Source organism: Salvelinus alpinus, chromosome 16 (genome assembly GCF_045679555.1).
Source record: "Salvelinus alpinus chromosome 16, SLU_Salpinus.1, whole genome shotgun sequence".
Classification (NCBI taxonomy): Eukaryota; Metazoa; Chordata; class Actinopteri; order Salmoniformes; family Salmonidae; genus Salvelinus; species Salvelinus alpinus.
In genome coordinates this window covers 14,200,657-14,489,014 of record NC_092101.1, presented here as the reverse complement: position 1 = coordinate 14,489,014, position 288,358 = coordinate 14,200,657, and the positions used below count along the sequence as shown (strand labels likewise).

Sequence of the window (288,358 nt, the reverse complement as noted above, 5' to 3'; positions counted from 1 at the left end):
CCTGAACTTGCTAAATTTCCACATTATTCATTACAAGTTTTAGTTGAGGTTAAGGGTTTAGTGAATGATTTGTCCCAAATACAATGCTTTTAGTTGTTTTAATATTTAGGACTTACTTATTCATTGCCACCCATTCTGAAACTAACTGCAGCTCTTTGTTAAGTGTTGCAGTCATTTCAGTCGCTGTAGTAGCTGACGTGTTGAGTCATCCGCATACATAGACACACTAACATTACTCAAAGCCAGTGGCATGTTGTTAGTAAAGATAAATAAATGTGAAGGGCCTAGACAGCTGCTCTGGGGGATTCCTGATTCTACCTGGATTATGTTGGAGAGGCTTCCATTAAGAACACACTCTGTTTTCTGTTAGACAGGTAATCCTTTATACACAAAATAGCAGGGGGTGTAAAAGCCATAACCCATACATTTTTCCTGCAGCAGACTATGATCAATAATGTCAAAATTCACACTGAAGTCTAACAAAACACCCCCCACAATCTTTTTATTATCAATTTCTCTCAGCTAATCATCTGTCATTTGTGTATGTGCTGTGCTTGTTGAATGTCAGCTCGAGGATTCGATCTTGCAACCTAAACACTAGGCTACCGGCCGCCCCAAATGACCCTATAAGCGTGCTGAAAATCTGTTGTCAATTTGTTTACTGTAAAATAGCATTGTATCTGGTCAAACACAATTTTTTCCAAAAGTTAGCTAAGGGTTGGTAACAGGTTGATTGTTCAGCTATTTGAGCCAGTAAAGGGGATTTTACTATTCTTAGGTAGCGGAAAGACTTTTGCTTCCCTCCAAGCCTGGGAGCACACACTTTCTAGTCAGCTTTAATTGAAAATATGGCAAATATGAGTGGAAATATCGTCCACTATTTTCCTCAGTAATTTTCCATCCAAGTTGTCAGACCCCAGTCGATTGTCATAATTTTTTTCACCTCTTCCACACTCACTTTACGGAATTCTACATTAAAATTGGTCAGATATACTTGGATGTGTAGTGTCAGTGTTTGTTGCTGGCATGTCATGGCTAAGTTTGCTAATCTTGCAAATGAAACAATTATTAAAGTAGTTGGCAATATCAGTGGCTTTTGTGATGAATGAGCCATGTGATTCAATGAATGATGGAGCTGAGTTTGTCTTTTTTCCCAAAATTTCATTTAAGGTGCTCCAAAGCTTTTTACTGTCATTCTTTATATCCTTTATTTTTGTTTCATAGTACAGTTTCTTCTTCTTTTTATTCAGTTAAGTCAAATTATTTCTCAATTTGCAGTATGTGTTCCAATCAGTTGTGCTGCCAAACTTATTTGCCATACCTTTTGCCTCATCCCACACAACCATAAAATGTTTCAATTCCTCAGAAATCCAAGGGGATTTAAGTTTGTACAGTCATTTCCTTAATGGGTTCATGCTTATTAGTAACTGGAATAAGCAATTTCAGAAATGTACAGTAAGCACATTTGTGTCTGTATTGACTGGTTGTAGGCCATACATTGATATTGGGAATCTCAGGAAATTAGTTGAATGTAGGAGATGCGTTTTCCAAATGCCAACGATAGGTGGCGTTAGGAGTCTTTTGGGGCCAGAGCAAGTACCCTTGCCAATTGCCATAGTTCACAAATGTTATCATTCAAGTGGAAAATGCACAGATTTAGGATAAGGTCTTTGGTAATCTAGTTATGTGACGTGAGGACAATGCATGTGGATTATATTTTTGGATTTACTGTAGTGATGGCTTGTCTCGCTCCTACCCCGTGATAGATTATAGTGTAACAAGATTATACAAACACAATGAGCAGACTGATTATACCAGGTGTGTCTCCCCTAACAGCTCCTGCATGGCGGTGTGTGTCTGACATGTCCACGCAAAGTTTTGTTTACGTGTCTGTACGTCATCTACATTATTAACGATCTGGGATTATCGAGGGTGTTGTCCACGCACTATAATAATGGTTTTAAAGTAGCAGAACAGAAGTCACAATAATCTCACACTGAATCACAGGAGGTTGGTGGCACCTTAATTGGGGAGGACAGGCTCATCATAATAATAATTGGGTGGGTGCTTGTATTTGTCCTATTTCACACATGTACAAGTATGTATTATACACATGTGTGAATTGGAAATGTTTTTTTTTGCATATCCCAACTCCCCCTGAGAGACCCTTGGACAGTAGGGTCACAGCCAGGGTCTGCCATTATCAACGGAGCAATTAGGGTTAAGTGCCTTGCTCAAGGGCACATCGACAGATGTTTCACCTTGTCGGCTCGGGATTCGAACGAGCGACTTTTAGACTACCTGCCGCCCTCATAGTAATGGCTGGAATGGAATAAATGGAATGGTATTGAACTCCTCAAACACAGTTTTTATTTTAGGGGGTAGATCAGCTTTAATATTGCAGATAGATTGTGGCTACCGTCAATGTAATTGTCTGCATCATTTCCAATCCCCCATATTTTTTGGGTAAATATATATATATATATATGTATATGTGTGTGTATATATACAGTTGAAGTCGGAGGTTTACATACACTTAGGTTGGAGTCATTAAAACTCATTCTTCAACCACTCCACAAATTTCTTGTTAACAAACTATAGTTTTGGTAAGTCGGTTAGGACATCTACTTTGTGCATGACACAAGTAATTTTTCCAACAACTGTTTACAGACAGATTATTTCACTTATAATTCACTGTATCACAATACATACACTAAGTTGACTGTGCCTTTAAACAGCTTGGAAAATTCCAGAAAGTGATGTCATGGCTTTAAAAGCTTCTGTTAGGCTAATTGAGTCAATTGGAGGTGTACCTGTGGATGTATTTCAAGGCCTACCTTCAAACTCAGTGCCTCTTTGCTTGACATCATGGGAAAATCAAAAGAAATCAGCCAAGACCTCATAAAAAAAATTGTAGATGACCACAAATCAGGTTCATCCTTGGGAGCAATTTCCAAACGCCTGAAGGTACCACGTTCATCTGTACAAACAATAGTACGCAAGTATAAAGACCATGGGACCACACAGCCGTCATACCGCTCAGGAAGGAGACGCGTTCTGTCTCCTAGAAACGAACGTACTTTGGTGCGAAAAGTGCAAATCAATCCCAGAACAACAGCAAAGGACCTTGTGAAGATGCTGGAGGAAACAGGTACAAAGTATCTATATCCACAGTAAAACGAGTCCTATATCGACATAACCTGAAAGGCCGCTCAGCAAGGAAGAAGCCACTGCTCCAAAACCGCCATAAAAAAGCCAGACTACGGTTTGCAACTGCACATGGGGACAAATATCGTACTTTTTGGAGAAATGTCCTCTGGTCTGATGAAACAAAAATAGAATTGTTTGGCCATAATGACCATCATTGTGTTTGGAGGAAAAAGGGAGATGCTTGCAAGCCGAAGAACACCATCCCAACCGTGAAGCACGGGGGTGGCAGCATCATGTTGTGGAGGTGCTTTGCTGCAGGAGGGACTGGTGCACTTCACAAAATAGATGGCACCACGAGGAAGGAAAATTATTTGGATATATTGAAGCAACATCTCAAGACATCAGTCAGGAAGTTAAAGCTTGGTCGCAAATGCGTCTTCCTAATGGACAATGACCCCAAGCATACTTCCAAAGTTGTGGCAAAATGGCTTAAGGACAACAAAGTCAAGGTATTGGAGTGGTCATCACAAAGCCCTGACCTCAATCCCATAGGAAATTTGTGGGCAGAACTGAAAAACCATGTGCGAGCAAGGAGGCCTACACACCTGACTCAGTTACACCAGCTCTGTCAGGAGGAATGGGCCAAAATTCACCCAACTTATTGTGGGAAGCTTGTGGAAGGCTACCTGAAATGTTTTACCCAAGTTAAACAATTTAAAGGCAATGCTACCAAATATGAATTGAGTGTATGTAAACTTCTAACCCCCTGGGAATGTGATGAAAGAAATGAAAGCTGAAATAAATCATTCTCTCTACTATTATTCTGACATTTCACATTCTTAAAATAAAGTGGTGATCCTAACTGACCTAAGACAGGGAATATTTAGTAGGATTAAATGTCAGGAATTGTGAAAAACTGAGTTTAAATGTATTTGGCTAAGGTGTATGTAAACTTCCGACTTCAACTGTGTGTGTATGTATGTATGTATACATTGTTTCCATGTGTTTGATATCCTTCCATTCACTCCGTCCCAGCAATTATTATGAGTCGTCCTCCCCTCAGCAGCCTCCTGTGCACTGAATGCATAGCAGGCCCTCGGACACGCTATCCCAATGTGTTTTTTCTGGCGATTGAGCCTATGGAGGTTTACAACACGAGACACACACCATATTTCTCTACAAGTGTGAGGGGGGAGAACACCAAACACTGGCGCCAGCCTACAAATCTTCCACTCACACCCCCCTTTCTCACTGACCTCCAATTATGTCATGCGAAAAAGCTGTGTCCCATTGAAAGGCTCTCTTAATCAAACCCAATTAATTCCGCTCCTTTCCCTTACTATCCCCACTGAGGAACGCGTCCTTCCAATCAGCCTGTTAACTCCAGCCCGGCCCCTTTAGAGGCACCGGAATAGGGAACAAAATACTAGATTATGCAATTAATTAGTCGTTAGAGACTTTGTTGTTGCTACTTACAAACTTATTGTATTAATTGACAATTGAGTGAGTGATTCATGGAGTAAGCCATTTTTATTTTTTGCGCTCTACTAATCTTGCCGGTCAGCCACCTTCGGGTTTCCCATCTTTATTTCATTGCAGTAGCTCTGACCTTTTAAATAAATGTTTTGTTTTGTGTTTACAGAGCATAAGAGATGGAGAAAACTAGGGAGAGGGGAACCAAAACACACAAAAAATCTTTGTTGTACTGTACCTCTCTGTTAAAGGCCCAGTGCAGTCAAAAATGTGATGTTCCTGTGTTTAATATATATTTCCACACAATGAGGTTGAAATAATACTGTGACATTTTGAAAATTATGAAAATGCCCTTTTAGTGTAAGAGCTGTTTGAAAAGACGACCTGAAATTTCAACCTGTTTTAGTGGAATGGAGTTTTGGCCTTCCATGGTTACATCACCAGGTGTTAAATTAGTTAATAGACCAATAAGAAAGAGCGTTCCAAACCTCTCTGCCAATAGCAGCTAATTTTCAGTTTTCCCCTCCCCACTCGGACCACTCCCTGACAGCCCGAGCAAAATTCTTGCTTGAGAAATTGACATTTGCTAAGAAGCATTTTATGTTGTTGTTGACAATTTAAATAAAATACATTCACAGTAAGGTACTTAATTGTTACCCAAAAATGATTTGATATTGAGATACAAATGGCTGCATTGGACCTTTAACATATGATTGGACCTTTAACATATTTAACAAATAATCTCTAGCCATCCTTTCATTGTCTCTGCTTATTGGACTACGGTTCCATTTCTTTGCTTATTCACTGACAAATGAAACCCCTTCCCTGATAAAGGGAGGTGAAAATTATTACACTGTGTACTCTAGCATGAGAAGACAGTGGGATGCTCAGCTTCAATCTTCTTAGCAGCTGACTGGGACTAGGGTCAAGGATTAATCTCAGGTTAGTGTGTCTTGATAGATGTAGGACTCTAAGCATTCGTGACATCTTTTTTATTCATTGTTCATTGCGAAGCATGTGGACAAGATGTTTGTTTTTTAAGCAATCCAGATGTTTGAGGATTTTTTTATGTACTGATTCAATGTAGAATTCACCATCAATATTGCAGACTGGAGAAAACCGTATCCTGGGAAAAAGACAGAATAATTTTGAGAGACATTTTTGGATTTCCGATGTCAATATATAAGATACTATACATTGATGACTACACTAGACTATTATCAAGAACCCATTAACTCATAAATGTTTTGTCGCCAACAATAAGAATGAAAACAATGTTTTTATGGGTTGCTGTGGGTCAATTAGAGAAGCATTCCCAACACCGTGTGTCGACAACATAGCATGCTGACTATAAATCACAAACACACTGTAAATCCACTGTGTTGGCCCTGATTCAGAATGAGAACGGAATTGGAGGAGATGGTTGGATTTCGCACAGCGAGCCCAACAAAAGCTTCTATGTTGATCTGCTGCTCTTTTCCCATGCTTTTCTTTGTGCCACTCACTCCAGCGCAACGCATGCCTACCCCGGCCCCGGCCAAGATGTCCAGCAGTCAGTGTCTGCTCAGGCCCGGCCTGGCCCAGGCACTAATCCCTGAGCTGTCAGAGGACCTTGCTCTGAACTCATCCTGGCCCGCAGGAAAAGGCTCTAATTGGGGGATTTTCTACATCATTAACCCTGATGAGCAGCCATCCCACCCTCACTACTCCCACCCTGCTCTCGCTCTCTCTCTCTCTCGCTTCCACACTAACATTTTGTGTCTGTGTCTCTCTCTCTCTCTATTGCTAACACTCCCTCTCTCTTGTCCCCCCCCACCCACCCACCTACCCCCTCATGATTAGGATGTCCATGTCCTCCCATGGCAATCCACACAGAGTGCTGTTTGTTTGGCTCTGGGAGAACACTGTTTAGATTGGATCTCCAATAACAATATAGCAGCACGTGTGCAGTGAGCTGTTCTTTATTGGTGAGAGAAACTATATTATGAAGGTCAAAGTGTGATTGCTTAATTGTTTGTCTGCCAAAACATTTTCACCAACACAGTTTAGTTTATAATCTGTCATTAAATGACCTCCACAAAAAAAACACCAGGTAGTTACAAACACACACAAATCCAAAAAGAATATTCAGATTAAAATCATGTTTTTGTTTTTACATTCCCCACACTGTTGTGTTCACTGTTCACGTTTTGGCCCCAGATGGCCCCTGGTGAGAGGTCCTCCCGGGCTCCCATCTGTCCGGGAGTGTGATTCACATGCTGGAGAGGCAAGCGCGGCAGGTACAGCCCACTGTGAACATGTGCTGCAGCGGCAGAGCCCAGGGGCAATTAGCGAGCAGCGGGCCCTGTGGCCGGGGCCCCCCCCCTGGGAGCCTGATTGATTGGAGCCTCATCTTCCTAACGGGCTGGCACCATGCCACCAGCCAGGGACCAGGGGAGAGGAGAGGAGGGGCTGGGACGAAGAGAGGCTACTTCTTCACTGTGTCAGATCCTATCTCTATCCCTCACATACTACAGTAGGCCTAATAATATACTTCAGTAGGCCTAATACTATACTTCAGATACCGTCTTATAGCCATCCATTTATATTCAGAGATTTACAGTAGATAGATATTCACAGTCAGTGGATTTATAGAGTAGATAGGATAAAGGAGACAGAAGACAACAATTCTATCAAACTATATTTGTTTATTTTTTAAGTAGATATTAAAGTTTTCTAGAACATGGACATCAACATTTCAGACAAAATAAAAGTAAACAGTAACAGAACTAGAACTAGAACTTTGGCTTAATCTTGGTCCCAGTATCACATGAGGAACAAACATTTCTAAACATATTGTTTAATGTTCAAACTAACCCTGTTTCTATGTTGGGTGTGAGGTCCTGAAAATACCTGACTAGAGTTAACAGCTAAAGAGTATGCACTGATAACATAAAAACTAGACAACTGCAAGTAAATTAGAAAAAAAGAACAGCCCATTTAATATGGCATAATTAGCAAATCAGCAATGTTGAGCGTGAGAGGTGAGCATAGAATCCCATAACACATCAGTAAAACAACTGAATATTACTTTGTGTATTGACCAATGGGGCGTTTACTGTCTATGACAAATAAACAGATTTATATCTGCAGTAACACAGTACTAATACTTTGTAAACTCCAGTCAAACAGTAAGTTGAATGAACTGACAATTCTGTGGCAACTTTTTTAAACACTTCTACTCTGTTACTCTGAACTAATCATATGTCCAGCAGCAGAGACATTTTGAGTTTCCTTTCAAAACAAATGCTACAACATTTCCACTTTTGTGTAATGGAATTTCTTTCCTCCATATTGGGATAGTCTACACACTATCACTGAAATAATAGTAATTAAATGTTACCCCTCGCACATTGCAATAATATTTACCTGGTAAAAGTATTGTCGAAATCAAAATGCTAAATTATTTTACATCAGAAATGTTTAATCCTATGTAGCCCTTGATATGACACGTTATCATTTAACAACGTGGTTGAAGATTGTCTTTTTTACCATACATAAACCATATGAAATATGCATATAGTCATTATCAAAACATCCATGCCACAATGGACCCGTACACCCCATGTAGTATCTCTTCGACATATGCCAGAATAGACAATTCATGCTCCTTTCTCATTCCCGGGGTCTCGCTACAGAGGCCTATTTAGTGCAGTCTGTGACCGTTTTCCCCCTCGGACTTTAGACAAAGAAGATGGCTTGGATCAATTGTGCCGAACAAAGAGGAAACTATGTAGGGTGACACATCAGACCGTTCTCCTTCTGCTGCTCTGCACGTACACACAGTGACGGAAGGCCAAGCTGCCAACACGTTTTCTTCTCCAACAGCCACTGAGGCAAAAAAAAAGGTTACTTCAGTGGCCTCTTTCGCTCTGTCCCCCTGTCCTATTCCCACCCCTTCCGTGTGAGAGGGAGGTCTCCTGGCTTCCCTTCTCACTGTAGGAGGCTTACGCCATAGATCACTGACCCAAACATGTTGAGCAGCTCTCCAAAAAATTACTAAAACAGATATTGCTTCCTCAGAGAATCAAGATGTCACACACTGAGGGTGCCATCAAATTCAGAGATTGGCTTTTAATATGTAGCACTCCTCAAGAACAATTCTCAAGAAAGAAGAGCCTTACATTGTTTGGCCTACCAGCACTATCGTGAAAGAAGGTGTTGATATCAGTGTGTGTGCAGTCTATAGTGTGTATATTGACATGTGTGTTTGCAGTCTGAAGTTAGCCTCAGGGCAACCATCAATCTTCATCAAGTCAATGAAGACTAGGAGTAAATCACTTTCATAGATGTTAATTGGGTGTTAAAAGGTGTTCATGTCTTCTCAAATGAAATAGCATGACAGATTGTTTTATGCATCCCCAGCTGAACTTTCCCTCTAGCCTGAGCCAGGATATCTCAACCATGACCCCACAACCCACGGTGTGGACAGAGGCTCTCCACTATAACTGCAGTTAAGACAGACAGAAATGTAGTGTTTCCCCTTCATCCGAGGTGGCTCTGGTATCCTTTTTCGCCAGGTGTTGAAATAACCTGACCATCATAACTGGATGAATGATTCTGTGTTTCAGGGTCATAGACATAGTGATTCATACTGCCGCAACCTTCAACTACTATTATGGGAGACATGGCATGGCCATTCACAAATACTGAGAGAATTACTGGTTAATTGACCTGTAAAATTCATGATAAATTAGACAATTGGATTAATTAGGAAAATACACAAACCTTAATTTGCAGAGTTAAATGTGACCGTGTGTGAGCACTCTGCAGAATGTCTTTTATGAAAGGATTTGGAGGGGACATGAGTTGGTGTATACTTATTATTAGATTCATGGTTAACAGCAAATAACAAAAACATTAAAACTACTCTTGCAAAAAATAAAAGACTATTGAGTAACAAAATGAACACATGGACAGGCTGAGTGATCTGCATTACAAACTTAAAATACCCAATACTCTTTGGGATTTTCTGTGTCAAGTGGCTCAGTGGCTGGACAAGTTGTGGTCTGAGCTATAGAGACATTGCATTGTGCTTTGTTACAAGCAAGAATGGTTATAGCTCTTTAGCTAACGCCACAGTTAGGCCTGGCCTAAAACCTGACTGGAGTGTACAGTGTTTGCATTTTTACAGAATTACTGAGAAGGAAGTATTTGTTGCCTTTTTTATGAAATCCAAACTATTAAATAAGGATAAAAATCTAAAAGTTGCCATCAAGGGCAATTAGTGTCCAGTGGAATCCTTGTTCCAGTTGCTTCATAAAAGTTCATAAAAAAAAGTATTCTATCATAACCTTGTTAATTGGAGCAGTCTTTGCAGTCCTTTTGGAAAATTGATGTTTGTGTAGTTACCTTTGCGAGGGCTTTCTTGACATTCTGTGTCATAGGATCCAGATTAAAAAACCTTTCTGAATAGTGGCACACAAAATATGCATCAACTTCCAATCCTTCACATCACTAGTACGGAAATCAAAAAAGAGACCAAGAACCATTCTAGTGCTGACAAAGGGTAGAAATGTCACTGGTGTTGGAAATCTTAGAAATATCATCAGTCGTAACTGAGCATTTGTTGGTGCCATCACTGCAATCCTGTTGTATGAAAAAAGCCATTATCATGGCCCAAAACCCCAATCATCAGTTTCAATAGCCCTCCTCAGACCATCACATGGGCTGCCAGGTTTTGTCCATGGACTGGATGTGTTCCTTGGCTTTCATCCTCAGTGCGGCGATGCTGGAGCTCCTCTGGTCCACATCCTCCATTGGGTATTTGTCGGTGAAGGGACCGGAACACTGGTATGGGGGTGGTGCCATGGACTGCATCCCCTGGCCCATGGGTGGAGGGCTGTTGAGGAAGCTGTGGCTGGGGTAGCCACCCTGCAGGCCCTGTCCTGGGCCCATGAAACCCGGGATGCTGTGGACTGGGGTGGCGTTGGACAGAGGGGAGGTCAGCCAGGGGTCCAGGGGGAGGGCGTTGCTCATGGGCCCCATGTTGCTGTGCATGGGTGGCCGGTTGAAGGAGAGCATGGGCGAGTCATGCAGCTTCATGGTGCTGGCATCCATCTTCTCCTGGCGCCTCCATTTGGCTCTGCGATTCTGGAACCACACCTAGAGGAAGGCAGAGGGTTTGGATTTATAGTCCAGAGTATTTACAGCACAGATCATTCCAATTGGTACCAAATGGGTTTAGAATAGTGCTTTATCAAGCTACCTATTTTGGTTTCTTAGTATCCTCATAAATGAAGAATCATTGAATTGAATTGTTCCGAGACCTTCAGTGTTGTCCGTGTTTTGACCTGCTCTAAGACTTAGCCCCCTTTGCACTGCTGGCTTGCACACTTTTTGGGATGTCCCTAGAGAACCTGGGACCTGAGCCATTGTCAGCAAGGTTTGGACAGTGACACTTGTCTTAATTTAAAGTTTGGTGCCTACTGGAGTCTCAGAGCACCTCTGGGCATAATCTGCTGATGTGGAGCATGTTCAAGCCCTACAGTAAAACGTCATCCCTCAGCAGGTAAAGTACATAATATCAATGTTTTAACTGCCTCCGTCTCTATTCAAGTAAACCATCTAAATAAATAATCATCAACAAATTGAGCGATGGTATTCTTGAATGGTTAGTATTTTGGATTTCTACATTTTGTTGGATTGGAAAAATAAGCAATTTGCCAATTGTAATGCACTCCAATCAATTGCCCTGGGGGCTTCGAGAACAACAGCTATAGTTGTATTTACAGTACAGAGTATTTTAACTGTACTGACCAATCTTAATCATTTCGACCTTCATCCATAGCTACTGTGTCATTTTGCCGTACTTTAAGACTTTGCCCGTAGATTCTGCTATAAGACCTTGCCCTTTTTTCTGCACTATGCCCTGCTAAGATAGCCTTCTTATGTCTGCCCTCAGACAACCAGAGACCTGAGCTCGTGTGGGCAGGACACAGCTTGCTTTGTTACTTGTCTGTATTTATAGTGTAACGCCTGCTGTGAGTGACCTTGAAGCTCCTGAGGATCTAGAAATCTGCCCAACAGTAAAGATGTCCTATCGTCACTCACCATTATCATCTAAAGATTTGGAGAAGGTATTTCTGACCCACTGAGGTTTTTCATTAGAAAACATAAGCCCTTTAACCATTTAATTCACCTGCTGATGTAAAAAGGGCTTTATAAATATATTTGATTGATGATTGATATTCAGCTTCAATCAATTTACCTGGGGGCTGAATTCACATTGGATCAAGGTCGCACCTGATCAGAGATGTTAGAATTTGAGTCCACTCCTAGTCACAATGATTGGCAAGAAAGTCAGAGGAGTTGACCAGAGCACAGCACAGTACCAGTAAAAGTGGTGGTGGACAAACCTACCTGAACTCTGACTTCAGGCAGGTTAACCTTCATAGCCAGCTCCTCACGGCTGTACACGTCGGGGTAGTGAGACTTCTCGAAGGCACGCTCCAGCTCGTGCAGCTGGTACGTGGTGAAGGTGGTGCGGTTGCGTCGGTGCTTCTTCTTGGGCTGCTCTTCCTCGCAGGGCTCCGGACTTTTCCCTCCATTGCTATCCACACTCTTCCTCAGATCACTAATTTCCCCATCACACTTGTCCGAGTACAGTCCTGAATCTGTAGAGCCCATAGCGAGAGAGAGAAGAGATTCACATTAGATTAATCCATCAACAAAGTGACTTTGACTCCTTTTGATTTAACCAAACAAGCTTCTTTGGCTTTCTTTGCAAAGGTAAGTCGTTCTTTCTAAAGCTTTACGTAGTTAAGTATCATTAGCTTGTTAGACAAATGTTGGTTTTAGGCTCTCCTATGTTATGTGCCATATGTTATGTCTAATCAACATGTCTGTCTTAGCTAGACAGGGATTCTTCACAATTAAAAGGCCAATGTGAATGAAAAATCCTTGAAATGGGAAAAGAGGGAAAAGACAGTGAAGAAAGGTCTAGCTGTTGAAGAGTTAGGGGTTGACAAAGCTGAAAACATGGAATATTCAAATGAGCTCCGCAACCCCTTAATAACTTGTTTGTTCTGAAAACGTCCCGGGACGCACACATTTGACACCTGCAACAATAGGCTACTGTAGGCCAAATAAAGCTGAAGTTGTGTCTTACTCTACGCATGCAAACTAAAGACATGTAGCTTGTCCTTCTGCCTTGTAACGAAGCATACATGAGCAGCATACATGAGCAGCATACATGAGCAGCATACATGAACAGCATACATGAGCAGCATACATGAGCAGCATACATGAACAGCATACATGAGCAGCATACATGAGCAGCATACACGGCGCTGATTTGCTAAGGCTTTCACTGCAGGTTTCCACTAATCCTCAGAGGGAAACAGATGCAGCCTGTTAATTCCTCTGATAGCTTCCATGTATTCTTACCTCTAATCTACGTAGGACCTTCATTTGTATCAGTTCCATAATCAGTAAAATACTGTAAACATTACAAGGTAAAGCCATAAAACGCTGTCAACGTGGCTGTTGAATTAGAATTATCCAAAGGGTAATCAAATTATATTGGGCACAAAGATGACCATCAGATCAGTTGTCTACGCATCTGCCATCATAGCAGTGATCTGTGCACTAGTCCTGTACGGTATAATTAATTGTTGGTAAACACATTATCAATTGGGACACTTTATTGGGACAGCCTTTACTGACACATTTTAAATATTACTTCATAATGGTAACATTACTCTCGTGTCAATTCTGTAATTTGTCCCTCACATAAAAGTAATAGATTGTCAGTTTGGGTTGGTATTGTGGGTGATATTCATGACCAGTTCCTATTGACCACATAACTGTATAGCACATGGAGGGATAGGGACTCTTTGGGTGTTTCACTTTACAGCAGTGGTATTCAAACTTTTTCGAATTTCAGAATAAATTTTTTTTCCCAACAATTTCTCGAGACCTCACCCCAACCAAACACAATCTTAAAAATCTGTACATTTCGATTTTTACATCAACAAATAACCTTCAATTCATTACATTTTCATATTTTTTCATGTTTTTTCTTCTAATTATTTTTCTGATAAACGTTTGTATATCGTCCCATACAATAATCTGTACTCTTTGTTAAATTATATATATATTTTTTATTATATATATTTTTTATTATTTAAATTTTGGCGACCAGGTCGCAACCCCAACTATGAATACCATTACTTTACAGTGCTTAGCAAAAACTTGATGAAAGAAACTTTCTTGCACAATCACCAAACTAAATATGGCTAGCCCAACCCAGTTCAAACCCATGACGAGTAGGAACTAACAAACCCAAACCTTGCTAAATGGATCTTCATATCAAACCAGTGCTTGATAGAATCAGGACAGAAAGCCAAGCAAAACCTTCAATTCCCAGACAGGGGCAGCTAGGAGGATTTTGGGGTCCATTGATCTATCTCTCATTAACAGCCTACGACAATGCCCATAGTGGCACAATGGAGGGGTCAGGCTGGGTTCAGTGACCAGCTCCCTGCCTGTCGGCCTGTCGGAACCGCCCGTCTAAAGACTTCGTCATGTTTACAGTCCAGCAGAAAACCTCAATGTGGAGGGGACAAAGTGATGCGATGTAGTACAAAATGCCCATTCAGACAGAACAGGGATGACTAACAAGTCAGTTATGTGTTAAGGACATGTAAATTAGTGCTGAATATTAAGTGGAAACAAACAATAATTTAGCCATTGCTGTTGCACTGGTTGAACAGTGCTTATGATCATATTTTATAATAACCAACATGGTCATAAGACACTTCCAATTACCTGGTAATTTCACGAGTCATCAAATGCTGGTTTGTGCTACGTGTTTCACTAAACCTTTTGTTTTTATGACCCCATAGATAGTACCCAGAATGTAAAAACTACCATAGATTAAAAAACATCACATTTTATGCAGAGATGAAATGTTAATGAAATGAAACTGCACCACTGTAAAATCTCATCTGTGTCCAAGAGAAGATTAGGGGAATTCCACAAGGGGATGGGATTTGGGATGAAACCCCCTCACCGTCTTGTTTTGTGATTTATCTCTCAATCTCAGCATGATTTCACAGTATTTACAAGGTACAGACACATGTCATCTACTGCCCCCCATAGAGATACAATATAATGTTCTATTTCATTCTGTGAGCTGTTGAGAAACGACCCGGACTCTCTGCAAAGCTACAACCAATGCAGCCATTGAGGTCATCGTCGCCTCAACGCATTGATGCAATGGAAATAATCAAGTCTTAATGACTTAAGTAAAGCCGCTAATCATTACATCACTAAAAGACAAAGGGAAGTGTGCAAGTTCAGGCATCATAGACAGGATCCTCAGACACACTTTGTGGTCCACTTAATTAAATGTTGGTATGAAAATGAGAATTTAATGAAAAATACACATTATCATGTATTTGTTTGGTGTCTTCCCCTGCCATCTAGATTGCATGTGATTGTGTGTGTTTTAATGCCGCACTTTAAGTCTGTAATGTGTCTTATTGTATGACTGTGACAATAAAATGTCCCCCTTGGTAATCAATACAATACATTTAATACAGTCAATCGTCTGTCTCCTTGACCTCATCCTGCTCTAGCTGCTTCCTACATGCAGCATGTTCCTATCAAATGCAGCAAAGTTTGAAGTGAGAGGGCTTGATTGATAACTTATGAACACCAGCGAAGTGCTAGTCGATGTGTCTTAATGTGTTTTGGCCTCAAACATATACTGTACATGTAGAGAGTGGGCTGGCCATAAATGCCCCAGAATCAGAACAGTGATTTACAGTATGCCCAGTGGAGTGTTTATCTCACACCTAAGAGACTCACCATGGTAGGACTGCTGCTCTGAGAGGTGCCCGTAGGGGTGTGCTGGGTCCTGCTTCCCAGGGTCCCCCAGGCCATCCACGCCCACTTTGTGGGGCCCTGGGCCCCCAGATGGGCTGAGCAGGGGGTCCTGGTCTTTGCTGAAGCCCAGGATGACATCAATGCTGTGGACGCGGCCCCCCATCGCCGCCCCCCCTCCTTTCACCATCTCATGGAAGTTACTGGGCGAGAGGCAGCTGTCGTCCACCATGCTCATGGTATCCAGTGATAAATGCATTTGAACGTTTGGACGCTCTCTCTATCCTTTAGCAGGGAAAAGTAGACTTGGCTCGGCTTTGTGAAGGAACAGGTCCAAGGATGAGTTTTAAAGAGATGTCCTCCACAAGTTTTGTGCACCTGCAAAACAAAGTCATAGTCATCACATGATCAGAAGCCAGTCTTGAGTCTTTGCCATTTAGTAGTGCCACATCAAAATTCTCAAACACTCTCATATACTACTAGTACTACCTACCACTACCATAACATACAATCAATAATTGTATTAACATAATCTATTCAATATCAGCAAAATATCAGCAAACATTTTGGGGGGTTAAATCAATCAGTCAAATTTATTTCTGAAGCCCTTTTTACGTCAGCCGATGTCACAAAGTGCTATACAGCAGTAGTTAAAGGGTTTTATGGTATATGTGTTGTCTATCAGAACATGGATCTGTCACTGAGGTTTATCTTTTAAATGAGCCATGATATAATTATTTAATTAATCGAAAGCGGATGATAAAAGACAGCCTCTTTATTCTATTGCATGAACTCATTACCAAGCACATTGAGTACAATGAAATTGATAGACGTGATTTATGTGATAGACTTTAGTATATTATACAGCATTAACATAAAATCAATCTGTATTTGTATTTATTATGGATCGCCAAGGCAGCAGCTACTTCCTGGGGCCAGCAAAAATTTATGCATAATACATTATAATAAAAATGTTAAACAATAAAATACATTTTAAAACAGATTTCACAATCCATTAAGTGTGCCCTCAAGCCACTACTCTACTACAATACACAATACAGGTGTGCGTGTGTGTAGAGTGTGTATGGTATGTGAGTTTGTATGTGTGTGTTTGCTGTTCCATAAGGTGTATTTTTATCAGTTTTGTTTTATCTGATTTTACTGCTTGCGTGAGTTACTTGATGTGGAATAGAGTTCCATATAGTTATGGCTCTATGTAGTACTGTGTGCCTCCCAAAGTCTGTTCTGGACTTGGGGACTGTGAAGAGACCTCTGGTGGCATGTCTTTTGGGGTATGCATGGGTGTCCGAGCTGTGTGATAGAAGTTTAAACAGACATCTTGGTGCATTCAACATGTCAATACTTCTTACAAAAACAAGTAGTGATGAGGTCAATCTTTACTCTACTTTGAGCCATGAGAGATTGACATGCATATTATTAATGTTAGCTCTATGTGTACATTTAAGGGCCAGCCGTGCTGCCCTGTTCTGGGCCAGTTGTAATTTCCCCAAGTCCCTCTTTGTGGCACCTGACCACATGACTGGGCAGTAGTCCAGGTGCGACAAAACTAGGGCCTGTAGGACCTGCCTTGTTGATATTGTTGTTAATCAAAGACAAGTTGATAAATTGCTTTCTGAAATAACTTATTTACATAGCTATATTTAACACGTTTATAATGACATAGACAGGCCCACAGCTTGAAGTTTAGGGTAAAAGTTACATTTGACAGAAAAAAAACGTTGCTTTGGAGAAAAATCTTGGTTAACATGAATTTATAAAATATTAACCATGAAATTGTAATACATAGCTTTATACAGTAGAGGTAAGAAACTCTTTACTGAATAAATATGCATAAACCTAAAAGGACCAAATGTGAAATTAACAAATTTTAATTATCCCCTACATATTATACATTTGCATAGTTGTATTGTATTGTACTCTGTTGCATTGTATTCTATTATTTTCAATATAATTTAGTTGAATGATATTCAAGAGCACATGTTTAAGCACTAGGCATATCATTATTGTATTAAAATATACAACGTACCATGCATAGTCCTTAAAATGCAGAGTCTTTGTATTTTATATTTAACTGATACTGTAATTCTATACTTTGTGGAAAACAACAATGGTTTCCAATACTAACAACATTCTCACTTTCAGTGTCCATCTCCTCAGATTTAAATGTCATATAGACACATTATGTTAGACTAATAAAACGTTAACCTTTGTTTTATAGTTGCCTAAATGTCACAAAAAATAGTAATAGCGGTTTGAACCTACCTTTGAAGAAATGACGTGCTGAGCGCATGAAGTTGAACTGTCAATATTCCACCTGTTTCCTCCAACACTTCACTTCAACTACTGAGGTAGTTCACGCCCCTTGTCCGGCTGCTGCACACCAAAGCCGCGCAAATCTCAATCCCCGTCTATTTTACCTTGCATCCTCTCTAGCCTTTCTTCAAAAACAATAATACGCTGAAAAACACAACAAAACGTGTGTGCACAAAACAAGCTTGACAACTAATGTGGTTTTGTTTATCTTTTCAAAGTGCAGAGAGAGAGAGAGTAGCCTAGTGCTGGTGCTGGTGAATGGAAATAAAATGAGCGGATTAAAGAGGTTATTAATTGGAATCCTTCCCCTTTAAGAATGATTGACAGTTGTTTTCTAGTCAAGTAATTGCACTAAATGTAGCTTACATTCACCCCACAGGAGGAGGCTGGGGCTAATGAAGCCATGACAAGACTTTCTTTCAGAAATCTATTGTTTTAAAGACAAAGGTCTGACTGAAAGTTTTCACTAATCCCCTCATTATTCCAGAGAAAGACTACATAAAAACTCTGGTAGGGAAAAGTTCTACATGGTGCATGAGAATGGAGAACAGCGTGAAGACCTGAACTTATGTTGACACATTTTTTTAAACATTTTGAAAAGCTTATAATTTAAATAATATTAAGTAAATATTAATTTAACGTATTATAGATTAAAAAAATATATATATATTAAACTTAAATCAGAAGTCAAAGTAAATATCCAGCTACAACTTATTTCAAATGTATTTATGCAACATGAAAAGTGGCAGGTAATGTAATTAGCAATATGTATTTCAAATCAGTTTGTTTGTTTGCAATAGAAATTCAGAAAAGCAAATGACAGTCATCAGCATGGAACAACAACAGCAACAGCTTTTACTTCTTGAGGCAATTAGTATTGCAAGTAGAAAATCAAGCAATGACCCATCACTAATGAGGGGAGTTAAACATGGGGGAAAACTAATGCAATTAAATGCAATTAACACTTAGAATCAAAATTCACAGCCAGGGGACACAGTGCTAATAAATATGCCTAACTTGGAGAGAGGTTAAAAACAATGAAATGAAAATGTACCTCAATTAACAAATAGTCATGTAACAAATAATGTTTTCAAATAATACACTGGATGTATTACATAAATACACTGGATGTATTACATTAATACACTGGATGTATTACATTAATACACTGAATGTGGTCATACTGAACTTGTAAAACGTCCAATTATACACATCTATAACACACCTATGTAATGAGGCATAATTAACATAAAGTAACATGTTTACAACCTGTAGCTACAAAATGTATGATGGCTAGCGGACATAATATGTCCAATAAAGAAAATAAACAATTAGTGACCAGATCAATTCAAGAGGAGTGATCTCAGACCTGTTTAACAGCTCATTAAGGATTTAACCCGAATTGTGTCAATTGGCTTGGACTAATTGTTGCAAGTGTTCATTACATGATCATACCATGGTCAATCCACATATACTAAATCACTATGACACATAGAAACAATGAATGGAATTTTGTCACATAACGCTATTTGAATCAATTTTCTGTGGTTTATTTTTAATAAACCACGGTGATAATGCATAAGGAATCAAAATTAAGATTAGCATATGACTAAAAAGGTTACAAAATACATGAAACAAAAACAATTACATTATTTAGTAAGATAATTAATATTGGCCCATCTATAACTTTTTGTCACATAAACATGTTCCTGTGTCTATGGAGGTATTTGGGAGGATGCTGTTGTTTTAAGAGAGTATTTGCACCAGTTGGCCACTCTGAAACCTTGCCTGGGCTTGGAGAGGTGAGTGGCACAGAGATCAACCCTGCCTTTAATGAGATTAAGGACTTTTCCAGAGATTTCCGCTGACCTGTACGGAAGACCAGAGAGGACATGTGAATTTAAAAAAATAATTATATTGTTTTATCGATATCACAAAATATATTTTTTGTGGTCACAACTTAACAAAAGTTGTTTTGTCGAGATCACAATATAATTTTCTCATGATCACAACATAACAAAGGTTTTTTTGTAGAGAGCACAAGATAAACTCTATAAATAGGAGTGGATGTATTGATGATACATTGACAGTATGGCTGAGGCGGCAGAGCCCATGGTGGATCAGCACATCCGTTTTTATTCTGATTGTGGATTAACCCAGGCAGAAATTGTTTTATGTACAGTGGGGAGAACAAGTATTTGATACACTGCCGATTTTGCAGGTTTTCCTACTTACAAAGCATGTAGAGGTCTGTAATTTTTAATCATAGGTACACTTCAGCTGTGAGATACGGAATCTAAAACAAAAATCCAGAAAATCACATTGTATGATTTTTAAGTAATTCATTTGCATTTTATTGAGGTTTCTGGTTGTAGACTACCAATGAAAGTTTACCAGACTACCAATAATAGTTTAATTTAATCTTTTTAATAGTTTTAACAGGAAGGTTGGCCTGTCAAGAGCAGCAAAAACACAGTCACAAACAACAATTAAAAAGTAGAAAAATAAAATAAAACTAGTAAAACAGGTGAAGTGAATCACATTTTGAGATTTCTAAATACTCCAGCATTTCATGTAGGCTACAGTATATATTTCATTTCAGCCACAAATGGTGGGCAAAATGTCGTGGGGCAGAAGGACAGCTCCGTCATTCATCCATTCCTCAGTTTGCCATTGTTTGCCTTTAATTGCTGGAGCTTTGATACGAAGGCCCCGGCCTGTACACTAGCACATGGCTACTTACAACATATGTGCTCTAATCAAAGGTCTTAGATCTTTGTAGAGTCTTACTGCCTCTGGTGCACTATGGCACTGCTGTCAATCTATCATCAATATGTCCACTCCCACTCCTATTTATAAAGTTTATCTAGTGATCTCGACAAAATAACTTTTATCGTAATCTCGACATAATGAGGGAATCATTTTTGTATTTATATGTCCTCTCTAGACTTCTGTAAAGCTCAATGAAGTCTAAAGATATGTTTAAGATGCTATGTTGATTTGTTTTAGGTTGCCTGACTTAAAGGAACAAAAAGCTGTTCAGGAACAATGCTCCTGGCCAAATCAGTTGTTCTCTGTCTGCCATAATGTGACTAAATCAAATGTTATTCGTCACATCTGCCGAATACAACAGGTGTAGACCTTACTGTGAAATGCTTACTTACAAGCCCTTAAACAACAACGCAGTTCAAGAAATAGAGTTAAGAAAATATTTACTAATAAACTAAAGTAAAAAAAAATGTAATTAATCGCAAGGTAACACAAAACATTTACATAACAATAACGAGGCTATATACAGGGGGTACCGGTACCGAGTCATTGTGCGGGGGTACAGGTTAATCGAGGTAATTTGTAAAGTGACTATGCGTAGATAATAAACAGCGAGTAGCAGCAGTTTAAAAACAAAAGGGAGGGGGGTTCAATGCTAATAGTCCAGGTGGCCATTTGATTAGTTCAGCAGTCTTATGGCTTGGGGGTAGAAGCTGTTAAGGAGCCTTTTGGCGCTCTGGTACCACTTGCCGTGCGATAGGAGAGAGAACAGTCCATGACTTGGGTGACTGGAGAGTCTTTGACAATTCTTTGGGCCTTCCTCTGACACCGCCTAGTATATAGGTCCTGGTTGTCAGGAAGCTTGGCTCCAGTGATGTACTGGGCCATACGCACTACCCTTAGATGCTGAGCAGTTGACATACCAGGCGGTAATGCAACCGGTCAGGATGCCCTCGATGTTGCAGCTGTAGAACTTTTTGAGGATCTGGGGACCCATGCCAAATCTTTTCATTCTCCTGAGGGGGAAAAGGTGTTGTCGTGCCCTCTTCACAACTGTCTTCATGTGTTTGGACCATGATAGTTTGCTGGTGATGTGGACACCAAGGAACTTGAAACTCTCGACCCGCTCCACTTCAGTCCCGTCGATGTTAATGTGGGCCTGTTTGGCCCTCCTTTTCTCATAGTCCACAAACAGCTCCTTTGTCTTGTTCACATTGAGAGAGAGTTTGTGGTCCTGGCACCACACTGCCAGGTCTCTGACCTCCTCCATATAGGCTGTCTCATTGTTGTCGGTGATCAAGCCTACCACTGTTGTGTCATCAGCAAACTTAATGATGGTGTTGGAGTTGTGCTTGGCCACGCAGTCGTGGGTGAACAGGAAGTACAGGAGGGGACTGAGGACGCATCCCTGAGGGGCCCCAGTGTTGAGGATCAGCGTGGCAGATGTGTTGTTGCCTACCCTTACCACCTGGGGGTGGCCTGTCAGGAAGTCCAGGATCCAGTTACAGAGGGAGGTGTTTAGTCCCAGGGTCCTTAGCTTAGTGATGAGCTTTGTGGGCACTATGGTGTTGAACGCTGAGCTGTAGTCAATGAACAGCATTCTCACATAGGTGTTCCTTTTGTCCAGTGTGGAGTGCGATGGAGATTGAGTCATTGTGGATCTGTTGGGGCGGTATGCGTATTGGAGTAGGTCTAGGGTTTCTGGCATGATGGTGTTACTGTGAGCCATGACCAGCCTTTCAAGCACTTCATGGCTACCGACGTGAATGCTACGGGGAGGTAATCATTTAGGCAGGTTACCTTCGCTATCTTGGGCACAGGGACTATGGTGGTCTGTTTGAAACATGTAGGTATTAGAGACTCGGCCAGGGAAAGGTTGAAAATGTCATTGAAGACACTTGCCAGGTGGTCCGCGCATGCTTTGAGTACACGTCCTGGTAATCCGTCTGGCCCCGGGGCTTTGTGAATGTTGACCTGTTTAAAGGTCTTGCTCACATCGGCTATGGAGAGCGTGATCACACAGTCGTACGGAACAGCTGGTGCTCTCATGCGTGCCTCAGTGTTTCTTGCCTCAAAGCGAGCATAAAAGGCATTTAGGTCGTCTGGTAGGCTCGCATCACTGGGCAGCTCGTGGCTGGGTTTCCCTTTGTAGTCCGTAATAGTTTTCAAGCCATGCCATATCCGACGAGCATCAGAGCCGGTGTAGTAGGATTCTATCTTTGCCTTTGCCTGGTTGATTGTTCGTCTGAGGGCATAGCGGGATTTCTTATAAGCTTCCAGATTAGTGTCCCGCTCCTTGAAAGCTGAGCTCTAGCCTTTAGCTCGGTGCGGATGTTGCCTGTAATCCATGGCTTCTGGTTGGGAAATGTATGTACGGTCACTGTGGGGACGACGTCATCAATACATTTATTGACGAAGCTGGTGACTGAGGTATACTCCTCAATGTCATTGGATGAATCACGGAACATATTCCAGTCTGTGCTAGCGAAACAGTCCTGTAGCGTAGCATCCGCATCATCTGACCACTTCTGTATTGAGCAAGTCACTGGTACTTCCTGCTTTCGTTTTTGCTTGTAAACAGGAATCAGGAGGATAGAATTATGGTCATATTTGACAAATGGAGGGCAAGGGAGAGCTTTGTATGCGTGTCTGTGCGTGGATGAAGGTGGTCTAGAGTTCTTTTGCCTCTGGTTGCACATGTGACATGCTGGTAGAAATGATAATTTTCTTGTTTGCTTATGGCCTTATACAGCTCGTTAAATGGGGACTACATGGAGCTGTATCAGGGAAGCTGTATCGGCCGTTTCTGATTTCAAATTCTCAATTTAATGCAGCGTCACAGTCGAACATGAAGTTGAAAGGTCATTTGGTTTGGATGTTTTTAACCTGTAGCTATTTAATATTTGACCTACTTAGGTGAGTAATTACAATACCAAAGTGTGCCAAACCCCAGTACACAGTTAGTTCAATTAATTAATTGGTTGAGTCAGACATACCATAATCACGACATACCATAATGAAATTAGTACAATTGTCTTACCTTGTCATAATCGACAACTAAGGACCTTAACTTCATTGTTTGTGTTTATGTTGTCATATTTGCTTCAAATGAGTACCACCAAGTGCTATTTTCGTTTCTTTGGGCAGTCTTACTCCTTACATCTTTTCTTTTTTATTGGATAGGACAGAGAAAGGTAGAGAGGAAAGGTAGGAGAGTTTTGTTTAAAGAGTAATGGCCGGGATTTGAACTTGTAGTAGCAAGTTTTCTAGGGGCAGCGGCCGAGACTGCTAGACTGACCCAGGCTACACCAAGTGCTATTTTCATGTGAAAATGCCAGAATACAACTAATGCTTTAAAGCTTAGACCAAAAAGTGAATTTTAACATGATCTGTGAGCAATGTTCCCTCTCAACTGCGCGTGCAGAGAAGCACGAGATTGAATGTCACTCAACTTTCTAGAGTTTTCCCCCTTAGTTAACACTATCGAATCAATGTAATACTTGCCACTTTCATTGCAACATACCGTAACAAAACGAACTAAGCAAGTCTTAGTATGCAAAACTATCTACGTAGGAGATTTTGTTGTAGGCAGAACACATCGGAGTAGGATTCTATTGCGTTGCACCTTTTGCACCTAATACAAAGCTTAGGCCAAAAAGTGAATTTTAAGATGATCTGTGAGTCGTGTTTGCTAAATTGCCATATATGAATACATTCAGAGTATGAAAAAAAACTATCCCACTGAGCAATGTCTGACGTCCATGGAAGTTGAAAAGTAGTTGAAATGTGCTCCGTCCGCCTTGGCCTTGATTTCAATGTCCACAGATGCCGTTTTTTAATCCAGACCGGACTTGATTTAGCCCAAACATAGAAGTCTGTAATTGGTTTAGATTTGCTCCGTTTCAAACCGGCCTTGATTTCAATGTCCACAGCTATCCAGACCGGACTTGATGTAGCCCAAACATAGACCTCTACAATTGGTTCAGATTTGGCCTGGACCAGCCTTGATTTGGCCCAAACATAGACGTCTATGATCAGTTCAGATTTGATCTGTTCCCGGATCGGACCAAATCTGAACCAATCATAGATGTCTATGTTTCCCATGTTTGGAGAGCACAGCATTGCACAGCACAATACAGCACAAAGATAATGTATCAAAGATAATTGTGTAGTTATTGAGGTTCGCTAGCCAGCTATTTGTATCAAAGATAATTGTGTAGTTATTGAGGTTCGCTAGCCAGCTATTTTCGTCGTAACGTAACGTAACGTAGTCAACACTGCTAGCTAGCCAGCTAGCCAGCTAGCCACCGAATAGCAGCACTGCAGAAACGATTACATTACAACGGAACGACTTGATTAGTGTAGTGTTAGCTAGCTACATAGTTGTCTTTGCTATCTTTGTATCTAAGATAATTGTGTAGCTTAGAGTAGTTTAGAGTAATTATTCGGTTAGCTAGCCAGCTATTTTCGTCCGCCGCGCTGCCGTTCTACCTAGTCAACACTGCTAGCTAACACTGCTAGCTAGCCAACTTCTACCGAATAGCAGCACTGTAGAAACTCACATTACAACTTACATTACAACGGAACGACTTGATTAGCGTAGTGTTAGCTAGCTACATAGTTGTCTTTGCTGTCCTTGTATCCAAGATAATTGTGTAGTTTTGAGAAATTGTCGAGGTTACCTAGCCAGTTAGAGGTTACCTAGCCAGCTACACTTTCAAACAAAGTCAACAACGCAGCCACTGCTAGCCAGCCTACTTCACCGCCAGCAGTACTATATCATTTTAGTCAATAAGATTTTATTTTATTTTTGCAACGTAAGCTTAACTTTCTGAACATTCGAGACGTGTAGTCCACTTGTCATTCTAATCTCCTTTGCATTAGCGTAGCCTCTTCTGTAGCCTGTCAACTATGTGTCTGTCTATCCCTCTTCTCTCCTCTCTGCACAGACCATACAAACGCTTCACACCGCGTGGCCGCCGCTACCCTAACCTGGTGGTTCCAGCGCGCACGACCCACGTGGAGTTCCAGGTCTCCGGCAGCCTCTGGAACTGCCGATCTGCGGCCAACAAGGCAGAGTTCATCTCAGCCTATGCGTCCCTCCAGTCCCTCGACTTCTTGGCACTGACGGAAACATGGATTACCACTGATAACACTGCTACTCCTACTGCTCTCTCCTCGTCTGCCCACGTGTTCTCGCACACCCCGAGAGCTTCTGGTCAGCGGGGTGGTGGCACTGGGATCCTCATCTCTCCCAAGTGGACATTCTCTCTTTCTCCCCTGACCCATCTGTCTATCGCCTCCTTCGAATTCCATGCTGTCACAGTTACCAGCCCTTTCAAGCTTAACATCCTTATCATTTATCGCCCTCCAGGTTCCCTTGGAGAGTTCATCAATGAGCTTGACGCCCTGATAAGTTCCTTTCCTGAGGATGGCTCACCTCTCACAGTTCTGGGTGACTTTAACCTCCCCACGTCTACCTTTGACTCATTCCTCTCTGCCTCCTTCTTTCCACTCCTCTCCTCTTTTGACCTCACCCTCTCACCTTCCCCCCTACTCACAAGGCAGGCAATACGCTTGACCTCATCTTTACTAGATGCTGTTCTTCCACTAATCTCATTGCAACTCCCCTCCAAGTCTCCGACCACTACCTTGTATCCTTTTCCCTCTCGCTCTCATCCAACACTTCCCACACTGCCCCTACTCGCATGGTATCGCGCCGTCCCAACCTTCGCTCTCTCTCCCCCGCTACTCTCTCCTCTTCCATCCTATCATCTCTTCCCTCTGCTCAAACCTTCTCCAACCTATCTCCTGATTCTGCCTCCTCAACCCTCCTCTCCTCCCTCTCTGCATCCTTTGACTCTCTATGTCCCCTATCCTCCAGGCCGGCTCGGTCCTCCCCTCCTGCTCCGTGGCTCGACGACTCACTGCGAGCTCACAGAACAGGGCTCCGGGCAGCCGAGCGGAAATGGAGGAAAACTCGCCTCCCTGCGGACCTGGCATCCTTTCACTCCCTCCTCTCTACATTCTCCTCTTCTGTCTCTGCTGCTAAAGCCACTTTCTACCACTCTAAATTCCAAGCATCTGCCTCTAACCCTAGGAAGCTCTTTGCCACCTTCTCCTCCCTCCTGAATCCTCCTCCCCCTCCTCCCCCCTCCTCCCTCTCTGCGGATGACTTCGTCAACCATTTTGAAAAGAAGGTCGACGACATCCGATCCTCGTTTGCTAAGTCAAACGACACCGCTGGTTCTGCTCACACTGCCCTACCCTGTGCTTTGACCTCTTTCTCCCCTCTCTCTCCAGATGAAATCTCGCGTCTTGTGACGGCCGGCCGCCCAACAACCTGCCCGCTTGACCCTATCCCCTCCTCTCTTCTCCAGACCATTTCCGGAGACCTTCTCCCTTACCTCACCTCGCTCATCAACTCATCCTTGACCGCTGGCTACGTCCCTTCCGTCTTCAAGAGAGCGAGAGTTGCACCCCTTCTGAAAAAACCTACACTCGATCCCTCCGATGTCAACAACTACAGACCAGTATCCCTTCTTTCTTTTCTCTCCAAAACTCTTGAACGTGCCGTCCTTGGCCAGCTCTCCTGCTATCTCTCTCAGAATGACCTTCTTGATCCAAATCAGTCAGGTTTCAAGACTAGTCATTCAACTGAGACTGCTCTTCTCTGTGTCACGCAGGCGCTCCGCACTGCTAAAGCTAACTCTCTCTCCTCTGCTCTCATCCTTCTAGACCTATCGGCTGCCTTTGATACTGTGAACCATCAGATCCTCCTCTCCACCCTCTCCGAGCTGGGCATCTCCGGCGCGGCCCACGCTTGGATTGCGTCCTACCTGACAGGTCGCTCCTACCAGGTGGCGTGGCGAGAATCTGTCTCCGCACCACGTGCTCTCACCACTGGTGTCCCCCAGGGCTCTGTTCTAGGCCCTCTCCTATTCTCGCTATACACCAAGTCACTTGGCTCTGTCATATCCTCACATGGTCTCTCCTATCATTGCTATGCAGACGACACACAATTAATCTTCTCCTTTCCCCCCTCTGATAACCAGGTGGCGAATCGCATCTCTGCATGTCTGGCAGACATATCAGTGTGGATGACGGATCACCACCTCAAGCTGAACCTCGGCAAGACGGAGCTGCTCTTCCTCCCGGGGAAGGACTGCCCGTTCCATGATCTCGCCATCACGGTTGACAACTCCATTGTGTCCTCCTCCCAGAGTGCTAAGAACCTTGGCGTGATCCTGGACAACACCCTGTCGTTCTCAACTCACATCAAGGCGGTGACCCGTTCCTGTAGGTTCATGCTCTACAACATTCGCAGAGTACGACCCTGCCTCACACAGGAAGCAGCGCAGGTCCTAATCCAGGCACTTGTCATCTCCCGTCTGGACTACTGCAACTCGCTGTTGGCTGGGCTCCCTGCCTGTGCTATTAAACCCCTACAACTCATCCAGAACGCCGCAGCCCGTCTGGTGTTCAACCTTCCCAAGTTCTCTCACGTCACCCCGCTCCTCCGCTCTCTCCACTGGCTTCCAGTTGAAGCTCGCATCCGCTACAAGACCATGGTGCTTGCCTACGGAGCTGTGAGGGGAACGGCACCTCCGTACCTTCAGGCTCTGATCAGGCCCTACACCCAAACAAGGGCACTGCGTTCATCCACCTCTGGCCTGCTCGCCTCCCTACCTCTGAGGAAGTACAGTTCCCGCTCAGCCCAGTCAAAACTGTTCGCTGCTCTGGCACCCCAATGGTGGAACAAACTCCCTCACGACGCCAGGTCAGCGGAGTCAATCACCACCTTCCGGAGACACCTGAAACCCCACCTCTTTAAGGAATACCTAGGATAGGATAAAGTAATCCTTCTAACCCCCCCCTCCCCCTTAAAAGAGTTAGATGCACTATTGTAAAGTGGCTGTTCCACTGGATATCATAAGGTGAATGCACCAATTTGTAAGTCGCTCTGGATAAGAGCGTCTGCTAAATGACTTAAATGTAAATGTAAATGTAAGCACAGCAGTGTACAGTACAGTAAAGAAAAATAGAGTACAGTACAATGGCGCATAGTAGAGTGTCATTCAGTACAGTACAGCACAATAGAGTACCGAAGTATACTAAACTAAACTCTGTCATGTATTGCACTGCACTCTAGTGTGCTTTACTGTACTGTGCTGTACTGTACTATGCTGTCTAACATGTGAAACATCGACGTCTATGATTGGTTCAGAGATTGGTCTTGTTTTGCTCAAACGAAAAATACCCAGTGTGCTTTGCAAGTGTTCATTTTTACATTTACATTTTGGTATTTTAGTAGACTGCCTTATCCAGAGCGATTTACAGGCAGTGCATTCAACTAAGGTAGATAAACAACCATATAATTATAGTATTTTATATTAATACAATTGCTCAGAGAAAGAGATTTGTTTAACAAGTAATACTATTTTTTTCTCAAAAACGTAGGCGTCAAAATTATTGACACCCTTAAAGATTCTTAGAAATAAACTAGTCAAAAGATTAGTATTTGGTCCCATATTCCTAGCATGCAATGACTACATCCAGCTTGTGACTCTACAAACTTCTTGGATGCATTTGCAGTTCCTTTTGGTTTGCCATTCATTTCCATTTGTTGAGTGCTGACATGGCAACAGAGATACTTTAAATATTCAACAGTGCAACGGTGTGTTAGACGGAGACGTAACCAGGGGACCTTTTTAAAACAACACCGACAATCTCCACTTAGAAGAGATAAGAAAACAGTTACAGCATTATTATGCAAAACCGGTGCAAAAACAACAACAATGTTCAGTGCCCCGTTGAATATTAGCCAACCCAGGGCACTTACAATATAAACACACAAATCTAATGTATCTTTGACCTTGAAGGACAAGCTAATCTGAGGATGAGATGACTAGAGAAACCAACAAGCTTCACCATCGTCCTGCTAATCTGAGGAGATGTGGTAATCAGAGACTGGGAGCTCACTCTTAATGTCTTAATGACGTCAAGAAATGACCTATTAAACAAAGCAGATTGAATAGACAGGTGTCCTATGTTGCCTATCTAAATAGCCACAGTAAAGCATGGTTCTTCTAGGAACAGGCTTAGTATTCTCCCGAGACTTCTGCAGAACTACAGATGGTGAAAAGACTAGATGTTGGAAAACTGAGAATCACGTTGGAGGTCAAAATTTCACCTACAACATGGGCTTTGTTACAGTACAAATCTGACCATCTGCTTCATAATGCACAATAACCATTTTGTTGGATGATAGTGGGGTGTGTTTGCAGTCTGCAGGTATAGTCATGAGAATGTGTTGGCCTGTTCTCTTCAACAAGACCTGCATTCTGCAGAACATGATCATGATGCAGATTTCTTACGATCTACAAAAACCTGAAGGTCTGATCATAACTTGAGTATGTTGGTGTTTGATATGCAGCATACCTTGTTGAAGACAGCTTGTCCGTCGAAATGTTGGTTATACAATTATTGCATCTGAGCTCCTAGAGTATGAGGCTCTCCTTTTATTTTTCAGGTGTTTGATATAACCAGCTAGCATCTGGAATGGCCCACCAGCCATATGTGTCACTTCTTTGCATCTGTGGTTACAGGTGAGAGTGGCCTTGCCCTGTGAAACGTGGCGCTAATGGACCTAGTGAAATGATACCTTCATTCCAGGAAGGAATCATTCTGTTGGTGAGAAGCTTTTCAGGAAACTCCTTGCAGAGGATGCTCATTAGGACTGCTGAACGCCACAGGGCAAGGCACCTCGCGTGTGGACAGGTATGAACATGCTGCAGACTGCAGGCACCCTTTCCTGGCAACGTCCAGAGGGTTGAGGCCAAGAGGATGATATGGAAATCCCTGGATCACCTGATAAGCACTTTACCCATTACCAGTAAACAAACATGGTGACAACGCTATTATGTGCCATCTTAATCATGTTAAAGATATTGCTGAACATATTTATATTGTTCATGATCATATCCATATCATGATATGATTGATAGATCACAGTTACAGATTTGACTTCTTTGGGGTTTGGGGGCTCAGTTATCTTATCATGTTAATACATTTTTGTCCCTTCCTCGCTTGTTTCTTCATTATCCTAATTGAGTACAAATTGGTTAAGAAGTAGCAGCGCAGTTATCAAGCTGCTTAGTTTTATCAGATGACAATGTAAGTCTGCTTCATCCTATTAGAGACAAAGCAGCTAACGCTTAAACGCGCTGTGTCAGCTTACTGAGGAGATAGATGGGGGATGGAGAGCTGGGTTGGCAGTAGACGGGGTGAAGGGGGTGTGAGGCCAGGGGAAGCGCACGTGATACCCCCTCCAAGTCTCTCTCCTCAGGATTGAACCATTTTAGCATTTCCCTGAAAACCCCTCTGTTTCTAAGACTGTTTGGCTTGGCTTTTCCCTGAGCCCCATTCCCACCCAACTGACAGAACTACCAAGAACCAGGAAAACTCCCCAATTGAAAGGTCAGCCTATGAACAATACAGTCAACTCCTTACTGTAAAGGCAATGGGATTAGGGATGCTTGGGATCCAGAGCAATTAAAGGGCAATCTGCAGTTCAAACAACAACAAAGCGGACACCCCGCCAGTGTTTTGGTAAATAGCTGAGGGATGGGGCTGGAAAAATGTAATCACTTTGAAATTCATAGGCAAAGGAATGGAAGCAAAGACTGACCATCCATGAGATAAAAATTATAGTTTTAACGATGTTTTCAGGCTATACAGTGTTTGTTTACAATTTCATTGTTTACAAACATTGGAGTAAAACAAGCTTATATTTTGGGTTCTGATGGGGTATGACAATTGAGCTAAGCTCACAAGGTACACTACTGTACATGACCAAAGGTATATGGACACCTGCTTGTCGAACATCTCATTCCAAAATCATGGGCATTAATATTGAGTTGGTCCTCCCTTTGCTGCTATAACAGCCTCCACTCTTCTGGGGAGGCTTTCCACTAGATGCTGGAACTGATATTGGGCGATTAGGCCTAGCTCACAGTCGGTGTTCCAATTCATTGAACATCCGGCGCCGAAACGAGATGGCCGCCTCGCTTCGCGTTCCTTGGAAAATATGCAGTATTTTGTTTTTTTATGTGTTATTTCTTACATCGGTACCCCAGGTAATCTTAGGTTTCATTACATACAGTCGGGAGGAACTACTGAATATACGATTAACGTCAACTCATCATCGTTCCTACCAGGAATATGACTTTCCCGAAACGGATCCAGTGTTTTGCCTTCCACCCAATACAATGGATCTGATCCCAGCCGGCGACCCTGTGCGACGCCGTAAAAGGGGCAAACGAGGCGGTCTCCTGGCCAGGCTTCGGAGACGGGCACATCGCGCTCCACTCCCTAGCATACTACTCGCCAATGTCCAGTCTCTTGACAATAAGGTTGATGAAATCCGAGCACGGGTAGCATTCCAGAGAGACATCAGGGATTGCAACGTGCTCTGCTTCACGGAAACATGGCTAACTCAAGAGACGCTAACGGAGTCGGTGCAGCCAGCTGGTTTCTTCATGCATCGCGCCGACAGAAACAAACATCTTTCTGGTAAGAAGAGGGGCGGGGGGGTATGCCTTATGATTAACGAGACGTGGTGTGATCATCATAACAACACACAGGAACTCAAGTCATTCTGTTCACCTGATCTAGAACTCCTCACAATCAAATGTCGACCGCATTATCTACCAAGGGAATTCTCTTCGGTCATAATCACAGCCGTATATATTCCCCCCCAAGCAGACACATCGATGGCCCTGAACGAACTTTATCTGACTCTTTGTAAACTGGAAACCACACACCCTGAGGCTGCATTCATCGTAGCTGGGGATTTTAACAAGGCTAATCTAAAAACAAAACTCCCTAAATTCTATCAGCATATCGATTGTGCTACCAGGGCTGGAAAAACCCTAGATCATTGTTATACTAATTTCCGCGACGCATATAAGGCCCTCCCCCGCCCCCCTTTCGGAAAAGCTGACCACGACTCCATTTTGTTGATTCCAGCCTACAAACAGAAACTAAAACAACAAGCTCCCGCGCTCAGGTCTGTTCAACGCTGGTCCGACCAATCTGATTCCACGCTTCAAGACTGCTTCGATCACGCGGATTGGAATATGTTCCGCATTGCGTCCAACAACAATATTGACGAATATGCTGATTCGGTGAGCGAGTTCATTAGGAAGTGCATTGACGATGTCGTACCCACAGCAACGATTAAAACATTCCCAAACCAGAAACCGTGGATTGACGGCAGCATTCGCGTGAAACTGAAAGCGCGAACCACTGCTTTTAACCAGGGCAAGGTGACCGGAAGCATGACCGAATACAAACAGTGTAGCTATTCTCTCCGCAAGGCAATCAAACAGGCTAAGTCCCAGTACAGAGACAAAATCGAGTCGCAATTCAACAGCTCAGACACAAGAGGTATGTGGCAGGGTCTACAGTCAATCACGGATTACAAAAAGAAAACCAGCCCCGTCGCGGACCAGGATGTCTTGCTCCCAGACAGGCTAAACAACTTTTTTGCCCGCTTTGAGGACAATACAGTGCCACTGACACGGCCCCCTACCAAAACCTGCGGGCTCTCCTTCACTGCAGCCGAGGTGAGTAAAACATTTAAACGTGTTAACCCTCGCAAGGCTGCAGGCCCAGACGGCATTCCCAGCCGCGTCCTCAGAGCATGCGCAGACCAGCTGGCTGGTGTGTTTACGGACATATTCAATCAATCCTTATCCCAGTCTGCTGTTCCCACATGCTTCAAGAGGGCCACCATTGTTCCTGTTCCCAAGAAAGCTAAGGTAACTGAGCTAAACGACTACCGCCCCGTAGCACTCACTTCCGTCATCATGAAGTGCTTTGAGAGACTAGTCAAGGACCATATCACCTCCACCCTACCGGACACCCTAGACCCACTCCAATTTGCTTACCGACCCAATAGGTCCACAGACGACGCAATCGCAACCACACTGCACACTGCCCTAACCCATCTGGACAAGAGGAATACCCATGTGAGAATGCTGTTCATCGATTACAGCTCAGCATTTAACACCATAGTACCCTCCAAACTCGTCATCAAGCTCGAGACCCTGGGTCTCGACCCCGCCCTGTGCAACTGGGTCCTGGACTTCCTGACGGGCCGCCCCCAGGTGGTGAGGGTAGGTAACAACATCTCCACCCCGCTGATCCTCAACACTGGGGCCCCACAAGGGTGCGTTCTGAGCCCTCTCCTGTACTCCCTGTTCACCCACGACTGCGTGGCCATGCACGCCTCCAACTCAATCATCAAGTTTGCGGATGACACTACAGTGGTAGGCTTGATTACCAACAACGACGAGACGGCCTACAGGGAGGAGGTGAGGGCCCTCGGAGTGTGGTGTCAGGAAAATAACCTCACACTCAACGTCAACAAAACAAAGGAGATGATTGTGGACTTCAGGAAACAGCAGAGGGAGCACCCCCCTATCCACATCGACGGGTCAGTAGTGGAGAAGGTGGAAAGTTTTAAGTTCCTCGGTGTACACATCACGGACAAACTGAATTGGTCCACCCACACAGACAGCGTCGTGAAGAAGGCGCAGCAGCGCCTCTTCAACCTCAGGAGGCTGAAGAAATTCGGCTTGTCACCAAAAGCACTCACAAACTTCTACAGATGCACAATCGAGAGCATCCTGTCGGGCTGTATCACCGCCTGGTACGGCAACTGCTCCGCCCACAACCGTAAGGCTCTCCAGAGGGTAGTGAGGTCTGCAGAACGCACCACCGGGGGCAAACTACCTGCCCTCCAGGACACCTACACCACCCGATGTCACAGGAAGGCCATAAAGATCATCAAGGACAACAACCACCCAAGCCACTGCCTGTTCACCCCGCTATCATCCAGAAGGCGAGGTCAGTACAGGTGCATCAAAGCAGGGACCGAGAGACTGAAAAACAGCTTCTATCTCAAGGCCATCAGACTGTTAAACAGCCACCACTAACATTTAGCGGCCGCTGCCAACATACTGACTCAACTCCAGCCACTTTAAAAATGGGAATTGATGGAAATTATGTAAAAATGTACCACTAGCCACTTTAAACAATGCCACTTAATATAATGTTTACATACCCTACATTACCCATCTCATATGTATATACTGTACTCTATATCATCTACTGCATCTTGCCATCTTTATGTAATACATGTACCACTAGCCACTTTAAACTATGCCACTTTATGTTTACATACCCTACAGTACTCATCTCATATGTATATACCGTACTCTATACCATCTACTGCATCTTGCCTATGCCGTTCTGTACCACCACTCATTCATATATCTTTATGTACATATTCTTTATCCCTTTACACTTGTGTGTGTATAAGGTAGTAGTTGTGGAATTGTTAGGTTAGATTACTTGTTGGTTATTACTGCATTGTCGGAACTAGAAGCACAAGCATTTCGCTACACTCGCATTAACATCTGCTAACCATGTGTATGTGACTAATAAAATTTGATTTTGATTTGATTTGATTTGATTCATCCCAAAGATGTTCAAGGTTGAGGTCAGGGCTATGTGCAAGCCAGTCAAGTTCTTCCACACCGATCTAGACAAACCATTTCAGTATGGACCTCGCTTTGTGCACGTGGGCATTGTCATGCTGAAACAGCAAAGGCCCTTCCCCAAACTGTTGCCACAAAGTTGGAATCACAGAATCGTCTAGAATGTCATTGTATGCTGTAGCGCTAAGATTTCCCTTCACTGGAACTAAGGGGCCTAGTCCAAACCATTATTTCTCCTCCACCAAACTTTACATTTGTTGCTATGCATTGGGGCAGGTAGCGTTCTCCTGACATCTGCCAAACCCAGATTCATCTGTCGGACTGCCAGATGGTGAACTGTGATTCATCACTCCACAGAACGGGTTTCCACTGCTCCAATGGCGGCAAGCATTACAAATTCAAATCAAATTTTATGTCACACACACATTTAGCAGATGTTATTGCAGGTGTAGCGAAATGCTTGTGAAGAAAAATTGCTTGGGAGCTAGAAGCAGAGCTGCCCTATCTGTCGGCGCCGTCTTGCATTATTTATTTATTTGTTATAATTTTTTTCATTGCGCATGGTGATCTTAAGCTTGTGTGCAGCTGCTCGGCCACAAACATTTATTTTATGAAGCTCCCGACAAACATTTATTGTGCTGATGTAACGGATGTGAAATGGCTAGCTAGTTAGCAGTGGTCCGCGCTAATAGCGTTTCAATCGGTTACGTCACTCGCTTTGAGACCTTGAAGTAGTGGTTCCCCTTGCTCTGCAAGGGCCGTGGATTTTGTGGAGCGATGGGTAGCGACGCTTCGTGGGTGACTGTTGTTGATGTGTGCAGAGGGTCCCTGGTTCGCGGTCGGGGCGAGGGGACGGTCTAAAGTTATACTGTTACATTGATGCTGTTGACCTGGATCACTGGTTGCTGTGGAAAAGGAGGAGGTCGAAAGGGGGGTGAGTGTAACGGATGTGAAATGGCTAGCTAGTTAGCGGTGGTCCGCGCTAATAGCGTTTCAATCGGTTACGTCACTTGCTTTGAGACCTTGAAGTAGTGGTTCCTCTTGCTCTGCAAGGGCCGCGGCCTTTGTGGAGCGATGGGTAACGATGCTTCGTGGGTGTCAGTTGTTGATGTGTGCAGAGGGTCCCTGGTTCGTGCCCGGGTCGGGGCGAGGGGACGGAATAAAGTTATACTGTTACACTGACGTTGCTTCCAGAGACATTTTGGAACTCGGTAGTGAGTGTTGCAACTGAGGACAGATTACTTTTACACGCTACACGCTTCAGCACTCAGTGTTCCCATTCTGTGAGCTTGTGTGGGCTACCACTTCCCGGCTGACCCATTGTTGCTCCTAGATGACTCCCCTTCACAATAACAGCACTTACAGTTGACCGGGGCAGCTCTAGCAGGGCAGAAATTTGACAAACTGACTTGTTGGAAAGGTGGCATCCTATGACGGTGCCACGTTGAAAGTCACTGAGCTTTTCAGTAGGGACCATTCTTTTGTATATATAGTGTGTTTACTGTTCTCAGATTTTTCATTAATAGATTTACGATGTGTATGAAAATTTGATTTTTTGCAATATTTTTGTATATTTGACTGTGATATGTGGTTGTCACCCCTTGCGATCTTAAGATGAATGCACTTACTGTAAGTTGCTCTGGATAAGTGCATCTGCTAAATGACTAAAATGTCAAACGTAAATGTTTACAAACAGATCTCATATTGAGTTATATATCTAATTTGTTTAAAAAATATATTGCAGTCACAAATGTACTGTCGTGGAAATTCTTACACAGGGACATTCGAAGTCAATCTTAAATTAATCATTGTTTATTGTCAGCGCGCTGGAGAGGTTCCAACCAACTCAATGCACCATAGTACACATGTCAATCAGAAGCTCAGCCTGGGCAGACGCAGCAGTTGTCTTATATACGGCTATACACAGACAAGTTATATTTGCATGATTTAGCATAATTAATTAATCATTACCGTTTTGTTTCCTTCATGTGACCGACCAATACTGTTTCATAACATGTGACAGACCAACACCTCACGAGGCTTCTCCTCTCTAAGCTGAAACCTTGAAACGGAGATATTTTTTGTTTGTTCTCAAAACACGGTCGTTTGTTCTCAAAACACGGTCGTTCGTTCTCAGAACATGGTCTAGGCGTACTGCTACTGATAGGTGTGATTTGTACAGTCAGCCACTTGCATGAACACAGAAATTAGTTATCAGAAAAGCACAAACATTAAAATTCCCATTTCAGTATCATTTGTACATTTCTTTATAAAAAATACTGTTATTTGTTACATTTGACTGTGTAAAGCCTAGCAGTACTACTGAGTGAGGTGGATATATAGCATTTAGCAAAAAAACATGATTATTTGTCTCTCTGAATTTAAACTATCAAATGGTTTTAAACAAATACATGTCTGTCATTGAACAACCCCATGCCACGATTACAGTGAAAAAACACACCAATCTCTTTCATAATTTCTATAAACAATAAAAGCTAATTTACCAACATTTCATAAAATGGATATATAGCGTTTTGGAATGAAATTCTTCAAATGTATTTGAACAGGGACTGCTGAACTGCAAGTTTATCTACAGTCCCTTGATCATTGGTCAAATTCCCTCAACCATTTTCCTGTACATCATACGGGTGGGTAAGAACATACGAACATCTAGGGTCCTAGCCTAGATACTAATAGTGGTTCCAAATCAGCGGTGCGGAATGCAGAGCTCTTTCACCATGTGGCTAAGCTAACTGATAGAATCCGTTTCTATTAGCATTGCTGCATTTTCTGAAAATGCTAGCGAGGAGATTTTGGAGGTTGCTAAATAACCAGCAAACAAATAAAACAATTGTTTGTAGGAAATTACAACAGCCTAGGGAAGTTGAAAACTAGCTAAAACTTCAAAAAAGTTAATTCACTTTAACACTGACCTTTTTTAAATACTTACAAATCCATTTCACTTCTTCCTATTGGTCAATAGTGTGTAAGGGAAATGGATTGCCAATGTTAATGATCTAATTTAAGCAACTGATTAGTTTAACTACTCAATGCTTAAAACCAGAACAGTATCCTTTACAATAATAATATTTTTATTTACTGTACATATACTGAACAAAAATATAAATGCAACATGCAACAATTTCAACCACTTTACAGAGTTACAGTTTATACAAGGATTTGGATCTATAGATTTCACATGACTGGGCAGGGGCGCAGCCATGGGTGGGCCTAGGATGGGCATAGGGCCACCCACTTGGGAGCAAGGCCCACCCACTGGGGAGCCAGGCCCAGCCAATCAGAATGATTTTTTCCCCACAGACCGAAATACTCCTCCGTTTCATCAGCTGTCCTGATGGCTGGTCTCGGACAATCCCGAAGGTGAAAAAGCTGGATGTTGAGGTCCTGGACTGGCGTGGTTACACATGGTCTGTGGTAGAGAAATTAACATTCAATTCTCTGACAACAGCTCTGGTGGACATTCCTGCAGTCAGCATGCCAATTGCACACTCCCTCAAAACTTCAGACATCTGTGGCATTGTGTTGTGTGACAAAACTGCACATTTTAGAGTGGCCTTTTATTGTCCCCCAGCACAAGGCGCACCTGTGTAATGATCATGCTGCTTAATCAACTTCTTGATATGCCACACCTGTCACGTGGATTATCTTGGCAAATGAGAAATGCTCACTAACAGAGAGATTTTAGAGAAATAAGCTTTTTATGTGTATGGGACATTTCTGGGATCTTTTATTTCAGCTCATGAAACATGGGACCAACACTTTACATGTTGCATTTATATTTATGTTCAGTATGTAGTATGGTTGCATAGCTGGAGTAGATAAATACAGGATAAACACATAACTGTTGCTTGTTGTCTGACCCATTTAACCTTCGCTGACATAGGATACCTCATCCGCCCAGACCAGTCTCTGCTTAAATGTAAATTAAATTAAACTGGTCTAATGAGCAAGCAGTAAACATCTAGGCTTAGAAACATCCCCATGTTACTCCACAGATGGTTGTTTGTCAGTGTATAGTACTGTATCTAATGAAATCACAAATCTTTGTTGTCTGGTGTACAATTCCGCCTGCTTATCGATGTCATGGGCAGTAAGGAATTTCTTGTGGGAGGCTCATTGAAAATATGCCAAATATAATATATGCTATTTAGCTGACACTTTTAACCAAATTAGTCATGCGTGCAAACATTTTCATAAGGGTGGCCCCCGCAGGGATCATACCCACAATCCTGGCATTGCAACCACCATGCCCTACCAACTGGGCCACACCGGACCATTACTATTGTTTATAATAATGGCTTAATCACAACAATATAGACTGAGTGTTGGGCCTAGGACAGAGAGGTAAACAGTGCTGTGAAACATCCAGAGGCTAAATGCTACGTCACTGTTGGGCATTAAGTCACATATCCACTTAAAGTGTATAAGTCCAGCCCCACCTATCTAAACCCGGCTTGTCCCTTCATCGAACCATCACAAAATGGAGCATTCCATATTCTTTAATACCTGCAACATGGTGTAATGTTTCCTTAGCAGCTATTAACTCCCACTGATTTTATTTTATTTATTTATTTATTTATTTTATTTTACCGTTATTTTACCAGGTAAGTTGACTGAGAACACGTTCTCATTTGCAGCAACGACCTGGGGAATAGTTACAGGGGAGAGGAGGGGGATGAATGAGCCAATTGTAAACTGGGGATTATTAGGTGACCGTGATGGTTGAGGGCCAGATTGGGAATTTAGCCAGGACACCGGGGTTAACACCCCTACTCTTACGATAAGTGCCATGGGATCTTTAATGACCTCAGAGAGTCAGGACACCCGTTTAACGTCCCATCCGAAAGACGGCACCCTACACAGAGCAGTGTCCCCAATCACTGCCCTGGGGCATTGGGATCTTTGTTTAGACCAGAGGAAAGAGTGCCTCCTACTGGCCCTCCAACACCACTTCCAGCAGCACCTGGTCTCCCATCCAGGGACTGACCAGGACCAACCCTGCTTAGCTTCAGAAGCAAGCCAGCAGTGGTATGCAGGGTGGTATGCTGCTGATGCCGGTCTTATCCGCAAAAGGGTCGGGTGAGTGCAAGCTTTTCTCCGCCTCCAAGCAGTGTCACGTCTGATTAAATTAATCAATATTCAGTAAAGACTTTGATTAGTTTATTGAATTAGATGTGTTACTTCTTGGCCAGAACAAAAAGCATGCACCCACGCCGGCCCTTTGTGGATATGGCCGGCGACCCTTTCCCTTCACGCTGCAGGAGTCAGGATGCTCTCTAGCACCATGCAGAGGTAAGAGCCTATGGCTGTTTCCACCGCGACTGGAGCCTAAATGTATGGGGATAACAATCCGTCTTTAGCACTTAATCTAATACTCTTTAACTTCAGTAAGCATGGGCTGCCCTGGAAAAGACTGACGTACTTTGGCATTTAATCTGCTGCTTAGGTGCTTCACTTTGTCACTCAGGTGCCTCTTCCTCCTCCGACTCCCAGACTGTCTGACCCTCCTTAATAGCTTCTTACCCCTCTTGACCCACACCCCCTTAATCTCTCCTGACTCTTTGTTTCCAGGCTTTGACCCTATCTATCTAACACTGGCATTTACCCTCTACTCACAAATCACCCAAATCAACAAGTACAGTAAGTAGCTAGCTATTCAAGTCATTATCTATTTACTCATTGATACTAGTCTCCAAGTGTAGAGTGCTGTGTTGAGGCATTTGACACACTAGTACTATTGTAGAATCATGATTATCATCATAAGCTATAAGTCACTGCTGACCACATGACCTGACCAGAGAGAACTCTGGGCCTTGATGAAAGTCTACACACCACTTATGTAACTATTACCTTAAAGCCTCTAAAGGGAGTCACTTATGAGAGGCCAAAAACACCAGCTCTAATTATGCCTGAAGCGTTAACAGAATTAAACCAGTTATAGGGTGCGCCAGGATCAGGCCATGTCATATTCCATTTTATTTTATTTTAATTTAACCTTTATTTAAATTGTCTGTCACATTACACATTTTCTAAAACTCTTGGAACGATATGCAAAATCCCACAGATAGAAAGAAATGATGAATTAAAAACCGACTGTACAAAGAATGTTATTAAAGACCAAAACCCACGTCCTATGACCTATATTATGCCTTGAGAGATTAAGAAAGATGGAGTGCTCTTGGCGTGATTTTGATCGTTGTGTGTGTTTACTGATCTGGGCCTGCATGCCTAATCCCCCCAGTGGGTCCTGTAATCTCGGGCCATAAAGCCGGTCCAGAAGGAACTGATCAGACCAGCACCATCATAACAGACCCTCTATTCTCTAGTGCACTTCTTGGTCATGATTTGTTGTCATGACATTGAGATTGAGCCTTGGTGAACTAGACTTCGAAGACATGCAGATTTGTTCTATGAGTGATCCTAGATCAGATTTTATTGGACTGCGGAGGCCCAGTAATGGCCTCATAAATCTGTTCTGCAACTCAAGGGTTGTGTATTTGAGTCCTCTATGGGCAAACGTGTATATACTGAAGCGTCTAAAAGACTGTAATATCATCCCCAGCAGCTCTCATGAGTTGAACACTAACACTTTACTTGACACCCAGCGTCATAACACGTTATGATACGGCCTAACCCTAACCCTAACCCTGTCATAATGTCATAACTGCTGACATAACATGTCATAATATGGTCATAACACTGTCATGACACATTTAGACCTGTTGTAACATATATTGCATTATTTTAATGCTGGTTATAACACTTACATAAGCCTACTTGTCAACAGTATGTTAATGTTATATAATATTTTCTGAAATTGACCATATTATATTATCATTGTAATTGAGCACACATTGATGTCAGACATGCTCTTACCCCAATGCTCTCTTTCTGATGACTGGGATTACCCTGAAGAAGGCACAGTGCTGCCGAAACGTTGGTAAATACCCAATAAATTACTGGGAGTTCATTTATGGAGTGTGCGACTTTCTTTATTTTGATAGTTTATTTGCCGTCAGCACCTCCACACAAACACATTTTTCTGGGAGTGCCAGAGCTCATGTTTTTAATCTGGAATGAATGTAGGAACAGATTTCAGTGGCAGGACAAGACACCCTCTTTGTGAGTCATGACTGACATAAGGGCATGTACCTGATAGGTATCTGGCTTACATGATTATGATGGTCATAATGCTTCTTGATAGTGTCACAAAGTGTATTTAAAACATGATGACAAAAAAAACATGTCTGTAAACAACGACAATAGCGAAAGACTTAAGAAACAAACTTTCAAACGAAAGGAAACTTCTTGGCAGGAAAAAAATACATTTGAATAAATGTCGGTTTTGACAGTCTTATGTAGATGTCATAGCAAGCCATAAAATAACGCAATATGTCACAGCAGATGTAAATGTATGAGCCATGACAGTGTTATGACCATATTATGACAGGTTATGTCAGCTATTATGACATGGTTATGGCCGTGTCATAATGTGTTATGACGCTGGATTTCAAGTTACCTAACACTCTCAGGTCTGTGTCTGGTGTCTGTAAAGATTTGCGAACAAAAAGGTTGAGCAAGGTCCTTCAAATATCTACATTATTTCACTGCTTTTGACTGATATATGTAATTACAGGACAGCTTTCAAATGTAAATGAAGATAAGAGGTGTCACTCTTCCTTGAAATAGGCAAATGAGGAAGGGCTCCCTTGCAAAATCGACGTTGGTCTCAATGGGACTCCCTGCTTAAATTTACCCTAATGTAAGATACACTGCTCAAAAAAATAAAGGGAACACTTAAACAACACAATGTAACTCCAAGTCAATCACACTTCTGTGAAATCAAACTGTCCACTTAGGAAGCAACACTGATTGACAATAAATTTCACATGCTGTTGTGCAAATGGAATAGACAAAAGGTGGAAATTATAGGCAATTAGCAAGACACCCCCAATAAAGGAGTGGTTCTGCAGGTGGTGACCACAGACCACTTCTCAGTTCCTATGCTTCCTGGCTGATGTTTTGGTCACTTTTGAATGCTGGCGGTGCTTTCACTCTAGTGGTAGCATGAGACGGAGTCTACAACCCACACAAGTGGCTCAGGTAGTGCAGCTCATTCAGGATGGCACATCAATGCGAGCTGTGGCAAGAAGGTTTGCTGTGTCTGTCAGCGTAGTGTCCAGAGCATGGAGGCGCTACCAGGAGACAGGCCAGTACATCAGGAGACGTGGAGGAGGCCGTAGGAGGGCAACAACCCAGCAGCAGGACCGCTACCTCCGCCTTTGTGCAAAGAGGAGCACTGCCAGAGCCCAGCAAAATGACCTCCAGCAGGCCACAAATGTGCATGTGTCAGCATATGGTCTCACAAGGGGTCTGAGGATCTCATCTCGGTACCTAATGGCAGTCAGGCTACCTCTGGCGAGCACATGGAGGGCTGTGCGGCCCCACAAAGAAATGCCACCCCACAACATGACTGACCCACCGCCAAACTGGTCATGCTGGAGGATGTTGCAGGCAGCAGAATGTTCTCCACGGCGTCTCCAGACTCTGTCACGTCTGTCACATGTGCGCATGAGCTCCGAGACAGGATTGTCGAGTCACAGATCTGGGGAAGGGTACCAAAAAATGTCTTCAGAATTGAAGGTCCCCAGAACCACAGTAGCCTCCATCATCCTTAAAAGGAAGCAGTTTGGAACCACCAAGACTCTTCCTAGAGCTGGCTGCCCGGCCAATCTGAGCAATCGGGGAAGAAGGGCCTTGGTCAGGGAGGTGACCAAGACCCGATGGTCACTCTGACAGAGCTCTAGAGTTCCTCTGTGGAGATGGGAGAACCTTCCAGAAGGACAACCATCTCTGCAGCGCTCCACCAATCAGGCCTTTATGGTAGAGTGGCCAGACGGAAGCCACTCCTCAGTAATAGGCACGACAGCCCGTTTGGAGTTTGCCAAAAGGCATCTAAAGACTCTCAGACCATGAGAAACAAGACTCTCTGGTCTGATGAAACCAAGATTGAATTCTTTGGCCTGAATGCCAAGCGTCACATCTGGAGGAAACCTGGCACTATCCCTATGGTGAAGCATGGAGGTGGCAGCATCATGCGGTGGGGATGTTTTTCAGCGGCAGTGACTGGGACTAGTCAGGATTGAGGGAAAGATGAACAGAGCAAAGTATAGAGATCCTTGATGAAAACCTGCTCCAGAGCGCTCAGGACCTCAGACTGGTGCGAAGGTTCAGCTTCCAACAGGACAACGACCCTAAGCACAAAACCAAGACAACGCAGGAGTGGCTTCGGGACAAGTCTCTGTATGTCCTTGAGTGGCCCAGCCAGAGCCCGGACTTGAACCCGATCGAACATCTCTGGAGAGACCAGAAAATAGCTGTGCAGTGACGCTCCCTATCCAACCTGACAGAGCTTAAGAGGATCTACAGAGAAGAATATGAGAAACTCCCCCACATACAGGTGTGCCAAGCTTGTAGCGTCATACCCAAGAAGACTCAATGCTGTAATAGTTGCTAAAGGTACTGTCACATTCCTGACCTTATTTTCCTTTGTTTAGCTTTGTTTAGTTGGTCAGGACGTGAGCTGGGTGGGCAGTCTATGTTATTTGTTTCTATGTTTAGGTTCATTGTTATTTAGCCTTATATGGTTCTCAATCAGGGGCAGGTGTTTGACGTTTCCTCTGATTGAGAACCATATTAAGGTAGGCTGTTCACACCGTTTGTTTGTGGGTGATTGTCTTCCGTGTCAGTGTATGTACCACACGGGACTGTTTCGTTTGTCTAGTCTGTTCCTGTTCGTGCGTTCTTCGTGTTCTGTAAATTCTCATGTTCAGGTCGGTCTACGTCGTTTATTGTTTTGTAATTTCTCAAGTGTGCTTCGTGTTCGTCTTGTTTAAATAAATTCATCATGTATTCCACACAAGCTGCGTTTTGGTCCGATCCATGCTCCTCCTCAGACGAGGAGGAGAACAATCGTTACAGAATCACCCACCAACCAAGGACCAAGCAGCGGTGGAGAAAGCAGCAGCAGCGCACGAAGGAGGAATGGACATGGGAGGACGTTTTGGACGGCAAGGGTTGCTACACACGGGAGGAGATCCTGGCTGGAAAAGATCGCCTCCCATGGGAACAGCTGGAGGCAGTTAGGAGAGCAGAGGCAACCCGGAGAGAGGAACCGGCGTTATGAAGGTACGCGGCTAGCACGGAAGCCTGTGAGTCAAGCCCCAAAATTTCTTGGGGGGGGGGGGCTAAAGGGTAGTGTGGCGAAGTCAGGTAGGAGACCTGCGCCCACTTCCCGATCTTACCGTGGAGAGCGAGAGTACGGGCAGACACCGTGTTATGCGGTAAAGCGCACGGTGTCTCCTGTACGTGTGCATAGCCCGGTGCGGGTTATTCCACCTCCCCGCACTGGTAGGGCTAGATTGGGCATTGAGCCAGGTGCCATGAAGCCGGCTCAACGCGTCTGGTCTCCAGTGCGTCTCCTCGGGCCGGCATACATGGCACCAGCCTTACGCATGGTGTCCCCGGTTCTCCAACACAGCCCGGGCTACGGGGAGCATACAACCAGGTAAGGTTGGGCAGGCTCGGTGCTCAAGGGAGCCAGTACGCCTGCACGGTCCGGTATATCCGGCGCCACCTCCCCGCCCCAGCCCAGTACCACCAGTGCCGACACCACGCACCAGGCTTCCTGTGCGTCTCCAGAGCCCTGTTCCTCCTCCACGCACGCACCCTATGGTGCGTGTCTCCAGCCCGGTACCACCAGTTCCGGCACCACGCACCAAGCCTCCTGTGCGTCTCCAGAGTCCTGTGCGTCCTGTTGCTGCTCCCCGCACTAGCCTTAAGGTGCGTGTCCTTAGCCCGGTACCTCCAGTTCCGGCACCACGCACCAGGCCTACAGTGCGCCTCAGCCGGCCAGAGTCTGCCGTCTGCCCAGCGGCGCCTGAACTGCCCGTCTGCCCAACGCCGTCTGAGCTGTCTGTCTGCCAAGCGCCGCCTGCGCTGCCCGTCTGTACTGAGCCTTCAAAGCCGCCCGTCTGTCCTGTGCCTTCAAAGCCGCCCGTCTGTCCTGAGCCTTCAAAGCCGCCCGTCTGTCCTGAGCCTTCAAAGGCGCCCGTCTGTCCTGAGCCTTCAAAGCCGCCCGTCTGTCCTGAGCCTTCAGAGCCGCCCGTCTGTCCTGAGCCTTCAGAGCCGTCCGTCAGTCAGGAGCCGCTAGAGCCGTCCGCCAGACAGGAGCCGCTAGAGCCGTCCGCCAGACAGGAGCCGCTAGAGCCGTCCGCCAGACAGGAGCCGCTAGAGCCTTCCGCCAGACAGGAGCCGCTAGAGCCTTCCGCCAGACAGGAGCAGCCAGAGCCTTCCGCCAGACAGGAGCAGCCAGAGCCTTCCGCCAGACAGGAGCAGCCAGAGCCTTCCGCCAGCCATGACCGGCCAGAGCCGTCAGCCAGCCATGACCGGCCAGAGCCGTCAGCCAGCCATGACCGGCCAGAGCCGTCAGCCAGCCATGACCGGCCAGAGCCGTCAGCCAGCCTGGTGCTGCTCCTCAGTCCGGAGCTGCCCCTCAGTCCGGAGCTGCCCCTCAGTCCGGAGCTGCCCCTCAAGCCGGTGCGAACCCTCATCCCGGTGTTGCCCCTTAGTCCGGTGCTGTCCCTTAATCCAGGTGGGTTAATTTGGAGGGTGGCCATTGGGAGGAGGCTACGGAAGCGGGGATTGACTATGGTGGGGTGGGGACAACGTCCTGAGCCAGAGCCGCCACCGTGGACAGATGCCCACCCAGACCCTCCTCTATAGGTTCAGGTTTTGCGGCCGGAGTCCGCACCTTGAGGGGGGGGTACTGTCACGTTCCTGACCTTATTTCCTTTATTTTGTCTTTGTTTAGTATGGTCAGGACGTGAGCTGGGTGGGCATTCTATGTTATGTGTTTCTATGTTTAGGTTCATTGTTAATTAGCCTGATATGGTTCTCAATCAGGGGCAGGTGTTTTACGTTTCCTCTGATTGAGAACCATATTAAGGTAGGCTGTTCACACCGTTTGTTTGTGGGTGATTGTCTTCCGTGTCAGTGTATGTACCACACGGGTCTGTTTCGTTTGTCTAGTCTGTTCCTGTTCGTGCGTTCTTCGTGTTCTGTAAGTTCTCATGTTCAGGTCGGTCTACGTCGTTTATTGTTTTGTAATTTCTCAAGTGTGCTTCGTGTTCGTCTTCTTTAAATAAATTCATAATGTATTCCACACAAGCTGCGTTTTGGTCCGATCCATGCTCCTCCTCAGACGAGGAGGAGAACAATCGTTACAGGTACTTCAAAAAAGTACTGAGTAAAGGGTCTGAATACTTATGTAAATGTGATATTTTTTGAAATGATAGATTAGCAAACATTTCTAAAAACCTGTTTTTGCTTTGTCATTATGGGGTATTGTGTGTAGATTAATGAGGGAGGGAAACAGTTTAATCAATTTTAGAATAAAGCTGTAATATAACAAAATGTGAAAAAAGTCAAGGGGTCTGAATACTTTCCGAAGGCACTGTATATTTGGCAATATCTGTACACAGTAAATTGGCCAGTGTTACCTAATGTTGATTTCTCAGTGTAAAATTTCTAGTTGATTCAGGAGTTAAATTAAGTCTGTAAAGAGGTAAATGAACACTCTGTGGTGTAAAACCAAGGTGTTTGTGTTAAGAACCAGAAGTGAGTGTAATTGTATAATTGTTACTCTGTGAAGAGTAAAACTTTAAAAACCACGCCCATCATGAACATATTTCTCAGCATACTCTATAGCAGGTGGATTTTTAGAATTGTTTGTTTCAATCTCTTTGCTTTTGCATGTACATTGATTGATTGATCCTATGTTACACAAAGATAAATGACATACGTGTTTCTAAACTAATTGAATCTTGTTCCAGTTTAGATGGTTTAGGTTGTCAATCTTCTATGCCATGGCAATCATTCTGAATGCAGGTTGAAGGTGATTCAAAATTCCAATTGTTAGAAATCTGGCTATATGTAACGAAAGTCATTTTCTTCCTCCTCCTCGGACGAGGAGAGGCGAGAAGGATCGGACCAATACGCAGAGTGGTTAGTTTCCATAGTGATATAATATATAACAAAACAATATGCGATACAAAATAACTACGGTGACAGTCCCGTGTGGCACAACTACTGACACGGAAAACAAACACCCACAAAACACACGTGAAACCCCGGCTGCCTAAGTATGATTCTCAATCAGGGACAACGATTGACAGCTGCCTCTGATTGAGAATCATACCAGGCCGAACACACAAAATCCCAACATAAAAATCACACATCGACAACCCACCCAACTCACGCCCTGACCATACTAAATAAATACAAAAACAAGGGAAAATAGGTCAGGAACGTGACACTATATTCCAATAGGAATTACACATCACTTTGTAGGCCAGCATAATGTGACATGCAGGCCTGATATGGCCTGTAAACCAGGAGTTTAACTAGGCTCTCAAACAAAGGACTTATGATATATGTAACGTATTGTCATATTTAGAGTTATATTTTAAAGGCTAATAAGGCTGGTGGAACTGTAGAGGGTTCTAGGAAGAACCCTTCATAGAGGGTTCTAGGTAGGGGTTCTATAAAGAACCCTACATAGAGGGTCCCGTACCTGACAAACATGACTAACGTCAATCAGAAATAAGTAAGTTAAAGGCTGGCCTTGATCCCTTGTTTCATAATTTAATTACTGTTCCTCTCCACCACTTGCCGTGTACAAGGCCGGCTCCAGGCATAAACGGTCGCTTATGGCCCCCAGTCACTAGGGCCCCGAGTTAGAGTAGTAGAATACACAAGGAGCCCAGGGCCCCTGACCTCCAGGGGGCCCCCATTGATTAGAAAATTGCAAAATTTTCTCTCCGCCCCATGGCAAAATCTATGCATAGTCCCTTTACCCCTACCTACATGTACACATTACCTCAATTTACCTCGACTAACCTGTACCCCATCACATTGACTCGGTACCGGTAACCCCTTTAAATTAACTTTTAAAATTTACATTTTTCTCTCCCCATCAAAAGGGTAGCCACAATGCCCCCAAAAGGCCATAGCCAGCCCTGGCTGGGTAAGCAGTATTATTGTGTAACTGTGTCCAGCCTGTAGCATGTGTCCTCAGAGTGTAGCTAACTGATGTAAACCAAGGCACTGGGGCAGGAAGCCTTCACGATCAACTGGCTCTCATCCTCATTAACAATCACACATGCCAGTAACCAAAGGCCAGTTGAGCTTTGATTGGGTTCCCCTGGTACTTTTGTAAAAGAAAAACACCTGGAAATCCAGTAACGGACTCTCAGTTCACTCTGTGTTAACAATTCAGTTTTAAAATCCTACTGAAGTTGGAAGGGTATATCTTTCTGACCTATCACTACTCCGGAGCATCACCTCACAGTTAGCCCTCAGATCAACTTCCTCCTTCCATTTTGAGTTAACTGCATCACAGACAAAACAAAACACACAGGATAATTGGCTAAGTAAGTAATGAGAGCCTAAAAGCAACTTGTTCAAATTCAAATATCACATTACCTTTCTAAAGCCATGCACTGAAGGAGAACTCGCCCCAGTATCTCACTCAATTTGATTCAACAGAGCATGAGGAGGGGATCAAAAATATTTCAGAGCAGCTTAGAGTGTCAAAAGAGCAGTTTCCATTTGAACTGTAAGCCTGGATTATAGGAGTCTGATAACTGTGTCTGCTTAATTAGTAGCCAATAATTATACCAATGCCACCCTGGTTGTGGCCTGCTGCTTCTATAAGGCTCTGCTGGCAGCCCAGGACAGGCATAGTAGGCATCCAGGGTTTTTTCTCCATGTTGGCCCAACACTACTTATGGCCCAGTCTAACAGTTCCAGCACAGGCTTGGTCAACATGATCTTTATTTCCCAGTCAACTTCAGGTTAAGCTCAGCCTTGGCCACAATTATCAATGGAGCAATCCAAGAAAGGCTTGGCCAACGTAACTAATAATGACCCGGTTGACGACAAGTCAAACACCATCATGGTCTCATTAGAATGTCTAAATAGTGGCATTTAAACACGTTTTTTTTTTAAATGCCCCCATATCCACTCTGACCTCCACTCTAGCACCAGACTTCTCCGGTCTTATTGTAAGAGCCATAACTATATACTGTAATATGTTATTATAGTGACATGTGTAATGTTCATACACTTATGCCATGTTCATATGATACTTGGGTGACTAACAAAATCAATGGAGGCCCCCTGGGGGTCGGAGTCTCCCTGGAGGTTAGGGCCCCTGGGGACGTGCCCAGTAGATAAGGTTTAGATATCTGGCTAGACTTAATTACCTAAGAAATCTTATAAACTGTTAGCGGACATGGACTAATTGAGTGACTGTCAGTGACTGACACTGACATCAGAAAAAAACTGCTGATGCACTACCAAATTTTGAAATTGCACCTTGTGTATTCTACAGTAAATTGAGACTCAGATGTTTTCTTTGTTTTTGGTGGGGGGCCCCCTAACGGCCGTGGGGCCCTGCGCACAGCGTGTCGTCTGTGTATAGGAAGACTACCATAGTTAAACGTCAACATTCTAAAATATTTCTAATGAGATGGCTAACAGAACAAAGGAATTTGTATCGTAAACAAACTCCCACTTAATGTTGTTCTACAGTAGTGAGTTCGCAAGAACTTGAGTGCATGAGAATGGGATCCAGTTGAATTTAAGTGGTTTCCAGTAATTTTAAATCTACTGCACGGTACCGGTAGTGACCAATACACTGTAGGGCTTCTCCTTAAATCACAGACAATTCCTTCTTCAATTCCTTCTTCATTATAACAATTCCTTCTTCAATACCCGTTGTCTTTAACCAGAAATAAGTCAAATGCCACCTAAATCTTTTAATAAATTAAAAATGTTCCTATTTATTTTTTCATCATTTCTTGGAATATTTCAAATCATCCATTAGAAGTTTTAGGGAAACAAAGCAAATGATGTGATGGGAGCGGATCAGGACTCAATCTGGGGTCCATCCCATGGGTGAAAGACAAATACCAGGCTTACAAAGACTTAAAACTAATGACATCTTTAATTTGGGTTGTAACGTGACAACAATAATAAAATAAAAATCTCTCCCCTCTCTAATCTGGGTTGAGTTAAATCATAGCTGCTTGAAGACAGAGGAACCTTGGTTGTTTTAGAGATAAGTCCCTTACGTGCTCTACATTATTTAAAAAAAAAAAAGGTTTTTGTAAACCCCAGATGCAGCATGTTTCTCTTCTTTGTAAATGTCCATTGTCCAAAATCCAACAATTACTGTCCAAACTGAGCACCCCTTTGCTTTTAGGAACAGGATTTAATAAAGAAATTCCCTTTACACAGATAGATCGACTAAGACCTGCTGAGTCACTGGTTTTATGGGAGTATAGGCCTACTACATTTATGGCAAATGAACTGAAAATAAAATAGGATATTCCGTCCCAATCCCCTGTAGCTCCTCAGAGCTTGTACACAGACAAACTGCTGTCGGCTTTGTAATTCCTCACTAATATCAGCAATAACATTCAAGATTTCACATATTAAGCTCCGAGTCGCAGGGCATATTGCTGGACAATTACAGTCTGAAACAAGCAGATACGGATGATCTGGGATTTAATCCCGGATCAGCATTTTCCCTCTTTGCATCTCGCTCTCCCTCTATCCTTTTCGCTCTCTGTCTCTTATGAAAGCAAAAATAATGGCCACATTTTAGTAACACAAATAATACAGTATGTTGCTCAGGAAACAGAATTGGGGTGTGGAGATATGACGAGTTGAGTTGCTCCCTCTAATACCACAGACAGAAATAAGTGTAAGGACTCTTCATTACAGTAAATCCATAACATGTTGTTACAGGTTATGTCTTATTATAATATCCTGCATCCTTCATCGCACAAACTCAACATTCGTTTAAACAATTTTGCCATAAAAACGATATGCTTTTTCTTTAAGCAAATCAAGATGCATGATTTTACACTGTAGCCAAATACAGGATGTGTGCGCGCACGCGCACGCAGCAGAACGCAGCAGCAGAAGCAAACGCCTTCATCCGCTACTCTTTTGTCCGTGTGATGCTAGAATACATTGAGTTTCCAGGGAAAGCTGTGAAGCGAGCTGTAACCACTTGGGGCCACCTGTCCCGGGTTACTGTCCCTGTTACTGTCCCTGCTCCAGGCAGCTCACAACAAAAGAACAGTAGTTATTTGAATAGGATTATTAAATTGATTTCATTAGCCAGGACCAGGGCTGTGTTTGGTCAGCTCTCTCTCCAGCTTCTCCTGTAGTTTCTGGAAGGAGGGCCTCTTCCTGGGCTCAGCCTCCCAGCAGCACCTCATCAGGGCGTAGACACCGGGGGGACACTCCTCTGGAGCCTCCATACGGTAACCCTGCTCCACAAGCTCCTTCACCTCCTTCAGACACTGAGGGAGACATAAGGAAAAAGATGGGACATGTGATAATGTCATCCCCTCTTAAAGGGCCTGTTAACTTTTTAGTGGACACAAAATTAATATCAATCACACAACATTTTGTCTACATACTGTATCTGTATGTTACATCACCTGCATTAAACAAGTACAGTATGAGCCACTCATTCTAATTATATGGTTAAACCACCACTAAGCATGCTTTAAGTCAGTCTAGTTGATCCCCCGCTGGCTGCCCATGCCATGTCCTCATATTCCCCTTGTCCTGCCAGGTAAACAGGGATAGGGCTGGACAGGTACAACGGATTGAGACTGTGTGTCACAGGAGAGTGCAAGTTCCATAATCTCTTCCCCCCTACATGTACAAACACACATACGCACTCATGAACGCACAACCTCTCTCACACTCCTCACCCCGCCCCTTCGTTCTTCTTTTTGGCTGGCTGCCAACAGGAGCTGTTGCCGTAGAAACGCGGCCTACAAGCACTAATCCTGGTTTATCCCTGCCATTATTACCTGCTTAGTACCATTGCTTTGATTCTCTGCTTTACATACCTGTGTGGGGAGTAACTGAGACTCCCTACAAACAGATAAAGCATGAATAAAGAGGATTTTAAGTATGAAGTAAATAAATAATGCACCCTTCCATTTCTCTAGAGTTAACAAACTCTGCCGTGATGACAGGGCAGTTATCGGTGCTGCTTCACCAAGACTAGGGTGTTTTTCTTCAAATTAACACATATGGTGACAATGAGTGTCAATGAAGATGTAGTGCTAAAGAAACAGAGGTATGGGACAGACTACAGTATATGACCGTATCAGAAACCATGGGACAGAAATATGGTTTAAACCTATTCACAGGGGTCCCCTACTGGTAAAACATCATAACTACACACAGTAGGACCAGAGCCAAGCTTCTGAATCCCCTCATTTCCTTCCGACACCCATTCAGGAGAGATAAAATGAGTCCGGTGCAAATCCTTGTCCTGTGACGCACTTACACGGCCTTTAACCTCAGGCAGAGTTTCCTTCGTTTCAATACCGTAAGTCTATCAGTGGATAAAGCACTGCTGACGTACGTGGATAATGGGTCATAAAGGCATACATGTAAAAAAATAAATATATATATACGTTTTCCATTAGGACCAACCATAATAGGTGAAACGCGCTGGTGTCAGGATGTCTATGGTGCACCAGGTAGTAAAAACTACTGGGTTGGCACTTTGTCACTGATCAGCGCGAAGATAAGGACACTGGACACTCTCGCAGGTATCCAGAGGACACCGAGGCTCTCCTCCCACAGGCTAAGACCACTGGGACACCTGCTGCAACACTGGTGTCAGAACAGAGGACCTTGCAGCTTCCATGAATGACAGAGAGCTATGGCATGCCATCGTTCCGCGCATTACACCACCTGAAGAAAGTGAGCAACTGGGGTGGACTGCCTTGATTGATTTTTCAAAGAAAAAAACAAAACAGCTCACATTTGTCTCATACAAATGTTTGTCGCATTGTGCTTCCACAGTGACTCATAACTCCACTGATCTTTATGAACGGTGATGTAAAGTCAGGACTCACCATCTCGGGGTAGGGTTGTCGACCATAAGAGAACGTCTCCCAAAGGAGAACACCGTAGCTCCATACGTCTGACCGCGTGGAGAATTTCTGCAAGACAACCACACATAACCACAAAGGCAAATCAATGATAGGTAGCCAAAATCGCAACAACGATGGCTGACTGACATGAGAGGTATTGTCTAATAACGACATAGGCTAAAACCCTGACACCAGTCAACAATCATACACGATTCACATGAATTATACATTCTTTAAGTCTGTGAATACACATAAGTCTGTACCGTAAGCGTGATAAACGTTCGAGGGGCAAACATCCTCATACCTCTTTCTTCAGGGCTTCAGGGGCTGTCCATTTGACTGGTAGTTTAGCGTTGTCTGAGGCCTTGCAGTCCAACTTGGTCAATCCAAAGTCACTGACCTTGGCCACGCCCTCGTTGGAGACCAGGATGTTACGGGCTGCTAGGTCTCTGTGGACCAACCTCTTAGACTCCAGGTACTCCATACCCTCACATACATCTCTGAACACACAACAACACACACAGTCTTATATACTGAAATAGACACAAATGTAAGGTTGGTAATGCGACAGGGAGAGTCCCAAGAAGAGCCGTTTAACTGTATATGGGATGGGATCAGCTATGAATGACTGCTATGAATGACTGTTAAAGGGCAGTGTGACTGTAGTAAGGTACAGTATATAGAGTTCTATTTAACTCTATGATATGGCCTCACAGTGCAAAGCGTAGTAGCTGGTCAGTGCTGATGACATAACGGCCCCTTGTCCGGAGGAAGTTCTCCAGATTACCCTGCAACGCACAAATAAAGAGACGGTTGGATAAGTGTTGTGTAATCTAAATTAGTCCCTAAGTGTGTGCTTGCTACAATTGTTTTGCATCAACAAGCTTTTAAGGCCTGTCTCCTGGACTGAGATTAAGTCTACTCCTAGTATATTTGTTAATCTTGATTGACGGTGATGACAGATTGACTGTACTGAAGTCACGGCAGCAGTACCTTGGCCATGAGCTCTGTGACGATGTGCAGTCCATTGTGTAGGATCACCCCCAACAACCGCACCAGATTCTTATGCTGCAGTTTCCTAGTGGCGAGTCAGACCAAAAACAATCAATTAAGGAAGGAATGAAGGGTGAGGAAGCAAGGAAGTAAGAAAGAAAGGAAGTAAAAAGGGGACGAAGGAACAAAAGACAGAAGTTCCTAAATTTAATTAAGTTAATCAAGAAAACATGTCTCGTTACTCTCGACTCACGTCATGACAGTGGTCTCTTCTAAGAATGCCTGTGCTGTTACATCACATTTAATGTTCTTTACTGCCACCTTCTGGCCCATGTAGTCTCCTTCATACACCGCTAGGGGACAAAAGGATAAGACTGTCAATTAAACCTGTAACATCTAGAATCAGGGTTCAATTCAACGTTAGAATGGTTTACCGGCTCATTTAAAAAATTCCCAATAAGACATTGCAATCTCACCTCCAAACTCCCCCTCCCCGATACTCCCTCCCAAGGTCAGCTCCCTGATATCCAGCAGCCATCCCGCTGTGACACAGACAGACACCAGTCTAAAACAAGTAGCTTTTCATTCTTTATAGCTCTCACTTCAAAAGAAAAGACGTGAGACACACCCTCCCACCCACAAAATACCCTGTGGCCCCCACCCAGAAAGGCATAGATCTCTGAGCCTTGAGGAGGCCAACTCTGACACATCATGAGACTGTAAAGCCCAAGCACTTACTTTTAGACAGCTCCAACTCAGCTGACTTGGTGCCCTCCTTCTCCTTGGGCTTTAGAAGTTTGGTAACAATAGCTCCCTTGCTCTTGGAGTAGAACTGCAAAGATAGCCATTAGTGACAGCTTATATTAAAAACAGAGACTGAACTATACTGTCATTGACACTTTTGGAGAGAATAATGCTGTGTTAGAGAGCTAAGCTTCAACACCTGCCCCGTATCATCTGTGGTTAGTGCACTGTGGTTAGTGCACTGTGGTTAGTGCACTGTGGTTAGTGCACTGTGGTTAGTGCACTGTGGTTAGTGCACTGTGGCTTTGCAGTGAAACTAAAGAAGACTTGTGTCCTGACTACTGTTATGACGTGCCGTTTGAGCTAGATTTACCAAATATATCTGTCGCAAACTTATGAGGGTTGTTAATTTTTTTACTAAGTTTGTTGCTAAAACTCACAACACAGGTGTGTGTATGGGCCACATACAGTATACTGAATGTATGTACAGTATTTAATGTTAGTTATTCATTCTAAAACCAAACCAATTTAGTACTATCGAAAAGAAAACAGAATAATGGTATGGTGAACTGTACACAAACATATTGTATTTTTAAATCCAATAGTCCTGCCCACAGCTGTGTGTGTGTCAGGGAGCAGCTGGATTCTCCCTTTATTTCCTCACAAGAGTTAGTCAGCGATATGAGTCTGGACTAAAGACATCTGTGCTCCACAGATAAGGGAGTGGTGAGGAATATTTAGTCTTTACAGTCACTCACATCTCCAAACACCATTGTGGCTGTGCATTCCAATAGCTCGGAAACTCACAGGCTCAATATAAACATTAAAAAGGTCTGCTGAGACTTAAGCCTTTCTTGTAAACCGTAAACAGTAAACGACACTTCCTTTCAAATGGGTCACAGTTAGCCTTGGTGTTGTTCAAGTCAAATTCAGTGTGATCAATTTTCCATAGAGAGGCTCCCTGTTGTGACAATGAACATTAGCTCATCAGTATAGAACCGTAGGCAAGATATTTGTTAGGAAACCCTCAAATCAAATGTTATTTGTCACATGCTTCGTAAACTACAGGTGTAGACTAACAGTGAGACTAACAGTAGACTAACAGTGAGTAAAGTGACACGAGGAATAAATACACAATGAAAAACAAAAACATTTCAAAATAGAACAAGTATAAAAATCGAGTACCAGTACCAAATCAAATCACATTTTATTTGTCACATGCCGAGTCGATGTGCAGGGGTACGAGGTAATTGAGGTAGCTATAAGGGTAAAGTGAGTAGACAACAGGATAAAATAGAATGAGCTGTAGCAGCAGCTTATGCGGAGCAGCAGCGTATGTGGTATGAAAGTGTGTGCATGGCGTCAGCATGCAGGTAGTAGCAAATACCACCAGCATGCATGTGTGGGCGTATGTAGTGTGTGTGTGTGTGTTTGTGTGTATACGATGTAGTGTAAGTGTAATATGTGTGAGTGTATGGGTTGAGTCCAGTGTGTGTGCATATGCAGGTAGTCCTGGTAGCCATTTGATTAGCTATTTAGCAGTCTTGTTTAGCATTTGTATGGCTTAGAGATCGAATCGTACTACACCGGCTCTGACGCTCGTCGGATGTGACAGGGCTTGCAAACCATTAAAGATTGCAAAGGGAAGCACAGCCGAGAGCTGCCCAGTGACACAAGCCTACCAGTCAAGCTAAACCACTTCTATGCTCGCTTCAAGGTAAATAACACTGAAACATGCATGAGTGCACCAGCTGTTCCGGAAGACTGTGTGATCACGCTCTCGGCTGTGTACTGCGAGCATGAGCTGACCAACTGGCAAGTGTCTTCACTGACATTTTCAATCTCTCCCTGTCTGAGTCTGTAATAACAACATGTTTTAAGCAGACCATCATAGTCCCTGTGCCCAAGAACACTAAGGTAACCTGCTAAAATGACTACTGACCCGTAGTGCTCACGTCTGAAGCTATGAAGTGCTTTGAAAGGCTGGTAATGGCTCACATCAACACCGTTATCCCAGAAACCCTAGACCCACTCCAATTTGCACACCGCCCTAACAGATCCACAGATGATGCAATCTCTATTGCACTCCACACTGACCTTTCCCACCTGGACAAAAGGAACACCTATGTGAGAATGCTTTTCAATGACTACAGCTCAGCATTCAACACCATAGTGCCCTCAAAGCTCATCAATAAGTTAAGGACCCTGGGACTAAACACCTCCCTCTGCAACTGGATACTGGACTTCATGACGGGACGCCCCCAGGTGGTAAGGGTAGATCACAACACATCCGCCACGCTGATCCTCAACACAGGGGCCCCTCAGGGGTGCGTCCTCAGTCCCATCCTGTACTCCCTATTCTCTCATGACTGCATGGGCAGGTACGACTCCAACACCATCACTAAGTTTGCCGATGACACAACAGTTGTAGGCCTGATCACCGACAATGACGAGACAGCTTATAGGGAGGAGGTCAGAGACCTGGCCGTGTGGTGCCAGGACAACAACCTCTCCCTCAACGTGATCAAGACAAATGAGATGATTGTTGACTACAGGAAAAAGAGGACCGAACACGCACCCATTCTCATCGACGGGGCTGTAGTGTTCCTTGGTGTCCACATCACCAACAAACTAACATGGTCCAAGCACACCAAGATAGCCGTGAAGAGGGCATGACAAAACCTATTCCCCTTCAGGAGACTTAAAAGATTTGGCATGGGTCCTCAGATCCTCAAAAGATTCTACAGCTGCACCATCGAGCGCATCCTGACTGGTTGCATCACTGCCTGGTATGGCAACTGCTTGGCCTCCGACTGCAAGGCACTACAGAGGGTAGTGTGTACGGCCCAGTACATCACTGGGGCCAAGCTTCCTGCCATCCAGGACCTCTATACCAGGCGGTGTCAGAGGAAGGCACTCAAAATGGTCAAAGACTCCAGACACCCTAGTCATAGACTGTTCTCTCTGCTACCGCACGGCAAGCAGTACCGGAGTGCCAAGTCTAGATCCAAAAGACTTCTAAACAACTTCTACCCCCAAGCAATAAGACTCCTGAACATCTAATCAAATGGCTACCCAGACTATTTGCATTGCCCCCCCTCCCCTATACCGTTGCTACTCTCTGTTATTATTTATGCATAGTCACTTTAATAACTCTACCTACATGTACATATTACCTCAATTACCTCGACTAAACGGTGCCCCCGCACATTGACTCTGTACCGGTAACCCCCTGTATATAGTCTCGCTATTGTTATTTTACTGCCGCTCTTTAATTACTTGTTACTTTTATTTCTTATTCATATTTTTTTTTTAACTGCATTGTTGGTTAGGGGCTCGTAAGTAAGCATTTCACTGTAAGGTCAGACCTGTTGTATTCGGTGGATGTGACTAATACAATTTGATTTGATTTGAGTAGAAGCTTTTCAGGGTCCTGTTGGTTCCAGACTTGGTGCACTGGTACCGCTTGCCATGCGGTAGCAGAAAGAATAGTCTATGGCTTGGGTGTCTGAAGTCTGACACGTTTTTGGGCCTTCCTCTGACACCGCCTGGTATAGAGGTCCTGGATGGCAGGGAGCTCGGCCCTAGTGATGCACTGGTCCGTACTCAACACCCTCTGTAGCACCTTGCGGTCGGGTGCCTTGCAGTACCAAGCAATGATGCAGCAAGTCAAGATGCTCTCAATGGTGAAGCTGTAGAACTTTTGAGGATGTGAGAGCCCATGCCAAATCTTTTCAGCCTCCTGTGGGGGAAGAGGCACTGTCGTGCCCTCTTCACAACTGTGTGGGTGTGTATGGACCATGTTAAGTCCTTAGTGATGTGGACACCGAAGAACTTGACGCTCTCGACCCGCTCCACTACAGCCCCATCGATGTGGATAAGGGTGTGCTCGCCCCTCCGTTTCCTGTAGTCCACGATAAGCTCCTTTGTCTTGCTGACATTGAGGGAGAGGTTGTTGTCCTGGCACCAGACTGCCAGGTCTCTGACCTCCTCCCTATAGGCTGCCTCATCTTTGCCTGTGATTAGTACTACCAATGTCGTGTCGTCAGCAAACTTTATGATGGTGTTGGAGTCGTGCGCGGCCACACAGCCGTGGATGAACAGAGAGTACAGGAGGGGACTAAGCAAATACCCCTGAGGGGCCCCAGTGTTGCCTACCCTCACCGCCTGGGGATGGCCCGTCAAGAAGTCAAGGATCCAGTTGCAAAGGGAGTCCCAGGGTCCTGAGCTTTGTGATGAGCTTGGAGGGAGGTTTGGTGTTGAATGCTGAGCTGTAGTCAATTAACAACATTCTTACATAGGCATTCCTTTTGTCCAAGTGTGTGAGGTCAGTGTGCGTCATCTGTGGATCTTCTGGGGTGGTTTGAAATTTGGAGTGGGTCCAGGGTGTCTGGGATGATGGTGTTCATGTGAGCCATGACCAGAATTTCAAAGCATTTCATAGCTATAGATGTGAGTGCTACGGGGCGATGGTCATTTAGGCAGGTTACCTTGGCGTTCTTGAGCACGGGGACTATGGTGGTCTGCTTGAAACATATAGGTATTACAGAGCGGATCAGGGACAGGTTGAAAATGTCAGTGAAGACACTTGCCATCTGTCAGTGCATGCGCCGAGTACGATCCAGGAATTCCGTCTGGCCACGTGGCCTTAGGAATGTTAAGCTGTTTATTAAAAGTTCTGCACTGCGTTCACATATCCCAACATGTTCAGCTAATTTTCTATATAAACACTCCTGACCCTACCAATAAGGTCTGTCTTACAAAATAGATTTTATCTCAATGAGACTAAACTTCATAAATAAAAGTGTAAATAAATTAAACAGATCTATCTCCTCCTCACCTCTATCATGTCTAAGAGGTTGTAGAAGTACTGGGTGTTGTCGATGGTCAGTTTGCTGTCCTGGTAGATGACTCGGTAGTGGATGACCTGGCTGGAGTAGCTGACACAGAGCACGTAATCACCATGGTGGCGGATGGACTCCCGCACCAGGAACAGGCCATCCTCCACAGGCAGCAGCTTGGACACCGCCTCAGGACCTGAGATCTTCCCATGGAACCAGCTGGCATGGACCAACAGAGTTATTGGTCGGGATTAGATAGATATTCCATAAAGGGCCAGGAGTTGTCGCATGGTCAGGAAAACCACTTGGCCCTAGCTCACAGCTAACCAAACTGGACCAAATCTCCCATCTCAATTGTACTATAGTTGTATGCTATAAAGTAGGTGTATTGTAATATAGGTCTATATATAGAAGTCCAGACGCATAGCCTTAAATTGACCTACGGCATGAGACTGAGACTAGGGTCGACGCAAATGGCCTCTCGTTCTCGCATGTTGGTGGCAGAGACGAGTCCTTCCTCTCCTGTGGTGTTGTGTCTGGCCTTGTAATGTCCTTTCCCCTAGAAAACAGCATCAGAATAGCATTCAGTAGAATCATGCAAATAGATTAATTTCATCTCAACTGTATTTATAGAGCCCCCGCCAGAGTACAGTGCACAAAGAGCAGGGGAAAGTTTAGATTATTACATTTGAAAAGTACATTGTGTGCAACGAGGGCCCCTGAGCCATTTTTCTGACCCCAGAATAACAACATAAATTGTTATGTACCGTTCCTGTTTCCACAATAGTAAGGATGTCTCCTTTGCGGTAGGCCAGTTCACCAGCTTTAGGTTTGCTGTGGTCACTCTTGGCAACACGTGTGCCGGACGCCCAACTCTTCTATAAGGGAGAGATAGAGAAGGCGACTTTGACATTTACAGCATCCGTTGCTCAGAAACTCAAAATAACATTCAAGTTCAGACATGGTGGTACATTAACCAGTTATTTCTCAGGAGGGAATGAGTCACTATTTCCTACAAACTGATAAACAAGCCATGCAGTGTCATGACAGAACTAATGATTTTATCTCCCAGTAACTGACCCCGGACATACAATTGATACATACCGTTGCCATCCTCAAGAATATGTTTGGATAGATGTAAATTCATCAGTAATAACCTGTTCAAGGAGAGCAAATTTCTTATGAGAAACACCATCTGGAAAACTTTTAACACAATTCTAGCAATAATAGTAGGCTAAATAAACAATATGTTAGAGTAACAGTAGCCTACCACTGCTCCCTTCACAGTCATTAAAATATATACATTCCTAAAAAAAGAAACCCTATTTGAAGGAGCAGGTCAATATAAGAAAATAAATAAGGCAACAGCATTAAAACAGACCACTCAAGGTGGGACATCATATGGCAGTCAGAGATACCTGAGGCTCAGCAATGAAGCAAACTGTAATATGGTCCAAAGACAGGTGTGATGAGTGGTCATTAGATACAGGCATTTAGTGAGCTATAGCAATGGACGTGTGAACTAAGACTATTTATTTCCTGATAATGAGAACTCAAGTGAAGCTATAACATTGAGCTGAAACTGTTACTTACCTATAACGCTAAATGTGTTCATAATGTAGATCAGCATTAGGATTCGATCTGTCATATTTCTCATTGCTGTTTCGATTTGTGGAATGAGTGCGGACGCCAGTGACCAATTGCACCGGCGCGTCGCATTACAGGCTATAACGACAAGCACATAATGTTAAGATAATGGCTATAACGCCAACCCAGAGATGGCGCCAGTGGGGCACCTTCTAGGATATATAAACAGGTATATTATGAGTGTCTGATTAGGATGTTGTGACCTGTAACATGTTATACCTGAGTAAAGGATTATGCTTGAACTTTACCAAACTCTCCGACGTGAGTTATTCACTTAAAAACATGGTGTCAGAGAAAATAACCCAAAGTCAAGCGCTATGGAAAATAGGATAAGGTATGTGGACAATGTAATCGCTGTCGGATAAACGCAAATAAGTGGAACAAATGAGCGAGGACGAAGAGCCTGCAATGTCTCAGTCAAATTCCGGTGGCTAGCGCCATGGACATGAACGGCGATTTGTATCAAAACTGGTTGTTTTTCCGTGATCAGTGGGAGAATTATTAAATCGCTACAGGTTTAGATAAAAAATGACCCGCATGTGAGAGGGGCAACACTGCTCAGTGTTATTGGAAGAGAGTGCCATATGCTTCAGCGTCACCTAGATCTGGGGGAAGAGGCTAGAGAAAATTATAAGAAAATCGTTGACGTTTTACAAAGACATTTTGAACCCACTCGTAATGTAATTAATGAAAGATTCATTTTTAACACGTGAACAAACTCAAGCAGACGTCTGGTCAATATATTGTGAGGTTGCGTCAATTGTCGGATTCTTGTGATTTCGGGTCAATGATAGACGAAATGATCAGAGACAGACTTGTGATTGGCTGTAAAGATAACGGAGTAAGAGCAAGGGAATCACCCTCTCCGAGCTGGGCATCTCCGGCGCGGCCCACGCTTGGATTGCGTCCTACCTGACAGGTCGCTCCTACCAGGTGGCGTGGCGAGAATCTGTCTCCGCACCACGTGCTCTCACCACTGGTGTCCCCCAGGGCTCTGTTCTAGGCCCTCTCCTATTCTCGCTATACACCAAGTCACTTGGCTCTGTCATATCCTCACATGGTCTCTCCTATCATTGCTATGCAGACGACACACAATTAATCTTCTCCTTTCCCCCCTCTGATAACCAGGTGGTGAATCGCATCTCTGCATGTCTGGCAGACATATCAGTGTGGATGACGGATCACCACCTCAAGCTGAACCTCGGCAAGACGGAGCTGCTCTTCCTCCCGGGGAAGGACTGCCCGTTCCATGATCTCGCCATCACGGTTGACAACTCCATTGTGTCCTCCTCCCAGAGTGCTAAGAACCTTGGCGTGATCCTGGACAACACCCTGTCGTTCTCAACTAACATCAAGGCGGTGACCCGTTCCTGTAGGTTCATGCTCTACAACATTCGCAGAGTACGACCCTGCCTCACGCAGGAAGCGGCGCAGGTCCTAATCCAGGCACTTGTCATCTCCCGTCTGGATTACTGCAACTCGCTGTTGGCTGGGCTCCCTGCCTGTGCCATTAAACCCCTACAACTCATCCAGAACGCCGCAGCCCGTCTGGTGTTCAACTTTCCCAAGTTCTCTCACGTCACCCCGCTCCTCCGCTCTCTCCACTGGCTTCCAGTTGAAGCTCGCATCCGCTACAAGACCATGGTGCTTGCCTACGGAGCTGTGAGGGGAACGGCACCTCCGTACCTTCAGGCTCTGATCAGGCCCTACACCCAAACAAGGGCACTGCGTTCATCCACCTCTGGCCTGCTCGCCTCCCTACCTCTGAGGAAGTACAGTTCCCGCTCAGCCCAGTCAAAACTGTTCGCTGCTCTGGCACCCCAATGGTGGAACAAACTCCCTCACGACGCCAGGTCAGCGGAGTCAATCACCACCTTCCGGAGACACCTGAAACCCCACCTCTTTAAGGAATACCTAGGATAGGATAAAGTAATCCTTCTAACCCCTCCCCCCCTTAAAAGAGTTAGATGCACTATTGTAAAGTGGTTGTTCCACTGGATATCATAAGGTGAATGCACCAATTTGTAAGTCGCTCTGGATAAGAGCGTCTGCTAAATGACTTAAATGTAAATGTAAATGTAAGAGCAAGTATGCTGCGCGAACCACAACGCGGAATAAAGGCATAGATATATGCAGAGCAAACGAACAGACGCAGATCCAATTAAAAAAGATGAACACTGTCCCTGAACAGGCAGAATCAGTAAATTATGCCACTCAGAACAAATACAGAGACCATGTCGATAGAAAATGGAAACAGAATTAATCGGACAGTGATCTAAGGCAGAAAAATACTAAAGAAGGGTGCAGGTACTGTGGATCAACACACGCAAGAGCCAAATGCCCACCATATGGGGTTATATGCAAATTCTTTGGGGAAAAAAACAACATTTTTGCAAAAGTGTGCAGACAAAGTAAGCCTGTCAATCTGCTAGAACAGGATACACGCAGTGATCAAAATTATGCTGAATAAGCAGACATGCTATACATGAGATGTTAATTCTGTTCAAAGTGGCAAAGATAAATGGTTTACAAACTTAATGCTTACCCCATTGATATGTGATAACTGTGATTATGATCCAAGCAGCACTATCAAATGCCAGCTAGACAGTGGCTCAACTGTCAATATACTCAGCGACAGAGACTTTATGCAAGTAATGTAGGATGGAGATGCAAAGCCACAACCAAGCAAGGCAAGGCTGTACCAGTAGGGGAGTGAACTGCAAGCCAATCATGATGGGGAAACGTGTACTAAAGTTCCAAGTGGTGAAAACCTTGCAAAAGCCTCTCCTTTCAGCAGAAACATGTGAAAAACTTAAGTTGCTACAGTTCAACCACCAGCATGTCATTCATCATGTCAACACTAAAAACAAAAGGTCCCATCAGACTCGAACACCTAAGAGGCAATATTGAAACAGTTTGAGGACGTTTTTGAAGGCTTCACCTGGTGGTGGATGAGTCTGTTAGACCAGTTCAACAGCTTCCCCGCTGAATCCCCATTCCACGGAAGGAAAAGATATTAAAGGCTGTTGAGTCATTGGAGGAACAGGGTGTCATTACGAAGGTCACCAAACCTACTAAGTGGATAAGCAACATGGTTGTAGTGGAAAAGCCTGGCAAAATAAGTCTGCCTTGATCCAAGTTCCCTGAACAAAGCCTTATGTAGGACACATTACCAAATGCCTACCATTGAAGAGATACTGCCAAGCCTGGCAAAAGTGAAAATCTTTTTGGTTATGGATGCAAAAAATGGGTACTGGCAGGTACGTTTGGATGAAGAGTAGTTAACCCACCACATTTTGGACCCCAATGGTAGATACCGGTGGACAAAGTTACCATTTGGAGTGAAACCAGCGAAGGCAACATGATGCACTTCAGGGACTGCCAGGAATAAGCATCATAGCTGATGACATCACGGCTGTGGTGCTACAATGGAAAAAGCAGTGCAGGACCATGACCACAACCTGACTCAGCGCTTACAAAGAGCAAGGTAGATGAATCTAAAGCTGAATAAAGACAAAGTTAAGCTCAGGCTCACCAGTATTACATACACGGGACATCTTTTGACAGCTGAAGACCTGAAGCCAGACCCCAAGAAGGTGGAGGCAGTACAGCAAATGCCGCCACCTACAGGTGCAAAAGCAGAGCCCCTGCGCTGGTTTTGTAAATTACTTAGCCAAATTCCTACCTCGTCTGACGTATGCGAGCCATTGCGTCGGGTGACCAATAAAGATGTGCTGTGGGCATGGCTTCCTCAACATGATGATGCATTGGAGCAAATCAAGAAATTGGTAAGCAACCAACCAATACTGAAGTACTATGACCTCTCTGAAGTGACCCTACAACGTGATGCAAGTGACAAAGGCCTAGGGGCAGCACTCTTGCAGAGGGGGCAGCCCATTGCATTTGCTTCAAGGACATTGACACCCATGGAGCAAGGATATGGCCAACTTGAAAGGAGTGCCTAGCCATGGTGTTCGCCTGTGACCGTTTTGATCAATACCTTCATGGTAGGAACTTTATCACGGTGCACACTGATCACAAGCCGCTTGAGGTTATCTTCTAAAAACCTCTTCTGTCTGCCCCGAAGCGACTTCAAAAGGATGACGCTAAAGCTTCAGCGTTATCAACTACAGGTAGTATACAAGAAAGGAAGAGAGCTTCACATTGCAGAGTTCTTGTCTAGAGCAGCACACTATCAACAACTAGTCACCCCCAATATCAGATAAATGAGACTGTATATCCTCTACAGGCTGAGGTTGAAGATGTGAACCATGCTACTGATCAAAACATCTCCCCGCAGACACGGGATGCTAACAAAGCTCATTCAGCAGAGGACAAGACTTCTCAAATGCTTCAGTCTTTTATCCTAAGAGGCTGGCCAGACACAAGAAAGAGTACGCCCATCCTAGTGAGGGACTACTGGACATACAGAGATGAACTCACAATGCAGGAAGAGGTTGTCTACAAAAGCGACAGGGTGATAGTGCCAGAAACTCTACGCCCAATGATTCTCTCTCGTATCCATGCAGGGCACTCAGAGGTCAAAGCCAGTCTCAGGAAAGCCAGAGACTCAGTATTCTGGACCAACATGACCCAAGAAATTAAACATTTTGTGGCTGTGTGCAGCATATGTAATGCTAATCTACCTAAGCAGCAAAAGGAAATGCTGCAGCCACATGACATACCAACACGTCCTTGGTCTAAAGTGGGAATGGATCTGTTCACAGTAAAGAACATTCCTTTTCTGATTTATAGTGAACTACTTTTCTGATTTTTGGGCGGTGGAGAAAGTGATTGACACAAGTCGGTTGCATCATCAACTGTTGTAAGCAGCAGTTCAGCAGGTATGGCATACCTGACAGTGGTGTAGTTACAGATAATGGGTCCCAGTTCACGAGTCAAGACTTTGGTTTGTTTGCAAAAGTCTGGGAATTCCGTCATGTGACCTCTTCACCATACCACAGTCAAAGTAATGGTAGGTCAGAGTCAGCAGACACATGACAAAGGCAATGCAGGAAGGCACAGCTGTGTGGCAAGCCATTTTGGCGTGGAGAAATACTCCCACCGAGGGCTTCGGCAGCAGCCCTGTACAGCACTTAATGTCTAGACGCACCCACTCTCTGTTGCCAACAACTCCCAAGCTCCTCGCACCAAAGGTCTTTGGGGATATTCAGGCACACAAACGTGCACGTCAGGACAAGTCAAAACATTACTATGACCAGCATGCAAAAAAATCTGCCTGTAATAAAACAAGGCCAAGCTGTCAGAGTGCTCCTGTCACCTCACGCCAGGGATGCCACTTGGGAGTCTTGGCATATGCATAGGGCACATCAGCGCAAGGTCATATGACGTGGTAGTAAAGGGCCGAAAGTATGGAAGGAACCAGGAGGACATACGCCCAGTTCAGTAGAGCATAGGATACAGGAGGGCCAAATGAGAAAATCCTCTGGATGGTGTGGGCAGGACACATGAGGAGACGGGGAAGACCGTGCCTACACAATTTCAGGAGGCTGTGGGAGAGGACCTGAGGATCCCAGAGGTGCCCAATATGCTACCAGTGCGACAAGGGCTAATGTAAGACTGCCCCTGCGGTATGGGCACGTTGGAATCTTTTTAATTTTTTAAAATCTTTTTAAAAATTAAGTGTTGATAATGTAAATATGTATTTTCACTGTGGTATTAAAATGGTATGAAGTGCTCGAGCTAACTCAAAATTAAAAGGAAGATGTTAAGATAATGGTTATAATGCCAACCCAGAGATGGCACTAATTGGGCACCTATCTAGGATATATAAACAGGTGCATTATGAGTGTCTGATTAGGATTTTATACCTGAGTAAAGGATTATGCTTGAATTTTACCAAACTCAACGACGTGAGTTTTTCACATTAAAACAATAAGGTTGTGTGTACGTTAAGCAAATACGCATCTTCGAACATTAGGCAGCGCTTCAATGATTATTCACCACCTTGCCTGGAAACCCAACGTTGAATTGCATTGAATTGTAACGTTTGAATCAGGAAAGTTTCCCCTGGCTCTACAAGCCAGAATGTTGAATCAAATTATATTTTAACAGTTGTTAGTGCGGTTGGTCCTTTTGGCGGTAGAAATGTGACACAATATATCCACAGGAAAGTATTACATCAACTTTTCAAAGCGCTGGTAGTGCATTTAGATTCCCATCACCTGAAACGTGCACGAGTTCGGCAAGTATGCATGTATCTTTATGCACATGCTTATGAAATCTGAACACACTACCAGCGCTTTGAAAAGTTGATGTAATTATATATGTGTGGATATATTGGTCTCACATTCCTACCGCCAAAAGGTCCATCCGCATGAACAACTGGTAAAGTATGTTAAAATATAAATGTATTCAACATTCTGGCTTGTAGAGGTTGAGAGAACTTTCCTGATTCAAACACTCATTTCTGCCAGACGGAATTAAACTTCAGTTTTCCAGGCAAATCATCACCCATTTTAGCCCATCACATCTGATTGCTTCACCCTTTATAGTCAATATACCAGAGGGGTGTGATAGGATACAATTGCTACTTTGTGGAAGCCCTGACCATTTTTTCAGTGGCATATGAATGGAAAAACATTTTACAAGGTGTGGAATGCAAGTTCTGTCAAAAATAATCAATTATTCACATAATCAGAAAAGTAGACCATGGGTTAAGTCTTTAATATTCATCCTTGGTATAAGGCGCCACTACAAAGAAATTAAAATATTACAGCAACGTTGACTCTCCTTTCAACAATACAAATTCAATTGCAACATCCTCCAAAGATAACAACAAAAGTTAAAACGGTGCTGCGCAGATGCTCTTTGTAAATAAAATCAATGAAAAGCACAATCCGCTTCTTACAAAACCTTAATGCACAAAGATACAGGATGTGAATAAGATCTTCAAAATGTTGCATGATCCAGTTTCAGTTAAAATGTTCCCCTTTTTAGAACCTTCAGTCCATAGATATGACGTTTCCTAGACACAAAACAATGCAGGCCCAAGGAAGAAAGTCTAAAGACTATTATCCCTGGATTATTTCAGTAGATATCCATACTTTAGTTCTCGCTCAAGACATTTTCCCCCAGTAACACAAAAGACAGATTGTTAATAGGCAAGTTTACACGATAAATATATGGCTGCATATAATATCATGGTCATTTTATAAGTGCTTCATTCCCTCAGCATGCTAGACTTAGAGTGTGCAACATACTGTATGAGCTATCAGTCAACTCCTCTTAGACAAAACATTTTCTATTACCCAGTGATTCCCTTAAGTGTTTTGTGGTGCAAACACAACTTGTACAAAGCAGATTTTTTTTTCTTTCAGGTGTCCTGACAAATTTATAGGCATCTTTACAGACTATACGGAGTGCTTTTCAAAGAGCAATGTTTTCAAAGTGTTTTTCTTTACATTACAGCTTTATCATTTTAATTTGTCATTGCCTGCAATTTAGGCACAATGAACTGTACATTCTTAAAACATACTTTAATTTACCCATGTCTTTGTATTTAAAACCTCCTGAATAACAGGTCTTCACCCCAGACCCATCAGCAAAACCCATCCTCATCTACAGAACTCATCTCAATTCATGCACCTAGATGAGGAACTCCTGCAGTCTTCGGTATATAATAAAACACTTGAACTAGCCTGTGCAGTATAGGATTAAAGCTAGTCTTCAATAAGAAAAGCAGGGAAAAAAGCAAAAAGAGCTTCGTTACAATGTAGGTATCCATGTAAGAGTACTTACAGTACATAGAAGACAATGGTAAGTAACAGTGGTTTGTACAGGTACTGAAAATGGGAGGGCTTCAGTAGCTGAGTGGGCAAATATTCTGGAAATGGAATGATGCAATCATTTAGCCTGGTTCCAGATCAGTTTGTGCTTTAGCAAACTCCTGACGATCGTTGACTCCTCTGACAATCGTTTTCATGCCATAAATACATGAAGAGGACTTGGCCTGAAGCACATACAGATCTGGGATCAGGCTATCAGTCATTAGCTCCTTAATCTCAGTCAGTCAGTGACGTTAAAGTCAATTTTCAGCACGATTTGAAGTACATCTACAGTATGTTACAGTACAGAATGCATGGGAGAGAATTACAGTAAATAATCTTTACCTTTCCCCTCCCGTTCTCTCCTCCCTTTAGGGGAGGCAGAAATGTTACGACTAAGTCAGTTATATTCATATAGATTTTGAGAATAAAAATAAACGTAAAGGATGTGACATTCTGCCAGTATAGACTACTAACCTGCTCTAGCCTGGGTGCCAGTCCGTTTCTGCATTACTCCCCTATCATTCTCATGCCAACATTAGAAGCAGAACCAGGCGGGCGCCCAGGCTAACACTTCTCTGGGAGAGATCAAGCATCCACCTCTTCTGCATCCACCTCTTCTGCATCCTCCTTCTTGTCTTTCTTTCCCTCCCCCTCTCCTTCTCCCGTCTCGCTTCCATCCCGTCTGCGCTTGCGGTTCCGAGCGCTGGCCTTGGACGCCGGCAGGGAGTCCATCCCCAGAACCTTGTGGATCTGACGGAACGCCAGCAGTCGCAGAGCATGCTGGAACCAGAGAGACGAGAGGAGAAGTGGATCAGTGGACTTCAAACACATTCCCTTCTCACACATATCAATGGGTGAAAATCAAACACGATTGGAGTGTAACCAGAGCTAACATAACTAAGGGGTTAAGTTAGGTGGATCTGTACCCATATAGTTTATCCATGATTTCTTTACAGAAATTTGTATTCAACGTCTTCTGTATGCCGCCCTGTTTCCCAGTCTAAGGTGGTAGACTTCCAAAAATTACTGTTGATTATGCCCAATCACATGGCGAGAGTGTGGTAGTGACAGTACCTGCGCGCTGGCAGTAATGTCTTCCCGGGCTTGCTTGGTCATACTCCCCAGAGCATCGGTTTGGGCTTTCTCACAGGGGTCCAGCAGCCCAGGACCGTCTGAGAGAAGGAACACAAATCACTCAAACTGCTATATATAGACTCCTGCTACATTATTTATATTGTTCCACTCACTGCTTACATACCACCACTCTGAACAACTTCTACTTCAAGAATGTAAAGTAACACTGCTAGCTATGTATACCGCTGACAAAGCACGCTGTACAGTTCAAAATGCAAGTTTCCCCTGAATAACCAGTAGGACGCACTAGAGAACAAAGAGGGTCCAGGTGGGTCAAAACAACTGCAGTAAATGTGGAGTGATCCCACCCTGGCTAACTAATACTAACAAATAATACTGGTAAGCTCCCTCACCTGGCAGTAGGATGCCCGTGGCGATACACTCCAGGACCCTACGCATAGCTTCCCCTGGGCTGAGGGGCCCTGTGGCACTGCTGATGGCCTTCTCTACCAGCAGCTCCATAGCCTGAACACAGGGAATTCAGACATACCACGTAAGACACAATTAAGAACTAACGTCAATTAGCTTCGTTAAATAAAAGCTGAACAGAGACAGAAGATCCTCACCCAGGCTGGCATCTTGCCCCAGGTTGGCACTCGCTGGCACAGATCACGTAACAGTCGAATGATGATCACACAGGACTGAAGACCGTTGGCACGAGCCTGTAGATACCACACACACACAGCTGTTACAGTGCACTGTTATACACAGACAAGCTATAACTACGGCCTGGAGATTTACCTAGGCCCTGTTTATGGACCATGTTTATGAAGATTCTGGGACTCAGTACTTAGGCGTTAGTCCCAGATCTGTTTGTGCGGTCTTGACAACTCCATTGCTGTCTTAGTCACGATCTGGGACTCGGGATACTTAGGAGTGAACATGTTTGCCATTGTACATATTCTCTTTACCTGGAACCACTTGGCATGTCTCAGAGCAGCTAGGTACTCCAGGCACTTCCTTCGGTTCAGAACATCAGGAGGGTCTTTCTCAGGCACCCCTACAGTAGGAGAGGAGGAACACACTGGCTCATTGATTACTGCTCTCACTCGTATGACTGTGTCCATCAGAGCCACCTACAGTACTGTTTCACCCAGTTTCTCATGAGTTATGGGTAATAACAGAGATAATGAAAGTCAGGAGGAAATATAAAGTGATTGCATTGGATATGTTGAGTAACAAAATATGACAAACAGGATAATTCAACTACTTTACCACTAATCCCTTCCATGGTAAGAAAATGTGCCAATAATGCATTCGATTTGGGAAGTCAAGGATTTTTGATGTGGGACTTGTTAATGCATCCATTGCCATATCATGCTATTAATCAATAGACATATTGAAGTGAATAGACATATGGAATGCCAAATGGTAACTCCTTAGTCATTTAGAGCTGTAATTTCACAAGATAAGCTACAGTAGCACAATGGGGCTTTCCATGTTCCTAGAGACTGTTGTGGCAAGAGTCGTAGATGTTAGCGCCTCTGTTACAGGGGGGAATGCATGTACATACTGTATGTTTTGCCAAGGTCTGCTGATACAGGCGGACAAACTGATCAACAAACCCAAACAACAACTTAAGCAATGGGAAATATAAATGTTGAAACCTTTTCCAAGTACGGTATTTACAGTGATAGAAAAAGGGGAGATCAGCTCACATAGGTGAGGGAGTGTTTTGCATCTCACAATGGTTCTACGAGTATGCCGCAATGCGACAGGGGTTTAACTGTATAGCAGACTAATCAATTCAACAATCCAGTCCCAACTTCAATAGAGACCATTGTGTGGGGATAGAATGACACTCCAACACCTTGTCAATCAATACTTTGATGATGCCGTTTCAGTTAACAGGGATGAGAGGTTTCATGGCACCTCTTAAAACCCCATTAGCAACTATTGACTAACTATTGATAAGGTGATAAATTGACATTAGCCTAGATGGAGATGAATATTAACAAAATTACATTTAAATTGATATCAAAAGTGATACAATTATTCCTGCATGTCATGTTAATAGAAGCACACTCATCCCTGGGCATTATCTTTGTATAGTTCATCACTTCCATTGTTTTTCTTGGTTTCACCTGGGCATGTGTCCATAGACACACGCACACACACACACAAATGGCATAGAAAGGTCGGAGAGCCCTGCTTTAGATTTCCATATCGGACAAAGTAAAGTGGAAAACAGAGGGACTACTGGTACTGGAAATAATGGATAAATTAAAACAAGAGACAGAAATGAATGGGCGAGTCAATTCACTTCATACCTTCGAGGGCCGGGAGGGGAGAAACAAAAGTGTTATTCTACGATATCTACCACATTTGGATGAAAGTCTATGGGCTTGGTTAAAAGTCCCATTTCTTTTTCTTCTTTTTTTGAGTTTGAGCTTTGGAAGACACAGTGCATTTATTGGACTGAAAGCTTGGCTTCTCTAACCTTTCTCAGCCGCTTTGTCTCCTGCCTTTTCCTCCTTCTCAGGGGCAGGATCCTCCCTCATCAGCGGCGAAGTTAGAGAGATGGTGACCTGCATTTTTGGCTCCTTGCTCGAAAAAATCACGATGTTGGCTTCCTCAGGGTGAGCCTGTACCTCATACTGATCTTCAGAAAATGTCTGCCGGTTAAAAGGACACTTTGGATTACTCACTACAGGGGGGGTATCTTTTTGGCCTGGGGGTGGGGGGGGGGGTTCGTTTGATGGGGCACTGGATTAAATCTTAACTATGTATTTGGCCCTAGATATTCAAATAATTTCTCAATAGCTGCATTTAACTTAAAAAAATGCCCATTTATATCATCTTGTGGGAGTGGACAAATGCTTAAGAGACAGTAATTCGATTAACAGTTTTTTTTGGGGGGGGGGGGCTTCATGTAACCTTAGGGAAGTACATGTTTAACTATAGCCCCAGTCTCTGTAGGGTACAGGTGTCATGACTCATAACCAGGCAGTGGTACTAAAGATCAGTCAAAAGCACTTCTGATGAAAAACACTATTATACCAGAACTTCAGAGGAAGGAAATGCGACACACACACCACAGTCTAATATACAAATTTAATTTGGTATAAGACCTGGGTTCAAATAGTATTTGGTTTCTTTCAAATGCTTTGAACATTTAACTGAACCTGCTGGAGTGTCAGATGTGAAAATCCAGCAATCCTTTTTGTTGACTATTCCATTGTGCCAGACAAGCTCATTACGTAAAATCAGGCTAAAGCATTTGAAAGAAAACAAATACTATTTGAACCCAAGTCTTTTTGTTATAGGTTCTTTCCTTGACTGTTTCTTCTTGAATAGTCTTGATGCCCATCTGTAGGCTAAATGTTGTGACCACTGGTAAGGCACAGACTGGTATTGTGTCCCATCAGCACTAATCTTGGCGTCTCAGGCACCACAGATTCAAATACACGTTTCACTGTTCAGAGGATTGCAGGTTTAGGAACTGAGCTCTGCAATACAGACAGAGGGGAAACCGCTCTCCTTGAATCATTAATTATACAGAATTATCTTACAGTAAGTTCCTTTTCTAGTGTTGGTGCAGCCCTGATGACAACTTCATGACATGAAGTCAAGAGTTGTGGTTTGTCATTTGATTATGAAAATCAGACTTCCTCTTTTGACCAAATAGCATCAAAGACGATCGGGAAAAGTCCCTAACTGTTCCTTATAACGGTTGACGTGTTATTTTCTGGTGTATAATCCAACTGCATGTAGAAAACCACACCATCTCATACACAGTGGATCTCAAAAGATATGATTCCACTTAAGGGAAGCTGAGAATTGTCTTACCGTCAGTTCTTTGGGCAACTGCTCAGCGATGTCTTTCAGTAGAGAGAGGGTGGGCTTCTTGGCAGCCAGCAGGATGAGCTCCACGTTCCTGTCCCCGTGGAGCAGCAGGCCCTTGGCCAGAATGCCAACCCTCATCACCCCCTTCAGCATACGGGTCCCCTGTGTGTCAGGTCTACACACCAGGGATCAAGCAGGGATGGGTAAACAAAAATACACATCAGGCTACACGCTAAGGTTGGGCGATGTCTGGAATGACACATTGTCCTGTCCAAACATCGTTGATATACGATTGTATCGTCTATTGCATCGCATTGCTCAAAGAGGAGTCAATTGGCGGGAAGAACCCAATATAAAAAAGACATTGCTAGGCCTAAACAGTGTTAGATCTAGTTATTTTTTAGTCTAGGCTGCATGATTTTCAAATTGGTAGGGCTATGATTCATATTAGCCTACCTTTTAAAAACTAATATTATAGCCGTATCAAGTGTAGGCTAATTGGTTATTTCATCTTGATAAGTGCATTTGCAACATTCTTTCTTCCATTAGGCTACTTTCCAACGGGTTTGACTGTAAAAAAAAGAAGTATGTGATGGCATTTCACTATAGTTTAGCCTGCCTTACGCTAAATCAGAAAACCTTTTGCTTACTTGGAGGGAATGAAAAGCACGTCTTCGCCTGTTTGGCGGTTCTTTGGTTTTAGGCCGAATGATAAAAGGTGAGCCAGCAGACCTGACCGAAGTCACTTGAAGCATATGCAAAAAGATTATCAGGGCAAAGTATGGCGCGACTACAAACCTCTGTCAACATTTACAAGTCCATCCTCCTACTGAGTTTGCTACTCTTGGACAGAGAAAGTGAACATGTTCCTTGCCAGAAACCTTTAGGTAGGCCGTAGACATGGTTAAAACAACTAGACCTAATGGTTCCTCATTGCACTTCATTCAATTTTCAATGCCTATATTCAAAGCTGAAAGAATTATAGGATAAGCTAAAATATTCTGTCAAACCTTGAAAGACTTGTTTGTTTGCACTAATTTAGGTAATTTTTTTAATTTGTATTTTTGTATACTTTATTTTGAAACTTGTAGGCTTATATTTAGGATTTGTACAGTTCAGTAGGCAAAGGGCATATACTAATAGGCCTATTCATTTTTAGCATAAGCCAATGTTTATTTAAGTGTTATAAAGAATGTTATAGGTAAATCATTTATTTGATCTGATTGTTGACTTTTATTTTATAATAAATGCACAATCTGTAAGTTATTTGAAACACACTTTTGTTCCAGCTTATTGAAAGTGCTGCTGCGGGAGCTTATGGCCAATTGCCCGTTACACAATTCAAGGACAGTAACAAAGACTTCAACAATATTATACATATTCGTTAATACGTTTAAACTTCTCAAAGTACCTTTCACTGCTACTTTTACTGACAATAGCCTGTGTGTAGGCCTATATTATTGGCTTTTTGGTTTGCAAGGAGGGATTTTCTGACGGCAAAGTTTATTTTGTCTATACTTTAGTCAAGTAAAACAGAAAAGTACCAGGTTTGTTTAAACTTCCTATTCGATTGGTTCAACTTGCAATGTTTTGTTCTCCCTCTCATTATTACTATATTATGTTTCTATTTAGGATATTGGCAAACAACTTTGAGATGGAACTCCGTTAGACCTATAGATTCATTTGATGGTTGATATTGAAAGAGTAGGCTAGTATGCTTATGCCAACAACTCACATTTTAATTGAATGGGAAAATGGGGAGAAAGAGAGAAATCAAGATTTAAAAAAAATAAGCCAGATAACAGTGCCCACTGCAAAAGGCCCATGATCATCCGACAGAGAGGGGGGAAAAAACAGACCTTACCTGACATTTTTGCGCAGCTTTGGTGCTCTCCGCTCTTTCTACAATCTACATTGTTCTCTTGCATTTTGTGAATAGTCTAACTACCACATATGTATTGAACTGTATTGGGCGATGGCAAATAGGAAATAGGCCATGTTGTCCTGCAGTGTGCTCTCACAGACCCCGGAGGAGCAGACAAACTCAAATATAAAAAAACACGTTTTTGTGACATCACGATGGCTGTCAAACATCGTCGATAGACAATGCAATCCTGAAAGCTCCCCGCAACCCTACTACACGCCGATGGCCCACACCAGGAGGGAACAGCATTACAGAACATTACAATAGAAAGGTGTGCACTAGTACAGACCCATACAGCTTACCCTTTCTCGCCAGCATCAGCCTCTGTATCAGTCTTAGGAGCAGCAGCGGGGGGCTCTTTCTCCAGCAGGGAGTCAGACACCAGTTTGAGGGCTCGCTCAGAGTGGGACACAATCCTCTGCACCGCCTGCAGCTCCTCCTCCACAGGGTAGACGGTGGAGTGTTTGGCCATGATGTGGCGGTCGTCTGGGGAGTCCGGCCGACGCACAGGCTGCTAAGGGGAGAAGAGAAGAGCTGAATAGAACCAGGTTCTCTCTACAACAAAACACTTCTGGAAACAAACTGAAAAGCTAAATACATCAATCCTGGTTGCACCAGATTTTCCTCAAGGGATCAAGTTCACGTAGACCGAACATTGATTGAATCATTGATTCTCACCAGTAGGGGTGGCACTGGCATGCCAGGCCGGCTCATGAGTGGAGGGGGGGGCATCCTGCGTCTCTGCTCCCCCCAGTATAGCTGCTCCTCCTCCATCCTCCTCCAGTACATGTCCTCCTCATAGCGCCTGGCAGAGGAGACAAATACAGCACAGGATTATTAAATATTCTGACTGGGTAGATTTTTCTGCTGAGTTACCCGTCTGTTAGGTGAAAATGCTGATCAGGAGTTAGAAGACTTCTTTGAAACTATTGAAAGATATTTGGCCAGATTATGCAGGGGGATTCAAGAGTTCTCATCACTTAAGATGTTGCAGGCATTCTATATTAAGATATTAGGAGGAATTGTAATGAAAAGGGGAACAGGCGTAATAAGAGGAACATTTCTCTATTAATGACAAAGTTAGGGGAATCCTCTTGTGGTTTAACCATACTGTGAGAGCATGGGTTTCAGAACTATATGGGTAGTGGACCCAGCAGCAGGGTTCCCCTGCTCTGCCTTCATCTGAAATCATCTCCAAGAAAAAATAACTATAGGGTGAAGTTGCCCCTAAGCACTGCTCAGACCTTAAGAGATTTTGGCAATTAAGCCCCTTTTCAGATGAGCTTCTCTCGTGCAGTTTAAAAGGAAGTTAAAGGTAGTTTCGCAAGCCATCGCTAACGAGCATTAGCGCAATGACTAAGTCTATAAGTATAGCTACGATGTGCAATGACTGGAAGTCCACAGGTACAGCTGTACATGCTAGTTAGCAATTTCAATAACACTAGTTAGCAACTCCCTTCAAACTGCACGCAGAGAGATAAAAATGGTATCCATCTGACTTTGGGTAAGTAGAAAAGGGCTTAATTGCCAAAATCTCGCACTATCCGTTTAACCCCAAATGGATGACACTAGGATTTTGGGGTGAGTAAGCTTGATCCTAGATCTATGCCGAAGCAAGGGCTCTGACCTCATCTCTGTGTGCCAGCTGCTGTCTGTCTCTGACATCATCCCTGTGTGCCAGCTGCTGTCTGGCTCTGACATCATCCCTGTGTGCCAGCTGCTGTCTGGCTCTCACCTCATCTCTGTGTGCCAGCTGCTGTCTGGCTCCGACCTCATCTCCAAGTGCCAGCGCTGCTCATCATCCCTTTGTCTCTTCAGCACAGCCTTCTGTTTCTGTTTCCTAAGTTTGCCCTCCTGCAGTTTCCTGGCCCGGTTACTGGGCTTGATCTCCACCGGCAGCTCTGGGTTCACCTTCTTCTACAGGAGGGGGAATGAAGGGATAGTAACAATGTCAAGAGCTGTCATTCATACAATAGCAGTCAAAAGTTTGGACACACCTACTCATTACGGGGTTTTTCTTTATTTTTACTATTTTCTAAATTATAGAATAATAGTGAAGACATCAAAACTATGAACACATATTGAATCATGTAGTGTTCAAAAAATCTAAAAAGTGAAACAAATCAAATATATATTTTTATATTTCAGATTCTTCAAAGTAGCCACCCTTTGCCTTGATGACAGCTTTGCACACTCTTGGAATTCTCTCAACCAGCTTCATGAAGTAGTCACCTGGAATGCATTTCAATTAACAGGTGAGCCTTCTTAAAAGTTAATTTGTGGAATTTCTTAACTTCTTAATGCGCTTGAGCCAATAAGTTGTGTTGTGACAAGGTAGGGGGGTATACAGAAGATAGCCCTATTTGGTAAAAGACCATGTCCATATTATGGCAAGAACAGCTCAAATAAGCAAAGAGAAATGACAGTCCATCATTACTTTAAGACATGAAGGTCAGTCAATACGGAAAATGTAAAGAATTTTGAAAATTCTTCAAGTGCAATCGCCAAAACCATGCGCTATGATGAAACTGGCTCTCAAGAGGACCGCCACAGGAAAGGAAGACCCACAGTTACCTCTGCTGCAGCGGATAAGTTCATTAGCGTTACCAGCCACAGAAATTGCAGCCCAAACAAACGCTCCACAGAGTTCAAGTAACAGATATCTCAACATCAATTGCTCAGAGGAGACTACGTAAATCAGGCCTTCATGGTCGAATTGCTGCAAAGAAACCACTACTAAAGGACCCCAATAAGAAGAAGAGACTTACTTGGGCCAAGAAACACGAGTAATGGACATTAGACCAATGGAAATCTGTCCTTTGGTCTTTAGTCCAAATTGGAGATTTTTGGTTCCGCCGTGTCTTTGTGAGACGTGGTGTGGGTGAACGGATGATCTCCGCATGTGTGTTTCCCACCGTAAAGCATGGAGGTGGTGGTGTTATGGTACTTTGCTGGTGACACTGTCTGTGATTTTCTTAGAATTCAAGGCACACTTAACCAGCATCGCTACCACAGCATTCTGCAGCGATACGCCATCCCATCTGGTTTGCGCTTAGTGGGACTATCATTTGTTTATTAACAGGCCTCCAGACTGTGTTAGGGCTATTTGACCAAGAAGGAGAGTGATGGAGTGCTGCATCAGATGAACTGGCCTCCACAATCCCCCGACCTGAACCAAATTGAGATGGTTAGGGATGAGTCGGACCGCAGAGTAAAGGAAAAGCAGCCAACAAGTGCTCAGCATATGTGGGAACTCCTTCAAGACTGTTAGAAAAGCATTCCAGGTGAAGCTGGTTGAGAGAATGCCAAGAGTGTGCAAAGCTGTTATCAAGCCAAAGGGTGGCTATTTGAAGAATCTCAAATATAAAACATATTTGTTTAACCCTTTTTTGGTTACTACATGATTCCATATGTGTTATTTCATAGTTTTGATGTCTTCAGTATTATTCTACAATGTAAAAAATAAAGAAAAACCCTTGAATAAGTAGGTGCCCAAACTTTTGACTGGTACTGTATAGTCACACACCTAGCGAGTAGCAGGCTCTCAAACTGAGAAGTATGCATATAGCCGTCATGCAAATAAATTATAATTTGATGTAAATGACATTCAACTGATGGCCAAATGACAAGGGGGCTACAGGACATTGCAAGCAATTTCTCCATCCTGCCTAAACAAAGTCTGCTACCTAGTGGCGATAGTTTTGCTGTGACTTGACATATGCTTGTACAACAGGTCAAAGTGTTCAATGCTTACGTTACAGTCAATTAATTTTGCCAGTACAATAAGTGCATTGTAGTACGTAGCGGTTAGCTCTAAAAACACCTTGCACAAATGTTTCGCTATATGATGCACTTCCTTACCTTGTACTGCAGCCGGTGCCTGCGTCCCTTTAGGTGCATGTCTTTAGCGTTGGGGTCATTGAAACTGCATTCACAGAGTTTACAGTGGAAGCGAATCACCTTCCCATCATCATTACGCACCTTCCCATCATCAAAATGGAAACTTGCATTAGAACATACCATAACCTTCGCATATTTTACAAATGATTAGTGAATCAAGAAAAACAACTCCTACCTCCTCCACATAGTCATGTCCCACAGGCTGGACGTCTCCCTGCCCCCCCACTCCTTCCCCATCCTCATCGTCACTCGTGGTCTCGCTCTTAGAAGCGGTTGCCAACTGCTTGTCCTCATCCACCTTGGCTGATGGAGGGGTGGCCGGCTTGTTGGCTGTCAAGAGGAAGGCCAAATATTAGTAAGGTGCAACTTAGAAGTGTAGTTTGAGTCCAAAATTACTGCTTCAATTACCCATCATTGGATTAATCTGTCAGCACAGATAATATCATAATCCCAACTACTAAACACAGATTTTTTGGGAAGATTTACCAAGAAGGGTTATTTTGGGTGTGATTGGCTTCTTCACAGGTGCTGGGGCCTTGACGGCGTTTACCACCACCGGTTTGGGTGGCGCTAAAGGGGCAGCTGACGTGACGACAATAGGGGTCGTCTTCCCAGCGGTCGATGTTGAGATAATCGGAGCATTGTTCACTAAAATGGGTTCAGTTGACGGTATAGGTTTGCCTAGTTTGGTGTGGAGCTTCACCACCTATACAGGGTTAAGGAGAGAAATAACACAAACCACTGAGCTGGGTTATCACATAAATACCTGATTAAAAGTAGTACACTAACAATACACCAACATCTACAACTATCACAGAGCTGATCTAGACAAATTAACTAGCTAAACAGTGCTTCAATTAGCTAGCTAGCTGCCTGATGTTTCTCTTCCTGTCAGTGCAGCTGTGCTACCTTCTGGTGCTTGGCCCCTCGGATATGGGCAGCGTACGCGTCTACGCCAGTGCAGGCAACGTCACATAATTCACAGCGCAGTTGGGTCTGAATCCCCCGGGGCCCGTTGCTCCCCACCACGCTGCCAGATTTCAGAGCAGCCTCCTTCTTCTTGTGCTTCTGGCCCTCGAGGTGTTCCCGGTACGTCTGCAGAGAAAACCATTCAACAACAGTTAATTCAACATACCTATAAAAACAAACCTGCAAAAAACATTGAATGTCAACCCTGTGTTTCTACAGTATGTCTCATCTTAGGCACATTACATGTTTAACTGTTCTGCCTGCGGCTATGGAACCCTGACCTGTTCACCGGACGTGCTACCTTGTCCCGGACCTGCTGTTTTCGACTCTCTCGATCTACCGCACCTGCTGTCTCTAACTCTGAACTGACAAGTACTCCTGAGGTGCTGACCTGTTGCACCCTCTACAACCACTGTGATTCATATTATTTGACCCTGCTGGTCATCTATGAACGTTTGAACATCTTGCCCATGTTCTGTTGTAATCTCCACCCGGCACAGCCAGAAGAGGACTGGCCACCCCTCAGACCCTGGTTCCCTTAAAGGTTTTTTCCTAGGTTCCTGCCTTTCTAGGGAGTTTTTCCTAGCCCCTGTGCTTCTACATCTGCATTGCTTGCTGTTTGGGGTTTTAGGCTGGGTTTCTGTATAGCACTTTGTGACATCGGCTGATGTAAAAAGGGCTTTATAAATACATTTGATTGATGTTAAAATACTGTACATTAGGTTAACTCTGTAGTCGTTATGTCCGTTGCCAACAAATGACCTGTCCCTCTCATAACGCATCACCCACACAGTTCACCACTACCTGCGGGCCAGCACAACTGATCTTGCAGATGTCACAGTAGTGCAGCTGGGGCTGCTTGGGTGGCCCTTTGGGCTTCTGCAGCCTGTTCTGGTGGAACATGGGCTTCTTGTAGGCGTTGACTGTGGGAGCGGTCACCATGTTGCTACCCGCGTTGCTCCAGGAGGAGCTGGTGAGCTGTTTGTGAGGCAGCTGCATGGACGGCTGGGGCTGCTGGGGTGGCGGCTGGGGAGCGGGCAGCTGTGCAGGCTGGTAGTAGGAGGGGGTGGAAGTGTAGCCACTTGAGTCATAAGTAGAGTAGCTGATGCCTAAGGTGAGAGATGGAGAGTTGAGACAGGGCAGAAGGGGGTCACACAGTAAAAACACATATGCTGTGACAAATATGCAAGCTGTGCTTGCTTGAATTTCACAAGGGTTGATCCTGGCGCTAAATGTGGAGCTCTGGGAGTGTGGGAAGAAGCTCTCTCTCTTACCCGAGTAGGAGGTCGCAGCTGTGGAGTTGAAGGAGGAGCAAGGGGTGTAAGACGAGATGGGAGTTGGAGGCTGCTGAACACTGGTGGACACTGGGTAGACGTTATAGCTGGTGGACACTGAGCTAGCGGGGGCCAGAGGCTTTAAAGCTGTGATCTGCCTCTGTGGTGGAGGGGGCTGGCTGTACACCGTGCTGACTGGACTGTAGCCACTCTTCACACCTACAGGGAAGAAAAAGAGATCATCACTGTGTTGTTTAACAGGCTTGGCTCCAATTACATGACATTCAATACACAGGCTTTTGCAGTATACCAGCAGCCAAGTTCTTTTGCACAATAGTATGTTCTCATGAATAGTGTATAAAACAATGTATTGTCACATTCAGAGAGAATGTTTCAAATGAATCGGTGGCTTTTGCATTGCAGCGTTATGATTGTCCATGTGTCAATATGCATGGGAATAAAGTTGGCAATGACTCACCTGTCTGGTAGTAAGCTTCTGTTGGGGTCCGCTGGGCTGGAGCTATACTTGTCTGGTAGTACTGCTTAGTCTCATAACTAGTGACTGCAGGTGGTCGTCCGTAACTGTAGTTATCCTGAAAGGTTGTTTTACAGAGTAAACATGAATAGCAAAAAGTGTATTGTTCAAGTCACAATCTAAAACTCTCCCCAGGTACTTGCATTTATATACAATAGCTAATAGATAAAACACGATGACAGCACGCAACGGGATGCTAAAGAACGGAAATGGGACTGACCGTTTCGGTGTATACCGGTAGCTGGTACGCCTGTGGGGTGGTGGTAGGTTGGGGCGTAGGGTCCGGCTGCCGATAGCCATAGTCTGGGGGGGCAGGGTGGGTCTGGTAGGCCGCCAGGTAGGGTGCAGAGGCGACGGGCCTGGCTGCTTGTGCAGGGGCAGGGGCATAAGAGGCGGTCACTGCATGGGCCACGGCAGGGGCCGGCTGAACACTGTAGCTGGCTGTGGTGGGGTGGGCAAAGGCCGGTGGAGGCTGAACGCTGTGGTGACAGAGACAAGATGGAGAAGTTGGAGTGAAGAATGAGGCACATTGGAAACGGAAAATGCTCTGTCAATACTAAGTGACTCACTGACATTTATGAAGCCCATCTCTAAATGGTAAGTGTGTAGTCTGAGTACTGTACATTTACAGTACTGTAACTGCTATTTCCTGTATTCAACATATATATTTTTCCCGTCAAACACTGTTGCCTACCGGGGCCTCCCGAGTGGCGCAGTGGTCTAAGGCACTGCATCGCAGTGTTAGCTGTGCCACCAGAGACTCTGGGTTCAAGCCCAGGCTCTGTCGCAGCCGGCCGCGACCGGGAGGCCCATGGGGCGGTGCACAATTAGCCCAGCGTCGTCCGGGTTAGGGAGGTTTTGGCCGCCAGGGATATCCTTGTCTCATCGCGAACTAGCAACTCCTGTGGCGGGCCGGGCGCAGTGCACGCTAACCAGGTCGCTAGGTGTACGGTGTTTCCTCCGACACTGTCGCATGGCTCTCGACCTTTGCCTCTCCCGAGCCCATGCGGGAGTTGTAGCGATGAGACAAGACAGTAACTACTAACAATTGGATACCACGAAATTGGGTATCCAATTTTTGAGAAAAAGGGGGTTAAAAAAAAAATATATATATTTTTTTTTAAACACTGTTGCCTACCGAACATGAACATTTCATAATGTAGATTTAAAAACTTGTAGAAGAGTTAGAAGCTAGCATCTTTAATCAAAAGATAACATTTACAAACAGCATCAACTGTGGCTGTCTATTAAACATGATCATGCTTGATGCATATACCTACAGCGTGCCACCTGTTTTTAAACAATGCCACCAGTTTTTAGACATTGTTGACCCTCCTATTTAGGATGAGGATGAGTCCTGAAATAACTCATCACCTACAATACAGAAAATACTGTGCAGACTACGATACTCTACATGAAATCAATTTCCTGCAGAATATGCAATGCCAAAAGGATGACCTTGCAAACATAAAGCAACAGCCTTAGCATCACAATCCATGCTAATATAACAGCCTTCCCAACACAGGTGTTCTAAAATCATCTGTGTCAGCATTGTCTGGAATAACCCAGCTTTGTTTCATGTGGTAAAAGGACAAAATTTTTATGGATTACAGGGAGAATAAGCACCCAAATTAAAGCTGAGAAAATGTTTAGGCTGTTCCTCACACTGTAGTGTACTGGTACACAACTACACACAAGGCAAACAATGCAAAGAAAGCAATGTTTCTATAAAAGTAGAGTGCAATGACATCCACAGTCAGGTGGGCCTATGTAATGCTCCCGATTTATGCACAAAAATATTGTAATCAACATCGGCCACAGCTGCTGCTGTTGATGCACCACCAGTTCAGAGGCATCAACTGAGACAGAGCTGTCACTCAAATCAATAATAGGCTTACAGCAGATGCAGAATGAGCTGGCAACTAGTAGCTCTAGGCTGCCATGTAAACATCAGGGAATAGTGTTAAAAATGTATGGTGGTGACGGTTAAAAATAAAGTATTCCGACTGTGAAATAGGTTGGCAACATATTTCTAGGGTGCAGTTTGAGTTTGAAGCCGCAAAGGATCCACCCTCTGGAATGCAAGGGTTATTGATCTGGTTGGCTGATAACACATTTGACATCTTAGTCATTTAGCAGACGTTCTTATCCAGAGTGCCTTACAGTTGTGAGTGCATTCATTTCATAAAATGTTGTTCTAATTACTGGTCCTTGTGGGAATCGAACCCACAGCCATGACGTTGCAAGCGGCATGCTCTACCAACTGAGCCACATGAAACATTATAGGCAAAACGAATATTATTCATTGTTACGGCTGCCAGGTTCACTTGACATGACTCTCTATGGATATTATAATGACAGTACACAGACACTGACATTAGGCAACAATTATTTATTTAGCAAGTAAAGTTAGCAAGAAGCTAGCTAACAAACGTGTCATTTTTTCATGGGGCAGCTCCTCCCCCAAAAAACCTTAACCGGAGGCTAGTGAAGAAGGACGAATTTTGGAATGTTCACATTTAAGCATTTAGCAGACGCTCTTATCCAGAGTGACTTACAGTTAGTGCATTCATCTTAAGATACTGTAGCTAGGTGGGACAACCACATATCAGTTATAGTAAGTACATTATTCAGAAAAGTCATGGCTACGAGGGAAATTAGTCAAGTGCGGGTGCTAGTTCAAGAGAGGCTGCAGCGTTCTGGATAAGTTGGTGGCACAAGCAGGGAGCCCAGCCAACAGCGAGTTACAGTAGTCCAGACGGTAGAGGACAAGTGCCTGGATTAGGACCTGCGCTGCTTCCTGTGTGAGGTAGGATCGTACTCTACTGATGTTGTAGAGGATGAACCTGCAGGAGCAAGTCGCCGCTTTCATGTATGCAGAGAACGACAGGGTGTCGTCCAGGGTCACGCCAAGGTTCTTTGCACTCTGGGAGGGGCACACCATGGAGTAGTCAACCATGATGGTGAGGTCTTGGAGCAGGCAGGCCTTCACGGGAGGAAAAGCAGCTCCCTCTTGTCGAGGTTGAGCTTGTGTGCCGACATCCAAGCGGAGATATCAGCCAGGCACGCAGACATGCATCTCGCCACCTGGGTGTTAGAAGAGGGGAAGGACAAAAGTAAATTCAGTGTCATCCGCATAGCAATGATAGGAGAGACCATGTGATGATATGACAGAGCTGAGTAACTTGGTGTATAGAGAGAAGAGGGCCTAGAACCAAGCCATGGGGGACACCAGTACTGAGTGTACATGGTGCAGACACAGATCCTCTCCACGTCACCAGGAAGGAGCGGCCTGCCAGATAGGATGCAATCCAAGAGTGTGCAGAGCCCGAGACGCCCAGCCCTGAGAGGGTGGAGAGGAGGATCTGATGGTTCACGGTGTCAACGGCAGTGGATTCTACAACAGGGGTACTGAAGTACTATTTGAGAAGGTCCAGTCACAAATTTCCTAGGTGGCACAGGTCCGGATGGATAATGTAATTTATCGGCGTAGTAACAAACCCCCACCTCACAACCCATGCGACCCCAAACTGTTCACACCCCTCGTTATAGTTTGTAGTTTTAAAGCAAATTTCCTGCAATTCTACAGATTGAGGCAGAGATTTTAAGGGCCGTTTTAAAGCTAATTTCATGCAATTCAACACATTCTTCCATGTCTTTTTTGTTTATATGGGCCGAAGCCCGACCGAGTAAAAATAAAATTATTTTTGATTGTATTTTTATTTATTTTCCCTCTTGGGACCCGCGGTCCGTATTGACCCCATTCTGGGTCCGGATCTGGTCCACCAGTTGAGTATGGGGGATCTAGGAGGATGAGAACAGAGGAGAGAGAGTCAGCTTTGGCAGTGCGGAAAAGCCTCCTTGACACAGAGAAGTCTTGGTTGAGTGACCCGTCTTGAAGCCTCACTGGTTAAGGCCAAGAAGATCATTCTGAGAGATATAGCGACAGAGTTGGTCAGAGACAGGTGGAAAAGAGTTCCCTAGGGAGTGAAAGGAGAGGAGGGAGTGAAAGGATGATATGCCCTCTGGAAGTTTAGTTCTCCTTCATTTTCACTCTGCTGCCCGCAGCCCTGTTCTGTGAGCTCGCAATAAGTCACTCAGCTACAGAGCAAGAGGGGAGGGCCAAGCCGGAAAGGGGACAGTGCGAGTCATAGGATGTAGAAAGGAAGGATAGTAGGGTCGAAGAGGCAGAATCAGGAGACAGGAGGGAGAAGGATTTAGCAGAGAGAAAGCGAAGATTGCGATGGCGTATGACCATCTCGGTAGGCGCTGAGTGGCTATGGTTGGAAGAGAGGGAGACAGAAAAGGAAACAAAGTGATCAGAGACCTGGATGGGGTTTATAGTGAGATTAGTAGGTGAGCAGCCTCCTAGAAAAGATGAGGTCAAGCGTATTGCCTGCCCTGTGAGTGGGAGGGGACTGGGAAAGGGTGAGGTCAAAAGCGGCAAGGAGGGGAAAGAGAAAGTTGGAAAGAAATGCATCGAAGGCAGACGTCGGGAGATTGAAGTCACCCAGTACGAAGACCCTGGGTCTCGACCCCGCCCTGTGCAACTGGGTCCTGGACTTCCTGACGGGCCGCCCCCAGGTGGTGAGGGTAGGTAACAACATCTCCACCCCGCTGATCCTCAACACTGGGGCCCCACAAGGGTGCGTTCTGAGCCCTCTCCTGTACTCCCTGTTCACCCACGACTGCGTGGCCATGCACGCCTCCAACTCAATCATCAAGTTTGCGGATGACACTACAGTGGTAGGCTTGATTACCAACAACGACGAGACGGCCTACAGGGAGGAGGTGAGGGCCCTCGGAGTGTGGTGTCAGGAAAATAACCTCACACTCAACGTCAACAAAAGGAGATGATTGTGGACTTCAGGAAACAGCAGAGGGAGCACCCCCCTATCCACATCGACGGGTCAGTAGTGGAGAAGGTGGAAAGTTTTAAGTTCCTCGGTGTACACATCACGGACAAACTGAATTGGTCCACCCACACAGACAGCGTCGTGAAGAAGGCGCAGCAGCGCCTCTTCAACCTCAGGAGGCTGAAGAAATTCGGCTTGTCACCAAAAGCACTCACAAACTTCTACAGATGCACAATCGAGAGCATCCTGTCGGGCTGTATCACCGCCTGGTACGCCAACTGCTCCGCCCACAACCGTAAGGCTCTCCAGAGGGTAGTGAGGTCTGCAGAACGCATCACCGGGGGCAAACTACCTGCCCTCCAGGACACCTACACCACCCGATGTCACAGGAAGGCCATAAAGATCATCAAGGACAACAACCACCCAAGCCACTGCCTGTTCACCCCGCTATCATCCAGAAGGCGAGGTCAGTACAGGTGCATCAAAGCAGGGACCGAGAGACTGAAAAACAGCTTCTATCTCAAGGCCATCGGACTGTTAAACAGCCACCACTAACATTTAGCGGCCGCTGCCAACATACTGACTCAACTCCAGCCACTTTAAAAATGGGAATTGATGGAAATTATGTAAAAATGTACCACTAGCCACTTTAAACAATGCCACTTAATATAATGTTTACATACCCTACATTACCCATCTCATATGTATATACTGTACTCTATATCATCTACTGCATCTTGTCATCTTTATGTAATACATGTACCATTAGCCACTTTAAACTATGCCACTTTATGTTTACATACCCTACAGTACTCATCTCATATGTATATACCGTACTCTATACCATCTACTGCATCTTGCCTATGCCGTTCTGTACCACCACTCATTCATATATCTTTATGTACATATTCTTTATCCCTTTACACTAGTGTGTGTATAAGGTAGTAGTTGTGGAATTGTTAGGTTAGATTACTTGTTGGTTATTACTGCATTGTCGGAACTAGAAGCACAAGCATTTCGCTACACTCGCATTAACATCTGCTAACCATGTGTATGTGACTAATAAAATTTGATTTGATTTGATTTGAAGAGTGGTTAGCCATCTAGAAATTAGCTTATCAAGTTGTCAAGCTCATTAAGGAACTCTAAGGGCACCTGTTGGGCAATAGATGACAATGTTAAGCTTGAGTGGACAAGTGACAGTATGGAATTCAAATGATGAGATGGACAGGTGAGTGAGGCAGGAAAAAATAGAAAATCGCTACTTAGGAAAAATGAGCAGTCCTGTGCCACCACCGTGGCAACCAGATACTCTCGCAGTACGAGAGAAAATGTAGTCAGATGTAGAGCAGCAGTGTTCTCTGTGGTAACTCATATCTCCGTCAGGGCCAAAAAGTCTAGGGACTGAAGGGCAGCATAGGCTGAGCAGGGTACACTAAATTAGAAGGGTTGCAGCCAACGGGTGGGGAGCGTCTGTAAAGCCTACAGGTAGAGGAGCAAACTGGGATAGAACACACACACAGTTGCTAAAATGACATCTGAAAATAACTAGGTAAGATACTCAAGTGAGAGAGGTGTGGAGCCTTCCGCTCTTTCCTTCCTCAAATAACTCGGCAGAGCCATTTTTGTTTCAGACCACAACAGTCACAAATTGCCCTGCCCCTTAATCATGGTTGATGTGTCAACAATCATCTGCAAGTTATGAGCAGTCAGCAGTTCACACACCAAGTGGCTACTGGGAAGAAGGGCAGCACTTAAAGTAGATGGCCCTAGTTAGCAAAAAGACAGTATTAGACAACTTAAGACAAACAATTATACTTATCACTCCTGGAGATATCAGGAGTCCTCTAGTTATGTAAATATGTTAGAACAAAACAACCCTTTACATTTAGAACAAGGAATCATATCGGCTCTATTCATAGCATTTCTATCTACAACTGAACGGCGTAAAGATTTTGCATATTCGCCCAAATTGTGACTGCTAGTTTGAAGCTGACCAGGGGCATATTCATTATGGCGATTTTGTTGCTAAACGTTTCTTAAACGGAACGGGGAGGGAACTATCTATCTGAATTTGTCCAATAATAGAAACTTTAGTTTTCGTTGCAAAACGCAACTGTTTGGACTAATGACTACACCTCTGGACCTCAATTTAACTAATTCGTGTGCCCCTACCGCTAGGAAAAAAGCTAACTAGCGAGCCATTTTACTACACAAATATCAAGCTAGCTACAGTAGCTAGTTAATAATCTTTGCAAAACGATTGAGAGTTTTAGGTTTCATCACATTCCAAGTGCGAAGCTCTCCCTAGCCGGGCAAGAATGGAACCTGCTTTGATGCCTAACAGTAACGTTAGCTAGCTAACTAATCTGGTTAGCATATCCATTGCACTCCCAAGGCCTCGAGCTAGCAATATCGCACCAGCAATGAGGCGTTTGGAGGCATACTCGTCGCAACAAGACGACTCGGGATGAGTGCATGCTACCCATAGCCAGAAGCTATGTAATTACCTGTACTGCGGACCGGCACCGTGAGTGAACCCATAATAATTGCTTGCAGCCATCTTGGCATCTACTGTAACCGGACCACCAGACGGGATCCGCTATCTGTCACGTGTCCGTCAGGTACCATTCGCGCGCACGCTTGGATATTTAACCACATACACGTCACAGGGGCTATAAAAATGAAACATCCGTCCAATGTTTCTCACCACCAAATGTGGTAGTGAGAGCAAGTCTAGTAGTGGGAGAGGATGGAACTAGGTGAAACTGGGCCAACATTCTGCAAATGTTATCATTGATGAAACATCGGATCAAAAAATATATGTTCCAAAAACTAGAATATGTTACGAACAAAGTAAACAAAGTTTAATAGACTTCACGCTTTGCCAAAGTCGCGTTGTTAAGAATGAATGCAAGGCTGAGTGAGTTTGTGCACACGCGCACTAAAGAGTAGGCGTTCCCTACCGGAAATATGAAAATATATGCTACAACGCGCCAATACGATCTCGCTAGCTCGTGCTTGGCTTTGCCCACCTTGCTTGTTCTGCCCACTATGCTTCATTTGCTCACACTGTAAACGAGAGAGATGAACTATCTTGGGTTAGTTATAGACATCTATTGATTTAACTCTAGAGGTGCTGACACGATTTATATTTCATCGTTTGAAACGATAGCTACAAAGTATCAATTTCAGTTCAAATCCATATAAGCCTAGGTGTAGCCTACTGAACATTTATATTTTGTTTAAAATCTTTTCAAGCTGTGCAGAGTCCATCCCGACGCATCCGTACTAGTGGAAAATGAAGCTAGTGGCAAATGAAGCGTGTATTATGGGTCAGACAAGTGCCACATATAAGCCCTTCTGGTGTGTCCCACTGGCATTGCATGGCCACCTGCCACCGCCACTGCTGTCTAGGGCAGATTGCTCGATTGAGGAGAAGTCCACTCCTGCAGCTGGGCAGGAAAAGGGGAGAATGGAGAAAGGAGGACAGGAATGGGTGGAGCATAAGCACCCGGGTGAGAAATGTGTGGATGAAGGGGGATATGATTGGTGGAGAACTGAAGTGAGCAAGGGAGGCTGAATAAGTTAGTGTCTGTGTATGGGTAGGGGGTGGGGTGTTGAGTGTGGAGAGAGAGAGAGAGAGATGCTGTTGCCAGGAAACAGTGGGCATAGAGGACCATTCACAGCAGTTCGTGGAGTAAAAACACAAAGGGAGACTTGATATGTAGGTGGTGTTTTTAGTATAAACAGGCAGATATGAACAGGATGGTTATCCCAGCATGGACTGGATTAAACCAATATGAGCAGAGAGGAAAGTACAGTATAACTACTGAAGAGGAATTGGCGCTGATGGACAAGCTATTATGGGATGGAGAGATGAGAGATTCTCATAAACATATTTAGAGTCCAGACAGAAATACATGGGCAGAATAGACAACCAGAAACAGTCATCATGATAACAGCATTGATTCCTTCAAATTAAAAGGGTAGGGTGGAGCTCTAAAGGAGCCTGTCACAGTCTTCAGGGCCAGTCTCTTTCACACTCTCCTTCCCCAACAGAAGTGGAGGGAGCCGGGGGGGGGGAGGGAGGAGGGGATTTAGGAAACAAAGCTGCCCCCTGTCTTCAGACACCTGCTGCTGCTGCCTGACACGGGACGACGAGGGGGGCGACTCACTAGACCCATGCATTGACCCTGGTCTGAAGGATTTAAATTCCTAGCTGTCCAATCTCTACATCAGTGAATAAGGAGGGAGGACGCAAAAGGAGGGACAGACAGCAGTGATTCAAGGGATCTTTTACTGCCCATGTGAGTACGCCTTTGCATTCTTCCTCTACTCTTTATTACACTCCTCATACAGTATGTGTGTGTGTGTATGTAGTAAATGTATAGTAGCTCATGAATATGTTAACTCTTATATAAGATAGGAATCTATAGGATTAGATGATAAAGAAAGACTGTCGATTTCCATTGTATTCAGCTCTTGCATTTTCCTTGCATATGCAGACTGCAGATGTGATTCAAGTCTTAAGGTCGAGTTCTCCCACACTACTATTATTCCTTGTCATTTACTCCAATGCCTGGCAGCATACTGAATACCTTCCTGCCTACAGATATAGCCTCCATTGGTATGCCCTCCAGAAATGTAGTACTGTAATTGGATTGTCACTGTATTAACTTAATGTGTTAGGATCCACATAGGATGCAAAACTATCCATAGTGTTTGGAAAATGAAAGATGCAGGCAATTGATTACTTTCATTACCTCTCATGCTGGTGGGTTTTTCTTCTTCCCTCCATATTCATAACATGCCAGCCCTCTCTTCATTTGACAAATTATAGTTTGGATACTGTATCACTTCACTAGGCACAGGCAGTTGGGTTTATGCGTTTATTGGGTGTATGGTATGCAAATGATTCTGGTCACACAATAAGGCTCACAGTTGCATGCTCAATCGAAGTGACATGGAATACAAGCAGCTTCTCTTGTGGGTTATGGCTGGGGTCTTATAGTATGCTGCTTTGCCCTTTGGGATACAGTACACTGATCTACACCCTCGGAGTGGATATGATGTAGCTGTACAGTATACATTCTGTATAGAGGTTGACCTTACAAAACACATCTTACAATGCATCTGACAGTATTGCCGGACAACAACCTGATGGAAACAATCATGTGAACATTTTGATGTGTGTAGGACATTGACTTGCAAATCATGTTCTGATCTCCTTATTTATTTTGCTTGTTTATGGTAGGTGAATTCTCAGAGTTAGTATTGCCACTTACCCACACCCAGAGACAGGTAATGTACTTTCGGAGCCATCCCTGAGTGTATCTGTTTTTATAATTATTTCCATAGCTGACCTGGGGAACCTAAGCCACTCAGTACACCCCAGTCAGGCTCTGTTGATTTTCCACATGAGTGAAGAGGTAGAAAGGGAGGAGTAATTTAGGTCAATTAAACACAGTCAGTCCCATGCAGTGAACCATACAACCTCAGTATAAAATATACAGTGTATCTGACTTTGAATAATATTAGTGTCTCTTTCTTATTCAACATAGCCGATGATGGTAACGAAAACTGAAACCCAAGTCACACTTAAACATTTCCCTCAAAAACAGAATGTGAGTGATTACAGTACGGTGCACTGACTAACATGATGTCAACCCAGCTTGAGATATCTGGAGCCAGTATTAATAGGCTGTAGAACTGTCTCTTTAAACTTGTGTCAGACAGGATAAACCTGAACATGTCAAAAAGGTGGCAACTGCGCTGAGGATTAGTAGCTGATGAGGAGGGATTAAGAGTTGATTTCTCCCGGCCTCTTGGATTCCACTTACGAAATTCCTTAATTGTGACTGACTTTGAGGGAAGCAGCAAGGGGACCTCAGTCACATGCTCCTCACATGCTACACAGGGGGATAAACGCCTTGTGACCTGGATTCAGTTTCTCAAATGAAATGATAAATACTAATGAATTAAATAAAATACTAATAACCGTACCATTGTTCCTCTTGTATAAATGCATTCTCTGTGTTATAACGGAGGAATTCTCTGTGTTACACAAGACATGGGCTCATTGCCATTTGAGCTTCATACCTGAGGATGGGATCGATTTGGTTTGAGCCCGCTTATAGCCGAAGGCTATGATTTGATTATGCCAATGATAATGGTGATAGGGATAAATTGGATCTACATATCATTTCCAATGCTCAAAGAGCTCCATTGTAACAGGAGGGAACTCACCCCATCTGTGATTGATTATTGTTGGTTGGTTAATTATGTATGGTCTGTCTATGTCTGTGTGTCCCAGGCTCCTCCCCTCCCTTCCATGGGATGGGCACCACAGAGGCGACACTACGAATGGATAACATGGAATGTAAAGATGAGTGGCAGGATGAAGACTTCCCCAGGTGGGTGTCAGACGACTTTGATGATGCTTTACTTTACAGGGTCCTTTAGTCCTGCAGAGTCCAATACTGTGTAAAAAGTATTGTAATAACTCACCATAACATTATACTGACAGCAGTAATCCATCAGTAAGTACACTATACAGCCTACAGTGTAACAACAAAGGTTACACTATTTGTTACATTGTACTTGCAAGAATAATCACACAGTAATACACTTTAGAATGTTACTCTGTGTGTTTTTTTTCATCACAACCAGTAGATGACAATACCTCAGTCATGTTCGTTGTTGGACTATAATCTGCTCCAGTATAATTTGCTTGAGGATTTCCCAGTGAGCTAACCTCGTGCAGCTGGTGTAATTATAGCCTGGAATACCTAGCAGATACCCCATCTACTGAAATCAACCTCTGACATTGATTGCAATAGCCACATGACAATAATATGTGCCGTAAACATTCACAAACACTGGATCTATACAGAATTTAAACGAAAATTATAATTGTTCTCAAAGCACTGAAGAATTACAAAAAGGACTGGATTTAAGCATGACTTTCCCCTTTATTGTCATTGCGAGACGTAGGGAGATCAGATAATTGCTCAGTAGGAAATTAAATTAGTGAAAAAGAAAGACAAAGAGAGAGCATTCTGACAGCAAGGAGCATCCTCCTGTCTTTCTCCATCTGAGGGAGCGGAGGCAGGGAGCAGGTGCAGCTCTCTCCTTAAATGGTAGTGGGTAACGTCATGTGACGCAGCAACCAGTCAACAACACAGCATCACCAGGAAAATGGTGGCAGATCAGCTTTAAGGAAAAGGAGGAAGAGAAAATAAGTATATGTATCATTAGGCTCTGAATAATGATGTGCCTGAGGCTCCCTATGATCGACTGAGAAAAGGGCATGCATAATATTCTAGGATCCTGTGCTGTAAAATCAAGTAGTTGCCTGGACCGTCTTTGAATCCATCCTAATTTTTGATAAGGTAAGCAGGAGCTCTTATGATTTGATATCTTAGCCCTCATCATCATATAGGAGAATAATATGGCCTGACTGCTTGACATTTTGGATTATCATACCCTTTGTTAGACATAATTCTTATTTAATTTCTTCTTCATGGTGTCATTATTGTAGGAAACTGGTTATTTGAACAATGGAAGCTTGCCAGTGGTTATAGCAGTGGGACGCCTCAGGGATGCTAGATCGGACACCATGCAGTGTAACGGATGCCCTTGTCATTTGTTATTGCCAGTCATGTTGATTTGGCAACACTGTTATAGACTGTCTGTCCTCCCTGGGATTGTTAGGTTGAAAGGATGGTTTAGTATTACGCAGCAGTGCACAGTGGAGCTGTGTACTTTATATTTCCCCAGTGCCTCTTGGTATTTGGTTGTTGACATTTCCCCCCTGTATTATACCCTTCATTCTCCACCTCCTCCATGTCCTCCTCCTTGTTTCACGTTACAGGAAGTGACAAGGGAAATTACACCACGTGTTAAGGGGTAACCTAACGGTGTGTCTGCCTCCCCTGTACAGTGAATAAGGTTTGTTGACATACCACCGCCTCTACCTCCCTCCCCACATCGCACACCGTGGCAGGTCTATAATCTAAAGAGCTCCCTGGGGAGATGCTAATTACCACCCAGCATCCTCTCTCTGTGCTCCCTTTGTGGTGCTGAGCCAGATCACTGACAACCCCACTGACATGATCGCTGGCATGTGTTAATTTTGCACCAGCTGCAATGATGTGGTGATGTACTAGTGTGCTTCCAGGACTATTTGGGGTTTGGTTTATTTGAGTCAGGCTGGCTGGCTTTAGTGTTTGCTCATGTCATGCTATTGTGTGTGGCTGTGGCCCTGACAGAATGATGGGCTCTCTTTGTTGATTTTCAGACCCCTTCCTGAGGACGGTGACATGGAGTCTTCCTGTGGTCTCACCGATGACCGAGCCTGTAAGTATAATTGAAATAACACCTCACCTGTCTGGCATTTGATAGATGTTTTTGGTGTTGGTAAAGTTAACTCAGTTGATATACTATAAGCCACTTTAGCTTAATATATTACTTTCTAACTAACAATGAGCCTCATCTCACATGCTACTTCCTGGACCCTGCACCTGTGAATTCAACTGGATGTCATGTGTGTATACTATTAGTAGCTAATAAGTCTCACCTGCTCTGTCATAGCTCCCCCCAACTCTCTGAATGTTAATGCAGTTGGAGGAGGCGGAAGTGGAGGAGGGTCCACCCATCGTAAGCGGCGTACATTAGTGGCCCCGGACATGAACCTGTCCCTGGACCACAGCGAGGGTTCCCTGCTGTCTGACGACTTCTTGGATACGCCCGACGACCTGGACATCAATGTGGACGACATCGAGACCCCCGACGACAACGACTCCCTGGAGTTCATCACCAACGGCAACGAGCTGGAGTGGGAAGGTAGGTAGAGCTCATGCGGAGTGGAATAATGGAAGCCCTGGTGCCAGCCTGGAAGCCTGGGTGCCAGTCTGTGTGCTTTAGACAACTTGTTGTTTGGCAAGATGTAGCTAGCGCAGACACGGTCTGGCACCCACTCAGGCTCGATATATTGAACAAAAATATAAACGCAACATGTATAGTGTTGGTCACATGTTTCATGAGCTGAAATAAAAGATCCCAGGAATGTTCTATTCACACAAAAAGCTTATTTTTTCAAAAATGTTGTGCACAAATTTGTTTACATCGCTGTTAGTGAGCATTTCTCCTTTGACAAGATAATCCATCCACCTGACAGGTGTGGCATATCAAGAAGCGGATTAAACAGCATGATCATTACACAGGTGCACCTTGTGCTGGGGACAATAAAAGGCCCCTCTAAAATGTGCAGTTTTGTCACACAACACAATTCCACAGATGTCTCAAGTTTTGAGGGTGTGTAATTGGCATACTGACTGCAGGAATGTTCACCAGAGCTGTTGCCAGATAATTTTATGTTAATTTCTCTACTATAAGCCACCTCCAACGTTGTTTTAGAGAATTTGGCAGTACGTCCTACCGGCCTCCCAACCGCAGACCACGTGTAACCACGCCAGCCCAGGACCTCCACACCCGGCTTCTTTACCTGCGGGATCATCTGAGACCAGCCACCCGGACAGCTGATGAAACTGTGGGTTTGCACAAACTGTTAGAAACCGTCTCAGGTAAGCTCACCTGTGTGCTCGTCATCCTCACCAGGGTCTTGACCTGACTGCAGTTTGGTGTCGTAACCGACTTCAGTGGCCAAATGCTCACTTTCGATGGCCACTGGCACATTGGAGAAGTGTGCTCTTCACAGATGAATCCCGGTTTTAACTGTACCAGGCAGATGGCAGACAGTGTGTATGGTGTTGTGTGGGCGAGCGGTTTGCTGATGTCAACGTTGTGAACAGAGTGCCCCATGGTGGCGGTGGGGTTATGGTATGGGCAGGCATAAGCTACGGACAACGAACACATTTGCATTTTATCTATGGCAATTTGAATGCACAGAGATACCGTGACAAGATCCTGAGGCCCATTGTCGTGCCATTCATCCGTCCGCCATCACCTCATGTTTCAGCATGATAATGTACGCCCCCATGTCGCAAGGACCTGTATACAATTCCTGGAAGCTGAAAATGTCCCAGTTCTTCCTTGGCCTGCATACTCACTAGAATTGCCACCCATTGAGCATGTTTGGGATGCTCTGGATGGACGTGTACAACAGCGTGTTCCAGTTCCCGCCAATATCCAGCAACTTTGCACAGCCATTGAACAGGAGTGGGACAACAATCCACAGTCTGATCAACTCTATGCGAAAGAGATGTCGCACTGCATGAGGCAAATGGTAGTCGCACATGATACTGACACCAGATACACGTCCCTACTTTATTTTTAAGGTACAGTCTCTGTGACCAACAGAGGGATATCTATATTTCCAGTCATGTGAAATCCATAGATTAGGGCCTAATGAATTTATTTCAATTGACTGATTTTCTGATATGAACTGTGACTCAGTAAAATCTTTGAAATTGTTTATGCGTTTATATTTTTGTTCAGTGTAAATAGCTGGGTAGTAAAGTCTATGCTATCAGACTACAGCTAAACAGAACAGCAGCTAAGATACTGAAGAGACAAAGGTGGATGACATAAAACAAATCCATTATGTCTCACTAATATAAATACATTTGTTTAAGACCCACTTCACATTATAGCATAAACACCTTCAAACTTTTCACTATGTACATCCAGATGACACGCCAGTGGCCAACGCCAAAGCGGGGCCTGGTGACGGAGAAGAGGAGGATGGTGCTGATGGGACGGGGGGTAATGGGCGCCTGTGGAGGACGGTGATCATTGGGGAGCAGGAGCACCGCATCGACATGCAGGTCATCAGGCCATACCTCCGCGTCATCACCCATGGGGGTCAGTATCCAACCAACAGCATCCAGCCAGAGCCATAGATACACTGTATACATAGTTAAACTAATTAGAATTGAATTGTCATGGAACTTTTGGTGCCAACGTGGTGCCCATTCAATCTCAAATTGAGTTTACGTCGGTATATGTCTGTATATTGATTGTTCTGCATCCAGGTAATTGACACCAACGGGATGAACTTACAGGCCATGTCAACTGTCGCTCTTCTCTCCCTCTGCAGGTTACTATGGTGAGGGTCTGAATGCCATCATAGTGTTCTCAGCCTGCTACCTGCCCGACAGCAGCTGTGCAGATTACCACTACATCATGGAGAACCTCTTCCTGTGAGTAACTGGATTTACAAATTGCAGAGATACTGATTTATGGCAAGAGGCACAAATGCCCAACTACCACAGAGTGATATTTAAAACTAGGTCATCACGCCTGGTATACTATCATTGAAATCAGAGAGATCATGGCATACATCATGCAATCATTTTGTAGTGAAGATTTATGCGGCCAGAAAATGGGAACTCGAGATTTCTTTAGTGCTTGCCACGACAGGAAGAAAATAAACCTCAATATTTTTCCCTTCCTCATTGCCATCTCAGGTATGTGGTCAGCAGTCTAGAAATGCTGGTTGCTGAGGACTATTTGATCATCTACATGAATGGAGCCACACCGCGGGGCAAGATGCCGGGCATAGGATGGCTGAAGAAATGCTATCAGATGATTGATAGGAGGTAAGACTATTTATATCGTATACACCACTGCATGACAGCATGGAGAATGCAATCATTCATACTGTCAGCATAGGATGGATGTGCATAACACAAATGTTGACTTACTCTCAGGAGAAACTAATGGGGAGTAATTGAGCTTGTCACTGCTACTGGCAGTCAATGGGAAGTGAGGATTGACTCATACTACAGTAGGCTGCTTGATAGTCTTCTAGCACTATGAGATGAATGTATGTTGTATTGCCTTATTTCAACTATTTATTTCTGTTGTCCCTGAAGGCTGAGGAAGAACCTGAAGTCTCTGGTCATCGCCCACCCCACCTGGTTCATCCGCACTGTGCTGGCCATATCTAGGCCTTTTATCAGGTGACCACGGAACAACAACATCATGTTAAAGTGGTACTCCAGGATCTAAAACATAACAAATTTGTAACATATAGTATGAATTGGATTCGTAACATATATGAATCGCAATTTTTTTTAAATATATTTTATTTTTATATTTTGCATGACGTAACATATCATACGAAATGGATGATGTAGTACACAATTTGATGACGTAGTACACACAAAACTGGGACCACTTTTGGCTCATTAGCAGCACTTTCAAAACTTCTGGCTGAAATGATACAAAAGTTTTTTATAATACAGTTATGCTACATATCGCCACTGTGACGGATAACTAATAGTTGTCCACATAACACCAATATAACTGGTTGTTGTTTTTATCCTGTTCTTATTTGCAGTGTGAAGTTTATGAATAAGATCCAGTATGTGCATAGTCTGGATGAGCTGGCAGAGATAGTCCCCATGGAACATGTGCAGGTCCCGGAGTGTGTGGTGCAGTAAGTATCATCAACCACTATGGGGAGTAACTAAGCTCAAGACTCCCACCATCATTCACTGACTTGCAGTGATTTGCAGACTAATAAATTATGTAAACTTGCAAGCAAATCATTTTCCCCGCAGTGAATAGACATGGATGCCTGGCAGAGACTTTGAGGCAGTAAATAAATCATAGAACACATATGAATTTCAAAAATTATTCAAATGGAAATTGATGTAAATTTTGTTTGTCAGCCAAAAAAATACATGTAAGATAGTATCTGAATTTTACTCTTGGAAAAGGACTTGGATCAAAAAAGGGATCTTCATCTTTTCTTTTTACAGATTCGAGGAGGAGAGGATCAAAGCTCGGAAAGAAAGGTAAAACACATTTACATCTTTATTTTTAGATCGAATTAACCAGGCATACCATGCCATGCTCATACTCGATCGGGGGTGATCCATGCTGTATCCTCAGTCAATTCATTCATCAAGCTTTTATACAAGTGTTGTCTCCCTCTGCCTGTACAGGATGGAGCAGGAACAGCAGGAGCAGCCAAACCCACACGCGTCTTCTTCAGCCAAGGCAGAGAGGTAGGGAGTAGACAGTTACACTATAACGGCCTGTGTGTGATAGCCGAATATCTTAAAGCTCTCCAGGACCAGGGTTGGAGATACTTTTGTATATATAGTGTATGTGGACACCCCTTCAAATTAGTGGATTTGGCTACAGGTGTTGCTGACAGGTGTATAAAATCAAGCACACAGCCATGCAATCCCCATAGACAAACATTGGCAGTAGAATGACCTTACCGAAGAGCTCAGTAACTTTCAACGTGGCACTGTCATGGGACGACACCTTTCCAACAAGTCAGTTCATCAAATTTCTGCCCTGCTAGAGCTGCCCCGTTCAACTACGTGCTGTTATTGTGAAGGGGAAACGTCTAGGAGCAACAACGGCTGAGCCGCGAAGTAGTAGGCCACACAAGCTCACAGAATGGGAACGGCGAGTGCTGAAGCGTGTAAAAAAACATCTGTCCTCAGTTGCAACACTCACTACCGAGTTCCGAACTGCCTCTGGAAGCAACGTCAGCACAGTAACTGTTTGTCGGGAGCTTCATGAAATGGGTTTCCATGACCGAGCAGGCGCACACTAGCCTAAGATCACCATGTGCAATGCCAAGCGTCTGCTGGAATGGTGTATAGCTCGCCGCCATTGGACTCTGGAGCAGTGGAAACGCGTTCTCTGGAGTGATGAATCACGCTTCACCATCTGGCAGTCCGACAGACGAAAGCTACCTGCACGGAGGCATAGTGCCAACTGTAAAGTTTGGAGGGGGAAGAATAATGGTCTGGGGTTGTTTTTCATGGTTCGTGCTAGGACCCTTAGTTCCAGTGAAGGGAAATCTTAACGCTACAGCATACAATGACATTCTAGACGATTCTGTGCTTCCAACTTTGTGGCAACAGTTTGGGGAAGGCCCTTTCCTGTTTAAGTATGACAATGCCCCCGTGCACAAAGCGAGATCCATACAGAAATTGTTTGTCGAGATTGCGTGGAAGAACTTGACTGGCCTGCCCAGAGCCCTAACCTCAACCCCATTGAACACCTTTGGGATGAATTGGAACACCGACTGCGAGCCCGGCCTAATCGCCCAACGTCAGTGCCCGACCTCACTAATGCGCTTGTGTCTGAATGGAAGTCCCCGCTGCAATGTTCCAACATCTAGTGGAAAGCTTTCCCAGAACAGTGGAGGCTGTTATAGCAGAAAAGGGAGGACCAACACCATATGAATGCCCATGATTTTGGAATGAGACTTTTGACGAGCAGGTGTCCACATACTTTTGGAAATGTAGTGTACCTGGTATAGACCAAGCAGCTGTCAACATGGCCATGGTCAAGCACTATCACCTCTCAACAGTAGTATAGCAGGAAACAAAGTCACAGAGACATGTATTTATTCATACCCATGTCATTTGCAGGCCCAAGTCAATGATCACAGGGCAAGGAATCTGAAAGGGACCTGCTCCTCTTTATTCATCTCATACCATGGTAAGGAAGGACACAACACTACTGCTCTTCTCACACTGACTACAAGGTGACACTGCACTCATAAATACAATGTACATTGTGCATACGGTATCCACTGGCAGCCTGTGGCAGGAGTCAGGCCCATAGAGATCCTATTAAATGAGTTCTAAGATATCATTCTGTGGTCAGGCCATTTAACCACTTAAACAGATGTTTAAACCACCAGCACCATTTGAACGTCTACTGTTACGTAATGTCCACCTGCTCAGCCATTTAAGAATCAGACCCAGCCAGTCCTCAGTGCTATTGTAGAGGAATGCCCGGTCAAGTGCAGCCAGCCAGGCCTAATGGGTGAGCGTGTCAGGAATGTGTGTGTGTGTCTTACTGTGTCATCAAGGGACTTTCAGGGGTCAAGAGGTCAGGCATGTCGCAGCCTCACTCATTTTACAATAAGGTCAGCTGTATTAAATGAACTGCTCTGTGAACCTGGTCTGCTGTTTTGAAAAGTGTATTCTTGTGCAAGTTTTTATATCATTACCCTACTTCTTAATGACGGTGTCTTCTATCATCTGTGCAGTTGTTGAAAGAAGTTTGGAGCATGAAAACTGTGTTAATAAGAAGAAACATGAAGTCCAACAAGTCTAAGAATACTTCCTAATCTATAAATATCAAGCTCAAGATTTTTCCATCAAGATATTAAACTCCCCAACACGCGCACACACTCCTCAGCGGTTCTTAGGTTGCCTACTGATTCCGTCAGGACATTCCAAGGAATTGTCTGTTCTGGGGACTGTACAACTCCATGTTACATAATTTTACGACCGCTGAAAGTAGTTACCGTACTTTTAAACGCAGCCCCCAGTCACCACCATGAGTTTTGTATCCATTTCAAATATAGATGACACTGCGATACTTTTGCCTAAGTCAAGATGTAAGAAAAACTAACATGAATATTGTAGAAAATGTTCCACCGGACATAAATGGTGTAAGGTGTCAGTGGCAGGCAGGTAACCAGACCTTTTACAGTTTTGTGTTGGAGGCTCTTGCAGGGACAATGGTAGACTAGACTTGAGTATGTATTAACTACTGTATACAGACAGTGTTGGATGGTGTGTCCTAGGAGCTGCACTGAGGGCTCTGCCAGGCCTAGTTTCTGAGAGGAAGATATGCCTTAGAGAAGAAGAGGGGAGGAGGAACAGAGAGTCAGTCAATGCCCCTTAGTGCTCAGCATTGGTGTGCTATGGCATCATTTCACCCATTAGCGCTATGCTAGCCCTTGAACATTTAGATGAAGACTGGAATGCTTTGCGAGACATCGGATGCCTTCACCTTTGCTTCATTTTGGCCTCAATTTGTCCGAGTACAGGCTTTATTTTTGATCAACTGTGTTGCATTAATAATTTGGATGTCATCGTGTTTCATATACCCAGATTGGTCCGGGGATCATTCAGTGCCCAACTAACCAACCCATGTACCTTACATTCTGATGTGCCTCAGGATTCTTGTCTGTACATGAATATGGGGGCCCACTGAAAGTAAGAACAAGAAATGTGCTGGTTTGACTGTAATGTCAAGAGGACTGCATTTCATTTCATTTTTTCAGTCATTGATGTTGTGACTTAATGGTATAATTTCTGTATCATGCTGTGTTGTGGGTGCAGTCAAAGCATGCCAACATGTTGTCAGCATGTAATGTACCTTCAGATGTCCTATTGGATTATGGACCAGTCGCCTAATGGTCAATCTTCTATTGGATACTTACCTACCGGGTGGTAGAGGGGAGGAAGTGTTAAGAGTTTTTATTTTTGTAAGAATTACATACATACATGTATTGTAAGTGTTGTTTTGCACTATAGAATTTGATTTTCATTAAATTGTGAGCATAACATCTATATGTGTATATTTGGGGACAGGTTGCCTTCCTAATATGTAACTCAAGATGGATTTTTGTGTGCTCTTCTAATTTTTGTACAAGTATACAATCAATCAATATCATGCATTGTATTTGTTGGTAACCTGTCAACCCGTCTAGACAAGTATGATAATCAAAAATGTCTCTTTCTGAAGTGCCATCCAACTTCAAATGATACCTTGATAAATATAAAACATAACAGAAGTCATTTTCTGTGGACAGGTTTGTGGATGGCGATGGGCTAGACTAGAGGTGATTGATATTCAATGGACAAAGTAAGAAAATGGCTTCCAAACATTTGTATACACATAATTGTAGTGTTACGTTAGAACATTGGACAGATTAATTTGCCTTTGATTTCTGGCAGAGAAATACCTATCCCGTCAAAAGGTAGGCTTAAACGTGGCACAGAATTGCAGGAGTTCTTCTGCAGTCTCCCAAAGCTGCTGGAGAGAGAGTGCCGTTTTCTAAAGGATGTCAGCTCTTCTGAGTGCCTCTCCTTCTTTTCACCAAATTCTACACAGAAAACTATGATATGGAATGTACAATTCTAAATTGACTACTGGGATTTTTTCCCAAATTGCTAGTAAACTGATTTTGTTGACACTAGTGTATTTTGTTTTGGTAAAAGGTTCTACATGGAAAGCAACCACTGAGCGTCCAAAAATGTCTTTCAATCCTATTTTCAGTCTTTAAAAGCACAATATGTTATTACACTGGAAGATTTGGAAAAGATCAGTGGGCAATTTGTCGACTGGAATACTGTATGTAGCTTATTTTTCAAAACTGCCAAGCTTAAAATGGGGTTGGGATATGTAGCTATGTAGTTTGGATGTTCTTTAAATTGTGATGTACATTCTTCCATGTAAATACAAAGAAATAAACTGTTCCACCCAACAATCTCTCTCTGCGGCCTGTATTCTTCCATTTCTAAATTTACCCATTGCTGTAAATTAATCCAAGATATATCATTCAGTCATTCATAAATACATTTATATCTTTCAGACATTCAGAATGTACGGATAGATTCATGCTTTCACTTGAATCAAACCTGATTTGTTGAGAAAAGGAACAGTTACATTTGCCTTACCATAGAAGTAAGGGTGTCCAGGTGTTTAGTGAGTTGACTTAAAGCAACGCCGGACATCCCTAAAAGGTGCTTGTTGTGGTTCAAAGGAAGCTATTAATACACAGTCATGATACACACGTCCATGAACACTGACGCGTATCACGAGCCCCCTGGCTCTGTTAGAACAACTCTGACAGTTACATCAGCTCAGCTGTATTAGTGACATAGGCAGCTCTGGTCACTGGTTAGTCACACATAGGATCTAAATTGAGAATGGCCTTCAGGAAATGAGACAAGACAACAGACCTGGTTTCAAATACTATTGAGGGTTTTTCAATTACTTTCAAAGACATTTTGAAGTAGGCTTGGGCGGTATCCAGATTGTCATACCTTCATACCGACCTTGTTCATACAGATTACTGCATTCTTGGGAAAGAGCAAGAAAGGCATTTCACTGTACTTGTGCACGTGACAATAAACTTGTGCCATTCTGGGATATTCAGTAATACCGGCACTGAACATAAGAGGCGATGTTTTCAATCCGAAGGTTAGCAATACTAACAAGTACATGTCAAATCCCATAGTGAATGCTACCTAAATGATAATGAACGCACGCTAACATGTTATACAGTCTTTGAGATAAACTATTTGCAGGACAGACATCCCAGCTCATAAAGTAATAGAAGTAACAAAAAGAATGCTACTCACAGTTTTCTGCACGCACAAACCAAATATTAGACTGCAAGGCTCTAGATCCAGCAGGGGATTATGTTACCAATAGGAGCTTGACTGCAAGAAACGAACCACTTATCTAGATAACTAGCTACTAAATTAGCAAAGCAAATGCACAACTGCAGAGCATATAGCATATTTTAGACAGTTTATAGTTATAAGATATCTAGCTGGCAAATATTTAGTTGGAATCCCATGCTGTAATTAGATCACCTGGTATGTGCTGCACAACAGAACGACTCACAAGGCTCCAGTCTCTCTTCCTCTTCTTCTTCTTCTTTAGGATTTGGTTTGGCGGATTGCATCAAATTTTTAGAGGCACACACCGCCGCCTACTGTACTGGTGTGTGAGGCCATTCACTGCCTACCTACATTAAATTATTGATACGGTAATACAAAACTGGGAAAAAGGAAAATTACCCTGCCAACTATTAACCCTCTCTAAAAAACACCACCCCATTCCACTATTTAACCCTATGTAATCCTACTCCAGAACAACGACCAAACTGTTCTGCAGTACATCCTTGCAATCACAAGTATTCTCTGCCGCTGCCACCACAACCTCTATTTTCTGTGACGACCATGGCTACAAATGCTAAAAATCCCACCTTACTGAAGCAGATATTCTTTCCATCACTCTCTCTTGGTCTCTGCCTATCCACATGAATCCTCTCAGTATCCCTCACCCTGTACCCATCTTCCTCAACCACTCTCGTCACGCTTAGGCATACAACACTTTGTGTACTACTCTAACTCTACATGCCTTTCTCTCACCGCACACCTCCGATCTCCCACCCCGTTATCACCCCCACAGCTAACACACACAACTTTCTCTTCTTCTTTTCGGAAAACAAAAGCTCTCACGGGATAACTGACACTTCCTAACTTGACCTTGTTGGGCACTTAATGCCACCCCCGTTATCACTCCTTTCAACGGCGCCCTGATCAGGAGAGAAAAGCACGTAACATTTCTTGTCCCTAATAGCGTGAGCCTGAGCACCCACTGCCTTTGGACTGAAGAAACACAATAAATCATCACTAATGCACTCTGAATTACTCTCACCAACTCAACATTCCCCAACCCCTTCTCCACCCAACCCGACACCACATATGGATCAGCCAAAATGCAAGGATTAATTCTCTCCACAAACCTCACTCTCACTGGGCTAGAATCATCCTTTTCATCCTCGGGACGAGGCCCGAACTCAGCGGTCCTCACGCAGGTACTACATCCATACTCTAGTCAGGTTCCATCTCTGAGCTACTAGAGCACGTATTACTCTTTTTGCACTGGACGCCAACCCTCCTCACCACACTGCTTCCCTCGACACTCTTTCTCGGCGGTCATCACTGCACCTGCCACCTCAATGTATTTACACTCACTCTCGTCACATTCCCTTTCCTTCTCTAGCTCTTGCAAAAGTTCTGTGCAATCCTCCATTCCATATTCCATCAAAACACTTTTCTGCTTTTTTCCTTATCCGCCATCTTCTCCTTCACCAGATCTTCCAGAAGGCTTCTACAATCCCCCACTCTATATTTATTCATAATATGTTCCACTTACTTCCTTTATTCCTTTTCCGGCATCTCCCGGGCACCATGTTGATAGTGAATGCCCCTGGATGCCCTCAGAAAGCCCCTGGATTTCCATCCCAGGTTGTTCTTTGTTTTCTCTACAGGAAGGGATAGCAATCTCTCCTGTCTTTCATTGTTGTATGCTTGTAAACAAACAGCATGTGACTGGGGACTACCGGTAAGCTTAATAATGTAAAATAATGTGACATGTGAAATTAAGAACGGGGATCTACTTTATCTCCTAATGTATTGTACAAGTTGACGGCAGATATTTACGTAAAAAGTAGCTACTAATATTAAAATGTATAAAAAAAACTTATAAAGTTTCAATGGTACTGAAAAACCATCCCGTGGCTATTTTCAAATACTCCTGTATACGGCCCAAGCCTATTTTACATTTAAATTAGTTATTTAGCAGACGCTCTTATCCAGAGTGTCTTACAGGAGCAATTACGTACATACCCCAAACAGAAGCCATGGATTACAGGCAACATCCTCACTGAGCTAAAGGGTAGAGCTGCCGCTTTCAAGGAGCGGGACTCTAACCTCAGACGAACCATCAAAGCGTCAATACAGGACTAAGATTGAATCGTACTACACTGGCTCTGACGCTCGTCGGATGCGGCAGGGCTTGCAAACTATTACAGACTACAAAGGGAAGCACAGACGCGGGCTGCCCAGTGACATGAGCCTACCAGACGAGCTAATTATGCTCTATGCTCGCTTTGAGGCAAGCAACACTGAGGCATGCATGAGAGCATCAGCTGTTCCGGACAACTGTGTGATCACGCTCTCTGTTGCCGATGTGAGTAAGACCTTTAAACAGGTCAACATTCACAAGGCTGCAGGGCCAGACGGATTACCAGGACGTGTACTCCGAGCATGCTCTGACCAACTGGTAAGTGTCTTCACTGACATTTTCAACCCTGACTGAGTCTGTAATACCAACATGTTTCAAGCAGACCACCATAGACCCTGTGCCCAAGAACACTAAGGTAACCTTCCTAAATGACAACCGAGCCGTAGTGCTCACATCTGTAGCCATTAAGTGCTTTGAAAGGCTGGTCATGGCTCACATCAACACCATTAGAAACACTAGACCCACTCCAATTCGCGTACCACCCCAACAGATCCACAGATGACACAATCTATATTGCACTCCACTGTCCTTTCCCACCTGGACAAAAGGAACACCTATGTGAGAATGTTGTTCATTGACTACAGCTCAGCGTTCAACACCATAGTGCCCTCAAAGCTCATCACTACGCTAAGGACCCTGGGACTAAACACCTCCCTCTGCAACTGAATCCTGGACTCCTGGCGGGCCGCCCCCCAGGTTGTAAGGGTAGATAACAACACATCCGCCACACTGATCCTCAACACAGGGGGCCCTCAGGGGTGCGTGCTCAGTCCCCTCCTGTACTCCCTGTTCACTCATGGCTGCACAGCCAGGCATTGGCAACTCATTACCCACAATATTAGACATAAAAATAATCATCCAGCGATCATACACTGTTTACCAGGGGGTAGGGCTACCGACGTAAATGCGATTGAATCGTCTGTGGATCTAGGGTAACAGGTAAGATAGGGGTGATATGATCCTTGACTAGTCTCTCAAGTTAGATCAGTTATCTTTGCTTTCTTGGGTACAGGAACAATGGTGCCCATCTTGAAACATGTGGGGACAGCAGACTGGGATAGGGACAGATTGAATATGTCTGTAAACACACCAGCCAGCTGGTCTGCGCATGCTCTGAGGACGCGGCTAGGGATGCCGTCTGGGCCTGCAGCCTTGCGTGGGGTTAACACGCTTAAATTTATTTTTCGCGTCGGCCACGGAGAAGGAGAGCCCAGTTCTTGGTAGCAGGCCTCGTCAGTGGAACTGTGCGTTCCTCAAAGCAGGCGAAGAAGGTAGGTGAACCATGTCATAACATTACACATCATTCACCATGTGTCCCCATGTACAGTGAGGGAAAAAAGTAGTCGATCCCCTGCTGATTTTGTACATTTTCCCTCTGACAAAGAAATGATCAGTCTATAATTTTAATGGTAGGTTTATTTGAACAGTGAGAGACAGAATAACAACAAAATAATCCAGAAAAACACATGTCAAAAATGTTATAAATTGATTTGCATTTTAATGAGGGAAATAAGTATTTGAACCTTCTGCAAAACATGACTTAGTACTTGGTGGCAAAACCCTTGTTGGCAATCACAGAGGTCAGATGTTTCTTGTAGTTGGCCACCAGGTTTGCACACATCTTAGGAGGGATTTTGTCCCACTCCTCTTTGCAGATCTTTTGACGTTTGGCAACTCGAACCTTCAGCTCCCTCCAAAGACTTTCTATGGGATTAATATCTGGAGACTGGCTAGGTCACTCCAGGACCTTAATGTGCTTCTTCTTGAGCCACTCCTTTGTTGCCTTGGCCGTGTGTTTTGGGTCATTGTCATGCTGGAATACCCATCCACGACCCATTTTCAATGCCCTGGCTGAGGGAAGGAGGTTCTCACCCAAGATTTGACGGTACATGGCCCATCCATCGTCCCTTTGATGCGGTGAAGTTGTCCTGTCCCCTTAGCAGAAAAACACCCCCAAAGCATAATGTTTCCACCTCCATGTTTGACGGTGGGGATGATGTTCTTGGCGTCATAGGCAGCATTCCTCCTCCTCCAAACACGGCGAGTTGAGTTGATGCCAAAGAGCTCCATTTTGGTCTCATCTGACCACAACACTTTCACCCAGTTGTCCTCTGAATCATTCAGTTGTTCATTGGCAAACTTCAGACGGGTATGTATATGTGCTTTCTTGAGCAGGGGGACCTTGCGGGCGCTGCAGGATTTCAGTCCTTCACGGCGTAGTGTGTTACCAATTGTTTTCTTGGTGACTATGGTCCCAGCTGCCTTGAGATCATTGACAAGATCCTCCCGTGTAGTTCTGGGCTGATTCCTCACCGTTCTCATGATCATTGCAACTCCACGAAGTGAGATCTTGCATGGAGCCCCAGGCCGAGGGAGATTGACAGTTCTTTTGTGTTTCTTCCATTCTTCCATAACCACACCAACTGTTGTCACCTTCTCATCAAGCTGCTTGGCGATGGTCTTGTAGCCCATTCCAGCCTTGTGTAGGTCTACAATCTTGTCCCTGTCATCCTTGGAGCGCTCTTTGGTCTTGGCCATAGTGGAGAGTTTGGAATCTGATTGATTGATTGCTTCTGTGGACAGGTGTCTTTTATACAGGTAACAAACTGACATTAGGAGCACTCCCTTTAAGAGTGTGCTCCTAATTTCAGCTCGTTACCTGTATAAAAGACACCTGGGAGCCAGAAATCTTTCTGATTGAGAGGGGGTCAAATACTTATTTCACTCATTAAAATGCAAATCAATTTATAACATTTTTGACATGCGTTTTTCTGGATTTCTTTGTCGTTATTCTGTCTCTCACTGTTCAAATAAACCTACCATTAAAATTAGAGACATCATTTCTTTGTCAGTGGGCAAACGTAAAAAATCAGCAGGGGATCAAATACTTCCCCCCCCCACTGTATACAAAGACAGTATAATTTCACTGCAGTTACATGTGCTGGTGCCTCTCAGGCAGTTTAAATTATTGACTGGGGACCTCTATGTAGTTGAATGTGATTGCTTTTTTAAAGTATGTTTATTTTGTATTGTGTGCTGAATTATATTGTTTTATACACATATATGTGTATGTTTCATTATTCTGTTTTTATTGTAATGTATACAGAGCTCTCTTGTAAAATAGATTTCTTATCTCAATGTGACTCCCTGTTTAGATAAAGATTAAATAAAAATTAATATGCAAATCTTTGCGGAACGCGGAGGTTGATTGGAGTCGTTGGGTGTTCTTGGACAGTGATTGGTCACTGTAAAAACGACACAAATCTGAGCTCACGCGGGTGTACGTCTGTTTGACGCAAGTCACAGTTGTCTACAAATTGAGGGCTCGCGCCTCTTTATCAATGAAATAGTAAAGACAGCTGGGCTCTGCCACAACACTGGAGAAAAAACACCGAAACTTGAGCTACTCCCTTCCTCGTATTATTTGGATTGTTTTTGTTATTCATTGTGAGTAACTTTAGCTGGGACTAGGAGCAGAAGTTTCAAAAACCTACTCAAAATGAAATACGTTATAGGAATTGGCGGGTAAGTTAAGTTTTTATTTGTCGTTCGAAAATCTGGTTTATTATATAATACACATGTATATTTTGAGTAGAACATTTTATAAATTCATTAATTTATTAAACGTAACACAGGTATGAAATCTAAACAACACATGCCATCTTACTTAGGTAACTAACGCGTTACGTTAGTTACATTTCATTGTTGAATTTTTCGTCTAACATTAAGTTAATTATAAAAAATAAGAAACGTTAAGGATTCAGGGAGTTTTATCTTTTACTCGGGCAATTTATTAACGCCATGTACTGTAGGTAGTTAACTGGAGACTTGGTCTTAGCAAATCGCCTGCCACGTTTGTATGTTGTCGTAGTCGGGCGGGAGATTTAAAATTCCAGCGCGGACTTTCACATTGAACACATTGGAGGGAGTCTCAGTTTCGAAATTTGCAAACGTGAGCGTCATACTCCTTGCTGGCAACTTGTATTATACATGTTTATTAAGCATGAATATTGCTTTTTGCCAGCTATGTTTTACTATAATGTAAAAATTTGACTTGGCTGAATATCGGGCTAGCTAACGCTAAATGTAGGACTGGCAACGTTCCAAGTTGTTTTCAAAACTTCTGACTAAATTCAGAGATCCACTTAGCGAACTTACCTAGCTAGTTATAAAATGTTTGATTGCAAACTTATTTAGAGTAGTTGACATTTGATGACCTTGTTATTTTAGGTAGCCAGCTATGTGCTCTGTCCCGCCACAATGGTTAGGTTACTAGCTAGCTACTGCATACAATGTTGACTGATATCTAAGTAACTTACTGCAATAATACCTGCAAGGTATGCGGATGAGTGATGGATAGACCGCTCAGACTTTGAATACACGGACGCCTTGCTAAATCGCATGTCATGTTTATCTATTTTCAGTGTGACTAATGGTGGGAAAACCACTTTGACGAATAAGCTGATCAAGTCACTACCTAACTGTTGTGTGGTGCATCAAGATGACTTTTTCAAGGTAAACTTGGTCTACTAAAACGTCTCTATACAGTGTTGTATTTGCATGACCTTGTTAAGGGAAAATATCCCTCACACACTAACCAATAGCCATGATGCATGCCATCTACGGTCACCTGTCCTTCCCTTTTATTAGATCTGCGTAGTATGCTGTAAATTAACCTAGCACTGACATGCCTAAGACTCCGTCAGTTGTCTTTTCACACACACGCCTTGCTTATTGCCGCTTTTAAAAAATGTAACTGCATTACCCTGTATAGAATCAGAACTTGTGCTGAGTAGCTCACTGCTCTTGTGCTTTGTTTCCTGTTTTATTGGTCTCTGGTTATATATGGATTCTCAATGCTCTTGTGCATGTTATACCTGCATGCTCCAGCTAGGTGTGCATGTCTTGCAGTGTTCAGCATGTATGGGATCTGCCCGTATTCAGATCAGCCTGCGCTTGCAGCAATGTTTTATTGGTATTATTTCAGAAACCTGACCAGATAGAAGTCGGGGAGGACGGCTTTAGACAGTGGGATGGTAAGCCTGGATTTCACTGTAGGAGACTCATAACTGATCGTTTTACTTGCCCCTTAGTGTAACAAAGCATCCCCAAAAATGTCATTTGATAGTACATGCATGAATATTAATACTACCCTAGAGCACAATTCCCATTAAACAAGACTGAATACACTTCATCCAGGTGTGTCCCTTTTTGCTAAACTTCTTTCCCCTCTGCCGTTCTCTGTTCTATGCAGTGATCACAGCATTGGACATGGATGCCATGGTGAACACGATTCGAGGCTGGAGTGAGAATCCAGTGAAGTTTGCACACTCCCACGGTGTCAACGTGTCCCCTTCCACAGAGGTTGCCGACCCAGAGCAGCAGATCCACATTCTGATCGTAGAGGGCTTCCTTCTGTACAACTACAGGTGAGTTCATCTGCACCACTGCTAACTGGAAATGTACTAGCTAATGGGGAAGGAGCGTAATCAGCTGGTTTGTGCGACATGTATTCAAATAGCTTGTCCCCTATTACTATGACATCTAATGCTTGCAAGCTCGCTCAAAACTGGATTTTTAGAGTTATGACGACAAATATTTGGACCGGTGTCCAAGTGACACGTGTGGGCTGTGTTGTCAGCTAGCTAGATTAAGAGGATGTCAACTGAATGGATGTGGTCTCCAGGAGTGTGCTATATCTGTATTATGGTGCCTCAATTGAACCTCAATTGTACATTGGTGGAGAGTTGAGTAGAACTAAAAGTTCTGTCATGTTCCTCCCCAGACCCCTGATGGACGTGTACAACAAGTGCTACTACATCTCCATTCCATACGAAGAGTGCAAACGGAGGAGAAGGTGGGAATGGGGTGATTTCAGATCACTAATATTCATATGTAGCTATAGTGTGGTTGTCGTTCTGGCCAGATTAATAAATCACAAATATTTATTTAATTGAAAGTTGTGCTAAATTCATAAGTTTGTTTCCTTTTTTTTAAAGTACAAGACAATACACCGTCCCTGACCCCCCTGGCCTGTTTGAAGGCCATGTGTGGCCCATGTACTTGAAGCACAGGAATGAGATGGTCGAGAGCTGTTTAGACATTGGTATATTACACATTTTTGTCTCCTTTTCCATTTGTCGGTGAACGTTATTGGTTTTTGTAGGCATTTTGGTGCTAGTAGCTATGACTTCCCTTTGACAAATGTCCTGATCAAGGTTTACACTTTGCTATAGCGTATCTGGATGGCTTGAAATCAGAAGAAGGGATCTACAGCCAGGTGTATGAGGACATCCAGAATACACTGTTGAATCGTTTATAGGTAAGAGGTGACACTGGTGTGTCTGACTTCTGTCTTTTAAGTGTTGACGCTAAATTGAGTGAACTTTACCTTTCTGTTTGTACAGCAGGAACTCCATCTCCAAACATGTATAGACCTGTAAATAGCATCAAGACTGAAGAGATTTTTTTTTTTTAACACATTTTTTTCCTATTGTGTAAATTATATTGAAGGAATGTTAACTTATGTTTTACAGAATAATCATTTCTGTTTGTTTTCTTATCCAATCTGTTAGTCCTTTACTTGTGTTAACCAAACCACTGCCTAGTATCTGAGGGAGAGGGACAAACTCTGACCATCTGTCAATTATAAATATTTTTGTATGGAGGTCAATGTGAATTGCCAAATTTCTACATGAGGCTTATTTGATCATAGATGTTTACATTGTTACAAAGGCACTGATATAAGTGGATGCACATGGCATTTTGATAACTTAGAGATTTTATAAAAATATTCTTTATTGGAGTTGTGCCTCTGCCCTCTCATGGTCTAGAAGGGTCCCACCTGAACTGGCCGCTTGCCTTCCATCTTTGAGGACATGTATTTCCTTTGTTAGAATAGAGCGGTCACTTGTATTATATTCATAATATAGTCATCTTTGTTAGTATGTACTTGGCTTTGTTTTGGCAAGTAAATTGTCCGTCTCCAATTTTAAAATGGGTTCAGATTTTTCAATGTTACTCCTGTGTCCTGTCTTTATTTACAATTCTCACCTTAATTGTGGTACATGGGGTATGAGTAAATACAGTTAAAGTTTACGTACACCTTAGCCAAATACATTTAAACTCAGTTTGTCACAATTCCTGACAGTTAATCCAAGTAGGAGTTCCCTGTCTTATGTCAGGATCATCACTTTATTTTAAGAATGTGAAATGTCAGGATGATAGTAGAGAATTATATATATATTTTAGCTTTTATTTCTTTTATCACATTCCCAGTGGGTCAGAATATTACATGCACTCAATTAGTATTTGGTAGCATTGCCTTTAAATTGTTTAACTTGGGTCAAACATTTCAAGCTTCCCACTAAGTTGTGTAAATGTTGGTCCATTCCTCCTGGCAGCTGGTGTAACTGAGTCAGGTTTGTAGGCCTCCTTGCTCGCACACGCTTTTTCAGTTCTGCCCACAAATTATCTATAGGATTGAGGTCGGGGCTTTGTGATGGGCACTCCAATACCTTGACTTTGTTGTCCTTAAGCCATTTTGCCACAACTTTGGAAGTATGCTTGGGGTCATTGTCCATTTGGAAGACCAATTTGTGATCAAGCTTTAACTTCCTGACTGATGTTGCTTCAATATATCCACAATTTTCCTCCCTTTCGGGTTATGTCTGGTTTTACTGTGGATATAGATACTTTTGTACCTGTTTCCTCCAGCATCTTCAAAAGGTCCTTTGCTGTTCTGGGATTTTGCACCTTTAGCACAGAAGTACGTTTATCTCTAGGAGAAAGAATGCGTCTCCTTTCTGAGCAGTATGATAGCTGCGTGGTCCCATGGTGTTTATACTTGCGTCCTGTTTGAATAGATGACCGTGGTACCTTCAGGTGTTTGGAAAATGCTCCCAGGGATGAACCAGACTTGTGGAGGTCTACGATTTTTTTCTGAGGATTTGGTTGATTTCTTCTGATTTTCCCATTGCTTGTCAAGCAAAGAGGCACAGTTTGGAGGTAGGCCTTGAAATACATCCACAAGTACACCTCCAATTTACTCAAATTATGTCAGTTAGCCTATCAGACGCTTCTAAAGTCATGACATTTTCTGGAATTTTCCAAGCTGTTTAAAGGCACAGTCAACTTAGTGTATGTAAACTTCTGACCCACTGTAATTGTGATACAATGAAATTCATCTCTGTTAACAATTGTTGGAAAAATTACTTGTGTCATGCACAAAGTAGATGTCCTAACTGACTTGCCAAAACTAGTTAAGAAATTTGTTGAGTGGTTGAAACACTTGGTTGGGGTCATTGAAACTAGTTTATGTAAACTTCTGACTTAAACTGTAAAATCCTGCCAGTCTGTACACTCACAAGGATCCCCTCGCTGTCCTACGGTTGAAACAAAGGAGTGTTAATCTGTTTTCTTTTGGTAATATACTAGTTGTGTAATGTTTGGCATGGTTAGGCTATTGAAGCAACAACACAGACATTGTTTGATTTTAATAATTATGTCACTGCCTGACCGATGGTGCTTCTCTCTGTGAGTGTTGTGCCTTTCGTCTACAGTCTTTCTCGTATCTGTTGAGGCCCTTTTGGAACGAATAATTGTATTTGTTTAAGGACTGATCCTAATTTATAGCTACTGAACTTGTTAACGATTATAACAGTCATTGCTATACCACAGTGAAGTATCAAAATGTTTCTGAACAAAATGCTACAACTCCACCTTGTTTGAAATAAATTTACTAATCTCGTTTACAGATGACGAGGGGGGGGTTGTTTACACAGAATATTAGCTGGTGCAATGAACATAAAACATGGAAATAATTAAACTAATCAAAAATGTGAAGAAATTGTTTGAAATGTACAATAATTTATGGTAGCTTAACACTTTACAACACAGTGGTAATAACACGGCAATATTATGGTTTCTCATAGCAACTACTGGCAGCTAACATAGTGACTTTCCAGAGTTCTACCTGCAATGCTAGCTGTGACCTGTGCCCCATTGACTTTAAATAAACAAAACCTGTTGACGGGGGAGGGCTGTGAGGAACCTGTAGGAGACTGATATAGTAACCAGCCGTTGACATACTTCCAGTTAACGCAGCCAGCTAACCTTGTAATGGTTGCCCTCTGGAAGACAGGCCCTCAAATACACATTGCTACAAGGCTTTGAGTGCTTGTGGACATAGACAGGCGGAGTGTTTATATTTAGCTGGGATTCCTGCATTGTAAGGGGAGGACATATTGTACTTGTATAAAGATGGACACCCCCACCCTCTAATCCACAGCATGACTGGCCTGTTGCCCATAGCTAACCTTCTGACTGACAGGCAGCTCCCTACCCTCAGCCTTGTTTCATAGACTAAACATAACATAGCAAACGTAAATCCGGGAAACTCAAATTGGTATGATATGTTACGTTTGGTATAGTTACATAAGACAAATGGTTACTTATGGCAAAAATTAAATGGTCAGGGTGGATAGGTGGGCATGTAACACGAATGTCTAGCAACCCGAAGGTTGCGAGTCCAAATCTCATCACGGGCAACTTTTTAACTACTTGCTACTTTATAGCTACTTTGCAACTACTGAGCATGTTAGCTAGCCCTTTTAGCTAACCTTAACCCTTTAACCTAAATCCTAAATTTAACCCTGAGCCTAGCTAACGTTAGCCACCTAGCCAGAATTCATAAATGTTTTGCAAATAATACAAATTGTAATATTTAACATATACGGAAAGGGTGTTGGACAATCACAAATTATTACAGTACGTACCATGCGAAACGTAACATATCATACTAAATGGAGTGTCCCAGATTTACGTACAGAAATATATGAAATGCTCTGAGACCAGGTTGCAGCCAACCTTGCTTCTCTTCCAGCAGAAGTACACAATGCATCAGAGGGGGACAAACTAGTGGAACGGTGAGACCTGCTCTCTCAATCATGGGCTCTTATGAAGCCACTCTACACCCTCTCAATCACGTATATAATGAGTGGAAACAGAATGACGCACAATAAACCTCGTGCCTTCCCACAGAAACCTACTGTCCCTATCCTCTGTCACCTTGCAACATATAATGGCTGGACAACTGTTGCATCTAAGTTGCATTGGCACAGAACTGAGCTGTATATTTACTCTATTAAATCCAATGTATATGTTATAATGGTATACCACAGAAGTGGTCATGGAGACATTTTATGCACAGTATATGCAATAGCTTACATAATCTTTTGATCATACTATTCATAACATACAGGCATTTGTACTCTACTGTATACTGCCATTGGACAGGGATAATTAGATCTCTTCAGTTACAGACTATTCTAAGACCCCTGCACTGTAACAGATCTGACGTCAAGGCTTCATGTAACATATCTGACCAGGCCCGTAACAAATCTGACCTGTTAGGTATCACATCTCTGAGGAAGGAAAAGTTCACGCTGTTTGACAGCAGCCAAGACTTCCATAATGATTATGTCCAATCATCATAAACCATTAAGTGAGATGCAGATCAGTTTCACGGTCTATATAATTAATGTCTGGGTAATACTGGCAAAAAGTATTGCATGTTTGTTCTTCACTGCAGATGTTATGGTTATAAAATAAACCCTCATTTAGATGTCAACCTTGTCATCTATCATGGTGTTCTTGAAGTAAATTAAGTGTATACAGATATCATATTTATGTGTCCCATTATGGCTCTGTGATCACATGGATGGTGCCATTGAGGCAATTTCCATTTTGAAGTAGTACATTTTTTTCTACTACATGTACGAGTTGGCAAACAAACTGAAAGGATGCATACTGCCACCTAGTGTTTGCTCATGAATATAATTCATTGGCAGATCCCTCCTGATGACTGGATGGAATCATGTGATTCTTCCTCAACCATTAGGAAGTCCCACCCAGTTGAAGCCTTCGGTGACAATCAATGTCCATGCCCAAACAGGTTTTATCCATCTAGAGTCCTCTGTCTAACTCCATGACTGCTACCTTGTACGGAACAGCACAGGGGTAAACTTGACTACAGGTCCTATGGCAGGCATTTTGTGGTCTTAACGAGTCAAGTGCACTACGATTTTTCCACTCAGTAAATTAACAGACTACCTTCCCTAGAGTTCCACTGCCATCATGTGGCAAAGTTTTTGTGGTGGTAATCGAGTTCCTAAATTAAAGAGAATCATGGAGAAACAGAACTGGATAACCCCTATTGTTATCCCTCAACTGTATGGTACTGCACTACAGTATTTCAGAGAAGTAGTGTGAGGTAACACAAAGCCCATTTTGTGATTTTACCGTGTGGCATTTACCGTTAAAATAAACAGTGTGAATGGAACTCACAGAGCCATGCAGCCGCAGCGCGCGCATACCTGCCTGTGTGCTTATTTTCATGATGCAAATAGCTCCTACTATGACACATTTTCTACTCAAGTATTATGAATGCTTTCAATTTAATCCACGTATAAAACGTATTGCTTATGATGACGATTAGTCACTTGTGACAGAAGTTCCCAATTAATGCCGAAAGGTGTGTCATGATATTTGACAAAAAATGTATCAAATTTGGATGACCAATCAGGGACACAATTTAAAAAAAACTAAAATCACTTTTTTTTTACTTTTAGATATCTTGCCCTTTCAGTACAAAATCTCAACTTGCACTGAGAAAGGGCTACCTACCACCTATGCGCAAAGTGTAAATAGTTATATAGACTGACGGTTAAGTTAAACATGGTATTTGTAAAATAAGCCATTGGTCCTGTCTGTGCATGCGTAGACAAACTAATTATATGAAAGTGAGTGCCTACATTTCCACCTTCCAAGTAGTTATACCTGACATTCACTGTGGAGATGTGGTGCGCAACTGCATGACGGAATCAAGTGTGTACAAAACACCCAGCATCACTTAGACTACATTTTTACAGAAGTTATTAATGTCACAGAGTTTGGTATAGTTCGGATAATTTTAACCATGGAGGGTTTATTTTCTACCGTTCTGCCTGCTTTATGTTCGGGTTCGTTTAAGCACTGGACAGCTCCATTTACGCACGCGAGACACATAATCCAATGGGAGAACAACGGTCGGGTGTATAGATTACACAGCACCGGGTCTGAACGTCACGCACCGGCCCAGGCGAGAAGACTACCTGCTGAGCTCTACCTGACCACCGAGAGGAATTTCAACAGTCATCACCCAACTTCTGCACCAAATAGATCCTCTAGAACAAGGCTCTCCAACCCTGTTCCTGGAGAGCTACCTTTCTGTACGTTTTCGCTCCAACCCTAATCTAGCGCACTTGATTCTAATAATTAGCTGGTTGATAAACTGAATCAGGTTAGTTACAACTGGGGTTGAAAAGAAAACCTACAGGAGGGTATCTCTCCAGGAACAGGGTTGGAGAACCCTGCTCTAGAACTAGAACATTGAATCTGGAGGAGAGCATTCGATCGAAACCCAACATATGCTGAACAGTGAGTCAGACGTCTTGGTTCTGGGCTCCGATGTTGGTCACTACATCTTCGCCATTGGCCGCCAATGCACGAGCGCAGCCAGAAACATCCCCGAGGGACACGGAGCCGGTGGCGGGATACCCAGGAGCGCCTCTGCCTCCCCAAGGAGGCACCGGATCCACTTCAAACGGTACCGGTCTCGGTGCTCTCCGGGAGTTCTCAGGCAGTGGGATCCCGAGGGGAGGACGAAACCCTGCTCGGGATGATGTCAGCCTGCCGGTTCGACGACAAGTCTTTGCGTCACCAGTTAAGAGCGAGGACATTACGCATGGTCGCGGCACAAACCAGGCGCGACACGAGAGACCAGAAGCAATAAGCATCAACCCAGGCACACACATCTGGGTACATGAATAACGCCGATGATGCAAACACTAGACAACGCGCCCAGCGCACTGCCCAAGCCTCCGATTCCATTTCCTCATCCAGACGCATTCCAGCTCCAGAATCAAATGCATCTCCAACTGCGCTTTCTGACAATGGCGTGGACTCGCTCGCGGCCCCAGCAATGACTCGCTCGCAGCCCCAGCAACCAAGAACGATTTAAAGTAATAATATGATAGCTGATGATCCCACCAATCCAAACAAAAAAACACCAAAATGCAGTTTTCTATAACATGTACCCGTTAGTCGGGAGAAGCACAGCACCTGTGCGTCATCCACCGAGAACAGGCTCTGGCACCAGATTATTTCATAACGGTAAAGTAGATGGTGATGTGACAATATACCTTATAGAGTATTTGTTTTGCATTATTTTTTACATCCAGATAAAAGTACAGCATATTACAAACAATTTATAAAACACTCACACTTCCTTGGAAATCATACAACTAACATGGATGGCTTGTGATTTCTCTTCTCTGGTCTCCCAGACCTTGTTCCTGGCCCCTACTATATCCAAGCTGCTTATTATATCCAACTTGTACAGATGTATGCCCTGAGATGTGCTGGAGAGGAAAACGGTCTGTCATGGTAGGACTTCATGTTTTATGGTTGATTATGCATATCCGTGTAAGATCAATTGCGATGAAACATTTACCTTGACATCATCTATGTATTATGTCACAAATGACATCTACAGTTATTTGATTGATTAGGTAGAAATCAGACTGGTTGTATGGACCAGACTTGTTTGGCGTTGGCCGGCTCGGGAGTAATAGCATAATAATAGAGAGCCATACAACCTGGCATCCGACCTTGATTTTCTCTCTCTGCTCTACCAAGTCAAATAAAAGTCAAAAGTACACTCATCCTCAGTGTATTCTAAAGCATAATAGGTGAACTAATACTAACTTGTTATGACGTTGTTATTAAGTTGTCATTAATGATAATTCAAATGACTTTCCATGCACTTATCAGTCATAATTGGGGCCAGGATTTTTTTCTGACCAAGAAAGTTACGGTCTGGTCACACTGTCAGGAGAAACTCCTGGTCTTAGTCATTATGTAAAGTACATTATTTTGAGGTCAACATATCGACCAGGTGTCAGAGACTACAGGACTGAGGTTTCCCCAAAGGGTGAAGAACCAGAGGACAGCTGACTTCCTTCCAGTCAAACCCAGACACCAGTGTTAATGGAACAGCTGCCACCAGTACTACTATAAGGAGCTGATGAGACCAGGTGAGTAACTAACACAGGTGAAATCAATGATCAAAAATGAAAGACAGGGCTACGTTCAAGAACACAAAGAAACAGAACACAAGGACTACTAAGAAAATAAATACAGAACGTTACAAGTATACAGACCGTTTACTATGAGACTCAATTTATTTGTATTTTATTTAACCTTTATTTAAATAGGCAAGTCAGTTAAGAACAAATTCTTATTTACAATGACGGCCTACCCAGACGACGCTGGGCCAAATGTGTGCTGCCCTAAGGGAGTCCCAATCATGACCAGTTGTGATACAGCCTGGATTCGAACCAGGGTGTCTGTAGTAACGCCTCAAGCACTGAGATGCAGTGCCTTAGACTGCTGTGCCACTCGGGAGCTCAGTTGCATGCTGTTTCCAGCGATCATCCTTGAGATGTTACTATAACTTGATTAGAGTCCACCTGTGGTAAATTCAATTGATTGAACATGATTTGGAAAGGCACACAGCTGTCTACATAAGGTCCCACAGTTGACAGTTAATGTCAGAGCAAAAACCAAGTCATGAAGTCGAAGGAATTGTCCGTAGAGCTCCAAGACAGGATTGTGTCGAGACACAGATCTGGGGGAGGGTACCAAAAAATGTCTGCAACATTGTAGGTCCCCAAGAACACATTGGCCTTCATCATTCTTAAATGGAAGAAGTTTGGAACCACCAAGACTCTTCCTAGAGTTAGCCGCCGGGCCAAACTGAGCAATCGGGGGAGAAGGGCCTTGGGTCAGGGACGTGACCAAGAACCCGATGGTCACTCTGACAGAGCTCCAGAGTTCCTCTGTGGAGATGGGAGAACCTTCCAGAAAGACAACCATCTCTGCAGCACTCCACCAATCAGGCCTTTATGGTAGAGTGGCCAGACAGAAGAAACTCTTCAGTTAAAGGCACATGACATCCCACTTGGAGTTTACCAACAGGCACTCAAGACTCTCAGACCATGAGAAACACGATTCTCTGGTCTGATGAAACCAAGATTAAAATCTTTGGCCTGAATGCTTAGCGTCACATCTGGAGGAAACCTGACACCATCCCCATGGTGAAGCATGGTGGTGGCAGCATCATGCTGTGGGGATGTTTTTCTCCGGCAGGGACAGGGGGACTAGTCAGATTCGAGGGAAAGATGAACGGAACAAAGTACAGCGAGATCCTTGATGAAAACCTGCTCAGGACCTCCGACTGGAGCGAAGGATGACCTTCCAACAGGACAACAACCCTCAGCACACAGTTAAGACAACGCAGGAGTGGCTTCGGGAAAAGTCTCTGAATGTCCTTGAGTGGCCCAGCCAGAGCCCGGACTTGAACCCGATCAAACATCTCTGGAGAGTCCTGAAATTAGCTGTGCAGCGAAGCTCCCCAGACAACCTGACTGAGCTTGAGAGAGTCTGCAGAGAAAAATGGGAGAAACTCCCCAAATACAGGTGTGCCAAGCTTGTAGCGTCATACCCAATAAGACCCGAGACTGTAATCGCTGCCAAAGGTGCTTCAACAAAGTATTGAGTAAAGGGTCTGAATACTTAAGTAAATGTGATATTTCTGTATTTTTATTTTTAATACATTTGCAAAAGTTTCTAAAAAGCTGTTTTTGCTTTGTCATAATGTGGTATTTTGTGTAGAATGATTTGCACTAACTCTTTCAGTTCTACTTTACAGTCCGTCTGTTTAACTCAGCGTTTCCCAAATTCGGTCCTCGGGACTCCAAGTGGTGCATGTTTTGTTTTTTGCCCTAAGACACAGCTGATTCAAATGATCAAAGCTTGATGATTAGTTGATTATTTGAATCAGCTTTGTAGTGCTAGGGCAAAAACCAAAAGGTGCACCCCTTGGGGTCCCAAGGACCAAGTTTGGCAAACCCTGGTTAATTTTTTAAATTTTTATGTTTAAATATATTTTTACATTTTGTAAATTTAAATGTAACTTTTATTGAACTAGACAAATCAGTTAAGAACTAATTCTTATTTACAATGACGGCCTACCAGGGAACAGTGGGTTAACTGCCTTGTTCAGGGGCAGAACAACAGATTTTTACCTTGTCAGGTTTAACTCAAGCTAAGCTCAAAACCATTTGGTTAATTTCTTAAATTATTTAAGAAAACACAGCATGCCTCAGAGAAATGTATAAAATTATCTAATTTAGCACATTGTGTTTCTTTTGAAAGAGACATTTAAGGATTGAGCATGGAAGCTGCTGTTTCTTGTGTTTTGCTAGTTTCTCTCCCAGTATGCCATTAAAACGGTCTCCCCTGGTGTCAACTCCATGTTGGATGTCTAGGAATTCTTGAACTGTGTTTACATTCAGCCAAAGTGTTAACCAGAGCCTCAGTGGTGGAAAGTACTTAAGTAAAAATAGTTGAAAGTACTACTTAAGTAGTTTTTGGGAGTATTTGTACTTTACATTACTATTTATATTTGACAACTTTTACTTCACTACATTCCTAAATAAAATAATGTGCTTTTTGCTCCATACATTTTCCCTAACACCCACAAGTACTTGTTACATTTTCAATGCTTAGCAGGACAGGAAAATGGTCCAATTCACTCACTTATCAAGAGAATATCCCTGGTCATCCCTACCGTCTCTTATCTGGCAGACTCACTAAACACAAATGCTTCATTTGTAAATGATGTCTGAGAGTTGGAGTGGGCCCCTAGCTATCCGTAAATAAATAAAACAAGAAAATTGTACCGTCTGGTTTGCTTAATATAAAGAATTTTTAATTATTTATACTTGTAGTTTTACTTTTAATACTTAAGTATATTTTTGCAATTACACTTTTGATATATAAGTATATTTAAAACCATATACTTTTAGACTTGTATTCAAGTAGTATTTTATTGGGTGACTTTCACTTTTACTTGAGTAAGATTAAGGTATCTTTACTTTTACTCAAGTATGACAATTGGATACTTTCAACCATTGCAGAGCCTCTATCTCATGGTTCCCATTCCGAAATGGAAAACGTTAACTAGTCCAGAATACCCTTGAAATATTAATGATGGAAATTTGGGTGAAGTACTGAAACATGGTGGTGCCTGTTCTTGATTTTATAACAGGGAAATGCTGATCACGAGTTAAGTTGAAATGACTCCAAGTTAAGTACATTGCCTGATTTCCTTGTAATCTTAAACAGGCCATGGAGGTATAAGAGGCTCCTGTTTGATCAGCTGGATAGAGGTAATTCATTAAAGGCAAATGTCAAATTGGTCTATGGAATGACTCTGATGCTACTGCTTTAATTGCTCCATGAAAATACCTACTACATGAAAAACCCTCAACACATCCCTTGACAAGAGGAAATACCTCTGGAGTATTTATGATAACCTTCCGCCGACTGGTGAGGAGGTCAGGGAGTACAACCATCTCCCCAAATCATCAGTCAAACATTGAAAAGCTTGTTATTTTCATCATTACCTTTATTTTGTTAGACACCATATTTAGTTTGATGTAGCAGCAAGACAGACACAAATAGGTAGAAGTGTGAAGAAGAACCATTCTGGATGGGAAAACAAGGAAACTAACTGTACACTGTTCTTGCCATAATATGGACTTGGTCTTTTACCAAATAGGGCTATCTTCTGTATACCACCCCTCCCTTGTCACAACACCACTGGTTGGCTCAAACACATTGAGAAGGAAAGAAATTTCACAAATTAACTTTTAACAAAGCACACCTGTTAATTGAAATGCATTCCAGGTGACTACCTCATGATGCTGGTTGAGAGAATGCCAAGAGTGTCATGAAAGTTGTCATGAAGGCAAAGGGTGGCTATTTTGAAGAATCTCAATTATAAAATATATTTTGATTTGTTTAACACTTTTTTGGTTATGACATGATTCCATATCTGTTATTTCATAGTTTTGAAATCTTCACTATTATTCTACAATGTAGAAAATAGTAAAAAATAAAGAAAAACCCTGGAATGAGTAGATCGACTCGGTACTGGTACCCCGTGTATATAGCCAAGTTGTCATCACTCATTGTGTATTTATTATTACTTTTATTATTACATGTTATTACTTTTCTATTATTTCTCAATTTTCTCCCTCTCTGGATTGTTGGGAAGGGCCCGTAAATAAGCATTTTACTGTTAATCTACACCTTTCGTTTACCAAGCATGTGACGAATAACATTTTATTTTATTTCCATGTGATGACACTCACACAAAAATTCTTGGTGCTTTCAAGACAACTGGGAACTCGAGGTCCGACTTTCCAACTGGGAACTTGGAGATCTCTGACTTCAGTGCGTTAATGACATTTGGGAATTTAGGGAAAAAACTAGCTCAGACTGGAAAATATCGTTTTGACCGGTCATCCAAATAGGAATTTGTTATTCTAGAGCTCCGACTTTCCAACACAGATGCCATTAACGCACTGAAGTCTGAGATATCGGAGTTCACAGTTATTTGTACGCAGTTTATCTGGCAACTATCCATTTATATATACACTAGACAACTCTTAGGGGGCGCTGTGTTGAAGCCACCATGCCTCCATCTTAGCACTCCCCACCGCTGTAATCTTTTTTTAGAAGCGATAGAAATGCATTTATTAATGTCTACATTATTTTTTACCACATGTATTATATTACAGACACCTTAATGCATACTTTTACATTGTATTATGTGAGCTAAACATAAAACATTTAAAAATTGATATAAACATATTCCTTAAAGCATCATTTTTAGAGATTACTAATGTTACTATCCCCAGTAAAAAAAAAAAAACTTAAATACTTGTAGTTGAAATACTGTACAATTCCATTCATTCCTATGGAGGATCGAGTGGTGCAGCGGTCTAAGGCACTGCATATCAGTGCTAGAGGCGTCACTACAGACCCTGGTTTGATTCCAGGCTGTATCACAACTGGCCATGATTGGCCCAGCGTCGTCATGGTTAGGTCGTCATTGTAAATAAGAACTTGTTCTTAACTGACTTGCCTAGTTAAATAAAGGTTAAATAAAACATGTAATACCGGGGAGTGCCAATATGGCCGACTGGTGTCTTCAACTCCTCTCAAGGGCCAATATATAGCCTCTGTAATCCAGAGTTTATATACATCACTTCCTGCAAACCATTCAATATCAGTAGACCAAAATGGCCATCATCAATAACTTGTCTTTTCTTGCATTATTGTTTGTAACATTAACAGTTGCGTTGGCTAGTGCCGATGACCGAACGAAAACGGTGGAATTCAACGTAAAACCCGGCGGAGAGGTGCACACGTTCTCCGAGAAAATGGTAAACGATATTAGCTAATTAACGTTAGTTATGCTAGCTTGGTAGAGAGCTGTGATGCATGAAAGCTCACAACAACATTCAGCTAGGAAACAGTACTGCTAGTCAGCTAGTGAAGTCGTGTATGCTGCATTGTGTGCTCAGCACAATTTTGTCGTTAAGGAGCTGTTTATCTGACTATTTATTAGATAACGTGTGTGGCACATATGCATACGAATTGACTGCTTAGCCAAAGAGGGTTAGCCAGCATGCTAACTTGCTGGATAATTCCCTGCAAGCTATCTTGTTGTTGAATATTCACATAGCTATGCTTGCTAATTAAAATAACAACCAGGCATATGATGACACCACACAGTTTTCAATTAGAATTCATATCTAAAAACAACCAAGATTTTGAAAAGTCTTTGGTCGTCGCATGATGATGAGGAAACGACCTCTGATATGCTGACACGTCTCTACTAGAGTGCCACAAGGAGGCCATTCATTGGTCTAGAATTTAGCTATATTTCCCCCATGCTAATTTTCCAGAGTCAATAGCTGTGTTCGAATACTCATACTAACCTACTATTTGTGACGTAAATTGCTTATTGGTCATAGTATGGATATTTTTTATTTACAACAAATCAGTACAAAAGGTACGTTTTTTAAAATAGATTTATTTAACTAGGCAAGTCAGTTTATTTAATCTCTCTCTCTCATATATATATATATATTATCCAGTTTATTTAATCTATATCTATTATCCAGTTTATTTTGTAACTCCCTCACGACGCCAGGTCAGTGGAGTCAATCACCACCTTCCGGAGACACCTGAAACCCCACCTCTTTAAGGAATACCTAGGATAGGATAAAGTAATCCTTCTAACCCCCCCCCCCCCCTTAAAAGAGTTAGATGCACTATTGTAAAGTGGTTGTTCCACTGGATATCATAAGGTGAATGCACCAATTTGTAAGTCGCTCTGGATAAGAGCGTCTACTAAATGACGTAAATGTAAATGTAACTCAATCAGTTCCATCTTCTCCTCCCCATGAGACTGGCTGGGGACCTCTGAGATGATCACCTTTTCCTCCTCAGCTCTTCTGGTCTTAGCAAGATGACTAGCAGATTAAATCTTTTTATATACATATTTTTTTTACACCTTTTTCTGCCCAATTTCGTGGTATCCAATTGGTAGTTAGTCTTATCTCATCACTGCAACTCCCGTACGGACTCGGGAGAGGCGAAGGTCGAGAGCCGTGCGTCCTGCGAAACACAACCAACCAAGCCACACTGCTTCTTGACACAATGCCCACTTAAACCGGAAGCCAGCCTCAACAATGTGTCGGAGGAAACACCGTACACCTGGCGACTGTCAGCGTGCACTGAGCCCGGCCCGCCACAGGAGTCGCTTGTGCGTGATGGGACAAAGACATCCCTGCCGGCCAAACCCTCCCCTAACCCGGACGACGCTGGGCCAATTGTGCCCAGCGTCGACCCTGATTGGTTGAAAGCCGTGGTAAATGATGCCATGTTCAAAACAACTGGGAACTAGGAAATCTCCAACTTCTGACTTCAGTGCGTTAGACAACTGGGAACTTGGGAAAAAGTTTTGAACCGTCATCCAAGTCGGAAACTGGCATCTTTCTAGAGCTCCGACTTTCTGACGACTGACATCATGATATGACCTAGTTTTTTTCTCAAGTTCCCAGTTGTCTTAAAAGCACCATGAGACAATATACCACGAGTATGATGCAAAACAACTTGTTTATTGTTCTAATTACACTGGTAACCTCTTTATAATAGCGCACCTCAGGGGTTTGTGGTATATGGCCAATATATCACGGCTAAGGGCTGTATCCAGGCACCCCGTGTTGCGTTGTGCTAAGAACAGCCCTTAGCCGTGGTGTATTGGCCATATACCACACCCCTCGGTCCTTATTGCTTAAATATACAATAGTAGCCTATGCATTTGAAAATCAAGTCCCACTATTTATTTCAAATTGCAGATATTTGAAATAATAATGAGCTAATCAGCTACGGTAGCTGTAACTTGACTCCCAAACAATGAACCCACATTTGTCTTGTCTATTAATTATGTTCATTCCTATCTCTATTTAATCACCAAGAAAATGTAATTAATTTCTACAATTCCTACTTCTTTCACAGAGAGAATATGAATGTTCATTTACTTATGCATCACAAGGGGGAACCAATGAGGTAAGTTGTATCCTAATCACAGTCGAGGTTATTTCAACCTAATAAATAGGACATTTCATTCTAGTCTAGCGTTGAAACATAGGCTACCTGCTGTAAACGGATGAATAGCTTTCTAGTGTAAAACTCAATTCTAAAGTAGATCAACAGAGAGTACATTTCAACCTTTGTCATACTACTCGGATATCTAAAGAATGATCAAAATCTTGATATTCTAATAACAGGTATTCATGTTGTGTTGTTTTAACAGCAATGGCTGATGAGTGTGGGCCTAAGCGATGATGACGGCCTGTTCTCCTGCTCAGTGTGGAGGTAAGCTGTAAATCAGTCAGAGGCTACACTCTGAACAACGGACGTTAGGATGCAGAGATCCATGTACACTGAATTACTTACTCATTCAAGTGCCGCATGGTGGTTATTCACCCGAGATGTCCCAGGTCAATCAGTTCCAGTTTGTCATCTTGGCTTTGCCTAATAAATAACTAATAGCGGAATCAGACTTCTGTAGTGATTTAATCAGTCTTCATTTTGATTTCTTCCTTTTTGTTGACAGACCCCAGGGGAAGTCCTACTTGTTTTTCACTCAGTTCAAGGCAGAGCTGAAAGGAGCCAAGATTGAATATGCCAGCGCATATGTAAGTATCCAACATACAGATGGGTAATCTAATTTGCTATCATATCTGCATCTCTACATAATAATGCATTGGAGCAGAAACATTGCGAACATGTTTTGTTGTATAAAGAAGATTAACATATGTCCAATATCAGCATATCGTTGCTGTAGCATTGACTTGTCTTCCCCTCTGGTCTCCTGGTTCAAGTGCACCATTTACTGTCTGTGATAATGAGGTAAAACTGCACATCCCCATGGAAACATTTCTTCTGAGTTTCCAGTGTGTACCTACACATTGTCTGACTTCTGTCTGTTTTTATCCTGATTTACTGGCAAGCTAAATCAAAGCTAGAATAGGGTTTTATATGGATAGAGATTATCAGAGAGATTTATGGCAAGTCACATACTGTATGTACAGTGGGGAGAACAAGTATTTGATACACTGCCGATTTTGCAGGTTTTCCTACTTACAAAGCATGTAGAGGTCTGTCATTTTTATCATAGGTACACTTCAACTGTGAGAGACGGAATCTAAAACAAAAATCCAGAAAATCACATTGTATGATTTTTAAGTAATTCATTTGCATTTTATTGCATGAATTCTTACTGGTTGGTAGGTGATCAAATACTTGTCATGCAATAAAATGCAAATTACTTAAAAATCATACAATGTGATTTTCTGTATTTTTTGTTTTAGATTCCGTCTCTCACAGTTGAAGTGTACCTATGATAAAAATGACAGACCTTTACATGCTTTGTAAGTAGGAAAACCTGCAAAATCGGCAGTGTATCAAATACTTGTTCTCCCCACTGTATGTGTTTATTTGGACAGTGAGGCTAAAACTTTTAATTTGGCTCTACATTCCAGCATTTTGGATTTGAGATCAAATGTTTTATGAGGCGACAGTACAGAATATCACCTTTTATTTGAGGTATTTTCCTACATATGTTTTACCGTTTAGAGATGAAAGCACTTTATGTATCTATTCCCCCCATTTAAAAGGTGTCGTTAATTTATAACTATTTTCAGGTTTCAAACACTAGCGCCAGGATTGGTAATTTACCTGAGCTCGCTTGCACGGAGATGGGAGGGGTGGCAATATCTGAGGTGTGTCCTTAACATGCCAATTTCAGGCAGCGCTGGTGGGTATATTTTAAGACCAACCCTAAACTGGTAACACGCATGGTTATGTACTTTTCGCATGGATTTTGATAGCGGAAGCGCAGCCTATCCAGCCGTGACGCACATTCCCCACATGCACATCGAACAAGATAGATTTTAGTGCACATTAACCTCATATTTAGAAACATAATAAACTCATGTTTTTTCCCCCCATTTTAATTTGATTAAAAACCATAGCCTCCCCTTCTCTCAAAGGTTGTTTTTTTGGGGGTGGGGGGGTTGTGCCCAATGCGTTCGCCAAGTAGCCAACACTATCATAATGGGTTTGACTCATGAGACCGCTTTGAAATATATCTTAAATCACCGAAGCTTAATTAAAATATCAAGTTTGGGAGTTTATCCTTTTTACTGTAGCTATGTACAATTACCTACATTATTTTAGCCAGCTTATTATTATTTTGGATGTGCATAAAAACCCCTCCATGTAGGCTATATTCCCATAATGCAGTGGTGGAACAAGTATCCAATTGTCATACTTGACTGAAAGTAAGAATACCTTAATAAAAAAAGACTAAAGTGGAAGTCACCCAGTAAAATACTAGAGTAAAAGTCTAGAAGTATTTGGTTTTAAATATACTTAAGTATCAAAAGTAAATGTAATTACTAAAATATACTTTATGAAAATGTAAAAGTAGAAATCATTTAAAATTCATTTTATTAAGCAAACCAGATGGCACCATGTTATTTTAATTTATGGACAGCCAGGGGCACACTCCAACACACAGACATATTTAATTACAAACGAAGCATGTTAGTTTAGTCAGTCCGCCAGATCAGAGGCAGGAGGGATGACCAGTGTGCGAATTGGACCATTTTCCTGTCCTGTTAAGCATAAAAAACGGTAACAAGTACTTTTGGGTGTCAGGGAAAATGTATGGAGTAAAAAGTACATACATTTTCTTTAGGAAGGTAGAAGTAAAAGTTGTAAAACATATAAATAGTAAAGTACAGATACCCCGAAAAACTACTTAAGTAGTACTTTAATAAACTGTATCAATCCACAACGGACTAGAAAGAGAATTTTCCGTGCCCCCAGCCGATTTGGAGTTGGTTGACAACACGAAGACCTCAATAACAGATGCCCATAAACTTCCTTCAAGTCATTGCGCTAATGCTATTTGGCATTGGCTCACAACACTACTAACTTCCTTCATACTGGACACAGTGACATAAAAATGGTATCCACGACTTCATCTGACTCTGGGGAAGTACTGTATTTAGAGGGCCTCTGCCAAAATACCGAAGTATTCCTTTACGCCATCAAAACCCAGCCCTTTCATTGAACTCATAATTCCTCCAGGGAAAATAGCTACATTTTATAGCCCTATCGTTAAGGTTTACATTGCATTAGGTTTGTTAAAAAAAGAGCCCTTAGTGTAGGCCTGTTAAATCAGTCATAGTTATCCCTAATCATGGTAGCATCCACATTAATGTAGAAGTGTTCAGAAACATATTCTATTCTTATTTACAATAAAAGTGATCTCAAATGACACGATATACACTGCTCAAAAAAATAAAGGGAACACTAAAATAACACATCCTAGATCTGAATGAATGAAATATTCTTATTAAATACTTTTTTCTTTACATAGTTGAATGTGCTGACAACAAAATCACACAAAAATGATCAATGTAAATCAAATTTATCAACCCATGGAGGTCTGGATTTGGAGTCACACTCAAAATTAGTGGAAAACCACACTACAGGCTGATCCAACTTTGATGTAATGTCCTTAAAACAAGTCAAAATGAGGCTCAGTAGTGTGTGTGGCCTCCACGTGCCTGTATGACCTCCCTACAACGCCTGGGCATGCTCCTGATGAGGTGGCGGATGGTCTCATGAGGGATCTCCTCCCAGACCTGGACTAAAGCATCCGCCAACTCCTGGACAGTCTGTGGTGCAACGTGGCGTTGGTGGATGGAGCGAGACATGATGTCCCAGATGTGCTCAATTGGATTCAGGTCTGGGGAACGGGCGGGCCAGTCCATAGCATCAATGCCTTCCTCTTGCAGGAACTGCTGACACACTCCAGCCACATGAGGTCTAGCATTGTCTTGCATTAGGAGGAACCCAGGGCCAACCGCACCAGCATATGGTCTCACAAGGGGTCTGAGGATCTCATCTCGGTACCTAATGGCAGTCAGGCTACCTCTGGCGAGCACATGGAGGGCTGTGCGGCCCCCCAAAGAAATGCCACCCCACACCATGACTGACCCACCGCCAAACCGGTCATGCTGGAGGATGTTGCAGGCAGCAGAACGTTCTCCACGGCGTCTCCAGACTCTGTCATGTCTGTCACATGTGCTCATGTCCTCAGTGTGAACCTGCTTTCATCTGTGAAGAGCACAGGGCGCCAGTGGCGAATTTGCCAATCTTGTGTGGTCACTTTTGACCACACAAGTCAAAAGTTGTTGTTCTCTGGCAAATGCCAAACGTCCTGCACGGTCTTGGGCTGTAAGCACAACCCCCACCTGTGGACGTCGGGCCCTCATACCACCCTCAAGGAGTCTGTTTCTGACCGTTTGAGCAGACACATGCACATTTGTGGCCTGCTGGAGGTCATTTTGCAGGGCTCTGGCAGTGCTCCACCTGCTCCTCCTTGCACAAAGGCGGAGGTAGCGGTCCTGCTGCTGGGTTGTTGCCCTCCTACGGCCTCCTCCACGTCTCCTGATGTACTGGCCTGTCTCCTGGTAGCGCCTCCATGCTCTGGACACTACGCTGACAGACACAGCAAACCTTCTTGCCACAGCTCGCATTGATGTGCCATCCTGGATGAGCTGCACTACCTGAGCCACTTGTGTGGGTTGTAGACTCCGTCTCATGCTACCACTAGAGTGAAAGCACCGCCAGCATTCAAAAGTGACCATAACATCAGCCAGGAAGCATAGGAACTGAGAAGTGGTCTGTGGTCACCACCTGCAGAACCACTCCTTTATTGGGGGTGTCTTGCTAATTGCCTATAATTTCCACCTTTTGTCTATTCCATTTGCACAACAGCATGTAAAATCTATTGTCAATCAGTGTTGCTTCCTAAGTGGACAGTTTGATTTCACAGAAGTGGGATTGACTTGGAGTTACATTGTGTTGTTTAAGTGTTCCCTTTATTTTTTGGAGCAGTGTATTATTTACCATTCATTTCTATTGGGCACAACAAAATCTGAAACACGACCAAAACAAACTGCAAATGCATCCAACAAGATTGTAGAGTCACAAACCTGATGTAGTCATTGCGTGCTAGGAATATGGGACAAAGTATTACATTTGACTAAATGTAATACACTATGTGAATTAGTCCAAATAATTGACACCTTCAAATGGGGGGGACTAGATTGCCTACATAAAGTGCTTTCAATTCTAAATGGAAAAAATTGTTTGAAAATACCCTCAAATGAAAGGTGACATTATGTATTGTCGCCTCATTAAAAAAAACATTTTCTCAAATCCAAAATGCTGGAGTATAGAGTCAAATTAAAAGATTGAAAGAAATGTGAGTCGTATTCAGTATGTTTAGTAATTGCTTGCTTTTCTAAAGTCTACTAATATTGCCAGCAGGCATCCCAGCTCAAATAGACAAGCTAGCTACTCTTAACTTGATTGATTGCCTGAAATGGCTTCTTGGTAGCTAGTTATGAGGTTGGGAGATTGGGAATATCCGGGCTAGGCAAAGCCTACTTTATAAAATTCCTAGGTGGCTAGTAGTATTACAGAGAAACAACAAATGTAACAAAATAGTTTATTGGTTTTAAACAGGACAAATCTGAGGGGGAACGTGCCGCTGTCCCCCGTTAAGGGCTCTGTAGGGGGGTGAATTTGAGAGAACTGTATATATTGCAGTCAGAGAATACATTGTTAGCATGTTGCATTCAGATCTAACAATGTATTCTTCTCCAAAGTGAATGATGCAGTGTTCAGAGTACAGGCAACGGTCTCAGATTAGTCACATCACATGTATGTTGCACACAGAGTTCTAAGGCAGTGATTCCCAAACCTGTTTGTGCTGCGACCCACCCACCGTAAGCTTTTGATATCTCCCTCTGATTTACTAAGTAAACTAGACCAATGAAGTCACGACCCAGTTTCTCGTCACAACTCCACACGAATCAATGGCAACCCACCAGTGGTTTCCAAAACTCCATTCAGGGAAACACTGTTCTGAAACCACTGTTCTGAGGAATCTGACAGGGGGAGGAGGCTTTGTACATCGCAGCACACACACACCGCTCTACCACAGGGCTCTCGTTGAACAGCTGCCCTTGCAAGGACAAAGCCCCAGACAGACGCTGTCATCAGAACAGCACTGTTCAACCTCTCCTCCTGCCGTCACTGTCCCCTGGGAAAAGACAGAAAAAAAATGACTCACTAAGCGTTGTGATGAAAATAACCAGTGCCCCTGAGAAGCAGATTAACTCCTCAACCTTGTCTCTCCACTAACTCTCCTTGCCTCTGTCGTGATGACTCTTTTTTTCCATTCACCCTCCCATTCCCTCGTTTGTTATTTATTTTCTCGTCAATCCCCTGCTCTCATCTCTCCCCGTCATCCTCTCCACAGTCCCAGACTGCAGCGGGAGGACAGAGGGATGTGACTTTGAGCGAAGATGAATTCACTGTGGGAGATTCTACAGGTGAGATGACTAGTCTTACTGCTGATCTACTACACTCTCCACCTGTCTGTCACAGCAGCTCAAAACTGGATGGAATTGATGATGGATCTATAATTCTGCCTTCATAGCTATGATTTTCCAAACTGAAGATTTAATCTACAATTTATTACAACAATCTACTGAATGTTGTTTTTGATTGAACGTTGTACTTGTGTTATGATGATGCGGTAACTCATTTCCTCTCCTGTCGCCCTTTCAGTGACCCACAAAGACGGGAAGTTCCGCGCTGAGCTCTCCAAACTGACCATTATTGGCCGGACACGACACGATGAGCTCTAATTGGCTGGAAATCTGAATGACTATTGTCATATCGTGAGATCCAGGCGAGCTCTCAAGGCAGGCAATGTGCTCTACTGTCCACGACAGTGGCAAATGGATGGCGTTTAAACAAAGGACAGCCTATCAGCTTGGTGGTCTACAACTTTACTGTTCAATAAATCTATATATTTTGGGGGATTTTTTTTTTTAGGAATATGGCTTTACTGTATGAGAATGTATATGGGGATGTCTGATTTGGCAGGTTTAGAAAGATGTCTCAGAGGAGTTCTAAGTCTTATGCTAAGCCAGGGAAATGTGAGTAGTCTATTGTCTTCATCGTGCACACGTAAACACAATTATGTTTTTTCCAATCAGTTGCTTCTCTCTGGAAGTAAATGGTTAACCCAGACAGAGTAGAGCAGGGAGCCCAGTTTCTGTGTTTTTGATCTGCATAGAGCACCTGATTCAACCAACCAATCGTCATTCAATGCGGTTGATGACGTTTTACTCCTACCAACAGTCTTAATGAAGCTAGGTTGAGCTTTAGAACAGACACTAATTTGGTCCACCAGGATTGGAGATGTACTGTCTTGCCTTGATTTATGAGACAGTTAGCTAGCAGCACGTACCATATCCATCCAGGTTTATCCCTCTGTCCAGAGGAGGACCTTTGTGTTGATAGTGGAGTCCCCCTCCTCGCCAGCGAGAGTCCCTGGAGTCCCAACAGGAAATGCCACAAGGCGCTGACAGGCATCGAGAGACAAACAGAAAGTTACATTTTTTTAAATAGTCTTTTCTACTCTGTGTTCTGATTCACAATGTGCAACGTATGCTCCAATAAAAGTCATGTCTGGGAATGTGAAATGTTTGTTCTCCTGTTTTGTTTTGACAGAGCTGTGCTTGATCAGAAAGTCCCTGCTGCGTGATGGTTGTCAGCTTGGATTACTTTCAGAAAAGTTGAGTGTGCTGATCTCATGCTCTTGTTTTCCAGTGCACATATTTTCAGTTCAGCAGGTTCCATAGCATTATATCCAGTGCAACTAGAATGTTCCACATAAGAATGGAGCTATTACGCTAAGTAATTCAAAATGCTTAACGTTTTTGGACATTACAAATGTGTGTGGACATCAGTCTTGACAATACATTGTTTTCCCTCTACTACAATGGCTCCTTTATTTGCCAATGGTTTACTTTTTCTGTTGGTTGAGTTGCATTCCATCTCAAACCAAACTATAAACACGTCATTACTATTGTCCATCTGTTACTACTCAAACTGTTTACGTTGAACTTTCCCGTGTCTATTTAAGTATCAAAAAACATAGCCAGAGCCAACATTGTTTAAAATTGCATTGGCATGTATTCCTAAGATCCCTGATTAGAACCATGTTTCCAGTCCAAAAGCATCTGCTGAAGTACATGTCAAGTCCACAAGAGGGCATCAAATTAAACATGATCTACAACATTCCATGACGTTACACCTGGGATACATTTAGATTGCTTCTGAACTACAGACACGATGATACGACCCAATGAGTGAGTCATGACGTCTCTCGTGTAAATGATCTCAGACAGTTTGGCCTGCATTTCCCTGTCTCTCTTTCTTCCTCTGTATCTCCTGACTGACATTTACAGGGAACAGATGACGCTTGTGGAGGAGGGGGGGGTCAGGCTAGAGGCAGTGGAAATGCAATTGCGTCACCACCACGGGCCCTTTGAAGGGTAGGACTAATGATCAGCTGCCCCCCTGTCTCTGTCCCCGTCTCCCCCCTGACATACATCCAAGCACAGGGTAACCAAGTCAGCCAAGAGACGTGACGCCAAAGAGACGTTCTCACTTCCTATTTGGCCCTGTTAATATCCTGCAATGTGAGCATCTGTATCGGGCCCCTAGTCGTTACAAGTACAGTGGAGCCAGCTGTTTCCGTCTCTTATCCTCCTATTAAGATGGGGTCAGAGCCAAGGCAGAAAGGGGGACACGGTGTCAGCACAAACGCAGCATGGCTTTGCTGACATATACTCACCCCGAGACGCCTCCCGTCACCTTGGAAATTTGGTCTCTGCTCAATATGGCGAACCTTAAATCACCCTCTACTCCTGCAACTCTGGCTGTGGCTCTATCCATCCGACGGCCTCCCTCACACCGTGGTCGAGAGCAGTCTTCTTTTCACAGTGTATGGGGGAGCCTTCCTGGGATCCTTTCCTTTACTCGCCCAATCAAAGTGTCCATTGTGCGGGTAAGGAGGAGGCTTGCGGCCCCTGGTCCCTGGAACTCTCCCTGGGCCGTGAGGGGCCATCTGGCCCTGGGTTAGCCCCAGTGATTTAGCAGATGTTGGCCTCAGCCCCTCCACCCTGGTCTGGGTCTCAGGGTCTCTGGGTGGTCTGACAGGGAGAGGCTCCACAATGGGTGGCCCCGCTTGGTTCGCTATGGTGACAGAAAGACCAAGGGCAGATGGGTGAGGGGAATTACTTTTTTGGGGGGAAAGCCCAAGGTTGTGAAAGAGAGTAGGGTTGAGGGGGTAATGTAGACTGCTCTTTTTGGGGGAGGAAGCAGGGTTGTGTGGGTAATGCTGACTCTTGACTGATGGAGCAGGGGTGTTGGGGTGAGGTGGGTTGGTACTGAGGGGGGAAAGAGCAGGGGTGGGAGGGCGAACAGGGCTACTCTTATGAGGGCTGGGAGCAGGTTGGTGGGGGAGGCAGACCAGGCTGGAGGCAGGGTTGTGAGGCTGGAGTGAGTTAGTCCTGATGGGGGAAGACAGAGATGCCTCCCCCAGCCTGGCCTCCTCACCCCTGAGCCTCTGGTGGCTGCTGCCCTTCGCCACTCCACTGGAGCTGCTGTCGCTGGGCAGGCTGGGGCTGGCCTCCTCTTCATTCAGGTCAATGGACGAGGTCAGCAGCTCAATCTGCTGCACCACCTGTGAGAGGGATTAGGCTACATGGTCAGAGATGAGGCTGGAGAGACGGGGAGAAAATGAGACTGGAGAAAACGTTTGATCTGTGTGCTCGTGTTGTTGCTAGACTAATTGTTTTTTCCTCACTTAACTATTCAAGTTCTCTGGCGTCTTCCTTCAGGTCCCTGACCTGGTCTGAGAAGAGATTTTCCCTGGCCACACTACAACAGCATCGCTGGATGTTTCTCTACACATTTATTCAACTTTCTAACGTTTGCAATACCCTCGCTGTCGGGCTGCGCTGATGCTGAGCTTTCAGATGCAGCCAGATACTGTGAGGGGACGATTTACGTGTCACTTTTACAGGATGAGGTTCAAGGTTCAGGCGTTTGAATAAGTGGATTAAAAGCATGGTTCCAGCTGCTCCCCTATCAACATCTGTTGGTGGAAGGACTGGAGAGGAGACGGTACCGCTGCTGAGCATCACTTTCAACCATTAGGTAAATGGAGCATAGCGAACGCCACTTCCTACCTTTAAAAATTCAGTGAAATCTTAACTTCTGTGCTTTCATAGAAAGACTGTCCCACTGTGGTGGATAGACACTTTGCAAGCAGTGGTTCTGAGTGCCAGTATTACAGTGTATATCAATGTAGACGCCTCTTTTTAATGATTGTAAAAGTAACAAAGTAGGGACTGGGATTATGCTCTTTCTGGGACGTGCAAAAATAGCCCACGGTACAACTGCTCTTCGCAGTCCCTTCAGGACCTGAAATAGCGTGATAATCTGTTTATACGAATATCAAAGGAACATCAAAAGATCCTAGCTGTAATATTTGTAGGCTATATGACAATAACAGGATCTCGCTCTCCCTCAGAAACAATTTAAAATCCTTCCATCAAAGACAGACCATAGCTGTAACTTATAGGCAAACAGAAATGTCTTTACCTCCTTCATCTCCTGATGGATGTCCTTCAGGCCTCCTAGAACCTCCTCCAAGTTCTCCACCACTCTCCGGATCTGATCCCGGACAACCTTTTGGTGCTTCTTTGACCCAGTCAGGCCTGACCCACTCCTGGAGCCCTGGTCACCTCTGGGGGGCCTGGTTTGGATGTCCTCTGGGACGGGACATGGCTTACTGGGACTCTGCTGGGGTCTGAGACCTCCCATATCTCTCTGAGGAACCTCTGTGGAGAAGATGACATGCAGAGAGCTAGGTCCATTGTAACCCTCCACAGGTCTAGTCAAGTCTTGCTGGTGTAGTTTGGTCTCTGGTCCGCTTACTGGTCTAGTCAAGTCTCTCTGACTGTTTCGGACATTCTTTTTGTTGGACCTCAAGGTGGAACTGAAACTCTGGTGTCTTGGTAAGCCCTGTGTGGCTGTAGCTGAATCCACCCAGCTGGATGTATGAAAGTCTCTCTGACAAGCCTGTCTGGAATAGCCCCAAAGCTGGTCCTCCAAACAAACAGGCACTTTACAGCCGTCTTGACCTTTGAACTGTGTTGGCTGAGCGAGGACGGGGGCCTTCACGTACTTCCTGACTGAAGGGTGTAGTAAAGTCTGGCGGGCGTTCCCAACAAAGGAGCGTTCTGTGTAGTGGTCCCTGACAGACGCCCTATGTCTCAGGCCTGGTGCTGGAGACTGGCCATGGCTCCACCTGGAAGGACTGCCCTCTTGGCTGCTCAAATCTGGCTGCACACGATGCTCCCACAAGCCGAAGTGCAGCCTCCTAGGCTCCAGACCCAGTTCATTCAAATGGGGACCCGTCCTTTCCTTCCCATGTATGTTGTTCATCACCTCTTGTGATGTAAAGCCTACCTTCTTGACTCTGTTGGGATAGGTAAGGTTGGCGTCAGCCCGCCTGCACTGCCCATTGAGTCCCATTTCACTGTGGTGGGCCCTGAGTCCATTGTGGAGCCAGAGGTTGAGATGAGGGTTGCTGTGTTGAAAGCCTCTGTGCTCCCCAGGCACTCTGGTGTCTGAGAACATGATAGAAGCAGTCCAGCAAGCAGTCACAGAGGAAGACTCCTTAAAGAATGAGCTTTTCCTCCAGCTTCCCGCCCTTGCCATTCACATGTAATGTTTTTCTCATTGACTTCTCTCTCTCCTGCTCTTTCCCTCTTTCTCCCCCCCCAAAAATGTATTCCGCTTATTTCTTCTTAGACCCCCACTCACTTGCTCTCTTTTCCTGTTCAAGCCTGTGTCTGCCTCTCACTCGCTTTCCCTCCCTGCATCTCTGGCTCAGTTGCTGTGGCACGCTTCCTGTCTCTCCCCCTCTCTCCCTGGCTCTCACTCATTCCCCCTCCCGCCCGCACTGCGCTGGCTCCCCTTCTCGCTCTTTCTTCCTCCCACTCTTTCTCACTGCTGTACCTCCCTCTCCCTCTGTACCTCTCTCTTTCTCCCTCTGTCACGCTCTCTCTCTGTCTGTCTCTCGCCCCTTTATATCCCGCTTGCGGAGGGAGACTAGTGGAACTTCAATCAAGATTCCTGTTTTTTAATCCCTGGTAGACGCTGTGTCTCCACGTGAGCCTCCCCACTCCAGCTCTCATCTGATTACTCCGGTTCTGGCTCAGCAGTCCATAGCAACACTGCACCCATAGCATACAGCAGTTAGTTACACAAGCATAAAAAACCCTGACCAGGTACAAGCTGTAACACACCTCCCCCAGCCTGTCAGCTAAAGGACTGCCACCAATGGAGCCGAGGCACCTCTTGTTGTTTCATCTTATTTTCTGCTTCTCTGACTTCTATTTGTTCCAATTATGCAGTGGCAGCTGCTATTTGCAGCTCATCTTGGCTTGCCAACTGTCTGGTTTAGTTGGCATGTGTCTGACAAGCCCAGAGATGCCTCCCAGGTGTCTCTTTACTCACTGTGCAACTCCCTCCTTGGATGCACCCTAAATGAGACAATGACAGCCACGGAGAACCCTGACAGTGGCTGTCACTCGGTGGAGAACAGTTTCAGCATTTGCCACGAGCTTCCTCAGCACAACAAACTACTCACGTGGAATCCCCTTTAATGGCAATAGGAAAATGAATGGAGAAATACTGCAGAAAGACCATTGCATAATCTAATAAATACATGTACTCAGTGATGGGGGTCATTCCAGGCTAAGAAGATTCCATCTCAAAACATGAGCGCCTGTCCTTAGTTGTTATCCACACAGCAGTGGTCAACTAACTCTGGAAGTAATAGAGGCTGTATTAATCCCTCTAAAGCTCTGCTTGAACATAACTCCCATTCCCCAGCTGCTTCCAAATGACTGTTTCCTTTGTTTCAGTGAACACCTCTGGTGCACAATCACTCCATTCCCCATTGTTCACAAGGTCACTCATGTGAACATAAACAGACACCAGAAAACACACACACCTGGATTGTAGTGCTCTCATGTGCTGGGCTTTGGTCATCATGTAGCTACCTCTGATTAAACCTCGGATTTCAACCAATCACCCTCCCACTGTGTGTGGACCATAAATAACATCCAGGCTGCTAAATGCACAATGGTAGCTCATTTTAAAGTCAATGTGGAATAATAAGTACGTGTCGCGGTTGTTCGTCTCGCAGCAGTTGACGTACGGTGGAGCCCAGTTAGAGACCTTCACTCCATCCACTGCATTATGGTAATGTGTGTTTTTAGAGCCACCACAACTTTACAGGACTACACAGTAACAGAGCCAGAGTAGACTACCTACAGTGCATTCGGAAAGTATTCAGACCCCTTTTCTTTTTCCACATTTATTTGTTACAGCCTTATTGTAACGGCTGTCAATGTCGTTCTCCTCCTCAGACGAGGAGGAGCATGGATCGGACCAAGATGCGGAGTAGGAGGTATTCATGATATTAATGACAAACCAACAAACACTAACAAATTAACAAAACAACAAACGTGACTAACCTGCAACAGTCCTGTGTGGCCCAAACGCTAACACAGGAAACAAACACCCACAAAACACCAGTGAAACCCTGGCTGCCTTAGTATGACTCTCAATCAGAGACAAACGATACACACCTGTCTCTAATTGAGAATCACACCAGGCCGAACACAAAACCCAACATAGAAATACAAAACATAGACTGCCCACCCAACACTCACGCCCTGACCAATAAAGACATACAAAACAAGAGAAAACAGGTCAGGAACGTGACATAAACCCCCCCCTTAAGGTGCGAACTCCGGGCGCACCAGCACAAAGTCTAGGGGAGGGTCTGGGTGGGCATCTGACCACGGTGGTGGCTCAGGCTCTGGGCGAGGTCCCCACCCCACCATAGTCACTCCCCGCTTCCGTATCCCCCTCCCAATGACCATCCTCCAACTCAACCCACCTAAATGAAGGGGCAGCATCGGGATAAGGGCCAGCACCGGGATAAGGGGCAGCAGCTCCGGGATAAGGGGCAGCAGCTCCGGGATAAGGGGCAGCAGCTCCGGGATAAGGGGCAGCAGCTCCGGGATAAGGGGCAGCAGCTCCGGGATAAGGGGCAGCTCCGGACTGAGTGGCAGCTCCGGACTGAGTGGCAGCTCCGGACTGGGTGGCAGCTCATGACTGTAGGGCAGCTCATGACTGTAGGGCAGCTCATGACTGTAGGGCAGCTCATGACTGTAGGGCAGCTCATGACTGTAGGGCAGCTCATGACTGAGTGGCAGCTCATGACTGGGTGGCAGCTCATGACTGTAGGGCAGCTCATGACTGTAGGGCAGCTCATGACTGTAGGGCAGCTCATGACTGTAGGGCAGCTCATGACTGTAGGGCAGCTCATGACTGGCTGGCGTCTCTGGCAGCTCCTGACTGGCTGGCGTCTCTGGCAGCTCCTGACTGGCTGGCGTCTCTGGCAGCTCCTGACTGGCTGGCGTCTCTGGCAGCTCCTGACTGGCTGGCGTCTCTGGCAGCTCCTGACTGGCTGGCGGCTCTGGCAGCTCCTGACTGACGGACGGCTCTAGCGGCTCCTGACTGACGGACGGCTCTAACGGCTCGGGACAGACGGGCGGCTCTAATGGCTCGTGGCAGACGGATGGCTCAGATGGCGCTTGGCAGACGGATGGCTCAGACGGCGCTGGGCAGACGGATGGCTCAGACGGCGTTGGGCAGACAGATGGCTCAGACGGCGTTGGGCAGACAGATGGCTCAGACGGCGTTGGGCAGACAGATGGCTCAGACGGCGTTGGGCAGACGGATGGCTCAGACGGCGCTGGGCAGACAGATGGCTCAGACGGCGTTGGGCAGCCGGGCAGTTCAGGCACCGCTGGGCAGACGGGCAGTTCAGGCACCGCTGGGCAGACGGCAGACTCTGGCCGGCTGAGACGCACAATAGGCCTGATGCGTGGTGCCGGAACTGGAGGTACCGGGCTGAGGGCACGCACCTCAGGGCGAGTGCGGAGAGGAGGAACAGGGCTCTGGAGATGCACTGGAAGCCTGGTGCGTGGTGTAGGCACTGGTGGTACTGGGCTGGGGCGGGAAGGTGGCGCCGGATATGCCGGACCGTGAAGGAGGACACGCGCTCTTGAGCACCGAGCCTCTCCAACCTTACCAGGTTGAATGGTCCCCGTAGCCCTGCCAGTGCGGCGAGGTGGAATAGCCCGCACTGGGCTATGCAGGCGAACCGGGGACACCACCTGTAAGGCTGGTGCCATGTACGCCGGCCCGAGGAGACGTACTGGAGGCCAGATACGTTGGGCCGGCTTCATGACATCCGGCTCGATGCCCAACCTAGCCCTCCCAGTGCGGCAAGGTGGAATAGCCCGCACTGGGCTAAGCACGCGTACTGGGGACACCGTGCGCTTTACCGCATAACACGGTGTCTGACCAGTACGACGCCCTCTCACTCCACGGTAAGCCCGGGGAGTTGGCTCAGGTATCCAACCCGGCTTCGCCACACTCCCCTTTAGCCCCCCCCCCCCCAAGAAATTTTTGGGTGAGCCTCTCGGGTTTCCAGCCACTCTGCCTTGCAAGCGCCTCATAATGCCGCCTCTCCGCTTTCGCTGCCTCCAGCTCCGCTTTGGGGCGGCGACACTCCACTGGCTGTGCCCAGGGTCCTTTACCGTCTAGGATCTCCTCCCAAGTCCATTCCTCTTCTCTCCATTGCTTTGGTTCTTGCCGTCCTTCTCCAATCCGCTTGGTCCTGGTTTGGTGGGTGTTTCTGTAACGGCTGTCAATGTCGTTCTCCTCCTCAGACGAGGAGGAGCATGGATCGGACCAAGATGCGGAGTAGGAGGTATTCATGATATTAATGACAAACCAACAAATTAACAAAACAACAAACGTGACTAACCTGCAACAGTCCTGTGTGGCCCAAACGCTAACACAGGAAACAAACACCCACAAAACACCAGTGAAACCCTGGCTGCCTTAGTATGACTCTCAATCAGAGACAAACGATACACACCTGTCTCTAATTGAGAATCACACCAGGCCGAACACAAAACCCAACATAGAAATACAAAACATAGACTGCCCACCCAACACTCACGCCCTGACCAATAAAGACATACAAAACAAGAGAAAACAGGTCAGGAACGTGACACTTATTCTAAAATGGATGAAATAAATAAATAAAAATCCTCATTTACACACAATACCCCTTAATGACAACGCGAAAACAGGTTTAAACATTTTTGCAAATGTATTAAAAATAAAAAACAGATACCTTATTCAGACCGTTTGCTATGAGACTCAATTGAGCTCAGGTGCATCCTGTTTCCATTGATCATCCTTGTTTCTACAACTTGATTGGAGTCCACCTGTGGTAAATTCAATTGATTGGACATGATTTGGAAGGATTGTCCGTAGAGCTGTGAGACAGGATTGTGTCGAGGAACAGATCTGGGGAAGAGTACCAAAACATTTCTGCCTCATTGAAGGTCCCCAAGAACACAGTGGCCTCCATCATTCTTAAATGGAGGAAGTTTGGAACCAACAAGACTCTTCCTAGAGCTGGCCGGCAACCCAAACTGAGCAATCAGGGAAGGGCCTAGGTCAAGGAGGTGACCAAGAACCCGATGATCACTCTGACAGAGCTCCAGAGTTCCTCTGTGTAGATGGGAGAACCTTCCAGAAGGACAACCATCGCTGCAGCAATCCACTAAAATCGGGCCTTTATGGTAGTAGCCAGACGGAAGCCACTCCTCAGTAAAAGGCACATGCCAGCTTGCTTGGAGTTTTGCCAAAAGGCTCCTAAAGGACTCTCAGACCATGAGAAACAAGATTATCTGGTTTGATGAAACCAAGATTGAACTCTTTGGCCTGAATGCCAAGCCTCACATTTGAAGGAAACCTGGCACCATGAAGCATGGCAGTGGCAGCATCATGCTGTGGGGATGTTTTTCAGCGGCAGGGACTGGGAGACTAGTCCGGATCGAGGGAAAGATGAACGACGCAGAGTACAGAAAGATCCTTGATGAAAACCTGCTCCAGAGCACTCAGGACATCAGACGGGTGAAGGTTCACCTTCCAACACGACAATGACCCTAAGCACACACAGCCAAGACAACGCAGGAGTGTCTTCGGGACAAGTCTCATTGAATGTCATTGAGTGGCCCAGCCAGAGCCTGGACTTGACCCCGATTGAACATCTTTGGAGAGATGTGAACATTTCTGTGCAGCGATGCTTCCCATCCAACCTGACAGAGCTTGAGAGGATATGCAGGGAATGGGAGAAACTCCCCAAATACAGTTGTGCCAAGCTTGTAGCGTCATACCTAAGACTCAAGGCTGTAATCGCTGCCAAAGGTGCTTCAACAAAGTACAGAGTAATGGGTCTGAATACTGTAAATGTGATATTTCAGTTTATTTTTAATAAATGAGCAAAAAAAATGACCCGTTTTTGCTTTGTCATTATAGGGTATTGGGTGTAGATTGACAATTTAATCAATTTTAGAATACGGCTGTAACTTAACAAAATGTGGAGAGGTCTGAATACTTTTCCGAAGGCACTGTATATCCTGGTGGAGCTTCTGTCTCTGTATACAAGGCACAGAGAAATCAGAGAGAAGCAGGGTTATGTAAGAGTGTGGTTGAGATATTCCTCTAGACAGACCCCACATGTTTTGTCAAAGTGGTGAAAAAAGGGTTTCAGTCAGTCTGAAGCCCCCAAGGGCATGTTGGTAACTTTATATAGGCACTTGGACAGCAGAGATGATTCAAGTGCAACACAGTATAGCAACTTTAGTTGTTGCTGTCTCAGAGAATGACTCATTACATTTAGAAAAAAATGCTGTATTTTTCTAAGTATGCCTTAGTAACTGAATTCCCTCAGTTCTTATACAAGCACTGTCATTCCTGAGTCCAGCAGGAGGTCTTACCGCTGTGTAAAATAACATGTTTGTCGGTTCCTGTTTATTTTTAACATTGTTTTTCTTTGGATATCTCCCGGCTTACATCTTTGAAACAACCCGTCAGTCAGGTGCACTCAGAGGATGCACTAGAGCAGGAGAAAAAGAAGACGGAGGTTTTGAAAGACTGACTTCCAAGTCCCAAGTAACTGTCATAGCTCAACTTGTCAGAGGGGATAGCCTCTTTAAGCATAAAGGATGAGGCAAAGAGTTCACAAAATAAAAGCAAATAGAGCCATTTTCTAACCTTGGATCTACAGTTGAAGTCGGAAGTTTACATATACTTAGGTTGGGGTCATTAAAACTTGTTTTTCAACCACTCCACAAATTTCTTGTTAACAAACTATTGTTTGGGCAAGTCGGTTAGGACATCTACTTTGTGCATGACACAAGTAATTTTTCCAACAATTGTTTACAGACAGATTATTTCACTGTATCACAATTCCAGTGGGTCAGAAGTTTACATACACTAAGTTGACGGTGCCTTTAAACAGCTTGGAAAATTCCAGAAAATTATGTCATAGCTTTAGAAGCTTCTGATAGGCTAATTGACATAATTTGAGTCAATTGGAGGTGTACCTGTGGATGTATTTCAAGGCCTACCTTCAAACCCAGTGCCTCTTTGCTTGACATCATGGGAAAATCGAAAAAAATTAGCCAAGACCTCAGAAGAATATTGTAGACCTCCACAAGTCTGGTTCATCCTTGGGAGCAATTTCCAAACGCCTGAAGGTACCACGTTCATCTGTACAAACAATGAACAACAAAGACGGAATGCAATATGACTTTATTGTGCGCTGCTAATAGGCTTCAAGGTAAAAAGGTGAATGACATTCCGCGCATGGCTAACAGGAAAGAGAAGAAACAAGACGCTATGCTGCTGATACTGTAATGACCTGTAGCCCACGCCAAATAAATGAAAGATACCCAATAAAACAACAGTGACCTTCTCTTGTGAAGGCCAGACATAAGAGAGAGAACAATGGCTAAACCTGGTCTTAACTTCCAATAATCCATCCCCCTGCCTACATCCCCCTCAGAAAAAATATTGTAGACCTCCACAAGTCTGGTTCATCCTTGGGAACTATTTCCAAACGCCTGAAGGTACCACGTTCATCTTTACAAACAATAGTACGCAAGTATAAACACCATGGGACCACGCAGCCGCCATACCGCTCAGGAAGGAGATGCGTTCTGTCTCCTAGAGATGAACGTACTTTGGTGCGAAAAGTGCAAATCAATCCCAGAACAACAGCAAAGGACCCTCTGAAGATGCTGGAGAAAACAGGTACAAAAGTATCTATATCCACAGTAAAACGAGTCCTATATCGACATAACCTGAAAGGCCGCTCAGCAAGGAAGAAGCCACTGCTCCAAAACCAGTGGCTTCTGGTTTTGGAGCAGTGGCTTCTTCCTTGCTGAGCTTCTTGGAGAAATGCCATAATGACCATCGTTATGTTTGGAGGAAAAAGGGGGAGGCTTGCAAGCCTAAGAACACCATCTCAACCGTGAAGCATGGGGGTGGCAGAATCACGTTGTGGGGGTGCTTTGCTGCAGGAGGGACAGGTGCACTTCACAAAATAGATGGCATCCTGAGGGAGGAAAATTATGTGGATATATTGAAGCAACATCTCAAGAAATCAGTCAGGAAGTTAAAGCTTGGTTGCAAATGGGTCTTCCAAATGGACAATGACCCCAAGCATACTTCCAAAGTTGTGGCAAAATGGCTTAAGGACAACAAAGTCAAGGTATTGGAGTGGCCATCACAAAGCCCTGACCTGAATCCTATAGAAAATTTGTGGGCAGAACTGAAAAAGCGTGTGCGAGCAAGGAGGTCTACAAACCTGACTCAGTTACACCAGCTCTGTCAGGAGGAATGGGCCAAAATTTTACCCAACTTATTGTGGGAAGCTTGTGGAAGGCTACCCAAAACATTTGATCTAAGTTAAACAATTTAGGCAATGCAACCAAATACGAATTGAGTGTATGTAAACTTCTGACCCACTGGGAATGTGATGAAAGAAATAAAAGCTGAAATAAATCATTCTCTCTACTATTATTCTGACATTTCACATTCTTAAAATAAAGTGGTGATCCTAACTGACCTAAGATAGGGAATTTTTACTAGGATTAAATATCAGGAATTGTGAAAAACTCAGTTTAAAAGTATTTGGCTAAGGTGTATGTAAATTTCCAACTTCAACTGTACATAGAAAAGAAACACAAGCATGTATGAAACTCAATAACAATTCAGCATATGAACTGGAATGTAGTGCCGTGTACCTCATACATCAAGTAAAAGTGCTCTGTGGATTTCTGAGATTTGCTTGTATATAAGACAATACTGCAGGTGCATTACCCTTTCAGGACATTAAAATGATTGGAGCTACACAGCGGATGGCGTAGGACTCATGCCATTCAACCATTTTAGAGGTCTGAAAATATCAGACAATTATTTTGGAGTGATCTATCCCTTTAAAACTAATCTCTATGGATGCAGTTGATTAGGATGCCAAGCTGTGATGTGTCTGGTACAAGGTTGGGGTAGATACTCATTCCATACAGTATAGTTAACACATGGCCTAAGTGAATGTGAGTGGACTGACTAATGAGGTCTTCACAGGCCTGTACGGTTCAGCTGCCTCCCTTCTTAAGATGCACGACTTCTCCTTTGTAGTCGGTTCATTATGTACAAATTATAAACCATGCCTTAATGGAAGGAAGCTTCATACCAAAATGTATTAAAGTTCACATTAATATCCACTTTGATAATCAAGTCAAGGACTCGCAGGTCCAAAGTTCAATTTTCAGCCTGACTATTGAAGCAAGTCACACTGGGGAGAAAAACAAAATACATGATTGGACAATTACCAGTACCATTTCAAGTCCTTACAATAATTTATTTACAAGTAGGAACCAAATACATGTCAAAAATGCCTTGAGTGGCTAATCTAGCCTGACACGGTCTTTCGTAAATGATCAAAACCAATAGCTACGAATTAATTCCCACAGCTGGCATTGGAGCTAGATGATAGAAGCTCTTCCCATTCACAAGCTGATAGAAAATGTATTTCCTGAATCCTGACCAAGGTAGAATTACTGTAGCCATATCACTGCTAAGGGGAAAGCTTCATTTCCGCTCCATTGGCCTCCAGCTTTACCTTTGACCTGGGTACGTCCGTTTGGAAATTAATTAAGGGGGAAAAAAGGACCCAAAACAAAAATTGTTTGTCAGATAGGAAGGCTTGTGTTTAGTTTGGGAACATGGCTAACAATGTCCTGACCGGGCGGAAGGGATTTGCCTGACCCAATTCGGGTCAGACGCACACAGATTAGGTTCTGATCTAGCTTCTGAAACAGCATTACAATGGAAAATAAGTGGTGCTTTATCAAGAAAAGACAAACAATTTATTTAAAAATAGGAGTAATCATGTATATTCGTCATGTCTAGTATCGAGAAGGTACACTAAAACAAACATATGTACAACAACATATAACAAATAATACACAAAATATTTCACTATCCATTGTTAGAAATACAACATTACTTAAAATAATGCATATTTTGTGAGCTAATGTAAAATGTATGAAGCAGATCATTTGGTCCGTATTTAATCCTCCAACATTGGGTCCAACGCTAGTAAGTGTGTCATGAGCACAAGCTCTGAGACTTAAACCTGAGAACTGTTGTGATTGGAAAGAACGGCATCTTTGACATTTAAGAACTAAGCCATCTCAAGTATTCTGGGACTTAAATGTTCTAGTCCTGTGAGCGTTCACTTCATACAACTCCCCCAGATGTAGGAGGATGAAGTCAAATGGAGACCACATCTTGAAATAAAATGGAGGGACTAACAAACAAAAAAATATAATTTCAATTTGAAAACAATCTTGATCAAGTGCATACCGATTACCCTAATGTTCCTTTGGAAAGGTCCTTCTCGCGATTGCCGAGATTGCTTATCTCTCCCTTTCCTCTCTTTGGCAGAATTGCTACAGTACAGACCAGGGAGGTTTCTGTGACAGAGAAGAGAGAGCGAGAAAGAGAGACAACAGATCCTGGAGAACACAGCGCTCATTACAACTCTCTGCTGCAGCTCCTCACAGGTACACACTGTCACTGAGAATACCAAATGAGGCCACAGCGCTAACAGTCTCCTAGACAGGCTCAGCCATACAAAAACACACAGATAGGCCTAGAAAAGAAAATAACATCCATTATGTGCAGGGTAGTACTATATAACAAACTAAACAACAAATCTAAATTGTTCATTAAAAAACAACTTCACTCCCAAATAGGACGTGCACCAAGCAAAGATGTGATCTCAATCCCATTAAATGGAGGCTGGGGTGTTGGAATGGATTAGCTGTAGGTAGGCTATTATTGGCCTGGAGTGGGGGAATAATTAATAGAATAATGGAAGGTACAATCCAGTATTGTTTTAGTCTCTGCTCTAATCCATAATACTATGTTACGTGACGAAACAGCCTGGGCCTCACCAACAAAGGCAACCTACTTCCCTTCCCCATATCCTCCAGTCATTAACAGGACTGTATATGGAGTCGGTCTCGGCTGCGCAGAAATCAAAGTGTTTGCTGGGTAGGGGTTTCGGGTACAGCTCAGATGAAGTTAAAAAGCTGATGAGTCAGCAGCTCGGTGACAATTAGGTTGCACAGCACAATCAACTTCCTCCATGTTTATAGCCCCCATGACCCAAATGATACGCTCTTTGGTGTGATTGTAATAAAAACAGGTAATTAGGGCCAAAGCAGGCAAAAGGTATTTTGATCCAAACAAAGTGTAGACTTACTTAGGATATGGAGTGTAAATGTGATGCTGAAACTAGATAATTGGTCTGTTACGTGAATTATTACAAAACAATTAGTGCTGTTTTAACCTCAAGTGGCACTCCTGTCTAACAACAGAGTCCCTTATGGTTGTCCTGAAGTAGGTTAACATCTACCTTTGTCCTCTTCGTTCTAAAAGCATTTCAGCCCATTCAATTGACTACTTGTACATATGATCTTCAGGCTGTGGTTGGGAGACCTTCCAGGGGACAGACAGCCATTGAAAAAAAGACAGTTCCAAGGCATTGGTGAAGTCCTATGTCCAGAAATGATTGACAAAAGCTTGTATTATACATTCACTGAAGAGGTCCATGTTGTTCCTTTAAATAAAGAGGCGTAGAAGAAACTTTGGACTAACTAGCCTGGAACATCCTTCAGTGTTGTACAGTAATGTCAGAGGGGCAAAATGTCAAATGTCCACTATGCATAATGTTTGTCTATAAAATAAAATAAAAGAGCCAAGAAGGCAACCATGTGGTGAATGTCACACCACCAGGTAAGGCCTCAAAGGTCAAAGGGAAGGGGTCAAAAGGTCCTATGGGGGGAGGGGGGGGGGGGGGGGTTTAAAGGTTGCCATCGTCCAGCATCTTATTGACACCGTCGCAAATCCTCTGCAGGTGGTTGCGGTACACCTCAGAGGGGCCGTAGAGAGCTGCCAGGAAGTCACAGTCTGCGAATTGGTTGAACACGTGGTTGACCCGTGAGTGGCTCTTGGCTGTTAGGTGGCGGTTGATTGCCTGGTGCAGCAGCTCACGGCACTCATTCAGGATGGCGCTCATCACACGCCGGTCGAATGTGAACTCGATCTGGTGGAAGCTGACAGCTGTCATGGCCAGTGTGTGGACCTTCTTCCTGGAAAGGAGACGGTGGCCATTGTTGTTATGCATGATGGCTTAGGTACAGTAGATGGCAAAGGATATCCCATTTCTCAGAGGGCCACAGTTTTTTTTTCTCAGCCCAACACAATTATTGTTTTCATTAGGGCTGGAATAAAAACCTGTGCAAATTACAGCCCTCAACAACCAGGGTTGGCAACCCTAATCAAATACTATTATACTCCTATTAAAGATGCACTCCAGGATCTTAAGCATAACACATTTGTAACATAGTACAAGTTGGATGAAGTAGTACACAATTGGATGACGTAGTACACAATTTGATGACGTAGTACACACACAAAAAAACAGGGACCCCTTTTGCCTCATGAGCACCACTTTCAAAATCACTGGCTGAAATTATACAACAGTTTGACAGTGCATCTTTAATGCTATCTACAGCCATAATTATTAAATACATCAATCATAAATCAACCTGAAGCCCTCGACCAGCACCAGTTCCTCCCCGCTGAACTGGTTGTTGCGGTAGAGGACACCCAGCTTCACCACCATCTTGATGAGGTTCTTGATGATCTTCTGGGCCTCCTTGCGGTTGCGTGTGTACTCCTTGGTGACGCGGTAGAGCTCGTCCAGCACCTCGCTGCTGGTGTCATCAATGAACAGGTTGGCCACGCTCTTGGTGGCCATCTTGCTCATCAGCTTCTTCTGGGCCTGAAGGGCCAGGCTCTTAGTACTGAAGGAGTCCATGATGACGTCTGGAGAGAGAGAGAGAGAGAGAGAGAGAGAGAGGTCATACAGATGGACACTCACTAGGTGACACAGGTTTATTCGGCCAAAGCAATGTCGCAAAAAAACAAATCTTTGCGACATGTGTAATGGAGAAATTTTCCAAAGATCGACAACATTTTAATTTGTTCGACTGTGGTGGATTTTTCTTGTCAAACATTCTTTATTGCGACAAATGATGGAAACTGTGTCATAAATAATAATTGGCGAATAATTTTGAAGGTACGTGGGGCGGGGCACATGGTGTCATCACGTAACTAGAAAAGCTCCACTCCCACATTTCATTCTAAATGCCTAAATCTGTTTTTTTTCCCACTATAACAATTATGTTTTTTTGCAAGACAAGGATGGTCCTGACTTTCAAGAATGCCTGAATTGATTCGCCTTACATTTATGGTTGGCTGGCAAGCTTCACCATCCAATTATTTCAGATCTACGGGAGTGCAAGTATGACCATATCACGGACCGCGGCGATACGTTGGCACATGATAATTTTTAGAATATGGCAAATATTAGTCAATTATTGCATTCTATCCATGCTGGCTTTCGCGGGCTACCTGAGACATGAAACAGATAGGTGGGATGTCATACACGCTGTCGACAATTTATTATTGCGCAATTTGCCTAAATTGGTAATGGAAACACTTTAACCACTTAATGTTTATTCTACACTGTAGGTTTTTAGAGAAAAGGTGTATGTTTTTTTTCCGGTGTGACATCATTATGTCCAGCAGTTTTTTAATCGACACAAGATAGTTAAAAGGAAACGTACCCGTAGCAGGCAATTGTCAAATCTATTTTCAATGCCAACTTTTTAAATGTCTACAAAAAAACAAAAATCACTGGACAAGTTAATGGAAACATACTGAAACCCAGTGGTGGGCCGTCAGGGCCTGCAAGGCCTTCTCTGCTGGCCTAAACATCATCAGAATATAATTTTTTTTTAAATATATTTTCCCACAAATATGTATTAAATTATTCCCCAGAGTAAGAGTTATACTCTTCATTTCATAGCTTTCCTCTTGGTTGCACTGCTTCCAGCCCCAGGTTGAGATTTGGAGGGCTGGTCTTTACGTTAGATCTTTTATCCAATCATATTCAGCCATCATGTGTTGCCAGGGGTCTAAAATCTGCCCTCAGGCCTTCAGAATCAACAGTGCGGGCGCTTGTAGCTTAAAGTGAATGGAAATTAAAATTTTGTGTCAACCAATCAGCTTTAGAGTTGGCTATTGTACGCCTGCTGGCTGGCTCCAGTGTTACACAGGAGCCAGCTAGCAGGCGTAGGGCGTCCACGTCTTTTGATTGGATTACCAATATTGAGAGGCAGGTCCTATGGGCAGGTCTATGCAGATCTAGGAAACTAAATTTGATAAACGAATTAATTCGCGTTCTACTGTTTTTTGAACCCACAATTGCGGAAGGAGGAGAAGATATCGATTTGGTCGAGGATATAATTATAACGCCATTCTCAAGACGAACTTTTCAAGAAAAGTTAGACATTGTAAGGAGAGGTCGCCCGACGCCACAAAGCCTGTCACAGGCGGGAAAGGGGTTCGTTCGTTCGCCACTTTCAAAGTTTCAACTATGAGCGCTGTCAATGGCTCACAGGCTCCGAGAAGCACTGCAAACTGTACTGCTGGGAATGCCTATTATTTGCAAGTGATCGATTTGGTGTTTGGAGCCACACTGGCTTTGCAAACTTGAGTTGTCTAACCAAGGCAGCAACGAGACACCAAAGTACGGCTGGGCACTTAGAAGCAATGGTGCTTTTGAAAACGTTTGGGGACACCAGAGTGGAGCTACAGCTCTCACTCGTCCTGCGTTATGTGACGACACGGGAGTCAAGGAGCGATTTATCCGGTTTGAAGATGTGACAAGCGGCAAGCGAGCTGATGACATTGCCGCTCTTATTTTCCGTTTCTTGGAGGAAAATGAATGTAGTCTGGATAAAGTTGTGGCACAGTGTTTTGATGGCGCAGCAGTCATGGCATCTGGACTCAATGGGGTGCAGGCTAAAGTTAAGGAGAGGGCACCGATGGCCTTATTCATTCACTGCTATGCACATCGACTAAATTTAGTACTGACTCAAGGAGCCTCAAAGCTTAAAGAATGCAAGGTCTTCTTTGCCAACCTCAATGGCCTTGCAGCATTTTTCTCACGATCCCCTAAGCGCACGCAACTGTCTAATAATCAGTCTTTGGTGAGTAGGCATACAATGCATGTTATTTTTTATTAAATGTGTATGTATGTTTCGCATTTTATTTCGTTAATATTAAATAGCCTATATATTAACAAAATAAAATGGCAAATAGCCTATGTTGCAAATTATTTGTTTTCTTTTATTTTCAGTGAATAGTTATGTGTCTTTATCATCACGGTGAAACTGCTTTGGGTGCGACAATGCGCTGTTTAGTGAACACACTGTATTTATTTTTTGGGGGACTTAAAGCTCAAAGTTTGTGGACCAGAAATGGATAGAAGAAGAATATTAATATAACTCTGTTGCACTCGACTATGTTCTTGCCTATTAGTTGAACTGTACTGTATTGTACTCTTCCCCTGCAATTCTCTGAAAAAAATGTCAATTTCAAGGTGACGCAACGCCTGGTTATACTGCGTTTCTGTCTAAATGTATAGTGTCTAGAGCCATGGCATCTAAATGATGGTAATAACAGGTGGATTAATTCGGGTGGGACTGTGTAGGACCTCACTGAAGGCCCAGGCGCCAGGCCCACGGCACGCTACTGCTGAAACCTGATGGTAGATTTTTTTCATTTTGAATTACATACTTAGAGGAAATAACAGACGTTTATCTGGGATGCATTCATGACAAGATATGGGAAACATCTTTGCCTTTTGCATTTTTGGCGCCAGCAGATGATCCAAAATAATTTTTAAAAAGAAGAGGAAACATACTGCAGACAGACAATGAACAACTGTTTTATGCAAATGATCACATCTGATTATTTCCTTTTCTCATCTGGATGAAGAGTCACTGAAGAGTCTTGCTGTAGGTGTGAACTACTAGCATCCATTCCGATAACTATGATGTCATGGGACATGAACAACCAGTCCCTACAAAAGCTTGGCTAATCACAGAGATACCAGTGACATGATACAATAATGACATAATCAGATAAATTATTTGACCGTATTAGTGATTTAAATACTTGGATGGCCCACAACTTCCTCCAGCTAAATCAAGACAAGACATTGGTACTTATTGTTGGAGCCAAAGCACAGAGAGAGAATCTGGCCGCACATTTTAATTCATTGGCAATAAAGATAAAACACAGGTAAAAAAAACCTAGGTGTCATTTTAGATTCTGAACTCAATTTCGAATCACACATTAGGAATGTGACCAAATAGCTTTTTACCACATGAGGAACATTGATGAGGTGTGGCCGTTTCTCTCTCAGGCTGGTACACAGAGAGACACATCCATGCTTTTATTACAAGCAGGCTTGACTACTGTAATGCTCTCCTGTCTGATCTACCCAAGAAAGCTATTGGTCAACTGAAAAACATACAGAATGCTGCAGCACAGGTACTGACCAAGACCTGATGGAGAGCACACATTACACCGGTCTTAAAAGCTCTGCACTGGCTGAATTTTAAGATTCTTCGATTCGTTTTAAAATCAATCCACGATTGTGCTCCCTCAGGGTCCTCTGGCACTGGCCTTTTAACCATCCCAAAGCCTAGGACCAAGAGGCACGGAGAGGCAGCCTTTAGTTATTTTACCCTCAGCCTCTGAAATAGCCTGCCAGAGAATCTGAGGGGTACGAAACTTTGGACATATTTAAAAGAGCTGCTATAACTTTTAAGCTTTGCTTTTCCTCAGGGTGCTTTTTTGTTCTCAGTTTTTATTGTTATTCTTTTGTTTTTTATCCACGTATGTTTGCTGTGTAGTAAAACATTTATTATAAAAAATATATATATTCTGTGAAGTGCATTGCGTTGCATCCATGTCTGAAATGTGCAATATACATACAGCTTGATTTGAATTTCTGCAAAGCAGAATAATACACATTTAGAACACAAAAGTTTTTTGTGTGACGATTGCAAAGGGAACAACTGAATGTATTCAATCAAAATGTATCTTCTGCATTTAGCCAAACCCCTCTGAATCAGAGAGGTGCAGGGGGCTGCCTTAATCAACGTCATCGGCACCCGGGGAGCAGTTGTTGTGGGCAGAACAGCATGTTTTTTTTCTACCTTGCCAGCTCGGGGATTTGAACCAGCAACCTTTCGGTTACTGGCCCCACGCTCTTAACCGCTAGGCTACCTGCTGCCTCCGCTACGCTACCTGCTATAACGTGTGCGTATTTGTGAAGAGGCTAGCTCCAAGCTCTCTCTCTGTGTGTGTTTGTGTCACCTGCCAAATGACAATGACTCAGAGGAAGCCTCAACACATTGTGGCAGCTCATAAACAATGGGTCAGGAGGCCACAGGCTTTCACATCTTCTCCATTTCCTCAGCCAGATGAGCCCGGGCCCCAGACATTACAGCAGCAGCGTCGCAACAACAGGAACCCAGGAACTTCAGGTTCAGCCTGCCTCAGCCCCTAATGAAGTAGGATGAGGTTAACCCTAGATACAGCTCTAAAGTCAGGGTCTCATTTTATGGTTAGAAGTTATGGCAGGTAAGCTGAGCCTAGATCTGTGCCCATCTCTGGCATGCCACACGTCAGTATTTATGCCCGTTAAAGAGAAACATTACATGCTACATTAGTATCACCTCTAATATATGTCAGTATCCTAGCAATCTTTACTTCCTCCAAGATGAAAACAACGTCAAACATTTATTAAAATCCTAAAATGTGATCGGATACTTATCCGAGTGCTCATATTCATGAACAGCAATATTTGCAATGTGCTATTTAAGCAATAAGGCCTCAGGGGGTGTGGTATTTGGCCAATATACCACGGATAAGGGCTGTTATTAATCACGACGCAACGCAGAGTGCCTGGACACAACCCTTAGCCGTGGTATATTGGCCATATACCACAAACCCCCGAGGTGCCTTATTGCTACTATAAACTGGTTACCAATGTAATTAGCGCAGTAAAAATAAATATTTTGTCATACCCCTGCTATACAGTCTGATATACCACAGCTGTCAGCCAATCAGTATTCAGGGCTCAAACCACCCAGTTTATAATACTGTATAGCAGCTGACCGACTGCAGAATGAAATGTGCCTGCTATGTGACTTGTGTGATTTCCACTCTTCTCCGTCTTTTCAAGAATAACATTCGGTCCCCTTTGAGAGTGTCAGCGGGAGGCTTTTTCTTCCAAGGGAGTACCCATGTTACAAACCCGACAAGCTCTCCCTGCAACACAGTCAGAGAGAGTGATACTATGCCCCTCTATCAGTGGATGTAAAAACCGCCACTTTGCCAGCCACATTCAATCACAATGTGTCAATGAGAATCTGAACAGGGATGCTTTGAGGTTAGCGACAGTTCATCTCACGGCAAACAAAGAAAATCTAAAGTTCACGTCTCTCTCTGCTGTAATTATGAAAAAACGTATTCAGTTTTAGAAAAAAATACACCTTTCAGAGCCTGGAGAGTGATTTTCAGGTGGCTCATTAAATGTCTCTCCCGTCAGAGAGAGAAGAACTGTCATGTAGTCAGTGGCTGATGACTAATACCTTAATGAAAAAAAATTATAAAAGCCTGTATTTGTCTTCCACCGCGGTCATTCCAAACACTTAACTTCAGATGTGATGGATAGTCAAAGCTTTAAGTTTTACTCAAAGCAAAAGAATGACACAACAAATTCTTCCCAGAGCTGGCAATCAGAAATGCAGGGAGATCCGCTCTCTCTCTTGATGTCTCTCTTTTTCATGAGATGGAAGGCTTCATGAAAAGATCCTCTTGGGACAAGTGTTTAGAATGATGAAACGATTTTCTATCAAGAATTCCTACCTTGGAACTGTGCAGTGTGAGTTATGGCCAAATATAAGCTGTTGTGTGAACCGGGCCCAGACAGAGAAAGCTTGGCCAAGCTTGACTCCCATCTCAGCACTATTTATACAGGCAAAGCTTTAATGGATTCAAAACAGAACAAGGCATGACAGCGACAACAATACTGTGTGTTCAGGCAAAATATACACCACCACCAACAACAGCGCAATTAATACTGGTTTTGTGGGAGCTGTATAGGCACTCTGGAATGAGAGACAAAATGATGCTGGCTTATCAATTGGATTTACAGTTTATCCAGAGAGCGCTTAAACCAGTTTAAAAAACAACAACCAAGACCTTAGTCAAAGCAGAACAGGCAGGCAAATATGTCAACATGTAGGCTAAAAGGCACACATGACTCATAGAAATGAAACACTACCCTGGGCCTCTTTGGCAGCCAGGGATCCGGCCAGGCCAGCATGCCCAGAAACACTCACCCTTCTGCAGGTGAAAAGTGTTCTCCACAGGCTCCATGCTGGGTGTGGTGAGAGGCTCAGAGAGGGTCTGTGGAGATTGGAGGGCCAAGCATGTGGCCCAAGCTCTGAACATCTGTCTACTTACTGGTCTACCTGTCTAAAGTAGCGTTGCGTGGGTATTTATTTTATTTTTATCACTGGGGAAGACATATTGCAACCTATGTGTTGTGATAATTGCGTTGTTTGCTCTATAACCTGTTAATTCATATTCCTTGCGACCGTGATATATAGGCCTAAATGCAGAGACAATAAGAAGACAGTGGCAGAATAAATTCAACCACACCTTTGTTTTATCACAAAACCAGATATCAACCTCTGTCCAGTGAAGTCCACAAAGCATATTGCATGTACAGTAACAGACAGTTACATGACCTACAGCATGATCAAGCAAGATAATGTTTCCGAACACTAAACAACTATTGATTTAGAACCACAGAGTTACCGCAAGTCACAAAGATAACAGGACCTGCCTCCACTATTCCAGCACCATTTCAACATCATCTCTGCTTTGTCTACTACAGTGACAACTAAAAGATACCAAAAATGATTTAGTCCAATCAATGTAAGCTAAATATGTGGCTGTCCATGGTTCTGATTTCTGTGTGTGTATGCATACGTTCATGCAAGAAGAAAAACATGTTTACTCACCCTACTTGTAGAGAAACACCAATGTCATCCTCTCTCTCATGTTGAGGAAACAGTCTATCACTCTGTCATATAGTACACACTTTTATATTTTGTTATTCTAGGCTACCAGGCTAAAATGCTTGCTCGCTAGCCTAACTTCCATTCATAGGCAACGTTAATTCATAGGCAACGTTAACTAGTTAACATTAGCCTTCTACATCTAGCTATTGAACTTCCCTCCTTTCAGGCCAGGAGCACAACAATGTATGAATTAATAGTTGGATCAGAATCTCCATTATAATCATTGGCCAGTACAGAGAATTAAGTAAAACCACAAGTCCAAATCCCTATTTCCATCCATGGCTAATTTAGGAAAGGGACAATTTTAGCTGGCTTCCCTTAACACTTTTTTTGGGTCCACCAAGACCACTCACAGTTGAGCTTGTGCAGTTTAGCTCAACGCTGCTTGGCTCATTTCTATGCTCGCTGGCTTCCTTTGCATTCAATGGTACGGGCGGCAACAACGTCATACTCGTTTGGACCAGACAGCATCAGATATATGGCCTACACGGAGACAGAGGGGGCGCTATTTCGCTCGCTCGGATGCTTTTTTGGGGGGGGGAAGCCTGGCTTCCCTTGGCATCCATGAATACACCCCACTGCCTGTCGGTCAGGCTAGTAGGATTGTCAGATGAGAGCCCCAGTGATTGGATACACCCGGAGCTCCCTGTCCTGCCCACTCAGCCTCAGGCCCCACCCCACTCCTAAACCCCAGGACAAATTAGACTAATCCCCACCCAATCTCAAGGCTGCTACCCCCAACTCAAAACTAGACTGGCTGGCAGAAAACCTGTGTAGAAGTTTCCATGAAACTACTTTAAAAAAAAATCAAGGTGGAATAACTAAGCATGTCTGGAAATATTGTATCTACATTACTTCGAACAAGGGTTTATATTATTCTGGAGTGAATAATATGTTTTAGCCTACATACATAACATGAATTCAAAATAGGGGAAAAGGGGGGGGGGGGGGGGGAATCCCCATAGACTTTTTCAGTACTGTAACGTGTCTCAGGAACTTATATTTACAGAAATGTATGATATCCCCCTTATTTACAATAAGAGACAATGCACAAGAGCGATTCCACGCCGGCACAGCCCAAATTTTTGTTGGGCTCTCTCTGATTGTTCTGGCAATTCTCACATAAATTCAGTGGGAGGAAGGATGCTTAACATTTGTATTACAAAATCATGAAAGTGGCCCTTTTAGACCTTTTTTTAGACCTACAGTGGGGTCTAAAAATTGGAGCAAAAATGAATATATGAAATAATTTAAATACTAAGCATATTCTATGCTCAAAAAATTGGGGAATTGTATTATTTTAAACTAAGATAAGATAAGATGTTTTTCTTCCTCAAAAAGATACACCCTTGTTTTCAATACCTCACCATGCGAGGATAGTGGCACTGAGCCTTTTTCAATTTTTTTGGCAAACCATAATTTTCGGACTTAAATGTCTACATGTAAGACCCTACGATCTGTGAATCGTACAGACAACATCTTGGTGTCTTTATAGTGTGCTCTAAAATATAGAGTATAGCTATATTCAAAAAATATATAAATTTGCATTAATTTATTCAACAAATATTATTATAAATATTTAAAAAGTACCCTTTGTGATTGAGCTTATTTTTAGACATTTTATGGAACAATGTACTCTTCAAACACATAAAATTCCCAGGTTGGGCTCTCTGCTACTTTTGATGAAATTATCTATTTTTGTACATACAAATTGACATTATTGGTGAATCCATTTTCCCCATTTACTGTGTTGGTGGAGCTCATAAAATGTATCAAAAATGGTAAAAGTAGCAGAGAGCACACACTGGAAATTGTATATACGGTGCGTTCGGAAAGTATTCAGACCCCTTCACCTTTCGTTACAGCCTTATTCTAAAATGTATTAAATTGTATTTTTTCCCCTCATCAATCTACACACAATACCCCACAATGACAAAGAAAAAACAGGTTTAGAAATCTTTGCAAATGTATTTAAAAAAAATGAAAAGAATGAAATATCACATTTACATAAGTATTCAGACCCTCAGTACTTTGTTGAAGCACCTTTGGCAGCGATTACAGCCTTGAGTCTTCTTGGGTATGACGCTACAAGCTTGGCAGACCTTTATATGGGGAGTTTCTCCCATTATTCTCTGCAGATCCTCTTAAGCTTTGTCAGGTTGGATAGGGAGCGTCGCTGCACAGTTATTTCCAGGTCTCTCCAGAGATGTTCGATCGGGTTCAAGTCCGAGCTCTGGCTGGGCCACTCAAGGACATTCACAGACTTTTCCCGAAGCCACTCCTGCATTGTCTTGGCTGTGTGCTTAGGGTCGTTGTCCTGTTGGAAGGTGAACCTTCGCCCCAGTCTGAGCGCTATGGAGCAGGTTTTCATCAAGGATCTCTGTACTTTGCTTCGTTCATCTTTCCCTCGATCCTGACTAGTCTCCCAGTCCCTGCCACTGAAGAACATCCCCACAGTAGGATGCTGACACCACCATGCTTCAACGTAGGGACGGTATTGGCCAGGTGATAAGCGGTGCTTAGTTTCCTCCAGACGTGACGCTTGGCATTCAGGCCAAAGAGTTCAATCTTGCTTTCATCACACCAGAGAATCTTGTTTCTCATGGTCTGTGAATCTTTAGGTGCCTTTTGGCAAACCCCAAGGGGGCTGTCATTTGCCTTTTACTGAGGAGTGGCTTCCATTTAGCCACTCTACCATAAATGCCTGATTGGTGGAGTGCTGCAGAGATGGTTGTCCTTCTGGAAAGTTCTCCCATCTCCACAGAGGAACTCTGGAGCTCTGTCAGAGTGACCATCGGGTTCTTGGTCACCTCCCTGACCAAGGCCCTTCTCCCCCAATTGCTCAGTTTGGCCAGGCGGCCAGCTCTAGGAAGAGTCTTGTTGGTTCCAAACTGCTTCCATTTAAGAATGATGGAGGCCACTGTGTTCTTGGGGACCTTCAATGCTGCAGACATTTTTTGGTACCCTTCCCCAAATCTGTGCCTCGACACAATCCTGTCTTGGAGCTCTATGGACAAATCCTTTAACTTCATGGCTTGGTTTTTGCTCTGACATACACTGTCAACCTTTCCAAATCGTGTCCATTCAATTTAATTAAATTTACCACAGGCAAACTCCAATCAAGTTTTAGAAACATCTCAAGGATGATCAATGGAAACAGGATGCACCTGAGCTCAATTTCGAGTCCCATAGCAAAGGGTCTTAATACTTATGTAAATAAGGTATATGTCTTTTAAAACTTTTAATACATTTGCAAAAATGCCTAAAAATCTGTTTTCGCATTGTCATTATGGGTATTGTGTGTAGATTGATGAGTGGCAAAAATTATTTAATCCACTTTAGAATGAGGCTGTAACTTAACAAAATGTGGAAAAAGTGAAGGTCTCTGAATACTTTATACTCTACAAGTACAGTGCATTCATTGTTTAATTTTTTTTTATTTTTATGAACTAAATCAAAAAGGATACTTTTGACATATTAACAAATTAATCTACTAATTTGTATTTCAGAATAAGCGATACTCCTAATAGTGTGCTCTAAAATATGGAGTATAATGACACTAAGGGGGTTTTCACATATGAAATTGAGTACCCTGGTGGTGTTTCCTGGAGCGTTATTAGCAAAACGCACATTGTACATGACGTTAGCGAGCTAGCTTGTTTACAACAGAGAAAAACGTTCCCCGCGACTCGCGCTGCTGCGTCACAATACCTGGTATTTTGGTCCTGGATCTTTGACCCGCTACTCACGCAGGTCCAGGATTCATTTCAGCCAGAGTTCACATGCTTTATAGCGCTCTCAGGGTACCAAACACTACAGGATCCAGATCATAAGGGGATATGTGAAAGCACCCTTGGTGTTTTCTGTATCACATACGGTTCATGGATCATTGGGTCTAACAGGGGGCATGTATAGGTCTAAAAAGTTCCTAAAATTGCAATGTCATGGTTCTCAAAAATGGTTTGTGTTACAAATTTAAAAAGCATATCAAACGTCTTTCCTCCCAATGAAGTTTCTATGTGAGAATTGCCAGAACAATCTGAGATATACCCAAAATATTTTCAGGCTGCTGGCATGGAATCGCCCAAAATGGTCTTGTAAGATGTAGTTGTGATTTGTGTTGAGTCTGAACTGATCACCTCACAATCAGCTATTCACATTAAACATTTCCACCGTCTGGTAATGAATTAGGATCAAATCAGATTTTATTTGTCACATACACGTGGTTAGCAGATGTTAATGCGAGTGTAGCGAAATGCTTGTGCTTCTAGGTCCGACAATGCAGTAATAACCAACGAGTAATCTAACAATTCCACAACAACTACCTTATACACACAGTGTAAAGGAATGAAAGAATATGTACATAAAAATATGAATGAGTGATGGTACAGAAAGGCATAGGCAAGATGCAGTAGATGGTATCGAGTACAGTATATACATATGAGATGAGTAATGTAGTGTATGTAAACATTATATGAAGTGGCATTGTTTAAAGTGGCTAGTGATACATTTTTTTCATCAATATTTACATTATTAAAGTGGCTGGAGTTGAGTCAGTATGTTGGCAGCAGCCACTCAATGTTAGTGTTGGCTGTTTAACAGTCTGATGGCCTTGAGATAGAAGCTGTTTTTCAGTCTCTCGGTCCCTGCTTTGATGCACCTGTACTGACCTCGCCTTCTGGATGATAGTGGGGTGAACAGGCAGTGGCTCGGGTGGTTGTTGTCCTTGATGATCTTTATGGCCTTCCTGTGACATCGGGTGGTGTAGGTGTCCTGGAGGGCAGGTAGTTTGCCCCCGGTGATGCGTTGTGCAGACCTCACTACCCTCTGGAGAGCCTTACGGTTATGGGCGGAGCAGTTGCCGTACCAGGCGGTGATACAGCCCGACAGGATGCTCTCGATTGTGCATCTGTAAAGGTTTGTGAGTGCTTTTGGTGACAAGCCAAATTTCTTCAGCCTCCTGAGGTTGAAGAGGCGCTGCTGCGCCTTCTTCACCACGCTGTCTGTGTGGGTGGACCAATTCAGTTTGTCCGTGATGTGTACGCCGAGGAACTTAAAACTTACTACCCTCTCCACTACTGTTCCGTCGATGTGGATAGGGGGGTGCTCCCGCTGCTGTTTCCTGAAGTCCACGATCATCTCCTTTGTTTTGTTGACGTTGAGTGTGAGGTTATTTTCCTGACACCACACTCCGAGGGCCCTCACCTCCTCCCTGTAGGCCGTCTCGTCATTGTTGGTAATCAAGCCTACCACTGTAGTGTCGTCTGCAAACTTGATGATTGAGTTGGAGGCGTGCATGGCCACGCAGTCGTGGATGAACAGGGAGTACAGGAGAGGGTTCAGAACGCATCCTTGTGGGGCGCCAGTGTTGATGATCAGCGTGGTGGAGATGTTACCTACCCTCACCACCTGGGGGCGGCCCGTCAGGAAGTCCAGTACCCAGTTGCACAGGGCGGGGTCGAGACCCAGGGTCTCGAGCTTGATGACGAGTTTGGAGGGTACTATGGTGCTAAATGCTGAGCTGTAGTCGATGAACAGCATTCTCACATAGGTATTCCTCTTGTCCAGATGGGTTAGAGCAGTATGCAGTGTGGTTGCGATTGCGTAGTCTGTGGACCTGTTGGGGCGGTAAGCAAATTGGAGTGGGTCTAGGGTGTCAGGTAGGGTGGGAGGTGATATGGTCCTTGACTAGTCTCTCAAAGCACTTCATGATGACGGAAGGGAGTGCTACGGAGCAGTAGTCGTTTATCTCAGTTACCTTAGCTTTCTCGGCGACAGGAACAATGGTGGCCCTCTTGAAGCACGTGGGAACAGCAGACTGGGATAAGGATCGATTGAATATGTCCGTAAACACACCAGCCAGCTGGTCTGCGCATGCTCTGAGGACGCGGCTGGGGATGCCGTCTGGGCCTGCAGCCTTGCGAGGGTTAACACGTTTAAATGTTTTACTCACGTCGGCTGTAGTGAAGGAGAGCCCGCTGGTTTTGGTAACGGGCCATGTCAGTGGCACTGTATGGCTGCTGCATATGCTGCATATCTTTCATCAAGTTTTTCCCTGTCCTCTCCTCTCCTCTTGAGCTGTTGCATAAAAGTGGAGGTGCTAATGGGTGCTGGAAACTCAGTTTTGTATGGCTATATGTGTGTGTGTGTGGTGCATGCATACATGGTTGTGCAGGTATATATAGTGTTTGAGTGGGTCTATTTGGTGTGTGTGTGTGTGTGTGTGTGTGAGCGTGCACAGTATGTACCTCGGTGTGTTTCAAATTTTAATGTCACATGCACAAGTACAGTGAAATAGCTTTGTGAGTGTGCCGCCGCTCTCTCATCCTCCTACACTGTATCAGGGGTTGTGCACAGTGCCTAATAGGGAGACAGTGCCTTCACTCACAAACCATCCTTTTTTACAGTCTTCTCAGATCTAAAAGAGCCTGCTGCTGTTTAATAATGAATGTGGCTTCATAAAATGTATCACAGATTAATAATTGATACAACCAATTTAAAAAATAGACCATGGTAAGACGTTTGCTGTGATGCCACAGGTGAACCAGGAACAGGCCTGAGGGGCCAAACTCAAACAACATCAGGGACAAATGGTGGACAATAATATATGAAGAATGTGAATGAATAGGGTGGGAACTAGGAAATGAAATGTGCAGGTGTGATGCAGCAGTGATATTCATGTCATAGATAAGTCCGTAAAGGTTGAAAGTAAATACAAGGCAAAACCTGGGTAAGACAATAGCCTCATAGATAAAAGGTAGATGACTTATAGATGAACAACTCGCCTGTCGCACTCACACACACACACACACACAAGGTCATGTGAACATTAAGACATTCCCACTCTTAATATGTTAGAATCTGTAGGACCAAGATTTTTATATATATATATATATATATATATATATTTTAATAGTGTGTTCTATTGTAACATTGTAATGATGTTGATTGTTTTTTGCCCAGGGACTACAGATGAAAATTAGCTCTCTAGCTAAATCTGGTGCAATGGCATGTTTTAATTACATTTTTATATAACCAGGCAAGTCAGTTAAGATCAAATTCTCATTTACAATGACGGCCTAACCCGGCCAAACCCGGACGACGCTGGGCCAACTGTGTGCAGCCCTTTGCACCCTGACAAATCAGCATAAATAAAGAATAAAGAGAAACAATGTCCCAAATCTATGTCATTTGTCTCTAGTCTGTCATATATGGTCTACTTTCTAGATAGGATAGGGAGGATTCACTGCCCTTCCAAGGGGATGTGGACAGATTGTTTTAAGTTTCCTAGGTAACAGCTGAAGCTGCCTGGCCAACTGAACTTTGCAGTCTTGTAATCAGGTGAAACATCTCTGTGCTGCTCTTCAATGAGTTAACTTCCATCGCCACAGGAATAATCATACATTTCCAGCAGCGCTTGAGTGGCAGAAATCATGACAAACAGGTTCAACATCTATTCATGTTAAGGAAATTAAGCTGGCTTCCTGACCAAAGTATACCTCAGTTCTCAGTTAGCTGAGCAACCAAACTTTAGCAGTAACTGACCTACTTGGTTGTCAGCCATAGCCAGCAAGGGTAGCAACGTACATACAGTACATACACAGTGGGGTAGCAACAATGAATCATTTCTGGTTAAAGCTGCAAAAGGCAACTCATTCAAGGCCACAATTCATGCAAACGTTCATATTCTCCTTTTACTAGTGAGATGAACATAGTTAGTGCTGTATGATAAATTGTACTACCTGCCAGAAAATACACAGAGAGGGTATTCATACACATACTTCAAAGAGAATGAATGGCTTGTGCAGGAAAGAATATTTGGAACATGTCAATTCAGCATAGTTTACCTTAAAACTTTTGGAGTTGAATTATGTTTATATAGGCTTACTATGTGATAGGAGTTTAAAAATTCAAGAAAGAAATATGAAAAACACTAAGCTACACCATTCATCACGATTCTTTTTAAATTTGATTTTTTAAAGTTAACTTCATATTGTAAAGCTGTCTTTCAAAACTCATACTGTATATTAATATTAATCAAACATAAAGGAAATAAAAATCGAATTCTAAATATTATACTATATCGTATATTAATTATTGAAAATCTAATGATATTACACCCCTATTCAGGTTGTGGGCTAACTGGGAACCCCTTCCTTGACCCAATTCTTCCACCTCCCCCACCCCTCCATTGTATTGTTTCAAAGGACTAGATAGCAAACAATACTATGTGTTTCTCAAAGACTTTAATCTTTATCATTCAGTAAAATACCATTCATTTACCTTTCCTTCAAATCAAACAGGATGCGGGGCGTGAGTCAAGACACCGCGGAGTACACTGCTACAATTTGACAATTTAATCTAGGATAAATCTTGAGTCTTCATCATGGCAATCCATAGCAAGTCCATGTACAGCTCCATGAATCGGACCTTCGTCTTTCCTCGAGAAAAAGTCTCTTCTCAGTCGACTTAATGTAAATGTATGTTGTATTAGGTACTATTGTGTAAATAATTGAGTGTTTTCTTCTCTCCCTGTTGTAACCCGACTCCTACTCACAAAAAGTTTCAAACTGAATGACTTCGAAAGTTTAAGATTGATGGTATTATGGACCAATGGAAGAGCCTAGTAAGATTGACCAAACCAATCATATTGTGGGAAAAGCCATTTATAGAGTCAACATTCCGTATCCCCCTCCCCTCCCCATTCGGTTTCCAGTAATTACCCTCATCTATCTCCGAAATCCAAGGTTGAGAATTTCCCAAATAAAATGGCATTAAGGGAACAATGAGCAGGAACTATGGGGAGTTGGTTAATGTTATAAACAAAAAGTCCAGTGGACTACACAATTATTTAATCATTTAACATTTACATTTAACATTTAAGTCATTTAGCAGACGCTCTTATCCAGAGCGACTTACAAATTGGTGCATTCACCTTATGACATCCAGTGGAACAGCCACTTTACAATAGTGCATCTAAATCTTTTAAGGGGGGGTGGGGGGGGCAGAAGGATTGCTTTATCCTATCCTAGGTATTCCTTGAAGAGGTGGGGTTTCAGGTGTCTCCGGAAGGTGGTGATTGACTCCGCTGTCCTGGCGTCGTGAGGGAGTTTGTTCCACCATTGGGGTGCCAGAGCAGCGAACAGTTTTGACTGGGCTGAGCGGGAACCTCCCTACCTCAGTGGTAGGGAGGTCAAATATTCATGAAGATGAATATTTGACCTCATTAAAGGAAAATATTGCCTCAGTAGCTGAGTTGGGTAACTTTATTAATCACAAACGGATTTATGTATAACACAGAGAGAGAGATTGAAAAACAAGACATTAAGTGTTTAACAGCAGATGTTTTCTGGAAAGGACAGCACAGTTTCCCCCCTGGTCTATGAAGTGATGGGTTCAGCAGAAATTCCTGAGGTTATGTTGTTCATTGTGAATAGCATGTTTTAAACAATCAACAAGCTCTTTTTTTCTGTTATGGACCTGATCAAAACGAATATAAATAACTCATAAACATTCAAACCATATTATATAGGGCTATTTCAAACAGATATTGTAGGTTACATGCATAATCTTAATCGTATTTATAGAATATCACCACATTCATATAGTTAGTTCATAGGCTACTCTGCAATCCAGTCATCCATAATATTATTGATTTTTATGCTTATTGTCATCCTTATCACAGCATTCCTGCATCAGCGTGGTGCATTGGGTTGTGTTAATTCGATGGTAAGCTTGTTCAGGAGCGCCATTTAGTGGAGTGTTTGGATATTGCCACTTTCTAACCAATGACATATTGTAGCAAACAGTGATACACTGTAGCTCATCTTTGAGCCACACTATAACCATTGAGATACACACTCTATTAATTGTTCTTAAATTGTCATGTATCCTACATAGAAACGCCCATAGAAAGGTGACCGAATAATGATTAAACTTGATTACATACATGTTCTCTGTGATTACTTGGCAAAAGACAAAAAAAATGTTTTAGTGTATACAGAAACCAATGGACACACACGAGCATGAGATGTCATTTTAAGTTACGTAATTTACATAAATAAACTAATGTAATCAAATTTGGTAAAAAGACAACATTTCAACTGCATTTCCCATGGGCCTCAGCAATGCCGTGTTCAAGACCCCTCGGAACTCGGAAACTTGGAAATTTCTGATTTGGAAACTTATTGTGGAAAAATGAGGTTCCCACTTGGAAAGTATCAGAATCAACCAATGTATATATGAATGGACAAATCCATAGATCACGTGACACCATTCATTCCAATGTGAAGGCTCTTGCCACAGATTTCCTACTCGGGAACTCTGCAGGCCTCTTTCTAGAGCTCCGACTTTCCGACCTGAACATCACTGATGTCATGATTTGACCTCGTATTTTCAGAGTTCCCAGTTGTCTTCAACGCACCATAAATTGCACATTGAAGCCAAATAAAGTTGGTTAAGTGACGTAGCAGGCTAGCTCAGTGATGCCCCTCTCATTGAGTAATACCGTTTTCAAAACAATTGGGACATAAAAAAAAATACAAGGTCAAATCATGACATCAGTGATCTTCAGGTCGGAAATTCAATGTGCAGGGGCACCGGTGTCGATGTAAATGAGGTAATATGTACATGTAAGTAGAGTTATTAAAGTGACTAATGCATAGATAATAACAGAGAGTAGAAGCAGTGTAGAAGAGGGGGGGGGGGGGTGCAAATAGTCTGGGTAGCCATTTGATTAGATGTTCAGGAGTCTTATGGCTTGGGGGTAGAAGCTGTTTAGAAGCCTCTTGGACCTAGACTTGGCGCTTGCCGTGTGGTAGCAGAGAGAACAGTCTATGACTAGGGTGGTATAGAGGTCCTGGATGGCAGGAAGCTTGGCCCCGGTGATGTACTGGGCCGTACGCACTACCCTCTGTAGTGCTTTGTGGTCGGAGGCCGAGCAGTTGCCATACCAGGCAGTGATGCAACCCGTCAGCATGCTCTCGATGGTGCAGCTGTAAAACCTTTGAGGATCTGAGGACCCATGCCAAATCTTTTAAGTCTCCTGAGGGGGGATAGGTTTTGTCGTGCACTCTTCATGACTGTCTTGGTGTGCTTGGACCCTGTTAGTTTGTTGGTGATTTGGACGCCAAGGACTTGAAGCTCTCAACCTTCTCCACTACAGCCTCGTCGATGAGAATGGGGACGTGCTCGGTCCTCCATTTCCTGTAGGCCACAACATCTCCTTTGTCTTGATCATGTTGAGGGAGAGGTTGTTGTCCTTGCACCACACGGCCAGGTCTCTGACATCCTCCCTATAGGCTGTCTCATCGTTGTCGGTGATCAGGCCTACCACTGTTGTGTCATCTGCACACTTAATGATGGTGTTGGAGTCGTGCCTGGCCGTGCAGTCATGAGTGAACAGGGAGTACTGAGCACGCACCCCTGAGGGTGGGACTGAACACGCACCCCTGAGGGGCCCACGTATTGAGGATCAGTGTGGCGGTTGTTACCTACCCTTACCACTTGGGGGCGGCCCGTCAGGAAGTCCAGGATCCAGTTGTTAAGGGGGGTGTTTTGTCCCAGGGTCCTTAGCTGTTTGATGAGCTTTGAGGGTACTATGGTGTTGAATGCTGAGCTGTAGTCAACGATTAGCATTCTCACATAGGTGTTCCTTTTGTCCAGGTGGGAAAGGGCAGTGTCGAGTGCAATAGAGATTGCATCATCTGTGGATCTGTTGGGGCCGTATGCAAATAGGAGTGGGTCTAGGGTTTCTGGGATAAATGTGTTGATGTGAGCCATGACCAGCCTTTCAAAGCACTTCATGGCTACAGACGTGAGTGCTACGGGTTGGTAGTCATTTAGGCCGTTTAACTTAGTGATCTTAGGCACAGGGACTATGGTGGTCTGCTTGAAACATGTTGGTATTACATACTCAAACAGGGAGAGGTTGAACATTTCAGTGAAGACACTTGCCAGTTGGTCAGTGCATGCTCAGAGTACACGTCCTGGTAATCCTTCTGGCCCTGCAGCCTTGTGAATGTTGACCTGTTTAAAGGTCTTATGCACATCGACTGAGGAGAGCGTGATCATACAGTTGTCCGGAACAGCTGATTCTCTCATACATGTTTCAGTGTTTCTTGCCTCGAAGCGAGCAAGTTATTTAGCTCGTCTGGTAGGCTCATGTCACTGGGCAGCTCTCGGCTGTGCTTCCCTTTGTAGTCTGTAATAGTTTGCCCGTCCACATCCGACGAGCGTCGGAGCCGGTGTAGTACGATTGGATCTTAGTCCTGTATTGATGCTTTGCCTGTTTGATGGTTCATCGGAGGGCATAGCGGGATTTCTTATAAGCTTCCGGGTTAGAGTCCTGCTCCTTGAAAGCGGCAGCTCTACCCTTTAGCTCAGTGCGAATGTTGCCTGTAATCCATGGCTTCTGGTTGGGGTATGTACGTAGTCACTATGGGGACGACGTCATTGATGCACTTATTGATGAAGCAAGTGACTGATGGGATGTACTCCTCAATGCCATTGGAAGAATCCGGGAACATTTTCCAGTCTGTGCTAGCAAAACAGTCCTGTAGTTTAGCATCTGCTTCATCTGACCACTTTTTTAATAGACCGAATCACTGGTGCTTCCTGCTTTAATTTTTTCTTGTAAGCAGGAATCGGGAAGATAGAGTTATGGTCAGATTTGCCAAATGGAGGGTGAGCTTTGTACTCATCTCTGTGTGTGGAGTAAAGGTGATCTATAGTTTTTCTCCTCTGGTTTCACATTTAACATGCTGATAGAAATTAGGTAAAACTGATTAAGTTTCCCTGCAGCAGTAAAGGACATGCATCTGGTGGGTTAGAAGCAATTATTTGTACGATGATTGTCATTCTCCCCTGGAATCAACCAATAGGAAGCTCTATGCAAAAATAGTATGCACATTTTAACTCATTAGTCTGAGTTTCCGAGCAGTGTTGCCAACCTAGCGACTTAGTCGCTATATTTAGCGAGTATTCAGACCCCTCTAGCGACACATTTTCAAAAAAGCAACTAGCGACAGATCTAGCGACTTTTTCTGGTGTTATTGGAGACTCTGACATGAAAACATGTATCGTCGTTCTCATTCTTCTCAACGAGCAGCAGTTGCCGCCGTGGGCCCCACCCCCATCACAAAGCACTCACAGGCGGCCCAGTCCTCGCGCAGCAGTCCCTCCCAGCTGCAGTCAGAGCAGGAGATGTTCACCCCTCCTCGTCCAGACTGCAAATGAAATGCGCAAGCGGGAAGCCGCCGCTGGCTGATCCCGCCCTGACTTACATTTTAAAAAAACAATTAACCTGAATTAGGGCCAGACTAGTTACCATAATTTTCTCACATTGCCATTGAAAGTTTTTTTTAATCGTCTCTTTTTGGTCCATTTAGATTGTTAATGGAGATTGTATACAATTTTTTTTTTTAAATGTTATGGTTAAAAATTTTCATGTTTTACTGTGACTTGTTGTAGGCTCCTAAGTGAACCATAAGGTTAAAAACCAAACCAAATTAAGAAAACTAAACTAAACTCCGCCAGAGTGTCTCTTCTGGGTCACTTTTGCCGGTCCCAAGCCCGGATAAAGGAGGAGGGTTGGAATTGTGACATTAAAAAAAACAAGAATCGACAGAAGAAAGTTCATTTGTAGTTCTAAACATATTTAGGGTGTTTTTTACTCACCTTTTGTCTCTCCCACGACGTTATTCCTCTCTCCTACAGCGTTCATCACAATTACATGCACATGGTCAATTATGCAAATTAGGCGATTACGTCATTTAGCGACTTTTAGGACAGCCAATAGCTACTTTCCTTACTGAGGAGTTGGCAACACTGTTTCCGAGTTGTCTTGAACGTGTTCAATACGTTGTATGATGACGCGTCGGTGCTACGTGTCTAGGAAGTAATCCAGTCAACATGGCGACGCAACAAGGAGATGTTGATGAACTCTTCGATGTGAAAAATGCTTATTACATTGGCAGTTATCAACAATGTATCAATGAATCCCAGAAAGTTAAGGTAATTATCTGCTGATAAACCGTTTGTGCAACATGGCTAATAGCTAGTCTTTCTGTAGTCTCGATGTAATACGTTTGAACTGGCTAGCTAATCAGCTAACGTTAGTACTAGCTGCTAACGTTAACATCTCTGTTATAAAAGCAATTCAATGAACTAATAGATGATGTTAAATCTAAAACATCACCTACTTGCTATTTTCCTCTTTACAGCCATCAACACCTGAGAAGGAGGTTGAGAGAGACATGTTTCTGTACAGAGCCTATATTGCCCAGGTAACTTCATAATTGCACAGATGGCGATATATTTATTAGAACGTCAAATTACGTGAGTGTAACCTTAGTGTCACTGTGCAATAAATTACTATATTGTTTTTGTCTAATCTTGAACTATAACTTTATCATCTGAAGATGCCTCCATTTTAATTGCCATTAAGACACTGCCTGTCAGTATTGTATCAGTTTTCATCTGTATAATTTCAGAGGAAGTATGCTGTGGTGATGGATGACATCAAGGCCAGCTCCTCGCCAGAACTCCAGGCTGTCAAGATGTTTGCTGAATATCGCGCCAACGAGGGCAAAAGGTTTTATTCCATTAAACAGTCAATATAACAACCCAATTAATTGCTTTTTGTCGACTCCTCTGGTGGTGTAAAAATATTGCTGTCTTTGTTGCTTGTGCAGGGATGCCATTGTGGCTGAACTTGACAAGAAGATGAGCAAGAATGTAGATGTGGCCAACACAACCTTCCTGCTCATGGCTGCGTCCATTTACTACCATGAGATGAACTCGGATGCTGCCTTGAGGACCCTGCACCAGGGAGAAAGTCTGGAGTGGTAAGGACGATCACAGGATACTATTCACGTTTGTAGCCCCTGTTATTATGTGATACGTGAATGTCCCTCTTTTTTTTCAGCATGGCAATGACCATTCAGGTGCTGCTGAGTTTAGACCGTGTTGATTTGGCAAGGTATGTCCACTTGACACACACCATCTGATTAAGTAACTTTTTAAGTACTTTTAAGTCAATTTAGTTATAAAAGGATTCAGCAAATTGAGCATATGATTCAGTGTTGGTCATATATGGTTTGTTTACTTATTTTGACACGAAGGAAAGAGCTGAAGAAGATGCAGGAGCAAGACGAGGATGCCACACTGACCCAACTGTCCACGGCTTGGGTCAACATCGCTGTTGTGAGTGTCAGCCCATAGCGAAGATCCCTGCATGCTATAATACATCATTGGAGCGGGCCTCATTGCCCCTCACCTGAAAGAAATGGGCTTTTGACAGAGCACCACTCTCAATGGAAAAGTGTCATCAATTTAGGACTGAAGTCCACTCAATTTCTGTCTTCTGATCAACAGAAGAAGAAAAAAAGGACTTGACTTTCCCTTTTTTTTCAGGGAGGAGAGAAGCTGCAGGATGCTTACTACATCTTCCAGGAGATGTCGGATAAGTACTCCCCCACTTTGCTTCTGCTGAATGGCCAGGCTGCCTGCCATATGGCCCAGAACAAGTGGGAGGAGGCAGAGGGGGTTCTCCAGGAGGCACTAGACAAGGTCATTACTTACCTCAAATGCACTCTTATCTTAATCAACTGTAGACATATTTCAGAGATTAATTTGTAGATGTGTAGAGGGGTGTTTAAATATAGATGAACACTATTTGATAGCATAACATTATAGGGTGTTACAGTGAAGACATTTTAATAGTACAATTTGAATTAGTTAAACCAATTAGTGGTGTCTGTCTTATCCAACCACATCAATACAAGTTTAGTGTCTTCATCAGCAAAATTCTTGCAATTTTAGCAATTGACCAGTAGGTGATAGAAATACAATAGTAATGCAGTTGTATTCATATTTCAGAAAATGTGATGGAACATGTATGAATGAAGCGGGATAACGAGCGAGGTCATACAGTGCATCGAGACATTTCTGTGAGGAAAAAGAGGGTGTTTTCCAACCTCTTATAGAGTCTGTTTTTCCCCTAACAGGACAGCAGCCACCCTGAGACTTTGATCAACCTGATTGTGCTGACCCAGCACTTAGGCAAAGCTCCTGAGGTGAGACTTTGCATCAGTTTTGCCACAGATACTGAGAAATGTTTGTCGGACATTATCAAAGCTTTGGAATGACAAAAGGGGGTTTATTCAATTTGCAGATATCTTGCACATTAGTGTCCTTCTCCTTGAATAGCAATAAACTTCAAAGTTCTAGGGATAAAGTCCCCCCCCCCCCCCCAAAAAAAAAATGATCTGCTCGTGCCAGATTGAGGTGATAGTGAGTAAATGATCAATAGAATCTTGACTATCTACAGAATGCTTTCTTCAATGGGGGTCAAAGTAATCACTGATTACCCATCAAGGTTATTTAACTCACCTGAGGTGTATATAGATAAGACCTTGTTCTAATGATTTATGATCAATGTTTTTATAGGCATGAATTTCCTTAGCATCAATCTGTTTTGTATCTGTTTGCAGGTAACCAACAGGTATCTCTCTCAACTGAAAGATGCCCATAGAGCTCACCCCTTCCTTAAAGACTACCTGACCAAGGTACGTTGATTACATTTGCCCTTACACAGTTCTACTTCATCTTGAAACAATGCATTCTTCCTTGTTACAGCTGTTGGTCAACCTTAGCTTTCTTGGAAGTAAATTAAATTATTTGATTGGTGAGCACTGCAGCATATCTAGTCGAAGCATTTAAAACTAGTTTTGACTTTAATTTCATAGACTTCACTACACATAATTCCCAAGTAAAAGAAAGTGTAAATCAACATTGAAAAGTCAGGTTGTTTTATTCGTTAGACCAGTTTATTTCTGTCCACAACAGTGTCGCTAGTTAAACATTTTCTACCGTGTGTTAAATGCTTCTCCTTTTTTACCTCAGGAGAATGAATTTGACAGACTGACAATGCAGTATGCTCCCACTGCAACTGCGTGAGACAATGGAGACATCTGTTTGGACCCCAAAACATTATTAATACTGGACAAACAACTGATTGCTCCATATCTTTTTGTCTATCAATATGGGAAACGCCAAACTGTATAAATTAAAATTGATATGCATGTTTAGAAATTTGAAGAATAAAAAGATTGAATAATAATATTATTACCGTACACAGATTTTCTTTATACTCACACGTGCAGGTATTTGTAGTACATGAAATGTCCCTTCTGATAATGTCTCTGATGTTTGTAACATCTGCATTTCTCTCATTGAGAAATGCCTCCTGTCACTGTTTCCTTTTAGCATTCCTCTAAAATGTACAATAAATGTTTTATGACCCGGTTTACACCCAGTGTGAGTTTTTTGGTGTATCTGTACTTTACTATTTATTTTTGACAACTTTTACTTCACTACATTCCTAAAGAAAATGATGTACTTTCTACTCCATGCACTTTCCCTGACACCCAAAAGTACTCGTTACATTTTGAATGCTTAGCAGGACAGGAAAATGGTCTAATCCACACACTTATCAAGTGAACATTCCTGGTCATCCCTGCGGACTCACTAAACACAAAAATAAGGAAATGGTGCCGTCTGATAAGGAATTTGAAATGATTTATACTTTCGATTCTTAAGTATATTTTAACCCAAATACTTTTAGACAAACTCAAGTAGGAATTTACTGGGTGACTTTTACTTGAGTCATTTTCTATTAAGGTATCTTTACTTTTCCTCAAGTATGACAATTGGGTACTTGGAGGGTACACACAGTTTATCAATAATTTTTTTGCCTAATAGTTTACCCACCTTTTGCGGAAGAATGTATAGGGAGCGTTACTTTTTTCACCGCGATCAGAGTTTACTCGCCTTTTTCTTCTTTTTTTACCGTTCTATTGAAATTCATGGATTATGGCCCGACGAGACCTCACTAGAGGTAGACAATGTTTCTCCCTTTATGTGTTTGAAATGATACATTTTGTAAATCAGTGGGCCATTAAATTCATGAAAACCTTGCAACGTTGCAGTGCTTGGTTCTTGACAGACTCTAACCGGTGTGTCTGGCACCCTACTACCATACCCCGTTCAAAAGCACTTACATATTTTGTCCATTCATGCTCAGAATAGCACACATACACAATCCATGTCTCAAGGTTTAAAAATCCTTATTTAACCTCTGTCCTCCCCTTCATCTACACTGATTGAAGTGGATTGAACATGGAGTAAATGCATTTCATAGTATTTTAATGTGTTTTCTGGAACAGTCGACATCGTGTTGTTGATGTGCATCGTTCTGCTGTTACATGTTGCGCTGTCGCTTTAAATTATCTCAGTTTAAAAAAAAATCCCAGTAGTTGAAAGTAGTGGGCCATAATTACGTCACAGCTCCTCTGCTTTTTCTTCATTCAATTAGTTAGAATGGTTTTAGGTGCGGGTGCTGAACATTATAGTCGTGCCAGTAAAAACGTTTACTAGCAGTACTTTTAATATTGTAACCAGAGAGGTTTCAAGTGCCGTGTGGAATCATGTTCTACATTGATTCCCATTAAAACAGCACGCATTTTTCTGTCACTTGTCAAGACGCAGCATCACAGACACAGCATCACAGACACCGCAGGACACGACTAGCAGCGGAACGACAGAGGAAGGCGAACATTGTGAGCATATCTGGACTTTTATCGGCGTTACTGGTTATTTTCTTAGCATTAGAAATGTTTCAGGACCACTGGTTTGGTATCTGTTAGGAATAGGTTATTCTAGTTGATGAAATGACGAAGATATGTTATATAAGGCGAATAACGGAGATCAGACAGAATTTAACGTTGGCCTCACAAGAATCGCATGTGATACCTCGACTGTACTGCTCTCTAGTATGGCACATCTTTAGTTTAGGTAGCTATCCAGATAGCTAATAATACTTACTGGATTTGTTTTTATTGGAACACGAACGTGATTTTACAGTTACATCTAATCTCTAATAGATTCAACTGACGTTAGCTAGTTTGGTAGCCGTTTTAAATGCTGGTGTATCCGGTATTGTGTACATTTAATTTAGCGAGCTAGGCGTCTAACAAGCTAACGTTACCAACATTTTGATGTAGTATGCGTAAAAGAAGAATTGCCAAAATTCTGGCCAATGTTTACTAGGTCATAGAATACAGTAGCTTGTAATTCTAATAATTATAGCTAGGTAATTAACGTTGGCTATTAAATAAATCCAGCCGGTTTACCCATGGTTTTTGTTGGTTTATAATCCAATCAGACATAAATTGTCTTCATGTGAAATGAGCCCACGTCCTAATTTAGAAACAAAGAATTAACATTAGGCCACTTGAGACTAGGTTAAGCTGCTTAAAGTTTTTTTTTTCGTTTTTCGTTTAGCTTTATAACTAGCTAGATACAGTAGCTTGAAAACGTCGGGATCTTGCCTGGCTACCTTCTAAATCGCCGTTTTCCGTGCCGCCACAATGGACAGTCACACCGATGATGACAGTATGAGAGTCGGGGAGGTGGAACCCATGCCTGGCTATACGGGTCTCGTAACGAGAGCGTCTGCTGTGATGCTCAATGCCTTGAGAGACTGCAGCGCGTGCGGTCTAGAGCTCTCTAAAAGGACGCTCCTGGATAACGCTTATATTACATGGACCGAAATCGGCCTTTTCTTCATGTGCGCCGTTATGTGGACGCAGATACGACGGGGACTAACAGAATGTCTGTTCAAGGTAGATACACCCCCACACCCAGCCTTCCCCTCAATTTTGCATACTATACATTCACATACACTATTCTTCACGAAATACATCATTTCCCTCTTTACTTCAAGAACCATGAGCCTTATTCTCGTTCCCTAATTACAGGAGCCTTCTATCAGAGTTCAGCCTTCATTGGGTGTTTATAAAGGCGTTTATGTCACATGTTTCATATACCTTGCAGTATTAGTGAAATAAGATAACCATTGTATTTCAATTATGATGAATTACATTTCACTTTTCAAGCCCACCACAGGTTATATGAAACACTGGTCCATTTCTCTCTGGTATAAAAACATAAATTATTCTCCTTGCTGAATTCAACAATTGTTGTCTACTGTACTGGGGCTTGTCCTCCTGACAAGTTCATCATGATGCCCATCAAATTGAAGCATATGAGGAATACCTTTGTTCTGAGGAAGGCCTACACGCTACACTCAGATACCTTTAGTGTCTCAGTGTGTGTCAACTTGTAGTTCCCAACCAGGGGTTCTACGAACACAGGGGGTACTTGAGAACACTAATGAGACCATAGGCTTAATGGTAAAATGCACGAGAGGGTACTTTATGCGTACTCCGGGCAGAGCAAAATTCACTGTTGTAGTCAAAATCAGGATCAGATACCAGGAAACTGATTCACTAAGACTACGGAAACCCTTCACCTCAGCTGATGACTCTGCAATAAAATATTAACTCCCGGGTTACAAAGACCAGAGCAGAGATGTGGCAAGCAAGCTTTGCTGAGGAGATTAAGGACACATACATGGAAGCCACAGACAGCACATTTTTTCTAAGAGAGTAGACTATCTAGAACCTCAAAGGGTTCTTCGGCTGTCCCCATAGGATAACCCTTTGAAGAACGCTTTTTGATCCAGGTAGAACCTTTTTGGGTTCCATATAAAACCCTTTCCACAGAGGGTTCTATCTGGGAACCCAAAAGGGTGGTCTTATGGGGACAGCCGAAGAACCCTTTTGGAACTGTTTTTTTCTTAAGGCCGTAGACTGATGAGGAAATCAATGCATGTGAGATCTACCACTATAGTAGCATTATCTCTCAAGCTACTGTCACAGCACATTTACATTTACATTTAAGTCATTTAGCAGACGCTCTTATCCAGAGCGACTTACAAATTGGTGCATTCACCTTATGATATCCAGTGGAGCAACCACTTTACAATAGTGCATCTAACTCTTTTAAGGGGGGGGGGGGGGTTAGAGGGATTACTTTATCCTATCCTAGGTATATCCTATCCTAGCACTAACACAAGCGGGCTAAGACAGTGGTTTCCTGGTGCGTGCTCAAACTATCATCAAAAAAGCAATATTCAGCAATTCTAGGTTGTTTTGTCATTTATTTTCGAGTAGCCTAGTAGCTAGCGTCTATTTTATTTTTCCCCACACACATTCAGTCAGTTATCCATCAATGAATGTGTTACACCTCATTAGCATATCTTTGCCTATCAAATGAATGAATACATTCATAATCCTCCCAGCTTTTGGCTCCATGACAGTAGTAGGGGACTCAAAGCTCTGCTGAGAGATACACAGACTCTGACTCTCCCGCCAGGGGTATCATTTCAGCTAAACCAAGAGTATGGCAAAGTGACAGGGGAAGGGGTTTTGTATTCAGACCCCTTGACTTTTTCCACATTTTGTTACGTTACAGCCTTATTCTAAAATTGATTAAATAAATGTTTTCTATCATCAATCTACACACAATATCCCATAAGGACAGAGTGAAAACAGGTTTTTAGAAAAATGATTACTTTAAAAAAAACAGATACCTTATTTACATAAGTATTCAGACCCTTTGCTATGACACTCGAAATTGAGCTCAGGTGCATCCTGTTTCCAGTTTGGAAACACCAAGACTGTTCCTAGCGCTGGCCGCCCGGCAAACTGAGCAATCGGTGGAGAAGGGCCTTGGTCAGGGAGGTGAACGAGAACCCGATGGTCACTCTGACAGAGTTCCTTTATGGAGATGGGAGAACCTTCCAGAAGGACAACCATCTCTGCAGCCCCCTACCTTTATGGTAGAGTGGCCAGACGGAAGTCACTCCTCAGTAAAATACATGTGACAGCCTGCTTGGAGTTTACCAAAAGGCACCTAAAGGACTCTCACAACATGAGAAACAAGATTCTCTGGTTTGATGAAACCAAGATTGAACTTTTTGGCCTGAATGCCAAGCATCACGTCTGGAGGAAACCTGGCACCATCCCTATAGTGAAGCATGGTGGTGGCAGCATCATGTTGTGGGGGTGTTTTTCAGCGGCAATGACTGGGAGACTAGTCAGGATCGAGGGAAAGATGAACGGAGCAAAGTACAGAGAGATCCTGGATGAAAACCTGCTCAGGACCTCAGACTGGGGTGAAGGTTCACCTTCCAACAGGACAACAGAGCTAAGCACACAGCCAAGACAACGCAGGAGTGGCTTCGGGACAAGTCTCTGAATGTCCTTGAGTGGCCCAACCAGAGCCCGGACTTGAACCCGATCGAACATCTCTGGAGAGACCTGAAAATAGCTGTGCAGCGATGCTCCCCATCCAACCTGACAGCGCTTGAGAGGATCTGCAGAGAAGAGTGGGAGAAATTCCCCAAATACAGGTGTGCCAAGCTTGTAGCGTCATACCCAAGAAGACTTGAGGCTGTACAACAAAGTATTGAGTAAAGAAAATAGTTATGTAAATGTCAAACATTTCAGTTTTTCTTTTTTTATAAATTTGCTAACATTTCTAAAAAACCGTTTTTGCTTTGTCATTATGGGGTATTGTGTGTAGATTGATGAGGGGAAAATATTATTTAATCAATTTTAGAATAAGGCTGTAACGTAACAAAATGTGGAAAAAGTCAAGGGATCTGAATACTTTCCAAATGCACTGTATATCGATTATCACGTTGAAATCAATAGCTCGGTAGGGGGAGATGAGGTTGCGTGACCTGTTAAAACTAACACAGCTCTAACTCACAGAATATAGGAATAATGTGTACATCACTGGTTAGAGGACAGTTTGTAGAAGACATCTAGCTACATTTTGAAGGGATGCATTTTGATTCAAGTGGGTCGCCAACGTGGTAAGTGTAGCGCAACACTTTTTGGGTAATTACTTCCATCGATATCACGCTGAAATCAATAGAACACGTTTTGGAGTGTAGCACTTTTTAAACTAACACTATTCAAAGGCTACACGGAAACTTGAAATAACCTACACATCGTTGGTTGAATGAGAACTTGTAGAAGGCTTATATCTATATTTTGGAATGTTGGATGTTGATTTCGGGAGGCTGCCATCACGGGAAAGGGAACAGACCACTATTTCTGTTAGTTAACGTAAACCCAGGGATGGGCAACTTTAATGTAAAACATTGTGAGCAAAACGTTTTAGTGGCCCCCCTCTTGACAGCAGAGATTTTGGAGTTTTTGTTTTGGAGTTAATTTCGTGCAATTCTATACATTTTATCTTGGGGTGTAGAGAAAATGTTGCCGTTTTAAAGCAAGTTTGCTGCAATTCTACACATTTTGCCATGGGGCGGAGAGGAAAATGAACTGTTTTACACTTCATTTCCTGCAATTCTACACATTTTGCCATAGGATGGAGAGAAATGTTTGCTGTTTTTGATATGATATCTGAGTGAGACTGACTAACAAAATCATTGGGGATCCCTCATCCAGTAATTTGACCATGATAAGTTTAGATAGTTTAGCGGCCAGTCAATTTAGCAATCTAAAAGATGTTAGCTGTCATGGGCTAATAGAGTGACTATCAGTGACTGACATAACAGAAGAAGAACTGCTGATGCACGACCACATTTCGAAATTGCACCTTGTGTATTCTACTATTCTAACTCGCAACAGTAAGTTGAGACCCCGACTGAGTAAAACAAGAAAGAAAATAGGGGTGGCCACCAGTTGCCCATCCCTGACTTAAATTAATCATGACGAGGCATAGGATATCAACAGTGTAAACAGTTGGCTGCTATTTAAGTGATTGTTTGTCAAATCCATGTATTGGTGTGTGGCCAGCGACTTTTATAGAGAGGCCGCATCAAATTTGTTGTGCCATTTCAGTCCTGCGAATCCCAACGTGTGACAAAATCAACAGTAACAAACCAAAGATATTGATCTATTTTAAGCAATCAGTCTTATGTCATCATGGTGACTATAAACCTTTATAATAATATCACCAATCTGAGGTAAAATGGATGTGTAATTCCACTCAATTCTTTGAGGTGAAAATGTAAGTTTGTGTAAGGTAGTAACAGAAATGGTCCTATTTCCAGGGAAATTAGTGGAGTATACAATACTTTAATATGGCAAAATAATTCTACGTCAATTTAAAGTGATAGTATATGTTGCCCACTCAAACGATTTCACACTCATTTAACCATTTACAGAGTAAAAAAATGCTCTCAAACACAATTTAACCGGGTACTATAGACTAGCCTCTCCATAGTGTCTGTGCAGCAGCCTGATCGTTTGACGTCCCTACTAATATGACTAGGATTGGCCTTTGGTTGCTGGACAGTAAAATAACGTTGATTTGTAAACCAATAGAACATGCAATAAATGCTGGTTCCAATGGCATGAAATTAATATAATTTGTATGGTTTTATTTTTCACTAAGCTAGGCTACTTTGAAACAAGGTAAGACATGCTTCATAAAATGACATAAAACGTCCAGGTTTTAAACAATTATGTTTATGGTTAAATAGTTTCTAAATGCTGACTGCCTCTGCTCAGATTCAAGGTGGGTGATGTGCTGTGCTGGTCTCGTGACCATTTGATCTGCACGAACTGTGCCTCAAGTATGTCGACAGAATAAAGCCTTTCGACGTTAATGTTAATTAAACTTCATTATATTTGTCAAACATGACTATATTAAAGTTTAGGCTATATTAAAGTTTGGCAGATTTTTGTTGGTGACTCCCTCATGTCCGCATCGAGTTGGACATGAGGCTGTATGCATATCACCTACACTTTGACTTGTAGGCTTTTTTATTTACAGTGCCTTGCAAAAGTATTCATCCCCTTTGGTGTTTTTCCTATTTTGTTGCATTAAAACCTGTAATATAAATATATTTTTATTTGGATTTCATGTAATGGACATACACAAAATAGTCCAAATTGGTGAAGTGAAATGAAAAAAATAACTTATTTCAAAAAATAAAAATACGGAAAAGTGATGCGTGCATATGTATTCACCCCTTTGCTATGAAGCACCTAAATAAGATCTGGTGCAATCAATTACCTTCAGAAGTCACATAATTAGTTAGATTGCACACAGGTGGACTTTATTTAAGTGTCACATGATCTGTCACATGATCTCAGCCTATATACACCTGTTCTGAAAGTCCTGTGAGTCTGCAACACCACTAAGCAAGGGGCACCACCAAGCAAGTGGCACCATGAAGACCAAGGAGCTCTATAGATCAGGGTTGGGTTATAAAAAAATATCAGAAACTCCCACAGAGCATCCCACAGAGCACCAACATCCCACAGAGCACCATTTAAATCCATTATTAAAAAATGAAAAGAATATAGCACCACAACAAACCTGCCAAGAGAAGGCCGCCCACCAAAACTCACGGACCAGGCAAGAAGTGCATTAATCAGAGAGGCAACAAAGATAACCCTGAAGGAGCTGCAAAGCTCCACACCGTAGATTGGAGTATCTGTCCATAGGACCACAAAAGCCATTGCTTAAAGAAAAAAATAAGCAAACACGTTTGGTGTTCGCCAAAAGGCATGTGGGAGTCTCCCCAAACATATGGAAGAAGGTACTCTGGTCAGATGAGACTAAAATTGAGCTTTTTGGTCATCAAAGAAAACGTTATGTCTGGTACAAACCCAACACCTCTCATCACCTCGAGAACACCATCCCCACAGTGAAGCATGGTGGTGGCAGCATCATGCTGTGGGAATGTTTTTCATCAGCAGGGACTGGGAAACTGGTCAGAATTGAAGGAATGATGGATGGCGCTAAATACAGGGATATACTTGAAGGAAACCTGTTTCAGTCTTCCAGAGATTTGAGACTGGGACGGAGGTTCACCTTCCAGCAGGACAATGACCCTAAGCATACTGCTAAAGCAACACTCGAGTGGTTTAAGGGGAAACATTTAAATGCCTTGGACTGGCCTAGTCAAAGCCTAGACCTCAATCCAAATTGAGAATCTGTGGTATGATTTAAAGATTGCTGTACACCAGAGGAACCCATCCAACTTGCAGGAGCAGTTTTGCCTTGAAGAATGAGACGTAATCCAAGAGACTTGCAGTTGTAATTGCTGCAAAAGGTGGCTCTACAAAGTATTGACTTTGCGGGGGGTGAATAGTTATGCACGCTCAAGTTTTCAGTTTTTTTGTCTTATTTCTTGTTTGTTTCACAAGAAAAAATATTTTGTATCTTCAAAGTGGTAGGCATGTTGTGTTAATCAAATGATACAACCCCCCCCAAAATCCATTTTAATTCCAGGCTGTAAGGCAACAGAATAGGAAAAATGCCAAGAGGGGTGAATACTTTCGCAAGCCACTGTATGTACATGAAAAATGTAGTTGAATATTATTCAAATGTTGGCCTTTGATACAATTCTGATCGGTGTAATTGTTTGATATTGTGATTTTAGTGTGAATTTCTTTTTCTTGTCCATTCGGACAACTTAAATCTATATTCTTCTTGTCCGCCAATTTTTTTTTGTAACTTGTCCCGTACAAGAGGACAAGCGTTAATGTTGAGCCCTGATGTCAAGTCAAACAGTAGTTGCCTAGCCAAAGCCATCTATTACAGCCAGCTTCACCGCTGCACTGTTTTGAGAAAAAGCCAAGTTGTTCCCTGCAGCTGCGTCGATGTGCTCTCCAAACAAACAGCCTTCGGTCTCGCTTCCATGTGTCCGCATGGTCCTAACGTCAGCCCGAGAATCCCGCTAAACTGCATTTGCCTTTAATCGGAATTTGAATGATTTTGGTGATTTTGGTGTTGAGCGAGGTTATGACGACTGCCATACCCTGTCTCTCGCACTGTTGGGGTTGACTGGGAGGTGCTCCAATGTCCGTTCCAACAGATGTGGCTCACAGCTCATTATTAATTTGGACATTTGGCTGGGTTAGGAGTAAAGCTAAATGCTATATCATAGTTATATCATATGTTGGCTCAGATGGGGTTCAGAGAATGGGCTGTTTTTCTTTTTAGTCACAACTACTATGGACAGACCCGGGATGGGAAATGGCCGGGCCTTTCATAATTAATTACACTAGTACAATCTGATGTGACACTATTGGGGTATTTCTCGAATTACGTGTTTTGTGTGTGTTGCATAAGACGCAACAGTGATTAAGAAATGGGCTCAGTGGAATGTAAATCATGTTAATGAAAATGAGCATCCAGTGACGCATTGAGGCTAAACTATCTAGCTTTCATCTGAGGAATGGGTGTCACCGTGTACTCCAATATAGCCGAACAACTTCAGCCTCTCGTAGAATTAAGGGACGCCATAAATAAAACACAAGGCATTTACTTGAAATCTCCTGGGTGCTCCTGTTCTACTACTCCCTTAAATATTTGAAGCTATCAGGGGACTATTCCCACAACCTCTGTCTCTGTGGCAGCATGGGTATATAAAGAAGCGTCTGAGATGGAGGGGGAGTAGAGAGAGACAGGACCTACAGTGAACCCACTGACTGACTGACTGCCCCTCATGTAGCAACAATAGTCTCTCTCTAATACTCCAAACTCCAGACCACACTGTAAAAACCCTGGGCACTAGTTACCTATAGACTATAACTAGGACTTTTTTTTTCTTCCTGTGCACATGGTCAGGAAAAACTCCTGACCCTGAGAGTATGATATTGTGTCTGACATTGTGGTCATGTGGTACATGTCTTCACATAAGATGGCCTCTCTGACTTTACTGTGAAAAACGCCTTTTAAGGACTTTCTATTTGGAGGATACAGACGCACACTGTTGAGCTCTGATGTGCAGATGGCTCAGAGCTGTCAGTCACCTTCAGGCTTTGTAGTTACTGTTGTTATTACACTGTCTTATCTCGGTCACTGCACTGCACCGAGGGCAGAGGTGTCGGCTAAGAAGACTTGGGCTCAGACAGTAAACTGTTGGGCCCTAAAGGCTCTCTGTATCAGTGTTTGCCATGTGTAAAACATTGGGATGCTGTTTATGACTAACTAACACTTACACTTGGTGGTACTGTTATGTTATTGCTAAACACCTGCCTATATGACAAGGAGGTCAGTGTATGACTGTGTGCGGGTGTGTGCGTGTCTGACTTGACTGTCTGTATATTTATTAGTGAGTGTGGGTGTGAAAGTGCACTATGCCTGACTTCCACTTCCTGCTGCTATAGTGCTGCAACTGGGGCCAGGGCTCGGCTAAGCTGGCGCAGCACAGCCAGCTCTTATTAACGGGGCCAATTTCGGCACTGATACATGGCCTGTCTGCCTGCCTGCTTCTCCACAGCCTCTCAGGATCCGGGCAAACGTGCCAAGCCTAACTGAAACGCACTCAGCAGCAGTTTATAACCCCTCTTATGAATTCCTGCCTCCCGCTCGCAGCAAATACATGTACTTGACAGTGTTAGCCTGGTTTTAGGGCTTATCAGCATTGGGCTATGTTTCAAAACCACTTGATGTAGAAGGTGCCCTCAACCACAGGTCTTGGATCAGATCCTAATGTAAACCATTTGGGGGATGGGAAAATAATATAATCTGACCCTGTATCAGTGGTTAGGGGCAACTACCTACTGACTCTGTCAACATCTCCCCTGACTAACTAACTTCCTGGTTATTCTAATTTCTAAAACCGTCTGACATGAGCCATGACAAGTCACACATACATGCTTAACGACTACTGTTATCAAACTGTAGTAGTGTAGTAAAATTATTGGTCTTGATTAAAAGTCCCAGCAGCCCTCAATTAAAGAGATGATCCTTACATCCTCTCATATAAATATTGATTAAGTGTAGCCGGTCTCTATGTAACTGGCTTTAACAAAATAGAGTATGAAGAAGCAGACAGGAACTCATTTATTATGATTAACCTAACAACTCCTATAAATAACTTTTGTTTACCGGCTGTCTTTCCCCTGGCAAGCTAGAATGCACAGCCTTGACCACAACAACAAAACATGTCCCTCTGTAGAGAAACAAAACATGTCCCTCTGTAGTCAAACTTGGCAGAGCTCTGTAACCCAACAACAAGGCTACTCTATGACAATACGATTGAGAGGGCAAGGGAAATCGGAGCTCATTGTCTCCTCAGCACAACATAGCGCAGGAGAGCCCAGAGTCTGAGAGAGTTGTGGTGGGACCATTCATTAGTAGTAGGATAGAATAGATTTCCAGCCTTTTGACAAGGAGTTTCTCACTTTCCATGCTTTTTCTGTAATTTCCACCTGGTGTTGTTGTCCGTCTCCTCCTCCCCATCTCGCAACGCTGTCACACGGAACCCAAACCGGCTGCGCGCGTGCGCCATCGTGCATAAATGTATTTTGTCCCCCCCACACCAAACACGATCACGACACCAGGTTAAAATATCAAAACAAACATTAATATTAATTTGGGGACAGGTCGAAAAGCATTAAACATTTATGGCAATTTAGCTCGTTAGCTTGCACTTGCTAGCTAATTTGGCCTATTTAGCTAGCTTGCTGTTGCTAGCTAATTTGTCCTGGGATATAAAACATTGAGTTGTTATTTTACCTGAAATGCACAAGGTCCTCTACTCCGCCAATTAATCCACACATAAAACGGTCAACCGAATCGTTTCTAGTCATCTCTCTTCCTTACAGGCTTTTTCTTCTCTTGACTTTATATTGCGATTGGCAACTTTCATAAATTAGGTGCATTACCGCCACTGACCTCGTTTGTCTTTCAGTCACCCACGTGGGTATAACCAATGAGGAGATGGCACGTGGGTACCTGCTTCTATAAACCAATAAGGAGATGGGAAAGGCAGGACTTGCAGCGCGATCTGCGTCAGAAATAGAAAGGACTTCTATTTTAGCCCATGGCAACGCAGATGCTTGTTGGCGCCCGCAATAATTGAATAACATAGATTTCAACATTTATTTTGCCACGCTCGCGCATGCGACGCGAGCGGTGTGGTCAGCCTGTTAGACCAGCCTCTGCCAGAGCCTGTTGGTTAGCATAGCAACAGGATAGTTAGCCCTACATGAGCTACACATCTGGGAGAGCGTAACCAAAGATAGACCACAGCTTGTTGTTTCCAATGGGAACAAATGAGTCATAGTGGGCAGAACAAGCAAGGAGGTGGGCAGAGCCAAGCATGAGCTAGTGAGATCCTATTAGCTCGTTGTAGCATACATCTGCATATTTCCATTAGGGAACGCCTACTATGTGAAGTGCGCGTTTGCAATAACTCAATTCGCCTTTGCACTCCTAAACAACGCAATTTTGTATAACTTTGGCAAAGGTTAAAGTCTACAAAACGCAGTCCACTCTGTTCATAACAGATTCTAGTTTTGGAAACAGAAAACTGTATTGAGATCAAATGTTTCATCAATGAGAAAATGTGCAGAATGTCCGCCAAAATCCATCTGCTTCCATCTTCTCCCACTGCAGGCTACTTGGCTTCCTCTCACTACCATCGTTGGTAGTGAGTGGAAACGCCAAGCACATGCTTCACATTTATACATCCTGTGAAATATGTCTCATTGTTCTATCTGTGGTGTAACAGTGACTGTTTTACAACGAGGTGTTACTCTGTTAGCCCAAACACAAGGGCAGCTGAGCTGACCCGACCAGGTTTGTTTGAGCTGAACCCACTGTCGTTCAACCTCGTCCTCCCCCCACCTCCTTCTCATCGCTAAGCCTCCTCCATCTTGTCAAAGATTTACCCAGTGGATGCAAGTCTATATAGTTCTTGACTCATCCCTGTAGTGTCATACGGTCTAAGCGTCGTTAATAAAATGAACACTAATCAGCTAGCCTCTCCTTTAGTTCCTACTATATGACCCCCTGGCTCGGCAGGCAGTGACGTGGTTATTACAGTGACCTCATAAACCGCAGGCTCCTGGCTTTATGCACCCTCTTAGTGTTGTCAATGTCATGCCTGTTGCATTATGGATGAAGCCCATATGCCCACACATACACATGCGGGGAGAACGGCTTGTGTGAATAATAGTTCATTTTTGTCTTGCTGCAAATGGCAGGAAATGACAAACCACTCTCTCTCTCTTAGTGATGCAACATTCGGTCAATTTTGCTGCCGACTAACCAACCCCCATTAACGGTTAAATTTGTTCCAAAGAGTAAAATGACATGACCAACAGAAAACACCATGCATGGAAGGAACGGAAATGTTTTCACTAAGACTTAAAAAACATGCAACAATAGCGAGCCTATCCTCCCATATTATTGAACATGCAACTACTGTAATGAAGCAACGAATGCAATACATCATTTTTAAACATTTGCCAAATTGCAGGTTGTGGGAAAGCACTGTTCTTAAAGACACATCTGATGCGAGCCGTTTCATGTGACAGAGTTTAACATCTCCATTAGGAACTTGTGTTCGTAAATGCAATCTGGAGTACCAGGTATAGACCTTACAGTGAAATGCTTACTTAGGAACCCCGAACCAACGATGCAGTTTTAAAAAAAATACGGATAAGAATAAGAAATAAAAGTAACAAGTAATTAAAAGGCAGCAGTAAAATAACAATAGCGAGACTATATACAGGGGGGTACCGGTACAGAGTCAATGTGCGGGGGCACCGGTTAGTTGAGGTAATATGTGCATGTAGGTAGAGTTAAAGTGACTATGCATAGATGATAACAACAGAGACTCTAGCCATGGGAACATTTTGAGCCAATTCGCTTTGAATCTACAGTTGAAGTCGGAAGTTTACATACACCTTAGCCTCAGTTTCACAATTCGTGACATTTAATCCTAGTAAACATTCCTTTTCTTAGGTCAGTTAGGATCACCACTTTATTTTAAGAATGTGAAATGTCAGAATAATAGTAGAGAGAATGATTTATTTCAGCTTTTATTTCTTTCATCACATTCCCAGTGGGTCAGAAGTTTACGTACACTCAATTAGTATTTGGTAGCATTGCCTTTTAAATTGTTTAACTTGGGTCAAACGTTTCGGGTAGCCTTCCACAAGCTTCCCAGAATAAGTTGGGTGAATTTTGGCCCATTCCTCCTGACCGAGCTGGTGTAACTTAGTCAAGTTTGTAGGCCTCCTTGCTCACACACGCTTTTTCAGTTCTGCCCACAAATTTTCTATGGGATTGAGGTCAGGGCTTTGTGATGGCCACTCCAATACCTTGACTTTGTTGTCCTTAAGCCATTTTGCTACAACTTTGGAAGTATGCTTGGGGTCATTGTCCATTTGGAAGACCCATTTGCGACCAAGCTTTAACTTCCTGACTGATGTCTTGATCTATTTTGTGAAGTGCACCAGTTCCTTCTGCAGCGAAGCACTCCCACAAAATGATGCTGCCACCCCCGTGCTTCACGGTTGGGATAGTGCTCTTCGGCTTGCAAGCCTCCCCATTTTTCCTCCAAACATAATGATGGTCATTATGGCCAACAGTTCTATTTTTGTTTAATTAGACCAGAGGACATTTCTCAAAAAAGTACGATCTTTGTCCCCATGTGCAGTTGCAAACCGTAGTCTGGCTTTTTTTATGGAGGTTTTGGAGCAGTGGCTTCTTCCTTGCTGAGCGGCCTTTCAGGTTGTCGATATAGGACTTGTTTTACTGTGGATATAGATACTTTTGTACCTGTTTCCTCCAGCATCTTCACAAGGTCCTTTGCTGTTGTTCTGGGATTGATTTGCACTTTTCGCACCAAAGTACGTTCATCTCTAGGAGACAGAACAGGTCTTCGTCCTGAGCGTTATGACAGCTGCGTGGTCCCATGGTGTTTATACTTGTGTACTATTGTTTGTACAGATGAACGTGGTACCTTCAGTCGTTTGGAAATTGCTCCCAAGGATGAACCAGACTTGTGGAGGACCACCATTTTTTTCCTGAGGTCTTAGCTGATTGCTTTTGATTTTCCCATGATGTCAAGTAAAGAGGCACTGAGTTTGAAGGTAGGCCTTGAAATACATCCACAGGTACACCTCCAATTGACTCAAATTATGTCAATTATGTCAATTAGCCTACCAGAAGCTTCTAAAGCCATGACATAATTTTCTGGAATTTTCCAAGCTGTTTAAAGGCACAGTCAACTTAGTGTATGTAAACTTCTGACCCACTGGAATTGTGATACAGTGAATTATAAGTAAAATTATCTGTCTGTAAACAATTGTTGGAAAAAGTACTTTTGTCATGCACAAAGTAGATGTCCTAACCGACATGCCAAAATTATAGTTTGTTAACAAGAAATTTGTGGAGTGGTTGAAAAACGAGTTTTAATGACTCCAACCTAAGTGTATGTAAACTTCCGACTTCAACTGTATATATTCTCCCTCCGGAGGCTACAGTGGACGTTGAAGTGACACGGTATCTTCACTAGTGTTGTTCTCAGCAGGTTCGCTAATGTTCTCAGCATCCCTAACATTTGCCACCATGTCAACGTTAGCCGTCTCAGGTAAACCTTGTGAAGAGGCTTTATTAGTTGAAACTTGCGAATCCCCCTCACCAGATTCCGCTTTCTCCTCGTCACCTTTTCACTTAAAATACAATTTGATGGGCTTCATTTTTAGCGATGTCTGCACGTTAACTTATAGCCTATACCGATACTTTTTTCCAGTGTTGTTCACCTTTCTCTCACTCCGTCTGGACTGCGTCATCACATAAAACTCTACTGTGGTTGGCGCATGCCGCTTTTGGAATTTGGGACTTGTAGTTTTTAAACAATTAGCAGCGGTGGAAAAATAGATTACGGTAGATTGTAATCTTTACTCGCACACTGCTCGTAAATAATTTTCGCACATATCTATTTTTAGGGGCAAATGCGAGTGAAATACTCACACTGTAGAGCCCTGGCTTTGTATGTGTCTCTGTGTGTGGAGTAAAGGTGGTCCAGAGTTTTTTCCCCCCTCTGGATGTACATTTAACATGCTGATAGAAATTTGGTAAAACGGATTTAAGTTTCCCTGCATTAAAGTCCCCAGGTACTAGGAGTGCCGCCTCTGGGTGAGTGTTTTCTTGTTTGCTTATGGCAGAATACAGCTCATTCAATGCTGTCTTTGTGCCAGCCTCAGTCTGTGGTTGTATGTAAACAGCTACGAAAAATACAGATAACTCTCTAGATAGAGCTTATCATGAGATACTCTACCTCGGGCGAGCAATAGCTCGAGACTTCTATTTATTTACAAAAATACATAGTCCGCTGCCCCTTGTCTTACCAGACGCTGCTGTTCTATCCTGCAGGTACAGCATATAACCAGCCAGCTGTACGTTGATTGTGTCGTGTTCAGCCACGACTCCGTGAAGCATAAGATATTACAGGTTTGAATGTCCCGTTGGTAGTTTAATCTTCTGCGTAGGTCATCGATTTTATTCTCCAAAGATTGCCCGTTTGCTAGCAGAATGGAAGGAAGTCGGGGTTTATTCGATCGCGGGGTTTATTCGATACGAATTCTCAGAAGGCAGACCACCCTCTGGCCCCTTTTTCTCTGCCTTCTCTTCACGCAAATCACAGGGATCTATGCCTGTTCCCGAGAAAGCAGTATATCATTCGGTCAGACTCGTTGAAGAGAGAATTTGTTTTGGGGGGAAAAAACACAATCAGTTGGGACACGTAAAACGTCAGCCTTCTTCTCCGGCGCAATTTGTATTATTTTTTTATTATTCGCTTTGGGCATTCGTAAATTCAGAGCATTGTCAGATTGTCTGTTCATAAATTCAGAGCGTTTTGTCCTCGGGGCATTCAGAGCGCCCGTCACTGGACACTCCGGCCGAGGAGTAGGGTTGATCCGACCGTTTTGACCTCAACGGCAGTCAAGCACCCAAGCTAACGTTGGCTAGCTTGCTAGCTACTTAAAATCAAATCAAATTTTATTTGTCACATGCGCCGAATATTTCACCTTACAGTGAAATGCTTAATTACAAGCCCTTAACCAACGATGCAGTTAAGAAAATACCTTAAAGTAAGAGATAAGAAAAACAAACAATTAAAGAGCAGCAGTAAACAACAATAGCGGGGCTATATACAGGGGGTACCGGTACAAAGTCAATGTGTCAATGTGCGGGGACACCGGTGTTGAGGTAATTGAGATAATTATGTACATGCAGGTAGGGTTGTTAAAGTGGCTATGCATAGATAATAACAGAGAGTAGTAGCAGCGTAGGGGGGGGTGCAAATAGTCTGGGTAGCCATTTGATTAGCTGTTCAGGAGTCTTATGGCTTGGGGGTAGAAGCTGTTTAGAAGCCTCTTGGACCGAGACTTGGCGCTCCGGTACCGCTTGCCGTTCGGTAGCAGAGAGAACAGTCTATGACTAGGGTGGCTGGAGTCTTTGACGATTTTTAGGGCCTTCCTCTGCCACTGCCTGGTATAGAGGTCCTGGATGGCAGGAAGCTTGGCCGAGGTGATGTACTGGGCCGTACGCACTACCCTCTGTAGTGACTTGCGGTCGGAGGCCGAGCAGTTGCCATACCAGGCAGTGATGCTCTCGATGGTGCAGCTGTAAAATCTTTTGAGGATCTGAGGATCCATGCCAAATCTTTTCAGTCTCCTGAGGGGGAATAGGTTTTGTCATGCCCTCTTCTTTGTTGTTGATGATGGACACATAGGAACTTGAAGGAACTCAACCTGCTCCACTACAGCCCCGTCAATGAGAATGGGGGCGTGCTCGGTCCTCTTTTTCCTGTAGTTCACAATCATCTCCTTTGTCTTGATCACATTGAGGGAGAGGTTGTTGTCCTTGCACCACATGGTCAGGTCTCTGACATCCTCCCTATAGGCTGTCTCATCGTTGTCGGTGATCAGGCCTACCACTGTTGTGTCATCTGCAAACTTAATGATGGTGTTGGAGTTGTGCCTGGCCGTGCAGTCATGAGTGAACAGGGAGTATAGGAGGGGACTGAGCATGCACCCCTGAGGGGCCCCCGTGTTGAGGATCAGCGTGGCGGATGTGTAATCTACCCTTACCACCTGTGGGCAGCCCGGCAGGAAGTCTAGGATCCAGTTGCAGAGGGAGCTGTTTAGTTCCAGGGTCCTTAGCTTAGTGATGAGTTTTGAGGGCACTATGGTGTTGAACACTGAGCTGTAGTCAATGAATAGCATTCTCACATTGGTGTTCCTTTTGTCCAGGTGGGAAAGGTTAGTGTGGAGTGCAATAGAGATTGCATCATCTGTGGATCTGTTGGTGCGGTATGCAAATTGGAGTGGGTCTAGGGCACAGGTGTCAAACTCATTCCACGGGGGGCCGAGTGTCTGCGGGTTTTCGCTCCTCCCTTGTACTTGATTGATGAATTAACATCACTAATTAGTTAGGAACTCCCCACACCTGGTTGTCTAGGGCTTTATTGAAAGGAAAAACCAAAAACCTGCAGACACTAGGCCCTCCGTGGAATGAGTTTGACACCCCTGGTCTAGGGTTTCTGGGATAATGGTGTTGATGTGAGCCATGACCAGTCTTTCAAAGTATTTCATGGCTACAGACGTGAGTGCTACCGGTCGGTAGTCATTTAGGCAGGTTACCTTAGTGTTCTTGGGCACAGGGACTATGGTGGTCTGCTTGAAATATGTTGGTATTACAGACTCAGACAGGGAGAGGTTGAGCATTTCAGTGAAGACACTTGCCAGTTGGTCAGTGCATGCTCAGAGTACACGTCCTTGTAATCCGTCTGGCCCAGCGGCCTTGTGAATGTTGACCTGTTTAAAGCTCTTACGCACGTCGGCTGCGGAGAGCGTGATCACACAGTCATCCAGTACAGTTGATGCTCTAATGCATGTTTCAGTGTTTCTTGCCTCGAAGCGAGCATATTAGTTATTTAGCTCTACGATTGGATCTTTGCCTGTTTGATGGTTCGTCGGATGGCATAGCGGGATTTCTTATAAGCTTCCGGGTTAGAGTCCCGCTCCTTGAAAGCGGCAGCTCTACCCTTTTTAGCTCAGTGCGAATGTTGCCTGTCATCCATGGCTTCTGGTTGGGGTATGTACATACAGTAACTGTGGGGAGGACATCCTCAATGCACTTATTGATAAAGCCAGTGACTGATGTGGTGTACTCCTCAATGCAATTGGAAGAATCCCGGAACATATTCCAGTCTGTGCTAGCAAAACAGTCCTGTAGTTTAGCATCTGCTTCATCTGACCAGTTTTTTATAGACTGAGTCACTGGTGCTTCCTGCATTAATTTTCGCTTGTAAGCAGGAATCAGGAGGATAGAGTTCTGGTCAGATTTGCCAAATGGAGGGTGAGCTTTGTACTCATCTCTGTGTGTGGAGTAAAGGTGATCTATAGTTTTTCTCCTCTGGTTTCACATTTAACATGCTGATAGAAATTCGGTAAAACTGATTAAGTTTCGCTGCATTAAAGTCACCGGCCACTAGGAACGCCGCCTCTGGATTAACGTTTTACAGTTTAAGGCGGAATACAGCTCATTTAGTGCGGATGTAGTTCCAACCTCGCTCTGTGGTGGTATATAGACAGCTATGAAAAAAACAGATAAACTCTTTGGGTAAATAGTGAGGTCTGTGTTTCAGTATGATATGTTGGATGAAGGAATAAAGACACACCAATGTCAAGTTCAATAGCCTTGTTCAAGCATTGTACAAATCCCTACACGCGGAGTCCGGGGAACAGTCCGGCTAGTCGATTACTTATCAACTAGACTCCGTAACAGTCTGCAGCTTATAATAATATACTCCAGCTCAAGCGAGCAAAACTTTGAGACTTCCGTAGATATCGCGCACCAACTGTTTACATAAATGCATAGGCCCCCGCCCTGTGTTTTACCAGATGCTGCTGTTCTGTCTTGCCGAAAGAGTGTACAACCCGCCAGCTCTATGTTCTTAATGTCGTCATTCAGCCACGACACGGTGAAGCATAAAATATTACAGTTTTTAATGTCCCGTTGGTAGGATATCAGTGCTTTCAGCTCATCCCATTTATTTTCTAGCGATTGAACATTAGCTAGCAGAACGGAGGGCAAGGGCAGATTAGCCACTCGTCGCCTGGTCCTCACAAAGCACCCTGATCTTTTGCCTCAAAATCTACGTTTCCTTCTCCAGCGAATCACTGGGATCGGGGCCTGGTCGGGTGTCAACAGTATATCCCTCGCGTCCGACTCATTGAAGAAAAACTCTTTGTCCAGTTTGAGGTGAGCAATCCCAGTTCTGATGTTTAGAAGCTCCAATCGGTCATAGGAGAAGGTAGCAGCAACATTATGTACAAAACAAGTTACGAACAAGGCGAAAAAACAAACAAAATAGCGAAAAAACAAACAAAATAGCATGATTGGTTGAGGGCCATCTCAATTCCAGACACAAATGACAGAACACCTCACTCGACTTAACAGAGCTTCTTAGGCTGTTTTTGTCAGGACCCGGTGCGAGAAACAGTCACTTAATAATTGGCAGAACCCAGAAGATGAGGCAGACACAGCAGTACTAGAGATGGTGGTTTAATGAAAAATGGATATCCTCCAAAATACAACGAAAAATCCACAAAGTGGTAAAAAACAGCAGGGAAAAACAAACCTCAAAAGACTACTCAAATAATAAACAAGAACAAAACCAGAGAACCTCTGGAAAATCCAACAAGAGAAAAGTCTATATAAAACAAGGCTTGGGCTGGGGCTGGGTGCTAACTTACAAACACTGAGCAAGGAACTAAGGAACACACAGGGTTTAAATACTAACAAGGGAATGACTTACAGGTGCAAACAATAATTGGAGCAAGAAAAACAAAAGGTACAAAAAAGGTGCAAGGGGGACATCTAGTGAACAAAACCTAAACAGTCCTGGCCAAAACCTGACAGAATCCCCAGTATGTCCTTGGCAGGAACCCAGGAGCGCTCCTCGGGACCGTAGCCTTCCCAGTCCACCAGATACTGCCAGGACCGCTGCACCCGGCGGGAATCCAGTATCCGGTGGACGGTATAAGCCGACTAGCCTCCGATGACACGGGGCGGAGGGGGAGGTCTGCCTGCCGGGATAAGGGGAGAAAAAACAACAGGTTTTAATAAGGAAATGTGAAATGTGGGATTGATCTTAAGGGATCTGGGTAAGTGCAGGCGAAAAGTAACGGGATTGACTCTCCTGGCAATCTTAAAGGGACCGATGAATCTCTGGGACAGCTTGCGAGACTCCACCCTTAGCGGTAAGTCTTTTGTTGAGAGCCATACTCTCTGGCCGGGGTACAGGGTAGGACCGGGACGGCGACGTCTGTTGGCTTGTCGCTGGTACTGCTGTGAGGAACGCAGAAGATTAAGACGGGCCTTCTTCCACGTAAGCCGACAGCGTCTGATGAACCTTGAGGCTGAAGGCACTCTGACTTCTGCCTCCTGGTCCGGGAACAATAGCGGAGCATAGCCAAACTGACACTCATGCGGAGACATACCAGTGGAGGAGGAGCACAAGGTGTTGTGCGCGTACTCGGCCCAAACAATGAAGGATGACCATGTGGACGGGTTGTTGGAAACCATACATCTGAGGGTGGTTTCCAGCTCCTGATTCATCCTCTCAGTTTGGCCGTTGGACTTCGGATGGTACCCTGAAGATAAACTGGCCGTGGCCCCTATGAGTTGGCAGAAGGCCTTCCAAAACCTTGAGGCGAACTGGGGACCTCTGTCGGAAACCATATCTTGCGGGATACCAAAGACTCGGAACACATGGTTAATCACCAACTCAGCTGTTTCCTTGGCAGAAGGTAATTTGGTCAAGGGAACAAACCTGGCCGCCTTAGAAAACCTGTCGATGATGACTAGGATAGTAGTATTACCATGGGACGGAGGAAGGCCAGTAATAAAGTCCAACGAGATATGGGACCAGGGTCGGTGGGGAATAGATAAAGGGTGAAGGAGTCCTTGAGGGCGGAGGTGAGAAGATTTGCCCTGGCAGCACACGGGACAGGCCTTGACGAAAGTGGCAACGTCTTCTTTTATGGTGGGCCACCAGAACTTACGCTGAATGAACTCCAAGGTGCGACCTACGCCCGGGTGACAGGTGAGGCGAGAGGAGTGCCCCCACAGAAGGACTTGGGATCTTGCTGCCTTGGGAACAAACAACCGATTAGCAGGACCTCCTCCAGGGCCCGGTTCGATGGCTTGAGCTTGTTTCACGGTATCCTCCACTTGCCACGAGATCGGAGCCACGATCTTAGCGGCCGGAAGGACAGTCATGTCAGTATCTTCTCGAATGGCAGGAGAGTAGATTCGTGACAAGGCGTCCGGTTTGAGATTCTTCGACCCGGGTCTATAGGTGAGGATAAACTGAAATCGGCTGAAGAAAAGAGACCATCGAGCTTGTCTGGAGTTCAACCGCTTCGCCTGCTGGATATACTCCAGATTTTTGTGGTCCGTAAGCACTTGAAACGGTTGAGAAGCCCCCTCGAGCCAGTGTCTCCATTCCTTCAATGCCATCTTAACTGCTAGGAGTTCACGATCCCCCACATCGTAATTCCTCTCGGCCGGGGTAAGCCGGTGAGAGAAGAAGGCGCAAGGATGAAGCTTCTTGTCTTCACCCCTCTGAGACAGGACAGCTCCAACCCCAACCTCTGATGCGTCTACCTCCACCACAAAAGGTTCATCCGCCGTTGGTAGTGTCAGGATGGGAGCAGAGAGGATGCGCTGCTTGAGTCCTTGGAAGGCCGTCTCAGCTTCTCTTCCCCACAGAAACCTTGTGTTGCCACCCTTGGTTACAGCTGAGAGAGGGGCTGCCACCGAGCTGAAGTTCTTGATGAACTTGCGGTAAAAGTTGGTGAAGCCCAGGAAACGCTGAACTTCCTTAACGGACTTGGGGGTGGGCCAATCCGCTACCGCCCCTACCTTCTTGGGGTCCATCTGGACTCGACCGGGTTCCACTATAAATCCCAGGAATTGTACTCGAGAGGAATGGAATTCACACTTTTCCCGGCTTAACGTACAAATGGCTGTCTAGGAGGCGTTTGAGCACTTGTCTGACATGCTTGGTGTGTTCTTGAAGGGAGCTCGAAAAGATGAGGATGTCATCCAAGTAAACAAACACGAAAATGTTAAGCATATCCCTAAGCACATCGTTTATGAGCGCTTGGAACACAGCCGGGGCGTTGGTCAGGCCGAAGGGCATCACCAAGTATTCGTAGTGACCAGTAGGCGTGTTGAAAGCGGTCTTCCACTCGTCACCGGGTTTGATCCGCACAAGATGGTATGCGTTCCGCAGGTCAAGCTTAGTGAAGACCACTGCTTCCTGGAGCAGCTCAAAGGCTGTGGCCATAAGGGGTAGCGGGTAGCGGTTACGGACGGTTATGGCATTAAGTCCCCGGTAGTCGATGCAAGGACGTAATCCCCCATCTTTTTTGGCCACAAAGAAAAACCCTGCTCCCGCCGGCGAGGTGGATGGACGCATGAGGCCTGCTGCCAGAGCGTCCTTGATGTAGGTATCCATAGCAGCTCGTTCGGGAGGAGATAGGGAAAAGATCCGACCCCTGGGGGGGCAGGTGCCCGGAAACAGGTCGATGGGGCAATCGTAAGGTCTATGGGGTGGTAGTTTGGTGGCCCTCTGTTTGCTAAATACCGGTTTGAGGTCATGGTAACACTCGGGAACTCGGGACAGGTCGATAGATTCTAGAGACTCGGGAGGGGAACTCGGGGAACTTGGGAAGATACAAGTGGCTTGGCACGTAGGACCCCACTGCCTGATAGTGCCCACAGACCAGTCGATGTGAGGGTTATGGCTGTGAAGCCAGGGGTATCCAAGGACGAGAGGGAACTCGGAACACGAGGTCAGATGAAAGTTCATCACTTCCTGGTGTTGGGAAACTGAAAGTCGCAAGGGGGTAGTGACACGAGTGACAAGTCCAGATCCCAAAGGGCTTCCATCCAACGTAGTAACCCTTATGGGGTCACTTAGAGGTTCAGAGGGAACGCCATTCTCCTTCGCCCAGACACCATCCATGAAGTTACCTGCGGCTCCAGAGTCTACCAAGGCTTGAAGGGGAAGCTCGTGGTTGTCCCAGGAAAGGGTAACTGGAATGAGCAGGCGGGAGTTGGATGGATGGGAGGAGGTTATGTTTCCCGTTACAGTCCTCCCAGGCCTGCACGGGAGAGTGCGTTTTCCCTGGAGCCCGGGACACGTGGAGAGGAAATGGCCCGGTTTGCCGCAATATAGACAGCATCGCTCCCTCACCCGGCGGTCTCTCTCAGCCTGGGAGATGCGTCCAACCTGCATGGGTTCCGGTGGAGTCAGCGAGGATAAAGGTGGAGACTCGGAGCTGGGACCGATAGGAGCTAGGGTGAGAGATCTACGGTTGAGCTCTCTCTCTCTCAGACGCTGGTCTATGCGTGAAGCCAACTTGATCAGGGACTCGAGGTTGTCTGGTGGTTCCCGAGTGGCCAGTTCATCTTGGATGGTGTCGGAAAGACCCTTCAAAAAGCACACTGTGAGCGCCTCGTCGTTCCAGCCACTCGCTGCTGCCACCGTGTGGAACTGGATGGCATAGTCCATCACGCTGCGCCGACCTTGGCGGAGAGTCAGGAGCTGTTTGGCTGAGTCAGGACCGCTGGTAGGACCTTGAAACACTCGCTTGAATTCTTCAGCAAAGGTAGAGTAGCTGGCACAGCAGGGACTTTGGGCATCCCACACAGCAGTAGCCCAGGCTAGGGCTTTTTCCGACAGCAGGGTGATGATATATGCTATCTTGGACCGGTCGGTGGGAAACGACGAGGGTTGCAGCTCGAAGGAGAGAGAACATTGGGTGAAAAACCCCTTACAAACACTCGGATCACCTGAGAACCGTTGGGGAGGCGGCAGACGAGGTTCAGCCAGGGGGTTAACTGCCACGGGCACTTGAATCTGATGAACTGGAGCAGAAGCGGTTGCAGGAGAAAGTTGATCAGAAATCTGCTTTATGGAAGTCATCATCTCCGACAGAAGTTGAGAATGTCCAGCCAGTAAGGCCTCTTGCTGAACCAGAGCAGCTTCGTGACGTTGGACAGTCCCCTCGTGGTGGGACAGCATGGGAAAAAAGTCCTGGGTACTGGCTGCCTCTGGGTTCATATTAATGGCTCAGTGTTTCTGTCAGGACCCGGTGCGAGAAACAGTCACTAATAAATGGCAGAACCCAGAAGATGAGGCAGACACAGCAGTACTAGAGATGGTGGTTTAATAAAAAAGGAAATCTTCCAAAAATACAAAGAAAATCCACAAAGTGGTAAGAACAGCAAGGGAAAAAACAAACCTCAAAAGACTAATCCAAAAAACACAAGAACAAAACCAGAGAACCTCTGGAAAATCAAACAAGAGAAAATAAATGATCACAACAAGGCTTGGGCTGGGGCTGGGTGCTAACATACAAACACTGAGCAATGAACTAAGGAACACACAGGGTTTAAATACTAACAAGGGAATGACTTACAGGTGCAAACAATAATTAGAGCAAGAAAAACAAAAGGTACAAAAAAGGTGCAAGGGGGACATCTAGTGAACAAAACCTGAACAGTCCTGGCCAAAACCTGACACACTGTCCATCCCCTGGATAAATCTTTGACAAGATGGAGAAGAATGACTCAGAGATGGGGGTTCAGGGCGGTCAGTTGACAATACAAAGTGCTATCCTCCACAAACAAGGGCAAATGTAGGCCTAGTAGTTGGCCCTACTACTTGGCCCTCAATATGCAGACTCATTTCAGTGTGAGAAACTAAAGTTATGCTACCTCTTGAATGCCCTTCAATTGAAAATGTACGGAAGGAAACATTTCCCATGAAGCAAGGACATTACAAAATGACAGTGATGAATTGAAATGATCCAAAGATGAAATCTCGCAGCGGTATCAGTGACACTGAGTGGACCGATTTCTCTCCAGAGGAGCAACCAATTAGTAGCCAGGACAAACATATTTTCACGATTTCATTATTATCATACAAATCTGTAAATCATAGCACGTTTTGGGGCTTATTCAATAGTTTTTAACTGATAAGGTAGAATCCTAAAGAACAATTATGTTAAAAGTACAATTTTATATTCCTTAAACATAAATACAAAATAATTGTCATGGCTTTTTGATTAATGGCCAAGTGTCAAAACACCCGTTTTAAATGTCCAAATTCATAATCAATATGCCAAAATAAGTTGTCATATTTTGAAGACCAATACATAAAATGTACTACGTACACACACATAGTCACTCTTGTGTTCAGATTAACCTTTATTTTGCTAAATTAGTACCTTCTAAAGTGCAAATGCACCAATATTTACCAAGTGGTCACTCAAGACTGGAATTGATTAGCTTGTTCTATGGAAATCAATAGTGCACGGAAATGAATCACTCATATCGATATTGTATTGAAATGAATGAAACTGGGATAATAACCGCGGCGACATGTACCATTTGCTCTCTTCTAACAGACAAACCTCAGTGGACTTGGGTATACTACATATATCTGTCGATGTCTGAGTCCATCTGCAGATCAAAAGTCTGTGAAAATAAAATCTTTTTTAAGTATTTAGGCTACTGATCTAGTGCAACATTTAAGTCTTTATCATTTAAATGGCCATCTTAGCTGGTACCTAGATAGGTTAACCTTTTGGGCCAGACATGGACAAACCCAAGTGGGCTACAAAATCGGGTATGGCTGTGTTTACACAGGCAGCCCAATTTTGAGTCAAGTTTCTAATTTCTGTTTCGTTTTTTAAAAAAATTACGAAACTACAACAACCTTTATAAAATAAATGTTAAAAAAAAAAAAAAGTCCTTAAATTGGTTCCATTCAAAAAAGCCTTAAAGAATAAATTCCCAAAATACTGTATTACTGCATGTGAAACGCAAATCATTTCTCAAGTGAATCCTGATCAATTCGTCAACATTCTACGACCAAAATGGCAGCATTTAACACAGTCCTGTCAAATTTGATTTGCCTCTGTACAAACATGGCGTGAAACTTGGATCGAATAGGCCAACACCTAATAAATACAGCGAGGGCCGTATAATTAGCTATTGATTAATTTATCCTCAAATAACGACAAAATCAACTCCCAAACACAAGTGTTTCCTTTACTACTAACGCAAGCTTGTTCAACAAGCAAACCATTTAGCTAACGTTAGCTCCAATGCAAAACAAGCTAGCTATCTAGCCAACATTAGCTAGATAGCTCAACAAGGCTGGCTATAGTTTGTGCGTGACTTACACGGCTAGCTAGCTAGCTAATTCGACACAACACATCCTATCGCTCAACAGCAAGTCAAGGTCTAGTTTGTTCGTTAAGCGGCTAGATAACAAGGAACATCTTTGGGTAAATGTGACACCTCTGTGGAAGGTGAGACTGAAAAATGTCAGTAGGATTCTTCTGAGATGTCCTCAGCAATTGTTTTCTGTGCTAGGCTACATTTGGAAAATTTTGGGATTGGCTGTTCTCATTACCAAAATTGTACAAAAAAATACCACACATTTGTGAATCGTTGCATTAATCAAGTGTGCAACATTATGTGCAATATGGTTTAGATGAGAAGCTACTGTATAGTTTGAATTGTTATCCTTATTTTGTCAATATACTATGGTATTTACGGTATGCTAATAGGTGCACACACACATGATGCAGTAATGTGGCTTTGGCCACACCACATCCAAGGCTAAAGTAAGTATAGTGTAAACAGAAAAGGTGCAAATCTGATGTTGAAGAGATCTTACTACATACACATATTTTACTAATGTAAATCCACCCTTAATCTCACACCTAAAGGCAATTAGCAGGCGGATGACGGGGGTCAATGTCTCCTCTGAGAACAGGTAATATCCTCTCTCAGGTTGAGAGCTGTGGTTGCCTACTCAGCACAACACACACACACACACACACACACACACACACACACACACACACACACACACACACACACACACACACACACACACACACACACACACACACACACACACACACACACACACACACACCACAGAGAGCGAGAGGAAGAGCGAGATACTCAGCATATCTCCACAAGTGTATGCTGTTTGTCTGTTCTCTCGGGTATGGTTTGTTTTGTATCATGTGTATGTATGTTGTGATTATGGTGTGTATTGTCTCTTGTGTGCATGGAGTGTGCGTGTACAGTATTTCTCTTTTCGAGCATTGTGTTGGTGTATAATGTTTCTCGGGAATATACAGGCTATGTAGGGTAAGTGTACCTATTAAGCCCACCAAAATCTAAGTTTACACATTTCTAACCTAAACGATACTCTAACCTATACTCTAACCTTTAATTTTGTTAAAATTGTAAAATAAATATCAATAAATAATGATTTTATTCAAAAACATGCGTGTCACAATTATCGGCACCCCTGTATTTAGTACTTTGTTCACCCTCCCTTTGCAAAGATAACAGCTCTGAGTCGTCTCCTAAAATGTTTGATGAGGTGGGAGAACACAGGAAGGGATTTGAAACCATTCCTCCATACAGAACTGTAGTTTTTGTGTGTTTTAATCAATTTAAATTCGTACAAAAAACACACTTATGTTCATTGAATATTAGGGATATCAACACACAATCCTCATGTGTTTCAATGCAAACCGGGCTTATTTGGAGCATACTGGGCTTAATTGGAACAGCAGCGATTTATGATGAAAAGATAGAATAGCAAAGTCTACTCATAAAATATTTAGAAAGCAATGGTTTGGTTTATAAATATGCAAAATGGACTGCAATATTATGTGAAGTTAGTATTGATCAAATTGAACAATATTTATTCATTGTCATTTACATTCTGTATAGAGGTGGTGTGTTTTGTGCTGCTGTACTCTTTAAGCCCACCTGAGAAAAATTTTGAATTTACAAAAATGGCATCTACAGTTAAAGTCAGAAGTTTACATACACTTAGGTTGGAGTCATTAAAACTAGTTTTTCAATCACTCCACAAATTTCTTGTAAACAAACTATAGTTTTGGCAAATTGGTTAGGACATCTACTTTGTGCATGACACAAGTACTTTTTCCAACAATTGTTTACAGACAGATAATTTCACTTATAATTCACTGTATCACAATTCCAGTGTGTCAGAAGTTTACATACGCTAAGTTGACTGTGCCTTTAAACAGCTTGGAAAATTCCAGAAAATTATGTCATGGCTTTAGAAGCTTCTGACTGGCTAATTTATATAATTTGAGTCAATTGGAGGTGTACCTGTGGATGTATTTCAAGGCCTACCTTCAAACTCAGTGCCTCTTTGCTTGACATCATGGGAAAATCAAAAGAAATCAGGAAAAAAATTGTAGACCTCCACAAGTCTGGTTCATCCTTGGGAGCAATTTCCAAACGCCTGAATGTACTACATTCCTCTGTACAAACAATAGTACACAAGTATAAACACCATGGGACCACACAGCCGTCATACCGCTCAGGAAGGAGACGCGTTCTGTCTCCTAGAGATGAACGTATTTTGGTGCGAAAAGTGCAAATCAATCCCAGAACAACAGCAAAGGACCTTGTGAAGATGCTGGAGGAAACAGGTTCAAAAGTATCTATACCCACAGTAAAACAAGTCCTATATCGACAACCTGAAAGGCCGCTCAGCAAGGAAGAAGCCACTGCTCCAAAACCGCCATAAAAAAAGCCATGGTTTGCAACTGCACATGGGGACAAAGATTGTACTTTTTTGAGAAATGTCCTCTGGTCTGATGAAACAAAAATAGAACTGTTTGGCCATAATGACCATCGTTATGTTTGGAGGAAAAAGGGGTAGGCTTGCAAGCCTAAGAACACCACCCCAACCATGAACCACGGGGGTGGCAGCATCATGTTGTGGGGGTGCTTTGCTGCAGGAGGGACTGGTGCACTTCACAAAATAGACGGCAACGTGAGGATGGAAAAATATTGGGTTATGTTGACGCAACATCTCAAGACATCAGTCAGGAAGTTAAAGCTTGGTCGCAAATGGGTCTTCCAAATGGACAATGACCCCAAGCATACTTCCAAAGTTGTGGCAAAATGGCTTAAGGACAACAAAGTCAAGGAATTGGAGTGGCCGTCACAAAGCCCTGACCTTAATCCTATAGAAAATTTGTGGGCAGAACTGAAAAAGGGTGTGTGAGCAAGGAGGCCCACAAACCTGACTCAGTTACACCAGCTCTGTCAGGAGGAATGGGCCAAAATTCACCCAACTTATTGTGGGAAGCTTGTGGAAGGCTACCCGAAACGTTTGACCCAAGTTAAACAATTTAAAAGGCAATGCTACCAAATACTAATTGAGTGCATGTAAACTTCTGGCACACGGGCAATGTGATGAAAGAAATAAAAGCTGAAATAAATCATTCTCTCTACTATTATTCTGACATTTCACATTCTTAAAATAAAGTGGTGATCCTAACTGGCCTAAAACAGGGAATTTTTACTTGGATTAAATGTCAGGAATTGTGAAAAACTGAGTTTAAAAGTATTTGGCTAAGGTGTATGTAAACTTCCGACTTCAACTGTATGTATAACAATGCAAGGTTCATTTAACAATAAAATAAGACTAAATGCATTAAAAAATGTAAGCTGTGAATGCCTGAAATCTATTATCTTGTAGATCACCAAGTTATGATGCTACTGTGTGACTGTGACATCCAGGCACAACTGCTAGCATGAAAAACTCATATTTTCCATTGGTAAGAAATAGTAATTAATGACCACAAAGTAAGCTATCATATGCATATATCAGCACATTAATCTCTTAATTTTACAGAAAGTATAATTACTTATCTGAGAAGGTACTAAAAATGAAATGTATTTTTTTTGCCGATTTGAAATTGGCCACTAGTGGGAACTTACACAGAACTGTCAATGACAATAATAGAATCAAAACTGTTATGGTTATAACAACCAGATTAATTAGTTGAATCCAAAGATGGAAGTGGGTTTAATGGGTATGTGGGCTTAATAGTTACGCTTACCTTTTTGTGTTTAAGTGTGTCCTTTGTAATGGAATACACTACATGACCAAAGGTATGTGGACACCTGCTCTTCGAACATCTCATTCCAAAATCATGGGCATTAATATGGAGTATAAAAGCCTCCACTCTTCTGGGAAGGCTTTCTACTAGATGTTGGAACATTGCTGCGGGGACTTGCTTCCAATCAGCCACGAGCATTATTGAGGTCGGCTACTGATGTTGGGCAATTAGGCCTGCAGTCGCCATTCCAATTCATCCCAAAGGTGTTCGATGGAGTTGAGGTCAGGACTCTGTGCAGGCCAGTGAAGTTCTTCCACACTGATCTCGACAAACAATTTCTGTATGGACCTCGCTTTGTGCACGGGGGCATTGTCATGCTGAAACAGGAAAGGGCCTTTCCCGAACTGTTGCCTCAACTACCAAAAAAGGTAGTTGTATAATTAAGAACAGTAACTTGAAGGATTCAATAGGTGGAATTCAAATCAAATCAAATCAAATTTTATTAGTCACATACACATGGTTAGCAGATGTTAATGCGAGTGTAGCGAAATGCTTGTGCTTCTAGTTCCGACAATGCAGTAATAATCAACAAGTAATCTAACCTAACAATTCCACAACTACTACCTTATACACACACAAGTGTAAAGGGATAAAGAATATGTACATAAAGATATATGAATGAGTGGTGGTACAGAACGGCATAGGCAAGATGCAGTAGATGGTATAGAGTACGGTATATACATATGAGATGAGTACTGTAGGGTATGTAAACATAAAGTGGCATAGTTTAAAGTGGCTAGTGGTACATGTATTACATAAAGATGGCAAGATGCAGTAGATGATATAGAGTACAGTATATACATATGAGATGGGTAATGTAGGGTATGTAAACATTATATTAAGTGGCATTGTTTAAAGTGGCTAGTGGTACATTTTTACATAATTTCCATCAATTCCCATTTTTAAAGTGGCTGGAGTTGAGTCAGTATGTTGGCAGCGGCCGCTAAATGTTAGTGGTGGCTGTTTAACAGTCTGATGGCCTTGAGATAGAAGCTGTTTTTCAGTCTCTCGGTCCCTGCTTTGATGCACCTGTACTGACCTCGCCTTCTGGGTGATAGCGGGGTGAACAGGCAGTGGCTTGGGTGGTTGTTGTCCTTGATGATCTTTATGGCCTTCCTGTGACATCGGGTGGTGTAGGTGTCCTGGAGGGCAGGTAGTTTGCCCCCGGTGATGCGTTCTGCAGACCTCACTACCCTCTGGAGAGCCTTACGGTTGTGGGCGGAGCAGTTGCCGTACCAGGCGGTGATACAGCCCGACAGGATGCTCTCGATTGTGCATCTGTAGAAGTTTGTGAGTGCTTTTGGTGACAAGCCGAATTTCTTCAGCCTCCTGAGGTTGAAGAGGCGCTGCTGCGCCTTCTTCACGACGCTGTCTGTGTGGGTGGACCAATTCAGTTTGTCCGTGATGTGTACACCGAGGAACTTAAAACTTTCCACCTTCTCCACTACTGACCCGTCGATGTGGATAGGGGGGTGCTCCCTCTGCTGTTTCCTGAAGTCCACAATCATCTCCTTTGTTTTGTTGACGTTGAGTGTGAGGTTATTTTCCTGACACCACACTCCGAGGGCCCTCACCTCCTCCCTGTAAGCCGTCTCGTCGTTGTTGGTAATCAAGCCTACCACTGTAGTGTCATCCGCAAACTTGATGATTGAGTTGGAGGCGTGCATGGCCACGCAGTCGTGGGTGAACAGGGAGTACAGGAGAGGGCTCAGAACGCACCCTTGTGGGGCCCCAGTGTTGAGGATCAGCGGGGTGGAGATGTTGTTACCTACCCTCACCACCTGGGGGCGGCCCGTCAGGAAGTCCAGGACCCAGTTGCACAGGGCGGGGTCGAGACCCAGGGTCTCGAGCTTGATGACGAGTTTGGAGGGTACTATGGTGTTAAATGCTGAGCTGTAATCGATGAACAGCATTCTCACATGGGTATTCCTCTTGTCCAGATGGGTTAGGGCAGTGTGCAGTGTGGTTGCGATTGCGTCGTCTGTGGACCTATTGGGTCGGTAAGCAAATTGGAGTGGGTCTAGGGTGTCCGGTAGGGTGGAGGTGATATGGTCCTTGACTAGTCTCTCAAAGCACTTCATGATGACGGAAGTGAGTGCTACGGGGCGGTAGTCGTTTAGCTCAGTTACCTTAGCTTTCTTGGGAACAGGAACAATGGTGGCCCTCTTGAAGCATGTGGGAACAGCAGACTGGGATAAGGATTGATTGAATATGTCCGTAAACACACCAGCCAGCTGGTCTGCGCATGCTCTGAGGACGCGGCTGGGAATGCCGTCTGGGCCTGCAGCCTTGCGAGGGTTAACACGTTTAAATGTTTTACTCACCTCGGCTGCAGTGAAGGAGAGCTTGCAGGTTTTGGTAGGGGGCCGTGTCAGTGGCACTGTATTGTCCTCAAAGCGGGCAAAAAAGTTGTTTAGCCTGTCTGGGAGCAAGACATCCTGGTCCGCGACGGGGCTGGTTTTCTTTTTGTAATCCGTGATTGACTGTAGACCCTGCCACATACCTCTTGTGTCTGAGCTGTTGAATTGCGACTCGATTTTGTCTCTGTACTGGGACTTAGCCTGTTTGATTGCCTTGCGGAGAGAATAGCTACACTGTTTGTATTCGGTCATGCTTCCGGTCACCTTGCCCTGGTTAAAAGCAGTGGTTCGCGCTTTCAGTTTCACGCGAATGCTGCCGTCAATCCACGGTTTCTGGTTTGGGAATGTTTTAATCGTTGCTGTGGGTACGACATCGTCAATGCACTTCCTAATGAACTCGCTCACCGAATCAGCATATTCGTCAATATTGTTGTTGGACGCAATGCGGAACATATTCCAATCCGCGTGATCGAAGCAGTCTTGAAGCGTGGAATCAGATTGGTCGGACCAGCGTTGAACAGACCTGAGCGCGGGAGCTTGTTGTTTTAGTTTCTGTTTGTAGGCTGGAATCAACAAAATGGAGTCGTGGTCAGCTTTTCCGAAAGGGGGGCGGGGGAGGGCCTTATATGCGTCGCGGAAATTAGTATAACAATGATCTAGGGTTTTTCCAGCCCTGGTAGCACAATCGATATGCTGATAGAATTTAGGGAGTTTTGTTTTTAGATTAGCCTTGTTAAAATCCCCAGCTACGATGAATGCAGCCTCAGGGTGTGTGGTTTCCAGTTTACAAAGAGTCAGATAAAGTTCGTTCAGGGCCATCGATGTGTCTGCTTGGGGGGGAATATATACGGCTGTGATTATGATTGAAGAGAATTCCCTTGGTAGATAATGCGGTCGACATTTTATTGTGAGGAGTTCTAGATCAGGTGAACAGAATGACTTGAGTTCCTGTGTGTTGTTATGATGATCACACCACGTCTCGTTAATCATAAGGCATACCCCCCCGCCCCTCTTCTTACCAGAAAGATGTTTGTTTCTGTCGGCGCGATGCATGAAGAAACCAGCTGGCTGCACCGACTCCGTTAGCGTCTCTTGAGTTAGCCATGTTTCCGTGAAGCAGAGCACGTTGCAATCCCTGATGTCTCTCTGGAATGCTACCCGTGCTCGGATTTCATCAACCTTATTGTCAAGAGACTGGACATTGGCGAGTAGTATGCTAGGGAGTGGAGCGCGATGTGCCCGTCTCCGAAGCCTGGCCAGGAGAGTTGTAGAGTTGTTGCCGGTCCTTCCTTTGCGATCGTCATTCTAATGAAATCCAGAAAGAACAAAACCCTGTCCTCAAACATTTACAGTGTATGTAGTCTTCATAATCATCATCATCATCCTCCTTCATCAATGTTGGATATATTTTCTTTTCCTTTTTCTGTGTATTTCGTTCAGAATATCATTGTATGCTATTGCATTAAGATTTCCCTTCAGTGGAATTAAGGGGCCTTGCCCGAACCATGAACAGCCCCAGATCATTATTCCTCCTCCACCAAACTTTACAGTTGGCACTATGCATTCGGGCAGGTAGCATTCTCCTGGCATTCGCCAAACCCAGATTCGTACGTCGGACTGCCAGATGGTGAATCGTGATTTATGACGGAAAATAACGTGTTTCCACGGCTCCAGAGTCCAATGGCAGTGAGCATAACACCATTCCGGCCGACGCTTGTGTGGCCTACCACTTTGCGGCTGAGCCGTTGTTGCTCCTTGACGTTTCCACTTCACAATAACAGCACTTACAATTGACCGGGGCAGTTCTAGCAGGGCAGAAATTTGACAAACTAACCTGTTGGAGAGGTGGCATCTGACGGTGCCACGTTGAATGTCACTGAGCTCTTCAGTAAGGCCATCATACAGCCAATATTTGTCTATGGAAATTGCATGGCTGTGTGCTCAATTTTATACACCTGTCAGCAATGGGTGTGGCTGAAATAGCCGAATCCACTCGTTTGAAGGGGTGTCCACATACTTTTCTATATATAGTGTATGTGCTCGACTATGCACCAGCTATGCTGTGTGTTAATAGCACCAGACTCGCTCTGGTCTGTGGTATGGGGTGATGATAAGGCCTGATTGTGTGGCAGTCACACTAGCCTCGGAGCGGACAGGCTCGCCGTGGAGTAGACGACTGGTGGGTTTGAGGAGGGGGGGTGACTGCACTGACAGTGGGCCTCTTTAAATAAATGTTGCAGGCATGGGGTGGGGGGAGGAAGAGGGAGGGATGTGGAGGTCTGAGGCACGCAGGGGATATCCTACTGTCTGCGGCATACATGACTCACTAAACACATGCTGCGCGGACCTATCAGGGGCGAGGATATAGGTCACGTGACGCATCGTGCAGTGTGTCGCTCTGGCAGCGTGATCTCTCGGTCTTCCTCTTTCGTTCTTGCTCGCTCTGTCTCTCTCTTTCTCTTTCCAGCTCATCATCGGAAAAAGAGGGAATGGAGAAAGATAGAAAGAGAACTAGTCCCTCCTTGCTGCACTAAGCACACTGGCATGATGGAGGACCAAGACCTGTTCCTGGGCCTGCTGCTAACTAGTGACAAGTGATTGAGATGTATCAGCAAATGGACCCCTTTCACTTGTTTATCTCTGGTTACACTGGAGCCGGAGGTGTGCTCGGCATGGGCCGGCTGGTCGCCTAGAGAGGCACAGCTCCTCTGTCATGGAGAAAGATAAGGAGCGGGGGTTTGGTTTCTCATCTGGCACGGCGGCCCACGGATCGTCTTTGAGCCCAGCGGCTAGGGTTCCTCTGGCCCTGTGGAAGGTCTGGTTTATCAGGAGGAAGGGGGTAGAGAGGGGTTACTGTTAAGCTACGGCGTGGCTCTCTGGGAATGGGCCTCTTCTCTGAAGAAGAGGTTATCAGTTCACAGACAGACAGACACACAAAAACACACAGCACTTCAGGAAGAATCTCGCTGACTTCCTGTATTTTCAAGCCATAAATAGACATGGGGGGATTTGCACAAGAAGACAAGTTTCTGCTAAATAATGTGTTTGCACCTACCAAGTGATTCACGGCAGCAAAACAGCCCCATTTACTTTATCAATGTGTACACATAATGTATTACACCAATACATACATAACATTCCATTGAGTGTTATCTGAAAGCGGAGTGTCCCCACTCACATTTGAACATTAGCCAAGTGTCCTGTGATTGTGTGTTGCAGCCGTTTGCACAATGGTGTTGTCTCCAGCCCAAAGATACTGCCAAGATGCCAGAGAGCGCGTGGAAGCTGGTCTTCTACACCATGTCCTGGTCCTACAGCACCTACCTGCTCTTCTTCACCAACTACACCTTCTTCCATGACCCGCCCTCTGCATTCTATGGTAAGACGTAGTACATGAAACAAGGTTAAGAAAAAGAAGCTGTGCACTTGATGTATTGTTAGGTAGACCTAAAATAGTCAGTAGTCTCTTTTTCTACTAATAACTACAGTTAAAGCAATGACAACACAAGCAGAGGTCTGCTTGCTTCAAAGTGACCTTTTAACCTGCTCTTTTTCCACTAATAACTGCAGTTATTCAGCTATAATAACCTAAAAACAAAAGCATCTGTAACTAAAGCATTTAATCCTTCAAAGCCTGGCCCCAAAGATTCCTCGGGAAGTATTTAAGAAGAGAAGGTCTGTCCTCTTCAAGTTACTCCCCTTCTTCTACTAATAACTCCAGTTAAGCAACGATAGCAAACTGAAGAACTAATGCTAAAGGAACTGTAACCAAAGCATTGCAACCTTCAAAGCATTGTCTTATAGAACCCTCCAGATGCTTCTTTTACAAGTATTCAAATAGAAGCCACATTTGTGTTTTATATTTGCATTTTGTGTCTGAACTGACCACATGGCGTGTCTCTACTCTCTAACCATTGCCCTGAACAATCCGCCTTCATTCTTTTATCTATCATTTATGGCATTCCTTCCTTCCGATTCCATCAGACTTTCAGGTGTCAGTCGGTGCTTGGGTTCGTTTCAATCTCCCTTTCCTCGATTGAGGCGATCAGTTGTTCTTTTAAAGGCCCTCCACTTTTCTAATAGCTGTCACGCACATTGAGAGTAGTCATTCAACCTGCTCAGGCTAATGTGGCTCTGCTTTTAGTTCTCCGAGAGAGCGAGGCTTTAGCTCTTGTAGAAAGAGAGAGAGGGGAAGGGGGGAGAGAGAGAGGGGAAGGGGGGAGAGAGAGAGGGGAAGGGGGAGAGATAGAGGCTCCTATTCCTGTAGCACTCTAATATCTCTTGCCTCCATGTTTTCAATGTTTAATGATGGAACGTCCGATCAATAAACATTACGGTCTGTAACCTCATCTCATGGAGTCAAAAGTTGCCCTAAACGTTCCGAGAAAAAGTTTCTGTTTACAATACCCTTAAGGCCTTAAGGGAGCGATGATGATGATGGCCCCTGGTCCTCACATGCTTGGAAAACCTGACACCCCTGCAGCTCCCACCTCAGGTATTCCTCCGGAAGTCACCTAGTATAACCAAACAGAACAGCTGCCCCCTGCAGAACCAAAAACAAACACTTCTTGTAAACTTCTACCAGTTAGACTGTATGTACAGCACCAGTCAAAAGTTTGAACACATGTTCTCATTCAAGGGTTTTTCTTTATTTTTACTATTTTCTACATTGTAGAATAGTAGTGAAGACATCAAAACTATGAAATCACACATATGGAATCATGTACAGTAGTATCCAAAAAAGTGTTAAACAAATCAAAATATATTTTATATTTGTGATTCTTCAAAGTAGCCAACCTTTGCCTTGATGACAGCTTTGTACAGTCCTGGCATTCTCTCAACCAGCTTCACCTGGAATGATTTTCCAACAGTCTTGAAGGAGTACCCACATATGCTGAGCACTTGTTGGCTGCATCTCAATTGGGTTGATGTCGGGTGATTGTGGAGGCCGGGTCATCTGATGCAGCATTCCATCACTCGCCTTCTAGGTCAAATAGCTCTTGCACAGCCTGGAGGTGTGTTGGGTCATTGTCCTGTTGAAAAACAAATGACAGTCCCACTAAGCACAAACCAGATGGGATGGTGTATCGCTGCAGAATGCTGTGGTAGCCATGCTGGTTAAGTGTGCAGTGTCACCAGAAAAGCACCCCCATGCCATCACACCTCCTCCTCCATGCTTCACGGTGGGAACCACACATGCCGAGATCATCTGTTCACCTACTCTGCGTCTCACAACGACACAGCAGTTGGAACCAAAAATCTCAAATTTGGACTCATCAGACCAAAGTACAGACTTCCACCGGTCTAATGTCAATTGCTCGTGTTTCTTGGCCCAAGCAAGTCTCTTCTTCTTATTGGTGTCCTTTAGTATTGGTTTCTTTGCAGCAATTAGACCACGAAGGCCTGATTTATACAATTTCCTCTGAATAGTTGATGTTGAGGTGTGTCTGTTACTTGAACTCTGTGAAGCATTTATTTGGGCTACAATTTCTGAAGCTGGTAACTTTAATGAACTTATCCTCTGCAGCAGAGGTAACTCTGGGTCTTCCTTTCCTGTGGCGGTCCTCATGAGAGCCAGTTTCATCATAGCGCTTGATGGTTTTTGCGACTGCACTTGAAGAAACTTTCAAAGTTCTTGACATTTCCGAATTGACTGACCTTCATGTCTTAAAGTAATGATGGCCTGTTGTTTCTCTTTACTTATTTGAGCTGTTCTTGCCATAATATGGACTTGGTCTTTTACCAAATAGGGCTATCTTCTGTATACCCTCCTACCTTGTCCAAAAAAAATGAAGCTGGTTGAGAGAATGCCAAGTGTGTGCAAAGCTGTCATCAAGGCAAAGGGTAGCTACTTTGAAGAATCTCAAATATAAAATATATTTTGATTTGTTTAACACTTTTTTTGGTTACTACATGATTCCATATGTGTTAATTCATAGTTTTGATGTCTTCACTATTATTCTACAATGTAGAAAATAGTAAGGAATTAAGAAAATCCTTGAATGAGTAGGTATGTCCAAACTTTTGACTGGTACTGTAGGTCAATAAGGTTTATCTTGTTTGAATACCTTCCATGGAGGATTTGGCTCCCTCTCTTTATGTTGTCGTTAACCAAATGGGATGTAGCAAGAGAAGGGTGTGTGTGTTCAGGTGCAAATGTGTACATGCCTGCTTCTATGATTGTGTATGTGCCTTGATGCTTGTGTGTGTGGGTGTGTGTGTCGATGGGTGGGTGTATGTGTGCATGTTTGCCAGTGTTTGTCTGTGCCAGCATGCATGTTTGTGTGTGTGTGTATATGTGTGTGAGCGAGCATGTTTTTGTCTGTGCCAGTGTGCATATTCATGTCAGTGTGTGCGTGTGTGTGTGTGTGTGTGTATGTGTGTGTGTGTGTGTCAACATGCACATGTTGGTGTGTATACAGTATGTGTGTGTTGGTTCCTATGTAGTTCCGCCAGGCCTCTCCTCTAACCCTCAGTGTCTCTCTCTCTCTCGCTCTCTATGTCTTCTCCCCCTTCCAGACTGGAAGCGTGGCATGACGGTGCCCACGGACATCGCCATCGCCTACCTGATCCAGGGCAGCTTCTACGGACACTCCATCTACGCCACGGTCTACATGGATGACTGGAGGAAGGATTCTACCGTCATGGTGGTGCACCACGTTGTCACTCTGGCCCTCATCACCTTCTCCTACGCTTTCAGGTAGCTAACCACACCCTGCCTGGTGGCCCCAAGTTTGGGAAACGCTGCCGTAATGTGATGCTGTGTAATCTTACTGCCTGTCATATAAAATGTATTGAATACTGGCAACATTTCCACGTAGCAATAGTTGTAAATGATAGATGAGGGTCAAGGTTTATTTTTATGTTATGTCAATTTGTGGAATCAGAACAGTGATTTGTCATAGTGTAAAAAGGCTCGAGGTTATTTGATGTTGGAAACGGTTCCTCTGTTTCAAACTGTATTTGTTTTAAAGTCAGCCGGTGTCATTGACTAAGTCTCACCCCCTGGCTGTCACATTGTATCGTCTAGCTATCCGTACAGCTGTGTTCTTATATTGTTTGTGTACCGCCGTTGTGCTCCCCACTGCTCTCTCCTTTCAGATTCCACAGCATTGGGTTACTGGTGCTGTTCCTCCACGACATCAATGACATCCAGCTGGAGTTCACCAAGCTCAACGTCTACTTCAAGACCCGGGGAGGGGACTACTACCTCATCCACGACATCCTGTCCAACATGGGCTCTGTCAGCTTCAGCATCACCTGGTGAGGAGAGAGAAGACACACGCAGACAAGCACACACGCATGCATGACAAAATACTACAGTTTACTATAGAATACTACAGTACTTAGTATAGAATTCTATAGTAAACTGTAGTATACTGTAGAATACTATACTACGCACGGTAGTATCCCTGGATCATGTGTAGTACTTGTAGTATATAAATTCTACAGAATTATCCGCAAAAAAAATAAATACTACAGTAATTTCCTCAAAAACACTACAGTCCGCAAAGGCACAACCCTTTTAACTATAGTAAATAATACAGTATTTCATTTTCATATACCCTGCCCATTCCCCTCCACCATATTGCAATTTGTGCCACAGTATATACTACAGATTTATTTTACTACAGTATTTATACTATAAAGTTCACTATAAATTGTACAGTATACTACAGTAAATACTACAGTAAATACAGTCTCCAAAAACACTACAGTGAATACTATAGTATTTACGGTGCATTCGGAAAGTATTCAGACCCCCTTGACTTTTTCCACATATTGTTACATTACAGCCGTATTCTAAAATGGATTAAATTAATGTTTTTCCTCATCAATCTACACACAATACCACATAATGACAAAGTGAACACAGGTTTGTAGAAATGTTTGCAAATGTATAATTTTAAAAAACAGAAATGCCTTATTTACATAAGTATTCAGACCCTTTGCTATGAGACTCGAAATTGAGCTCAAGTGCATCCTGTTTCCATTGATCATCCTTAATATGTTTCTACAACTTGATTGGAGTCAATTCAATTGATTGGACATGATTTGGAAAGGCACACACTATATAAGGTCCCACAGTTGACAGTGCATGTCAGAGCAAAAACCAAGCCATGAGTTCGAAGGATTGTCCGTAGAGCTGTGAGACAGGATTGTCTCGAGGCACAGATCTAGGGAAGGGTACCAAAACATTTCTGCCTCGTTGAAGTTCCCCAAGAACACAGTGGCCTCCATCATTCTTAAATGGAAGAAGTTTGGAACCACCAAAACTCTTCCTAGAGCTGGCCGGCCTGGCAAACCAGAGCAATCGGGGGAGAAGGGCCTTTGTCAGAGAGGTGATCAAGAACCCGATAGAGCTCCAGAGTTCCTCTGTGGAGATGGGAGAACCTTCCAGAAGGACAACCATCTCTGCAGAACCACCAATAAGGCCTTTATGGTAGTGGGGCCAGACAGAAGCCACTACTCAGTAAAATGCACGACAGCCCGTTTGGAGTTTGCCAAAAGGCACCTAAAGACTCTTGGACCATGATAAACAAGATTTTCTTGTCTAATGAAACCAAGATTGAACTCTTTGGCCTGAATGCCAAGCGTCATGTCTTGTGAAAACCTGGCACCATCCCTACAGTGAAGCGTGGTGGCAGGATCATACTGTGGGGATGTTTTTCAGCGGCAGGGACTGGGAGACTAATCAGGATCGAGGGAAAGATGAACGGAGCAAAGTACAGAGAGAATCCTTGATGAAAACCTGCTCCAGAGCACTCAGACTGGGGAAAAGGTTCACCTTCAACAGGACATTGAGCCTAAGCACACAGCCACGACAAAGCAGGAGTGGCTTCGGGACAAGTCTCTGAATGTCCTTGAGTGGGCCAGCCAGAGCCCGGACTTGAACCTAATCTAACATCTCTGGAGAGACCTGAAAATAGCTCTGCAGCGACACTCCCCATCCAACCTGACAGAGCTTGAGAGGATCTGCAGAGAAGAATGGGAGAAACTCCCCAAATACAGATGTGCCAAGCTTGTAGCATCATACCCCAAAAAGACTCAAGGCTGTAATCACTGCTAAAGGAGCTTCAACAAAGTACTGAGTAAAGGGTCTGAATACTTATTTAAATGTGATATTTCAGTATTTTATTTTTTTATACATTTCAAAAAAATTCTAAACCTGTTTTTGCTTTGTCATTATGGGGTATTGTGTGTAGATTGATGACGGGGGGGGAAACTATTTAATCAATTTTAGAATAAGGCTGTAACAAAATGTGGAAAAAGTCAAGGGGTCTGAATACTTTCCGAATGCACTGTATACCATAGTAGACTATAGTATTTTTTCATGTGGGACGCACACACACACACACACACACACACACACACACACACACACACACACACACACACACACACACACACACACACACACACACACACACACACACACACACACACACACACACAAACACAAACACACACACACATACCCCCACACCTGTCCTGAGAGGTCACAAGGGTGTTTGAAGCCCTGGACAATGCTAGTCGTTGTCCCCTAAAGCATCAGAGTAATACAGCTCCTCTGTGTCCCCCCGTCTGTGCAGGTTTTGGTTCCGTCTCTACTGGTTCCCTCTGAAGGTTCTGTACGCCACTTGTGTGTCCAGCCTCCAGTCCGTCCCAAACATTCCCTTCTATTTCTTCTTCAACAGCCTCCTCTTGACACTCCTCTGCATGAATATCTACTGGTTTTTGGCAAGTATTGGACCTCCGTCTGCAGCAGGTCACAGGTCACACACTACACTGAAGCTCATTTGTCAGATGCTTGGTTAAACAAGCACAATCTAATTCCGAGAGGGTATTCACTCACAGATCTATGTTCCCAAGAGGTGAATGGCATGACAGTTCTATGACCATTGCATGTTCTTCTTCGTTCCTATTAGCCTCCGTCAGGGGTTGATACAAGCATTAGAACAAAACTGTACTATGTGACATCAGACCTCTCTCCCTTCTTTAACCCCTGATCCCCCCCTTCTCTCTGCCCACAGTTCATAGTGGCGTTTGTAGCGAAGGTCCTGACGGGGCAGATGAAGGATGTGAAAGACCTGAGGGAGTACGAGGGTGAGGAGGGAGCTCAGAGGGCTGCAGCCCTGCTCAAGGCCCAGCAGCGGCTGCAGAGTGAAGATGCAGGACATCTCAACAACTCTGCTGAAGGGTGAGGAAACACAAAGTTACACACACTACACACTACCTTTTGGAGTGTAGACAACCATTCATCACACTGTAAACCTCATGCCTAAAACAAACCCTTTCCAAACAACCCCTACGCCCTTCAGTGCATGCAGATCTGAAATAACCAACTACAGTACGTGTGATCAATATGGCAGACTACAGTCGGGAAAAAGCGTCCGCTTTTGTAATGAACGAGCCCCATGCAAAGACGAACGTTGTTCTGGTACATCCTTGGGTGTAGCTGTCCTCTTTCTTCTTCTTGGGATTCGACTTAATATTCCTCTAAGCCCGATTGGAGGCTGAGGTGGTGGCATTCTTATTGCTATCTGGTTGTGAAGATTACCATCCACCACACCCATGTTAAATCTTATATCACACCATGCTCCAATGAGCTCTCCCCTTGAGGAAGTGCCTCTGCTATGGCGTGACACACGTGGATCTGTTCCCAGTTCTCTTGTAACCCCAGTAACCTGTGCTCTGTCAGACCACCCAGTATGACCTCAGAGCTGCAACAAGTAGCCCTGTCTTGTGTAACATACAGATAGACAGGATCAAAGCACTGTACTTATTGAGGTGTGATTATGCGGTTACAGCCTGACCCAGCCCTTATCTGGCGCCCTTGAACACCGGTGATATCCTTTTGGTTTTACCATGCGTATAAATAGCTGATCACCTTTCCGCTGGCTGACAGTTGGTCCTTTTTTTCTTCTCTCCTCTCCTTTCTTCTCACAGGAAGCACGTGCAGAACGGGATCACCAAGGAGAAGCATCTATAAAGGCCTCTCTAGTTCCACCTCCTGGCACGACCTAGATTGTTTCAGACTTAAGTCTAAGTGACTCTAGGGGTCTCGAGAAAAGGATGAAAAAACAATTGATCATTTTTATTTATTTTTTTCCCCCGTCGTGTTCTATAGATTTTTTTATTTTATTATATCACTGGGAATGTTATTTCAGGTGACATTTGTCTTATATTAACATTACGTTTGAAGAAAAAAAAAAGTGTGAGTTTCGGGAATGTTCTCTTGTGTAGCCTACCAGAACGTTTAGAATTAGTGTTATCTATAACAAACACTCACCAGACAAGGTTGAGCTACTGATGTTTAGGCCTCTAGTCTAGACCTATACAAACTAGATAACGTGCACACGTTAGAGGACTAAAGCGTTCACACAGTAACCATGTCAAAGGTCATCTCTAGTAGAGAGAGACCTGTCTTTTTAAAGAGCATTCCTCTTAAAAGCGTAGTGGCTTTTTTAGTTTCTACCTCCTCTTATTCCAGGAGTGAAGGCTAAAATACTAAAGGGAAGTATTGCATCATGTCACTACCGCGGGTGTGAGAGAGTGCATGTAATTGGCTGGCTTTGTTTTACCAACGTGTATTGATTTTCATATCATTGCACAGGTCGATAGTGAACACAGCCATTACCACAGCCTGACCTGCATTATTTGAAGAGCCACGTCAGTGTAGTATTGATGTGTCTTGCAAATGTGAATTACTTGTGTTCAGATTTTTAAGGGAAACATAAACCTTTCAACTTTTTTATTTGTTAGTTTTTTTGCCGTCGATAAATATGCATAAGAAATATTGCTTGCATTCCTGTATCGGAAATGTATTGTCACATTTTCTGTTTTTATAGCATCTGTTGTTGCACTGAAATGAAGGCATACAAGCTGATAGCTGGTTAATGACAGCTGATATACAGTACCAGTCAAAAGTTTGGACACACTTACTCATTCCAGGTTTTTTCTTTTTGTTAAATCATAGGGAAGACATCAAAACTATGAAATAACAGATATGGAATCATGTAGTAACCAAAAAAGTGTTAAACATATTTTATATTTGAGATTCTTTAAAGTAGCCACCCTTTGCCTTGATGACAGTTTTGCACACTATTGGCAGTCTCAACCAGCTTCATGAGGTAGTCAATTAACAGGTGTGCCTTGTTAAAAGTACATTTGTGGAATTTCTTTCCTTCTTAATGCGTTTGAGCCATTCAGTGACAAGGTAGGGGTGATTATATAGAAGATAGCCCTATTTGGTAAAAGACAAAGTCCATATTTTGGCAAGAACAGCTGAAATAAGCAAAGAGAAACAACAGTCCATCATTACTGACATGGTCAGTCAATCTGGAAAATTTCAAGAACTTTGAAAGTTTCTTCAAATGCAGTTTTTAATAACCATTAAGCGCTATGATGAAACTGGCTATCATGAGGACCGCCACAGGAAAGGAAGACCCAGAGTTACCTCTGCTGCAGAGGATAAGTTCATTAGAGTTACCAGCGTCAGAAATTGCAGGCCAAAAAAATGCTTCACAGAGTTCAAGTAACAGACACATCTCAACATCAGCTGTTCAGAGGAGACCGCTTGAATCAGGCTTTCATGGTCTAATTGCTGCAAAGAAACCATTACCAAAGGACACCAATAAGAAGAGACTTGCTTGGGCCAAGAAACACGAGCAATGGACATTAGCCTGTGCTTTTGTCTGATGAGTCTAAATTTTAAAATGTTGGTTCCAACCGCTGTGTCTTTGTAAGACGCAGAATAGGTGAACGGATGATCTCTGCATGTGTGGTTCTCACTGTGAAGCATGGAGGAGGAGGTGTGATGGCATGGGTGTGCTTTTCTGGTGACACTGTCTGATTTATTTAGAATTCAAGGCACACTTAACCAGCATGGCTACCACAGCATTCTGCAGCGATACACCATCCCATCTAGTTTGTGCTTAGTGGGACTGTCATTTGTTTTTCAACAGGACACTGACCCAACACACCTCCAGGCTGTGTAAGGGCTATTTGAGCAAGAAGGAGAGTGCTGCATCAGATGACCTGGCCTCCACAATCACTTAACCTCAACCCAATTGAGATGGTTTGGGATGAGTTGGGCTGCAGACTGAAGGAAAAGCAGCCAACAAGTGCCGAGCATATGTGGGAACTCCTTTAAGACTGTTGGAAAAGCATTCCAGGTGAAGCTGGTTGAGAGAATGCCAAGAGTGTGCAAAGCTGTCATCAAAGGGTGTCAACTTTGAAGAATCTCAAATATATTTTGATTAACACTTTTTTTTGGTTACTACATGATTCCATGTGTTATTTCATAGTTTTTATGTCTTCTCTATTATTCTACAATGTAGAAAATAGTAAAAATAAAGAAAAACCTTTGAATGAGTAGGTGTGTCCAAACTTTTGACTGGTACTGTAGCTGAAATCGATTGATTGGGTTGAGCATCAACCTTATGATTTCGTTAAAGAAATGGATTTGACTCCTCTTGAAAACCAATATGTTGGCAGTTCACAGAAAGCAAAGGGCCCTTGTGTAAAAGAAGAGAAAAATCTAATATAAAAACATATATGCACATATGATATTCAGGAATGCATGACACAGGAATGGTTTTTGGAATGTGCTATTAAGTAATTTAAAAAAAACACAAATTAAGAAAGAACTACATAATCGTATCCTTTATCAATGTGCAGAACTCATCTTTAAAAAAGTGAAGTCATTCAAGCAGACACCACTACACAGTCCAAATGGTTTGGTATCCTCTTTGCATTTGAATGTGCTCCTGGTTGTGTGTGCCTGTGTGCTGCGACTCTCCAGGTCTTTCTTTGCTGTGACTTAGAGGGGGGTGCTGTCCTTTACGATCAAATTCAAGCTCTTTCGTTATGATGAACAGCATGCTTGTGCTGGAATAGTCCACAGATGTGGGCAGGTAATAGTGTTCATAGTTGTGGTCTTTCAGTCCCCAGCTACCACTAGTGCCAGTGCCCAGGATAACCTAGCTTTTGATTTTACATTCAAACATTGTCATTATTATTCTACATTTTTTTGAATTGCTGCTGTTTCTGAGAACACTGTTTTGTAATCCAGTCGTGTCCCTTTTCCTGTGTATGCGTCTGTTAATTGTTTGGTACACATGATGAGGTGCCCTGATTTCTCCCGTGGTACTGTCCACGAAGACGTGTGCACTTTTCCTCCACCTCGGCCCAGCTCTCTCCCGGTCTGTCCTCACCACCACAGACAAAAAACACCAAAAACCTGATTGGCTTTGTGAGGTGAATCTACTCACAGCAAATTCACTCAAAAAGATAAATAATAGGTTATAGAGTAGCAGTCAGTCATTTTAAGTTTAATTTTGAGGCAGATTTCACTGTTCTTTTTGACCAGCATTGAATACAAAAGTCCATCCACGGTTCAGGATGAAACCTTCCACCTTTGTGGAAGAAGTATTATTCTATGCATTTCCTTTGATAGTTTAATGCTTTAAGAATGTGCCAAAAATATTGATCTTTATCACCGAGAAGTGTTCTGATGAGAGGCCTGGTTGAGACCTGAGTGGCTCGAGGAGAAAGAGGGAGGTTGTAGTGAATATGAAGGGCTGACACCCCACAGGTGTTTCTTACAAATTGCACTGTCATTTATTTTGTTTATTAGGGGGGGGGGGGGGGGGGGATTCAGGGAGAATTATCATTTGTAAGAAATCTGGGCACTTAAAGTTTCAATCTGACCACTTTCTAAATACGACCACTTGGGAATGACAGGTACTTACTCTTTTGTAATACATTTTTTAAATAATTCCATTCAACCAGTGTTATTGTATGTTTTCCCTTAAAATAAAACATGTAAATGAAAAAAAGAAACCTGCATCTGACTTATTTCAACAAATTAATTTACTCTTTGTCATTTTCATTGCAAGAATCAAGTTTACGAGGACCAGGTAAAACAGTCGAGACAAAGGTAAATGTAGGTGTTGGACAAAAAGAGAGTCTTGAGAGTTCAAGTCAGTGCACAGTTTAGCAGTCTGCTTCAATAAATAAAAATGTAAATCTATGTACCACAGTTTTTTACCTTGTGTTGATAGGTGAATCTCGCCAGTCCATTTGCTCTCACTGACTGCGGGAGCGACATGGGATTCTTACATGTGATACTGCATGCCAACTACAGCACACAAGCGTTGTCTCGTCACTTAACTCAAGATCAAAGACCGTAAGGGATATAGACGAAGACAAGGGACAACACATTGACATTACCAGACTCCCTCAAAGGTCCAATTTGATCTACCAACATCCTGCCTTAAGACTTTAGTTGATGAGAGCAAGGGGGGATTTCAACATGCTGTGTCTGCACATCGATGTGGAGCTCACCGTGTTGCAATAGACATGTCCAGATAGAATCGTGTTGGGAGACTGTGACCTTATTGCAACACTGCATACATCTTTGATTGACATATTTGTGGGAGGGGAGGGTCTAATGGTTTTCACATTTTAAAAGGGCATTTGTAATCAAAACTAAGTAAGTCACATAGTAACACTAGTAAACTAGTCTACAAAGGGGTGAAACTGAAAAAAATATAATTATTTCCATTCTATAACCATACTTACTCTAGTGATGGCAATGGGTAGTATGGGGGACAATTTATCAATCTAAATGCATGTTCTTATTCATACATACAGTGCCTTCAGAAAGTATTCACACCCCTAGACTTTTTCCACATTGTTGCGTTACAGCCTGAATAAAACCTTTATTAAATTGAGATTTTGTGTCACTGGCCTACACACAATACCCCATAATGTCAAAGTGGAATTATGTTTTTAGATATTTTTACAAATTAATTACAAATGAAAAGCTGAAATGTCTTGAGTCAGTAAGTATTCAACCCCTTTGTTATGGCAAGCCTAAATAAGTTCAGGAGTAAAAATGTGCTTATTAACAAGTCACATAAGTTGCATGGATTCACTCTGTGTGCAATAATAGTGGTTAACATGTAAGGTCCCTCAGTCGAGCAGTGAATTTCAACCACAGATTCAACCACAAAGGCCAGGGAGGCTTTCCAAGGCCTCGCAAAGGGCACCTAGGGGTAAAAATAAAAAAGCAGACATTGCCTTTGAGCATGGTGAAATTATTATTACACTTTGGATGGTGTATCAATACACCCAGTCACGACAAAGATAAAAGCGTCCCTCCTAACTCAGTTACCGGAGAGGAAGGAAACGGCTCAGGGATTTCACCATGAGGCCAATGGTGACTTTAAAAACAGTTCGAGTTTAATGGCTGTGATAGGAGAAAACTGAGCATGGATCAACAACATTGTAGTTACACCACAATACTAATCTAAATGACAGAGTGAAAAAAGGAAGCCTGTACAGAATAGAAAATATTCCAAAACATGTATCCTGTTTGCAACAAGGCACTAAAGTAATACTGCAAAACAATGTGAGAAAGAAATTAACTTTATGTCTTGAATACAAAGCGCTATGTTTGGGGCAAATCCAACACATCACTGAGTACCACTCTTCATATTTTCAAGCATGGTGGTGGCTGCATCATGTTATGGTATGCTTGTCATCCGCAAGGACTAGGGAGTTTTTTAGGATAAAAATAAACAGAATAAAGCTAGGCACAGACAAAATCCTAGAGGAAAACCTGGTTCAGTCTGCTTTCCAACAGACACTGGGAGTCACAAGGCCAAATATACACTGGAGTTGCTTATCAAGACGACATTGAATGTTCCTGAGTTGCCTAGTTACAGTTTTGACTTAAAGTCGTCTTGAAAATCTATGGCAAGACTTGAAAATCGCTGTCTAGTAATGATCAACGATCATCTTGACAGACCTTGAAGAATTTTATAAAGAATAATGTGCAAATATTGTACAATCCAGGTGTGTAAAAAAACTCACAGCTGTATTCGCTGTCAAAGGTGATTCTAACATCTATTGACTCAGGGTTGTGCAAAAATTGCTACAAAATGTAAAAACATTTTTTCACTTTGTCATTATGGAGTATTGTGTGTAGATGGGTGAGAAAAAAACAATTTAATCCATTTTGAATTCAGGCTGTAACACAACAAAATCTGGAACAAGTCAAGGTGTATGAATACTTTCTGAAGGCACTATTTAATTAGTTAATTGGGGTTAAAGAAAATAATAAATCCTATAGAAAAATACATCTAGTCAGGGTGACCAAATATATCAACCATCCATCCAAACAATATTACCAAGTCTCACTGCTACTCCTGCACACTCATGCTACTCCATAGCTGCCCAAGAAGACGACCCATTGTAGTTTGGCAAAATTCACACTATAGGGCACTGAGGAGTGAGCTGTGGGTATAGAAATGTCCAATCCCACATCAACCTCTAGTACCTACTCCTTATGGAGAGGAATGGATAGGTGTAAACAAACTGGTGAAAATGTCACCTAGCCTATCTGAGCACAAGGTAACGCTATTACCATATTTCTTACACCTATCAAATTCTCTCAGATCATAGGGGAAAATAGGGGTTAGGGACTAGGAGTTGATGTGGGATTGGGCGTACGAGGAAATGTTTGACATCTGATTTCACGGGGACAGGAAGACCAGAGTGCATTCTGACTTGACAACCATTGAAGGAACTGACTAGATGGCTAAACTTGGCAGAGAGAAATGATTCAACACGTTTAATTTCCAAATTGGAACAAAGGACATAGATTGGGTGGTAAAAAAAAAGAAAAAAAGATGAGCTGCTTGGTCCGCCCCCGTTTTGTTACTGGCTAGAGCTCGTTGTCGGTGTGAGGAGTCTGAATGAGGAAGAGGAGTGGCTTAATGCTGCTTGGTCTTGGGCGTTGTGATTCTGCGCACCACACTGTAGAGAACCACAAAGTGCTGAAGAGAGAGAAAAAAAGTGAGAAAGACATTACCCAGCTAGCACATAATGTTCTGAGAACCATATATTTCTTAGAGCTTGGTGAGAGCGTAGTTGTCCTATGGTTATTTTGCATTCAACCTTTCCACAACCTTCTGGGAATGGTGCAGGATACCCAGCTAGCACATAACGTTAACCACAGAACCATATGTTTCTTAGGTGGGAATTTCAATACTTCAGCATAAGTTTGATATAGGTTTCCTCATGGTTCTATTTAAAGTAATGTTCTGAAATTGTTCAGAGAACGTTAAAAAACAACATTCTTCTGTGGGAATTTCAGTACTTACTATAAAACATAACGTTGAAAGAACGTTCTAAGAATGTTATTTCAGAACATACATTCCATTCTCAGTGTCAACAAAATTCTCTATCCTCTATCTTGTTAAGTGTGGTCCTGTGTGTTGGCCGTGCCCACAAATTGGCCACACCTGATCTTACTGAGTGCTGTTTTCCTTTGAAGTGTGTTTGTTTAAATAGACAAAAACGAACAGCTAGCTCCATCTTGGTGGCGCAGTGGTCTAATTCCATGGACAGAGAACAGAAGATCATAGGTTCGAATTTCCCTGACGCCGTGCCACAAAAATAAATGTGTTTGCATGATTAATGCCTAAGCAAATACATTTCCATATGTCTTATCTGTGCTTGGAGTTCAACAGTTAAACCAAAATAAGCTTGCAGTGTTATTAAAAGTCTTATTGAAACAATTTCTCAGAACGTTATTTAATTACCTATCATTTCCATTTTCAGGGAACCATAGTAAAACATTCTCAAAACCTCCCTGCAACCTAAAAAGTAATGTCCCCAGAACAGCCAAATGTTACCGGTCAGGATACTTAATGCTTCGTTCCTAGAACCAATGGGAAACCAAAATTTATGTTTCCATAACTTCCATGCTAGCTGGGTATTGTTAACCCCTTAAATAACCAGGTAAGCTGAACTGAGAAGGAAGCATTCATCTGATTTACAGCAATGACCGGGATAGGAGTTGCAGGGTTAGGCTAGGTCAACAGACTAATGACCATACATCAAAATAACATTAGTAGCCATCAGAATGCGGATGTTGTATCGATACATACCTGGATGGACAGATATATCACTCCGAGGTAAGCTGCAATGCAGAATGCCAGAAGCAGGTCAAAGATGGCTGGTTTCACCCTGTTAGGAAAGTGGATATATAAAATGACAAGAGTGTTAAAGGGAGAGAAAAAAAACTGATACAAAAGCAAGCTGAAGAGGTTTGAAATTAAAATCAATAGGCTTTTGCTCTATTGCACTAAAGCTCAGCACTCTGAGGGCTAAATACAGCAGGCAGCCATAACGTCTACCTGTAAGCATTCATGGTCTGTTTGAGCTGATCGTAGAAGACAAACTCTGGGTCTCTGGGGGGGGGAGAAAAAAAGATTGCATTTGTCACTGTAACGTCATCCATTTCTAAACCATACAGGTCATTTGTTCAATGAACAACAGTAAATAGAAATATTGTAAAAATCACATCCGTCGCAGACTATTTGATTCTTACAATTGATCTTCTACAATAAAAGGAGTGATTCTGTCACAGTTTTTGACCACTACGAGCACTCTTAGTAGTTCTGTGATTCCTCCAAGGTAAACACGGCAGAACCAGTAGCTGTGGCCAGTCAAGAGGACCATTGACACTCTGTATTAGCCGTAACGCAGAGGTCAGTGACTGGTCACCTCTTGTCAGCCTTGACGTAGTGCCTACGGACGTCCTTCAGGTACCGTCCCAGGTGGTACTCCAGGGTGCTGACCACACTGCTGTCCTTGTCCACCAGCTGGGCAGCCCGCGGCTGGGCTGTCAGCCAGTCCACCACCGACGACAGCTGCTCCTCCTGCATCTGCTGGCCGTGCAGGCGACACACAAATACACAATCAGTGGCGTATAGTACACACCTTGACATGCACTTGTCTTGTTAAGTACACACACACACACATCTTGACCCCGACTAACTGTCCATGCTATAACAGCTACATACTAACACTAGCCTAAGGGGACCACTGGTTGCCCACTGCTCAGGCCAAGCCTCAGGTCAAAGTCCTGGTGTGTATAGCAGCCTTTCAAAAAGGCTTCGTTAAGGTCATGTCAGAGACAGCCTCACAGGGATAGTATGGTCAAGCCACGTTCAATCACTCACCATTTGTTCAGTGAAAATCTGTAGGTCACCTGGGGCACCCTGGACACACGAGAGAGAGAGAGGTCAAACCTGATGTGCAGGACAAAGAGCAACCCATACTGAACAAAAATATAAACGCAACATGTAAAGTGTTGGTCCCATGTTTCATGAGCTGAAATAAAAGATCCCAGAAATGTTCCATACGCACAAAAAGCTTGTTTCTCTCAAATTTCGAGCACAAATTTGTTTACATCCCTATTAGTGAGCATTTCTCCCTCGCCAAGATAATCCACCTGACAGGTGTGGCATATCAAGAAGCTGATTAAACAGCATGATCATTACACAGGTGCACATTGTGCTGGGGACAATAAAAGGCCACTTGAAAATGTTCAGTTTTGTCACAACACAATGCCACAGATGTCTCAAGTTGAGGGAGTGTGCAATTGTCATGCTGACTGCAGGAATGTCCACCAGAGCTGTTGCCAGAGAATTTAAGGTTCATTTCTCTACCATAAGATGCCTCTGACGTCGTTTTAGAGAATTTGGCAGTACGTCCAACTGGCCTCACAACTGCAGACCCCTTGTAACCACACCAGCCCAGGACCTCCACATCCAGCTGATTCACCTGCGGGATCATCTGGGGGGGGGAGGATGCTGAGGAGTATTTCTGTCTGTAATAAAGCCCTTTTGTGGGGAAAAACTAATTCTGATTGGCTGTGCCTGGGTCGCCAGTGGGTGGGCCTTTATTTAACTAATTAACAAATTATTATTTACAATGACGACGCTGGGCCAATTGTCCGCTTCCCTATTGGTCTCCTAATCACGGCCGGTTGTGATACAGCCTGGAATCGAACCAGGGTCTGTAGTGATGCCTCTAGCAATGAGATGCAGTGCCTTAGACCGCTGCGCCACTGCCCACTGCCCATTGCTGCAGCCCTGCCCAGCCATTTGAAATCCATAGATTAGGGCCTAATGAATTTTATTTAAATTGACTGATTTCCTTATATGAACTGTGACCAAGTAAAATCTTTGAAATTGTTGCATGTTTTTGTTCAGTATAAATATCGAAAACAAAATGAAAAACGTCCATCAACTTTCATTACGTGGCTTTCAATATTGAAAACGTATATGGTGACGCCGACATGTTCTACATATCTTTACCTTCTCTGTGAGGTTGTAGATGACTCTGGCCAGCGACTCTGCAATCAGCTTTGTGTTCCTGCTGAGCTTTCTCAGATCCACATGAGGTCTGGAACCGTAAATCACAGTTAAAATTCACAGTTCAATTATCCAGCAATCAAGAGCAGCTCAACTCTGCAACACACTGATGGAGAATGTGAGGGGAGCACAGACAGTCCACTACACTGGGCGGGAGGTGGGGTGGAGGGGAGGTGGCAATGAGAAGGTTGGGAGGACAGACGGTTCACTACAGCGGGACGAAGGGGCACAATCCCAAATCAACCCGGTAGTCCAGTGTTTCTCAACCTTTTTATTTTTTTATTCCAGGGGCCAGCAACCATGTTCCCATCTCCTTGAGGGACTGCTAACAATACAACTAAACACAGTATTAGTAACAGTTCATACTCCGGCAAGCAACATCACTTCATCAGATTTTAAGCAACATGGTAATAACTCCACCTTGCTGTGAGACAGATCTACAAAAAAAGTCCCACATCTACTCTCTGATCTAAGTCCCAAAGGCAGCGGTGTAGGCAATACGACCCGGGGGGGAGCAGCAATGTGTGCAGGCTTTCGTTCAAGCCTAGCACTTACACACTTGATTCAATAGATCCTAATGAGCAGTTGATTCTTTGAATGAGGTGTGATAGGTGAGCTGGGCCTAGGCAGGGGTTTGGGGTTGTGGATGGGGGGGTTGGATGCTCGGTCTCTTGGTCGGACTGCAGTAATAAACCCACCCAGCAGGGGGCTCTCCCGCTCCATGTTCAGAAGAGGGGGACACTGACCGCACGTCCATGATGCTGGATCGCTGCACCTCGCGGTGGCTGTTGAGGTGGGACAGCGTGAAGGCCGGCAGCCGGCGGATCCCGAAGCGCTCGTGCTCCCACGCCAGTGTGTCGTCCGCCAGGTTTATCTTCTTGTGCACCATTGAGAACTTGACCTCTGGATACTGGTTGGACGCCACCTGGGGGACAGGGTTTAAAGGTCCGAAAAACTTACAGTAGGGAACTTTGAGTGTACATGTAATGTGCTATGAGTGATCAATATATATATATATCATTATAAACTGGGCGGTTCGAGCCCTGAATGGCTGATTGGCTGACAGCCGTGGTATATCAGACAGTACAACACGGGTATGACAAAACACTTATTTTTACTGCTCTAATTACGTTGGTATGCACTTTATAATAGCAATAAGGCACCTCGGGGGGGTTGTGGCATATGGCCAATATACCACGGCTAAGGGCTGTATCCAGGCATTCCTCGTTGCATCGTGTGTAAGAACATCCCTTAGCTGTGGTATATTGGCCATATACCACACCCCCTCGTGCCTTATTGCTTAATTATACATATGTGAATTTAAATTATATAAATACATATACAAATAATTCTACAAAAACAGTTATTATCTATGAAACGTATGTGGTTGGTGTGATGGTCCTTACAGTCTCCAGCTCTTTGAGCAGGGCGTACTGGGCGGTTCCCTCTTTAGGGGGCTTGGACACGTGAAGGTGCAGACTGTCCCCGTTCCCAAGGGTGTCCAGACACAACACAAATGCCACATTGTCCTGCAACAGACTGGAGTCTGCAGAGAGGGACGACAGGATAGAGATAAAGGGGGAAAGGAAAAGAGACAGACTGTTTACACTGCCATATCTAACCAAATATACATTTCCATGATTCATGCACGCCCATTGTTTTGCACACATGACCTCCATTTAATAACACTTGTGGCTGGGTTCATGTTTCATTCCATTTAATTTCCAGTGTGTATTGTACAGATGTTCTTCTGTGTTCCGCTGTAGCAGTCAAAATACCCATCCTGTAACTGAGTCTACAGCCTTATCATGTGAGCTTAGTGTACCTGTATGATCCAGGTTGTCCTCCAGCCAGCGCTTGGTGCCTTGGTAGTTGAACTTCCCTCCTCCAGAGACAAAGAAAAGCAGGTTGTATCTAAGAAGACAGCAGGTGTGTTAGAAATGACAGGAGAGGCCATTCTTATCATTCTGGATATTCACACCCCTTGACTTATTTCACATTTTGTTGTGTTACAGCCTGATTTCAAAACGGATTAAATATATGTTTTTTTCTCACCCATCTACACACAACACCCCATAATGACAATGTGAAATTTTAGCAAATGTATTGAAAAAAATACAGAAATACCTAATTTACATTCAGTACCAGTCAAAAGTTGACACACCTACTCATTCCTGGGTTTTTCTTTATTTTTTTACTATTTTTCTACATTGTAGAATAATAGTGAAGACATCAACACATATGGAATCATGTAGTAACCAAAAAAGTGTTAAATCAAAATATATTTTATATTTGAGATTCTTCAAAGTAGCCACCCTTTGCCTTGATGACAGCTTTGCACACTCTTGGCATTCTCTCAATCAGCTTCATTTTTTTATTGACACTTTATTTAACTAGGCAAGTCATTTAAGAACAAATTCTTATTTACAATGACGGCCTACCCCGGACGACGCTGGGCCAATTGTGCGTCGTCCTATGGGACTCTTAATCACGGACGGATGTGATTCAGCCTGGATTCTAATCAGGGACTGTAGTGATGCCTCTTGCACTGAGATGCACTTGGGAGCACCGTAAGTATTTTATATTTGATATTCTTCAAAGTAGCCACCCTTTGCCTTGATGACAGCTTTGTACACTCTTGGCATTCTCTCAACCATCTTCATGAGGTAGTCACCTGGAATGCAATTCAATTAACAGGTGTGCCTTGTTAAAAGTTAATATGTGGAATTTCTTTCCTTCTTAATGCATTTGAGCCAATCAGTTGTGTTGTGACAAGGTAGGCGTGGTATACAGAAGATAGCCCTATTTGGTAAAAGACCAAGTCCTTATTATGGCAAGAACAGCTCAAATAAGCAAAGAGAAACGACATTCCATCATTACTTTAAGACATGAAGGTCAGTCAATTCGGAAAATTTCAAGAACTTTGAAAGTTTCTTCAAGTGCGGTCGCAAAAACCATCAAGCGCTATGATGAAACTGGCTCTCATGAGGACCGCCACAGGAAAGGAAGACCCAGAGTTACCTCTGCTGCAGAGGATAAGTTCATTACAGACACATCTCAACATCAACTGTTCAGATGAGACTGCGTAAAGCAGGCCTTCATGGTTGAATTGCTGCAAAGAAACCACCACTAAAGGACACCAATAAGAAGAAGAGACTTGCTTGGGCCAAGAAACACAAGTAATGGACATTAGACTGTGCTTTGGTCTGATGAGTCCAAATTTGAGATTTTTGGTTCCAACCACCGTGTGTGTTTGTGAGACGCTGAGTAGGTGAACGGATGATCTCTGCATGTGTGGTTCTCACCGTGAAGCATGGAGGAGGTGTGATGATGTTGGGGTGCTTTGCTGGTGACACGGATTTATTTAGAATTCAAGGCACACTTCAACAGTATTCTGCAGCGATACACCATCCCATCTGGTTTGTGCTTAGTGGGACTATCATTTCTTTTTCAACAGGACAATGACCCAACACACCTCCAGGCTGTGTATGGGCTATTTGAGCAAGAAGGAGAGTGATGGCGTGCTGCATCAAATGACTTGGCCTCCACAATCACCCGACCTCAACCCAATTGAGATGGTTTGGGATGAGTTGGACTGCAGACTGAAGGAAAAGCAGCCAACAAGTGCTCAGCATATGTGGGAACTGCTTCAAGACTGTTGGAAAAGCATTCCAGGTGAAGCTGGTTGAGAGAATGCCACGAGTGTGCAAAGCCTGTCATCAAGGCAAAGGGTGGCTACTTTGAAGAATTTCAAATATATTTTGTGTAACACTTTTTTGGTTACTACATGATGGAGAATAAGTGTTATGTCTGTGTTATGTCAGTATGGAGAATACGCCAACACAAGAGCTCACCTAACACCATGGAGAACAGCCAGTGTGCCATTACGCCAACACATTTACACTAACGTGGCCCCTCGTCTCAAACAGCACTCACACTCCAGAGTACACTTTGTCTAGGAATCGACAAATGTCTTCTAAGAACCACATCCTTTCTACTCTATTACTAAAACTAATCGACTCTTAAAAGCGAAGTACTTTTGTGAACACAGGAAGAGCTGTTTTCTTACCACTGTAAGAGGTGTATTATTTTAGTTGTGAGTTTTACATGTGGAGTGCGATTTTCCTAAAGGGTGTGGAATGCTTAGGCACAAGGAAAGAAACGTGTGGATAGCATTGTAATAAGCCTGATTTCTCTGAGGAGCTGTGGACCTGTGTTGCTCACCCAGCATGTGTCCTCTTGTAGGTGTAGAGTCTGGAGAAGAGCCTGGCTAACTCCAGCAGCATAGACACCCCACTGCCGTTAGAGTCTGCTCCATAGGACAGCCACTGGACAGAACAACACCAAAGTCAACACATTTAATTAGCATCTTCACTTCTGGTGGAGGAGAATTCTGCAACATAAATAAATAGAACTATCATACAGTAAAAAAAATTATAAATATAGCATATCATAGAATATATTGAGGTGTATTAACTTCTTATGGCTGCAGGGGCAGTATTGAGTAGCTTGGATGAAAAGGTGCCCAGAGGTGCCCAGAGTAAACTGCCTGCTCCTCAGTCCCAGTTGCTAATATATGCATATTATTAGTAGTATTGGATAGAAATCACTGAAGTTTCTAAAACTGTTTGAATGATGTCTGTGAGTATAACAGAACTCATATGGCAGGCAAAAACCTGAGAAAAAATCCAACCAGGAAGTGGGAAATCTGAGGTTTGTATGTTTTCAACTCTTCGCCTATCAAATACACAGTGGGATATGGGTCATTTTGCACTTCCTAAGGCTTCCACTAGATGTCAACAGTCTTTAGAATCTTGTCTGATGCTTCTACTGTGAAGGGGGGCCGAATGAGAGGGGATTGAGTAAGGTCTACCATGACTTGAACATGCGCGTTCATGTGAGAGCGAGCTCTGTTCCATCGCACTTCTGAAGACAAAGGAATTCTCCGGTTGGAACATTATTGAAGATTTATGTTGAAAACATCCTAAAGATTGATTCAATATATCATTTGACATGTTTCTACTGACTGTTACGTAACTTTTTGACATTTCATCTGCTTTTAGTGAACGCGCTTCGTGACTTTGGATTTGTTTACCAAACACGCTAACAAAAGTAGCTATTTGGACATAAATGATGGACATTACCGAACAAATCAAACATTTATTGTGGAACTGGGATTCCTGGGAGTGCATTCTGATGAAGATCAAAGGTAAGTGAATATTTATAATGTTATTTCTGACTTCTGTTGACTGCACAATATGGAGGATATATTTTTGTCTTGATTGGGCTCTGAGTGCCGACCTCAGATTATTGCATGGTTTGCTTTTTCCGTAAAGCTTTTTGAAATCTGACACAGCGGTTGCATTAAGGAGAAGTGGATCTAAAATTCCATGTATAACACTTGATCTTTGATCAACGTTTATTATGAGTATTTCTGGAAATTGATGTGGCTCTCTGCAAAATCCCCGGATGTTTTTGGAACTACTGAACATAACGCGCCAATGTATACTGAGATTTTTTTCGGTGGTTTGGCGGTGACCTAACATTTGTGGTGCTTTCGCTGTAAAGCCTTTTTGAAATCGGACACTGTGGTGGGATTAACAACAAGATTACCTTTAAAATGGTATAAGATAGTTGTATGTTTGAGGAATTTTAATTATGAGATTTCTGTTGTTTGAATTTGGCGCCCTGCACTTTCACTGGCTGTTGTCATATCGATCCCGTTAACGGGATTGCAGCCCTAAACAGTTAAGGGAGAGCTGGTTGTACCGGAGCGACACCAAAGGAGTCATAGTGAGCCACCAGGACAATGGTGGGCAGGTCCTCTCCTCCAGTTCCAGCCAGTCGCCCCTAGGAGAGGACAGAGAGACAGTTATTAGACAAAAGTATATTGTATATCAGTTCTATAACATCTCGAAACAACAATCTACTACTACATTAATGTTCTGTGTTATGTCATGTTTCATGTGGACTCCAGGAAGAGTAGCTGCTGCTTTAGCAACAGCTGATGGGGATCCTAATAAAATACTACATTTGCTGTCATCTTATATGAAAGTAAAGTATGTAGCCAAGGGTATGAGACTTAAGACATCAACAAAGACAGGCATGGAATACCTACCACAACTTCTTCTTAATAGGGGGCGCCATTTCCACTTTGGGAAAAAAATAGTGCCCAAATTAAACGGCCTCGTACTCTGTTCTAGATCATATGATATGCATATTATTATTACTATTGGATAGAAAACACTCTGAAGTTTCTAAAACTGTTTGAATTATATCTGTGAGTAAAACAGAACTCATTTGGCAGGCAAACTTCCAAACAGGAAGTGAAAATTCTGAAATGGGTCTCTGTGAAGGGCTGCTCCTATTCAATTGCCTTGTATTTATGGATATGTATGCACTTCATACGCCTTCCACTAGATGTCAACAGGCAGTAGAACGTTGAATGAGGTGTCTAGCCTGATGTGGGACCGAATGAGAGCTTTTGGAGTGACAGGTCAGCCATCTTGGCAGTATTTTGCTGCGCACCTGGGTGCACCATATCATTTTCTGCAATGCGTTAGGTAGACACGAAGAAATACTCCGTCTGGGACGTTATTGGATACATCCTAAAGATGGATTTTCAACTGAGTTTGACCAGTTTATTCGACTTTTATTATGACTTTTGGAATTTTTCGTTCCATGCGCCAAACTTTCATGGACACGTGAGCCCCACTATGCTAGCCAAAGTTTAATTCGACAGAAGAAATGGACATTCTAAAACAAAACAACGATTTATTGTGGAACTAGGACTCCTGGCACTGCATTCTGATGAAAGTTCATCAAAGGTAAGAGAATATTTATGATGTTATTTCGCCATTCTCCAACATGGCGGAGAATGGCTGAGCGCTGTCTCAGATTATTGTATGCTGTGCTTTTTACTAAAGTAATTTTTTTAAATCTAACACAGCGGTTGCAATAAGAACCAGTGTATCTTTAATTATATGTCCAACATGTATTTTTCAGCAAAGTTTATGATGAGATTTTCTGTTAGATTACGTGACTGTCCAAAATTTCTCCGGACAATTTGGAGCATTTTTGCGCCATGTTCACAATGTAAAACCAGGATTGGTAGCTATAAATATGCAAATTTTCGAACAAAACATAAATGTATTGTATAACATGATGTTATAAGACTGTCATCTGATGAAGTTGTTCAAAGGTTAGTGATTAATTTTATCTCTATTTGTGGATTTTGTGAAAGCTATCTTTGTGGTGAACAAATGGCGTTGTGTTTTGGGCTATTGTGGTGAGCTAACAAATATATGTTGTGTTTTCGCTGTAAAACATTTTAAAAATCGGACATGTTGGCTGGATTCACAAGATGTTTATCTTTCATTTGCTGTACAACATGTATTTTTCATAAAGGTTTTATGATGAGTATTTCTGTATTTCACATTGCTCTCTTTAATTATTCTGGCTGTTTTGGTGCCATTTGTGACTATGGCTGCAATGTAAAACCAGGATTTATAGCTATAAATATGCACATTTTCGAACAAAGCATAAATGTATTGTATAATGATGTCATAAGACTGTCATCTGATGAAGTTGTTCAAAGGTTAGTGATTAATTTTATCTCTATTTGTGGGTTTTGTGAAAGCTATCTTTGCGGTGAAAAAAATGGCGTTGTGTGTTGCACTATTGTGGTGAGCTAACATAAATATATGTTGTGTTTTCGCTGTAAAACATTTTAAAAATCGGACATGTTGGCTGGATTCACAAGATGTTTATCTTTCATTTGCTGTATTGGACTTGTGATTTCATGAAATTATATTATATGATATTCCCTGTGGCGCTAGGCTAGGCTATGCTAGTCAGCGTTTCTGATGAGGAGGATCCCGGATCCCGGATCCGTGAAACAATGCCATTGACTGGTGACCGTATGCATTAGGTAGAAAGGAACACTTGAGGACTCAGGAAATTTACTGGAGTCGCCTAATCTCCTACTACAGGGCTAAATCCATTATTTCCCTGGGTTTGACACCTACCTTAGTTCAACACACACACACACACTCTAGAATATCATATAGACCCAAGAATGACACAAGGTTAAGAAAACTAAACACGTTATTTGCTTCTAAATCACTTAACACCTTACGTGTGAGCAGTGTGTTAATGTGAGTACTGCTCCACTGGTAGCCTAATATCATAAAATATGTCACCCATTAACACTAACGTGGATGTCTGGATTAAATGTCACAGAGCTACATAAAGCATTAAACAGATAAAGGATAGTGGTTTAACCATAATGATTCTCACCTCTAGACTGGTAATGGCCCAGTCACTCACTGCCTTGCTCTGAGCCCCACTCGTCACCATCTGAAAACCATTGGCTGTGGCTGTGTGGATCAGCACTGTGAAGGCATGGGGAAAAGGGGTCATTAAATCCCTCAAAAGAATTTCACTAGAAAGAATTTCCTCTGACAGCGTTTCGACCAACAGTTTTCAACACAATATTTGTAAATGTCCTGCACCTTCAGCTGCAGAGGAGGAGCCCTGGGAGGAGGAGGAGGTGAGGGTCTGTGTGTAGATGGAGAGCAGCTCATCATCCTCCAGAGCAAAGTAAACCGGGACAATGGTCTCTGTGGCCAGCATCTCTGGCTCCAGCTCCATGAACTGCTACAACAGAGGAATAAGGAATGCCAGGTTATCATTCACAAGATAACAACACTACCAGGGCAGCAGTGTGAATGTGAAACAGCATAACATTTGGACACTTTGGCCTACTTCACTCCAGCAAGTCTGGTTTTTCAAGTTTTGCTTTGAGTTACAACTGATAAGGAGGGAGTGTTGTGACTGACAGTTTTCCTTGAGTGTAACAGAAACTCACTTTACAAGAACACCAAAGGAGCTCTAGCTTTAAAAGCAACTCAGGACCTTGCCTCTTGATTTGACTAGTTTGATGAACGGTCATAAAACCCACTCATAAGGCATTATTACCTGTACTATGTCCTGCGGCATGGTGGACATATTCTTGGGGAGAATGATGACCACAGCCCCAGCGGACTGGCGCAGGGCTTTCTGGTATCTCTCATAGGAAAAGTCCACCAGCCGCATGATGACACAGCGGCGGCTTAGCACTTCCGCCTCCACAGTGCGCGCTTCCGTGTTCAATATGGCATTCCTGGTACCTGGGAATCACAAGTGGGATCAGATCAGTTGGGGAGGGATGTGTGGAAACACCATTGATGCTATGCTGTAGTAGTAGGCTATTAGGCAGGGTAAACTCGTTTTTGTGATTGCTGATATTTCATCAAAATATATCAAATCACAGCACATTTTTTTAATCATTCAGAAGTTTTTACCTGATTAAGTACAATACCATTGGAAATGAATGTTGAAAGTTCAATTTATATTCCTAAAACTTAAATTGAAAATTATGCCGCCACTGTTTCCTGTTCACAAGACATTTTGATAAATAGCCCAATGTCAAAACACAGTTTTGACGTGTCCAAATCAACAACAAGAAACAGTTTGTCATAGTGAAAATTCAAAACATAAAATGTACTATCCTCACACACATATGCAACAATAGTAATCATATTACTTGGAATATTTTTTAAAGCAGCTTGTACACTGCACCCGCACCAAAAACCCTGTTGTTTTGACAAGTGGTAATAAATCACTCATATTGATTAGGCGGGAAATCAGGTTGTACGCGCTGTTGATACTACCACAACTCAAATACCACATGGAAACTGGAGATATTTTTGCATCACTGTTTTCTATAACTAAGCTTTGTTGTACAATTAAAAAGGTCAAATACACTGCATTTCAAACAGTAAGCAAAAATCTAATGAATTCAGGGCTTGTGAAATTATACATAGGCTAATTATAAGCCTTTCACAACCATAAAACCCACAAATAATGTAATAATTTAATCAAAATAGTTTAAGCTGTTTTTCCGCAATAATCACTGATCTGGCTTTCACGTCTATGAAAACGCCCTTTTTGTTACAAATTTAAGATGAACCAATCATAATGGACATTCACTTATTGTAGCAGGCATTATAGAAAATTAACACAGGTCTGAACACAGAAATTCTGGTTGAGAATGAAATGACTGAACAGCACAGCAAGTAAGTGAAAGAAATCGGTTTTGATGATGTTTTACTGGTAAATGGGGACATACGTAAATGCCAACAAAATAAAGTTTTGGTCAGTGTGGTGTGTGTGTGTAACATTTATTTAACAAGGCAAGTCAGTTAAGAACAAATTCTTATTTACAATGACGGCCCGGACGATGTTGGGCAAATTGTTCGCCGCCCTATGTGACTCCCAATCACAGCCGGATGTGTTACAGCTTGGATTCGAACCAGGGACTGTAGTGATGCCTCTTACACTGAGATCCAGTGCCTTAGACTGCTGCGTCCATGTGTGTGTGTTAACTATTTAACTGTACTAGAATGCTTAAAAGGCCGCTAAAATTGTAAATATCGGTATCGTTATTTTTTTGTCAAGGAAAGTATTGGATATCGGTATCAACCAGAAATGTCATATTGGTGCATCACTAGAAATAATTTTGTAAGAATTTGGGTGATTAATAAAAACAGATACAGTAAGATAGGATAACCTTGCCTAATTCCGCTCTTTAACTCAAATCGAGGTGCCATGTTTAAGTTTTATAGAGATATTTCTATTTGTATAGAGAGTCTTAACAACCTTTCAGAAAAAATCCCCAAAGACACATTTCTCAAAGGAGTGGAAGAGGAACTGATGCTCTACTGTGTCAAATGCTTTATAAAAATCTAAAATAATATGAAGCTATCCTCGGTTATTAGGTCTGAGTAGTCAAGTATGTCTAATATTAGTCTGATATTGTTAGAAATATCTCTGTTCCTCATAAAGCAAGACTGTTTTATCAATGATTGCATCCAGGACTTCTTTAATTATTTTTGCAAGTAGTAAGGCTAATATCTTAGTCATTATTAAGAAGACAAACTGGAGGCCAGTTATCGATGAGCAGCGCTTCTTTAGGCTTAGGTATCAGTGTTATTAACCCCTGACTCATTGTCCCTCATTGGAGGGAGAACATTGTTTTTAATACTCTCTAAAAAGACTTCAAGTAGGAAGGGAGCGACTTGTTCAGAAAATAACTATAAGGCCAGCATCCCAGAGTCGCCTCTTCACTTTTGAAGTTGAGACTGGTGTTTTGCAGGTACTATTTAATGAAGCTGCCAGTTGAGGACTTAGACTAACGAGTTTCAGAAGAAAGGTCTTTGTTTCTGGCCATTGAGCCTGCAATCGAACCCACAAATCCTGATGCTCCAGATACTCAACTAGTCTAAAGAAGGCCAGTTTATTGCTTCTTTAAATCAGAAGAACAGTTTTTAGCTGTACTAACATAATTACAAAAGGGTTTTCTAATGATCAATTAGCCTTCTAAATTGATAAACTTGGATTAGCTAACACAACGTGCCATTGGAACACAGGAGTGATGGTTGCTGATAATAGGCCTCTGTACACCTATGAAGATATTCCATTTAAAAAAAAATCTGCCATTTCCAGCTACAATAGTCATTCACAACATTAACTATGTCTACACTGTAGTTCCGATCAATTTGATGTTATTTTAAAATGGACATTTTTTTTTGCTTTTCTTTCAAAAACAAGGACATTTCTAAGTGACCCAACACTTTTGAACGGTAGTATAAATATATACAATCCAGTTTATTTTAATCTATATATACAGTGCCTTGCGAAAGTATTCACCCCCTTGGCATTTTCCTTATTTTGTTGCCTTACAACCTGGAATTAAAATAGATTTTTGGGGGGTTTGTATCATTTGATTTACACAACATGCCTACTACTTTGAAGATGCAAAATATATATTTTTGTGAAACAAACAAGAAATAAGACAAAAATTAAAACTTGAGCGTGCATAACTATTCACCCACCCAAAGTCAATACTTTGTAGAGCCACCTTTTTCAGCAATTACAACGGTAAGTCTCTTGGGATGTCTCTATAAGCTTGGCACATCTAGCCACTGTGATTTTTGCCCATTCTTCAAGGCAAAACTGCTCCAGCTCCTTCAAGTTGGATGGGTTCCGCTGGTGTACAGCAATCTTTAAGTCATATCACAGATTCTCAATTGGATTGAGGTCTGGGCTTTGACTAGGCCATTCCAAGACATGTAAATGTTTCCCCTTAAACCACTCGAGTGTTGCTAAAGCAGTATGCTTAGGGTCATTGTCCTGCTGGAAGGTGAACCTGTCCCAGTCTCAAATCTCTGGAAGACTGAAACAGGTTTCCCTCAAGTATTTCCCTGTATTTAGCGCCATCCATCATTCCTTCAATTCTGACCAGTTTCCCATTCCCCGCCGATGAAAAACATCCCCACAGCATGATGCTGCCACCACCATGCTTCACTGTGGGGATGGTATTCTCGGGGTGATGAGAGGTGTTGGGTTTGTGCCAGACATAGCATTTTCCTTGATGGCCAAAAAGCTAAATTTTAGTCTCATCTGACCAGAGTACCTTCTTCCATATTTGGGGAGTCTCCCACCTGCCATTTGGCGAACACCAAATGTGTTTGCTTATTTTTTTCTTTAAGCAATGTATTTTTTCTGGCCACTTCGATAAAGCCCAGCTCTGTGGAGTGTATGGTTTAAAGTGGTCCTATGGACAGATACTCCAATCTCCACTGTGGAGCTTTGCAGCTCCTTCAGGGTTATATTTGGTCTCTTTGTTGCCTCTCTGATTAATGCCCTCCTTGCCTGGTTCGTGAGTGTTGGTGGGCGGCCTTCTCTTGGCAGGTTTGTTGGGGTGCCATATTATTTCCTTTTTTTATTAATGGATTTAAATGGTGCTCCGTGGAATGTTCAAAGTTTCAGATCTTTTTTTATAACCCTGATCTGTACTTCTCCAAACTTTGTTCCTGACCAGTTTAGAGAGCTCCTTGATCTTCATGGTGCCGCTTGCTTAGTGGTGTTGCAGACTCTGGGGACTTTCAGAACAGGTGTATATATACTGAGATCATGTGACACTTAGATTGCATACAGGTGGACTTTATTTAATTAATTATGTGACTTCTGAAGGTAATTGGTTGCACCAGATCTTATTTAGGGGCTTCATAGCAAAGGGGGTGAAAACATATGCATGCACCACTTTCCATTTTTTATTTTTTTTATTTTTGAAACAAGTACATTTTTTCATTTCACTTCACCAATTTGGACTATTTTGTGTATGTCCATCACATGAAATCGATTTTTTTTATTATTTTTTATTACAGGTTGTAATGCAACAAAATAGGAAAAAAGGCAAGGGAGGTGAATACTTTTGCAAGGCACTGTATTATCCAGTTTATTTTGTAACTCAATCAGTTCCACCTTCTCCTCCCCCGAGAGGCTGGCTGGGGACCTCTGAGAAAGGGAAGTTATCTTAATGATCACCTTTTCCTCCTCAACTCTTCTGGTCTTAGCAAGATGACTACCATATTTTATGAGGTCTTTGGCCACTTCAAATTTAAAGAGCTCCCAGTTCTTGCAATAGGATTCACAAGCCTTTTCCCAAAAGTGTGAGAAGACCTTTAACCTCAAACTTAACTATATCATTATTTAATAAGGAGCTATTTAGCATCCAGTAGGATGCACTACCAAATATGTTGACGTCAATGTAAATGGCCATATGGTCTGTGAAGGGAGTAGTACAAATATTTGTAGTACTACAGTAATGAGTGTAATGTCATTGTAACTGATCACAAGACAAATAAAGTGACCAAAGGGGTCACAGTCCAAGTGTAGAATATTACTACCAAAGGTATTTGTCCTTGTAATGACCTCAAGCGCTGCGTTCACCGCTTTTTCCTTTCTTTGGAAAGCCAAATATCATTGCCCCACTTCCAGAAAGTTTGAGAGGTAGTATATCTGTTACATCTGCTATCCAACGCATCAACAGATTACACATCCATTTTCAGTTAAACCTTGCACATGAATTATACTACAATGTTGGCATATCCTAAAATAATACTTTTATTTCCCATTTGACCTATATTTTAATTGCATAGACAATCAGAGGAAATCAAAAATCACAAGCATATGAAGATGGCTTGCTAGAAGGGTGATGTTCCTCCAGCTGCGCCCACATGCAGGAACCAATGGGATGCTAGGGGGATGCTCACACGCAGGAACGCCCCGAATTGCGGGCCCCAATAACACACTGACACACTCGTTAGCTAGCGTTAGCTAGCTAGGACTGTGCAATAACAGAGAGCGTTTACTTAGCGAAAGAGCTATGCCTTATAGTGTGGTAGCTAACTACAGGACTGCATTTCCATTCAATAATTGCACAAAATACCATTTTTAAATGCTTACCGTACGGTTGTCCCTGCAGGTCATACTGCTGCATGCGGTACACGGTGAATTCGTGTGCCGCTTCGGCTGGAAGGGGTGAGACGAGAATCAGCACCGCGGGGATAAACACAATGAAAGTCAGGGGGAAAGAGGACTTAAACATGTTATCGAACACCTCACTAGCCTCCTCAAACATCTTGATCTTGGTATTATGGTCTAAACAACAGTAAATTGATAGTCTAGGCAGTTGCCGGATCGAATCTAGTCGCTAGCCTAGCTGTCATTCACTAACACAGTCGACACAAGTGGATTTTAATATGGCGAAAAGCTTGGCCACCTAACTAAACACGCACGAGCTTGCTTTTTGAATGGCATGGACATATTATTGTTACGTCTTCCATATCTGTAATGAACATTCTTTATCATAAAACATTCATATCATAATTTGTCCCATTCATTGATTTATTTAATGAGAATATTAATCACTGGGAATTTAAGAAATCTCTGCTGACAAGGGTCCTACAGGGGCCATCAAAGACAGCTTCGTGAATTTTAGGCGAGGCTGTGCAGTTGATGAATTTAACGGCAGGGGTCAGTGAAGACCAGAGATGGTCATATCTTGACGGTATACTGCCAATAAACCCTGGATTACAAAATGCTATGTATTGGCCATTATAAACTGGGTGGTTTGAACCCTGAATGATGATTGGCTGACAGCCATGGTATATCAGACCCTATAAAACATTTGTTTTTCCTGCTCTAATTAAGTTGGTAACCAGTTTATAATAGCAATAAGGCACCTCAGGGGTTTGTGGTATATTGGCCATATACCACACCCCCCCAGGTCGTATTGCTTAATTGAGAGGCTTTGGCCATATGAAACTCTGTGGCCATACTGTACAGTCTTTGCTTTGGCCAAAGATTATGTATATACTGACAAGATACTCTCCGCCATAACAAAGCGGAATAAATCTCTCCGTTCACAAAGTGGAACTATAGCTCCCGCCTATCCTTTCTTTGGATTGGTGGATACATCTTATTATTGTAATCCTTTTAAAAATATTCAATGAGGTTGTTATCGTCAACCGCCTGTATTCAATGGAGAGAGACGCTACTAGCTTCATGTCATGAACATGCATAGCCAACTTAAATTATGTCTGAGTGTTGGAGTGTGACCCTGGCTATCCATAAATGTAAAAAACAAGAAAATTGTGCCGTCTGGTTTGCTTAATATAAGGAATATTTTATCATTCATACTTTTGATACTTAAGTATATTTTAGCAATTACATTTACTTTTGATACTTAAGTATATTTAAAACCAAATACTTTTAAACTTTTACTCAAGTAGTATTTTACTGGGTGACTTTCACTTTTACTTGAGTCATTTTCTATTAAGGTATCTTTTCTTTTACTCAAGTATGAGAATTGAGTACTTTTTCCACCACTGAGTACACCCAAAACAACAAAACTTCTATTTGATCAGATAAACCTCATGTAGCAAATAATGGTGCTTTCAAAACAACTGGGAACTTAATAATGTCAATGATCTTCAGGTCGGAAAGTTGGAGCTCTAGAAAGAGGCCCGAGTTGGAATTATGAGGTCTGAACTCATTTTTTTTTGAGTTCCCAGTTGTTTTGAACGCTGCATAAGCCATACATTTTTGTTGTTGATCAAATTCTACAGTTTCTCATAGAGTACCACAGAGTCATAATACCCATAAAACCTAGCGGTCAAACAGGGAAATGGTTCCAATCGTTTTCCCACCATTCATTTTTCCCGATAGGGGATTTTTGAAACACAGGGCTGTATTTCATGACGTGAAGTTTTGATACCAATGTAAATTTCTCTAGGACAAGGTGACTTTTATCAATATATTCACCTGCATTCACCCCCAAAAATGAACCGCTAATTAGCTGCTAATTTGGCTATCATAAAGAACTACAAATGCCATGATGATCTGGATTAACTGTCTAATGTTAGCTAGGTAGTAATTAATAAATTGGCAGCGTTTCTTTAAATGGACAATTCTGTGAACTGTCTTGTGTACGTTTTAAATTCACACAATACCTGTTAGCAAAGGTGTCAACTAGAGATAATGTGACGCATACCACCCTGCATACCACTGCTGGCTTGCTTCTGAAGCTAAGCAGGGTTGGTCCTGGTCAGTCTCTGGATGGGAGACCAGATTCTGCTGGAAGTGGTGTTGGAGGGCCAATAGGAGGCACTCTTTCCTCTGGTCTAAAAAAAATATCCCAATTCCCAAGGGCAGTGAATTCCCAAGGGCAGTGAATGCCCTGTATAGGGTGCTGTCTTTCAGATGGGTTGTTAAATGGGTGTCCTGACTCTCTGAGGTCATTAAAGATCCCATGGCACTTGTCGTAGGGGTGTTAACCCTGCTGTCCTGGCTAAATTCCAAATCTGGCCCTCAAACCATCATGGTCACCTAATAATCCCCAGTTCACAATTGGCTCATTCATCCCCCTCCTCTCCCCTGTAACTATTCCCCAGGTCGTTGCTGAGAATGTGTTCTCAGTCAACTTACCTGGTAAAATAACGAATAAACATGCAAGAGCTTCCAGGGATTTGTAGTTTTGCATGATGTCTACTTTGATGCTAATTAGTATTTTCAAATCTGAGAGTAAATAGAGCCAAATATATTGATAAAAGTCCCCTTGTCCGAGAGAGATTCACATGGTTCTCAAAACGTCACCTACACGAAACACAGTCCTTATTTTAAGTGTTTCTAAAATCCTCTATGGGAAAAATGGTGGAAAAACCATTTTCCCATTTGACCGCTAGGTTTTATGGGTATTATGACACCTCGTGGGGCTTTATTGACCGCCATATAAAAACACCCTGCTTGGTGGGCGAAACAACAACAAAAACACCACCTGCTCGAGGGAGACAGATTTTGCGCTGTGTTGGGCCTCATCATCCTCTGCTTTGGCTTTGAAGCCACCGGTCGGCCATATTGGCACTCCTCAGTAGGAGCAGAGCTCTGGATCTGGTTCGTTCAACCATTCTTGTGGGGAAAATTAATCGTTGAAAGACTAGGGTTTTGGGAAAAATGCTGAAAATAAAGTCTGAGGTGAACACAGGCTTTTGCCTTTTTATGAATTTCAAAATTCATAAAAATGACGCTAGCTGATGAAGATGATCTCATAGAACAAAATGTATACAATCTCCTAAACCTGGGTTTTTACCACAGACCTTATTTTCAGAGTTTATCCATAAACCCTGCAATAACTCTATTCATTTTCCATAGAGCTCGCCAGCTTGTAGTCCTAAAAAATGGAAAATAGTTATTTCTGGTGCTTTCAGCCATTCCTATGGAGAAAATTTATGGGGAAAGAATATGGTTTTGGGATAAACACAGAAAATAACATCTTAGGTTAACACAGGCTTAGGAGATCTTATATATTTTGTTCTATGAGATAATATCAGTCAGGTAACATGACCTTTATGAATTATGAAGCCTTAATGTGCTTTTTTTGATTACATAATTGCTTCCAACCGATTTGTTCATCAAAAGCAATATGCTCGCCAGAAAAAGGACAGTTATTTGAAAACGTATTCAATGGTTGCACGTTGCATCACAATATTGTTTTGAAGGTTCGTTTTAGGACTGATGCCTAACTGAGCGTTCTACTCAATGCATCCTTATCGGGGGCTGATTAAGATTTGGTCTGAAGTTTGAAAACACAATGACATTTATAAAGGCACATAATCATTAGGAAACCCTTTTGTCATCATTTTGATGTCGGCGGATTGACTTTAGATGCAGTATAACGTTAGCTAGCTAAGATTGAGGGGAGTCCTCAAGATTTTAGCTAGCTAATGTTAAGATTGCTAGCTATTTTGAACTAACTTTGACAAAATGATTATGGCAAAGTTGTTTCCTACTAAATATGTGCCTACTTTTGCAATGTCATCATATTCCCAAGCCCCTATAGTATAATTTAGACGACACAGTCATGAGCCCCCGTTCTACTTTTGACCATCAAAATGGCTGCAGCGTCTTTAGAACGTTGATAACAATGGCAGCGACACGACCGAGTGATGGAGGTGCAACCCATGAATAGGTCCATTTTAATTTCTACATACTTTCTAGATACCTGTAGACATTAAAGTGTGGCCTGGAGTGTTTTTTACCCAAAATAATAATTTCCACAAAATAGATTTTTTTACACAAACCTCCCGCGGGCTAGTTAAATGGGCTCGCAGTCCGGAACCGACCCGCGGGACATATATTGCCCACCCCTGTTGTAGACCGATGTCAAACAGTCATTGTCTTAAACCCAAATAGAATTATGGGGTAGGATGGTCAACCTCTGCTTCTACTAGTGACAGAGATTGGTTTCTGACAGGTGAACTATTCTGAGAAAGATGATACCTTTAAGGATATTTTTAACAGGCGGTAGTACTATTATTGTTTGATTAGCCCTTGACTTGTACACCCGATCCATGCATTATAGTAATAATAATTCGTTTTTGGGGGTATCTGTACTTTACTTTACTATTTATATTTTGACAACTTTTACTTTTACTCCACTACATTCCCAAAGAAAAAAATGTACTCCTTACATTTTCCCTGACACGCAAAAGTACTCGTTACATTTTGAATGCTCAAGCAGGACAGAATTATGGCACCTATCACGCTTTGTCATCCCTACTGCCTCTGATCTGGTTGACTCACAAAACACAACTACTGTGATTGTAAATTATGTGTTGAGTGTTGGGAGTGTTCCCCCTTTCTTTATATAATTAAATTTTTTTTATATAATATAAGGAATTTGCTTAATATAAGGAATTTGATGTATAGCATTTACATTTACTTTGTACTTTTACTCAAGTATGACAATTTAGTTATTTTTCTACCACTGTACTTAAGTACATTTAAAACCAGATACTGTACTTTTAGACTTTTACTCAAGTAGTATTTTACTAGGTAACTTTCACTTTTACTTCAGTCATTTTCTGTTAAGGTATCTTTACATTTCCTCAAGTATGATAATTGAGTACTTTTTCCACCACTGGACTCTACACATACTTACACTGAGTCCCCAACACACACATACACACACTACATACGGCCACACACACATAACACACGCAAAAATGCATACTGACACCACACACACACACACACACACACACACTCACCACATACGCTGCTGCTACAGTCTATTATCTATCCTGTTGCCTAGTCACTTTACCCCTACTTGATGTCCATATCTACCTCAATTACCTCGTACCCCTGCACATCGACTCGGTACCGGTACTCCCTGCACGGTATATAGCCATGTTTTTTTAAACTTGTTATTGTTATTTGTTATTCACTGTGTATTTATTCCTCGTGCCACTATTTATTTACTTGTAGATATTTTTGTTTATCCTTATCTTTAACTCTGCATTGTAGGAAAGGACTTCAATGTATTTCACTGTTATTCTACACCTGTTGTTTACAAAGCATGTGACAAATAACATTACATTTGATAGTAGACAAAATGTCCCCAGGGGGACATTCATCTACACAGGGGGAGTGAATGCCTATCTGTGATGTGAGTCAGCAAAAAAAAGGCACTCGAGAATGACAGAAGAATGATACATTCTGTAGGCTATAAAAATAACAAATTTCTTTCAATATCCTATACATCACTGTTGTATTCTCCTGTGTCTTGTGGCCCACCACACTGCTCATCATATGTATCTGATTTATGGCAAAACATGAAAAGAAAACAAAAAATCAAATTTAATACCATGTCCACCATCAAACAAACTACTAGCCATTTCGTTAATGCATTAATACAACAATCACCATTAAGATGGTGTCATAAAGAGGGCTTAAAGCCTGACAGTGCCAAGGAAGGAGGATAATGTCATGTCATCCCTGTCTGTCTGTCTGTCTGTCTGTCTGTCTGTCTGTCTGTCTGTCTGTCTGTCTGTCTGTCTGTCTGTCTGTCTGTGTCTCTCTCTCTCTGGCGAGCTGCTCTGCTAAGTGGGAGATTAATGGCGAGATGATGTCCTGTCATCTCACTTAATGGACCTTGGTAGTCATTATTTCCGTTGTGTGTGTAATTCTGCCCAGGCTTATGAGAGGGGAAGAAGCAAACAAAGCATTAAAACCAATTAGGTGTGGGCAGAGCCATGTGTTTAGAGAGTTGGACCAATGCAGTTTCTGCATTATGATGCATTTACATGACACTACAACATTATATGGCAGCCATGTTAGTTCCCCATTAACATTACACGGGGAATATTTCTTTATATACAGTATGTCTGTAAAAAATTCCAACCTGCACTTGTATGCCGATTATACTTTTGTGTATGCTATTGTCCCCACGATTGACAAGGCTCTATCTGAACTATAGTCTGCCTGCATTGTATTACAAAACAACTTTATTGACCTGCAATTAGTACTGAATGCAGGTAAAACTAGGTATATGTTCTATAGAGCTCATAAAAATAAGTCTGATGATTTAACCATATGTACTTTGGATGGTGTCCATATTGATTGTGTCCCTAATTACAAATATCTGGGCATATGGATAGATGAAAAACTGTCTATTAAAAAGCATATTTATGAGTTCGTTAAGAAGCTGAGAATATAAAGTGGCTTCTTCTATAGAAATAGGTCTTGCCTCTCGCTAAATAGTAGAAAGCAGATTATTCAGTCGACGTTCCTATTGGTCCTGGACTATGGAGACATCATCTATATGAACGCAGCTGCCACTTCATTAAAGCCATTAGATACAGTTTACCATAACGCACTGCGCTTTATTACAGGTGACAATTTTAGTACTCATCCCTACATTCACAACCATAAAGTTGTTTGGCCCTATTTTATGTCACATAGGTTGATACATTGCTATGTTTTCATTTATAAAGCCATTTTACATAAAGTCCCACTGTACCTAACATCATTACTAAACTTTAGACATTAGTTACCACACCTGGTCTCGGGGATGGAAAACTCTGCAAATTCCTTTGGTCACTACTGAGTTAGGTAAATCAGCTTTTTGTTAAATCAGCCGGCCGTGACTGGGAGACCCATGAGGCAGGACACAATTGGCCCACCGTCGTCCGGGTTAGGGGAGGGTTTGGCCGGCTAGGATTTCCTTGTTCCATCGTGCTCTAGCGACTCCTTGTGGCGGGCCGGGCGCCTGCAAGCTGACCCCGGTCTCCAGCTGGACGGTGTTTCCTCCGATACCGGCTGGCTTCCGGGTTAAGACCACTTTAAGGGGAGCTGCAGCAATGGGACAAGACTGTAACTACCAATTGGATATCACGAAAAATGGGTAAAAGTCAAAAAAGAAATAAGAAAGCTGATTGAAGACCTTATTACTGATGAATGTGTTTGTTTATCATGACGGTGTTTTTCTTTCTGCTTGCATTTTGTATTTATATTTTGATGTGTGTATTTTCTGTAATTTATGTAATTCATGGCTCATCTGTAAAAGAGACCTTGGTCTCAGTATGACTCCCTGATAAAATAAAGGTAAAATAAAAATTCTAAAAGTTGGCCTAACTCTAAATATATGACTCCGGGTATGGGGTGGGCATATATTTTCTTCATATCTATTCTGTCAATTACCATTTGGAGATCGGCTTAATAAGAGGGCCTGTTTCAGTAAAGGGATTTTGCAAGAGAGCAAGTAATGGCTTAAAGACTCATAACCAGAATAGAAATAAAACAACTAACATATTGTTAAGTATTTTATTGTATGGCAAACACATGTTTATATTCTCTTCTGAAATCTTAAATCTGCATGCCATTTTGGTGGGATCATCAGTCCGAGTTATCCAATAAAAGCGGATGTGGTCAAATTGTGAATAGATTTTCCAGTTGACAATAAGGGCACTCTACTGTACATTATGGACCCGGTGTCTGACCAACGGGAACATCAGTGTATATGCTGTAAACACATGCAGTGGGTGATGTTCTGTTCCCTGTGTCTCCGAATCCCTTCAATGGTCCCTGGGGATGTCCTGATCTGCTCCAGCCTTCGCCCCACTGAGACCAAGATGAGAAAAACACTTTTTCTGTGACTAAACAAAAGATGCGGTCAGTGTGTGAGTAAGTACCATGATAGATTAGCGAGAGATTAGCTAGCCAGCAGTAAGTAAGCAATTTCTGAGCATTGTGTATCCAAGTCCTCCTCCTAATCTCAGGAGATGCTCTCTCTTTTTCACCAGTGGCAGGTTGAGCTGCACACTGGAGCATTTAGGAAACACAAAGCGTTGTTTGAATCATAGAATACCAATGAGATATAGTAATATGGGGATTCTTCTTCCCAAGCTTATTTGGTCTGCATCTCTCTCACTAGAACCTGGATTTCCCAGATTCTAAAGAGCAGTAGTGTACCGTATTTCCCATACACACCCTGTATATCCATTCTGATCTGGACCTATCAGGACTGACGCATATCTGTTTGTCTGATCCTTAAATACTCCTAGAGAGAGAATCACATGACTTCTACTACCTGTTTATGAAAATGGAGCACCATCGAGTATAAAACAGACAGGAAGGAGGAAAAACAAGTATGTGTGATGGATGAGCTGTAGGAGTGAAGGAGAGGTACTGGGTTAGGCCCTCTGGTGAGGAGAGGCAGCTGTCTGAAAGGTCAGTGCAGTGAGACAGACAGTACAGTGGGCCTGCGCCCACCCTAGCTCTGCTGAGCCACAGAGATAATGGATGGGGAGGCCTCGTGGAGCCAGCCGTTCCATTAAGTTGCGTTAATGGCGTCAGGGGAGACTCGCGTGTCTCATCCCTTCATATCCATTTTCAGAGCTGCTCAGTCATAGAGCCAGTGTGCTGGGTGAGCTGAACCCCCCTCCTCCTTCTCTCCATCTCATTCTCTCTCTCTCTCTCTCTCTCTCGCTCTCGCTCTCGCTCTCTCGCTCTCGCTCTCTGCCGTCCACAGGATCAGTTCTTAGCATCAGAGCAAGGACTTGGTTTATCTTTAATTTGTTGTGCTGCCTCAGCTTTAAGCAATGGTTTTAGTACTGTCACACTATCTGTTGTTAAACTTGAGAACATGTTGGTCTTTTCTGTATTACAAGGGAGTTTTATATTTTCACACATTTGCAATGAGTTGTTACACAATCTAATTCATCTACGGTCCATGTGTATGTAGCATGTTGAAGACAGTTTCCACAGTGCACAGTCATCGTTGAAAGCTGTTGAAAGATCTTTCGAAGGCATTTAATTAAGAAGGCATGGGTGTGTAAGTTGTCTTCTGGGCTTTCACTGATTTCCTTCTATGCTGATTTGAGCAACCACAAGTTAGAGTAAATCTAACTTGTGGTTGCTGAGTTCACCAAATTTTTTAAATAGCATGTTCCTAATGTGTACTGGGAACTGCGGTTGTGAAACAGAGAGTTGCACCAGCTAGCCATGTCTTCATACGGACTGAATGAGAGGAACATAGTTCATGAATGGAGCACATTGGTTTCAGGACCAGGCAGGTTGGCAATCTGCTCAGCATCATGACGGGAAAGGATGTTGTTTAATGTTTCCCTCCAACCCACAGTAACGACTTCCACTCTCTGACGACCTGGCGTATGTCTCCGACACCTCTCCGCTCCCCCAGATATCACTCAATTAAAGAGACTCAGAGGCATGACCAGTCTTTCACAGACCCATAACTTGGACTCCTACATTGCCTGATGCTCTCCTGTGTTTAATATGGCTTTTTGTGGATGACTGACTTGTAAAGGTTAGCAAGTGTGTGCAGTCAGGTTCTCCTCGACATTTTTGACATTCAAGTTTGTCTCAGTCAGGTATTAGCAAGGCCTTCAAAGCTGTTTAATGAATACATCCTTGTAAGTTCAATTTTTGTTTGTTTCAGAGTCACACCCCAAAGAAAATGTTTATTTATAGTTACACGTGATCACATTTATAGTACAAATAAAACATGCATAAACTTTCCTTGATCCCCTAATATCATGTATACACCTAGTTTGAATCAAGGTTGCAACAAACATTCCCCTCCGCCCCCCGAAAAGCCCTGATTTATCCCAGACTGAGGCCTTGCATTCCAAGCCTATGCCTCTTGTCATGTTTTCATTCGCCTGGCCTGCGGATCACAAAGGAGCCCTGTGCCAGGGCCGCCCCTGACCTTCTCCTCTCAGACACGCTCTGAGAACGGGAAGCAGCCTCTGACAGCCTAATAAATACAATAACAAATTGCAGCAGGTCAAAAGTATGTGGCGTGGGCCGAGCTGTTAATGTAATGAACTCATTTATGGAAATACAAGGCAATTAAACTCCCACGTGTGCCTTCTGGGCCAGACGGGTGGCGGACTGGCTGTGGACGATGGTGGGGGAGAATAGGGCCATTTAGTGGCCCAAAGGAGTAGGAATTATGCTCTGTGTGATTGAGCTTTAAGAGCCACTGAGCACTCCCAATCACACGAGATTTCAGTCTTGATGTTTGTCCCCCATGAGACACTGTAGACGTGGAAGCCAATTTCATTTCCTCTAAATCCCCAGAATGAATCGAAGATAACTTTGATAATTTTGCAGAGGATGTTTTAGTTGCTCAACTTTACATCTAACTAAGGTGTTGGCGCAGTATTTCTCAAGTAAACAAATGTGTGAAGTATTGTCTTATGTAAACAAAGTCGGAGCTGCAAGGCAGGTATGTCTCACTGTCTATGCTATTGGATAGAGAGCAATCACCGCAGCTGTTCCCCCCATGTTAGTGGGCAAATGGACACCGTCAAATCAAAACACAACCTTCATTTATCCATTGTGATGCACGAATGTTCCAAACTCTGTTTTAGACGAGACTGAATTTATGACCAAAATTGTCCTATTTAGTCAATTTTGACATTAAAATAACTGTTTCTGATTCATATCGATGCCACATAGGCCGTTTCCAAAGGGATTTGTTGCTTTTTAAAGCCAGTTGCTCTTTACACATCAATTAGTCATGAGGGTTGTCCTGGGGTGACATCAGGTATGGTGGCCGTTGTCACTCACTCACTCTTGTGTTTGTTTTGGTTGTTAACTTGTTAAATTGCGCTGACTGCTAATAGCTGGTTAGTCAAAGGGTACAAGATGGATGTAGCACTTTGTCCCTATTCCTTATAAACGCAACCTCAGGAGGCTGAAGAAATTTGTCTTGTCACCTAAAACCCTCACAAACTTTTACAGATGCACAATTGAGAGCATCCTGTCGGGCTGTATAACCGCCTGGTACGGCAACTGCATTGCCCTCAACCGCAAGGCTCTCCAGAAGGTGGTGTGGTCTGCACAGCGCATCACCGGGGGCAACTACCTGCCCTCCATGACCCCTACATCACCCAATGTCACAGGAAGGCCAAAATGATCATCAAGGACAACCACCCGAGCCACTGCCTGTTCATCTCACTACTATCCAGAAGGCGAGGTCAGTACAGGTGCATCAAAGTTGGGACCGAGAGACTTCTATCTCAAGGCCATCAGACTGTTAAACAGCCATCACTAACACAGAGAGGCTGCTGCCTACATACAGACTCGAAATCATTGGCCACTTTCATAAATGGATCACTAGTCACTTTAATAATGCCACTTAATAATGTTTACATATCTTGCATTACTCATCTCATATGTACAGGTGTGGCCAAAAGTTTTGAGAATGACACAAATATAAATTTTCACAAAGTGCTGTTTCAGTGTCTTTAGATATTTTGTCAGATGTTACTATGGAATACTGAAGTATAATTACAAGCATTTCATAAGTGTCAAAGGCTTTTATTGACAATTACATGAAGTTGATGCAAAGAGTCAATATTTTCAGTGTTGACCCTTCTTTTTCCAGACCTCTATATTCCGCCCTGGCATGCTGTCAATTAACTTCTGGGCCACATCCTGACTGATAGCAGCCCATTCTTGCATAATCAATGCTTGGAGTTCGTCAGAATTTGTGGGTTTTTGTTGTCCACCCGCCTCTTGAGGATTGACCACAAGTTCTCAATGGGATTAAGGTCTGGGGAGTTTCCTGGCCATGGACCCAAAATATCGATGTTTTGTTCCCCGAGCCACTTAGTTATCCCTTTTGCCTTATGGCAAGGTGCTCCAACATGCTGGAAAAGGCATTGTTCGTCACCAAACTGTTCCTGGATGGTTGGGAGAAGTTGCTCTCGGAGGATGTGTTGGTACCATTCTTTATTCATGGCTGTGTTCTTAGGCAAAATTGTGAGTGAGCCCACTCCCTTGGCTGAGAAGCAACCCCACACATGAATGGTCTCAGGATGCTTTACTGTTGGCATGACACAGGACTGATGGTAGCGCTCACCTTGTCTTCTCCGGACAAGCTTTTTTCCGAATGCCCCAAACAATCGGAAAGGGGATTCATCAGAGAAAATGACTTTACCCCAGTCCTCAGCAGTCCAATCCCTGTACCTTTTGCAGAATATCAGTCTGTCCCTGATGTTTTTCCTGGAGAGAAGTGGCTCCTTTGCTGCCCTTCTTGACACCAGGCCATCCTCCAAAAGTCTTCGCCTCACTGTGCGTGCAGATGCACTCACACCTGCCTGCTGCCATTTCTGAGCAAGCTCTGTACTGGTGGTGCCCCGATCCCGCAGCTGAATTAACTTTAGGAATGGGTCCTCCCGCTTGCTGGACTTTCTTGGGCGCCCTGAAGCCTTCTTCACAACAATTGAACCACTCTCCTTGAAGTTCTTGATGATCCGATAAATTGTTGATTTAGGTGCAATCTTACTGGCAACAATATCTTTGCCTGTGAAGGCTTTTTTGTGCAAAGCAATGATGACGGCACGTGTTTCCTTGCAGGTAACCATGGCTGACAGAGGAAGAATAATGATTCCAAGCACCACCCCCCTTTTGAAGCTTCCAGTCTGTTATTCAAACTCAATCGGCATGAAAGAGTGATCTCCAGCCTTGTCCTCGTCAAAACTCACACCTGTGTTAACGAGAGAATCACTGACATGATGTCAGCTGGTCCTTTTGTAGCAGGGCTGAAATGCAGTGGAAATGTTTTTGGGGGATTCAGTTCATTTGCATGGCAAAGAGGGACTTTGCAATTAATTGCAATTCATCTGATCACTCTTCATAACATTCTGCAGTATATGCAAATTGCCATCATACAAACTGAGGCAGCAGACTTTGTGAAAATTAATATTTGTGTCATTCTCAAAACTTTTGGCCACGACTGTATATACTGTATTTTATACCATCTTGCCTATGCCGCTCTGTCATATTGTACATATTCTTATTCCATTCCTTTACTTAGATTTTTGTGCATTAGGTAGTTGTTGTGGAATTGTTCGATTATTTGTTAGATATTACTGCACTATCGGAACTAGAAGCACAAGCATTTCGCTACACTCGCATTATAACGTGCTCTCACCACTGGTGTCCCCCAGGGCTCTGTTCTAGGCCCTCTCCTATTCTCGCTATACACCAAGTCACTTGGCTCTGTCATATCCTCACATGGTCTCTCCTATCATTGCTATGCAGACGACACACAATTAATCTTCTCCTTTCCCCCTTCTGATAACCAGGTGGCGAATCGCATCTCTGCATGTCTGGCAGACATATCAGTGTGGATGACGGATCACCACCTCAAGCTGAACCTCGGCAAGACGGAGCTGCTCTTCCTCCCGGGGAAGGACTGCCCGTTCCATGATCTCGCCATCACGGTTGACAGCTCCATTGTGTCCTCCTCCCAGAGTGCTAAGAATTTTGGCGTGATCCTGGACAACACCCTGTCGTTCTCAACTAACATCAAGGCGGTGACCCGTTCCTGTAGGTTCATGCTCTACAACATTCGCAGAGTACGACCCTGCCTCACACAGGAAGCGGCGCAGGTCCTAATCCAGGCACTTGTCATCTCCCGTCTGGATTACTGCAACTCGCTGTTGGCTGGGCTCCCTGCCTGTGCCATTAAACCCCTACAACTCATCCAGAACGCCGCAGCCCGTCTGGTGTTCAACCTTCCCAAGTTCTCTCACGTCACCCCGCTCCTCCGCTCTCTCCACTGGCTTCCAGTTGAAGCTCGCATCCGCTACAAGACCATGGTGAAGGGGAGTGATGAGCTCTACAGCAGAGTCTCACAACTCAATCGCTGGTTGAAAACTGTTTTCTGCCCCTCCCAAAAGATAGAATTTGTAGATAATTGGCCCTCTTTCTGGGACTCACCCACAAACAGGACCAAGCCTGGCCTGTTGAGGAGTGACGGACTCCATCCTAGCTGGAGGGGTGCTCTCATCTTATCTACGAACATAGACAGGGCTCTAACTCCCTTAGCTCAACAATGAAATAGGGTGCAGGCCGGGCAGCAGGCTGTTAGCCAACCTGCCAGCTTAGTGGAGTCTGCCAATAGCACAGTCAGTGTAGTCAGCTCAGCCATCCCCATTGAGACTGTGTCTGTGCCTCGACCTAGGTTGGGCAAAACTAAACATGGCGGTATTCGCCTTAGCAATCTCACTAGGATAAAGACCTCCTCCATTCCTGCCATTATTGAAAGAGATCGTGATACCTCACATCTCAAAATAGAGTTACTTAATGTTAGATCCCTCACTTCAAAGGCAGTTATAGTCAATGAACTAATCACTGATCATAATCTTGATGTGATTGGCCTGACTGAAACATGGCTTAAGCCTGATGAATTTACTGTGTTAAATGAGGCCTCACCTCCTGGTTACACTAGTGACCATATCCCCCGTGCATCCCGCAAAGGCGGAGGTGTTGCTAACATTTACGATAGCAAATTTCAATTTACAACAAAAAAAAAATGACGTTTTCGTCTTTTGAGCTTCTAGTCATGAAATCTATGCAGCCTACTCAATCACTTTTTATAGCTACTGTTTATAGGCCTCCTGGGCCATATACAGCGTTCCTCTCTGAGTTCCCTGAATTCCTATCAGACCTTGTAGTCATAGCAGATCATATTCTAATTTTTGGTGATTTTAATATTCATATGGAGAAGTCCACAGACCCACTCCAAAAGTCTTTCGGAGCCATCATCAACTCAGTGGGTTTTGTCCAACATGTCTCTGGACCTACTCACTGCCACATACTATGGACCTAGTTTTGTCCCATGGAATAAATGTTGTAGATCTTAATGTTTTTCCTCATAATCCTGGACTGTCGGACCACCATTTTATTACGTTTGCAATCGCAACAAATAATCTGCTCAGACCCCAACCAAGGAGCATCAAAAGTCGTGCTATAAATTCTCAGACGACACAAAAATTCCTTGACGCCCTTCCAGACTCCTTCTGCCTACCCAAGGACGTCAGAGGACAAAAATCAGTTAACCACCTAACTGAGGAACTCAATTTAACATTGCGCAATACCCTAGATGCAGTTGCACCCCTAAAAACGAAAAACATTTGTCATAAGAAACTAGCTCCCTGGTATACAGAAAATACCCGAGCTTTGAAGCAAGCTTCCAGAAAATTGGAACGGAAATGGCGACACACCAAACTGGAAGTCTTCCGACTAGCTTGGAAAGACAGTACCGTGCAGTACCGAAGAGCCCTCACTGCTGCTCGATCATCCTACTTTTCCAACTTAATTGAGGAAAATAAGAACAATCCAAAATTTATTTTTGATACTGTTGCAAAGCTAACTAAAAAGCAGCATTCCCCAAGAGAGGATGGCTTTCACTTCAGCAGTAATAAATTCATGAACTTCTTTGAGGAAAAAATCATGATCATTAGAAAGCAAATTACGGACTCCTCTTTAAATCTGCATATTCCTCCAGGGCTTAGCTGTCCTGGATCTGCACAGCTCTGCCAGGGCCTGGGATCGGGAGAGACACTTAAGTGTTTTAGTACTATATCTCTTGACACAATGATGAAAATAATCATGGCCTCTAAACCTTCAAGCTGCATACTGGATCCTATTCCTACTAAACTACTGAAAGAGCTGCTTCCTGTGCTTGGCCCTCCTATGTTGAACATAATAAACGGCTCTCTATCCACCGGATGTGTACCAAACTCACTAAAAGTGGCAGTAATAAAGCCTCTCTTGAAAAAGCCAAACCTTGACCCGGAAAATATAAAAAACTATCGGCCTATATCGAATCTTCCATTCCTCTCAAAGAAAATTGAAAAAGCTGTCGCGCAGCAACTCACTGCCTTCCTGAAGACAAACAATGTATACGAAATGCTTCAGTCTGGTTTTAGACCCCATCATAGCACTGAGACTGCACTTGTGAAGGTGGTAAATGACCTTTTAATGGCGTCAGACCGAGGCTCTGCATCTGTCCTCGTGCTACTAGACCTTAGTGCTGCCTTTGACACCATCGATCACCACATTCTTTTGGAGAGACTGGAAACCCAAATTGGTCTACACGGACAAGTTCTGGCCTGGTTTAGATCTTACCTGTCGGAAAGATATCAGTTTGTCTCTGTGAATGGTTTGTCCTCTGACAAATCAACTGTACATTTCGGTGTTCCACAAGGTTCCGTTTTAGGACCACTATTGTTTTCACTATATATTTTACCTCTTGGGGATGTTATTCGAAAACATAATGTTAACTTTCACTGCTATGCGGATGACACACAGCTGTACATTTCAATGAAACATGGTGAAGCCCCAAAATTGCCCTCGCTAGAAGCCTGTGTTTCAGACATAAGGAAGTGGATGGCTGCAAACTTTCTACTTTTAAACTCGGACAAAACAGAGATGCTTGTTCTAGGTCCCAAGAAACAAAGAGATCTTCTGTTAAATCTGACAATTAATCTTGATGGTTGTAAAGTCGTCTCAAATAAAACTGTGAAGGACCTCGGCGTTACTCTTGACCCTGATCTCTCTTTTGACGAACATATCAAGACTGTTTCAAGGACAGCTTTTTTCCATCTACGTAACATTGCAAAAATCTGAAATTTTCTGTCCAAAAATGATGCAGAAAAATTAATCCATGCATTTGTTACTTCTAGGTTAGACTACTGCAATGCTCTACTTTCCGGCTACACGGATAAAGCACTAAATAAACTTCAGTTAGTGCTAAATACGGCTGCTAGAATCCTGACTAGAACCAAGAAATTTGATCATATTACTCCAGTGCTAGCTTCCCTACACTGGCTTCCTGTTAAGGCAAGGGCTGATTTCAAGGTTTTACTGTTAACCTATAAAGCGTTACATGGGCTTGCTCCTACCTATCTTTCCGAGTTGGTCCTGCCGTACATACCTATACGTACGCTACGGTCACAAGACGCAGGCCTCCTAATTGTCCCTAGAATTTCTAAGCAAACAGCGGGAGGCAGGGCTTTCTCCTATAGATCTCCATTTTTATGGAACGGTCTGCCTACCCATGTGAGAGACACAGACTCGGTCTCAACCTTTAAGTCTTTACTGAAGACTTATCTCTTCAGTAGGTCATATGATTGAGTGTAGTCTGGCCCAGGAGTGTGAAGGTGAACGGAAAGGCTCTGGAGCAACGAACCGCCCTTGCTGTCTCTGCCTGGCCGGTTCCCCTCTCTCCACTGGGATTCTCTGCCTCTAACCCTATTACAGGGGCTGAGTCACTGGCTTACTGGTGCTCTTTCATGCCGTCCCTGGGAGGGGTGCATCACTTGAGTGGGTTGAGTTACTGACGTGATCTTCCTGTCTGGGTAGGCGCCCCCCCTTGGTTTGTGCTGTGGTGGAGATCTTTGTGGGCTATACTCGGCCTTGTCTCAGGATTGTAAGTTGGTGGTTGAAGATATCCCTCTAGTGGTGTGGGGGCTGTGCTTCGGCAAAGTGGGTGGGGTTATATCCTTCCTGTTTGGCACTGTCCGGGGGTTTCTTCTGATGGGGCCACAGTGTCTCCTGACCCCTCCTGTCTCAGCCTCCAGTATTTATGCTGCAGTAGTTTATGTGTCGGGGGGCTAGGGTCAGTTGGTTATACCTGGAGTACTTCTCCTATCTTATCCAGTATCCTGTGTGAATTTAAGTATGCTCTCTCTAATTCTCTCGTTCTCTCTTTCTTTCTTCTCTCTCGGAGAACCTGAGCCCTAGGACCATACGTCACGGCAAACCGGGCATGATGACTCCTTGCTGTCCCCAGTCCGCCTGGCCTTGCTGCTATTCCAGTTTCAACTGTTCTGCCTGCGGTTATGGAACCCCTACCTGTCCCAGACCTGCTGTTTTCAAGTCTTAATGATCGGCTATGAAAAGCCAACTGACATTTATTCCTGATTATTATTTGACCATGCTTGTCATTTATGAACATTTTGAAAATCTTGGCTCTCTCTAATTCTCTCCTTCTCTCTTTCTTTCTCTCTCTCGGAGGACCTGAGCCCTAGGACCATACGTCAGGACTACCGGGCATGATGACTCCTTGCTGTCCCCAGTCCACCTGGCCTTGCTGCTATTCCAGTTTCAACTGTTCTGCCTGCGGTTATGGAACCGCCACCTGTCCCAGACCTGCTATTTTCAACTCTTAATGATCGGCTATGAAAAGCCAACTGAAAATTATTCATGATTATTATTTGACCATGCTTGTCACTTATGAACATTTTGAACATCTTGGCATAGTTCTGTTATAATCTCCACCCGGCACAGCCAGAAGAGGACTGGCCACCCCTCATAGCCTGGTTCCTCTCTAGGTTTCTTCCTAGGTTTTGGCCTTTCTAGGGAGTTTTTCCTAGCCACCGTGCTTCTACACCTGCATTGCTTGCTGTTTGGGGTTTTAGGCTGGGTTTCTGTACAGCACTTCGAGATATTAGCTGATGTACGAAGGGCTATATAAAATAAACTTGATTTGATTTGATTGATGGTGCTTGCCTACAGAGCTGTGAGGGGAACGGCACCTCCATACCTTCAGGCTCTGATCAGGCCCTACACCCAAACAATGGCACTGCGTTCATCCACCTCTGGCCTGCTCGCCTCCCTACCTCTGAGGAAGTACAGTTCCCGCTCAGCCCAGTCAAAACTGTTCGCTGCTCTGGCACCCCAATGGTGGAACAAACTCCCTCACGACGCCAGGTCAGCGGAGTCAATCACCACCTTCCGGAGACACCTGAAACCCCACCTCTTTAAGGAATACCTAGGATAGGATAAAGTAATCCTTCTACCCCCCCCCTTAAAAGAGTTAGATACACTATTGTAAAGTGGTTGTTCCACTGGATATCATAAGGTGAATGCACCAATTTGTAAGTCGCTCTGGATAAGAGCGTCTGCTAAATGACTTAAATGTAAATGTAAATAACATCTGCTAACCATGTGTATGTGACCAATTAAATTGGATTTGATTTGGGGGGGGGATGTACAGGATTTTGTTCTGAGTTCAAATGTAGGCCTACATGGTGTTACATGGTATTGTTAGTGCAAATATAGTTTCATTATTTCAAATTCAGTTAATAATGCTTTCCAATTGTTATTCAGGATAACTTAGCTACCAAATATGGACCTACAGTAGTGTTAGAGCGTAGGCTGTCAATGTAGCTTGGTCCATATAACCATTGGTATTACAATACACATATGGCTGTATCACATTCGTCCGTGATTGGGAGTCCCATAGGGCGGCGCACAATTGGCACAGCATCGTCTGGGTTTGGCCGGGGTAGGCTATCATTGTAATAAGCATTTGTTCTAAACTGACTTGCCTGGATAAAAAATATAACCCTACAATATGATTTATTTATAGATTCCAGGCAGGTTTCCACCTGCAGTATTGCTCCATAGTGTATCCAAACCTAACTGGAGGCAGAATCAAACATGTGACACTGAGCTGCTCTAATCAGGGAGGCCTAATCCCGGGCTTTAGCCACATCTGTTTGGTAATTGGTTGGGCTACTGGATGGATGAACCGTAGCTGGGGGAGACTGTGGAGCCTTTGGAGTGTTCCGTTGTGCAAATAACCCACTCCTGTTCTCAGAGTCAAGAGAAGCAATGTATTCCCACTCCTGTTCTCAGAGTCAAGAGAAGCAATGTATTCCCACTCCTGTTCTCAGAGTCAAGAGAAGCAATGTATTCCCACTCCTGTTCTCAGAGTCAAGAGAAGCAATGTATTCCCACTCCTGTTCTCAGAGTCAAGAGAAGCAATGTATTCCCACTCCTGTTCTCAGAGTCAAGAGAAGCAATGTATTCCCACTCCTGTTCTCAGAGTCAAGAGAAGCAATGTATTCTGGCAGCCTCCTGGGCCACATTGCCGGTGTTATTCTCTCCCCCTGTGTGTATTTTCCTCACAGATTCATTGTTTGTTGTGAATAAGAATAACAGTCATGGGCCAGATGCAGGAGGGGAGACACGATTGAAATTCTAGAGAACTTTCAGGGAGTAATCAGGAGCAGAAGGGATGGATTCCTCCCAGTTCACTTTATGCTCACGTAGAGATTTGTGTGGAATGGGACCTATTTTCACATGACCTCATCATATCTCCATGGTGACCTACAGCATATCTCTATAGCTGCTTATATCAGCACGGGTGTTAACCAGATCTTGTTAGACAAATAGAAAACAGCGGCCGTTTGAGCACACTTTGATAACCACCGTTGACCACCTCAACTGGTTTAGATATTGAGAGAGCTCTTGCGTTGGACCAGTAAATCTCAGAGCTTTGAAGCTCCAGTAGCCTACCAGGAAGTGTAGCTGTGCAGTCAGGAAATTAAGAAATCATGCTGCCATGAGTGAGGAAAGTGGTATTAACTTCACCTGGTATAACTAGAGCATTTACATCGGGAGGTATTGTGTATATCGGGCATATCACTGACCCACTGGGGCACAAACGTCAATTCTAAGTCTATTCCATGTTGGTTCAATGTAATTTCATTGAAAGGAACAATGTTGATTACTGCACTGTCGGAGCTAGAAGCACAAGCATTTCGCTGCACCCGCAATAGCATCAGCTAATCACGTGTATGTGACCAATAAAATGCGATTTGATTTGATTTGATTCAACCAGTGTGTGTCCAGTGGGTAGGTAGTAAGTAATGACTCAATGACCGAGTAACATTTTGGATCTCATTGACCAACATTTAGATATGTAGCAATGATTGAATTCATTAGGTATATTGTGTTGAGGTTAAATTAGGTTGTATATTCATCATGAATAAGCTAATTTATAAATGTAATTTCTTGTGTTTAGAAAACAAGAATCCACAATGTTTCCGTGAAATCATTAGGCTAAATGTAAGTCTGATGTTTGAGGGAAATGGTTTGAAGACTGATTTCGCAGCCCTGCCTATTTCTGGGACTGCGGGCATTTTTTAAAAGATTCTGCACTGACCATCATCATCCATCCTCTTTGTTCAACAGTTCACTCACCATTTTCCCATTACCTCCTTGATAACAGGCCAATGGTCGTGATGATATCCTTGTTTAACAGCAGTACAGCAGTACATCTGCACTCTATGTGGCATAAGCATGACCCGCTTCATTTGTGTGGGTGAGTGTGTGTGTTTGCGAGTGTGTGCGTGTGCGTGTCTGCGCTGTGCTGTGCTGCCCAGCTCTGTACCACAGCCTGCAGATGGTGTTAGATGAGCTGTAGGGGATGATGAATGAAGTGGCTGGTGTCAGGCCCTCATCTGGGATGCAGCCTTGGGGATCAACACCGTCTATGCTAAACATCATGGTTCACTTCCACTGAAGAAGCACTCTCAGAACAAATCACAGACAATATGGACGTTGATCCTGGCAGATCAATATGTTTAGGACACCTGTCATGACAAATAGTGTCCCCCTCGCAAAAAGTGTCCGGGCACAATTTGGCATGTTCTAGCAACGGCCCTAGCAACAGACGCTAATAGCTTCTCGAATCCCATTGTGATGCGGGGGGGCACTATTTGGCAGGGAGACACTATTTAGCATTACGGACCTGCAAAAGTTAGTGTGTATATGTAATTTGACAGGTTATCCTCTCAGGGCAAAGTGCATCCAGTCAGGGTGGCCTTGGTCTGGGCTGGGCGTTAGAGGTCAGAGGTACTGAAGGATAAAGACCTTTGGGGTGGGCGTGGTGATTTGAGGTGTGATGTACTGTAGGTACTGAGGTGGGCAAGTGAGGGGCAGAAGGGCCATAATTGAGGAGGGTGAGTTGTGGTGAAGAGCGAAATGTACTGGGTGTTGGAGGCTGATGGACTTTGCCGAGGCCAATGTGGAGGTGCTCTAGTCCAATGGAATTTCTGTGCCACCTGTCTGCATGGTCGCCGCCTGGCCTTTGATGTGCTGTGGCGGGGTGGCAGCCAGATGTGAAGGCCCAGCTGTGGTTTTGACCTGGAGAGTTAACGTAGTCCCTCTGGATTTCCCTCTGAGCCTCTCCACAGGACAGATGGCCATACAGCTATAGACACCATGTGTGTCTCCCTCCTTCCCTTCTTCTCTCCACTCCTCCTCAATCCCAGGATGCAACAGATCCACAGAGGAATCTAACCCCCTCTTCATCCCCACTGTACTTGGTTATCCAATTCACTATGTGGGAAGGATTAACTCAGGTCACTCAACGACAGCCCACCTATTGTGTACTCTAGTGTGTGTATTTCCACAGATTTACCCCACGAAATGTAAGAACTGTGAATAGTTGCAGCCGATATTGATTTTGAAAGAACACATTGACTTGACGTATTTATTTATTTCTGTGGCTCTGTCAGTCGTGACTGGGGTGAACATGACCTTATTACAAAGCCCTCAAAGAGAAAGCTCTCGAAAGAACACACAGAGCTCTGAGCTCATCAGGCAATATGCACCACGCTCTCCCTCTTTAATAGCTTTACCGTCAAATTCTCAAAGCTTTAGGAAACATATGTGTCTATTTTTATTGGAAGAAGCAATTGAGCAGGCCTCTGCGTGTGTTGGCGTAGATCAGGCAGGGTTCCTGCCCACGGATAATTCCAACCAACACCTTAGGACAGATGAGGAAAAAGGGTTTTCTAGAGGTCATTATATTAGAAAGTTGTGCCTATTTTGTTTTATTTTCAGATGTCAACCTCAATATTGGCACTGAAGGTTATTTTAACAAAACCCACTTTTTTCTTTAGAGATAAAAGCCCTGAACACATGCAGATATCAGGATAGAGGACAGGCATCCTTCGACATTGTGATCTGCCCTTCCTCTGTGCCCTCTCTTGTTGCCCTATGAAGAGGCAGGCTCTTGTCCGGAAGCCGAGCGTGGGCAGGAGAGAACTGTGTCTCTGCCACATGCCGTGCAACCTCTCCCAGTGGGTTGAGAGTGGTGCCCATGTGCGTAGGCTGTGTGTGTAAGTGTGGCTGTGTGCGTGTGCCTCTGTGTGCCCTTTGTAGGCATCCCTTCCCGGCACAGGCAGCACCATGCATGGCATCCCCATTTGGCACTGCCCCCAGCCCACCCTGACAAAGCCAGCCCTGCCCTGCCTGCCCCTACTCCCCTGGCCTGGCAACAGCCCCTGGAAAGTTAAAATGCTCCAGTTCAGGATAAATAAACAAACCTAGCAAGGAGAAAAAAAATAAAACCCAGAGCCCCTCTGTTCATTAATGGACTACCACCATTTGAAAGCCGGCTTGTGTGCACGGTCTAGAGGAAAACAACAATAAAATGATTTAGAGATAAAGAGAGACAATATGGCTCTGTGTTCCAGATAGTCACATTGAGATGCTCTTTTGTTTGAAATGAACTCAAACGGATCAATGCCTCAGTGTCTTCTGTTTAAAGGACAAAATCACCCCACAATGCATCAGAAAACTAAACTTAGGAAGCAGTGGTTCTTAGGAAGAACGGGTCCTTACATTGTTTATTTGTGTAGCTTGATGATTTATTACACTGAGAAGTAATTTCTCAGTATAATTACTTTGACATGGCTTTTTCTCCCACCCACCGCTTTTGTGAAGCATTATGTAACTTCAAGGAGTTCAGTCTTTCATGAGCAGAACCTGTGTCTTGACATTTGCCAGTTTGAGGTTCGAAATCTCTTTAATCTACAAGATGCCCTTGTTATTTCTTCACTTTTGTTGCAGCACACATACTTCTTTCAGTAGTTTGCCTTTTCATCTCCATCTCTTTTAGCATAGCTGTCTTCAGTTCAGTTGTCTTCTGTGTTTAAGGAGATCAGGAAGTGTTTGAAGTTAGTTGAATTACAGAGTTAGGGTATTACTGGTATATAGACCTATTGGTATATAGACCCAATGACCTGACAGGTTGTGTGCTTCACACCATTCACATTAGGGTTCAGGCTATTTTGATGTAGCGTTCATCGTACACATGCTGCCACAGCTCTGGTGCACTAGTGTATGAGAGGTGAGGCAACGACACAGTGCACACAGACTCACATGCAAACACACACACGCACACGCACACACACACACACACACACACACACACACACACACACACACACACACACACACACACACACACACACACACACACACACACACACACACACAATGTGTTTCTCAGTAGTAAAAGGATACTGCACCTGGACTCTTTAGAAGCACCTCAGAAAAACAGAGACAGTGCCCCTTTAAGGGAAAAGTCATGACAGAAAGACAACAGAGACAGTGCCCCTTTAAGGGAAAAGTCATGAGAGAAAGACAACAGAGACAGTGCCTTTTAAGGGATAAGTCATGACAGAAAGAAAACCGAGACAGTGCCCCTTTAAGGGATAAGTCATGACAGAAAGAAAACCGAGACAGTGCCCCTTTAAGGGATAAGTCATGACAGAAAGAAAACCGAGACAGTGCCCCTTTAAGGGATAAGTCATGACAGAAAGAAAAGCACAAAAGAAGGAGTGAGAGGAGGTGTGTGTACGTGTACAAGTCAGACTGAAACACAAGAGAGAGAGAGAGATAGAGAGAGAGAGAGAATGCATTAGGCACTTAGAGCCATTCCTCTCTGGCTAAAGGCTAATGCAATTGCCACAATAAGAGTCTCAACGGAGCCTGGAAAAAAACTGAGAGGGGGATGAAAGAAGAGAAGGAGGGAGGGAAAAGGGAGGGAAGAAAGGAGGGCAGCACTGCTTCCAGACTCTCACATGGATAGTGGATCTCTCGGGACGAACAGTTAAACGTTTTTTTCTCACTATCCTTTTCTATATCTTTCTCTCTCTCTCTTTTACTCTCACTTTCTTTTACTCTCTCTCTCTCTCTCTCTCTCTCTCTCTCTCTCTCTCTCTCTCTCTCTCTCTCTCTCTCTCTCTCTCTCTCTCTCTCTCTCTCTCTCTCTCTCTCTCTCTCTCTCTCTCTCTCTCTCTCTCTCTCTCTCTCTCTCTCTCTCTCTCCTGTTACTCTTCTGTAAGTGGACGAACTGGTGCTGTGCATCTCCAGAGTGATTCATCAGGTTAAAAGAAACTACGGTAGCAGCCAGTCACTAGCCAGCAGGTTGTGTTAACTAGCTCCAAGTCTGACCTCTCCTCTCCTCTCCACTGCTCTCCTCTTCTCTATGGGAAACCGAACAGACCAGGACAGGACAACCCTTCTCTCCCGCATCTTCTCTCCCCCTTTTATGTCCCCAAAAGAGACCTCGGCACAGGACAAAGTTGCTGCTGCTGCTGGATCTGAAATGGAACATTCCTTAGAGCAGTCTTCCGAGAAAGAACTCCTCCACTGACTGCTCCACTCCTCCATATCCTCAGCTGAACTCGGCTCTCACGCAGCACTGCTGGATCTATGGGCATGGTGAGTGGCAGCACTGTCTCTCTCTCTCCTCCCCCCCTCTTTCTCCCTCTCTCGCTTTCCCTCTTAGTAGGCTAAGGCAACTCCCTTGTCAGTCACTTAGATCAGACAACCAGCTACAGCATCAGACCTGTCTAAAGTGAACCAAGCAGACTGAGCATCAGAGTAAGTTCACAATGTCTACTGTACATTTCTACAGCCAGGCTCTCTTTCCATTGACTGTGATGCTATCAGGAAGACTGGAGAAAACATACCATTTACTGTTCAATGACTGTTTGAATCTGTTAATATGAAAAACAAGTTGTAACATTGATAGATGATTGGTATGTGTCTGCCTATCTGTCATAATGGGCTTGAGGAGATTTGCATGTTGATAGGTTACTGTTGGCCTGTTCAAATATTTCAGAACTGCAATTTTCCCACAGTCTAAGAAAAATAATCCATGTCAGATTTCTATTTGAGACCGTGTTTAGACCTAGCTGTGTACGAAGGATCAATCCTCTATCCGGTTTAACTGAATTTGTGAGCTTTTGAGCACTACTGTGTACTAAGGCTCTTCAAATACATAGTCTAGTTTATGTTTGGACAAGGAATAGTTTGATTCGATAAACTCAAATTCTTCTATTTTGATACAAATAGTCCAACTATTTGAAAATGTTCCATTGTTTCTGATTTACTGATCTAGTAGTTCCAAACAGACAAGAGATTCACCAGGTCTGATATTTGTATTTCTTTAGGTGCGTTTTCAGATACACGTCTATTTCCTGCTGGAGTCTTTGGGCGTTGCCTGCAAGATGGGGAGCAATGAACAGATGTTTATTATTTGGACTGATGTTGATGTCTTTGTCAATAATAGGAACAATTGAGTGTGTGTGTGTGTGTGTGTGTGTGTGTGTGTGTGTGTGTGTGTGTGTGTGTGTGTGTGTGTGTGTGTGTGTGTGTGTGTGTGTGTGTGTGTGTGTGTGTGTGTGTGTGTGTGTGTGTGTGTGTGTGTGTGTGTGTGTGTGTGTGTGTGTGTATGCGCGCACACGCGCGCACATCTGTGTATATGTGTGTGCACATTTGTGTGGGTATGTGTGCTCGTGTGTGTCTTTTGTTGGCTCGGGGTGTGTGTGTGTGGTCCTTCAATCAGGTCTGGAACACTTAAATACACAGGATGAGTTGTCACCACACAGTGAAACAGGTAATGGCTGTCTGAACCCTGGCAATTACCAAACACATCCAAGCCAATCACCCAATGAAGGAGTCTTTGATAGGCCAGACTGACGCATGGTTTTTGCTTTTACGACCCACCAAGTAGTAAACAGCTTCCCTTGTTGGCACTGGAGTGCGAGTTTAAACACGTGCTCACACGCATAGGCACACGCATTTACAAACAAATGTACAAACACGGACAGTACACACACTCACAGACAGTACACACTCTAACAGTCCTGACCTGTTTTATGTTGTTTTTATGTGTTTATGGTCAGGGCATGTGTTTTGGGTGGGCAGTCTATGTTATTCGTTTCTATGTTGGTTTTGGTTTGCCTGGTATGGCTCTTGATTAGAGGCAGGTGGTTTGCGTTTTCCTCTAATCAAGAGTCATATTTAGGTAGGGCATTCTCACTGTTTGTTTGTGGGTGATTGTCTCCTGTGTCTGTGTTATGTCTTACACCATACGGGATTGTTTCGGTTGTTCGTTTCGTTTCGTTTCGTTTCGTTTCGTTTCGATGTAGTATGTTTCCTGTCCGTGAGTTTTACGTTTCAGTTAAGTAAGTTCATGTTCAGGTTTTGTCGTCTACGTCGTTTTCTTGTTTTTGTAGTTTTGAAAGTGTTTTGTTTTGTTTCGTGTTGCCGTCGTATTTATAATAAAGATGGCTTATTTCCCTGAAGCTGCGTTTTGGTCTGAAGATCCTTCTCTCCTCACCTCGTCCGAGGATGAGGAGAGCGACAGCCGTTACAGAATCACCCACCAATCCAGAGCCAAGCAGCGGTGTAAACGGAGTAAGGGACAGCGCAAGAAGGAGGAATGGACTTGGGACGATGTATTGGACGGTAAAGGTTGCTACACATGGGAGGAGATCCTGGCTGGAAGGGATCGCCTCCCATGGGAACAGGTGGAGGCACTGAGGAGAACAGAGGCAACCGGAGAAGGGAACAGGCGTTATGAGGGGACGCGTCTTGCACGGAAGCCCGAAAAGCCCGTGAGTAACTCCCAAAAATTTATTGGGGGGGGGCTAAGGGGTTGTGGGCCAAGGGCAGGTAGGAGACCTGCGCCCACTTCCCAGGCTAACCGTGGAGAGCGGGAGTACGGGCAGACACCGTGTTACGCAGTAGAGCGCACGGTGTCTCCTGTACGAGTGCATAGCCCAGTGCGGGTTATTCCACCTCCCCGCACTGGTAGGGCTAGATTGAGTATTGAGCCAGGTGTCATGAGGCCGGCTCAACGCGTCTGGTCTCCAGTGCGTCTCCTCGGGCCGGCATACATGGCACCTGCCTTACGCATGGTTTCCCCGGTTCGCCTACATAGCCCGGTGCGGGTTATTCCACCTCCCCGCACTGGTCGGGCGACCAGGAGCATTCAACCAGGTAAGGTTGGGCAGGCTCAATGCTCAAGAGAGCCAGTACGCCTGCACGGTCCGGTATTTCCGGTGCCACCTCCCCGCCCCAGCCTAGTACCTACAGTGCCTACACTACGCACTAGGCTACCTGTGCGTTTCCAGAGCCCTGTTCCTCCTCCACGCACTCTCCCTATAGTGCGTGTATCCAGTTCGGTGCCTCCAGTTCCGGCCCCACGCACTAAGCCACCTGTGCGTCTCCTAAGTCCTGTACACACTGTCACTTCTCCCCGTACTAGTCCTGAGGTGCCACCAGTGCCGGTACCACGCACCAGGTATAGAGTACGCTTTGAGAGTTCAGTGTGCCCTGTCCCTGCTCCCCGCACTAGTATGAAGGTGCGTGTCCTTAGCCCGGTGCCTCCAGTTCCGGCACCACGCACCAGGTCTACAGTGCGCCTTATCCGGCCAGAGCCATCCGTCTCCCGAGCGCCATCTGAGCCATCCGTCTCCCGAGCGCCATCTGAGCCATCCGTCTCCCCAGCGCCATCTGAGCCATCCGTCTCCCCAGCGCCGTCTGAGCCATCCGTCTGCAATGAGCCTGCAAAGCCGCCCGTCTGCCATGAGCCTGCAGAGCCGCCCGTCTGCCATGAGCCTACAGAGCCGTCCGCCAGACAGGAGCCGCTAGAGCCGTCCGCCAGACAGGAGCCGCTAGAGCCGTCCGCCAGACAGGAGCCGCTAGAGCCGTCCGCCAGACAGGAGCCGCTAGAGCCGTCCGCCAGACAGGAGCCGCTAGAGCCGCCCGTCAGACAGGATCTGCCAGAGCCGCCAACCAGACAGGATCTGCCAGAGCCGCCAACCAGACAGGATCTGCCAGAGCCGCCAACCAGACAGGATCTGCCAGAGCCGCCAACCAGACAGGATCTGCCAGAGCCGCCAACCAGACAGGATCTGCCAGAGCCGCCAATCAGACAGGATCTGCCAGAGCCGCCAGCCTGCCATGAGCGTCGAGAGCCGTCAGCCTGCCATGAGCGTCGAGAGCCGTCAGCCTGCCATGAGCGTCGAGAGCCGTCAGCCTGCCATGAGCGTCGAGAGCCGTCAGCCTGCCATGAGCGTCGAGAGCCGTCAGCCTGCCATGAGCGTCGAGAGCCGTCAGCCTGCCATGAGCGTCGAGAGCCGTCAGCCTGCCATGAGCGTCGAGAGCCGTCAGCCTGCCATGAGCGTCGAGAGCCGTCAGTCTGCCATGAGCGTCGAGAGCCGTCAGCCTGCATGGACCTGCCAGAGCCGTCCAAACAGGACCTGCCAGAGTCCTTCAGCCGGGATCTGCCCCTTGTCCCGGTGCTGCCCCTTGTCCCGGTGCTGCCCCTTGTCCCGGTGCTGCCCCTTGTCCCGGTGCTGCCCCTTGTCCCGGTGCTGCCCCTTGTCCCGGTGCTGCCCCTTGTCCCGGTGCTGCCCCTTGTCCCGGTGCTGCCCCTTGTCCCGGTGCTGCCCCTTGTCCCGGTGCTGCCCCTTGTCCCGGTGCTGCCCCTTGTCCCGGTGCTGCCCCTTGTCCCGGTGCTACCCCTTGTCCCGGTGCTACCCCTTGTCCCGGTGCTACCCCTTGTCCCGGTGCTGCCCCTTGTCCCGGTGCTAGCTGTTTATTTAGGGGAAGGTAGTGTTAGGGTGGTCAGTAGAAGGGGTAGACAGAAGAGGGGAGTGACTATGGTGGTATGGGGACAGCGTCCTGAGCCGGAACCACCACCGTGGTCAACTGCCCACCCGGACCCTCCCCTGGACTTTGTGCTTGTGCGCCCGGCGTGCGCATCTTGAGGGGGGGGTACTGTAACAGTCCTGACCTGTTTTATGTTGTTTTTATGTGTTTATGGTCAGGGCATGTGTTTTGGGTGGGCAGTCTATGTTATTCGTTTCTATGTTGGTTTTGGTTTGCCTGGTATGGCTCTTGATTAGAGGCAGGTGGTTTGCGTTTTCCTCTAATCAAGAGTCATATTTAGGTAGGGCATTCTCACTGTTTGTTTGTGGGTGATTGTCTCCTGTGTCTGTGTTATGTCTTACACCATACGGGATTGTTTCGGTTGTTCGTTTCGTTTCGATGTAGTATGTTTCCTGTCCGTGAGTTTTACGTTTCAGTTAAGTAAGTTCATGTTCAGGTTTTGTCGTCTACGTCGTTTTCTTGTTTTTGTAGTTTTGAAAGTGTTTTGTTTTGTTTCGTGTTGCCGTCGTATTTATAATAAAGATGGCTTATTTCCCTGAAGCTGCGTTTTGGTCTGAAGATCCTTCTCTCCTCACCTCGTCCGAGGATGAGGAGAGCGACAGCCGTTACACACACACTCACAGACACCTACTGTACAGTACACAGAACCCAGTGGTGTCACGCACCCAGTCATTTTCAGAGGCCACTGTTTGATGACCAAATTCAATATCTTATAAAACAATCTAGATTTTTATATTACATTCATCAAATGACAAATTCAATGGGCATGACACTTCTGAGTATACACAAACACAGCATCCTTTCAACACCCACCAATTCAGTTAGCCGGATCAAAAGTGTGTGAGGTTGTTGCAGTAACATTGGTCAGGTCAATATGTTGTTTACCAGTCATTGAATAATCAGGTTATGAAAACTATGCTGTGCTTCACATTACAGTAACAGCAGCAACAGCAGCCTACAATTGGAGGCATCTGTCATGGAAAAACAGGCCTCAGTGTGGAGAGAAGAGATAGCATTGGAATGGGGAGGGAGGGAGTCTTCCAGTCACCAGGGTCACCATCCGTGCGCTGTGCACGGCAACTCTTCTTGTCTTCGTACATGCATTGTTTTTTAACGCTCTGTCTGGCTATGATTGATGTTGTGTTATCGATGGCATGGCTTCAGGTGAACCAGCTGATGGTTTTGTCTGGTTCAGTGTAGTTTGTGACTTTCTGACTGACACATACGCCATTGATGTGTTCAGTCTGTCTCCTTAGATAACCACACGCTCATGTGTTTGTGTGAGTTCACTCCCACTTTCTCTCTCTCTCCTCTCTTTCTCTCTCTCTCCTCTCTTTCTCTCTCTCTCTCCTCTCTTTCTCTCTCTCTCTCCTCTCTTTCTCTCTCCTCTTTCTCTCTCTCTCCTCTCTTTCTCTCTCTCTCCTCTCTTTCTCTCTCTCTCTCCTCTCTTTCTCTCTTGCTCTCCTCTCTTTATATCTTTCTCTCTCCTCATCTCATTCTCCCTCTCCTCTCTTTCTCCCTCTCTCTATCTCTCTGTCTCCTCTCTTTCTCTCTCCTCTTTCTCTCTCTTTCTCTCTCTCTCGCTCTCTCCTCTCTTTTTCTCTCTCTCCTCTCTATCTTTCTCTCTCCTCTCTTCTCTCTCTCATCTATTTCTCCCTCCCTCTCCCTCTCTCCCTCTCTCTCCTCTCTTTCTCTCTCCTCTTTCTCTCGCTCTCCCACTCAGCATATGTAATAGGAACAGTAACAGCTCTTAGCTAATAGCCAGGCCATCAGATGATGTGATAGCATAAGCTTCCAAGCTGCTTTAATGCAGATTTTATTTTTGACTTATCCATTACACATTAAGATCGATCATGATCCTTAAGTGCGTCAAAGCAAATAAACATTTTTCTTACCTCAATTTTCATCTCGAGGGGAGTGCATACTTTTGGATGTAAAGCAGACTTCAAACCACTTAAGATAATTATTAGATAGACTAATACCAAATTCACTCATGAACTTTCAATAAAATCTGCTATTCAGAACAACAAGTTCAAAAGACATTCAGTAGGTTAGATTTTGACGTAAGCCTACTGGTAACACAAGTGCAAAGTGAATTATAGCTAACGTGACACCAGAAGCTTCTCTTTGATCCCCAGTGCCTCCATATGTCAGTCCTGAGAGGTTGCTAATTCTAATTGAGTGACTCAATGGGGTGAATAATGAAATCCAGACCTAATGAACAGCTACAATGACTTTTTAATGCCGTGGTGCTTCTCTCTGCCTGCTGGAACAAGGATAGGATCTGACCTTTTGGGTTCAACATGGATCTCATCTCCCAAACCACAGCTACTCCGTCATGGTTAACTCACCAGTCACCAATAAAGCCTATATACTTTAACACTAGGACAGCCAGTAGAGAAGGTCAGAGGGATGGAAGTCCTGCAATGAGATCAATGTCTTACAATTCAGACTTTGAGGCCACTGCTCTGTTTCACATGAATCACCTATGGAATAGAATAGAGTAGAACAGAATAGCATGAAGTAGACTAATGTGGCATATATAAGTGGTTTATAAGCAAGAGGGACTGAGTCCTTACTCTCTAGCTGGCTCACTCTCTCCTGTGCTAGTTTTGTTTTGTGAGAGCAGCGTTTCGTAGTGGCAAATCATTTCGGCGCCCGTGTGTGAGATGCTGGATGACGTTAACAGTGTGTTCCTGTGGTCAGATTCTAAACTTACACCTGCAGTCAGAACCATCAGATATATGCCATGTCTACTGTGTAAACAGAGGAGCTGCGGTTGGGCATTGAGAGATATTTGACCAGTTTGGTGTTCTTCCATCATGCCTGGGAAACATGGTAGCCTGGCGCATAGTAAGCAGAAAAAGCAATCCATCACATTTTGAATGAGCTAATTTAGCTTTGCTCGTACAGAAGACACAATGCATCCCAACCCATAAACAAACGTATCTGAGCGTAGTGGTTGTCTACTATGGATATATGTGGAAATGATGTTAAGAACATGGAAATTGAAATCTGAATATGAGTGTATTACATATTTGTGTATAGAATGTCTGGTTCTCCAAATTATGTTCTATTCTATTGCAAGTTGCCCATTCCAAATACAGTATTAGTGCATTTCCTGTGCTGCGTGGTGTTGGGTAGGCCTAATTCTTTGTTTGCTTACTAGAGTTGAACTGATATGCCACAGAGTCCTGTCATTGTGCCTCTGTCTTGGCAGACATGCCAAGAAAATGTCACCGTCAACAGTCGCTCTGTAGACATTGATCGGGGAACAATTAGATCAGCAAAGACATTTCCGATAGCACATCTATCAAACATATACACTGACGCACAAGTGACAAAGAGGGCAAGACAACTCCCCTTCTCTCTCTATCTCGCTCTTCCATCTCTCTCTCTGTCTGTCTGTCTCTCTGTCTGTCTGTCTGTCTGTCTGTCTCTCTGTCTGTCTGTCTGTCTGTCTGTCTGTCTGTCTGTCTGTCTGTCTGTCTGTCTGTCTGTCTGTCTGTCTGTCTGTCTGTCTGTCTGTCTGTCTGTCTGTCTGTCTCTCTGTCTGTCTGTCTCTGTCTGTCTGTCTGTCTGTCTGTCTGTCTGTCTGTCTGTCTGTCTGTCTCTCTCTCTGTCTGTCTACAGGCAGTGAAGCACAACTTGCCGTTTCACATCTCTAAACTAGACAAACATAGTTATTCATCATTCCAGAGACGGGAAGGAGAGGCCAGGTGTTAACACCGGGCTAGACAGACAGGACATACATATTTCCCTCGCCTGAGAAAAGTCTGCGTCACAGTTTTTTGTTAAAGGTACTTAAGCAATAAGGCCCGAGGAGGTGTGGTATGTGGCCAATATACCACGGCTAAGACCTGTTCTTAAGCACGACGCAATGCGGAGTGCCTGGACACAGCCCTTAGCCGTAGTATATTGGCCAATCTGTTATATATAGCGTATAGGATTGTAGCAATATCGTGCTCAATGCCAGGTAAGATACGCAGTACCCTGGCTGCTACAGAATGAAAATGTATGGGTGCAAGATCAAAGACAGGACAGGCTGTTGCCTTTACAGACATGCAAGGGTAGGCCATTCCCTTGAGAGTTAACATAAAGATATACAGTATGTAACGCTTACTGACAAAGCTAAAAACTCAGGGATAATACATGTAATCTGGGCAAGGTCAGTGATATGCATAATTATGTGTGTTGCACATTAAATCAATTATTTATAGCTGACTGAAATGTAAGTGCACTACACAATACACTGACTGAACAAAACATTAGGAACATCTGCCCCTATCCGTCACATAGACTGACCAGGGGAATCCAGGTGAAAGCTATGATCCCTTATTAATGTCACTTGATAAATCCACTTCAATCAGTGTAGATGAAGGGGAGGAGACAGGTTAAAAAATGATTTTTAAGCCTTGAGACAATTGAGACATGGATTGTGTATGTGTGCCATTCAGAGGATGAATGGGCAAGACAAAGGATTTAAGTGCCTTTGAACAGGGTATGGTAGTGGGTGCCAGGCGCACCGGTTTGTGTCAAGAACTGCAACGCTGCTGGGTTTTTCCACACTCAACAGTTTCCTGTGTGTATCAAGAATGGTCCACCACCCAAAGGACATCCAGCGAACTTGACACAACTGTGGGAAACACTGGAGTTAACATGGGCCAGCATCCGACACCTTGTAGAGTCCATGCCCCGATGAACTGAGGCTCTTCTGAGGGCAAAGGGGGGGGGGACTCAATATAAGGAAGGTGTTCCTAATGTTTGGTATAGTCAGTGTAAAACGGGCAGAGGGACTCCATTGAGATTAAATTGGCCATAGATGTTTAGGATTTGTGTGGGAGGAGCTCTCTATGATCCCTCTTTAATGCCACCCTGTATTTGAGCCCCCGCTGGTCACCTCCTCAGACTGTGTAGTGCAAACCAGACCTCCTCACAACTCAACAATCCTGTCATTATGTAGTCACCACGAGGGTGACCATGGAATTTTCCTCTGGAAAAAAACAACAATAATGATACTACTTACATGACATTCCTCATACAGCAGGAAAAGGAAGTTGTTAAAAGAGTTGAGTTTGTTTATGGTTTTCTTTTCCCGCCAAGTTACGCCCACGAACTTGCATGTTCTAAGACACTACAGAATTTGAAGCTTATTGGACGTTCTGCTAATCTCTGTTCTATGACCAATGCTGAAATCAGGTGCTACTGTATCTAGAACCTTAAAGGGTTCTTCGGCTGTCCCCATGGGATAACCCTTTGAAGAACCCTTTTTGGTTCCAGGTAGAACCATTTCTACAGAGGGTTCTACCTGGAACCAAAAATAGGTTCTCCTATGGCACATGTCAAACTCATTCCACGGAGGGCCGAGTGTCTGCGGATTCACGCTTCTTCCACGGACTTGATTGATGATTTAAGGTCACGGATGAGTAAGGAACAGTCCTCAACTGGTTGTCTAGGTCTTAATTGAAAGGAAAAAACAAAAACGAGCAGACATTAGGCCCTCCATGGAATGAGTTTGACACCCCTGTCCTTATGGGGACAGCTGAATTCTGTTCTACTTATGTGAAGTGTTTTGGAACAACTTGTCTTTTCATAATATATGTCTTATGGTCCATACTGTATGTTTCATGTCCTGTTTTTCTCTAGTTCTGGTGATATTGGGAGTATTGATGTCCAGTAGCAATAGATGCTCCAGCCATTCCAAACAAGAACAATGTTTTCCCTCTGAGTCACTCCAAACAATGAGCCTTGACTGAACAGCTGTGTCTGCATATTCCAACCAGCCTCCACATCTGCTGCTTGCCTGCTTCCCTCTGACGCAAACAGCATGCAACCAAAGTCTGCACAGCCATTCCTCATGTTCACTTACTTAATCAAAACCACCTTTCGTTATGGAGATCAGACTATTGTCTTCCATATCAGTCTCATCTGTATTGCATGGTGAACAGTAGGTCATCTTTTCCCCGGTCAGTGCTGAGGTGGTGACGGCTTTTCTCCCCTCTCTTTCTCCCTTCAGGGTGGGTCTGACTGGGAGCAGCCAGAGGACAGCCAGAGGACACTCCAGATGTCTGGGGAGACATCTGGAGGCCCCGCCGCTGCGGGCCAGGGACGGGCACCCGGGTACGCTCGCTACCAGTCTGGCTGTGGTGGGGAGGGTTCCTGGCACAGTGATTTGGTGCACAAATATAAACGAAAATCACATTGCCAGGGATTTCCACCCTTACACAGGCAGCTCTCCAGGTGACCCAGGTGGCATCGGTATGTTCTGCCCGTCAGGGTACATCGTTTCTGTTTCCTGTCTTGGCCCTCTGTGGTCTATGGAAACAAGATCATGTCAAATAATACTCAACCCCAGATAAAAGCTGTTTTCAGCTCTCACACAGGGATTTACAGATTACTTCCTGGTATTAGCTCCTTACAAACGGGAACTGTAGGAAACTGAGCCTACTTTGGCAGCCTTTGCTTATAGACATAAGGAGTGGATAGATCCAAAGAGCAAAGAGTGTTTTACCTTCTATAGAAGTCTACAAAGTACTTCCAGCTTTAGAGGAATCAATCAACGTTCCTCCAGACTGCCAGTGAAAGTCATGTGCATCCTGTAGTGAGCAGCCACTTGCTAAAGGCACAGAGCTTAGCTGATTGGTGAGCATTGATCCCTCTTATGTGTTGTTCACAGTGGCTAAGTTCAGTGCCTGCGGTGAAATAGTTGATGCAGCAGGATGTGTTCCAAACGATGGCGATGAACGAGTACTGGCTGAGTTCTGAGATGTGAAGACGAAGGAAGAAGGTGGGAAGAGAGGGAGAGATAATGATGGAGGAGTGAGGTGTTGCGTGGGCATGGAGACAGAGGCAACAGCGGGACACAGCACGATCCCCGTAAAGAGCGGAGGAAAAAAGGCTGCTGGGGGAATGTCAGGCCAGCCCAGGCATGCCCAGTTCCACACTCCATCTCAGTCAGTCAGTCAGAGCACAGCGCCCGGCTTTGGCACTCAGCACTGGCACCGATTTATGTGGCAGAGGATGGGACACAGCTCACCTCACCTCCTCCTCAGAGCTGAGCTGGTGTGTGGGCTAGGTTGCCCTCTTGTCACACTCTGAGCTGTCGGTGCTTGGTACTTGGTATAGAACCATACCAAGCTACCATGCAACTCTGAGGCCACATTTTGAGTGTGTGAAATTCACTGTATGAGTTGACATACATGCAAAACATCTTGTGGGACAGTGGTCAACCCATTTACGTGAGGCACATTTGCATCGTTTTTCTGCTTTCATTTCTGTTTTTGTTGTTCTCTGTTCCCTTGTCCATTGGTCAGTTGGTTAATTGTGGATCATTATTATAGAGTTCTTATGGCCTATTGTAATGTTGTTTTGTCAAGAGGTTTAGACCTCTTGTGGTAACTGCTTAGTAAGGCATTAAATTGAAAGTTTCTCAGGGTTACCCATCAAATTGGCTACAGTATGTTCTGTGGTTTCCATTCGGTCTCAATGCAGAGTGGTAGAGTGTTTCTAAAGGGATGGACGTGGAGGGTTAAAATACTCTATGGTTGGGGCTGTGCCCTCCTGTGCCTACTGAACTGGTATCAGTTTGAACTCTGAGTACTGGCTCAGTTCAGCAGGAACAGGAGTGGAGCCCACTGTGTGCCATTACGCCCTCCACTCAGCATGCAGAAAGACGTCCAGTACCCCATTAGCCCTGCCCAACAGACCCCCAAGGGCTTGTGCCATTGGCCTTGATGAAACCCAACATTCCTGTCAGCATTAAACCCTGAGATATCAGACAGAGGCATTGCAGCCTGTGAGAGTTGAATGTCCCTGCTTCAAGTATGAATGTTTCATAACCAGATTTATCACTAGGAACTGGCAGGCAGCGTGGAGAAGGTACATTGAATTTGCTGCATACTGATGCAGTTATTCTCCTCAGACTTCATGTTTATTTCAGTATGGCTTTTTTTCCCCTTGACAATGCCGCAACCAAGCACACACACACTCTCTAGCTCTCTGAGCCGTCAGAGAGCAAACGGAGAAACCGTTCATTGTTCATTGTGCGGTAATCCAAGTGAAATGTCTGCTATGTCCATGTAATTGACGTTACCTAGAGAGCCTCATTTTCAGCTGATTGGGAATGTCTGCTATGTTACTCTATGCTCCCCTGCCACAGAGATAATGTAGCACGTTATAAATCAGGACTTTGGAAACATTCTGCATTTTAAGATTTTTTACTCGTAGGATAAAAGAGGTTCATTAACTACACGATAAACCTCAGCTCATCCAATGGGCTGTGGATTGTAGATGGCATTTGCCGCCTCTTGAAATTTTTGCAATTACTTTTAACCTTGAAGAGATTACCTGAATAAAATCTAGTTTTGTAATATGACAAGACTGGTGGATTCTTGTCCTCGGGGCATTGTTCCAAATTCATATCAATCAAACACCATGGATCTTTTTTTTGTATCTATTAGGGGATAAAACTAGCCTAATCCATCAGACAGGAGATTAACATCAAGCTACTACTTAAAATGTCGCATTTGTGGTTTCTTAACTCTGAGGCATGCTGCTCTTCCTTTGTTGTCACAGGTATCTCTTTCATGCTGTTCTGTGAGTCACCACTTTTGCTGTAAATCTCATGTAATCCTACCACAAAATCCATTAATAAAAAAGTATTACTTCATACAATGTCTGCTCTATAATTTCTTCATTCTGAAGGTTCCCAAGGTTTTCTCTTGCTTCTATGTGGGTGTAGTGACAGATGATAAAAGGCTGGTGTTGTTGTTTAGGTTTTTACTTGGTACATGAAAGGGTCTTAAATGACACCCAAATGATTTCCCATGTAATTGCAGGCCACAGGTTCAAATCCCCACCAAGATTACACTTAATCCAGCCAGTGGGCTGCGTACAACCCACACTAGAACCATAAATATGACAATACACACTCTCCAGCCCTCTATATGTTCTTCCGAGGGGCGCAGCGGTCTAAATCAAATCAAATCAAATCAAATTTTATTAGTCACATACACATGGTTAGCAGATGTTAATGCGAGTGTAGCGAAATGCTTGTGCTTCTAGTTCCGACAATGCAGTAATAACCAACAAGTAATCTAACCTAACAATTCCACAACTACTACCTTACACACACACACAAGTGTAAAGGGATAAAGAATATGTACATAAAGATATATGAATGAGTGGTGGTACAGAACGGCATGGCAGATGCAGTAGATGGTATAGAGTACGGTATATACATATGAGATGAGTACTGTAGGGTATGTAAACATAAAGTGGCATAGTTTAAAGTGGCTAGTGGTACATGTGTTACATAAAGATGGCAAGATGCAGTAGATGATATAGAGTACAGTATATACATATGAGATGGGTAATGTAGGGTATGTAAACATTATATTAAGTGGCATTGTTTAAAGTGGCTAGTGGTACATTTTTACATAATTTCCATCAATTCCCATTTTTAAAGTGGCTGGAGTTGAGTCAGTATGTTGGCAGCGGCCGCTAAATGTTAGTGGTGGCTGTTTAACAGTCTGATGGCCTTGAGATAGAAGCTGTTTTTCAGTCTCTCGGTCCCTGCTTTGATGCACCTGTACTGACCTCGCCTTCTGGATGATAGCGGGGTGAACAGGCAGTGGCTTGGGTGGTTGTTGTCCTTGATGATCTTTATGGCCTTCCTGTGACATCGGGTGGTGTAGGTGTCCTGGAGGGCAGGTAGTTTGCCCCTGGTGATGCGTTCTGCAGACCTCACTACCCTCTGGAGAGCCTTACGGTTGTGGGCGG

General features: G+C 43.5%; 11 protein-coding genes and 1 long non-coding RNA gene across 34 annotated transcripts; 6 read left to right on the top strand and 6 right to left on the bottom strand.

The window, feature by feature from the left end:
* Window positions 1–7,290: 7,290 nt before the first annotated feature.
* Window positions 7,291–18,098, bottom strand: LOC139540905 (retinal homeobox protein Rx1-like). Its single transcript, XM_071344963.1, has 4 exons — window positions 17,776–18,098; window positions 15,478–15,870; window positions 12,025–12,278; window positions 7,291–10,767 (listed from the first exon to the last, which is right to left on the bottom strand). Exons 2-4 carry the CDS (start codon window positions 15,749–15,751, stop codon window positions 10,324–10,326), a joined length of 972 nt encoding a protein of 323 aa, XP_071201064.1. The 5' UTR covers window positions 15,752–15,870; window positions 17,776–18,098; the 3' UTR covers window positions 7,291–10,323.
* Window positions 18,099–51,233: 33,135 nt separating this feature from the next.
* Window positions 51,234–65,093, bottom strand: LOC139540904 (megakaryocyte-associated tyrosine-protein kinase-like). 2 transcript variants are annotated; one of them, XM_071344961.1, is made up of 14 exons: window positions 64,994–65,093; window positions 62,395–62,526; window positions 61,906–61,958; window positions 61,569–61,679; window positions 61,245–61,360; window positions 60,801–61,020; window positions 55,955–56,048; window positions 55,693–55,758; window positions 55,470–55,569; window positions 55,217–55,301; window positions 54,938–55,011; window positions 54,528–54,723; window positions 54,206–54,292; window positions 51,234–52,621 (listed from the first exon to the last, which is right to left on the bottom strand). In XM_071344961.1, exons 3-14 carry the CDS (start codon window positions 61,912–61,914, stop codon window positions 52,433–52,435), a joined length of 1,347 nt encoding a protein of 448 aa, XP_071201062.1. In that variant the 5' UTR covers window positions 61,915–61,958; window positions 62,395–62,526; window positions 64,994–65,093; the 3' UTR covers window positions 51,234–52,432. The 2 variants fall into 2 exon arrangements, with proteins under 2 accessions (XP_071201062.1, XP_071201063.1); XM_071344962.1 differs by lacking the exon at window positions 55,693–55,758.
* Window positions 65,094–69,114: 4,021 nt separating this feature from the next.
* On the bottom strand, window positions 69,115–91,342 carry LOC139540902 (zinc finger RNA-binding protein-like). Of its 2 annotated transcripts, none has more exons than XM_071344952.1 (19): window positions 91,127–91,342; window positions 83,981–84,239; window positions 83,704–83,818; window positions 83,226–83,444; window positions 82,756–83,060; window positions 81,892–82,077; window positions 81,469–81,688; window positions 81,158–81,312; window positions 80,944–81,063; window positions 78,818–78,999; window positions 77,761–77,887; window positions 77,385–77,593; window positions 75,162–75,333; window positions 73,813–73,987; window positions 72,284–72,372; window positions 71,939–72,034; window positions 71,726–71,837; window positions 71,313–71,410; window positions 69,115–71,018 (listed from the first exon to the last, which is right to left on the bottom strand). In XM_071344952.1, the coding sequence occupies exons 1-19, from the start codon at window positions 91,177–91,179 to the stop codon at window positions 70,824–70,826; spliced, it is 3,087 nt and encodes a 1,028-aa protein (XP_071201053.1). In that variant the 5' UTR covers window positions 91,180–91,342; the 3' UTR covers window positions 69,115–70,823. The 2 variants fall into 2 exon arrangements, with proteins under 2 accessions (XP_071201053.1, XP_071201052.1); XM_071344951.1 differs by having other exon boundaries at window positions 77,385–77,596; window positions 91,127–91,338.
* Window positions 91,343–92,706: 1,364 nt separating this feature from the next.
* On the top strand, window positions 92,707–105,846 carry LOC139540903 (caytaxin-like). Of its 7 annotated transcripts, none has more exons than XM_071344955.1 (13): window positions 92,707–92,926; window positions 94,933–95,032; window positions 96,919–96,977; window positions 97,242–97,463; window positions 99,270–99,443; window positions 99,679–99,781; window positions 100,049–100,180; window positions 100,457–100,543; window positions 100,924–101,022; window positions 101,348–101,383; window positions 101,534–101,596; window positions 102,986–103,055; window positions 103,612–105,846. In XM_071344955.1, exons 2-12 carry the CDS (start codon window positions 94,956–94,958, stop codon window positions 103,017–103,019), a joined length of 1,086 nt encoding a protein of 361 aa, XP_071201056.1. In that variant the 5' UTR covers window positions 92,707–92,926; window positions 94,933–94,955; the 3' UTR covers window positions 103,020–103,055; window positions 103,612–105,846. The 7 variants fall into 7 exon arrangements, with proteins under 7 accessions (XP_071201056.1, XP_071201054.1, XP_071201058.1 ...); XM_071344953.1 differs by having other exon boundaries at window positions 97,212–97,463; XM_071344957.1 differs by lacking the exon at window positions 92,707–92,926 and adding an exon at window positions 96,493–96,569 and having other exon boundaries at window positions 95,005–95,032; window positions 97,212–97,463.
* Window positions 105,847–112,238: 6,392 nt separating this feature from the next.
* Window positions 112,239–115,982, top strand: LOC139540900 (nicotinamide riboside kinase 2-like). 7 transcript variants are annotated; one of them, XM_071344945.1, is made up of 8 exons: window positions 112,239–112,487; window positions 113,387–113,477; window positions 113,950–113,998; window positions 114,217–114,391; window positions 114,748–114,819; window positions 114,962–115,068; window positions 115,199–115,284; window positions 115,373–115,982. In XM_071344945.1, the coding sequence occupies exons 1-7, from the start codon at window positions 112,462–112,464 to the stop codon at window positions 115,282–115,284; spliced, it is 606 nt and encodes a 201-aa protein (XP_071201046.1). In that variant the 5' UTR covers window positions 112,239–112,461; the 3' UTR covers window positions 115,373–115,982. The 7 variants fall into 7 exon arrangements, with proteins under 7 accessions (XP_071201046.1, XP_071201045.1, XP_071201049.1 ...); XM_071344944.1 differs by having other exon boundaries at window positions 115,370–115,982; XM_071344948.1 differs by having other exon boundaries at window positions 113,925–113,998.
* A 12,116-nt stretch (window positions 115,983–128,098) lies between these two features.
* LOC139540899 (myeloid-derived growth factor-like) lies at window positions 128,099–138,130 on the top strand. The gene is made up of 6 exons (XM_071344943.1): window positions 128,099–128,359; window positions 130,503–130,553; window positions 130,801–130,862; window positions 131,104–131,185; window positions 136,897–136,969; window positions 137,208–138,130. The coding sequence occupies exons 1-6, from the start codon at window positions 128,216–128,218 to the stop codon at window positions 137,285–137,287; spliced, it is 492 nt and encodes a 163-aa protein (XP_071201044.1). The 5' UTR covers window positions 128,099–128,215; the 3' UTR covers window positions 137,288–138,130.
* Window positions 138,131–139,297: 1,167 nt separating this feature from the next.
* Window positions 139,298–142,328, bottom strand: LOC139540898 (uncharacterized). The gene is made up of 2 exons (XM_071344942.1): window positions 141,102–142,328; window positions 139,298–140,178 (listed from the first exon to the last, which is right to left on the bottom strand). Exons 1-2 carry the CDS (start codon window positions 142,221–142,223, stop codon window positions 139,402–139,404), a joined length of 1,899 nt encoding a protein of 632 aa, XP_071201043.1. The 5' UTR covers window positions 142,224–142,328; the 3' UTR covers window positions 139,298–139,401.
* Window positions 142,329–151,852: 9,524 nt separating this feature from the next.
* On the bottom strand, window positions 151,853–175,904 carry LOC139540896 (tumor necrosis factor alpha-induced protein 8-like protein 1). 2 transcript variants are annotated; one of them, XM_071344939.1, is made up of 3 exons: window positions 175,784–175,904; window positions 154,637–154,916; window positions 151,853–154,177 (listed from the first exon to the last, which is right to left on the bottom strand). In XM_071344939.1, exons 1-3 carry the CDS (start codon window positions 175,827–175,829, stop codon window positions 153,889–153,891), a joined length of 615 nt encoding a protein of 204 aa, XP_071201040.1. In that variant the 5' UTR covers window positions 175,830–175,904; the 3' UTR covers window positions 151,853–153,888. The 2 variants fall into 2 exon arrangements, with proteins under 2 accessions (XP_071201040.1, XP_071201041.1); XM_071344940.1 differs by lacking the exon at window positions 175,784–175,904 and adding an exon at window positions 170,390–170,657.
* Window positions 175,903–179,413, top strand: LOC139540895 (coatomer subunit epsilon-like). The gene is made up of 10 exons (XM_071344938.1): window positions 175,903–176,119; window positions 176,329–176,391; window positions 176,599–176,699; window positions 176,800–176,952; window positions 177,033–177,086; window positions 177,229–177,310; window positions 177,521–177,676; window positions 178,114–178,182; window positions 178,600–178,674; window positions 179,012–179,413. The coding sequence occupies exons 1-10, from the start codon at window positions 176,018–176,020 to the stop codon at window positions 179,063–179,065; spliced, it is 909 nt and encodes a 302-aa protein (XP_071201039.1). The 5' UTR covers window positions 175,903–176,017; the 3' UTR covers window positions 179,066–179,413.
* Window positions 179,414–180,471: 1,058 nt separating this feature from the next.
* LOC139540893 (ceramide synthase 1-like) lies at window positions 180,472–228,083 on the top strand. 3 transcript variants are annotated; one of them, XM_071344936.1, is made up of 7 exons: window positions 180,472–181,791; window positions 216,456–216,615; window positions 219,756–219,936; window positions 220,338–220,499; window positions 222,935–222,977; window positions 223,271–223,437; window positions 224,187–228,083. In XM_071344936.1, the coding sequence occupies exons 1-7, from the start codon at window positions 181,537–181,539 to the stop codon at window positions 224,227–224,229; spliced, it is 1,011 nt and encodes a 336-aa protein (XP_071201037.1). In that variant the 5' UTR covers window positions 180,472–181,536; the 3' UTR covers window positions 224,230–228,083. The 3 variants fall into 3 exon arrangements, with proteins under 3 accessions (XP_071201037.1, XP_071201036.1, XP_071201038.1); XM_071344935.1 differs by having other exon boundaries at window positions 180,474–181,791; window positions 222,830–222,977; XM_071344937.1 differs by lacking the exon at window positions 180,472–181,791 and adding an exon at window positions 215,596–216,051 and having other exon boundaries at window positions 222,830–222,977.
* Window positions 228,084–229,465: 1,382 nt separating this feature from the next.
* Window positions 229,466–249,126, bottom strand: LOC139540892 (BOS complex subunit ncln-like). Of its 6 annotated transcripts, none has more exons than XM_071344929.1 (15): window positions 248,828–249,126; window positions 243,455–243,645; window positions 242,989–243,133; window positions 242,774–242,868; window positions 240,245–240,325; window positions 238,700–238,803; window positions 236,301–236,389; window positions 235,882–236,021; window positions 235,174–235,400; window positions 234,419–234,506; window positions 233,279–233,317; window positions 232,821–232,984; window positions 232,451–232,504; window positions 232,202–232,280; window positions 229,466–231,085 (listed from the first exon to the last, which is right to left on the bottom strand). In XM_071344929.1, the coding sequence occupies exons 1-15, from the start codon at window positions 249,000–249,002 to the stop codon at window positions 231,023–231,025; spliced, it is 1,734 nt and encodes a 577-aa protein (XP_071201030.1). In that variant the 5' UTR covers window positions 249,003–249,126; the 3' UTR covers window positions 229,466–231,022. The 6 variants fall into 6 exon arrangements, with proteins under 6 accessions (XP_071201030.1, XP_071201031.1, XP_071201033.1 ...); XM_071344930.1 differs by having other exon boundaries at window positions 232,821–232,981; XM_071344932.1 differs by having other exon boundaries at window positions 235,222–235,400.
* Window positions 249,127–273,893: 24,767 nt separating this feature from the next.
* Window positions 273,894–287,246, top strand: LOC139540891 (uncharacterized). The gene is made up of 3 exons (XR_011668284.1): window positions 273,894–274,333; window positions 284,595–284,836; window positions 285,255–287,246. It is a non-coding gene; the product is annotated as an uncharacterized lncRNA (long non-coding RNA).
* The last annotated feature ends 1,112 nt before the right edge of the window (window positions 287,247–288,358 follow it).

Excerpts from the sequence above, each read along its gene's own strand:
- LOC139540905 (XM_071344963.1), bottom strand. The coding sequence starts at position 15,751 with ATGCATTTATCACTGGATACCATGAGCATGGTGGACGACAGCTGCCTC. Across the intron at positions 12,279-15,477 it reads AGAGCAGCAGTCCTACCATG|ATTCAGGACTGTACTCGGAC; the intron begins GTGAGTCTCTTA and ends TGGGCTCTACAG. Across the intron at positions 10,768-12,024 it reads TGCCTGAAGTCAGAGTTCAG|GTGTGGTTCCAGAATCGCAG; the intron begins GTAGGTTTGTCC and ends GCCTTCCTCTAG.
- LOC139540904 (XM_071344961.1), bottom strand. Across the intron at positions 61,021-61,244 it reads CCTAGTCTCAGTCTCATGCC|CTGGTTCCATGGGAAGATCT; the intron begins GTAGGTCAATTT and ends GGTCCATGCCAG. Across the intron at positions 55,759-55,954 it reads TGAGTTGGAGCTGTCTAAAA|CGGGATGGCTGCTGGATATC; the intron begins GTAAGTGCTTGG and ends TCTGTGTCACAG.
- LOC139540902 (XM_071344951.1), bottom strand. The coding sequence starts at position 91,179 with ATGGCTGCAAGCAATTATTATGGGTTCACTCACGGTGCCGGTCCGCAG. Across the intron at positions 84,240-91,126 it reads GGTGCCGGTCCGCAGTACAG|CGTTCAGCCTCCACCGGCCT; the intron begins GTAATTACATAG and ends CTGTCACCACAG. Across the intron at positions 79,000-80,943 it reads GGCACCGGCTGCAGTACAAG|AAGAAGGTGAACCCAGAGCT; the intron begins GTAAGGAAGTGC and ends CCCCTCCTGTAG.
- LOC139540903 (XM_071344953.1), top strand. The coding sequence starts at position 94,956 with ATGGGCACCACAGAGGCGACACTACGAATGGATAACATGGAATGTAAA. Across the intron at positions 96,978-97,211 it reads TCTCACCGATGACCGAGCCT|CTCCCCCCAACTCTCTGAAT; the intron begins GTAAGTATAATT and ends GCTCTGTCATAG. Across the intron at positions 97,464-99,269 it reads CAACGAGCTGGAGTGGGAAG|ATGACACGCCAGTGGCCAAC; the intron begins GTAGGTAGAGCT and ends ATGTACATCCAG.
- LOC139540900 (XM_071344945.1), top strand. The coding sequence starts at position 112,462 with ATGAAATACGTTATAGGAATTGGCGG. Across the intron at positions 113,999-114,216 it reads CGGCTTTAGACAGTGGGATG|TGATCACAGCATTGGACATG; the intron begins GTAAGCCTGGAT and ends TGTTCTATGCAG. Across the intron at positions 114,392-114,747 it reads TTCCTTCTGTACAACTACAG|ACCCCTGATGGACGTGTACA; the intron begins GTGAGTTCATCT and ends GTTCCTCCCCAG.
- LOC139540899 (XM_071344943.1), top strand. The coding sequence starts at position 128,216 with ATGGCCATCATCAATAACTTGTCTTTTCTTGCATTATTGTTTGTAACA. Across the intron at positions 130,554-130,800 it reads CACAAGGGGGAACCAATGAG|CAATGGCTGATGAGTGTGGG; the intron begins GTAAGTTGTATC and ends TTGTTTTAACAG. Across the intron at positions 131,186-136,896 it reads TTGAATATGCCAGCGCATAT|TCCCAGACTGCAGCGGGAGG; the intron begins GTAAGTATCCAA and ends TCCTCTCCACAG.
- LOC139540898 (XM_071344942.1), bottom strand. The coding sequence starts at position 142,223 with ATGGCAAGGGCGGGAAGCTGGAGGAAAAGCTCATTCTTTAAGGAGTCT. Across the intron at positions 140,179-141,101 it reads TCCATCAGGAGATGAAGGAG|GTGGTGCAGCAGATTGAGCT; the intron begins GTAAAGACATTT and ends TCCCTCTCACAG.
- LOC139540896 (XM_071344939.1), bottom strand. The coding sequence starts at position 175,829 with ATGAACGCTGTAGGAGAGAGGAATAACGTCGTGGGAGAGACAAAAG. Across the intron at positions 154,917-175,783 it reads CGTCGTGGGAGAGACAAAAG|ACGTCATCATGGACTCCTTC; the intron begins GTGAGTAAAAAA and ends CTCTCTCTCCAG. Across the intron at positions 154,178-154,636 it reads GTGCTGGTCGAGGGCTTCAG|GAAGAAGGTCCACACACTGG; the intron begins GTTGATTTATGA and ends TCTCCTTTCCAG.
- LOC139540895 (XM_071344938.1), top strand. The coding sequence starts at position 176,018 with ATGGCGACGCAACAAGGAGATGTTGATGAACTCTTCGATGTGAAAAAT. Across the intron at positions 176,953-177,032 it reads CAGGGAGAAAGTCTGGAGTG|CATGGCAATGACCATTCAGG; the intron begins GTAAGGACGATC and ends CTTTTTTTTCAG. Across the intron at positions 177,087-177,228 it reads GACCGTGTTGATTTGGCAAG|GAAAGAGCTGAAGAAGATGC; the intron begins GTATGTCCACTT and ends TTTGACACGAAG.
- LOC139540893 (XM_071344935.1), top strand. The coding sequence starts at position 181,537 with ATGGACAGTCACACCGATGATGACAGTATGAGAGTCGGGGAGGTGGAA. Across the intron at positions 220,500-222,829 it reads GTCAGCTTCAGCATCACCTG|GTTTTGGTTCCGTCTCTACT; the intron begins GTGAGGAGAGAG and ends CCGTCTGTGCAG. Across the intron at positions 223,438-224,186 it reads CTCAACAACTCTGCTGAAGG|GAAGCACGTGCAGAACGGGA; the intron begins GTGAGGAAACAC and ends TTCTTCTCACAG.
- LOC139540892 (XM_071344929.1), bottom strand. The coding sequence starts at position 249,002 with ATGTTTGAGGAGGCTAGTGAGGTGTTCGATAACATGTTTAAGTCCTCT. Across the intron at positions 235,401-235,881 it reads TGCTCAAAGAGCTGGAGACT|GTGGCGTCCAACCAGTATCC; the intron begins GTAAGGACCATC and ends CCTGTCCCCCAG. Across the intron at positions 233,318-234,418 it reads TCTACAACCTCACAGAGAAG|GGTGCCCCAGGTGACCTACA; the intron begins GTAAAGATATGT and ends TCGTGTGTCCAG.